We start from the raw sequence: 288,358 nt of genomic DNA, 5'->3' as shown, positions 1-288,358 counted from the left end.
CAAAAAGGAGGGATCTCCAGAAAGAGATCCTTCCCCAGTGGTAGTCAGCCCTTAAACGGGGTCTAGGTCACACAGGTGAATTGTTTTCACCTGGTCCTTGCCTCAGATGATCAATCAGTGGTTCAGACTGTGATTCAACAGTTCCCATACATATACTTAACATCAAAAGACATTTCTCTTCTTATCTTCAAAACAATGACCACACTGACCACTTTTCTTTAATTAGAAAACCTTTTTGTATTATTAATGAGAAAGAGAATGAGAATAGGAACTTCTTATTACTATTTTGGTGGCTTCAGTACATCAATTGTATGTTGGAGATCATCGTCAATATGTTCAGGATGGGAGAACTGGTATATGGCTGCTTCAGTAACAAACAATACACAAGAATTAACTATAAAAATGCTGAGTGACTTGGATTAACTTTCAAAACACAATCATGTTGCTCCTCTTCAACATACTTGAACAAAACAGTATTATTTTGAATCTACAGTACTCTGGTTTGTTTTAGTGCAAGTGACATATTTCAAAAAAGCAGATAAGCAACTCTTATTTCCTGGGTATAAATTTCTACCGATTCTCTACTGATGACATTTTGGGAAGAATGAAGGCAAGAGAGGAGTCAGCATTATATTGGATAAACCTTGGACTGACATCCAGGCAAGGCCAGCATCAGCTTTCAATTCCAGCGCAGTACAAGAAATCCATTAATGAGCCACTCAACAGTTTTGTATCCTCACACATGACTACTGAGCTCCAAAGAGCTCCTATAATGAATAGCCTTACCAGCTTCACCGAAGCAAAGATTCATGGCCTTTGAGGTGTCCTGTGGGAACCATGTAAAGGACAAGGCCATCACAGTATGCAGCTCTTTTGTTGGTTTTTCATGCTCTTCCCCCAACACTGATCACACAGAGAACCTTTGAAGCTGGATGCACCTGACCTTTGTGGTTCCATCACTGACTCCACAAAACCTTTGCTAATGGACTGTTGTTCTTAAAAAGTGCACCTATATTCAGTCTGGCTATCTGCTAACATTCCCTTCCCAAAACTCTCAAAGGCTTGTCTTGAGTTTTTATCCTTCCTGGAAGCCCTATAATCTAAATTAAACCTACTTCCACCTCTTCGCCTTTCCCAGCCTCTGAATTACTTTAAGTCTTATCCTTAGCCCACAGAACCCTTAATTGCTTTCCCCTTTCTCACAGCCTCAGTCATTCTTACATCCATTTCCCACTGCTTCCAACCTCTATTTTAACAAATTTCTCACCCAAAGACAGAAAAACGGGAAATTAAAACAGATGCTCAAGCAAATGTTATTTATACTTCCTTTATCCCCACACAAACCATCATGCAGAACCTCTAAACAGAATATGAACATCAAACAGCTTGATTCTGCTCAGCAATTCCTATCCGTGACATTCTAACAGGTTCTGCACAGTAGGACTCAACACTGCTGTTGGTGTTTCTGCTCAGCATGGAGGAGCACTCCTGTTCCACAGTCTGCATGCTCAAAATAGGTAGCAAAGAAAAAAAGAACTAAATTATCCTTGTTTTAAAGGAGACTAAAGCAGTGAACCAGATAAGAAAAAAACAACATATTTTATGCCTGAAAATACAATATTGCCTCTATAAAAAAAAAAAAAACTCGCAAAACCAATGTGATTCTTGACTTTTGTTTGCTACTGTTCGATATCAGCTTTTAAAGACCTTTTACGCGCTGAAATGAAAACCTTTAAGCGATAAACTAAAGCACTGAGAGAACATGTCCAAAAACACTGAATGAGGGACAGTTGACTTCAAGTACTTAATAAGATTTATTAGAAAATATCCTGAAATACAAGAACAAGCATATGATTTACGAAGTGAGGCAGGTGACCCGAAGAGATACTTTTGGTACTACTACTGTAATTAGTAAAGCAGCAACAATACCTGCCAGCCCTCCAGGAAGCAGAGAGGCATAATGAAGCAGCTGGTTTTGACCACTAAAAGGTGACCCAAATCTACAACTTTTCAGATGAGCAGAGAATCCCTCTCACCATTAACAGTAGAAGGGAATGCCCAGCTTCAGATAGGTGGAAATGCCACTAGCAGTTGCCTTCTCAAGAAAACTACACCTGGAAAGAGACATAGAACAGAGCAATTTAACAAGCTCATTGGCCATACCCCATAGCTCGGCCTGAACACAAAATCCTGTTGAGTAATTGACAAAGGGAGAAGAAAAGTACCTTTAATGTTGCGAGTGGTCCAACTATTCGGCAACTGTATTTTGTTTTCATGCATATTTAAACACAGTATAAAATGGCACATATCAGGAGAGACAAATTACAAATAACTATGATTTATCCTAGCTAATTCATTAATCTTAATCACACTAGCATTTAACCATGTCCCCATACCAGGCAACGCAAGTAGATCCAGATATATTCTTATGCCTAATAAAGTAAAAGCTAGATGTTTTGTTTAATCATTTAGCAAAAATTAATAATGCATTTCTTAATAGAGACTGTGATAAATACAGGTAGGATTTCCAAGATGCACTTATATGATTTTATTTTGACAAGAAAAAGATACTGAGTTTTGTATGTTTTGTATTACAGTATAACCCAGGCTCTAAATTGCTTTTGGATGACCAAAATACTGCTGCTGCACAATGGTAAACACAGACCAACAATGCCTTTTATAATTAACTCCATTAATAGCTGACTCCCCTGCATTTACAGGAAGATAAACAAAATTGGCCTGATATTGCCCTCACAGGAGAAAGATGCACGTCTCTTTTCAGACAGTCTGTCTAGAAATATCATCCTGTGGTAAGTGAAGTTGCAAGTACATTTATTTGAAATTAAGTAGTCAGTTTCAGTTAAAACGGTATATTTTATCTAGATCCACTATAATTTTTCCTAGTCAGAAAGCTGTGACTGCAGAGTACACAGAAATTTAATTTCAGTCAATACATGTGCACCATTTGAAATCAATATCTATAGAAGATATATTAAAGTTTGCTAGAAAAATGCCAGTAAATAGAGCCAATTATCAGATTAATTTTTTTTATATTCTTGAAACAGGAATAGTCCCTGTCAGGGTAAGCAATCCATAAAATGAATGACTGTTTTGTCTAGTAGCTGGAAAGATTTAATCTTTACAGCATGGGAAATCCATAACAGCTGTGAAATCAGCAATATATGCTGACCACAGAGATTCATTACTTTTAGGGAGACAGCTATTCCATAAAGTGAGCAGTCTCCAAACAAGCATCTCTGTTCACTTTATAAACCTAAATTACATAATTTTAGTATGAGATGTATATGATATTCCTGAAGTGTGTTCTAAAAGAGGAGGTAAAGTAATTGACTATGAAAAGCTAATAATCCGTCTTCGTGGAGTGGCCAATTTATGGAGCTTGAAGTTGTGGTGGGGGTAGGTAGTTCCTCTAATTTTATTTTTTAGTTTTGCTTCTTCTGCTATTTTGTGACAAAAACATTAAATTAGCAAATAAAATGCTGGCAATAGCAGAGAGGGAGGCCAGGAAATACAGCTACCATTAGCAAAATAACATTCCGAACTCCACTAGTCAGTGTAGAAGCCTATCTACAGTAGAACTTTTCACAATTCTCTAGTATAGTGGAGTTGCATTACAAATATTTTTTGCCCACATCAAAGACAGAGAAGTGAATGAGATTTTTCTTCTAGTTTCTCGCAGTGATCAGCTGTCAAGCACTTCTGATATTGCTTCACCAGATGCAACCAAGCAGCACTTAACCAGCATTATAAAATGTGGTTCTCAAGAAAGACACTTCATATATGCTTTAAATAGTTTTTAGGGCTCTCATCACTACAAAAGAGCAACGATGAAGCCTTTAGAGTGACTGAAGCATGAAGAGTGGGCTCTTGCATTTAGATGAGTTATTCCGTACCAGCAATATCAGCTAAATATAAGTAGTTTGTGAGCATGAGGACAAAGGGTAGGTAAGACAAGCTCTCCTCTTCTGCACAGTGTTAAGCCTGATTCGTTCTGGGAAAAGCGCCAGTATTTCCAACTATGCCCATCTGCAGCAAGGACTAAAAATTGCAATTTGCTGAGAAAGCAGAGCTGCCTCTGATTCACAGAGCACAAAGGGTGTTTTAACATCCTGGAAAATCAAGACATAGCCTGCCTTAACAAGTGCAGAGTACCTGTACATTGTCTTGGTTTTACTGGGACCACCTTCAAGAAACCATAAATCGTGATTAAAAATTGTAGAAGCGGGTATATATGCAGTAAGCACCAACACCTCAGTCACAGACTGAGGTTTTCAGAGACACTAAGAAGTAATCATAACAATACAAGTCCAGAATACTGAACCAGAATCTTCAAAGATCACAGATAGTTCATACTGAATTCCAGAATCAGTTACCACTTCTGAAAGATGGAGTCATAACCACTGTAACAATATCCTATAAAGAGCATTTTACTTCAGCTTTCTTTAATGATTCTCTCCAGAACCCTCATCTGCTGCATGACATTAAGAATGGCGACTGGTTTTTAAAGACAGTCTCAGGAAAGAAGTGGTTAAATATCTTTCATAAGCGAATGTCTGATACTGGTTTCTAAAGAGAGTCTCATCTTCACAGCTGGATCTAAGCACTACTTCAGGTGAATTAAAGAGAGTTGGAAATAAACATACTCATAAATAGAAATCAAATGAGATGAAAGCTGATCATTACTTGTCAGGTTGGGTTTTTGATTCAACAGAAGATGGCTCATGTTACATGTAAAATGGGTTGCTTCAGATTTTACCAAAACCTTGAAATAGTTTCCACATAAATATTACACATTTTGTTACCTGTGGAAAAAGCAACTTTTGCATCTCACATCATCAGCTAAACTCTTGCTAGAAAGTTAAATATACACAGCTTTTTCCAAAAAAAAATTAATATGCTTTGTGTTGATTTATAATGTACTATGGATCTGATGTTAGGAGATAAACGTTTCTCTGAGAAACGTTTATTGTTACTATGTACGTTTTCTTTTTTAGATACCAGAAAGTACTAAGGAACTATGCCTTAATGAATAAACTATAATTTTCCTCAAAAATCAACAAAAGATAGGGAAAAAGTTACTCCAAATCCCACAGTTACAGTTTTATGCGTAAAAACAGTTTGCCACCAATATGATTTCTGGCTGTATTACTCTCAAACAGGGAAATTACATATTAGAATTATTTATGATAAATGCAAAAAAAATTTTATAAATCAAAATATTTTAAAGGAATATTTGGAGATCTTGCTGCACTACAACTATCTGCCCTCTTGTGTGGAAGGTAGATAGAAACTGGTGTGACCCATTTATTCAGCTCTTACTCAGATGAAAAGAAGGAAAAAATATGGCAAAAAAATTACTCCTCTGAAACATCCAAAATTCCAACTCTGAAAGCACATGATAAACACCTTGAAAAGAAAGTGGAATATGAGCTCCTTTTTCCCTTGCAGCAAAGGTAACTGAACATATCAAGTGAAAGCAGACACTGCAATAGCCATTATTAACTAAGTATTTTAAAACCTGTGAAAAACAATGCAATGACAGCCTTACTCTTTTTATGTCAAAGACAAATGTTTTAGCTAGTTCTTATTCTATTTGACCCACTCTAACACCCATATATTGATATAGGACACAGCAAAAGCAGCATTAGACAGGCACTAAAGCTTACTTCTTGTTGCTTATCACCATTTGACGCAGCCAGTTTTCCCTTTATGAAAAGCACTACACAATTAGAACAGACTTGTGTTATGCAGAATTATGATCAGCAAAAGACAGCACTTTCCAGTGAATTCCAAACAATATCATATTTTCTTTGTGAAAATGTAACTGAATAAATACAGAAAGAGCCAAAAGTATTAAGTGAAACATGAACTTGAAGTATACTAGTGGTTTTATTTGCAAATTGTATGCAGGTTTCAAACACGAGTTTTTGTAGTAATTGAGGCTTGAAAATTTTCGTCTTGTACATTCTCTCAACTACATAGGTCACTTTGAAAGTAATATCTCCTGTTTATTTCCACGGAAATTACAACAGTAGTTTCTACTGCTTAGCTGGGACTTCACAACTTGAGAAGATGAAGTATCTTGCAATCATCCACACAGTACACATTTTGTGCAAGTTTGCAGCCATTTGGTAAAAATTTTCAGTTCTCTACCTCAATAAGTTTTATTCCATGACTATAATTTGAAATTAATTCATTGCTCAAAAATGGCAATTATTAATTAAGTGGATGTTCTACAGGCTGTTTAGATTTCAAGAAATGTTCCCCTCTCCAATCCAAAAAGTCTACAGGGGAAAACCAAATATTCGTCAAATGAAGGCCTTCTCTTGATAACAGCCATTTCTATCCAGAGAAATACAAATGTTGGTATACAGCTCTCTCCACAGACACAGGTTGTCCTTTTATTCTGCATTTGTTACATTCAGTATCTTGTGTAAATCCTTTCCTAGAGACTGACAGACCACAATGCAAAAAATTCTCAGTGAAAACAACAAAAACTTTTGCCAAACAAGTCTTGTGCCTACTATATACTACTTTTGGCTTCATCTTGCTGAGCTGCTCTGCAGACCAATTCTCCCAGATAGCAGTGCTTCCTTTCCATTGCTTCATTGCAGCGAATGCCACAGTATAAAGTACGTCAGCTTCAGCTACATTGATTAGAGTTGGATTAGAACTTTACTCAAGCTCACTAGTAAGTCTAAGCAAGATTTTGGAGCAATAAAAGCCATTTTTAATTATTTAATAATAAAAAAAGTTTTCACTCCAAGCACTGTTTATTTTTAACAATGTCCAATATCCAGCACTTTACACAAGATCTCAAGGTTAAAAATAAGAGCAAGGATGCAAGGAAGCTAATGAAAAGGTCTATATATTACTCTATACCAGAGACTCTACTTAATGCAATATTTAGTGTGGCATCAAGGCCAGAGTCAGCTAAAATTCAAATGCTAAATAGTGCTACCACACCTATGTGAATGAAACTACATCACAGAAATAGCAATTCTTTGAGTGTCTTTTGAAGGTCACATGAATTATTTTCTTTCAGCAGCTCTATAATACCTCACTTCTGATTTCTTTTCTCACTGATTCACTGAACATTGATTTAGAAATAGGAAAGAATTTAACCTTAGAATCCCAACTGAAAAAAAAATGTTATGTTTTAGCAGATCAGTTTTGAGTGCACTGTTTCTTAAACATTATGACAAATCATTCCAGATTTCTGTATAGGTTCAGCTTCCCCCCACTTAAAAAAGAAAAAAATAAAAAAAGAAAGAGAGAGAAAAAAAAGGGCATTTTTTTCCCATTCATGGCTGCTACACTGCCAATTATTTATGGAGAAATTTCAGAGTTGCACTACCAATATCTTGATGTGCTCATATAAAATGTTATTTCCCCATCTGACACGCAGATTACAGAATTAAAAAAAAAAAAAAATCAGAAATACAGAAAAACAAGAGAATTCAGTTGCTCGCATATTTAATTATTTAAGTAATTCTTTTAAATAACCCCACTACAAAAGGAAAGCAATCCCTCTCTCACACAAATGCAAATTGTTACTGTTTTCTAGCAAACAATGCCCTTTGCTCCTGAAAAAAAAAAAAAAAAACATACTGTGCGCACTGCTTTTGACTTCTAAAATTTCTAGTTACTGACTATCAATCTTCTAAATGCTGACTCTAGAAATGAGGGTTTAATAAGCTTTTTAACTACCTTTGGGCCTGTACGCATACTTCTCTGAATCCACCATCTCCTTCACAATGGACATAGGCTTTTGTTTGTCTCCATGATTTCCCTTCTCAGCCATGAAGGACATTAACTCTACAAGAATATCAAATGCTGACTTATCTGTATTTCTCAAAACATTCAGACAGAACAAAATCATTATAGATAACTTGTTGGTAAGAAACTCCTGGCAGAGGTCAAGGACAGGCATTACAAAGAGTATTCTCTAGTTCTGGGATTCCAACAGGACAGGGCAAGAAGTTCAGAGCATACAAAGAAGTAATGCTATAGCAGAAATTACAAGTACTTGGACACCTAGATGTGGGTTCACAAAGACACAGAGCTGCAAGAGAAGAGGTTACTGATAGCTCGCTTTTCTCACACACAAGCTTAGATGGTTGCTCAGATGCAAGTCAAGAATGGAAACCAAAACTCAGATGTTCAAAGCTATGTTTTTAGACCAAACCATCAGCACAGCGAAGGCCAAAAGCATCCACAGCAATGCCCACATCAGGTTCTTTGCAAAGCTGCTGCACAAAGGCAAAGTAAGTCACATCGGTACACTGCTTCCTCCTGGTGATATCATCTGGTACAAGACCATGCTGGTCAAAACTCCAAAGGGTTTTGCTTTGATTTGCAATAGAATCCAGCAGACCCTCTTGCCACACCTAAACTTCCAAAAGTACCTGACTGCAGCTGCCATCTCCCTCAGTTTCTGAGTGGCATTTGTTGTGGTTTAACCTGGCTAAAAGCCATAATCCTCTCCTCTTGCTTTTTCTTCCATTTTAAGCAAAAAGCACTTTTTACAACAGCACACACCTTCCTTTCCCATTCCTCTGCTTCTGCTACACCTCAGGAGGTAACAGAACATAATCAGCAAGCGACAGGGTTACAAATTTCCTTCTTTGTTTGGCAAAGCTTAAAATCCTTCAAAAATCCCCCAACTTCATTTTTCTATCCATTTTTGCCACACACTGATTACATGCCAGATGGGTTTTCCCCAGGCTCTCACACCAGTAAGAAAACTGCCGCTTTTTCTGTTGTTAATTTATCACTGTATTAAAATATAAAAAGTGAACCATACATAGAAAAAATGAATTATAGGTATACCTCCCATACATTCTGAACATCATGCTAAGCAAAAGCTGTGTTGTGTTAACTGTCAAGCTGAGAAATAGCTGACATTTGTTATTTTAATTAATAGTTTACTTTGCTGAAATAGGCTTCTATGAGAAGCTATGACTTTTATTAAATCTTCACTACAGCATTATTTTCACAGATTGGAAGGAAAAGTTAATTTTCAAAACCACTTCACCCTACAAGGTCACAACCAACAGCTTGAATACACATGACAAGGAGACATCTGCTTCAGAGATACCAATCTACATTAAACATACATTACTTCAAAAATTTAAGATACTTTTTCCTTAAAAAAAAAAAAAATATATATATATATATATATTATTCGCTAACTATGTAGTTTTTAAACTTTTAAACTGGTGTTTAGTAGAAGGGATTTTTATCCCCTCTGGATTTTTTTTTTTTTAAATGTATTTCATATTTGCCACCCTGAGTTCCTAGATCTTCGCACTTGCTTTAGAAATTACAGGAAGTCAGTCATTGATGAGCTCAGACAGACAAGGTGTCTGTCGCTGATGTAAATCATTATACAGTTATGCACTTAGTTTATACCTTTTTTTGTCCAAATGTTTTAAGGTCATTGATAAGACTGGTAATTTTTCATTTCTTGTCTTTGTAAAAAGGACATCATCTTCATCTAGGCAATTTCATTTCATACCGATGCAAATACGCGTGGCAAGAGAGAAAACTTGGTACCCTGACCCAGTGATTCTCTGGATGCAGTACTTAATTGAGTTGTTGTATAGACTGTACTGTCACTGATTTCAGAAGAGTTTCATGTGCAAGGAAGACACAACATTGGCAAGACCTTTTCTTCTGATTCTTGATCCATCTGAAACTGTATAGCAGGATACTGTTGAAACACTGCAATCTTGGTTTTTGCCATCAGCATATAAAGATCAATACACCGATTGATTTCTACAAATTACATTTCACATTTTTGTTGTTGTTGTTGTTTACGTCTAGCCTTACAGTGAACAAAACTTCTGCTCTCAGGATTGATTTCTCATTTCATATTAATGGAAAGATTCCTGTTGTTTCTAGCACTGGGTGCCTGAAGTCAAGTTCAACTGCTTATAACTGCACAGCATAAGGAGGGGTGAGAGCTCATTCTGCCTACACTCTGAAGTGACTCAAACTTTCATTGTCACAGTTAAAACACCACTGAACCCAAGCTAATATTTTAGCTACAAGCATGGACTCAGCACAGCTTACTCCAGTTCAAAGCAATTGTCCTTTAGAGAATCACAGAAAACAACATATCTCACAACAGCTCTTAATGATGAGCCTGGTGAGTTTGCAGAGACTTGGTTTGCATGCAGTGCTTGGTTTGCTCACTGAACCCTTGCCCAAAAGTTGTGTGCCCAGTGAACTATGCTTATCTCTGCTGGAGGGCACTAAGCTAAAGGAAATCTCACACCGTCTTTCGTGGAAGGACAGCAGCATGTCCAAGGATGTGACAAGGGTCTACATCTACACTCTTCCTAAGCCATTGCCCTTACAGGTAGCTTCTTATTTCTCCATGCAGATTACGTCACATTTTTATCTGGACTTAATCTGTCTGCATACACTATTTCCCTTGCCCTAATGTCAACAACTTGCCTTCCCTTCACAAAAAGCCCTGGGAGTTTTTTCTGTTTGTGGGAATTCATCTCTTGTGATTTGAACTTTAGAAGATGGGAAGTTCTGCTTGCCTCATGAGGTTTTATTTTTTAAAGAAAGGATCATTTATCTCCTGTTTAAAGAGTAGCAGTAAAGTTATAGCCAATGTTGTTTATAAGGATACAAGAGAGGCACATTACAGAGAGAAAGAAAATAATTATTAGACCAGCACTTGACAAGTGGGCTTACAACCTTCTATCAGGGGGATATGCATAAGAGAAATAGATATTGGCTTGAATATAGATTCTCTTAAAGGTAGATGCAAAGACTTGTTTCTTTTATACTTTTCCTCATGGGCAACTAATTCTGATAATCCTGAGTGCTTTCACCTGCTCCTCAGGTTTACCATGGATCCAGTAGGAGCCACTCTCCACCCAATAGCAACAGGTAGGAAGGTCTGGGACATACAGTACAGCTGTATTTATACTTTCCTTATACAAACCCCCTCACATTCCACAAATAAAAAATTTAAAAATCTTTTAAGTAATGAAATATTTGTTTTCATCATGCACTTTTCAATAAATACATTTGGGGCTCAGGTTTTACCTGATTTGTGTTTCTGGGGAATTCTTTTTTTTTTGGGAGCAAGCTGAGTGTCACAGATCGTATGGCAGATCTGTAACAGTGCCACTGCATGTAGCATTCACAGCCCCACAGTGGCACTCAGCCACAGCTAAGCAGCATTGGCAACTGGCCTCATGCTCCTCCAGGAGCCAGCCCTGCTGCCCTCCCCCAGGCCTGGAGACCTGCTGCAGCTACGCCAAGTATGCTGAGCCCCAGGCTGTAACTTGCTGCCGTCATCTTCAACTTGCATTTGCTAACTGCCTGGTGCCACCTGGCTACCTCACACAGTACATCAATTGGGCCCAGGTTGTCTCCACCACACAGAAAGCTGGAAGTCAATTTCCCTCAGTTCATTTATAACTACACTGCTACAACAGTGAGATGCTTCCTTTTGGAGCTGAAGAAGCACTACAACAAACCTCTCGGGGCCCAGATGGAACAGCTTTAATTCAAACATCTTCAGAAGGTAGAAAGATCAGTCTTGCAGCATATTAGGAAAAAGTCAAAAAGCAGAGTTACGTGCATCCCACTGACAACAGAGGCATGGGACTTCATTCCTGACAAAACTGTGACAATTTTATAATCCTTCAGTATAACCCTGGTTATCAAAAGTTGCATTTATTGCTTGGCAACGACACACACAGGGATCTTCAGAAGAAAGTATGATCAGGACGCAGACTTACTGAGATTCATTTGTGCTGTACTAAGGGAAGCCCAGGAACTGCCCAAACCATGGAGATTTCAGGAACAGAAATGCAATTCATGTTTCCAATTAATTATGATATTATATGGCCTAATATTTTCCAATGCTAAGATTAGCAAAATCTAAACTATAACAAAAACATGGGATTTTCTGTTATGTTTGATTTTGTTGGCTTTTTTGTTAGCTTTAAGCAAAAATAAATCAGATTCCTTTACATAAACAAAGTCAAATATTCTTTCATTTTAAATTCCACATTATACTAAAATATTGTCATAGCTTATACAAACACTACATTGCTGTCTATACTCACATATAAAATTTAAAGAATACAGAAACTATTAACAATTAAAAAGATAAAAATCAATATTTCAATGACTTCTATTGACTACGAAATCTGGAATTTTGGGTTTTTTCTTTTGTTTTGTTGTTCTTTGTTTTTAGCAAACGAGAGGAACTGGAAGAGTTTATAATGGAGGGAAACAGTTATTTCAGTCTTATCTTTGGCCAGTGAACAACAATGACCCATATTTATGGCTTATTAACATCGGTCAACAGGAAAATTAAATGATATCAAGAAGTTTTATGAGCTGTATAACAATATTGAAAACGTCGTGTCATTTTGTAAATTTGGAAGTTCACTTTCAGTTTCTCATACTTCACAAAAAATCAAATTTAACTGGGAAACAAATGTCACAAACCAGCATTAAAGGAAAAAATAAGTCTAACAAGCAGGTTGGACATTGGTTTTTGTGTTTGTGCAATTGCTATGTACTTTCCAATGGAGAAAATAAGTGGGTGTTTACTATATACCCTTTTGAATAAAGATGGTCAATCATCTCTTAAGCTTTCCTAAGAAATAAAAGAGTGGTAGCTGCATATATCTAGATCCAAAGTAGATGCTTAGAAGACAACATTGTGATTTAAGCAGGGAAATGAGCAGCAGTTGGATAGTTAATTGCATGCATCTTTAATGAAAAAATGACTTACTGGTTTCATTTTTTTTTCCAGTTCTGTCATGAATAACTCAATTCTGCTTTGTTTACATATTCCTTACCTGGCCCATGAGGTTTATTTTTCTGCCCTACACCTTTCCATCCTACACATCTAACCTCATTTGTTTTGAATAAATAAATAAATAAATAAATTTTTAGAAGTTTATAAAAAACCCTCCAATCTTAAGTCTGAGAATGATTAGGATGAAACCTAACAGATATTAAACATAGGAAAGTTGTTAAAAACGTGCTAACAGAAGAGAAATGAAAAATAAAAAATAAAAAAAAGAAAAAACAAGGAGTGTGAGTAGCATATAAAATTTCTTTACACGTGTCCTTCAAAAAAGTTTAATACATAGTCAGGTCACATTATTGCACATCAAATTCTCTAGGTCTCTAGCTGCCAGTAGCAATTATCTGTAAGAGAACATATTTTCCCTCATGACCAGCTATCGGGAATTTTTGAATATACCTAAGCATAGCCTTGAGCAAAACTCCTATGGGGCATATTTGGAATAGAGTATTTCATTTCGATGAAATATTAAGGTTTCTGTGAAATATGTCTATCTATATATTTTTATATCTGTTTCAACACATTGATCTGTTTATCTGTTTGCTTTAATTACACAAAATAGTTGAATTGAAATGTAAATCATTCTGAACCTCCATATTTCTACAAAGAGTTTTAAACAGTTTCCTGGACACTGAGGCTGCCATGGGAGTAGCCCAGGCACCTGAGCTGGGCAGGATCACATGTCTCAGCTCACAGTCGCACCACTATATCCTTGCCCCTACAACACATTGCTCACTCTGCTTCACCTAATGGCAGTGGGACATGCAGTTGCCTAATATGGGGCAACAGATGGTCATACACACCACCAGCAAAAATAATAAGGAAAAAATAAGCAAATTCTATCACTTCAGAGGGCAATATGAAACCCTATATTTAATCATTTTTTTTAAATTATGAGGCAATTCACCTCACTTGAAGACTTGCCTGCTGTGGTGGTTGGCATGCCACAGGGTCAAGCTTGCTACCATGAGTTTTCAAACAAATTTCTATTTTCATGATGTTCTAAACAGAAAGATGCTTTTGGGAAGTTTTGAAAAAGAAAGCAGCTGTACTGTACAGAACTGTACAGAAGAAAACTGTGTAGCTGGTGGGGTCCCAGTGCATACAAGAACTGCTGGACTCCACTAATAATTTATACAATGCAAATGTGTAGTAAGCTTCATAATGAATGAGATTAATTCAATTTCCATCTTATGAACACAGGTGTTTTCAAATAAGATTATGTTGGTTTCATATTGATATGAACGGGTCTCAACCATACATTAAATGCAAGAACAATTACTTGGTCTCAAAACATGCCCTCTGGAGCCTACAACAGTCTTTCCATTGATTTTAACAGCAGTCAGAACAATCCCTTACATTTATGCATTATGCCTATGCATTATATAACCACATTTAACTATATGACAGTGTAACTGTAAAAATTAAGAGACTGTTATTCAAACAGAGGGAAAATAACTTTACCAGGGGAGTTTGTAATTTTTTTAAGAATACATTTCTAATGGCAATAAACAATCACGAATTTTCATTAATGCATTAGTTTAAATGCAAGAGCAAGAGTAGCAAAGACTTTGATAGCTTTTATATGCACTTCTGTTATTGCAAAAAAAAAAAAAAAATTACAAATTTAAAAAATGAAATGAGCCCTTAGTAACTCTGGTAAATTAAGAGATGATACTTTCCAGTTTTTAAATGACTATGAAATGTATAAAAATGCAAAAGTTCTAATCTTCCCTCTTAATGATATATTCACAGCCTTAAATGGTACTCTTCCTTCCTGAATTTCCCCAAATCTATCCTATTTATCAGATTGGATTTCTGTCCCATCTTTCCACATGTTACAGCTAATTAGTACCCCCTGATGAGAAACAGTCCACCGATGGAAAAAGCAGTAGGATAAGATCTACATTAACAAATGTAGTTCATTTAATATCATTTGTACTGCTGCATTATTAATAATATATAATTACCCTGTGCAGGCTGCAAGAGGGAAGAATAAAATCATTCATTAATTTCTTGGCCGTTACAAAAGGAAGAGTATATTTGCCAGGAAAAAATAAATAAATATTTTGAGCTTACACTTTGCCATTCATCAGTTCTGCGACATACTATAATACCGACTATTCAGCATGAGAATTACTGCTAGTACTTCGTAAGAATTTAAAAGGAATCCTTACAGTATCCCAAGATTCGGCTTGCCATCCCACTGCGCAAACTACAAATCATCATCTTGAAAACATCAAACCAAGCAGTAGAGCAGATCAAGGAAAAAAAGTTGAGATTTCAAGACAACTACTGAAGGGTTACTTATCTCCTAATCTATTTGTTATTGTTTCATTTACATGTAGGAATTACACTATATTCCACGTATTGCAGGAAGAAAATACAAGTCTTTCTCTTTAAACCCAATCGCCACAACAACATTTTACAACAGCGACATAACAGACTGCGAAATTTCAGGCTAAAAGTACCTTTAAGGATATAGGATAAATTCAGCATACAGGAGTCCCAATATTGTTCTACCTCCAGCATTTCTCTCAGTGAGGCTGTGTAACTTCTAACTGAACATTTTCTGATCATATTTCGGACTTCTTGATCCTTGTTGTAATGTTATCAGACATACTAATCTATTTTGCATAATGAAATGAAAAAAGAAGAGAGCCTGGTTGTGTCTGACCACGGGTGAGAGACATGAAGTATCCAAAGAAGAATCTTTTTTTTTCCAAGATTTTCACTATCCAACCTGCTCTCAGAAAGGCTTAGTTCAGTTAAGTTGCACAGGAATATTCCAGAGGTAAGGCCTTCCTGTGATAGATTGGGGTTTGCAGCCACAATTCAGCTGCATTAGAGTAATCTTCTGTGGGACAGCAAGTCCATATTTAAGTACAGCTGTCAAGACTAGAGATACCAGGCAATAAAGGATGCCTGCAGGTCTAGGCATTATCTGCAACCACTAGTACCACGTGAAACATTTAAACCTGCTCCCATTCCTCTTTTTCTTCTAGCTGATTTCAATACTTTTCTGCCTACATATTTCCTACATGTTTCAAGAATGACTCCACCATAATAAATACTGGAGAACAGCTTGCTTAGTACTATTCAAATTAACTCACATAGGTAGGGCACATGTACCTCCATCTCTGAACTCAGTTCTACAAGGCTGCTACTTCAAAATCTAGAAAAATGTTTTCCTTTTTCTCCATACACATGGTTAATGGCTGCACTAAATATCCAAAACATTACTACCTCAGTGAAATTTTGTTCACCTCAGGAAAATCCATGAAAATATACAAAAATCACTGCTGGATCAAAACCTGGTAATATTACAGGACTGGAATAAACCAAAAATGTGAGGACTTTGAAATGAAGATGGAAGTATAAAAAGATGAGAAGAGAATAATGTTTAAAAAAAAAAAAAATCAATCAAAAGCTGAGTATGTGAAGGGCAAGAATATTATCTATAAAAGAAAACCATGTTTAAAAAAAAAAAAAAGGAAAAAAAATAAAGTGAATGCATGAGATAGAAAGCAGGGTATGACAGGAATCACTAAAATCAGAGATTTGCCAGGTAGCAAGACAGGCTGAATAAAAGCTGAGTTCAGAAGGCAGGGCTGAGCTCCTCTCGGGAAGGGAAAAAAGCTCATTCTGTATGAATTGAATTAACATACCTATGTGGCAGAGCATGCAGGAGAAGGAACCAGCTCAATTAAAGGAGATCAGCAGGGAAGAAACAGTACAGTGAATACTGCTTGTCCCACGCACTTAACCACAAACAAACAAAAAAAACAGGAGTCATTGGGTCTGCACCACTGTAACTGAGAGGATAATTCCAGTGTAAGTTTTTAAATGTCACAGGTTATTTAGCAAAATGCTTAAAGAAACAGTGCCAAGGAAAACGTTGCAGCAAATTAAGGTCCCATTTTAAAAGGAATGACCAAATACTGGATACAAGTTCACTTGAAACTCTTGGTAAAATCCCAACCAGAAACTCTGAGTTTGTAAAGAGAATTGAAAAAGAAAAGAACACTTATCAATAGAAATGAGTTGAATCCATCTAGATCCAAAAAAAAAAAAAAAAAAAAAAATTATTCAAGCAAAAACTTTAAAGGCTAGAACCAAAGGTAAAATCAGCAGCCTTCTAGCAGACAGCGCTGGGGAGAGAAAACCAACCCATCTTCTGGGCGCACTGCAGCCCCTGAGACACACATCATTTTCGGGAAGCACAGTAGCACAGACTAACACAAAGTTTGTGTTGAGAAACAAAGGGAATATCTGAAGTGTTGAAATCATTTTTATTGTTTTTTGCTTCTGAAGATACTTATTTTAATTCTACAGATATGAACCATCCTAACAGTTTCAAGTGACTATTAAGTTTATTTTCACTAAAAACGCTACCTACTAGCATCAAGCAGGACCTGTAGATCTTTCAAACTGCTGTGTTTTGTATGGCAGTTTTGGGTTTGTTTGTTTGTTTTCTAATAATTAAAATAATATAACTTGTTTCATAGAAAGTGACACAGTGATGTGTTTGCCTATAGCTCTGCTTTAAAATAATGAAGCTATATGGTATTAAATCACCAAATTAAAAGATATTTTATGCACAAAGCCTTTGAAAATTGAATTATTTTAATTCCACTATGTGACTTATATAACAAATTAAAATGGTATATTTTATTAAATAACCTAGGAAACAGTGGTGCATATTTCATCCTTAATTATTGAGAACTCACATACTGCCGTTTTCCCAAGTATTTTCCCAAAAGGTATTAAATATTTATATTGAACATACAGAGTATAACATATATATTTACATACATAAAAACAACATACTTCTATAGTAAAAGATACGTAATTCTAAAGGTCCAGAGGAGACTTCTAATCCATTTTAAGTCATGCAGTGCAACTGAATTAAAGGTTCACAAATGCATTCAAAGTAGTATTCTCAACAAGTCTCAATTCCGCTGTATTTACTACAGGATGCCACAGTGAAGATATATCACAATATAAAACAGATGGTAATGAATAGAAAAAAACTTGAGAGAAAAAAAAAAGACAACTAATGCAGAATGAAGGAAAAGCAACAAAAACTATACAGGTAAACTTTCCTTCCTTCAGCATTCACTGGATTCTGTAAATCCTGTGAGAGGAGGGGTGAGATACTACCATGGCCAAAGCAGCTGCCTAGTCACAGTAAGCAGAGCCTCCTGAAACAAAGCAGAAAGGAATATACAGCTGTGCTGGATATTTTCTAATGACTTTCTACTTTGTTTCAAGGTTGGAGACTCTTACTCCACTCAACTCAGCTTTCTAAATGATGGTCAAGAATTCTTGGAGAGAAGAAACTCACAGGATAAATTTAGAGAAGCTGAACTTAACATACTTTTATCTAGTTAAGTATTCTGTAAGAATATTCAAGGGATAAAACTCTGAAATTATTATCTATTCCCTAATGATCAGAGCTGCTTTGGAAATAATTCAGAGGGAAGAAAAAAAAAAAAAGGTTACCAGGTTACCACCATCCAACAGTTTTTTCCACTCCCCCTTAATCAAGAATGGATGCAAATACAAAGACAGAATTTCATTTAGCCTTTTGTTATTCTTTCTCTCTTCTCCCAATAGCAGTCTGTGTAGAACGCCTTAATTTATTTTTTTTTTCCCCCCACAATATTTAGGTTTGTACAGGATGCGTGAGGAATGAAGTAGAGAGATGACGTAGCAGCTCCTGATTCAGAAGCTCTTAAACTGAAAATTGGGTATGTCTATTTTTGCAAACAGTATACTATCATCCAAAGTTATATTAAAGAAATGTGAAATGTAAGATCCATTAACAAATTATGTTTCTTTTCCACACTTCTCTTTCAGGTAACACCAAGCATTGCACTACATCCTAGCTCACTGCTCAGACTTTACTTTTCTGTAAAAAGATACAGAAAGACCACAGTAATTGATAGGACATCTACCTCGATCCGATTTTGGCAGTGTATACCAAATCTCTCAGAGGTGACTATTCTTCAGTCTTACATGCCTATAAGCCAGCCACTCCTTCCTCTAAGAGGAAAGATTTGTTTCATTTGTTACAACTACATTATTAACACACACCAACAGTAATACATTGGAGAAGACACTTAAGGGTGTAATGGAGCAAAATGTCCTACATGGATGTATTACATGAATCAGCTGTTGTTGCAATAGAGACATTCTCTGAATAGCCTTCTATATGTCTCCGTTAAAAGTTTCTTTGCTCTTCCTTCCCTGAGATGCTAATTGCTGTATTTGTTGACTGAATACAATTCACACCCAAGTTTTCATTTTTGAAAATCTGAAGGAAAAGGAACAGGAGAACTGAAAATAAGTTAATAAAATTGAATTCCCTACTACACACTCCAACGTGTTTACACTGTGAAGACTTCAGGTTTTGTACACTTCATCATGTTTTTTAATTCTTACTTCAGTCAACTGGGATAAGAGTATTTTAATTCCCTCAAAGTGAAAACATACTTTTACTCAAAATTTCTACTGTTTTCACATACCTCAAGCAGAAAAGATGCTTGGTTAATCGAGCCATTTTCTCTTCCTTCCCTCCAAAGGCAGTAGCTGTGCTCTACCTACCTCCAGCACCTCAATACTACTCCTTTCCTAGCTCATCAACACCTGTGAGCAGTGAGCTTCCTATTAAGAGCAAAGGCTTGTAATTCTACCCCATTACAATACATTATCATTTTAACTGGCAGACGTTTCAAAATGTAGAAAAAAAATAGAAAGAGAGGCCAAAAATTCAGTAAAGTTTACATATAATGAAAATATTTTAACAAGTGAAGCACAACAACGCAATATTAAGTCTAATATTGGTGACATTTCACAGATCTTGTTAGAAACTAGAGAGCAGGCTTTATTTGAACTTTGCTGCCCTTATATTAGATTTTCTTTTTTAGAATTAATTTATTTCCTTGTAGTTCTCATTATGTTTTTATTGCATTCATGGAATAGTGGAGCATTTCTCTAACTAATTTAACACCTGTAAATTCCCACAGCTGCTAATGAAAGACTGTGTAGACTACCAGATAAATTTCTAATTCATATTTCAAAGGTTGGGAGTTCAAATCCTATTAAGATTGTACTTATTAATGTTTCTATTAACTCTTTTCCATCTCTGAAGTTATAGAGTGAATTAATATTTCCAGTTTTTCCAAAGAAACAAAACACATTTCCTCCGAAGTGTCACACAAACTGGAGACAAGGAAGAAGGAAACAAACTTAGTAAAAGGACAGTTCAGATATTGGCACTTTTCAAAGGGATTATGCCATTATTTTAATTAAAAGCAAAACCTATTAACTACAGGTCTTGACTCCTTCAAGTAGAGATAAATTCTGATATATAAAAACTGTGAAATTCCATAGTATTCCTATCTAGTGCAACTGCATTACTGAAGTTTGAATTCTATCTTTCTAAACCTTTCCCTTACAACCTTTATCACTTAACCTCCCACTGCATCAGTTTACTCATCTGAAAAATGGATGCAATATTTATTGACCTCTTAGTTTAATAATTCTGAATCCTTTGCACCATTATAGGTATTTCCATTAGAATTTTAAAGCTAATAAACTAAATGCAACTCCAATGGGATTTTGTCAAATTTAATTCAGTAGTTAGGAGATTCTTAATGGAACAGATATAGAAGTGCAAAGGATTAATTATTGTTAAAAAACAAGCACTTAGAAAATAATTTAGCCATATCAAAAAGGATGTATCTCCAGAAATAATCCTGTCCAATGAGACTGGGAGCCAAGCAACTTTTAATATTGCCCTTGACTGACATAACTTTAAATGCAGCAGCACTCTGGAACAATGTTTTAATTTATGTAGATAAAGTATCTACATCTATTATCAGAAGTAATTATGCAAAAGGTTTGAAGATTTTTTAATACATTGTTTTGCATATTTGATAACATCTGAGAAGATGTTTTTTTTCACAGGCATTAAAGAAAATAATTTGAGTGGTGTACAAATACGCAGTACTTGATTAGTGAGCATTGTGCTATATTCCCTTTTCACTTCTGGAATAGTAATTACTTTTTTCAAAAACACTTAATTTATCAGACCAACATTGTTTTTTTTTTCACCTGTATTTGCAATTTACAGGTGTTCACTCTATTCTCACACTGACCTCCAAGTCATAAGGGTAAAAAAGCAGGTTGTAAGTTTCCTTTCTTTATTTTACTTTGCTTCTCAATTATTTCTTAATGAGCGTATAGCGTATATTTCCAATTAAGGCGTGATAAAATTCTATTGGAAATAGAATTCTACTGGAATACAGAATCCATCTGGACTCACGAATTTATAATTTATATAATTTCAAAAAATCCAGGAGGAAAAAAATGAAAAGAAAAAAAAACCACCCACAAGAGACCCACAGGAATTATAGGAAAAAAACTCTGGATTACCACTTTAACCAGTTCAAGGAGAAGCAAATGTGTAAGTCTCTGAAATACCTTTATCTATCTGGAAATTTAAAATGCAGCTTGTTATATCATTTGGTTTACTCCTTAAATCAGTGTAAAACTGATTCAGAGACAAAAAATACCTATTTTCCCACGTATACTACAATAGTACAAAGTCACCAAAAAGCCCAAGACATACAGCCTCTGTTGGAAAGGTTAGCAAGGAGTACATTACAGCTGAGCACAAGCATATGTCCTGATTCATGGAAGTCACCATTCAGGGTCAGAAAGTTTTTGACTAACGTCTTGCATTCACTTGAGAACTGCTTTACAGCGTGCCTCATGTTTGGGCCATATTTATACACCTTTAGACCAACGTCAGCAGCAGATTGCAGTTTCCCTGTCAGAATTAGCTTTCAAAAAGACTGACTGACAGGTTCCTCTTTGTTCACTTTCTGGAAAAAAAAAAATATCCCAAGGTCACGCTCTTCGTATTTTCAGAGTTCTAAAAAAGTTTAGAGACATAAAGGAGACAGAACTGACTTCTTGCTGTTGATCACAAACTCCATGGCAAGGAGAAAGAAGATTGAGGCCTTGATGTAGAATGTCAGGATTTATACCGAGAGGGACTGTCTTCAAAAGAATTCCGTGGGTAAATGAAAAGCTTTATACCAGGCTCTTGGATAGAGCATTAGAATCAAGATGCACGGGTTGAAAAGTCCCATCAATAGTTATGCAACAACAACCTGCCAAGAAAACTAGGGAGGCTCTGAAAAATGAGCGAACAGGGAATGCGAGGAAGAGGATGTTTAGCCATATGGTAACAACATTCACATGGCTCCTAGTAACACACACTATGTAGTAATGCACTTGAGAGGAAATCATTTTAAAATATATTGTCTCCAAATTCTTGTGATTCATTCTAGCTCTCAAAATCCTTAGGGCCAAATACTACAGTCCCTTCTCAGTCCTTATTCAAGTAAAATCTGCTCGAAATCAATAGGAGTTTGCTTATATCAGGGAAAAGTGAAACTAAGGATAAAATACATATATGATTCACAGAATGCAGAGATATTATTTTGGTTGTTCACCCATTCAGACTATACATCATAATAAAAAGATGCTGTCCCACCAATGACCTAGTTTTCAAAACCTCTATACATGTATTAATATAGTTGAACACAACATTCAGCACACACAGAAAAGCAGACTGTGTTATCTGGCTGGTAGCTCACAGCCACATCTGACTTTCCTGGTCAGTTCTGGTAAGTGTTCAAAAAAAATAGGTCCCCTCCTAGAATGCATAAACTTATAATTCATCTCTCACAAAAAGACATTACCATGACAAATATTTAGCTATTATGCAGGTCATGTTTAATTCATTTTACTAAGTAAGAATATTATTAGTACAGACACTTATGAAAATAAGTAGGATTGTTTTATTATCTGTAAATAATTTGTACTGAAGTTTTCCAAACAAACATGTAAAGGACAAAGACATTTCACAAAAGATAGAAATCCAAAACCAAGTTATTATTCATATGTCTTCCTCACTTTGTGTATGTGTGTGTATGTGTGTGTGTGTGTTTAAAGACAGAATATTCAGTCAAGTATCACAGACATGAATGTAGCTTTTAGGGATTTTCTGCATTTAATCATTTTTTTAAGACAGTGGTCTCCTGGATTTGAGCCAGTTCTACCTTCTCTCAATTTTTCCACTTCCTTAGTTCATCTTAACTTAATTTTATCTTTATTTTCTTGCTTTAGGCTAAGATATACAGGTGATACAATAAAACCAAAATCACCTCAATTTTACTAGTATGTGCACTACTGCTTTTCCCTTTTCAGTTATTCCCTTTTATTTTGTATTCACTTTTCACTCTTCTACATGATCACTTTCTGCTCAGACAAATCGCAACCCCTACCCACCCACCCATTTTCATGCTTTTCATTCCCTTATGCTCTGTTTCGTCTCCCAGGACATCATTTTTCCAAATTACTTTATCACATTTCAGGCTCTCCTCCTCCCTTTCTTCTACCATCTTGTCTCTTTTCCTCTTTTTGTCCGTGACAATCTTTACATCTCTACCATTCACTCATATTCAACACAGCACTCTTAGGTATCTCCCCTTTTTTCCCCTCCTTATCTCTCTTTCACAATACGTTTTTTTTTTTTGTCTCCTGCACCTTTATCCCTTCCATATGAAGTAATTTTTTCTCACCCTCTCTCTAAAATGCTTTCTGAAGACAAAGCAAGCTTCTGTACTGACACATAAGCATCTCTGTCACACTGTGCAGCAGAACAGCCTGTATGTGCATAGTGGGCTGTATATTCTAGCAGACTGCAAGGATGGCGGGTGCTAAAATGCATGGATGTGCATATGTGCCTGCTTGTATGTGCACATATAGATGCCAATTGCCATCCACATTCCTAATCACCATGAATGACCGCATCATGCACCAGAATTGCATTCTTATTATATTCTATTTCCAAATCATACTGTAAAAATATTTTGCTGTAAGCAAATTAAAGCAGATACAGAAGCTTAGAATGAAATAGGAAATGTCTCCATCTGATATCTGTTAGTGTGTGTGAACTCAAACCAGAACATGAGGACAAGTGACAGAATTACTAAATTTTTAAATGGAAAAAAAATTCAAAACTGCTGAGTCTCATGATCCAATATTCAGAGGGAAAAAGGAGCCTGATACTGGACTGCAGAAGTTGCAGAAATGCTGTCTATTGACATGTGGCAGCTGTGAATGGAGGGGACAAGGACCTATGGGGAATTAGGCAGACTAGGCAAGGGCAGAGGAGAAGAGAATGAGAATATTCAGCTGAGGCAAGGACAAGCACAGAAATGTTGAATTTCTCTCCTGAACAGAAGTGAGTCTATAAACTGTGGAACTCCCATGGGTCTGATAATGACAAGTGTTCTCTTCAGATGAATGAAATATATTTTAAAACTTTAACTCTATCCTGGAAAAAGAAACTGCTGATATCACGGTAAGGCACTGGCACAGGCTGCCAAGAGAATCTGTGAATGCACCATCCCTGGAGGTGCTCAAGGCTAGATTGGTTGGATGGGGACTAGGGCAATCTGATCTGGTGGATGGCAACCCTGCCTATGACAGGGAGTTAGAGCTTAATGATTTTTAAGGTCCTTTCCAACCTAAGCCATTCTTTTATTCTATGATCAGTGTATGTACAATTTGACAGTTCCTAGTGCACATCCATGAAAAAAAAAAAAAAAATGTTCTTTTAAGTAAACTGTAACAAGACAATAATCTATCATGTTATTTTGTAGATTCTGGAAGTTAATGCATACAATTCAAATCACACTCTATCTTATTTTTACAAATTAAATATGAACTTTGATACATGTGATATATCTGATGCATCTGTTTTTCAGAAGGCTGCACTTTTCATGGAATTTCTTTGAAGTCAAACACCATGACTGAGGAAACTATACCTGCTGCTAAACTCTCACCTCCAAATACTGTTGTTACCTCTTTACTCTTCATTTACATCTGCTATTTTTTTTGTACAGATTAATAACTCAGTAGTAGCACTAGGCTTCAAGTATGGAGTCAACTACATTTTATCTGAGTTCTTAATAAGCAAGGCACTTGAGTGCCGCTGCACCTCTCAAAGCAGAATCTGGAGAGTTCTCTGAAAGAGGCTGCATTTCCTGCCTCCGTGCAATCTATTCATTAGAAGGCAAGAGAATACACAAAAGTTTTGTTGTTTTTCTTTCTTTTTTAATGTAATATAAGATGGGCTGCTGTATCAAATATTACACTAACAATTCCTAACATTAATATGTTGACCCCATCCAGAACCAGTGCTGAATTCTCAACAATTTGTTTCCCAATAGCTTGGTGAAATGAAAAACAGTTTCACCTTTTGAGTACTCTGAGACTTAGTGGCCAAACATCTGCATTACGCAAATGGATCAAGAAAGTAAGAACAGTTTTACAGTTAAGATATTCTCTAGCAAACTGATTATAATCTGCAGCTCTGGTGCACCTAAATTTCAAGAAAATATATTTAGTCCCTCACGTGACTTATTTAGAAACATGGAGCACTTTTCTTTGTTTTCTGCTTCCCTGTCTTCTCTCTTACTGCACTTTCTTTGAGAAGGGAAAGTGTAATAATCAGAACTAAATAAGCACACACAAAATGATTTCACATTCACCAGTTCATCAGTTCTACAAACTGAAAGTTCAAGCTATTCTGTGTTTATTGAAATGGTAGGTCTTTGTTTTAAAAAGAAAGAATATATACACACAAAGTAAATGAAAACCTTTCTTTCTCAAGATTTCTAAATTGATAATGTTTGTTGGCACTTTTTTCTTCCCATCTGATCTGCATCTATGTGTTGACCACACTCAGTTTAGTCTCCTGTCACCCTACTTCAGTTCCACAGACATATAATTGTTATTACGTTTTCATCAATACCTAATTTACTTTGAAAACATAACAATCTCTGTCCACCTCTAGAAAGGAAATTATTTTTTATTCTTATCCACCATTGCTACAATAATGAAATATCTCCAGAGCTATCGTCATGTTTCTTATTTTGAAATGACATTACACAGTGTCCCACAACAACCAGATACGAAGAAAAAATAACTTTTCCCAAGTAACATTTCCCAATCAACATGAGCTTATAATTTAATGGTGCAATCAGTTAGATGGACATCAAAGTGATTGAGTATTTCATAAGGTTTGAGAATACTATCAGCCAGGAATTGTGTCATATCCATACAGGGAAAATACTAGAAATATACATTTCCTTCTGTTTTCTGTAATGTAGTTATACATTGACTCCATTGAATAGAGTATAATGAAAAGATTTTTGACTAACAGAACACCAGTATGCTCAATATGTGGAAAATCAAACAGAATAGTGGAACATTGTCATTTTCAGCATTAAGGAGACTCCTTACATTTCACCTGCCAGTTTTGCCAGCTTCATCAGAACTGAACAGCAGTTCAGGCCTCTCTGATGTGCTTTCTCATTTCTTCAAACCATCAGCAATATGTCACAGTTCAAGCAGATGTAGAGGATGGGCAAAATGCAAAGACAATATGCAGCAGTAATTGGAATCATTCTGTAAAGTCACCATCACAACTACTGGAAACTACAGTGGCTCAAGTCAAGCTAGCTGGTACATATAAAAGAAGGAAACGTCATATCCACTGTTCTCACATATTGGGTGGAATGAATCTTGTCAATTTGAGGTATTCATCCACTATGGACATTCTGTAAGTTACTTCAACTAAGATATGAGTGGTTACAAACACTCCATGAAATATAAGACTTAACAGAAATGGTGGTTAATAACTAGAATAAGATGATTGATGTTATTTTGATGGAGATCTTGGTCCTTTCCAGAAGTTTATCCTGCATACTTCTGCCTTTAAAAGGGATTGCTAGCCTATGCACTACAAAGATCAGCAGCTATCTAAAACCTGCATTGCATGGTCAAATTCCTAAATCTTTCCTACACACCCTGGACCTCACTCATACTATACTGTTCCTTGACTTAAGTCTCTAGGACAAATGATGTCTGTCATTTTTTCACATACCATATTTAGATTATGCAGAACAAATTGACAAGATTATTTACAGTAACAAGCAATCATTTTAAAAAAAGAGCAGAGTATTTAAAAACAAAAACAACTGGAAGCCATGAATGGAACCGGTACAGTAGAAAGAGCTTTGCATATTAAATGTCATAAACAGTGAAGATCTCCCTGATTTGCTCATCAGAGGCGTCATAGCTGATTGGTGCCTATTCCTTTATTTCATACTGAGAAATCAGTAATTAGAAGAAACAATTTTGAAAGGATAAATAATTTTACTATTAAAAAAAGATTTTCTTTCTCTCGAAATCCATGACTGGATTTTCTGCAGAAAATAAATACAGAGGATGTCTAATACATTTATTTGCAGTTGCCTGCAGAAAACTAGATTTTTTTTCATTTATTTTCCTTCATGGAAGTTATATTTTTTTCCTTTATCTCATGCTTTTCTAACTTACTGCCATTAAGCTTGCAGACAACAGGTCTTCCATCTTGTTCTCTAATTATAGAAAAGAAATAAACTCATCCCTCTTCAGCACTGTTTTGAAAGCTTCCCTTCTGATGTCTCATCAAAGCAGTCTGAATAGGCTATAAAATGTGGGGGTTAAATGAACTGCACTTGTGCTTCCTTCTCCCACCTGTTGAATCCCATGACCTACATGTGAAAAAGCCACAGGGATCAATACCTGTCAGGTCAGACTTATTTCACATGATAACTGCCAAGGCATTTAGGATGCAACAGTGTGACACAGAAGGACAGAAAATAATGCTGAGACATCAACACTACTAAGAGAGGAAAAAAAGAACATAACTGGGGGGCAAACTGTCTGCCAGCTGGACAGCCAGAACTACCTTTTTCAATACGCTCCACTATAACTGACACACCACAATTACAATCCTGTCCTCATAGCGTTTCATTTTATTGGAATATTACTGTTCTTAAATTAAATTGCAAGGACCTCAGACCTGTAATTTTTCCCCCACTCAATAGCATACTGCTGTTTTGGAAAACCTCTCCACCTCCAAGGAGTATTATGAGAAATCCCATCCCATTAATACTTCTTCTTAGGAGTTAATTTCATCTGTATGTAAGTCTATAAAAGGGTTCTTACATGGAGGTCAATAGAATTGAACTAAAGCTGTGCAAAATGTTCAAAGGGCCACGTGAAACTATATAAAACTCACTATGTCCAAGGTGTGCACTAATAATTTGAACCAGCTTTGCTCTAAATTTTTATTGAGCCCAAGTACCTTTCATTAAAAGCAGAAATGTAATTTTTAGCACTATCTGGAATTGTACACATTTCTAGAGACTAATTATTTCACTTTTTCCCCCTCCCCCTCCAAGGTTGAATGCTGCGGCTGTTACACAGTCACTGATATAGGTTTCATGGCAGACTTCTGGAAGCCTAATTGGCTCAGTATGACCAGCATGAGGCCGGCTGTAGCTAAGCAGAGGCTCTATGTAGCTGACTTACATAATTCCCATTTTCAAAAGTAAAAATTCAAAAAGAAACTCTTTTAAACACTAACACATTGTGTTCCTGTCTCCTGCTGTGGCTGACCCAAAGAGAAGAGCCAACTGTTAGTGCTCACAGTGAGCAGATCAGTCCTTTGCCTCAGCAGCAGAGGTCTGGGCCTTGGAGTGAGAAGTCTCAGGTTCAGTCTCCCTGACAAAGCAATCATGTTGTTACAAATCTCTACCAGTTTCCACAAAAAGTTTCACTACCAATTTGTGTAACCACAGATAAAGAAGTGAATTGGTGTTAACTCTTAACCAGCTCTTCAAAAAACCCTAGAACAGTTATTCAAATTCAAAATGTGAAGTATTACTCAAATGATAGGTCAGCATACTTCCTCACTACTTCATTTAGGATCCAAGCCTATAAGAAAAACACTGGCAGAGAGCTAAGAAATGCTTTTTTCCTCAGTGACTCTTTTGTTAATAGCTCTATCTTAATGTATATGCTCTACCTAGGCAAGTATGAAATACACATTTTACTCCTACGATTACACACGCAGCAGGAGCAACTTAGTAGTTAAAAAAATGTTTACAAATATTCATGAGTCCCAGATTCACTCATACTTAGAAAAAAAAAAGTCTTTGAATATAATATTTTTTTTAGGGAACTGGAGCTTCATGCATCTCCAGCTTAGGTTCATCTGGTTTCCATAGCACTTGCATGAAAAGATGTATAAAACAACAGAAGTAGTAAAAGCAATTCCTTATAAACAAAAAATAAAATGAAATAAAAATGGAGAAAGCTCCTTCGGAAGGGAAGAACTTTCACAGAAACATTAGCCAAACCAGATACGGTATAAAAGTCAGGGGCTGAGCTTGGTATATTACTTTCATCAATGTAATTTTTATCTAAGTAGTTCTAATACAAATTATAAGAGAGTTATTCCATTTAAATGAAAGTTGAACTCAAAGTGCCGATAATAATTGAGCTTTTTATATAAAATAGGATCAAGGAGATGAAAACATTTGTATTGATTTTAGTGATTACAAAATAAGATATTGTTGAAAATGATGAGGGCAATCAAAGCAAAAAGATGTAAGACATGAAAAAAATTAAAATATGAAAATTTAATAAGAACTGGATGACCTTAAGATCTCAAGTAGCAAGAGAAATGAAATTGGATAATAAGACATTATTAAGCTAAAAGCTTAAAAAATAGTAATTAAAGATGACCATAACAAACAGATGACCCATGGTAACATTAAGCGAGCATACTGCACTGCAGAACTGAGGAGTCATATACTTCCAATATTCACACATCAGTGTGAGGCTTGCAAAAAACAATGTAGGCAAAATCCAAATAACAGAAATAAGTGCTTTCTTTGACTTTGGCCTAGAAATACATACACAGCATTCTGTCATCTTATTCCTGAACATTTGGAAGCTGACATTAGAATTTACTTTGCTTATTTTCAGGATAGGACACTCAGCACCTATTTAAAAGCATAAAACTATACTAGCAAATAGTCTGTGATCGAAATGCATACTGTACTGTGAAATCCACTGTGAAAATGACTCTGAGGTTCTCAAAGGAGGAATACCTAATTATGGAGAGAAATTCAATTTCTATTTTTGTTAGTATTTGGAAACTACTTTTTCCCTACAGGTATCCGAAACACCTTCATTTTTTGTCATTGTCAAGGTTTTGTTGGTTTTTTTGTTGTTGTTGTTGTTGTTGTTGTTTTCTCCCCCAAATGAAGTCTTCCTATGATTTGAGCTTATGGCCTTATTCTGAACATGAGAATTTTGTTCCTTTGCATACTCTACACTCTCCTGAGACATCATAAAAAGTACCACTGAGAACTGGGCAAAACATACATGCTAATCATCTTGTTTTCCTTTCCCTTTATTCCAGAAGCAGATTTTCACTGTAAACCACAGAAAAACAGACTCTACTATGCCTTCTTTCCTTCCACCCACATTTTCATTTCAAGCCTCAGCTCACGGAAATATTTTGCTGAAAAAAAATTCAACTTTTCCCAGTGCATTTTTTCCAGTTGATTGCTATTCCTTGGCACCAATTACAAGCAACTGCTTCATAGCCGAACTAAAGCAGCACAGTCAGCAAAATCACAGCCACTCCATTCTTGAACAACCAGAGAGGCTGCATGTGAAGGAGTAAAGACTAGGCAGATACTAGTCTAACAGGCCGACAAGGAATATGCCTGTAGTTTTCCCAAGTCCAGGAGCCTGGATTGTCAGAATGTAAATTTCTGATAACAGCTTCATTGCCAGATGGATAAAGAGCTACAACCACAGTAGACAGTGCAAAACCACTGAAATGGGAACTGCAGTTCCTGCCACACTACAAATATAAGCATGAAATGAACTTGTTGCCCAACTGGAGTGAGGCTCCTCTGATCACTGGTCAAAGGCGATTGAGGTAATGGAAAGCCAAGGCCATTCTCAGTGCATTTTCTTAATGAAATGAGATATTAAACAGCTCTCTGTACAAGCACCATTATAGAAATTTGCAGCCTCAATATCATGCTTCACACCTTCATTCCTCACTGTGATCCTTGGTCCTGCTTCCTATTACACAGCCCACCTGCATTTTCTTGCTCCTGTCCTCTCCCATCTCTGCACTGCAGCTTGCCTGACTAGCCCCACCACCGCCTGCTGACTCCTACCTCACTGCTTGTAGTCCTCAGCAGGCCCTCTGGCTTAAACAATTCCCTCAACAAAGAGTTGATGATTTTTTTATTTACTATAGGTCCCTAATTAAGAAACCAGGAGTCCAGAAGACCAATCATACTATCCAGGCCATGGCAGAATTTAGTTCATTGGGGCAGATTTTCTTTGAATTCCACAGGAAGTCAACACCAAAGCATAGAGGGTCTCCTCACATCCCTGCTGCTTACAAGCTTTGAAGGTTTGCACAGAGGATAGTTTCATTAGGCTTGACTCAGTCTTCTGTATGATGCTTGCTCCTGCACGGTCAGGTTTCACAAATAAGTGCCAGAGGAGGAGAGAAAAAAAAGAAACCTGATAAAATGTGAAGAGAGCTGCTCAGATCACTTTCGTACTACATCATGCCATCTGTTGGCAAGTCCTGTGACTTCAGTAGCTGCAGGCTGCTACAAACTCACCATAGAATCACTCCTCCCCAAAAAAGAAACCCGTTATTTATTTCCCCATTTCACACTAGTAGACACGAGTACACCAACATTACTCCCCTGTTTACATGTACACCTTCCTAAAATCCTCCCCCAAAGTTAAGAGAGAAGTTTACAAAACCTATCAGAGACTCTAGTCCACTGACCAGTTCTTTGACAGGCATTGCAGGATAATGATCCAGAAAGCCTGATGCAAATATGCCCTTTTTCATCTTCTAACAGAGGGGAAAATTTGGGCTAAAGCACTTGCCCAACATTGTGCAGAAAATCACAGTAAAGACTGACAGTACTCTGGAATCAACTATCCCTTCAGACAATAGTCATTTGTAAAAGGCGTTCTGGAATCCTCTGTAAACTAGCTGTATTAAATTATTGCCACTCTTTCTTGTTCTACAATTTATCATAAGAATTGCATTTAGAAGTATTTTAAAGATTCATATCATTTGACAATGAAAATTCCCATAAATGTAGAAATCATAAGCAGTAATCAAAGTTATACTTTCTGTTAGGAGTCCCTCATTTCTCACAGTAACATGCAAATCTACAAAACAACCAAACCAACAAACAGTGCTTCATCACTTTTCTTTCATTTTCAATAATTCATGGCTCTAATATTTACTCTATTACCTGTTCAGCATAAATATTAATGACATGCCACTGCAAACTTTAGAATACTTTCTGGTGAGATCAACAAGGAACTTTTGCCCTTGGCCTAAAGAGAAAAGACTGCCACTATGATTAATGACAAATGACAAAATCTTGTAACTAAAACTAAGAAATATATTATTCTACGCAAATATTTCACTAGCCTTTAAATACATATCACAAAGGTCTGAAATATGTTTTAAAGAGCACTTCAGAAGGCCCACACTAAAGTTATTATGTCACATGGAACTATTTGCAATCACTTTACTGCATTACAATGTTCTGAAAGATCTACGTCTTGCATTTAAAAGATTTTCCATTTCAGATGATTAACATTATGATTCATTAGTAGAAATGAAGGTTACTCTCTGTTTTGCCAGACTGATTATTTTCACCTTAGTTTAGAGAAAACCTAAATTATATTTATGAGGAATAACAAAAGGCACTGTGCCTCCAAATTATCCACCTATAAACAAATAAATTAAACAGGACTTTTTCCTCCAATTTTCCCTGAAGTAAAAACAGCATTCATCTATGATTTCATTGAGTTAATCTACTCAGCATCTAGAAACTTCTGATGACACAAATCTGCTAACCCGCATTCAAAAAAGTCTTGCATGTCCCTAATACTACTATTAATAATGATTTCTCTTTGCTTTAAGGAACAAAGCTGTAGCCAGTGCAGTTCTACAACTTGATGAGTCATGGTTAGCATTTGCACAGCGCTGACACAAAAGTAGTTAATGGAAGTAGAAATGAGCAACTCTGTCTTTCATAATCTTCAGATTCATTAAGAATCTGCTGAGAGATTGTCATCTTACACAGGCAAAGAAAATTTGGTTCTCCCCAACCCCTCCCAACTCTCCTAATTTACTAAAGGAGCAAAATGAGCAGGTTTTTGTTTCTTTGTTTGTTTGTTTCCTATGAAGCTGTAAATCTTTCCATGTTGTTTTTTGTTGTTGTTGTTGTTTGTTTTTTGGGTTTTTTTTTTTTTTTTTTGACATTTTGACAATTATTGGCAGCCTCCTATTATCTGAGGACTGCCTGAGATGGGCAAAATGCTCTCAGCTACCTCTCACAGTCATCAGGAAGAACTCAAAAACCAAGTCAGATATTTAGTAGCAGATGAGTGAAATGTAGCATTTTTGCAACTTTAGGCAGCCTTTGTTCTTTGATTGCACTCAGCTTATCTGAGTTTGGCTTGCTGATCAAAGTCCCAACCATGAAGCCTACAATATGCCTAGTTTAGCATGCAAATACAAAGATCAAAAGCAGCTCTCCTTTATATGAGCACACACAGACCCTCCTGGTGAACAACACATATGCCCCACTCCACTTTATGCCACAAGGAACATGAGATTTACAGTAGATTTATAAGACAGGAGAGAGAAAATCAGCTCCACGTCATTCTCACCTTTTCCAGCACTTAGATACAAGCTATGGCACGAGTAATACTGTTTATACCACAAAGTTTCAAAGAACAGTCAGTCAACATGAGATTCCAAGAGCTCTGCTGTGAGGAGAGGTTTGGGTAGCATTGCGGTGCCTGCACTGCTGCTGTCTGTAAAAACCTTTTTGGATGTTCTTAGTCAATATGTTTAATGGATGATGCATGAAAAAAATTTAATACAAAAGCTAAAGACTCAACGTTACCTTAATCCTGTCATAAAGTAGCAAGCACTGCTCAATTTCTTCAATGAAATAACCTGAAAAGAAGAGGTCCTCAATCTAATGTACCATTCAATGAATTTCTGAATGAGTAAATAAAAAGATCAGATCATTAGGGGAGGGAATATGGACAGTTCCTATTGATCCTCCCAAGGCCATTTAATTATTTATAATTTCCTTGATTACAGGTAAGAGGAGTCAAATCATCCTTGTAACAAATAAGGTCTTTGTGTAGTTTTTCAGCTGGTGAGGTAAATGATTATTGCTATTTTCCCTTTAACTCCAAATGGGCTATTGTTTTTAATGTCTGTTATGTTAACACAGTGTGCAATATTAAGGAATATAAGATATTTATAACTAGTTATAACAGAGCTATGACCTAAACAAATTAGATATAAAATTTTAATGAATTGGTCCCTGAGTCTATTAATTTAGTGATAGGGTACAAAACTAGCACATATATTTTCTCTCTTTCAAACACTAAAATGGATGAATAACATTAGCTGGGGTCAAATGTGTAAAATGTATTGTTCACAACTAAAAGAAAGAAAAGAAAAAAAAAGTCCTTCCTTTTCTAAGAAAAATCAAGACCTTCTGTAAAAAGCCTACAGAAATTAAAAGTTATTTAAAAACACATTCTGTGGTCCATACTGTAAACTCAAAACTCTTTTCTGTAGCTTTATTAGACTACAGATAGAATTCAATACCAAGCATGAGATTTTTTTCCAATAAATAAATGAAGTGGTTTTTGTTTCTTTTAAGAGTTGGCTCTCTAACAACATAATCTGGAACATGGAATAGTTGCACACAGATTCATTTTTCTTGAACTAATATAATTCCCTATGTTAGGAATATATGGAATAATTATATGGGAATTGGTTTGCTCCTTCTCCTTTTCCTTCACTTCTACACTCTAACTTCTCTCTGCATCATTACTTGACTTGATAGCCCTCTAGGACAACCTCTCCATACTTTTCCACATACCTACTTAACTGTGTAGTCATTTCATTACTACTGTAAAAATATTACATTGGAAAATATTGGAGGTTATTTAATTGCATTGTATTAACAATTAATTCCAATCAAAATTATATTCCTGTCTGACCCCATTCTTCAGAAATAAACATAGGAGATTTAATTCTCTCATTTCCCCTGCTTTTGCTTACTAATGGTAGTGCTGCATAGGTGAAGTCATACCTCCTTGAAGCAAACTGACCCTGATCTCTCCCAGAAATAGCAGCTCAGCTACAGTAAGCAACATCACTTTGTGACAGGCAGTTCTGAAGGAGCAGCAGATCCTCGGACAGGACAAAATATTTAGCATTGCAGGAACTCCTGCAGGCTCTAGGTTAGCACAAGCATACACAGATAGAGTTGTGGCTGAGTGTGCTTCATCATTATTTTAAGAAACCATGTGCACTGAATAGGCAATTGACAGAGTGTCACATGCATGCCAATATGGTCATCGCCTGCTCTTCAGGATATTCTAGAAATACTCTGGATTATTCATTATACTGTAACATATTTGTTGTCATTTGTGATTCTTGGCTGTCTCCAGCATTATTTTTTTAGTGTTTCAACTGCCCTGTAAACCATTAAAACTTCCATAAACACAAATATTGATGTACTAATATTGGTCTTTACTCTTCTGAATGAATTACTGTTACTACAGTACTACTTTGTATAAGGTACTATAAAAAACGCATCTTGGCATTTTACATTCACGTTATCTCAATTACTTTAATAACATTAATTAAGTTCTAAGTTTACAAGTTAAATGTTGTTTACTTTTTTGCCTGCCAACATGCAAATACAGTTTCAAATCTGAGAGTCAAGCTAGGTCATCTCCTACTTCATGAACAACAATCAGCAGAAGTTCAAGCTCTGAGTTAACTCTTTGCTTTGCATTCTCTGTGAATCCCCAGAGCACTTCCCTGTTGGAAGTGCACTAAAAACCTAGAAAGTCAGGAGAAAACAAAAAAATCCTAGCAGCTTCTTTCTTATTTGGTCAGAAAGATATGAAATAAATGGCATACCTTATGAGATTTAACCCTCAGAAGCATTGATTTGTGACTGCTTTGCATGAAATAACTGCTCATTTAGATCTCTCTGCTCTGTTTACCATTGCTCTTTGAGTAGTTTCCCCACACACTAAAAAGCACATGAATTTATCCCCAGGAGAAGCAAATCTCTTGAATTTTCTCTTGAGAAATGTTTTGAAACAATCTCTCATTGTCATACAACATGGAGAACCTTATTCACCAGAAAGAAAAATTTAAAAAATCTCTGTCTCTATTCTCGTTTATAATGATATCTATGAGCATTTTTACATCACAGTATTTGAAAAACACAAGAACAACATGGATTTCCAGAAGAACTAAGAATCAAGCTCTTTGTCTCAAATCCAAGGCAATCCACTTTGGTTTAATTTAGGATAAAACAAAGTGAAAGCGTGCTGGTTGAAATTTAGCAACCAACCACATTTGCTATTTGGCAAATAAGACTCCTTTGCAGAAACTTATGACAATTGCAATAAAATGGAAACATAATACATTCCAGTGAAGATATGACCTGGTGCTCAGTTTGGCCACTCACTTTCCCATGGCTGACATGGGCAGCTCCAGAGCACTGCACTTTGTTTCACTTAAATAGCAAGCAAGCAGCTGAAAGTCACAGCTGAAATGCTTGCAATGGATGATGTGAAAACGTTCCTCATCCTGTGATATGTGGAAAGAATTTTAAAGCATCTCCTAAGTTAATATCTCACTAACAAGTACCTTGGAATTCAAAACACCGCCTAAATTTCACAAACAGTTTACTGGAAAGACAAATGTTTAATTGCAAGATTATTCAGCTTACATTTTTCACCATTCCATGCAAGACATTTAGCAAGGAAGTTTTGTGAATGATGAAACAACAAAAACAACTAATTGCATTAAGTATTTTGTTGAAAACATTTATAGCATGATAATGTACCACAAAGGGAAGACATCTGGATGACAGTTTAAATTACCAACTGCTTTCCATCCATTAATGTTGAAGATTGAAATACTACAGATTTCTTGAAAGGATTGTAAATGTTACAATGGTTATTTTGCCAAGAGGTAAAGTTAAGTACAAGATAAACCAAGAGGATACAGAGAGAGTTTCTTTAACTCTCAAGTGTCTACTGAAAAAAAAAATTAATTAAAAAAAGAGAATGAGATCAGCAGTTTCTATTCTCTTATCTATGACAGATTCTTTCTGTCAGCAATATCTGAACAAAATTTGAAATTGTCCTCATTAAGTCACAGAGGAAGAGCACAGAAGAAGTATCAGAATAAGCAAAGCAGATCTTCCCATCACTGTTACTGTGTCTCCAACCTGTAGTGTGTCACAAAGCCTGTTCTCTTCAGATTTCATACATTATCAGCTTATTATGGCACAAGCACAGCTACTACTCCCATGCCCCTTTCTCCCACCCTCATAGCACATTTAGTAGACCAAATACCACTCGTTATTTTAAGAAGTGGAAAAACAAAATAGCCAGAAAGCCTCTAAAGGAATGCCAAATTGTACAGCTGGCATTGGCTGGTCACTATCCCTGTGGCTGCAGGAAGACTGGTTACCAGGTCCTTCAGCTGAGGAAGCAAGAGGAAGCAAAAGAAGTCATCACTGGCACCATGACATTCAGATCATTTACAGTGTAAGATATTCACTATGGAAATATGATTTTTTCCTCACTTCCCTCCAGTGGAACCCAACCACAGAAGTCAGAAACTCTGGAAAGGATTGAAGTGCAACGTAGATTTTGAACTTCAGCTTGTAGAAAACAACTTCCTTTTTGTTCTCAGGCTTCACTGTAACAGGAGGTTGAGAAGAACCCTGCAGATGTAGTGCTGCAAATATCTCCCCACACCACTTAACTAAGAGATAGCCCTGGGCACGTGTCCTTCAGCCATTCCCTCTCCATGATTTTTGGAGTACAGAATACAGTGACTAAAAAAAGTAGTCCATTTAAAAAGTCTCCATTTAGCATTGCCATTCATGTAATCATTACCCACTATGTTTAGGTTAATGCTGATGCAAATGCTAATGCGAACAAGCATTTATATTCTCAAAAAGCAACTTTCACACATTAATTCCCACTGACTATTAATGCCTGTTAAAGTCCATTTTGTTTCTTTCAAAAATCAATTAGCCCACAAACTACAAGTTTTATTAACAGTTTCTTTTCCAGGCATTTCTATGATAAGAGCATACTATAGAATTTTTACTACAAGAGCAAAGAACTACATACAAAAAAAGTTATTTCATGGAAAACTGTAAAGAAATTCTATATCAAAGCAGCAGGGGAAAGGATTTAGAAGCTGTATGACAGCTGTTTGAAATAACAATCATTTGCAACTATACTACAGATTTTTGAGTTTAGCTTGATAAAGTAATACAAATCTTTATGAACTCTATACTGTTGAGTTTTGGATTATAGCATTACATTGAGGGCCGTTTATTTCAGATACAGAAGACAGTAAAGCTCATTTTCAGATAAACTTATCCAACTATCAGAAAGCTATGCAGAGATGAAAGAGTACTAGGTAGAAATTCATAGTAGAAGAAAATGAAACATTGCCTTGCTTGTGTACTGGTTGAGAGCAGAACGTTTGAATGAATGTCTTCGTAGATGGTGTCATGCTTGGGGTTTTGTGTACTATGATCTCGTATGCATCTTCAAGAGACTGGGCATGTTGACATCACTTGGAATGCAGCTAACCAGGAGGGGCAAGAATATGTTTGGCAGCAAACTGGCTGGGCTCATCTCCAGAGCTTTAAAAGAGATTTGTTGTGGGAAGGATATATATTTCTGAGTGACATAGAAGAGCCAAGGAGCACTGTCACTTTAGGAAGCAGCAGGGGAAAACATCAGATTTGCCCCAGAGGACTTTGGGGGGGCTCCTCCAAGAAAGTAATGTGGATGATAGCCCAGCTGAAGTGCCTCTATACAAATGCATTCAGCATGGGAAATAGGCAGGAGATAGATACCATGATGCAATTAGAAAATTATTACTTAATTGCTATCACGTTATCATAAAAAACTTGTACAATGGCTATGATGTGGTCAAACAACACACGATTATCTCTCAGTTGGAGAAAGATGGATGTAAAGCCTGAAGTGTTCATGTTCACATGGAGGCCTGTAATGGGTGCCCCCCAGGGTTCAGTTCTGGGGTCAGTACTATTCAGCATCATCAGTGACACAGACAGTGGGATCAAGTAAACCCTCAGCAAGTTTGTAGATGACATCAAACTGAGTAGTGCCCTTGATACAATAGAAGGGGATTCCATCCAGAGCAGCCTAGACAAGCTTGAAAAAGTGGACTTCCAGTAACTTAATAAAGTTCAGCACACTGAAGAGCAACACCTTGCAAACCCAGCACAGCAATTCCAGATATGTTTACAGTCTGGATTAAGAATGCATTGAGACCAGTCCTGCAGAGAACGATGGGGGGGCCTGATGGATGAAAAGCTGGACAAGAAGCAGTAGTATGCTCATACAGTCCAGAAGGCCAGCAGCATGCTAGGCTGCATCAACAGAAGGATGGACAGTAGAGAGAGGGAGTGACTGTTCCACTCTACTCCACCCTCATGTGGCCCCATCTGGAGCACTGAGTCCAGTACTGGGGCTCCTCAACACAAGAAAGATTGTGTCCAGAGGAGGACCATGAAGATGATCAGAGGGTTGGAGCATCTCTCTTACAAAGAAAGTTTGAGGGAGCTAGGCATGTTTAGCTTGGAGAAGAGAAAATTTTGGAAGAAGCCATTGTGGTACTTGAGGGGAATTTATGAACAGGACAGAAATGGACTTTTTACACAATCTGATAGTGACAAAATAAGGGGGAATGGCTTTAAACAAAAATAGAAGATATTTAGGTTTCACATCAGCTGGAAATTTTTTTTACTCAGAGGGTGGTGGGGCACCAGAATAGGGTTTCCAGACAAGCTGTGGATGCCCCATCCCTGGACATGTTAAAGCCAGGCTATAGGGGGTCCTGGGCAGCCTGATCTAGTTGCTCACAACACTGCCCTTGGCAGAGGGTTGGAAATAGATGATCTTTAAGGTTCCTTCCAATCTAAGCCATTCTACAATTCTATGATTGCGTACAGTTTAGTACAGTGCATGTATACAGTGGGGTTTTGTACTAACACACATCAAGTTTTTTAGGGGCATCACAGTGCTGTTAAAATGCAGGTACTTTTTACTGAAGAAAAGGAGATGCTTCCTTTTCCTTCTACACACTGCTTTGTTCATTTTTTAAATGTGTTGCAGGTAATCATGAGGGTACTATATAACTAGATATAAAGTAATACTTTAATTTCTCATATTACTATTGAGGCAATATTTTTTTTTAAAGGGTTGGCTCACATTTTACACCACTTTCATTAGCTCATCTTGCTCCTCTAGGTTATCCTAACTATTCATCACCTAGAATTACATGTGAAAGTGGATCCAAAAGTCGTCCAATTTTTTGCTTTCTCACATTTGCACAGCTTCCACCACAAAGCATCAGAGGACTTTTTTTTAACTGTTAAGTGGGTGAAGAGTAGAAAGACTCAGTTCTGGTTTTATTTACATCCGTCATGATCCTTAACCAGTATGAGAAGCATCAAATATTTCAAGTCATTTGCTTGTTTGCAAGTGGCTTAGGTACATACAACAAAGATGTAAAAAGATATCTAAAGCAGTATATATAGCACTTCCAGGTGAAGCTTCCATGGGGCACTATGATAAAAAGGTGAGGTCAGGGGCAGCTATCCCCAAGCCTCCCTAGAGTTGGACTGCAGGGAAGGGGAACAGATGAGCTGAAGGGCCAGGGTCCTGGCCCCATCCTCCCAGCTGGCACAGCCAGTGCTACACCACGAACTTCCCAGTCCAAACAAGACAAAACATTTTAAAGCTCTCTCCATCTTAATGCACATCACTGAATGTAAAGCTGCCTTAGGCCACCTGGGGCTCTGCATAAACTGTATCTGTGCTCAGCTCTTTGAACACAGGCCATAAAACACTCAAACTGCCCACACACGTTTCATTCCTTCCTTGTAAATGGGATATCTGACACCTGCTCTGCTAACCCACATGACTTCACATTTCTCCTAGACAATTTTTGTTTTTGAAATGCCCAGCCTTTTCTTCCTAACGTCCACCTTTAATATAGAAAATGGGTTTTTAATGTCCTTTATGCCACAGTTTATCTGTTACAAAAATAAAATATTTCAGGCAATGCTGTGACTGGCAATAAGAGAACACTTAGGACACTGCACCATGGATGGCTGCCAGACTATTTATCAGGCGGCAGAAGTACACATTTGTGAAAACAGAAATGTCTAACGAATATTAAAGTATCTTTGGCACCAATGTTAATAAATGATGTGCATTTCTTTTGTCAACAAGCTGTATTTTTCCCTTTTAAATTTTTATAGCATCCAAGAGGCATCTTAAAACTTCACTCAAGATACAATAAATAATGGTCAAAGGAAAACAGTGAATATAGGCAATCTGATAACTTGAAACTCATCAGGGATGATTACTACCTGAATGCAATATTTTAAAATTCAAGTGTTCTTTAATTGTTGCAGATTTTTCACACTTCCAACAGCATACATTTTTAATGCAACATTTAAAAATGTTTATAACCACCAAAAGTGCTTAGTGGTTATGTAGGAATCGGAAACATAATTGAACTTTATAGGATAAACTAATTTGCATCAAAGTAACTACAGATTTTCATGGAGCTTACCCCCTCCTACCCCAACAAAGCTAATATTGTTTTGTGATAACACTTGTGAATACAAAACCATACGAGTAGAAGGAAGTAAAGAAAGGAGCAAGGCATCACTTGGTTTATACAGTCCGTACAAATGCACTCCACATTTGTACAGTGCACTCTTTGATGCCTACATTTGCCAAATTAATATTTGTCCTCAGAGGTGGAGCACTTCAAAACAAAAAGAGATTAAATGTGGTGCATACATTTCCAGAGAGATATAACAGCTACATTAATAGTGACCATATTTAGGGAAAAACACACACAAAAAAAGTTATTTTTATTTGTTGCTCCTAAGGAAACTTGGAGTCAAGATCAAAGGGCACTTTGATTTGTCTGAAAGCTGTAAATGATCCATTTCCAGATTTTATAAAGTTAGTGTGCAATCTGTGAATACTTGTGCCACAGGAAGGCTCTTCAGATTCACATATCAATACTGTAAACATGTAAATCTGGAAAATATTTTTCGAGCGGGTAGCCATGTGTAAAATTTACAGAACTTGTCATGAAAGAACTGCAGATGCAGAAGTGCAAACTTCTTGCTATGTCTTGAAGAATCCAGATGGGAAATGTGAGATTTTTTTTTTTTTCCAAGCATGGAGAGTTCCAGCTGGACCAAGATGGTGGTGCCGTCAACTTCTAAAGTCACACTTCACCCACTAATGAAACACTGATTATCCAATCACAACCAGCAGAGGAGGAATCTCTCTAAATACATTTACATATATACATATTTAAAAAAAAAAAAATCTGAAGCTAATCACATCAGTCTTTCAAACTGTGGGCTAATTTATGGCCACTTTGCAACATGCCCAGATGTCACTGTGTTGAGACTACCAAAGTTATGAGGGGAAAAAAATATATATCAATATATAATTGAACAACAGTTCAGAGAAGGTCTTGAAAAGCATAGGTACGAAACTGAGTTTTGAAATATATGTATTTATATTGTGCATATGTGTGTCTACACAGACATATGTACACACATCTTAGACTCATATTTTACAGTCTGAGGTGGAACAAAGCTTTGACCACCAGTTCTAACAAGTCCCTTCATTTCTGCTGAGAAATGAAAGAGCACTACTCCTCCCTCACCAGCCCTACGCTGTTCCTTGATACTGTATCCTACTCAACTTCTGCTGTCCACAGCATGCAGAAAATAGCACTATTTTAAGTCTAGGAGAAGAAGAATCATTCCAGACCAGCCGAAGAGCAGCAGTAAGTAAATATCCCACCCCCACTATTTCTCTGCATACTACCTACTTTCCAGCTCATTGTTTTTGAAGATGCCAGGAAAAATAGGAACTGATATACAGCAAAAATCTTTGCCGATGTTTTTAGCATAATTATACAGTACTATGCACCACAGCTGAATGCAGTTGAGAGCTCAGAGATCATGTTTTAAAAGGACAAAAAAGGCCCAGTTTACTGTTGAGGTAAGTTCTCACATTCACATAGCTGCCTTACATACATGTGAGAGTAGGTAAAATAACACTGGACAGTCTTAAACCAAAATCCTTATTAAATCTCAGACCTAAAAAGATACAACTTGTAAATCTAAATCCCTGGTCTTCCCTATATTGGTTCACAAAGGCCTAATCCTTTGGGTCAAAGTTGACTCCTTGATACTGAAGCCACTTCTGGGAGAACTGTGCCAGCCAGAACCGAGCAGGATTTGCTTTCCATTTATACTTAAAAATCTCTTGGGCTATATTTAAAAACAATGCATATAGACTAGCAGATGGCACAGAAAACAACAATTTGATGAATATAGAAATCAGTGCAACTATTTCTAATACCACTAATATGTAATACTTGTGATATGTAATATTCTGCTTTAATATACCCTATTTCAAAATGAAATCTGCACTTAAATGCCAATATCCTCTCCTTCTGGCTTCTCACTTTATGACACTAACATAGGATCTCATTCACCAAGCCAATTGAAATTTTAATAAAAGAAAGCTGGAGTTTCTAATAAACTCCCACAGCGAGCGGATAATACTAAACATCTTTAGCAGCATGGTGTTTTTTATTATTATTTTAGCTGTATATTAATATGCTAGTATTTGTAAACTCTCCAGTGTCACCAGATTTATTTCAAAAGGCTTCTCTATATTCTTCTTTTGTGAAAAGTTTATGTGACAAAGAAATAATAATTTCAGTGGTTCTTTGCTGTATAGCTGTCTAAACAAAAAAAAAGAAGATATATCTTACCTTAAAAAGGAAAGTATTGATATTATTTATTTGCCATTTGGGAAGACAGTATATTGAATTTTCTTGCTCAGGGTAAAATTACAACAGCAAGACTGGCAGCATTCACCATGTGAAGATCTACTGCAGATCACGGCACAAAGAAATGCACCTGCTGCTTCCCACTTCAGTCCTGCACACAGGGCCAGGTGAAACATGCACAGTGCATGCTGATCAGGCACAGCCAAAGCCTGTCTCTGATCATGACCACAGCTGGAGAGATTGCATCAGGCATTTTGCAGAACCCATCTGCACTACTCACACACCCACAGCCATCCACTTGCTGGAGGCATCAGAGCCAGGACCCAGGTCTTTTCTTTCCACCCTAACAAAGGTCCATGGGACCTCTCCTGCTACTGGCCTGCTAAATCTCCTCTCCTTTCTTCCAAACTTACACGATTTTAACAACACTGGCATCAGAGCTTGCAAGAGACCCAATGAAGCCTTTGAAATCAATCCCCAAATGGCTCTTTGTCTTCAGCAGAGATGAGGTAAGAAATCTAGGAATTGAGTTCCTCTCTTTGACCACAAAAACCTGTCTGCAGTGTTTAATTCAAGTAGGTTACTCCCAGTATTTGTATAGTGAATCAATTAGCAGCATGTTTAAAAACACAGACAAAAAACCTTGTGCTAATTTTCATTGATATTAAATTTAGCTTTCAGTTTCTGAAAACATACATATGCAACTTTATCTCATTTCATGATAATAACTGTGATTGTCAATGACAAAAATTACTTCTTTGATTCCTGAGCTGCCTGTACACTACCATTAATTCATTATCTCTTTCATCTTATTAGTTATGTGCTCAAACTTTACACTGTGCAAACATTAATTTGAACAGTCATCTGCCCTTAAAATGCCAAAGTTTGTATTAGCTTTGGCAACTTTAAAACAAAATGCATTCATAGGCTTGCAAATGAAATGTATTCACAGAAAAAAAAAATCCTCCCATAAGCTGAAGCAGCTCATCATTAACATTCAAGGAATGTGAACACAGCCTTCATAGAAAACCATTAAAATATAAGGCAGCTTTCAGCCTATTTTAAGAATTTCAGAGAAATTTTGCATTTTCTTTCCCATGATGCCATGGTGATGTCAGGCTGCATTTCAAATAAAATGACAATGAAATCATTTCAATTCCATGCAATGTGCAAAAAAAAGTCAAACTTTCTCTTGGCAAACTGAAGTCTAAAGTAATTAAGCACTGCTGTGTGGGTGGCAGCTTCCTCCTCTGAAGTCAGCCTGAGATAATTACCATATTAAAGTCAAAACATCATGTGCTGTGCTGATAGATAGATGGATGGAGAGATTGGGCATCTATTAAATGATCCATTTTGTTATGCTCCCTGGGAAATGTGCCATTGATGCCAATTAAAAATATATATTCCAAGTGAGTATTTCTATGTGACAAAACTTCAGTAAATTGAATTTATTATTTACTGATCATGAAGTACTTAAAGACATTTAAAAAAAAGTACTTGAAGACATAAAAATCCAGATAGACAAGAACCCAGGAGGAGAATTACATACTTTACTAAGTTTACAAATCCCTCATTACCCAATTGCCACATTCACACTCACAATTTTTAGCTAAGGTGTGAGACTATTTCCTTCTATCCTGAAATCTTTAACTAAGACAGAAATACAGTATGGTATACAAACCAATATATTCCAAAACTTCCAAATTCACAAATGCTCCATCATAATAAAGGTCATTTTCAATTTTAATAGTAAACATCCTTGCTTCATATTTATAATTAAATGTCTTTAAGTCTACATTTTTAGTAACAGAAAAGTAAATGGACCAAAACTAAGGCAGAGCAGCGATGATTAATTGGTGCTATTTGTTGAGATAAATCACAGCAAGACTTGCAATGACATTAAAAACTCTGTACGTAAGTGGTATTAATAAGTATTACTAACACTGCCTTTGCCACATAGAACTGGCACTTCAAGATTAAAATGTCTCCACTATCACAATGTGAAGAAAATGTTTCCACTGAAATTTAAATGGAGCACTAATTTTTACACATCTGATTTGGATTTCATCTGCAATGCTTCAGAGCACAGCCACTTGTATCAATACTGGTTTAGTCTGGTGTGGGATCACATTTATGCTATACTTCATCAACAAGGGGATAAAGGCAAGTTTTGCTATCAAAAGCATTACAAAAAGAGCAGTCTCCATTCTATCTACTCTGCAGCTTATGTTTGATCTCGTTTAAATGCTTTGAATGAGATTTACTCTTCAATGTTTCTATGATAAAGGTCACAGAACCAAAACTATATCTTTAAGAATAGGAACGTCTGAGCCTCAGAAGGGCATTTTCATATTGACCAAACATAAATTAATAGAATGTCATGTGAAAATACACATGCACTGGTATTAAAATGCTAATGAGTTTTCTCAGCAAGAAATCTAAACAATCAATATTTTATATTTAATATTAGATTTAGCTCTTGCTATGAAGCACCTTCCTCAAGGTACTCAGATTCCAGAGAGGCCAACATTTGAGTAAGCCCAGTACTTATGTTACTATCTACAGAAAACTCTGACAGACGGTCTTAAGACCTTTCTGTTTAATAGATTTAAGCTAAAATCCTAGGCTGAGTGAAGCTTTAAAATTATCCTGAGGAAAGTTTAAGAATCTGCAAGGGCTCAGTCTCACTGTGACTGCAATCCAAATATATGATTTATAGCAGCAGATTTTATTCAGTTTTCATTATATTTTCAATATATAATTTTTAAAACTAGTATGACTCAATTTTCAATACATAGTACAAAGTATGCAAACTCAGTATATTAGCATGCTTGTACATTCACTACCCCTTGTGAGGAAATTAACATAATGATAAAAAGCTATCAGAATGAAAAAATCTACATGTTAAAAAAAGAGGAGGGGGGCAAAATGGTCCAATAAAAGAGGGAAAAGGCACAGCAAACAGAATGTGTTGGAATATACTTCTTGTCCCCTAATTCAAAGTCAATGGATTTATTCCAGATTTACTTTGTTATTAGAATTGGTTAGAATTATTTCATTGCAGTAAACTTAAATCCTTCCAAAATTAATGATTAATTCTACTACTAGTAGTGAAATGGAAATGAAAAAAAATGAAAAAATTGAAAAAATGAAGATGAAAAAATAATCATGAACTGGCTCTAAAAATTTGTACTTAAACATAACATGTATGGTTTGTTTTGCACATCTCCCAGTTCTGAACTTTCTTCAAGGTTCATTTTTCTCTTTTGAATACCATTTTCAAGCTTTCCTTCATAAATTACCAGATTTCTTTGCATAGATAACAATTTTAAATTCTCTAATAATTATATGAACTCAAGAGGTGAAATTCTAAAAAGCAAAGATAAAACAAAGCAAGTGGTCAGGCAATGGAAGTGCATTTTCTGTTGAAAAAACAGCCTTTAATTAAAATGAGGATCACTTCTGATAACTTTCCACACACACTTACTTTCCCAGTCATCTTTGACAACCAATTTGTTTTTCAATTCTCTGGTGCTGCCACTCAGCTACGGTTTGAGAAAATTTAAATCTCTTACAAGTTACACATTTTCTTCTTATTTAAATTGGATTTTTGATGGCAGTTTTTGATACTTCCTCTCAGTGTAATTACAAATGTACACACGTAAATAATCTCTGGTGATCAAAATTTAGAATTTATACAAAAAATGCAAGTTAATCTCCATTTCTCTCACCCATCTCTTAAACGTTACCCACAGTCACAGCATTCAATTTTAAGAATTGGGAAAACCTAATAAGATTCATTTTCCATCCAAATGCAATGAAATGCACTTGATTATAAGTTTTAAAGAGAATTCTATCTTGGCACAACTCTTCAATCCAGTTCCTAAAAATCTCTCTTCAGTTTGTGTCAATGCAGCTGCATTACTTACAAACCCCTCATGCGGACAGGCTTTCTGATTTAACACAAGCAGACAGTAACCACGTCGGGGGCACTCTGCTGGCAGAACTTTGGGGAGAATTTTGAAATCTGAATTTCAAAGTTCTGACATACCTCACACCTGAACTGGCTCAAGCAAAGTCATTGCTGACTTGTGTCAACACCAGGCATGCTGTCATTTTGGTTTTGCTCATGTAAGACCAACACACCCAGCCTCTGACTTAACAAGGCTGTATATATAATAGTCTTGACATCAGAGCTCTGAAAAAAAAAAAATCCTGTAGCATACTAGAGATGCAACATACGAATGCTGTCCAGTTCTCTTCTAAAGAATACCACCGTGTGTCTAAGAAAGCCTGAATCAGAACTCGTCTCTGCCTGTCCTTCAAGTGACTGTGAAGGACGGCAGTCACAAACTGGCTATGGTGGCAAAGACCTGGCTGGGTGAGCCTTCCCAGTGCAGCACAGAGATACTACTCTCCGAGTCTGGAGAACTGGACAGTTCTGAATTGGAGAACAACTTTCTTGAGAAGGACCTTTTCATCACTTACTTGATGGGCTATATTCGTATACAATGAATATTTATTACATCTGTAATAGAAGTGTAAGTCATAATAATCACTAATCTGAGGAGATTTTCAGTGTCTGAAAATACTTTATGTTCCTAGAACATTTTGACAGAGGTTTTTTTTGTTGTTTTTGTTTTTTAATTGAGAAGCATTTTCAGTCTACAAAGGGAAACACCAAAGTGGAAAGATGTCAGGTAGTTTGTCAACTCTTGCAAAAGAAAACTCAGTACAGGAGTTAGGCGGACAGCAGAGGCATCCTAAACTACTTCTAATCTTAGGTCATGGTTTTTTCCCTTGTTTACCCACCTGGAGCCCCTCACAATCTCACCAGTGAGAAAGACATCACAGCAGAGCACAAAGTGGCTCTGAGTATCTTTTTGCCAGTGTGTTGCAGAGCAGGTAGATGGGCAACTTCCTCAGCCGCCAAAGGCACATCTCTGTTTCAGATGTTCCATTCTTTCTTACAAAGTCATCTAAGGATTATTTTACAAAAAACCCAGTCATTTAAATTGTGAAAGCTAAAATTCACAACTATCAGGCTAGCAGGAGTCCCTAGCACATCCTATTAACTGTTTCAATGATGAGCAGCAGATCTGGAAAGTGAAGCAACAGATGTTGCCCTTCAGGACTGAAGACTGAAGGAATCTTCCTGCAAACAGAAGCAGGAGAGGAACAGCAGATTTATGTACTCTCACAACAGTCAAAACAAGATGTTAGTTGTGCTATTTATAATAGCAATACTACAGGTGCTCATGAGAGTGTTGCTTTGTTATGTTACTTGCAATTATGTTTTGCCATAACCTATAAATCTGTCAAAATGAAGAAAGCAATTAGGAATTTCCACATGAATAGAACAAGTTTCTCCTTACCACAGAAATGGTGCAAGTAAAAACCTTAACTAGTGTGCCTTATGGGGATTAGGAGCAGAAACCTCTGCCTGCCTAAAGCTGCCAAGTTCTGTGCTGCTCCATGTGTATGTAACACTTGTGTATGCCAATTATTAAATGAACTGATTAGCAGTTACAAATAATCTGCATATTAATCTGTAAACTAAAGTTCCTAGTTAAGTAAAAAGAGATGTTTATAGATTAAGTTAAAAAAAAAAAAAAAAACAGAAGCAATGAGAATGCACAATGCAGAAAGTCTAAGGGTATGGGTAGCTGGAAAGAAAATGTCTTCGGGGAAAGCCAAGGTACACCCGAAGGTCTCCTGCCATCATTGTTCCTCTCTTGAGGAAAATCCCTGTTTGTTCTTGGTGTCAGCAGCTGGTCCTTCCCCTCTTGCAACTTTCAGGGGAGTAGAAAGAAGAAGAGCAGAAAGAGGTGGCCATATGGCATCAGGCACCAGCGAGCTGCCAATAGCAAGCTGCAGAGCAACAGCAAAATGGCCAGCTCGTGGCTCTCCTTCCATGTAGGCAAAACGCAAAATACAGTTTTCTGGCAGCCCAGTTGCAGGAAACAAAAAAGTGATCATTCTGCTATTTATAAAAAGTGCATATGAAAGGGTGTGCAAATTCTTTAAACTTGGGAGCTGAGAAAAGTGGAGGGAAAGACACCTCGAAGAAGTAAGAGGCCAAGTATGGAGCAAAACATTGTGCTACATCCATTTTCCAGGTACATTTTAAAGTTGTAGTTATCAAATAGAAATACACAGCCAGATAGAACTGATAGTTTCAGGCAAATTTGAAAGCTCCAAATTGCTTCTGACAGCCTAATTTTCCAATTATAAAATTGTATTAATAGTTAAAAAGAGCTGGACTTTGTACATTTCTATTTGTTACAATTAGCTGTGTTCAAATTCTCAATTAATAAAGCATTTTCCTTTGATGACAATAATTTAGTTCATCCCTTTGCATATATAGGGTAAGTGCTCAGAAAATTTTGGGATGCATCTTCCATATTGCACAAGACACAATGTTTGTATTCTTGAAGACAGAGTGACATCTAAAGGGATTTTGAAATACTCAAATCTTGCACACCGAATCCAAACTGACAAAGTCAAGGGCATATCATATTTTTGAAAACTGATGAGTTTTCAGGTTTGCTGTGGTTGATTGTCCCAAGTAACCATGAAAAGAGGATCAAATTCCAATTTTAATGACATGCCTGAGGGTGCCCTGAGGACAACTGCCATTTTTATCTTAGATTCTGCAGGTCCTCAGTGAACAAAAGGGAGAAATCAGCTTTGAATGGATTCCTTGCACTGTTGTCAAAAGTAATCCAAATACTCTAAATATCTGTATCCTAAAATATTTTCTTACAACAGTTTCTATTAAACTGAAGCATTAACAGCACAGAATATTTAAATTGTGTTTTTAGCTACCAACTCTCCAAGCAGATCTTATGTTCTCTAACCTGCAGGTATTATAACCGGATTCTTTTATAACCGAAGCTTCTGAGCTTCTCTCTCTTTTCTATACACAAACACACAAAGAAAAAACAAAGTCCGGTATCTAATGGCTAGACTTGGGATCAAAGGTGGTATTTTCATACAGATACTTCTACCACGTTAGAAATATTTTTTAAGTTATACAGTTTCAGACATACTCCTGAATATAAAAAGTCAGTTTGGGAAAAAAAAAATAATTAAGTTTATAATATCAAAGATAACAGTACCATAGAAATAGTAGCACTTATTTTGTGACTAGCATGCATGTGACAACAATGAGTTAGTTACCTTTACAATGAAATTTATTTCATTCTATCGTTAAGTGTCTTCCCAAACTCTCTGACAGGGAAAAGATTAAAAGTATGTTTTGCCCTTTTGGGTTGAAATCATAGTAAACTCGAGTGAATTTCTTTCTAGGGATGAGTAATAGGGAAGCACTATCTTTAACCGTCTACTCCTTAGAAGTAGAATGCCTTCTGATGCAGTTTTATTTATTTATGAAAAAAAAAAATCATGAACAGTTGTCAAGATGCTATATCTCATTTACAGTCACAATGCCCCAATGAACTACTTAAATGTGGCTCAGCAGCAAAGCGCTGGCAAGCAGAGTTAACTCCTTCTGGCTGAAGAGACAGCACAGCTCAGCACTGAAGATGGATTTATTAGAGGAAAGAAAACTGGACATTTCATCAGGAAAATGATACTCATGGCAAACCGGTGGTAAGAAAAGAACATGGAAAACAGCTCTGAAAAGATACTGTGAAGATTCATTTGAGCTTATCTGCTGGAATAAAAGGGTATTTTTCTCAGGGCAATATTTATCCATGCATCTGAATTTCTTTTGCTGTTAGTTTTTTTTGTTGTTTGTTTTGCTGTTGGTTTGCTTTTTTTTTTTTTTTTTGAGAACATCAATCCTACTAAACTTTAGTGAAACAACATTTCCTTTTCAACTCAAAAGAGGTATTGGCATAGCTGATGTAAAACAAAAAGAGGGACCTGAGGCACTCAGAAAATAAATAGTGACAGAACCTTTCAGCAAGTCTTAATCAAGAAGATTAAAGCAACATGTAACTCTAGATGCATGTTAATAAAACAAGTGGTGAAAAATAATAAATGGAACATAAAGAAAGAAGCCTATCTCTTTGCTTCAATTAGTCTCTGTGAACATTATTTTTTTTCCCTTCCTCCACCACTTTCAAATATACTATAACTGTCTAAACTGTTTGATGATTTTCAAAAGAAGAGTTCACATAAAGAAGAATGTCTGAGTTCTTATATAATATTATTCTTTAATCCAGCACATTTTTGGTAGGCTATCTGCAGTGGGCTGTGATTAGTGCTCTTTCTGGGCTCTGTTCACATCCTGATCAACTTCCCATGGCGGACTGTGTTCTCCCTCATCTGCTTCAATTCTGATAAGGATTTCCATACAGACAGACAGGGCTATAATGTCTTGAAGAAAGGAAAGAATTAAAATACACTTTAATAGACCACGGATGAGTGTCTATGGCTGCAGAAAAATTCATTTGCACTACATCTACAATGCAGTTTGAACTTTTCCTTTGTTTGGCAAAGCACATCAAGTCTGATTTAACAATTCTCTTTGTGGCTTTATTTCTCTCTCTACAGCTTCATATATTTACAAAAGGATACATGAACGAGGATTCCTGATATAGCATTCAAAAAAAACCAATTACTACACATTCTTGTATACAACTGCAAGTCATCACCTTATGAAGAAAACAGCATTAATAAAAGGTACGAGTAATGAAACCCTCTCTGCATATCAAAGTCCTGACAATGTCAGTTGCTAATGTGTTATGAGCCATGGCCATTTACTGTAAAGATACAAACCTCATTTTACAATAAGAAAGAGAGCATTTAGCTTTTTGACAAAAAAATGCGAAAATAAAAGCTGGTATCCAAAGAGATGAGTGTCTCCTGCATTAACTACTTGAAGTCATATCTATGACACAATATATGTACTGTCAGTATGTTACATGTCATTATTGAAACACAATTCATAGAATCATAAAATCACCAAGGTTGGAAAAGACCTCTAAGATCATCCAGTCCAATCACCCACCTATCACCAACAATTAGTTAAAAACAAGCAAACCAGAAGTTACATTCTGTACAGAAACGGCAACCTGGAGTCTTGATAGAGAACAGCACTCTGCTGTGAGAAGCCCTTACACAGAACAAACAAGGGACAGTCCCTGTGTCGAACACCTCACCAGAAGATGGGCAGGAGAGAGCAAGGGAAGGCAAGCAGAGCATTGGGATTTGCCCAAGGTCAGGGAGAGGGTGGTCCTGACTCCCAGACCAAGCGCAGTGCAGCAGGTCACAGCCTCTCCTGGAGTCTACAAAAGGTGGACTTTCACAAAAGGATTTCTCTGATGGACAGAAAGAAAATGTAGCCCTGAGGCGCTGGAAAACACAAACCTATACTGACTGAGAACACTTTTTCAAAACCAAAACTTAAAGTTGGCATATTTATTTTATATCTATACTGGTGTGTTGTTTTTTTTGTTTGTTTGTTTGTTTTTTCCTTTTGCTGCTGCTACAGAGTAGATCGAGTGGGTTATGAACTTGTTTTTCAGGAGATGTATGCAGAATTATTTTTTAACCACCAATTCATTGAAATTGATATTTCAAAAATTGAAACCATACCAAAGGATATTTTTAAACATATATTAAAAAAAGGTAATTTTTCTCATTTAAGGGAATGTATCTCAATACTTTTCTAAAGGATAAAGAGAGTAAGAAAATAATGTATTCAGTTCACAGCAGAATGAGTCACAGATTCAAAAATCTCAAATATTCAGCTATCTTTGCTACAGCTTATGCACATATCAGTTTCAGCAGACAAAAAAGAACAAGCTCAAATAACAAGAAGATCGATCAGGCAACAAAGGAACACAGAAAATGAGACAATAGCAAAAAATTAATTAGGTAAATATATCTGAGTACATCTCTTGTGTGCATAGAAGCAGAAACAGACAAACTTCATTAGTTCACAAGTGTCCAGTTGTATCTTCTCAGTAGTTACCATACTGTCACAATGCCCCCTCCCTCCATTATTTTATATAAATATTCAGTTTATAAATCACCTAGAGCCAGGAGGAGCCTTTCAGTTTCTTTCAATTACTCATCCCTGAGTTATGATATGCAGACATAATGGGCAGCAAGGACTGGCATACGAAACTACTGCACATCAGCAACGTTGGGAGAAACGGGATAGAAATAGAAATACCCTTAGAACAATTTTCATTTTTTGTGGACCCCTGGTGTGATCCTGGAGCACAAAGGGATAAGAAACAGAGGGTGTTTACACATTCAGACCACACATCATCAGCCAAGCATTAGCTCACCCAGAACCCTCTTGCCCTGTCACCTCATTCAGGGTGAGGAGCAGAACACAGGAAAAGGAAACAGTTTGTTCCTTTCAGAGCAATGCACCTTCTTCCCAAGCATCCAAACATTTCTCCTGTTTTGTTTAATCTCAAACTCCAAGAGGCAATCACATTCCTGTTAGTTTCAGTTTCTCCAGGATGGCCAATATATGATTGCTTTTAGTCACATACACCAAGGAGCAATTCCTTGAAGGGCTGCCAAGTTCATGGCCAAAATTTCTCCCCTAGTGCACAGAATGAGAATGTCTCCATATCCAACAGCGGGCATAATTCAGTTTTACATATCACAGATCTAACGTTTGTGAATTAACATCTCAGCTTTGCATTCAACAATTTTCCAACTGCACTTACAGGGGTATTTTCTCACAAATTTTGGCATGAGCTATCTATGACAACGTTCTAACATCCTTTTTTCATCCACTAACAAACACGTATAGCATTCACCCAGCAGAGAAAACATGAGTTTTAATTCCATCCCACATACAAGATAACACAAGTCCACATAGGATAACATTCCAAATATACAGTAGGATATCCCAGGCAGATATGCACAAAGCTTCACTTATTTTATTGACACGCTTAAATAATTTCTACAGACAATAACCACCTGAACCACTAAAACAGAGAAGCACTTCTCTTCTTCATTATCTCTGTACATAATTAAGTAAAAGGACTTTGAGAAACATACCACAACAACAAATAAAAGTAATCCTCGAAAGCATCTGTGATGCTACAGAGCAATGGAAAGTATAGCAATAATAGTGCTGTAGCAAAGTCTTTGGCTGCAGTAAATGAAAACAAACCCATATGCAGCAGCCATGGACACAGAAACAACAGAAAAAAGCTGCTTACCTTTGGAAGGCCTCAGATAGGCAGGGATCTTCAGTAAGATACCCTTGCCTCCACTGGCAACCCTTGAATGAGGTCTGGGAAGGGGTGGAGCCAGGATCCACCCCTTCTGGTCACTCAGGTGCATTGCAGGTGCATTGCATGCACCTGAGCAACCCTGGGTTGGGCCTACCTTACCACAAGGTGCTTAATCACTGCGTCAGGCCACGACTTAGCATTTCCGTTACAGTCTCCCATCCAGAGACATCCCAGTTACACAGGGAAAATGTTTCTAAAACTTGTAAAATTATGCAGTTTCCCCCAAATTCTGCAGGGAGCGTGGCTCAGTTCATATATATATCCCACATAAAACACATGCACCAATGATAATTTAAAGCAAGCTACAGCCCACCAGGGAAACTTCAAAAATATTCACTTAAAATTAATGGCCTCACTGGATATATTAGAAAAATTACAATTTGCCAGTACTCTTTTTCTTTTTTTTTAATTGCCTTGAATCCAAAATACAAGTCAGATGTATCTAACTTCTCAGTTAAATAGAAAAAGTAATCAGTAAGACGTGATCAGTAATTTATGTATGATATTTTTTCCAGTATTTCTTGCTGCTCTCTTTTAAGTAGAATCAATAGTTTTGGTGTTTACGGATCAAGAAGAAAGCTAACCAAAACAAGCTATTCAGAAATTTCTAATCCTACAGCTTGATTTAAGTCATGTATTCCAATTCACATGCTCATTATTTGAAAACTAGATCTCAAAACATTATTCTGACATTTTATCCCAATCCAAGAAGATTACATGAACACATATGTAGGAACATATCACTATAGGAAATATACTGGAAAGGACTTCTTAGATTATTCAGTGACGGGTATACCACCATATGGTTTATACCACCATATGGATACATGCATACACCAGTGACGGTGTATGATGCTTAGAAACTTTTTCATTTCCAATTTAATTGCAGGCCTTTCATGTATATTTGTTGGCATTCTAACCTTGTCTTTCACCTTCGTTACTCTTTTCCTTTGTACTGTTTTCCATGCAATAGCCTATTCACTGCCCTAAGCACTCTAGAAAGCTTTTCTCACTAGTCCTTTTCTAAATTTATGATTCTTAAACAGGCATGATCAAAGTTGTACAGTAAGTATGACCCTTCACTATCTACTGGAAACCTGATGCTAATGAAATACTATGACCATATTCACTGTTTTCAATACTGATACCTCATAGTCATCTCTGCAACCTATTCACACTTTTTTTTCCTTTTCTGCGGTCTCCTATTTTGTTATCGCTATTATAGCAAATGAGACAACTTCAACTCAAAAACATTTCACATTACAACACCAAACTCAAGGTCAGAGCAGAGGAAGTAAAATCAGCATCCAAACGAAGGCAGATATTAAGTGAAAAAAAAAATTAAAACATTATATACAAAACTTTAGTAATACCATAAGGAGGTCAGTTAAGAAATCATTTTGAATATTGCAAGCTTTCCAGTTTCACTATATATAGTACAGTGCCAGACTAGCTGGGCTGCTTTGTGAATGCTTTGCTTTCATAAGCCAATTCAGATAATTAGAATTACAGTATTCTTTAACCCAAATTCCTCATATTAACTACCTGGTAGTAACGAGAGCCTATGTCAATAAAGGTTATTTCTGATCACTGCCCTCATGTGCTTGCATGCACTACGACACCTTTTTGTCCCTGCTGAAAAATATATCAATAGGAAAGCTCCAAAGCTCTCCCCCCACCCTCCAATCTCATTCACAATACAAAGAATCAAAAAAATTGCTTTATGTAAAAAGTCTGAAGTATTCAGTCTTATAGAGAAAAGCAAACATAGATAAAAGTTCATCCAACATAAAAAAGAAGGATGGTCAAGACAAAGTGTGCTTTGTGAGCAGAAAGTATCTATGGCTTTCTGAATGGAGAATAGTCCTTCCTAAGGTTAGGAGGCATCTTTTTTCACTGTAGGTGATCCATGATTAATCTCAGGCAAAGAAGTAATGATTACAAATTACAGGCCAATTTCTATCTTGCCTGCTGTGACAAAGATTACTGAAAAATTGGTTCACTCACCAACGATGAGCTCTCCAACATGGAACACACTAAAACTGTACAGAACTATCATCTAGATTTTTTTGGCCACTGATGGAATCCAAATGCCCTGAAAGTATGACCACTAGTTTCTCCTGCACACAGATCAACAGTCAGATTTCTGGGCCTGTAGTCATGAATACATAAGCCCTAGGAAAATTTGCTTGTAGTTTTTTTTCTTTTTCCTAAATTTGTGCCAATACACTGTAGCTATGAGATTGACTAGGGAATATTCTCAAATTTGGGGGCTAGTCCTCTATGGGTAGTTCCATTCATTTGCTCAGAATATTCAGCTGGATCTGGGGAAAACAAAATAACAAATGTGTCATTTCATGTTAAAATTCCCCCAGGTATATAGCTTGTAGCAGCTAGGCCTACTCTTAAAACCCCAAAGCAGAACCATATTTTTTCTGCAGAGACATCGCTGCATCAGAAAAGATGGACAGTATTTCTATATCCAAGGAGAGGAAATGGAAAAGATTATGCTTTTCTGGGATATACTATAACTTTAACATGATAAACACTGAAAAAATGCCTCCTTGGAACAAGTTTTAATAGGCCTAAGAAAGATACTGCATCTCCCCATGCTCAGGTCTCCATTTACTCTAGTTGGTTTATAAATTTTTGTACTTAGATGCTTTATACTTAGCCATTTTACAACCATAGACAATGCAGAAGGGCAATATTCTTCCAAAGGGCTATTTCACTCAGTACAGTGCAGGATACATGCAGTCCAGAAAACATACAAAGCAAGTTTGCTCTTTCCCAGTATAGGGTCTTTCTGATTCGGAGAAAAAGAGCAAAATCCTCCCACAGCTATGAGGATGAGGTTTGGGTGAGGGCAGAGGGCTGGGCATTATTATATCTTTGCTGTGAAGCATCTTCCAATTGAGAATACTAAAGCATGTTTAAAAGGGCAAGATAAAACATTATTCTCTCCAGTTTATGGGTAAGGAAAGTGCAGAATGGAAAGGTAGATTACTCAACATCACACAATGAGATGAGAAGAAGGGCAGACACAAACTCATTCTCTTGATCTCAAAATCTCTCCATACAGTTTAATGAACTTGGCTCCCAGATGCAGAGAGATATTATAATGCCTCAGGGTTAATCCAGATTTTCATAACTAAGCAGAATATGAATCTAAATGGATAAGGAATTTCACTGCAGGTAAAAGTCTAGCTTAAGACATAAAAATGCAAAAATGAAGTCTAAAATGTTCAATAGTGTGGAAAGAGACTCGTGCACAGGAAAACAGGAGCAAAGGAATGTGGAGGAGGAAGAAGCAAATAAATAATAGGTTCCTTTCAATATTCATGCAACTAGAAAGATGTTCACCAGTGGCACAATGCACTGGGCATATATGTCCCACCTTGGGAATACGTTCCAGTTTTAAGAAACTCCAGCCTTAGAACCTCAGGAACCCCAAGAGCCTCCAGAAACCTCAGTGCAGTCCAGCTTGGAACTGCCAATTTAAAAGTGCTGTTTGCTGCTTCTTTCACTGTAACTGAAGAAAAAGTTGTAGGACAATAATTTCTAACTCATGTTTCATGGGGAGCCAATACTTGCATGAACCTTCAGCACAGCTAATAGTCACAACAAATGAAGATGTCAGACAGCACTAGAGATCACTAGGCAAAGCAAGATGGTGTCCTCAGCAAAGCACTTCTTCAATACTGTCACCAATGGACCAGCAAAGATTGGAAAAATGCTATTCTAATTTCATTTATCCCATTTAAGACTTAAAGGAAACAGAGATACAGCTTTATTTAATGTTCTAAACCTTGGTCTATAAGGAGATTGGGCAGCCATGCCAGTTTGTGTTCAGTCTGCACGTTATGTTTATGTGAGCTTATATCTTTTTAATGCAGCACGGTTACACTTACAGCAGTTTGCAGCTTCCCCAGGAAGCCATTGTAAACGGGACCTGTGCCCAATTGTTTTTATCCCAGTTAAGTAAATAAATGAAATATGCTAATTAGCACCCTATTAGCTCACAGCAGGGAGTAATCCAAGGCTTTTTGATTGGAAATTATCCTGTCATCCAGGAAGCTGCTCTGTAACAGAATGTAAACTGGTCCAATTTTCTCTTTTTACCAATTGTGGATGTTATCCAAACAACTGAGAAACTGCAGAGCACAATCTATAGGACACAGCGATGCTTCAGTGGAACCCCTGTCAGTCTCCCATGAGTCTGGCTAGAGATATGCTGGCAAATCCCAGGACTAGAGACTCTGTCTGCATTTAGATTTGGGGGCCATTTTGTAAAATCGCATTGAAGCACACAGTATATTTTCTTCTAGCATTACGAATATTTCTCCAGAATACTTTCCGAATTTGCAAACCTGTATTAATGTTACTTTTTTTTTTTTTTTAACGTCAGAAATATTGAAATTGGGACACACCAATATACTATTCATATCCTGACAGAAGAGAAAAATGTGGGATAAAATTGCCCTAAATTCACAATTTCAATATTTTAAAATCATAAACAAAGAATTACATTTCTATATTATTTTTATAAAATATATAATTTAACTATACATAGTTATATCTATACTATCTCTTTGCTAGCAAAGCAGAACTGCCAGACTAGTTAGTGCACAGCTGTACAGTCAGCCTGCCAACAAGAGGATGCTGGAAGTAATACAGGCACTGAGAGAAAAAGCTTAATAAAAATGCAGCATGTTTTCCAATCTGGTCTTTCAGAAACAACCATTTTCAAAGAGCTTTGGGGCTTTGGGGGATTAGACACTATGACACATCTGTCAGATTGCCACTGAGCATGTCAAAATCTCCATCATAGTTTGAGTTATGCAATGAAGCTCGGTTATGTTATAGAGATGCTAGTAGCATACTTTCTTTCGTTATCAAATTTATATGAAAAGTTACAGGGATTATCTGTGGATTTACTGACTGCCATTTAAACTACAGAAGGACCTCAATTTTTAATCTGCTGAATAGAGAGGCAGTTGGAGTGAGTTCTCTATAAAACTTCTAGGTCTTATAAAATGACCTGCACTGAAGTATTACTATATTGTATAATTTAAGGCCCCTCCAAAAACCAAAATACAAATAATTCTCATACTAAAAATATGATCCATGATTACATGAAATTTCGCTTGTATTTAAAAGAATTGAATCTTTCTATTTACATAAGATCTTCTCTTTTGTTTTACATTAAATTATGGTCTTAACTCATTGATAAAATTGTTCTACTTACGTTCACTATAGATTCTGTCACTCTAACTTAACTTTGATATCCATTTACTCAGTAACGCAGTACTTACAAATGTTAATGCTAGCCAGTGAAAACAGTATTCCCAAATTCAAAGGTTCCATTTTTAAACTGGGAAATTCAAATTAAGAAAAAGGATCACAAGAACTTGAGTAGCACAGTACAGTCCTTTACTGTTACAAGCCTAGGCTGTTTACTTTTTCAAATGGGACTTTTTTTTTTTTTTTTAATGGAAAGGAATAAAAGATCATATTATCAAGTGGCTAATGCAATATGGGTTTGCTGCCTCCAGCTTAACAGTGGCAGCTGGGTCACCTGAGGATCTGGACTTGCTCATGCTCTCAGGAAGGACTGTTTTATTCTGTATGCTTACAGTCCCTGACAGAACGTGACTCTGATTCTCTGGAATCCTCTCTCCTTTAATAAGCAAGAATATTGTGTGTTGTATATCCAGGACTGCTCTGAAACATGCCCAATGGGTTTGTTCACGATGGATTATTTAATTTTTATTTTTCCTTTACAACAGAGATGCTAGGGTCTTCACTGAAAACTAAATAGGAAACATCAGTGACTCACAGTGTGATGTGAACGGACTCAAAGGACCGTTTATAGATCTGTAGAGAATATATAATGCACATATCATTCTGTCTCTCTTTGGGAATAACAACTTTTATCATTATAATATATTCTTTCCCTCATGAAGAATAGGATCTTGTTTTGTTTTTTTTTAATGCAGAGCAAAAGCACACAGTACTCTGCAATCTCACATGTAAGAAAGGAGCACTTAGGCAAATGAAGCAATTAAGAGAACTGCAGCCCTCTGACCCACCACTGCTCCCAAACACAGTCACAGGAGTACCCACAGACCCAGCCATGATGCAGAACCTGCTGGTGAAAAGCCTGCCTGTGGAGTCCCCTGTAAATATGCACATGCCACATCTGGTCTCAGAGCAGATCCGAGCCCATCTGTTCATTCACTACCAGCAAATGTTGACTGAGGGGAGACTAAAAGCTACATGTGTCTCACCAGCAGTTGACATCACTGAGTCAACACAAGAGAACACCAGAGCATCCCCAAAGAAGCCAGAAGGGATGAAATGCTGCACTGCTGGCAAGGAGGCACCATGGTCAGCTTGGCATTTATCTGCTCCAGTAAATGAGGACCATATCGCTGAGTATCTTTCTGCTACATACATTTTTTTTTTTTTTAACCTGTTGAAAAGTCGTGTGGAGAAGAGAACAAGCTCTGAATGCTTTTACACATTTACAGTTGCTGAGAAATACATTTCCTTGAGATCCACATGTTCAATATATCCATCTCACTTTGAGTCTGGCCTTCTGAAAGGAAAATTCACTGCCTGGCATCAGGAATGAAAAAACAGTCAGAAAAATCCCTATTGACACATTAAATTAGACATGTTTGCAGGGCCGCCAGAGATAGCAATTACCGTGCTGCAGCTCCTGTGGATGGATTATGGGGAAAAACACTGACTGCTACCAGGTAATTCTACCTGCTAATTACTTGGGAAGATTCAGGTACTAAACTGACCTGAATGTTTTCATGGGTCCTGGGACCTATTAAAGAGAAGAACTTTAAAAAGCCAATGTGATGTTGACAGAAACTCTGGAGCTGTTGAAAATCTATCAAAAATATTATTGCAGTATAATGACTGGAGTTTCAGCCAGCACCAATCTGTGCAGACACTCGCATTTACCAGCAGTTAGAACAAAAAAAGAAGTGTATTAACAGGGTGGCGATTTTTTATTTTTTTCTGATGATGACTATAAAAAGCACCCACTGAGCTATTTCTGGTGTCTGCCAAGTGGTAAGTGCACAGCAAATTTCAGCAGAGGAGAGGTTAGGCAGTCTTGAAACCCTTCTATTTCAAAACAGTGTGGTTAAATTTGCTCCATGAAACCAATAATCAAATGCGGGGGGAAGAAAAAAGAAAAAGAAAAAAAAAAAAAAAAAAAACACGAAAGAAGCAAGAAGTGCCAAAAGCTGCGGAGTGCCAACTGCTGAGGCACACAGCCATTGCCAGGCGGGCCCCGCAGCAACCTGACTCCAGCCCTGCAGAATAGGCCCCCAAAATGTATTTTGCCTACCTATACAGGATGGAATCTAAGATGAGACCCCATCCTGTAAGGTAAAACCACAGTGTACAGAACTCTGTAACAGATGTGAGCCACCAGAACTCAGCGGGATGCGGCACACCACACCCACACTGGAACATCAGTGCTGCTTTCATCGCCTTGTTGTGGGGGATAAAAGAAATTGTCAGATCCACACCATTAACTCTCCCAAGTGGTGATGTAAACATTTGCCTCATAATTTTTTGGTGCCGTGCTGAGACTGTATCAGAAAAGCTCAGAACTAGGGTCCCAAGTTACAAAGAACTTTCTGCTGTGGCAAAAAGCTGCCTCTGTGCTGCTGAAGTCAGCAAATCCTTGTCCTTCATCAGCTGTCTGCAAAAGGAACCCTTGGCTATAAGATGTCCAAAAAGGAACCCAGAACTCTTCATTATGAGGAGAGTTCTGCATGCATTCACCAAGGCAGAGAAAAGAACAAAAGGAATGAGGAAGCTCCCTGCAAATAAATATGCATCCACACTGCTTTCTCCTCTGCACGCTCCCCCGTGGGGCTCAGGCATTGCCCACTGCCAGGCAGTGAGTCAGGCTGCACTGTCAGTCAGGAGCATCGCACAGACGTTACAGACACACTGCCAAATTCCCGTCTCTTTGCAGCATTTCTTTCAGTGCCTTCTAGGGTACAAAGGAAAGTGGAAACTCTGACAGAGATTCAATATATAGGCAAAGCCCAGATAATCCAAGACCCACATCATCTGCATTTCACAGCTAAAAATTCAGACCTTCTACCACTGAGACAAACTGCCATTTGTCATTCTGTAAGAATCTGTATATAATTAAATACTGTCAGAGATGCAAGGAAAGCTGTGTTATTTCCTGTGAGGAGAAAAGGTGACTTGGAGGTTTTTAATATTATAGTTATTGCTTTTCAGAAACTCTCCTCAGGAAATGTTGGAAAATCCCTTCTCTCCAAATAGATGAGCCTAAAATTACAGATTCATTAAATCAGTGTGTGGGTAAGAAGTTTCTTCATGTAGTATCACAAGGTTTAAAACAGAGTGAAAACACATCCTCCTTTCATCTTCCAGGGAAGAGAAATCTATAACAAAAAGGGAATATATAAACAAAGTACAGTGCACCTTGGCAAGGTCTTTACTGTCAAAAATTCCTCCTGCTCAGGGACTTTTTCCTCCTCCTACCTACATTTAAACTACCACTGTCCCAAACTGTTTTTTTTAAAGTTGGCATTAAAAACATTAGGACTTATTTACTTCCTGAGCTGGTGATGTCACCAGCCCTTCTGCATGACACCATAAACTCCTGATCAAGGCTCTGCAACAGCATTTAATCCACTAGACAGCTGCCTGAAGTGAGAAAATATTCCCTACGCAATGCTTCTCACACATTTCTGAACAAAAATATTCTCTTTATCATACCCAATAAAGAGTCCAATAATCTTTTTACGTGATCACAGAATACATAAAATTATTATGAATAGTCAATAGGACCATTAGGTAAACAAGTCCTAGGACCAAACCAGTTGAGAATTACCAGCTTGCTGCAGTGTAGGCCAATCTGGTTAGCTCTTAATGAGTGTAATGAGTGTGACTAAACAAAATGAGCAGGGAGGAAATACTTTCCTAAACTTAAACACTTTGAGCTGCACTAGTTTATCTATTCCATCACACTAATTTGAGTCAGTAAACAGAAAAAAAAGAGGAAAAAAAACTACTTACATTTCCCCACAAATAATATCCTGTCATGTTTTCTGTGGCAAGGACAACGCTCAGCCACATTCCAGCAGACTTTCACATACACTACCAACAGGAATTATTTTTTCTCCTCCAGGCTTCACCTCTTAGCAGCTATTATTGACATGCTAGCTCTCCAGCTAGAAAGGGAACCAGGTGGCCAAATCAGGGCTCAGTGGAAGCTGATAATTACGTAAGTCTATGGATTCTCTGGTTTAGCAGATCTGTGCTGCCTCCTGAGCCAACACACAATTCCTGATAATGAGGCGCAGAGGTAGCAGCTGCCCTCTGGCCCTGTACCTCTGCAGAGGTGCAAGCCTCTTTATAGTAGCTTTGTTAAAGCTGGATTTTTTAAGTTTCTTGCCTATGACTGTACCTTTCTCCAACAAGGTGCATAGATTTGTTAGCAGGGCATTTGACACAGGGCAACAGTCCCACCAAAAACAAAGGTCAGGGACTTGATATGTGCTTGAGGACCCCTCACAGTAGTGCTTCTTTTTGCAGTTCTCCAGATCTGTGCCAAGGCTAAGAACCAGGACAGCTGTCTGCAGAGGTGCAGTATGTTCCATGAACAGTAAGCTGGAGTCATGCTACAAAATACAGTGACAAAAAACTTGGAAGGATTATCCTGATGTATTTGTGAGTGCAGAGCAGGGAAACAGAATCCCATAAGAATTTCTCCTGGCTCCAGCAGTGATTTTCTCCATAATTATGAAAAAATCATTTTCTTTCTAGATTCTATTGCATGTACATAAAAGGGATTAATACTTGCATAACAACATTCACTAACTTAAGGAATATTGCAAACATTAATGTCCATAAAGCACAGTGAGCAAGAGCCTGGTAAGACTTACTCTTCCTACTCTAAGATCGCCCCCAGTGGCTCATTAGCAGCTGACTTTACAGTTATATATGCAATTTTCCACATGGGCCACCTTCTAGGGAAAACAGATGGTGAGAAAGAACATTCCTTCCCCTTATCATCACCCCTCCCAAAGAAGTAACTTCTCCATTTTGACAGATATTTTCCCACCATTAACATTTAACTTCAAAAAATGAAAAGCAATGGTGTGTGTTGGACAAATAAGTAGCTATACACAGGAGAAATTAACACTTTATGAAAAGGGAAAATTCTGAATTGAGATAATTACGTATGCGTCTGTACTTCCTTTTGGTTTTGTTTGTCCTTCTGGGAAGCCTAACGTTAGAGACATATCTGGTCTTCTACTGGATTTTTATGCACTCATTATCATGACAGATGACAGACTGAATTGTCTTTTATATATAGTTGTCATAGATACATTCTAGAATTTCCCAATCTTGTTCTCAAACACTGACATACAAGAACATGAATGAATTAGAATTTCTGTCTAGTTCCAACATACTGCTCAAGGAAAGCTGTATCATATACGGCCATTTCACACAATCCATGGAGAAATTCCTCTGGTCCACAACATGCATTAATCTAAATGCCAAGGAGGGCAAATAAATTTTATGACCCTTCTCTCTACCCTCTCACGATGCAATAACATTTACCTATGAGGTAAAACTGCATATGAATCACTTGGTTCTGTTTTTTCCTGACATCAGGCTGTTGACATAGATAAAGACACAAAGAGAAAAATTCCATCTTCAGCACTGACACAAAGTGTTCTACAGACATCAAAGGGGAAAATAATCTATTTCTGAAAGGTGGATATGTTTAACCCAGGACACCAGTGTTTAATATCTGCTTCTTCACTTATGCTATAACTGATTGAAAGGTAGTTAAAGAAAACAGAGGTTCAAGTGTTTTTATTTGCAAAACATATGCATGACTTCACACAATTATCTGCTGGTACCTCCAAGTGGTATAAGATGCCAGAAGACCACCACAGGTCTGATACTCCCACAACTGCCTCCTTCCAGCAGCCCAGCAAACCGTGTTCATATGCAGAAACACACACACTAATGAACTGGCTAGCTCTTCAATAACAGCTGATTTATATAAACTACAATGGTTTCTACTGAGTTTAATGTATTTATAACACATTGCAACGTATAAATATGCAGCAGGAGGGGACCTCATGCTTTGCATATCTTTTGATCAGGCACTGTGTTTATTGTCACTCATTTTGAAATTAGATGCCAAAATAGAAGAGACTTCAATCACAGTAACCCTATCTCATGGTGGTTTCAGAGAGCACCCTCCAGCAAAATGCCTAATTAGCAGCATTTTCTGAAGATTTGGGGCACCCAACTTGAGACAATCTGTGTCTGATTTCCAGAACTGCTGAACAGTCATAGCTTGCATTGACATCAGTGCAAGTAGCACAGCCTGAAGGCCAGGCACGAATGCGCCAAGAGACTGGGCACCACGATGCACACAGTGGGTGGTCACTTCAGTCTGCACATATGCATGGTTATCATCAGAAAATGCTGCATATTACCTGACTCCATCAGCATAAAATTAAGCTTCTCATTTACAGACAAGCAAAATAAAAACAAAGTCCCTGTTTTGTATTTGAAATGTTTTTTGAAGATCGTGTCCATTGGCACATATCAGTTGCAGAGCTAACTGGGAGCACCATTCCATGCACCAATTCATTTATCTAGATTCTCTTTGCTTCAAGCTGCTCTTAATGTCACTACTTTTCCTACAATTTCTTAAGTATATAATTGTCATTTTGCAATCATAAACACATCCAGGAACCACTGGAAAGCACAGATGGAACTCAAGAATTTTTGGTAAGTTTACAAAACACCTTGATAAGTCTAGAATAAAAGGGATTAGGGAAGAGAATTGCCTATGCCTTCAGCACTTAGAAATAACAGAAATGGATGTTTAAATTTCCTCTTTAAACAGAAAAAGAGCAAACAAGGTGTTAAGAAGACTCCAATGGATCTGAGAACAAAAATGGTCACTTTTCCTTTAAGTCACAGGATAGATAGAATATTTATCACCAACATTTCTAGACTTAGACAAGCCAAAGAACAATGTGCTTTCTCTAGAGAGCTTGGGGAAATGTTCATGCTGAGGGGATATTTTCTTGTTTCTGAAAGTCTACTGAATTATATTTTTGCTTTACAGCTTCTTTTATAGCTGCTAGTTATGTAGCTGATGTGACTGTCGCTGATAGGAAGATTTTGCACTGATTTCTATTAATATCAGCAACAAAGCATCAAATGGCTGACCCAAACAAAAAGATGTAATGTTTGCAAAGATTTCCATTCATTACTGCATGTAAATGCTTGTAATTACTCTACTGCTTTTCTACTTTTTCCCACATACTGATGTAGGCACAATGCTAAAATGGAACCACTGCATGGGGAGGGAAAAACCAAATCCACTAATAGTAGTCTCCAAGTGAGGATTATTTGAACTGTTCTAGCCATTTATCATGTGAAAGTGAAACAAGCTTCCAAATTAAGACAACTATTACTGAAGAACTACAATTCATCTAAGAGAATAACTGCTTTAAGGGCAAGTATTTTCAATCCATTCAAGGAAATAGACACAAAGGTAATAGAAAGGATAGTTCTCAATTTCCTTGGACAAAACAAAGTAGCCCAGTTGAAATTTTTGTACAGGCAAATTGAGACTTACGAGTTCCACCCCTTGATCAACCCCATGAGTAATCACAATCACCCTAATATGCTGTTACCAGGTAAACCCACTTACTCCCTGAAGAGGAATAGGAAGGATGAGAAACACCACACTCCAGTAAATAAAAACAAAGAAGCTGCTAGCACACACAGGCGTTATTCTCTTCCACTCAAGATTTATGAAAGGAGAAGTAACACACTGTAAATTGTGCAGCCAGCCCAGGAAGCTCAGTTCAACTGCACTCCAAGTCACTTGTGCGTCTGCGGTGCGATTTGTTTGCAGCTTTTATGGGATTCTCTGGTCAAGATGAGAAGAAAAAATTCTCCAGGCAATTCACAGTCCCAGAGGCATCTCACAGCTTCTCATTGCCCATATTACACAGAGAATTTATAAACAAGCAAATCCAGTCATAAGGATTTTTCTCACTAGTTGCCAAGTATTTGATAAAGGCTAACTCCTGTTTAGAGAGCAGGAACACACTGAAGGCATCCACTGCACTCTATTGCCACAGCTCAGCCACAGATTCAGTCACACGCAAGCTGAGAAAAAAAAAAAAAAAAAAGCAGTAAGGGCAACGTATAGAAGTCAAGGATCTCTGACCAGGAATCTCCTCTGACAGACAACAGCAAATGTGATTGCTGTGGAATTCTAAAGCAATTTGAGAGGTACTCAAGAAGCTTCTCTCTCTTCTTGCTAGTGGAGAAATATACATATGATTGCATCTTTCTTTGGATTAAATCACCAGCTAGTGCAAATGGACCTCAACTTGAATTCTTCTTGCCTTGCAAAATTCTGCTCTGTACAGTTACTCTGCTAAAAATGAGCAGTATCATGTTGCTCCATAATTTCAGAGGACAAAACTCTGTCCTAGGACAGGGTCTTCAGGTTCAGATTTGGCAGAAATGCAGACTGTCAATTTCTGCTGCTGCTGCAGCGCTGTTCTGGGCTAGTGGTGGCCCTCGTCTTGAGAACTGATCCAAATCAAGGAATGAACATGATACTTACTGTGCAACCTCATACACATTAAAGAAACAGGTCAATTTTCATTGCAAGGGAGCAAAATATTCTCTATATTATCATTACAACTGGTAAAATGAGAGCTTGGCTTTCACATTAATGACAATTATCTGAAACAAAAAAAGCAAAGGCTGAGCAGCATCACCCTCCATACTGCACATCCAGGAACTGTGAAGAGAAGGGAAAATCCAGTCTACGTTGCTGGGGAAAGATATAAAAAATTCAGAAGTATTTAATAATTTAAACAGTCAGACCACTGACCTTAAAAGTTGTGTTAAAAATTAAGAACCTCAAAGAAAACTTATTCAAAAATACAGACTGTACTTTAAATAGATTATTAGTTCCCTCAAAATATTACATATGACTGAATTTAATAACAAATTATGCATGAACACAATTACAAGTAAATGTGATAAGATCTGAGGATATCAGAGCACAGCAACACAGCATCAAGCTGAGGCAGTGAGCAAGTATGACACCTGCAGAAAAAGCCTGGCTGAGGCACTAACAACTCCAATCTGTGCTCAGCTGATGGCTGGCATAGCACCGAGGACATTTGCAGCCTGGCAAAATATTTGTTGTGAAACTCATCTCGATTTAGATTTCATTTTAAGTGAGACTACAATTCCTTTATCCATCACACCTTGCGAAAAATTGCCTCTAACAGTCGCATTCTTTTCCCTCCATTTTACTACCCCTAATCTATTCATCATGAAGGGCAAAATAAAGCATCATTTGAACAGTGATTTAAGAAACATGGATATGATCTGAAACCTGGAATAAACAAAGACGTGCTGTCACTAGCATGGATTCAGTGGAGCAAGTGCCTAAATGCTACTCCAAAAAAACCTGAAGGTTGCATTTTGCCAGCCTGAAATCTGATTCATAATTAAAAATGAATAAGATATCCTTTATATCTCAGGAAAAATGTTATTCAGACATACTGGTTCAGAATACCAGTATTTTGGATGGTTGGACAGTAAATAAACCCCAGATATACACTTTGTAAAGCATGTACAATTATGAAATAAGCTCTGGACTATTATTTTACTGTATACACTGTGAAGATAATAAGCCCTTCTCTTAAAAAGAACACCTTTTTGGGTTTTGGTTTAAAAAAAATTGAAAGCTTTGTTAAGCTGTGTACACGAGAAGTGCATCTTTGATTGTCAAGTGCTGAAATATCTTGCTCCATTTGCATTGGCTCAGGATGTGATCTCTGATCTCAAAATTGTTGATGCTAAAAAAGGAACATTGTCTTAAAAGAGCAAAGCAGACAATACTATAAAAATAATGAGCTGGGAAGACTCTTAAGCCTTTTACATAATAGAACCACTCACTGCACTGATGAAGATTCCCTCAAGGCCCAGTGTGTAGAGCTTTACTTTTATTTTGGCTTATACAGGCAAACAGCACAGCATCAATTAAAGAGGCCACTTATTTACTAAGCATTCAAAGTCTACAGCAGTTAAGAGGATTAATTGTCTTCATGCACATAAAATTTAAACATAAGAGATTAAAGACAAACCAACCTGGTCACACACAACTAACTTCAATTAACCTATCTGCACTCGCTAAGCGTATTTGTTAATAAGCACAGACCACTGGTTCCAGTTCAGATCCTGATCCTGCAAGCAAGTTTTTCTCCAAGTGAACAGCAAGGGAGGGAGTGCAGTCAGAATACAACTTCAGAAAATAACAACTCTTGGAATAAAGTGTAAAGGTACAGCAGCAACTGAGATGTTGAAAATGTACATGGAGACAGCCACCTTCAGAAACAGATATAATTTGAACTTCCAAGCAGTGTTAGCAGTATTGCTATAGTCTGAAATTTGAAAACAAAACTGATAATGATGGGACAGGAAACCATACCACGTGAGGTACAATGGCTCCATCCATTTCCACAGAGTTACTGTGCTAAAGTGATTTACATCCACCACATTAAACATCCCAAAATGGGGAATGGAGATTCCTCACCCTTGTGCAATTAGAGTGGAAACATTGAACTTCAGATCTGCTTGGTCAGGAACCCAAGTTCCTCTAGAACTTCACTGTAGAGGAGATTGCCACTGAAGAGCTGCAGTAGCAGGAAAACTCACTCAGGACAGGTTTACTGATGTCAGTTTTCCTTACTAAATTCACAGCAAGGCCTTTTCCAAAATACAGTGCTAACTTTAAATCATTCTGTGCTGTACAACTTGCTGTCTCTGCTATGGGTGAGGAGAATGAGGGTGCTGGGAGAGCCTGGGGGGGAGGCTGTGGTTCAAGTCCAAGTGCCAGCACCCATTGCCTCTGGTCCCTCTGAATGTGCCTCAGCCACTCAGCATGGTGATAGCAACACAGAGCCTTCTCCACAACCAACAGCCCTGTGCCTCACCTGTGCCGGGGAGTTTCCACACTACCCAGCTTCTAACGTGCATTATCCCTTCTGATTTCAAGCTACTGCACATCATCAAACAGCCCCCCCAGAGTGCCATAATGTAAGTCCCACATTCAACTCAGGACGTGGTGGGTATTTAATTATATTTTTAAAAGAAATAGATGTTACCGATAGCTGTCATACCGTGTGCCTTCCCAATAAACAGCAGGCTAATTACATGACAATTAGGTAACAACGAAGAGATACATAGCAAAACTTACGCTAGAATTTCTAGTTTTCCTGATTAATATTTCACTTGAAGCAGTCATGAGAGAGTATCATTTTTAACAAATAGCTTCATTTGTGGATTTTTTTCCTACTCTCACTCCCATTAGTCCTATGCAGTTAATCACCCCAGTTAGCTACACAAAATAGTGGGTTTTTTTCTTTATTCTGAATTGCCAGCAGAATTATTGACTAATTTTGCTAATTTCCAATCTACTACACCTGCAAGAGCCCACAGGCTCTTCACAGAAGCAACTGATAACAGAATTTGGCCTGATGAACTTTCACATGCAGAACTATGCAGCATTGCCAGTTCAGAAGGGTACACCTGGCTGCTGCACCTTCCCTGCTCTGGAGACAATTTTTCTGCTGCAGAGCTTCCCTACCAGCCAGCCATCTTGTTCTAAGTACCTGGAGGAATCCACAGCTCTAAATTAGGAATATAATATAATATTTAAAAAATAATAGTAAATCAGCCTGTATAAAATATCTCTTTTAATTAACTATTAATTAGAGGAGGAACATATCTCTTCCTGTTCTAGACAGTTGCTCCAACAGCTTAACTCAAGTCTCCCTTTTTGGCAATAGGAACAATTTGTTCGTTTGTTAAAAATACAAAGAATTTCAACATGAGAAATTGCACACATGCTCTCCTACATTCGTAGCCAGCCTCACGACTGCATCACTTCCGAGCTTCTAAATTTTTTATTTAGAAAGATAACAGTGAAACTAGTCATAGCCATATGCACCATGGTACATTTCAGCTGTTCCTTGATGTTGTAACCTTTTTACCAATAAATGTGGTGAGTCTGTGAAGAGTCTTAAAAACAAAAGCAGTTAGAGGTATTTAAGTGGAATACTGGGTTAAGGAAGAAAAGCAGCCTACATACACTTTGCCTAGAATTTTCCTAAAAGGTCAGATAAGCACAATGTATTTTGTGCTCCATTTTCAGAAGAACAGGATAATACATTTTTTGAAGGCACCACCTACCCATCTTCATGTCCTTCAATTTTCACCTGTTCTAAAAATCTTTGCTTTTGTCTCCTTCTCTTTGTCCCTTCAGTGTACGAAGCCATGAAACACAAGGCATACATTTGCTGTAAAATGTTACCTGTGCAAACATCTGGAAGTGCTGTAATAGGATTGTAGAATCAGGAGTTTGTGTTCTAATTTTTGAGTGTAGATAGGAATATATTTTAAAATTGAGAATATCATCATCACACTTGTGGGATAATATATTTCTAAACTTAATGTTAACTGAGTCATCAGGTTACCCTCAATATACACTAAGTAATAATCAATAAAATAAAAACATAAGCAAGAAATTAGGTAACCTGAAAATCATCAGTTTTGCACAAGGTACACAGAGGAAGTACAGAAGAGGTCTGACTCCATAAGAAGGGTTGTGCAAAAGATGGAGATCATCCTTAGATGATCTGTAATCCACATAAAAAATAAAATAAAATCTTTATGACCATAAAGCAAGATGTGCCACTTAAATAACAAAGTTTTTTTCTTAACCTTGTATTTCACATTTGCTAGTCTGGCAGAATCACTTTAACCTAGAAGTCTTTGTGTGTAATCTTCATTTCTTGTCTATCCTCTTGTTTTTATCTTGCATTTAATGTGTATACAGCTGGTACATAAAGAACCTTAGCCGGAACAGAACTAAAAATCACTGAGAAATCCTCACTGAAAAAGGAATCACTGCATTATAGGATTAGTGTGTTGAAAAATGTTTTTTCCGAAAGCTTCAACAAAGGTAGAAACTGGCTATGTATAAAGTCAAGGTCAGTTGTTGCATTCACAAGGAAGAAAGAGTGTTTTGTGCCATCAAAGAAGAGATGATTAGTTTCTCAGTCTCAGAGTGTCATTTCACAACTCTTTGAAAACCTCATCAGGTGATGTATCTCAAGTCAGTTCACATTTCAAAATGTGAACTAGCCCTCAATAATTGTCCTACTAAAAGCAATACAGATGACTAGAAAGTTATGATTTTATCAATATAAACATTAACAACATTTTTGAAAGAATCATGTCTGCACATTAACCAGTATTAGAAATGTCAAAAATACTCAGCAAATCAGTTTTTCTTTCCTCTTTTAAGCTTGGATACAAGTTCAAATCCAATTCCCACATGACAGTATAGGATAAGATTTTTAAAATATTGTGACATTGATTATCCAAACCCTAGATATCCAAAACTCCTGCTCACTGAAATTAGACTGTATGTCGCAGTATCTAACTATCAGGGGAACTTATTTAACACAATTAACTAAAACTCTGATCATCTGAATTCATGTTCGACATTTCATGTGACATTTGGATTATTAAAGCTGTAAGCACCCTGAAAATGAAAAGGCTAAAACAAGCTAGGAGGCAAAGATTGTCCTGATGACTTAGTTATTTTTAAAAGTATACCAGGTGCTTAGCTGGACAAATAGAAGAGTCACCAACTTGGAATGGCCCTTGGTATACTCAGATACAGTGTGCTACGGAACAAAAATGCCTGGGAAGAAAGACTACAAGAGTTACAGTAATATGATTACACGGTTGCATAGTTAAGGAATGTGAAAATCTTGATGGCTCAGTTGCAAGTCTGCTGGTCATTTTGTGTGTGTAATTATTATTGATTTACTTCTTGATAGAATCTCAGAGAAAGCACGGAAGAGAGATTTGAATGAGTAGATCCAGACCTAAATGTAGATTTGAAATGATGTTCTCATTTGGCTTTAATTATTTTAATGGCATTTTTTACTCTGTTCTTTAACATACATGTTTTTTCTCTTCACTTCAAGTTGCCATGTACTATGCTTTAGCAAAATAAAGCAGTCGAGTGGGGAATGGGCACCGAAGGCAAAGACTCAATAAAAGAGCAGCATGCTTTTCAATCTGGCCTTTTAAAACATCCACTATCAGAGGGCTTTGGAGGTTTAAGGGATTAGATACCATGACACATCTGTCAGATTATTATGTAAGAAAACTCTCCTGCTGTTTTCTGCGGGTAGAATGTCTGCTGTAGAATACTTTAAAACAGTTTTAAAAACAAAAACACACAAAATAGGCAATATTTCAGTTGCTTCAAGGTGTGTTTTTGTGAGAAAATAACAACTTATTTTTCCGGACCTAAAAGCAATCTATATTTAGTGCCCTGACTGCACGCTTGTGCCTGAATATGGATTAACAGAATACACATGCTCCTACTGTTCACAACAGAGATTGTACAAAAACATCAGGATTTGTAGGCTGGAGCAACTTAGCTATAATTTACAGACCCAGGAATCACTGGCAGCACGTAAACAAAAGCAATGAAATAGGAAATGATAATTCATGTCATACTTCAGGTATATGCTTACAAGATTTTAAATGATTGCTAATCCTAAGAAACCTTTCTGGGTAAGACAGAAGCCCGTATTATTTCAGGAAAAAATATCTAATACCATTCTACCGCTCACACCCTTTATTTTGGCAACACAGTTACACCTTTCACCCTTCTGTAGAAGTGTGTTTCGCCAGCGCTGAGGCAGAAACATCCACATCCTGTTGCTGAGAGCAGTGCAGAGCAACGGCTGCTCTCTGGATTCACATCAGATATGACTAAAAGCTGCAGCTTTGTTAAAATAATTATGAGAAGCAGAAGTCTGAAGCCATCATCCACCAGTTGGATACTACAGATTTAAACAATTACTGTAACTTCTGTATTGGTCAATTCTGATCTCCAAGTTCTGTAATTTTTATGCCCCTGCTGCGCTTTTAGACATCTCACCCTTACAGCAGGAGACCAGATGATGCAGGGCTGTTTAGGTGGTAAGAACTACAGTGCTGCGTTATGCAAACAAATCACAGAAGCACACACAGCAAGACCTGAATTGGAACCTTCTCCCATTCCAATAATTTCTCTCTCTCCCAGCAGCTGCAATTTAGCTCTTCCAGAAATTCCACTACCAACTGCATAAAGCATTTTGGGCACTGCTTTGCATAGGCAGATGAGCAGAAAATAGTCTTCAGTAGATGAAAACTAGAAAGAGGCAAACTAAAATCAGCAAAGCTCTGAAACACCTCTTTTAGATTCGATCAGTAATCATTGTGGCCAAAATTTGGAGGGAAAGATGGCAGAATAGTTGTTGGTTTTTTTCTTTTTTAATATTTTTTTTCTTTTTAAATAAACTTAACTAATATATTTGTCTTTCAAACCTGACTTGCACAGGAGCACAGTATGATTTTGAAGAGTGTTCCCTGCTGAAGGTTCAAGAGTTATTTTATGCTTACACTGCCACAGTTTGGAGCAGCTGGGCACTGGCCTCACGACTCTTGAAGGATGCTGGCTAGAGCAAGAAACTTCTGTGTAGCTATGGTGTCTGTTAGAGCATTGGCTGAGCACATGAGGCTATCAGTGTAGGCACACTTGGTTGCTTACCACTTCAGAAGCATTAACCCACCTGCATAGTAGTCCCATGCTTTAGTTTCCCCTGCTTTCAGCCTGCGGGAGCCTAAAGGCCACTCAAACTCATTTGAACAGAACTTTCCAGAATTCTTGGTCTAGGACTGGTAGTTTCACGGTTTCATTGTTTGCATTCCTTCAAACCAGAGCACCAGGAGTGGCAGATTTCTGCAAGAGAATAAAAAAGGCAACAGAGCAACAGCAGTTGTGAAAAATACAGATCTCAGCCTGATAAGGGCTCAATAACAGCACTGCAGCTTACACTGACCAATACTTGTAAAAGATAGGTACCTTCTGTTCACAGAAATTTTACAAACTTTGTCTGGAAATAAAAGTCGTATTTATGCTATGCATATACAACTGGCATTCACACTGAAGTCCATTTAATTCATGTTGTTAAATTCACACAACTTAATAGTTAAAATACCACTCCTGATTATGCACACAGAGAACTACTAAAGTGAGCCAAAAGAATAGTCTAGCTCAACAATTCAAAATTTTCCACACAAGAAGAAAAAGAAAATCAAAAACAAGTAAATAACCTGGTTTGGGTCAAGAATTACATACAAAACCGTAAATGCAAAAACCCATGGGATCTCTTATTTAGATGCTTCCTGTGCAGACTCCTCCCCAGTCTGTATAATGCATAACAAACCTCCATAGTTCAGAAAGAGGGAATACTCTTGCTGCATACTGAGGGTCAGTATTAGGAAGTTTGATCTAAGAGTTCGATCTACAGAAAGAAGCAATAGACAAGTGGTCTTCCTGAATTAAACTGAATTAAGCACAGAACACCTTGCATTTGGACAGAATAAGCATCCCCCACTCTGCTGAGAACCAGTCAGCGTTATTTTACAAGAGCTCACACCTTCGAAGCAGCAGTTTCAGACATGTTCTATTTCCAGAGAAATATATTTTTATTTAACAATGCTTTCAGAACTCTAAATTGAGAGATCTTGAGTAAAATTTGTACGTGTGTGCCAGTAAATTGCTAAATGTATATACATTTTGTCTTGCCTATACACAGGCCCTACGTTTAGACTTCGGGCTGCTGAAGCAGCTAGCTCTGCTAGGGGGAGGAGACCCAGGCTGGATGCTTTCACACAGCTGGCAGGGAGCTGCACGGGCAGCCCCTGAGAGGCAGCGCCTGCCTGGCACGCTCAGGGTGGATCTCTGAGCACGGAGGTCTCAGATGAAGAGCTGCTTTTTCCTGCAGACACACCACAACAAACAACACAGGCTCAAAGCCTCAGGCACAGCCAAATCTACTTGCTCGATCTTTGCTTAGCTCTCCAGGGCCCGAACCTGCTCTCACTCCCACAACAAGAATCTGACAGAGCTGGCCTTTTGTTCTTCACAGGAAACTGTCACAGAATACTGAACTCAGAAATTAAGTATTTATTTTTAATAGGAGTAAACAGACGCAAGCACGTGGAAAAGCTCAGGCTATGAATGGAAATTATTTTGCACCAAGTAACCTCCGCACTAGAACTTCCTGCCTGCAGCACCAAAGCACATTTTCTCCCTATTACAAACATACTGCCATTTACACTGCCTCTGGCCACGTTTAGATTCAAACTCACTCCTATTTTACACGCACTTTGCATTTCATTTCTGTAACTATGAACCATCCACATTCCCAATAAACATGACAGCACCTGTTCAGCCCCTTATTGCCCCTGCTCTCCCCAGCTAGCCCCAGCCAGCAAGGGTCGCAGAATGAACACGTGCTCCATTCTCCAGAGCACTGGAAGTTGCTTTTCAGCTGACATTTCCCTGAAGCAAATCCCAGTGCAGCCGTTCAGGCTGCGGGGATCTTTTCAAGAGCCTTTCAGGAGCCGGGGCCTTGCCCGAGGGCACTGAGTGCTGAGAGCCCTGGGCACCACCAGGACCTGCGTTGGACCTTGGGCAGGGCACAGCCTGAGGGCCCCAGCTCACAGCGTCTTTGCAAGCAGAGCTGCTGCATTCACTCAGTCCTACTGCCCTGGAGAAATGTGTTACTGGGATGTTGGGGATGACTGGAAAGTTTACAGCACTTCATTTCTACTGGCTTGGTAGGAAAAGAACTTTTATCCTTGCCTTAGTTCCTGCGTAGTCCAGAGTTTAGAATAAAACAAGGAGAAAGGAGTCATATCCATTCATCCTGCCCTGTTTACAGGAGGAGGGAGAAAACCCTCCTTCTCAGCCTGGCACAGGACAGCTTTTATCTCTTTACCCCCTCCCTGTGCTCAGTGCAACAAGAGCTGTCCTTGCCTCAGCCAGCACAGATGGAAGGAGCTCCCTCTCTGCAATGCGTGACAAGACACCATCTGAGGACGGCAGGGCGTAGTAATAGCTGGAAACAATGAAAACAGCCCACTGCTAATAATCATTCCACATGCAAGCTATGAGAAATGAAATAGGTTTGGGACACTGTAGATTAATATTTGTTGTCTGAAAACACCTTGTGCATTATAAATCTTTTGTACTTTTATTTCAAGGGTCACTTTTTTGTTTTAAAAAATTCACAGCTACCAACCAATGTTGAGTATAGTACTTCAGCAAAGAAACTTCAAGCACTGCAACACTTTTAGCTAAAAAACATCCTGATGTATCTGAGTGCATTTATTAGCCTTGGGGCTAAGAAGAACTTTCGGCAGAATGAAACTAAGTGTAAATTGAAACATTCTATACGCTCAGGATGCTGACGATCATTAACACTAAAATAAACAAACGAAAATATTTCTAGGCTTTTGAGATCATTTTTTCAAATCAATAAAAAAATATAGCTGATATCATTTCAAAGCATTTAATAAAACTGCAAATGTTCAGTATATTTTAAGAGCTTTAGCTAAACAAAATTCATGAGTGCAAAGTCTGATGCTGGGGAAAAAAAAAAGTTTCTAACGGGGAAGACAGCAGCAATGCTTCAGCAAATGTAGAAGCATCTATCCAAACTGAAATCATAATGAATGAGGAAACACATTATACATAAACATCTGAAAGATAAAAGTATGATCCATAAAGCATACGCCATCAATAGCCATAAACCCAACTAATAATTGCACCACATCCATCACGTTCAGAGAAAGGTAAAATACAGACTCTGAGGCAGAGGACAATATGTTCCTGCTCACAAGTTAAAATGGCTCCATGCCTGCAGCATGTACTGCAGGCCAATGTTGCTCTCTTTTGGTGAACAGACAGTACTGACACTAATTTCACTGTGCAGCAATTCCAGCACTTAAAAAATATTTTTTCAACACTATTCCCAAAATTGATCTTACAAATAGCACTTAGGCTTGGCTGGGTTTTTTTGTTTGTTTTGTTTTTTGTTTTTTTTTTTTTTTTTAATCACTATCACAGCTAAGAGTTGGGTGAAGACACAAAATAAAATACATCACTTTGGGGTCTGTTCCTTCATCAGGCACATCTTATATAAATATTACAACATTCTTCATCAAAGTAATCAATATCATATTTAAATGCACAAAAATCTCAACCAAACAAAATATATATGCTGAGAGGGGTACGTAATTTTAGAAAAAAAGATTCCAAAAAACTGCATTTTTTTTTTTCCATCGAAAATAAAGTTGTACTTTACTAATCTTGAGGTCAAGGCAGGAAAAACAAAGACCAGCAAATAGAAAAGCATCTGCTGTACATTTCAGTGTAAACACAGCTATTTAAGCGTAGCAACAGAATAAACAGGACATCACAGAATAGCATATCTTGCATCTTATCCTCACTGGGCCTTCCTATTCTCCCAAGGCACCTGGATTAAATTCTGCTTCACCAGGGATATCAGTATATCCTTGTTTTGCTCAACTGCTGTCCTATTTTGTCTCCTTTCTGTTAGGCTGTCTGCATGTGCATCTGTTGTGCTATAAAATGTTTAATAATAATCCCTGTCCTTTCCACCTGGGCTGCACAGAGCTGCAGCAATAATGTTTATAACCAACTCCATGTGGTAGGTGAGTGGGGCCAAATAACCTTTGGGCTATTTCTCATTTGGGGCAAGTAATCTAAATTAAAGACATTAATCCTCAGAGTACACATGGGCTTCAAAGTACTAAAGGAGAGCAAATGCTTCTCTCCGTTTATGTTTGTGAGAAAGTCTAATCAACAATGGACAATTTCTTACAAACAAGCACCTAAAATAAAGCTTTCAGACCAACATGCAAAGCTAGATGAGACATTTCTCATTGATGTAGGAGAATATTTGCATTTCTCTTGGACATCATGGACAATTTCAAAACGCTCATTGACTTTAAATCCTTTCTCTTTTAATTGAGATGTGACGGTATGTTTTTGGCTCTAACTTTAGGAACCACTGCTCGAAAGTCCTCCTGAGAACAACAAATAAGGAAAAATATATGTTACATAAGCACACAAACAGTAGCTCCCGATTATCTTTCAGGTAGCCATCTACCTTGCATGATACAGATGTACATGTCTAATGTGTAAAACAAAGGAAAATCCATCAGGAAATTAGAGAGTCAAATCAGGCGAGAGCTTCTGAACATCTTCCCTAAACAATTGTGATGGAACTCGTAAAGCTAACTTGCTGCATCCACACACAGAACCAAGTAAATCAGAGAGAATCACCATGACCATACCATTGGATTAGTTCTCCTACCATACCTGTAGAACCAGAAGGTGTTTTACTTATGCAATTATCCTAATGAGTGAAATTTTAAACTAATAATTATATATAAATAGAGAAGAGAGAGTAAAGGGGTCATACTTCAAACAATTCTACCCAAGTTCTGAAAGGTGAGAACATAAACTAAAAAACTTACAACCAACATCACACCTCACCAGCAGAGATTCAGTTGTTGAAATAACGGTGTATATGTATCTTTACAACCTAAATAATAAGTAGATAAATAGCATATTTCAGGGAAAAAATTTAAGATTAACATTAATCATAGAAACTAAATGCACAATAGAAACGAAGAGCACCAGAGTACAAAATTTGGGATGGGAGAAATTATCACACCACAAAAAAAAAAAAAAAAAAAAAAAAAGAGATCTAACTCCTGCATATATAAAATACTACATGTACTCAGTAAAAATAATAAATAAATTACTGACAATTCCAGTTTGAATTAGGTATCAAAGAAACACATCTAACATAAAGCTTAAGAATGACCCCTAACCAATTATGTCCACAGCACTGCACTGCAGGACCACCCTGCCTGTCGCAGTTCCCGCTCTCTCAGCTGTTTCAGTCCTCCTCTGCAGCAGCTGTCTGTCCACAAGGACGCAGCTGTAGAACATCTTGGATGGCAACGCAGAGAGGGGAAACACTTGACTCAGCCCTATTGTCAGTTCACTGCTTCAGACAGAGGACATTGGGGCAAAAACCAAGGAGATGCATAGGAACAGGTCAGAGCAAGGATGAACCTCAAGGGTCACAGCTGAGAGTTTGCTATACAGCTTCACTGTGCTCACACTGGGTACTCCTGCAATCTCCTGTCGGGTCATAACTGTTCCTCTCTTGAATGCTGCCTGCCAGCAGCTGGACTGGGCTTGTGCAATCACTGAGAGTTGGGCAGAACACAGGTGCTGCTCTAAACAATTCCCACTGTTTGCAGATCAAACATTTGTGGCTTTCTGCTACCCTCAGATATAGACTTATCATCTGCAAAATCAACCACAAACCAAGAAAGCAGATTCAAAAGCTGCACTTTGTGTAAGAGCAGGATCTTTCAAACACTTGCCACAGTTTTAGGACTCCTTGTAGAAAAGGGAACAATCTCAGCGATGCCCGTTCATCCTGCCCCAGATTTGAAAGATGACTTGTTCTACAGCACTCTGCCACTGTACCCCTCTGGAAACCAGCCCTCAAAAATTGCAAGGCTGTTTTCAACTTTCTGCAACATCACTTGTCCCATGATCCCTGGGTGAGCACACACACCATGTTGTGCAGCAGCCCCAGCCCTGCACAAGGTTCCATGGATGGAAGCAGTGCAGCAAGAGAGGCAGGGAAGGGCACAGCAGGCTGTGTCTGTGCAAGCCAAACTCTGTGCAGCCCACTGGGCCTGCCAGGAACACACCATAGGCACGGCTATTGACCTGAACCACACCTGAACTGAAGCTATTTCAGTTACAGTTGAGTTTAAACATGAACTGAAGGCAGAAACTCCCTGCTTCCAGTCCCTCGATACAGCTGATGGATCAGAGAGCAACTCCTTCCCACTAAGGCTTTATTAGAGGTCACATCCATTATTTAGCCTTTTAATTTAGAGCTTACCCAATAAATGCAAGGTTAAATACCAAATCCTAATAATCCACAGTAATGGTGGGAGGGGGAATCCTGAAATGCCAAGCTTTAAAAAAAACAATTAAGAATATAAATAAATAGACAATCATTGTTTTCTTAATTATTTTAACTTTGATCTTTAAAATCTCTACATTTATGTATTTCCTATTGCCAAGGAAATCAAATAATATTTATAGTTGATAAGCATCCAAGTTGAGTAGTTAATTAAGCCCTTTTGAGATTCGTTTTCCTCTTTCAATTCCAACTGAGAAAAAGTTAAAGCTTTTAATAGCAAAATGGAATGACGTTATATAATTCTTTTACTTGAAGTTCTTAATTGCAATTATCGGTTTAAACTAGAAAACTCCTTTGGGGGGAGTTTGGGTTTTTCTTCCTTAACTACCCCAGTAATTAGAATACTTGGCTATTCTATACATCTGACAATCCACCTCTTCTAAACAACTGCAGGTTTCCCAGATCCCAGCGTTACATGAATTACATATGCGAGCTAATCCTATTCATACAAACATTTCCCACATCAGCGACATTTCAGACTCCTCAGTAACACCAATATTTTATGTTGAATTATTAAGAGATACTCAAAATGGAACTTTCATGTGATACCATACAATTCAAAATACATAGGAAAACCAAATCCCATAAAAATAAGTAAACTCAAGGATGCCATCTGTGAGCTGGATTTGTTGTACATGACAGAGACTTGATCCTGAAAAGCATTTTCTACCGAGTGCAGAAGGGAAGCCCCACATCAGCAACCACTCAGGCTCAGAAACCTTACTGCCACATAGAGCCTACGTTTTTTTCCAGTAAGCATCACCTTGTGCCCTGCCAGACTAATGCTGATACTCCCACCACCCTCTCCCACTGCTCAAACCGGGGCTCACAGGGCCTCTTGGAGTCCTGTAAAGGGATGTGGCGACAGACCTGCAGTAGGGCTGCTGTGCCCCTGTAGAAAGAGACTGCCAGCCCACGGACCTGCTGGGTGTGCCTGCGTCTTGTATTTCCTGTCGGCAAATGCTTCTCAAAATACAGCCTGACAGTATCTGATTGCACAAATAGCACCTTCTCTTATTCCACCTGCTAAAAGTGTAAGATAGAAAAGTAGATACTTGATGTTAATTCATAGAAAAGAAAACCACTGTTAGCTTAAAAGCTGTTCCCTAGTTACACAGGGGTATGGCAGTTTGCACTACTTGATTAAAATGAATGTCCACAGGAATTCAGAAAAAATTAAAAATCCCACTAATAATTTGCAGCACAAAAAGGCAGAGGCAATTATTCGCAGACCGCTCTCTCACTCAATTTTGGCAACAAGAAAACGTTCAGCTGTGAAAAATCTCCCTCCTTTCTCCAGCGGTTTTGCAGAAAACTGTTCTAATAATTATAATTATTCAGAAAAATCATCATCAATAGTGCTGAAATAATTTGTTGATTGCTGTGGCGCAAAAACTCAGCCCTTTGTGCTGATTTATGATTATTTGGCTGTGTTTTGAATGAGCACGTCCTGCAGGCTGAGCTACACCTCACTTGTCAGAAGGGAGAAGCACTGTAAGCTTGCTCACGCAGTCACAGAACTGCAGCACAAAAGAACCCAGCACTAGGGGCGAGAGGCAGAGACTTCCTGCAGGTGACAAATCTCTCTAGACTGACATCTGAGTGCTTCAGGGCTCACCAGGCAGTCCCTGTGTTTGCCTCTGGTTCTGCACAGAACTGGCTGGAGTGCTGCTGTGGTATGTTTCATAAGTTTAATCACTATAAGGAGAAAAAAAAGTACGTTGTGGGTGGAGAAAAATAACGGAAAAAAAAGGGAAAAAAAAGAAAAGAAAAGAAAAAGTAACTACATTTCCATTAAGATATCCACAGATTTTTCTGCCTTTAATGGCAGTACTTTTGGCTAGACATCTGTTCAGTGGGTGAGCTGCCGCATCAGTGTTGCCTTCCTCACTGAAAACAACGCAGACCTGGGCTAGGCTGGCTCTAGGGAAGCAGGATAGAACCTCAAAGGCACAAACGCTACATTGCCTGTGGTGCTCCCTAGGTAGTGCTGGATGTGCTCTGGTAACAGCCACATTTGCTCTCGAGAAACTGCAGCAGAGAAATATCACATTCACTGCTGAGAGCAGCTGGGAGCAGTAGCGCCCAGCCTTTACACCACTGCCCACACCTGCCTCAATTAGGCTTGCTTACAGCCAGCTTCAAAAATCACTACCGTTAGTTTTCCTCAAAAAACAAAAATGAGCAGGCTGAGCCACAAGCAAAGCAAAATGGAAAAAAAAACGTATTAGTGTCAAGAGAACACATTTGTGCAAGGACAACAGGACAGAACACTCTGCAGCTGAAAATTCTGCTTGATGCAGAACCTGCTATCGACACCTTCACTATTGTAAATGCTGATTACTGACTGCACTGCAACTGGTGACATTACCAAAATCTGCTGAGGAGCTGCGATGCCACAGAATGCTGCATATTAAGCAAGACAGCACACGATCTGCAGTGTCTCTGCGGTATATCTGCTTATCATATGGCTCAGTCATTTTCAGATTCCCACACACATTTCCCAGAACTAGAAATATTCTCAGCTCTCACTGCCTACAACCAGTACAACCAACTTGTGAAACCATTTCTCTCTGCAGAATAACATAACTTGATAGTAAATTTTATAGAGGTATGGACGCATGAAGGGAGCATTGTGAAAGCCCAATTACGGGGCTATACTGAAGAGTGATGGTTCAACAGCAGATGTACAACAAAAGAAAAGTTGCTTTCGAATGATATATTTTCTTTAAAAAAATATAAGGCACAATGGCACAGCACAGGGAAGTACAATTTATTGTTGATTAAATAATTACAGTACAATGTTATATTTCCTGCTGAGGCTCTGTGAGCTAAACTGCAACCCAAGTGAGACACAAATTCCCAAATAATGAAAATGCTGACACAACAATATGCATATTAGCATTACTGGATGTTATCATTGTTGATACAAAAGAAGATATACAACTGTCCTCCTAGAATGTTAGAACAGGTTATACTGCAGCCAACTAAAACAAAAGCATATACCAATTTTATCTACTTGACTTGACTGTAATAGCCAGTAAAGCTATCCCCATTGTGTTGTTGCAATCTGTACAGGAGAAGAAAATTACTGTGAAATAGATCCCATCATTCCAAAACCTTGATTGAGAGCCAAGCTTCTTCCATATGTGGATGTTTCTAAAGGAAGAGTAACCACCCAATTACTTCAGCTTTCTAATCCTAAATAGGTTTTCTATTACCACTAATAATACATGTATTTGTGTACTTGAAAGAAGATTCCCATGCATATATAACATCCAGGGATGTTACAAAGTACATTAATTGAATAGCATTTGGACAATTCAAACACATTTTGTATAGGAACATTTGTATTCAAATGCAGATTAGAACACATACTGGGCTGGTTTGAACACTGATTCACATTAGCTGCTAATTGATATAGCTATTAAACCTTTGCTTTGAGTCCAGATTTGTTAGCATTTGGAAGTTGTAAGATGTACAGTACTTACTGTTTCCTTAACCTGATCAGAGGGGGGGAAGTAGGGAGAAAAAACTGCAAATTTTTTCTCTTAAGAAGGAGCACTGAGTGTTAGTGATGCCTTCCCCTATCACACCAAACAGCCACACTACTCTGAAAGCTGTAGTAATGTGAGCAAGTAAGATCCCAGCAGCTTGGAAACACGTAAGTATGAAACTGCTGCACTGTACACTGCTTTCCCCAAAAAATTCTCTTGCTATCCATGTTTCTGTTATTCAGCAATTGCAAGCAGCACTGTCAAATGCAGAGGCATATCGGTGGAGCAAAGCATTCCATTTCTCTGTATGCCAAAAGGCTGAAGGAAGGAAGAGAGCTGTTTCTGGTTTATGTCACACATTTCAAAACAAAACCAAGGGATGCGGTGACAGGCGAGGAACACATCCTCCAAAATAACTGCAGACAAAACTCAAGGCGTACACAAAGCCCGTGCTTGGTGTGCAGTACAGCGAACTTTAGTGCACCCTGAGCAGAACCCAACCACACAGCCGCAGGAATACATGCTGAGCATTCTGACAGGTCTTCCCACAAGTTAAGTAAATTAACGATTGGAAGAGGCTGTCAGGCCTCACTCACCAACACTTGTAGAAATTATTTTAAGTGTCAGAAGTACTTATTTTTTACTACGCCAATAAGCTTTCTCTGTTGCCTCTGGTAGCAGAATGTACTGAACACCGAAGCAACAGACAATGATGTGACTAAACTTAAAGTGCCCTGTAGCTTATTTGCTAGTACTAGGTCATCTTTATGCAGGTACTTTATTCATTCTCTGAATTAGAATAAAATAAATCAGATGGCTGGAGTCCTATACGATTGAGTAAAAGAAGGGATTACCTCTATTAGCAGCACAAACCCTGCAAGCACAGGTTGTAATTCCCAATTATCCTGCTTAGTAGAATGCCAGAAATTATCTAATGGGCCTGAAAGGGAAAGGGTAGCTGCAGCTGCTGCAGCTCTTTCCCACCTGACATACATTTGAGATTGTTGGCCATTTACCCATGGTATTTCTAACTAAAAATATGTCACACTGCACATCACCTACTAATTCAGGTACCAGAGATAATACAAATCTCTGCACAATCCATCCTGCTTCTCATTAGCAATGCTTAGTTGCTTAATATACTGTATTTGCAAAGGCTATTGCATATTGGTTATTTTACCAAACATGAGCTTGTACTAACAAAGCCTGCAGTCATGTGTGGCACACAGCAAGTCCAGGCACAGTGAGCAACGTCAGAGCCACAAGAAAGCGACCTCGTTGAAAGCTGAGAACATTCAGCACTCAGCAGAGCTGTGCCTGTGCACAAGGCTGGCTGCAGGTGCATCCTCCTGGAAACATACGGCATTTTCACCTCTATCCAGTCTCACACCAGATGCATCATTCAATGGATTGCTGAGTCCACATGGGTATCTTCAGAGCTGTATTTCTCTTTGTAAAGCAAATTACTCCCACGGCAAATCCTTATGCATTGACAACTGGGCAATGTCTGATAACTGAGTCAGATCAAGAAATGCTCTACACAGAACTTACAACACAGTGACATTTTTTCCTTTATCTTCTTATGGAAATCTCCTATTGAGAAAATATGGCCCTCTACTTTCTTCTGAAAAACTTCTAAAAAGTGGAACGTGGTGAATTATGACAGGAACAACCAAGTGCATACACAGTCAGATGACACAATTCCACTCAGTAAAAATTCACAGATATAACATTTAATGAAGCAGTCTTTTGTTCTGCTGCAACAGAGCCAATCATTTCCACAAGAATGGGCGCAAGGAAAACATTTAATGCAAAACCTGCTCCAGGATAATGAATTTTCCTACCAGATGTCCTGACTCCTCTTAGCCCTTCTGGGCATCGCTGTACTTCACGACTGCCACCCTCAGCTTACAAAGCCAGACCTCTGCAGCAAGCGAGCTGCACATCCCGTCACCCCGCTGCAGCAAGCTGCGTAACAACGCTTGGCAGAGCTGCCTTCCAGCAGCCACGAGCAGTTGTTTGATCACAGTGCAGCAGCCACGGCGGGCACGGGTCACTTCCCTGCACTCTGCTGCCCTCCGCGACGAGGCTGATAACTCCTGACAGCGATAGGCGCAGAGATGACCGACCGCTGTGCAGTTGATGTGGAATATAAAGCAGGTTCTGGAGCTCGGTGTCAACCACCATTTCAGCCAGAGGCAGGCTCCATTTTGCTCTATGTCAATAAGAACAGATAGACCCATTCACAGGGCATTTAAAGGCCATAAAAATCAGTTTTAAATGCATAATTTTGTGGTTATATCACTTATTGTGAAAGAAGGGGAGTGTTAAGTGCAGCGATAAGAGTTCTCCTTGCTAAGGGAAGGCTGCCTTTTGTTTTAAAAGAAGATACAAGGACACACACACACACACAACAAAAAGAAAAAAAAAACCACTAAGACTGTCTGTCTTGCTCCCTCACAAGTAGAATTTGCTCTTGTTCATATACATAAATGGTAAAATTACTGCTGGTTTCCTTGAGAGTCCTAAGTGCTACAGCTATTTACATACCAACAAAGACGCTTCTGCGTTAACAAAACATTTGAACAACATAGGAAATTGCACAGAGGTGGCTGACAGAGAACAAAGAACACAGAGGCAGAATAACAACTAATGCATGGGAATTTCACCACACGCAGAAAAACATTACGAACGTTTTTAGCAAATGCCAGAGTGAAAGATTTTCCAATAGCTATACGATTTAACAGCAAATGATCTCCTGAAAATGGGAATAAACACAATAGCTCCAAGTTAACCATTTTAACACTGCATGCAAAGCTAACTTGCAAATAGTCATATTTGCAAATGCCTAAATTAGGTGTTACATAAATGTCCACGTAATCCAAACTTTCCACTTGAAGATTCAAGGAAAGGGCAAAAACTGTAAATACATGTGTGTATGTTAAGTAGAGAAGATGAGCAGCTAGCCCAGCAACTAAATCATTCAGATGTAGTTTTAACAGCTGATGTGAATTCATTTAATTTCCTAGATAATCAGAAATTAGTGGCTGGCATCCCCATAGAGAACAAAATATTCCAGGCAGAATGTCAGCCCAAGGCCAACGTCTAGCAAATAAGTATTGCTATGAATACTGTTTCCTTGAAAGTTACTTTGCCAAACCAATCCTTTCAAAGGTATATTTTCTTTGCTGCTCTGATTTTGTATTTGGAATCCCAATCTTGTTACCAAGAACTAAAGAAGCAAATTTATATGCACTTTCTTTTACCAGAAAACGAAACTCCTGGGCCCAGCAGTGCAGAACAGACAGGTACCAGCTCTGCAGCAGCAGCTTCCAGCCATGCCCTCCGGTCAGCCCCCGGGCGTCCTCCTCGCAGCACACACCAACACAACTCCCACCGAGTGCCCAAGGTGCTTTTCTCCAGTAAAGGCTGACAGAGATGCCAGGAGGCTCACTCTCACAGGTTAAGAACTGCTTCACAGAACAAATACGGAGGGAAAACTTTGTGAGATTTCTGACCCCGACCGTGCAGCTGCGCGCCTCGCTGAGAAGTGACCCGAGCACGTGAGCAGCCGGAGCACGGCGCAGCCGTTGCACTCCGCAGGTGCCCCGCGCTGAGGAAACCGTGAGAGATTTGCACCCAATCACGGCAGCTGCTGCCTCCTTCCAAACATACATGAGCTTGCCCTCACCCCACCATCACGATGAGCCATTAGTTGATTTGGACGCCCGGCTAGCAGTACAGGCTTTCTTTTTTTTTTTTTTTTTTTTTTTTTTTTTTTTTTCGGTGATCACACCTTGCATTTTGCAACGGCAGGCTGAAGTTATTGCTGCACCGCCTCTGGGCGGGAAGCGCCCTGACCCCCGCACCTGTCCCCTCCGCCCCAGCTGCCGTCCCTTACCTGCTGCTGCTGCCCTCTGCCGGCGGCCCCGGGACGGTGAGGTGAGCCCCGCTTCGTGCCGCGGCCACATGCGGGCGGCAGCGCGGCGCCTCCCAGCCGGCGGCTGCCTCGTGCCGCCTCGTGCAGCGCCGCGGGACCCGGCGCCCGCCCCGCGCGGCGGCTCGGAATGGGCAGCGCGAGGCCGGCAGGGTGCCGTTGCGCGTGCTGCCAGCCGGGCCCAAAGAAAACGAACGGGAAATACAAGTCTCCTCTAAGCGGCAGTGTTTTTGAATAAGTATCAGCGGGTTTATGAAGATTAGGTCATTAATGGAATTTAGCAACGTCGTTGCCCGGCGTTCCCCACGGGCCTGGCCGGAACCCAGCCTGCAGCTCAGCCGGGGCGGTGAGCCAGAAACTCTGCTCCTGTGTAAGCGCTACAGCCCCGCTCGTGCCAGAGGGAATTTTTTTAGTTGCTGAGATCGTCGCGCAGCTACAAAACGAGCCCAGGGTCAGCACTGAGCACGGGAGGAAAGCAGCAATGCTTTCCAAACCCTTCGCACTGTCTGGATCGGGCTGCAGGTGCAGCCAAACTGCTCTCCCTTGTGGGCCATGCACACTTGTTCTCAAAAGCTCACAAGAAAATCTGAGATTACGCTTATTTTATGTATTGATTTCCACATTGTTAGGAACACAGCACCACATTAGGAAAGGTTAGCAGGTTAGCAGAAATAAATTAAGTAACATCGGACATACACCAACCATCTGGTCCGCTTTTGTTCATACTGTGTTATTTTTTCTAGGTCTGCCCGTAGGAGTTCTCTTTCCATTGCCAGAGTACTCCGTACAGATTGACCTGTCCCACCACTGCCCTCTGAGAATACTGATCAAAAGAAGTTTAAAACAGAACAAGGACAAAATAAATAAATTTAAAAAAAGAGTTGTGTGAGCCTGCTGTGGCAGGGTTCAGTCTGAGTTTGGCAAGCTAGACTGGAAGCTGGTTTTCCCGCTATGACCCACAGCAGAATACAGTGGAAGCCTCCTTCAGGAAGAGAGATGTACAGCTTTTATTGTGTGTTACAGATAACCACAGTACGCTTTATCGGTAGTCACTGTATGGATCTAAAGAGATATACAATTATTTTGAATATGCTATATTACTAAACTATTATTACCATAAAAATGAAAGATCTTTACCAGACTAGAAGACTACTTATATCTGGCTTATCTCAGAGCTTTGTTAATTGTTTACAAATATTTTTGCTGTGTTGTATTCTGCAGTTCTAGAACTGATGGACTACAACACAGGCATCAAAAGTCTTACCAAAATTCCCAACTTGATATACATGCTATATCTAAGGCTTAAAACATTAAGTTCCAGGCAACTTCAAGTCTCAAATCTCTTAAGTCTCTTAAATATCTCTTAAATCTCTGGATATTCAAAGTGCTCTAATATACTTCCTCCTGAGGACAACTTCCCCCCCAAATTATTTTTTAGTGTATACTTATGAGGGCTGTGCCAAATGTAATGCCTCCTATTTTATGATGTTGGCCATGATATCAGAGTTGGGTGATTGTGGGATGGCAGTAGAGGCTGAACCTTCCCACTAGGTATCCGGTTACATTTTGTTGCTGTCTGACAGAATGGCATCTGATATGGAAGTGCAGATAAAGCAAAGGTGCATCATTGAATTGGTTGCCATTGATATTCATCAACACTTGGTGAGCATTTATGGACGCCAAACAGTGGATGTGAGAACAGCAAGGCAGGGAGTGGTGTGTTTCAGCAGTGGTGGCAGCAACATGAAAGACAAGCCACGTTCTGGACAGTCACGCAGACTTCTGCGAGTGCGACATGGAGGCTCGTGTTTATCACCAGTGAAAATGAATAACTAATGATGGTGACTACATTGAAAAACAATCTTTTGTACCTGAAAATTTGCTCTATCAGTGCTCTATCATTATTGTACTCTTTGTCTTTGTTGCCATTTCCATGGAAATAAACAGGAGGCATTACTTTCAGAGCAACCTACATAAAATTCACTGGTAATTTACAAACACATTTGCAGTTTTTATTATTGTAAAGTAAACACATCTTTGGTAAATATCTACTACTTTGTTCTTTACTTAGTTTAGAAACTTAATTCATTTTTAAATCTAGGTTAATTCATTTTAAATAACTATTTATATAATGAATAAGGCTTATATGGCACAGTGCTGAATGAGATGAATGGGTCTACATAGCAAACCTGAATGATGTTTTCAGGTTACATGTCCTGTTAATTCTACTTCCATGCTCTGGCTCAATTTCTTTTAGTGCTCTTCAGCCAGGCCCAGGAAGCTGAGTCTGAATGAGAGCTTTCTAATGAATTATATTTCAACATTTAAAGGTGCCACAAGTCTAGAAAATACTGTCTAGTTAAATGATACATTCTGCAGTATGTACTGAATTGTATGTTAAAAGCTACAGCAAACCAATTAGTGTAAGATTGAAATAATATATTATAGCTGCAGTATTTCCTAAAAATGTGTTTCACCACTTGTGCAGTAAAACAGAATAAATACTCACTATGCATGCTTGTACAAGTTGTAGGTGACTGCTTGCTCCCAAAGGCACAGGCCACAGTTAATGTGAATGAAAACCTGATAACAAATATTGGCTTCTGTATTATTACAAAAATCCAATTAGAAAGTGAATGCCAGAACTGGTATTTTTACTGTTTGCATACAAGAATTTCTTCACTTTTTCTAAAAGATACTATGACATGTCCTTTAAGAAGTGTAACAGCTTTAAGCAGAGCCTGTAATTTCAAAGGAGAAATGTTTGGCTTTACAGAGTTTTGGGGATTATTTTAAACATATCCAAGAAATTGTAAGGTTATTTTTAATAATAATTACAGTCTTATTTGTTCTACTACAGTTTTTTTATTCATCTGTCTTTTTAAAGGCTCTTGTCTTACACTTGAGACAATAAATAGCATACTTTACAATAAATAATATTCAACTCAAAAGTATTGTATGTAGAAAATAATGTAACACTGTAATAGGATCTTCAAGATCAACTCCATCTTATATATTCTGCAGCAAAAATAACATTTCTAGTAGGAAGGAATTACTTATAAACCTAGCAAGATCTACACATTCACATGTGTGTAAACAACTTAACAAGGTTTATTATGCTTCCAGAAAAGCTTTGCTTTTACAGTAAGTTTTAAGCTAAATGTTATCATAATATGGTATATTATATATAACAGTGTTGTATTTAGCTCCATCACAAATTTAATTTGAAAATAAAAATGGAGTGCCATTATTTACAATGAAAAGTAACTTTTCCTTCACAAGTGACTGTATCTGCGTGTGAACAAAATGTTAGGGCGAAGCATTCCAGATGAACCGCAGCTGAGGTTGGACGAGGATGATTTCATGATGAACTGTGGTGGTCCTGGCAATAAACACCTAGAAATGATATGAAAAATATAGCAGAATTTATAGGTAAAACTAAGATTCAAGATTGAAGCAATTAGTTGTTCATGTGCTTACTTTATAATTGTTATATGCAAGAAAATACATATGATAAGCACTATTTATAACACATAAGGAATACTAGGCAATGAATAAATGATCTCATGAAACAGATCCTAAGGTCAGGGACAGTTTAGCAAAATTTCAGGACGGTGTATGATATCAAACATCTTGCCAGTTCTCAGTGTTTAAAGCAAGAAGGTAAATAAAAACAGTGGCATCCTGTGCAACACTGCCATCCAAATTTAACATTTCGCTCACTGTCTTTGTTATTATAGTACTATTTCTTCAATTTAAACTGGGTAAAAACTGCAGTTTATGTTAACTAGATTATTAAAATTTAAGTTGTTAAAAAATGTTTATTAGGAAAAAAAACAATATCTCAGCTTTGATTTCTGCTCTCCTTCCCTAAAAATTGCCATGCTATCATCACAATTCTTGTAAAGCAAGAAACAGTGATGCAACAACACTGAGTCGCATGATTTATATTTTTATATTCATGCAGCTATATTGTTTGTATTTTATATAATGCTATAAAAGTGGTTTATCATGTCTAATACTCATTCTTAAATCTGTTTTTATTTTATCATTTACTAATAGTCGCAGAAATTATTAGATGAGCACAGTAACTGCAGAAATAACATCCACACAAAATCAGAGCGTTGTAATGAGTTATGTCAGTGTTAGGATGGATTAACACAACACATTATATAAATTATTGCTTAACAATCATTGCATCATTCTACTGAGTCATATTGATTAATGATGAATAAGTTAAAGGATTGATCTTACGAATCACGTTATTATCAAAATGTTATTATTCTTTTATTTTCATCAATTTACAGGGGAAAAAAGAAGTCTGATTTGGTCTGGGCTGGTGATGTGTTTCATAGCTCACTACCTCACTAGACTGAGTTTTATGTTTTCTTGTTGATACAGAGAACAGCCCTGATGCCTGTCAGAGAATTTGTCATAATGCCACTTAGAAAGCTGTAAGGATCAAGTAATAAATGATATTTTTCACATTTCTTAAATATTCTAACATCAGTGAATTTATCAAAATGTGAAAGGTTTGGCACTTTACATAGTTTATTTCTTGGCTATTATCTGAAGAGGTTTTGGTATACCTTTTGAATACTCTCATTGTTTTCTTTACACTTAATTTTGTGCAGAAAAAAAAAGGCATTAATTCCCATTTACATTAATACTCCTATTCATTCTATCCATCACATAGAGTGGATGTAGAGTTAGGAACTGTGATTGAGAACAAATCTAAAAAAAATTTATTACACCCTTTTTCTCTTTCTATGTACAAATAGATTTTACCAAATAAAGAAGTATCTGCTAACTTTGAAAGCTTTAGTCATCAACACAAAACAAAAAGCAGTGTTCTGGTCAGAAAAAAAAAAAAGATAAAGGGAGTTCTTCAAGTTAGATTTTATAGAGTCTTGAAACAATGTCTTTCTTGTACATTTATTAAATTATCCTCTGATCTCTTGCACCTGCGAAATTTAACTATTAGTCAAATTATTAGTGGTAGTGCAGCTTCTTATGTAATTTAAGAACAGAAACTTAGATGAAACAATACTGTATTTCTCCCATTGCCTTACATGTTGTGGGGCACAATAGGTAAGAGCATTTGTTTCCATATGCATCTTTCATTTCACAAATTCAGAATGTCATAGTTAACTACCATATTGCTTTACCAGGTCCTAGATTCCTCTAGCTTGCAAAAGTTTTAAATAAATATCCATTCAGTGTCAAAATAAACACAGAAACCAGAAATGAAAAAAGTTTTGTTGGGTCATCCATTCCATCTCTTTCCAAATGCAAGATTGTTAGCTGCAGTACATTAGAGTAATCCGATCAGTTTGAATAGTTTGTGGTTGGTTACGATGAAAAATTTTCTGCAGTATTAACAGTAAAAGCAATAAAAACTTCAAGCCTGAAGATTTTCTACTCTGAACTAAACCAAATTACTTTACTGGACTCATGCTGCAGCTCAGTAATGTTGATATGGAATAGGATTTGTTTTGTGGCTAAGGTACTTCGACTTTTGCTGTGACTGAACAAATGCAGTTTTCAGTTGGTTTTAAATTGTTAGATCACCGTTAGATTTATATGACAATAACAAATGAGTTTAGTATATCAAATAACTGGCCTTAGATATACCAAGTACAATTAAGTCATAAATTTAACAGATAATTTATCAAAGTTTTTGCTTTTCACGTGATATTTAACTCATGAAGCTCTTCTGTAATATAGCGTCTGTGACACGTTTCATATAAACAAAGTTTTTGTATGTTTATATACATAATAATTCAAATTGCCATTATGGATAGAATTTGGAACCTAGGTAATTTGAAACTTATGTTTAATTTTCCATCTAAGGTTGTTAAATTGCAGAGCATTGACTCCCACATTGGGAGCATTTTCAGTGATCCCCATACTGACAATATGATCCTTATTGTACCCAGTTGAAAAACTAAACCAGCCAATGGAGAATCGGGTAAGTGCCAAAGAGGTTTTTTTACTATATGATGCTGTTTTGCAAGGTTCGAAAATATATTTATGTTCTGTGAGATGAAATAATAAAACTTGAAATCTGTAGGGTTTGGAAATCAACTTTGCAAAACTGTGCAATACAGTAAATCAGATGGCACTTACCTGACCCTTGGCTGGAGCTGAGCCCCTATAGCATCCCTCTGCGAATGTCAAGCCAGAAGTATCATACATGTTAGGATACCTCTAGGAATGCAAATCTGGAATCAATGACTTTGAGGGATCTGAGAAGGGGAAGAAAGGAAATTTTCAGTTCACTTTGCAAAAAGCCTTTGCTGCAGCTACTTGAGCAGTAGGCAATCAAGATTAATAATTGTAGTTTCATACAAAATCTAAATACCTAATTTTTTTGGACGCACTTCATGAGGGAACTAGAGAGCTCAAAATGGTCTTCATTTTCTATCAGGAGAACTGGGTTTTGTTTTTTATTTTTCCCTTGTTGGTTTTTTTGTTTGTTTGTTTTCTTTTTTTTTTCTTTTAATATTTAGTGAACTAGGTTTAAAGGGAAGTGTGGCAGTTGTGGCTTATATTAATTCTGTCCCAGTATTACCTTTGATCATTGTATTTTAGGAAGAGAATACTGAAATGCATACCTTGTATCATCCCAGCTAGGACTAATTCCAGTCAGGGATCCTCTTGAGTCTGATGAATATTTGTACACCACTAGCAGGCAGTGCTTACAAAGCTGTACTATTCGTTGGCAACACTGTAGTTGCTCAGGAGTCACCACCTCTGTGCTTTTATTGAATATGGTTTCCCAAGAGTTCCTGTTATGGAAACAGATAAGACTTCATGTTTTCTGCAATCTGTGAGCTTTATTTCTTTATATCAGATTTTTAACAATAGAGGAACAGGAGAATGCATTAACATGCCCGTTTACAGAAAGGTTCTATACTATTTAACAAATAATTCAGATGCTGGGAGTCCAAATACCATATTAAAAAGTTAATTTTCATATGTGAAATCTCCCAAATCTATTTTTCATTTAATATGTTCCTTAAGCATTTATAGGGCTATTACTTAGGTTTAGCACATAAAGATTTGCTGTCACGTAATTGTAGATGGTGTCTTATAACAGGAATAAGAAAAATCACTATTTTTAACAGGCCACCAGCTGAATGCAGATCTGATGTGATATTAATAAAAGCAATATGTTATTTCTAAATCTCTCCACAGCACAATAATACTTTAAGTTCATAATACCAAGAAATTAATATTAAAAGAAACATAAAGGAGATTAGCATACGTTCTGCTTTCTTGTCCAAATAAGAAGAAAGTTTTTAAGTTTAGTCATTAAAATACTACTTATTATCCTATCTGGCCATTTGGAAGTGTCTTCCACTATTAAGTACAACTTACGAGGTGCATGTACAGAAGCTTGCTTTTTTAAATGCAGACCATCATGCTTTTGTTTGTTTTCTTAAAAAGCTTTCAAAAACAATAACAAAAAATGAAAAAATACATGATAAAACATATCTGATATGTTTATTACAGAAGTTGATATTAGTTTTAGTATATACACTAACACTTGTGTTTGTGCCTATGTTATGCTCCATGCAAAAGCCTGATCAGTTTACAGACCATTATCTATATTCTAAAGGCAATGTGGTCACTGTTAAGGCCACTCTTCCATCAAAACATTTCCCAGTATCACAGATGGCATTGTAAGCTTGATGCTTTTTACTTGGTTATTAAAGAAGCACTTCAGAGAGTGAGGAAAATTTGCTGCATCTATTTCTTGGGATCAACATGGCATTTGGGATGATTTACCTTTTCCCACTGAGATCAGTAGTAGATTTTACATCCCTGAGGTAAGATGTTTGTTCTTAAAACAATGGATTTTAGTACACATCAAAGAACCAGCATGCTTCTTCAGCCTAATGAGATTTTTTTTTTAATTGCAATGTTTTAGCATGCAATTATGAATATTAATGAGTAAAACAAACCACGTATACCTGATTTTTCAGCCTGGATTCCCAGTCTAAATAGTATGTGCAAGCTGAAACTGTTCAGTTCTACAGATTTTCCATCGCATATGTAATTTTCAACTGACAAAAGTATTTATCTCATTAATTCTTATCCATATAATGAATTAAGAAACATGTTTTCTAAGGCAAAGGTGTTTATTTAATAAGCAGAATAATTATATTCCTTAAAGAACTGCTTTCCTTAATGTATTTTTCTCAATATTGTTCCCTGACCATGAAACTTTCACATTTACTATTGCATGAAAATTAATCTACTGTCTTTATTATTTCCTCCACTATGTGACATCTGGTGGAAAAGAGCAAAATAAAGTTCTAAGTATTACATTCGTTCACCGGATTCACAGTGTTACATGTAATTATTTTCTAATTCAACCCATAAATCTCCAAAATCTCCTGCTAGAAACTCTCCTGATAAATTCCTTAAGTTCTGGGCTTTGAGGTCTGTGATTACTTTCCCACAGTTATGAGAAACTTTATCAGTGAAGAAGAATATATGGCCTGCTATAATTATGGTTGATTACGAGCACGATGATATACAATTACCCTAATAAAAAAGATTGATGTTTGGAAATATATGTGTGAATTTTAATGAGATTTCATGTAAGTGTTCCTGATCAATCTCCTCAGTATGCTACACAGATTCAGTTCATACTCCATTATACGGCAGTCAACAATGACTAGAGTACTGTTACCCAATGAAGCTTAATTTATTATGCTGCGACTTAAGTTTCTATACATGAGTAAGAAATTACTGAGCTCTTAATAGATCTAGAGAATACTATGCTAGGTTGTGCAATATTTTCAAATATTTCTCATTGTTTTTAAAACCATCTCAGGTCAACTGGTTCTTCCTGTTAGTTTTAATTGTTTACTATGTAGTAATACAAACGTAGCTTTATGAAATTATCTATTTCCATGTAATTTCACTAGGTTTTCTTTGTTTCTTTGTTCATTCTTCTTGCCATTAAAAAAAAAAAAAAAAAAAGCTAAGGGCTATTATCTTTGTTATTCTCCTAAGACGTACATATTATTGATAATAAAAGTGCCATACTTCTTGATATATTTTCACATACTCATACTGTCTATTAATTAGCACAGCAATACCTCCCTCCACACATTTGTCCCCAAATTCTACACATGCCCTTCATTTATTCTAATCTGTTCTTCAAAATGGCACAGTTAACCCTAAAGATGACAGATGAGAAGCTGGTCTCTGCTGCATAGTTGTCTTGAGGTCTGTGTTGAGGATTACATGGCAAGAGTGATTTATTGCAACTGAATAAACAACATATTGACTAGATACAAACTAACATCCTTTCAGCTTGCTTTCTTCTATTAATTTTGTAGCAGGTATGTTACATGTAGAATGATCTCAACACATACTAGTTATTCTTTTTTCTTTTTTTTCTGAGTAGTTTTAGAAATTTTTACATAACAACTCCTGTTTGAAGGAATTGGATGTTTGTCAAAGAGCGTAGCTCCATTCTCAAGTCAGCTGGGACTTGATCTGCATCAATGAAGGTATTGCTAGATGGGAAATCATGCTCTTCCTTGAACCCAAAGACTGTTTCCCTGAGTCAAGTGAAGAGAATTCTTTATTGGTTTGAACAAAATATATTATTTTTAAAAGGAAAAAGCTTAAAAGATATTTTTAATGCATATTAGAAGATTTGCAAAAGAGCTCACTAAAAATAAGACGCAAAATAAGAACAGCATTACTGAAAGGGAACATATCATAATATTATATGCCAGCAAAAAAATAAGTTTTGACTAAAAGATTTGCATACCTCTACTGCCATTAAAAAGGGATTCTTTAGCTGTTGAGGATTATGTAAAAGAAGTGTTTTAGATTGGAAAAACAAGCTTAAGAAAAGGTTTTTGTATTAACTTTTTGAGCATGCTAAATTCCTGACAGCTACTTCTAACAAGTCTTAACCCTGAAAAAAAAATAAGATGACTTAACAGTTTGCACAACAACAAACCTTCAGCAATGAGAAAATAATTGTAAGACAACAACAAAACTGATGACCTTTTGGATACTCTCAGATCCCTCATTTTTGTTAGCATATTCTTCTATTATGTTAGTAAATAATTAACAAGTGTAGTACATGTGTTCTCTACATACAACAAATAACTGCAAGAGAAGAATATATTGAGCTTGATTCTTTTTTAGATACAATATCCATTAGCATACTACATTTGTTGTTCATCTTCAATAAACCACTTAAAACATCTTACACAAGCTACTCAAATCTCATCCCATTCTTTTAAACACTGTAGATATACTTTCAGAGAAAATGTATTTTTGTATGCAATATATCTCATACATTACCATTTTATCAAGAAATTTGTAGAATCAGACCACAGGTATAAAACATTCTTACACAAATGTCATTGATTTCAGGAATGCAGATTTTGAAGTATAGGATATTGAACTTTTAAAATATGTCCTGACTGCTCTTTCCTCTCTAGAAAATTTATTTGCAATCCAAGCATATCTGCTTACCTCAGTGTGCACATTTCCTATTCTGCACATACTTAAATTCCCACCAGTGTGTGAACCAGCAAACATAATCAAGCACAAAAATTCTGACCCATTATTTGTAAATGACAGAACAGAGATTGCGTTTGGCAAGAGATAGTTGCACCTGAGATTGAGCTTTCCTCTTGCAAGTCTTGAGACAGCAATGATTTTTTAGAGAGTAAATCCACATTTGACACAGTAACCTGGCCTAAAAATTTGGATAATGTGGATTATCCAAATGAAAGAGTTGAACAAAAGCTCAGCTATTTAGAAAATTAGATTATGTCCTCAGATTATTATATCTGTAAAAATCTTACTAAATGTCGGATTCCATTACTGAAACAGTTGGCATAGGTTATTAGATTTCTAATTATGCTATATCTATACATTGTTTTAAAATTAGTTCAATGTATTACAGTGTTCTCTTGAATGAAAATGAGCAATAAAGTATGCCTGCATTGATCGTAACTGTGATTTATTAAAAAGATTAAGATATTAAGTAAAATGGGCTTACCCTGAATTACAGAAACAGTTCCACAGACCTTGACCATGGCTCCAAAGTAAACGATTAAATACACGGTTAAAGAGACGGTACAGATGTAGATTTTCAATGTCTGGAGCCTTCCAGACATGCTGGAGGACCGCACGAACACTTGTCTTGACTATATCCAAAACCTAGGTAACAGTATTTGAAGCATATCAAAGAAAGGCATACTGCAAATCTAAAAAATAACTGTTCTCTGATTCACTGCACACACAGATCACTGCATAGCTATAAATTCCCACAGACGTCTACATTTCATTTCTGTGCATTCAGCAGCAAACCTTTACGAGATGCTTTTTCTGTCAATAAAATTTTGCAAAACTAAATAAAAATATTTTATTTTTATTACAGAAAAGTTCTTTTCCTCTTTTTTCAGTCTGTTGAGTACTAGCTAATTTAAATAACAATAAGCATTTAAAATGAAACAAAATGGATAAAAGTAGAAACTAGAAGCAACCTAATTAACAACTCAAATATTATACATTTGAAGATTATCTATTTCCCCCCCCCCTTTTTTTAAATGCCATGTATTTTACAAAGAACTAAAATGTCCTGAAAAACTAAAAAAGCTGCTTCTGGTTTAATGTCTGTTAAAACTCAGCATTACACTAGATCAAAACTATTTTAATTTAGCTTTCAGCTGAGAAATAAGCTGGTGAAATAAGCAACAAAATAGGAAAATATTTAAAGGAGTAATGTCTATAGCAATGAAAGAGATTTTAAATATATAAAAATATAAAATGGAAAGTGGGATTCATCATGTCTGTTTTTACATCTGTAAGTTCTTTCAGGTCAGTCGTCTAAGTTCCCTCTATACTTACTGGAAGGAAACAAGCTGAAAGAATGTATTGACATCTGTTTATTCAGATACGTCAATAAAACCAGGAATAGGAAGCAGTAAACTTCCAGAACACTGAACTAGTATCTTGCCCCCTCACTGGAGCTCCAAATTCTGCCCTAAAAGAGCCTATGGTGCATGTAGCCTTTAAAAAGAAAAAAAAAAAAAGAACAAAAAAAACCCACGTACCCATAATTTTACATAACGTGGGCACCCTTGTTGCCTCTTTATAAAAATATCATCTCCAAGAAAGCATCACACTCAACTGAGTGGTGAACTGATGAAGGTATTCTTTCAGTATAAGATGTTGCAAATTTGAAAATTTAGAAGGTACGGTATTCTCTCTGACAACTTTTAGACGTATGAAAGACAGATTTGTATGGCTAAACATCTAAGTCTCAAAAGGTGAAGGAGATTTAATAAAAGCAAAATATGGAAGCATGATGTAGAATTTCATTTTTTTAGATCTGCATAACAAACTGTTGTTCATAAATAGTCTTATCACATTTGACAAACAAACAAACCTGTGAATGTCTGATAAAAACAACCTGAACGAAATGTGTCATTGACATGTTATTTGAGCTCTTTTTTGAAGAAATAGGATTGTATGCATGTATAGGTGTTGTTTTGATCCAGTGTACATAGTTACCAACAAGAACACAATGCTGTCCTATCTGTTCAGAATCTTTGCAAATGCAGTTGAAAAAACACGCTGTCATCTCTCACCCTTGACCCCCAAGAGTGAGATAGAAAGATTAGATGCCATTGAGTAGCCTTTTCTTTAGCATCTGGAGGTAAAGAAAGCCAAAGATAGAGCCTTGCATCTTATAGCAAGCTACAGACTGCCAGGTACTATGGAGGGGAAAAAAAAAAACAAAAAACATAAAAAAAAAAAAAAAAAAAACAACCTGTTCTGTTTTTGCTGTGTTGACATTGCCAGTACACCAGAGTGGGAAATATCACAGTTAATTGTTCTTAATTTGCAAACACAGCCTCAATCATCCATTTAAGAAAAAGAGACAAGGCATTGCAAAAGGGCTGGAACCTCATGGAGCATACAAACCCATTTTTCTAAGCTAATTTCCCTAGATTGCCTTCATCTTTCTGTTTACATCAATTTACATCATCATCATAGCCAATTATCTAAGTGTAACAGAACAAGATGTTATAAAAGAGTATATTCAAAACAAGATGAACCAGACCTCTGGTTACCATCAAGACAGTTTTTAAAGAAATTATGTAAAGTGATGTAACACAAAACAGTCACAACTCCTGTCATACAGAAGTCTCTTTTTCCTAAAAGTCTTGGAAGATTAAATTTCATTTTAGCATGTATTGATTTCATAACTTTATTCTAAATGCCTCCTTTAACTCTGCTGTAATGTTGTAATGTTAGAAGGCAAGAATATGAGCAAGAGTTTAATTTTTCTACATTATGTAGAATAATATTTAAGAAAATACATCTGTCAGGGACAAGCATTGTGAAATCTTGTGCATTGCCCAGATATTTTCCTCTCGTTTTTTTTAGAACTTGCCAGTAATTCTGAAGTATAGTTAAGGGAACTGAGTTCCTGTTTTGTATTTCACAAAGTTTCAGAAAGTACCTTTGAGACAGATTCTTTACTTGCATAAATATGCTTCACCTTGAGCTCTTTTCTGCTTTACCCACCCCACTGGAATATAAAACACACTTCTTTCAAATCAACAAAAGCTTACATTTGGCAGTCCTGAGCTGCAATGTCATTGTCAAAGTTAATCCATTTTTATGAACTACCCTTCCAAGAATAACTATCTGATAGCTTGAAGGGATTGAGGCTAAAAACAGTAAAGAAAAAAAAAAATTATTTCCAGCGTCCAAAGATGAAGGGCCCACTTGTGCTTCAAGAATCATTAGCTTCCCAAGTAGCAAATGATGCCCCCCAAAAGAGCAGCAAAGACAACCATATTCGTGGTTGTTCAGTTTTACCAATAACAGCCCAGCATATCAACCTGTATCATCGCAACGTAAATGTGCCCTTGCCTTTACATGACTGCCAGCCAAATAAAGGGTATAACTAATGTATACTGTAGAATTTTGGAAATTATTATAATAGTGCTTACAAGAGAACATTCTGAGAAGAATGAAAAACAAGAATAGGGTGATGGTGAAGAGAGAAAAGGAAAGGAAGGTAGAGAGGAAAAAAAAAATTGGGGAGAGAGAAAAAAAAAACAAAGTACCTTAACTAGTCTTTTGTGAAAGCCCTGTATCTCAGTTGTAATTATGGGCCTCATCCAGGGACCCTTATTCACACTCATAGCTGCACAGACTAAAGGAATCAATTCTGGCAACACAACCCCTGTTATCTCCAGCTGCCCCATAGACTTCTGCTGCAAAGAGATCTTCACTGCAGCAGCAGCATGAATTTGAGACACTGTTAGCATATATATATATATATATATGCTAATATGTGTGTGTGTGTGTGTACATATATCTGTCCATCCCCCCCATACTCTTCCTCCATATCACTACAAGCCCACACTAAGCCTCTCTCTGGATTTGTTGTAACTGCCACATGCACACAGTGGAAAAGACTTATGTGAATGCCTATTGGCATTGCAACACTAATTCCTGTAACAAGAAACAAATTAGATCATTTTAGACAAAGGAATATTCAACAGAAAAAGGTCTAAATATGAAAAAAAGAGAAACAATTTCAGCAAATGAAGATGGCTGCTCTACAGATTCCTGACAATGGCACAAGAACCCTGCTAAGTTATAGTGCTGCCACTTGACATGGTTAAAGAAGAATTCTAGTTATGTTGTAGCTTCCTATGCTGTCAAGTCTGTCATGTCTAATTCAACTTTTAAAAGCTGTATAGATGCACATTCAATGTAGTATCTGAACTTCATAATTTGACTTGAATAGTCAAATATATTTCTATCAAATGATATCACATTAAGGTAATGTTTTCTCTGTCCAGTACGAAAACAAGCATTTAATGCAATGTTCAATAAAATACAGTTTGAAAGCCTGAGAATCATAGGGCTGATTTTATAAAAGTTGAGATGAGGATCAGAAATTGTTCTCCTGTTCTTTCATAACCATCAACCGACCTTTTCCAATGATAATATTTATCAGGTGTGCAGCATTTTTATTAAGTTGCTTACTTTTATGGTCTATAAAATAGATTGTGAAACTGAGAAGTACAGAAATTAAATGCCTGGAACAGATATGCTAATCCACATATTGTGTCGCTGACTGAAACTAAGACCCAAATACTGCTTTAGGGTCACCTAAATACTAACAATACTCTCAAAAAATTTCTCCCACATTAAGTTAAATAAATATTATATTGGGAAGATGACTTTGACTGACATATGTTATGTCACACAGATATGACTGGCATCCTATACTGTGTCAGTTTTTTAAAAGATAAAAAATTCTTCAGGTGCTGTGTACAACAGTAGCTCCTAGACAGCAGATGAATAAAGACAGAATGGTAAATGAATGTAATTATTCCTTTCTAAGACTAAAGAAGACAGTTGAATGTTATAACAGTGTTAAAAATCTTTGATTGGTTGGCCTATTTTTCCTCTAACATGATCTACTGTAATACTGCATGTCAAAGACTCAACTAACCAAGTGCAATATCACTAACCCTAATGGAGTTTTAATATTCCTAGTCTGAAATTATTGACTAACTTATCCTTATCGATCAAATCTGCTGAATCAGTACCCTTCTCAGAATGTTTGCTAAAAGGATAGGTATCCAAGGGCTATTTTTTTTCCCTTTCAGCAGTCTAGTTTTTTAAGAAATTGTTTTTGTAATTATATTTCAGAATAATTACACTTGTCTAAATACAGAGCATCATGAGTACCTGTAATAGAATTAATTCATATGTATTAGAGAAACTAGCCAGTATTTGAACATCTCAAGTCACTCTCAAAAACTGCTAAACACCAGTAGGCACACTGCTATTTGTCTACACCTGATGATCTTGAGAGAATGAAATCTGTATCACTTACTTTTCGTTGCTTTACAGAATCCAGTTTTACTAACCAATATGATGCCACTTTTGTTTTATGGTACTTCCAATTATCCATTATCTATAGTCATTTGAAAACAAAAGAAAAAATAAATGCATATAAAAATAATCATAATCTGACATTTCATTCACAGATATTCACAATTTTAACATATGGATTGTCTAGAAGATCTCTGTGTAAAAAGATTCTCTCTAAAATGAAGTATCTTCAAATTTATGTTGGGAGACATTTGCCAAGATATGTTCAGCCATTCAGTTTAATCCTTCCATCTTTAGTACCTGGATTTTGACAGCCATACTACAAAGCAGATAGAAGCCTGTCTTGACTGACACAGTTGTGATTCCTTCAAAACAGCACTATGAGTTCCATAATGCATAACAGTTTCTTTGTTTCATAACGGACATTAGATAGACATCGAAAATATGTTTTCTATAAATGATCATTGTTGTTGAGCAATATTTTCCTTTTACGATGTCGGCTAACAAAATAGCTTAAACTGTGAGCATACATTTTTACTATTCTATCTTTGTGTTCTATTCCAGAGCTATGGCCAGTTCTGCTTGACAACTAATATACAATTACCTCTTTACTTCCATGATAAAATATTTTCCAACAGAAATTGATTAAAGCCAGATGAATTTTAAAGAGAATTTTGCAGTAAGAAATAGCATTTACAATCATCCTAGTGCTCTATTAGAATGCACCACTAGATGGAGCGCATTTACACACACACACACACACACACACACACGTAGATAAATATGCATATGCTCTTGCATTTCTGAAAGTAAAATTAATGAAGAATTTTATTTGTAGTTCTGAGAAGGGAAACCAAACATGCTACTTACAAATGCTGTCTTTTAAAATCAACTCAATCAACCATCGATACAGGACAATTCCTTTCCACTGTGATGCGTTTGCACAGACTATTGGAGACTTAATAAAAACGTTTCTACAAATTTGAAAGCTCACAGAAGAGAACAAAGGACATTTCCAACTGGATAAGGAATTAGCCCGATGAATTTTAACACACCGTGGGCTGCTTACTTACATCAGAATACAGGGTTAATTTAAATGACTACATCCCTCTATATTTCTACTAAATTGAAAAAAACCTCTCTACTTTTTTCTTTCCCAAGCTTACATTAGTTTCTTTGCAGTAGAGATCAATAAGAGATTTAAATACCATATATTTTTTCTTATATAGCTGAATATTAGATGTTGCTTTTTAATTCTCCTTCAGATCAGGGATTGTTTCATATATCAAGTGATGAGGCTCAGAATAATGTTGGATGTGAGAAAATGCAAGCCAGCAGGCTATAGGAGCCAAAAAAAGAGCGTGAATTGTGATCGTTATGACTAGCAACCTCCCAGCATACCTCTCTGTGTTCTCCAGTCAGCATATTCAAATTAAACATGTCAGGATCTGCACTAACAATACCAGATAAAATATAAACTGTTAATGAATTGTAACATTATTCTTAACTTACTTCAAAGTCTGAACTGTCTCCATGATGAAAAACTGATTTTTCCTAACCTTTCTGATAGTTTCTCATATATTTTATAAAGGCATAAGAATGTTTTCAGTGCTGTTTTTTTAAGGTCAGAAAGTGTGCAAAGCTGCAAGCTTTTGAAATCTTTGAATTATCCTGAGTTATGGAAGTTCTAAGGCCACAGGAGCTCATGAATCACAAATTGAACTTTCTACTTTCTTTCATTCTAGCAGCATAAACAGTAAGTATCTAGACTGTAATTCTTTCTTATTTATAGATACTTACTTCTTCTATAATTAATTCTGATTCTTCGTCTGTTTTTCCTGGAAACTTCATTCTCATGTCATTGAAAATGAGTAGAGTCTCTTTTGTCAAAGCGACTTCTTGCTCTTTAGTTTTCTGCTGCAGTAAGGACTCACTCTAAAAACAATATTAAGTAGAGGAAAAAAAATCAGGCATGATATTAGATTGTCAGATGGTAACAAAGATATTTCCTTGATAAAAGAAATTTTAAACAAGGAGATATAGAACACACTTGAGAAGTGCACAGACATAGTATCTGATACATATCTGACGTGCATATATACCTTGTATATTAACCCATCAAGGTTTACTTTCAGTTGTAAAGAGATGCAAGAAAAGACAAGTTTGAATGCATGTTTGTTTGAAACAAGGTAAGAAAATATATATGATAGATATTCATAATGATTACCACTTAGAATTTAAATTTGAAACTTGAGATAAATAAGTTCAATATAATTAGAAGAAATTCTCATTAAAAACTTCATTTTAGGCCTGCACAGCAACAAATTTGAATTAATATTTAACAGAAACTGCCAGTTATATGACTTTGTGCAAAGTCTTCAAGGAAACATAAAGCAGCAAAAATATTTTAATCACACTCTGGTCCATGGGTTTCTGGCATTGTCTTCAGTTTTTTAGGATATTGCTTAATATTTACAAATCCACTTTTGATCATAACCGCTATAATAATACATCTGTAATTCCCAAATGTAAATCACAGAATGACTTGGGTTGGAAGGAACCTTGAAGATCATCTATTTCCAATCCCCAAGAACAGGCTGCTCAGAGCCCCACACAACCTGGCCTTGAGCACCTTCCTCTAGGGATGGGGCACCCAGAGCTTTTTCTGGCAGACTGTGTCAGTGCCTCACCACTGTCCTTGTGAAGAATTTTTTTCCTAATGTCTAGTCTAAATCTCTACTCTAATTTCAAACCATTATTCCCTGTCCCATCACTGTTAAAGATTTCCATTTCTCCTCTTCAGTATTAGAAGGTTGCTATAATGGCTCCTGCAGCCTTCCCTTCTCCAGGCTGAACAAGCCCAGCTCTTTCAACCTGTCTTGATAGGACAAGCTCTCTGACATTTTTGTGGTCCCCCTCTAGACCCATTCCAATAAGTCCACGTCTTTATTACATTGAGGCCCCAGAGCTGAATGCAGTTCTCCAGATAGCTCATTCTAAACTTGAGTTTTCATACGTTCAGTACGTTTGAATCTTACAAGCCTCCAAAAATGACAATATACTCCTTTTTTCTTGCCTGAAGGATCAATAAACTAATTTAACATGGACAAATTATTTCTTCTTAGTAGGTTCTAGTTTGTCAATTTCAATTTTATTTTAGCAGTAATATATAGTATATTCTTCTTAGTTGCAAAAATAATTATGATCAGAGTTGCATTCACAATGTAGTGCTAAATTATCAGTAGTTCTTATCAATTTTCTAAGTAATTTTATTCACATTATTTTAAGAAACACGACTTAAGCTCTATTACCTCACATAATTGATCTGCATATCAAGATCATTTCTGTGCTAGAGCTTTCTCAATGAAAAATAAGTATAGTTTCTTGCTCATGGTAAGAAATTAGACCATTTTTTACATCATTCAGCAAGAGACTGCTTTTAATCTTTCAGTAATTTGTATTTGATATAGAGTCAATGTCAGTAGAAAAATCTATATCAGCCCTGTCTCATTTAGCTCTTAGAATACATCTTGATGATAAAAGGGTACATTTTAAACTTGAGATAGCTAATGTGATAAAACAACACCTTTAACACGTTGTGATGAAGACACAATCTTAATGTCTTCCCAATTCTATTAGCTGACTTTAAAAGACAGAAAACCATGCTAAGAAGTATTTCACGAGGTGTCAGCACACAATTTTAAAAGGATCCTTTTTCATCATTTAGACAAAGCCTCACAGACAAAACAGACAACGTGCATTCTGTTGGATGCATCTCTACTAGAGATAGTAAATACCGTGAAGCAACTTAATTAGCATTACAAAAGGATTTCTGACAATCAAAGCACACCACAGGAAAGAAAATCTGCAAGTGTGGGTAACAAATGCCAATACTGCCCCATCTCCAGATAGGTTATTTGGGTGATGAAATATACAGATCAGACACTAAAGTATGAATTGAAACAGAAAAATGCAAAAAAAAAAAAAAAAGCATGGTTCAGAAATACACTGTTATCTTACAGCTACACAAATTCTAAACAGTTAAAATTCTTTGATTTTTTTTTTTTTTTTTTTTTCTATTCATGATTTAGTTGGACCACCTGAGTAAATGTTTTGTTTGCCTAACTCAGGGACAGGCTTCAAAAGGAAATACGTGTCTAGACCTGTCTTTCTAGATATCTTACATTCCTGAGTATCTCTCAAAACAGAATTTAATTGATGATAATGCATCACGATTTTTGAAATTGTAAAAATTAGTAACATATTCATTGAACTTCACAGAAATTGAACATTTTTGAATGTTATCTCACCCCTGAAGAGTTTACAGTTCCCAAGCTGGATGTCTGACAGACTCTGGATGAAGATGGACTGCAATTTAAAGAACGAGACCTATTCACTGAGGATGCACGCTGGATTTGCAGAGATGCTTTTGCAGAGAAGGGACGATGCTCAGCTGCATGTGACTGCATAGACAATATTGATATTGAGCGAGGGCAGCTTACTGAACGCCTTATTGGACCTGTAGATGATGATGAGGATGAATGCGATGGAGATTTTGTATTTTTAATCGAAGGTTTCCAGTTCATTCTACCTGCAGACAAATGAAAAGTTTAACAAGTAGTTGCATCATTTAAGACCCATTTTTCCATCAGTAACTAACATAAAACTAACAGATGTGTACATCCATTAAAGTGTCACATATCTTATATGTAGTAGTCATTCATGTCAGATCTCCTAATAATGCACACTTTATATACTCTATTAGAACATTTATTTCTTCTTCCTAGTCACCTTTAATCAGGTAGACTCAGCCCTCTATAATGTGCATCAGATTTAATATGGAGCACATATTTCTCTACAGGTTAAAAATTGTGTGGGGCTGCTACATTAGGCTTCCTGAATGGAATAATATGGAAGAAAGAATTTGGTTGCTGGAGCATATATCTGTAGACCCAGCTTCTCCCATCTGCTCTTACATAATTGTAAAACTTTTTAATTCAGTCTAAACAAAGAATGCTAACATTAAAAATAAAATTTTAGAAATATTTGTGTAATAACACAATGAAACTCTTCTCAAAATAATAAAAGAGCAAAGAAAAGCATTTACAACATTTCAACTCAGGTGTATCTTTCCTTTTAGCAATCTTGTAAAAAAATCCTTTTTAAAATAAAAAAAAAAATCATTAATTTAGAAAAGATTTTAAAGAAGAAATGAAAAAAACCCAACAGTATTTAACTCTGAGTTACGAATGCTAATATATTCTGAAATAAGTGAAGCATTTTATATAATTTCTCATGTATGCCAGGCTTAGCTAGAAACACGATGATTTAACTTACCTGATCGTTCTGAAGGTTTATATTTATTTTCTTCAAGATCATATGATACTTTTTTCTCTTTTTTCTCATTGTGATCTTCCTTTTCAGTTTCATCTCCTGACCCTGACATACTGCTACCACTATCACAGCTGCTATCACTACTGTAGTTCTTAAATTTTCGTAAGGGTTGTGCAATTTCTGGCATAGAACACAAGGGCTAAAGCAAAACAAAACAAGACACACACACACACACACACACACACACACACACACAAAAGAAAAAAAAAAGAAGAAGAAGAAGCAGAAGCAAAGAAATTAATTTTCTTCATAATCCAAAAAGAACAGAAGAATATTAGATTTGTGAGTTATGAAGGTTCATTTGTACATACAAACTCTCCCAAATTTGACTTGAAGATTTGAAGATTTTCCTTAATTTTAAAATAAAAGCTTGAGCAGCTCATTAAACTAATGACAATAATCCCAAACTTTCTCACACAAATAGCAGCATAATACAGTAAGGTGAAAATGTCATTTTATTTTATTTCAAGGACAATTTATACTACCCAACATACTGGATTAAAGTTTAAAAGTCAAATGATACAGAATATTATTTACAATCAGTTGCAATCTAGTATTTGCAATAAGTGAAGAAATGTTTTGACAATGATCACTCTGAGGTAATGAGGTACACCAGGGAACTTCAGCTGGTTTACTTCTGAAAGAGCATTATATAGAAAGCAGGGTCTGGAAGGATACAGCAGGCTACGTTAGGCATCTTTGGAATCCCATATGTATATGGGATTCAGTGTCATTAAGTAATTAATCACATGCTATTACCAAGGGTAACATGAGATAAAGAGCAAAAAGTAGGAGACAGTGTTGCAAGAATGGAAGTAACAACAGAAAATTTTCCTTCTTACAGCAGTCGTGGTGCAGTCAACAGAAGCACAATGTCCTCCATTACATCTATCAACCTAAGAAGTCTCATACCATCCCTTTTTTCCCCCTACATGCTTTCTGACCATTAACTCCCATCTATAATAACTGATGGCTTCATCTTCCTAGTTGTCTAATGGACAGCAATTATGTCTCACATTAAAAAATATTGTAATTTCCAAACACAGTTTGGATCAGCATGAAATAGAAAAGCTCCCAGGATTCATTTAAGTTTTAATAGAATGTAATGCACAAATGTAAACTACAAAGGACAGTATTTAATAACTAAACACAAGCTACCTAAACTTCTACTCCAGACAAGGAAGGAAAGAGATTCTGTTGCTAATTTAACAGTGATAGTATGTTTATGCAGGCTCAAGCTGTCTGGCCAGACAGCTAAGGAAGAGTTAAAGAAATATTAAGAATAAAGTGATATATCCCACAGGGGAAAACCCTGGCAATTGTTCAGACTACACAAGGAGTATTATGATGTCTACCTACCAGCCAAAAGGACAAATTAAGGTGTCTCAACAGTTACTGATTTCTCAGAAATAGCTATCCTAATAATGAAATAATACATATCATGGAAATATATTTATTAAACATTCCCGATGTTATACAAGAAATAAAAAAAAAATCCAATCAAAAATCATGGATTTTAAAGAATATCTTATTTCCACTTACCATATGTATATTCCTAACACTTTCTATACTGAAAAATAATAAGAACAGCCTGAACAAGACTTCACATCAATTAAACAAGAAGAATAAGAAGAAAGGTCAAAGAAATTACAAAAAGAAGTAATAACAAATAAAATCCAGATCTGGGTTTTAATTCACCACTTAAAATAAGAAATAGTAAATTGCTTAGCAATTCTAATCAGCTTGATTTTCCCTCATTTTGTTTGATTGAACTCATTTGATTCTATAATAGAAGAATTATAATAAAATTTCCTCTAAAGTATATGTATTTATTTTATTTCCTTCGATCTTTTTCCTATGCAATACGTGCGATGTAATAAACACAGGACTGTAAACCTTCCAGTATGCAAGTCTAAGGTGCCCTCTAGAGGCCAGAAATTAAAAAGACATTTTCAGAAAATATTTCTCAATCCATGTAGAATTCAATAACGTTTTTAATTGCAGACAAAATTGCCTTTGCTCTGGAAGACTCTCAGCTTGTTTTCAAACATGAGCACCTAATTGTATTCAAATTAAAAAAAAGGAGAGTGAGAGAGAGAGGCTGAAATTTGTAGCAAATACGTTTTGTTTCTACATGCAAAGATAATTTATACAAAGACACACCTTCTATCCCTCAGTTTTATGTATGGATATAGAGGAAAATGAGGGAAAAATGTTTTTCTCTCTTCTTATTATTGCAGCTATTTAGATTCCCCATTGTTTCTTCAAGGAAGGGAGTGTGCCCAAGGCAAAGTGTGATTTCCTGAGCACTAAAGATTTAGGGAAGGCAAGACTTTCAAGAATCTTTACCAGTTTGCAGAGATACAGAGTGTGTTTAAGGCAAAGACTCAGTTGAACTGCGTGCACAACCAGAAAGTGTTATGCTAAAAATAACATAGATTCACTTTAAAATCAGATTTTGGCTCCAAGATATATCGTATGATGTTTTTAGCAAGTAAGAAAGCTGCGGATACATCATGATCATAAATAATCCTTTGAGCTTCCATAGTGCCTCTTATCCCATGATCTCAAAAATCCTCAGTGGTACTAATTGACTAAAGATCAAAGCATTCTTTTGAGATAATTTGTGGATATAAAAGATGATTTCACACACTGAAATCAAGTAGTCTCTGGTAGAACAGTTGTTGCCATACCCAGCAATTTCTCAAAACAGCTTAGAGAGAAAAAGAATACCACAGAGTTAAAATTTTTCATTTTTCATTTCATTTTTTAAGCAAAATACACAGGCTAATGGGAAGAGGAAGAAAGCATCCACCAAGATCAGCTAACTAAATTCCCCAATTAAAATCCTCAGACCACTTTTTTATAGAGAGAAATAAAAAAATGCTATCTAAAAGTCAAATACCTTAGGTCCTCGCTGTCTGGTGCATTTTCCCATTAGTTTTTCATCATCTATTTCACACTGCTCCAGAAGATCCAAAATGTCCTCCTCCTAGAAATAGGAATTTCACTATGATTAATTAAATATGGCATATGCTATTCTTCCAAAGTTCAAGTGCCAAGTGATAGGACTTTGGAGTTACTTTGTTACCTATTCCTGAAATAAGACAACGAATGCCTTCAGAGTAGGATTCTCCTTTATCTCTGACTGTGTAAGCAGACAATGAAGCCGAGTTTGGGGATGCCTTGAAATAGTGGAGCTGGTTTTATGATATCAGTTATTCTAATCTGTAAAAGTGCACAATGGGTTGGGGACATTACTGGAGGAAGAAGGAGGCAATGACCAGCTCATAAACAGTTTCTGCCAAGAATAAGGCTGAGGATTGGGGAAATGGAAGACAGCGAGCTTGTCTCCACCCTGGCCCACTGCAGTTCATCCAAATTCAAGGTTCTAGACCACAAGGTATACAAAGTATAAGATGATGGAAATGTTATCAAATGTTATTTATTACCCATCACACATCATAATCATGAAAGTAACCTGCAAGGATGTGAATTCCAAGAAAAATGACCTCAAGACAAGACTTCTATGCATCAGTACCTTCATTCTTTTTAAAGGGTTATTCATTTCCCGCTGAAGTGAAGCAGCTCTCCCAGCAAGAAATGTCTGGAAAGCAGTGGCTAACAAACTCTCATACTTTTCAAGTAATGATTTATCATCAGGAGGGTAAATTCGCCTGAAATAGGGGAAAAAAATTAAATAGTATCTTCTACTGATAAGCATAGTATCTTCTGAGCTACTTTTCAGACTTGGAACAAAAGTCACGCAGCTAATTCATGGTAATGCATATGTATCCCATCTGTAATTATTATGCAATACCATATCATGAGACATATGCTCCTAGCAATGCTCTCCAAATCTAATTTTAGCTTAGTGAACACTTACATGTTTAAACCAATAATTAGCCAGCAAAAAAATCCCATGCAAGCCATTCTGGAGATGTATAGGAACACAGCTTTGCAATACTCTCTGAAATTTCAGTGAGTCTGAATACATTCAGGTGTAAAAAGTTCATGAATTAATTAAGTACTGCATGTAAAATTCATTGCAACAAAATAATTTGTATTAGCAACAGAAGTACAAAAAACAGTGAAAATCTGAGCAATTCTTTGAGTTAATGGACATAACATAAAGATTGAATATGTGCTGCACTTGAATGATGGAGATAGGATACTAACTTACAACATACTGTAATGAAAAACTCAAATTAATTCTGCCTGCACTGTGCAAAGCATAAGCACTATTTATAAATTAATTGGCAATACATGACTGGTATGTTTTGGATGATTTTTTGTGGAATTCATACAGTGCTTTCTCTCCTTTTGCTTTACAGACTTCTCATTGGAAAGGTTTTATGTTATGATTTTGTAGCAATGGCAAAAGAACAATCTCATTAGACTCAACTGGAAGGTGGTTCAGTTTCCATAAAGTACCTACACAAACTCTAATCCAGGTGTAGTCAACATTTTTTACAGTGTTGATTCCATTGCTGAAAATGTAGCACAGAACAATTATGTAGGTCTCTCCAAAAGCAATGCCTCCTATGTATTTCCATGGAAACTACACCAAATACAATGACCACAACAGCACTATTTGAAAGAGAAAAATCTTAGCTACAGAACACTAATTTTCAACACAATCACCAACATTAGCTATGCATTTTCACCAGCAATGAACAACAGTCTGCATTCCACATGGTAATAACCTGCAGCAGTAGAGGTGAATTACTGTCACTGTCACCACTGCTGAAACACATCACTCACCACCTCAGTGTGCTCAAATCCTCTGTTTGGTCTCCATAAATGTTCAGCAGGCACTGATGGATGCCAGTGGGTGCCACATTTTCCACATGGAGGAATTCAGTGTTACCCCTTTGCTTCATTTGCCCTTTCATGTCAGACACCAATTTGTCAGACTTCTCCTCTGCTGCCATCCGTCACATGGCAACAAACTGTAATGGGACATTGGTGGGAAGGTTCAACCTCTACTGCCACCCCACCAACATCCACCTCTGATTTTGTGGGTCAACATAATAAAATGGGAGGCATTACTTTCAGAGCTGCCCTCATTCTTTAAAGTAAAAAAGGTATTCACTCTCACAAATACACTGTTCATAGGATTAGGATTCAAAAGTTGTCTGGACATAAAGATTTCTCTAGATTTTCATTCTGGAAACAATATGAATCCACACAGCAATGCTAGCATGCAAAATTTCTATGATTCTGTGGCAATGCCTGAGAGGAACTAGTCCTGCTCTGCAGACGGACATCGCGAAGAGAAAATACTACTTAGATAACACGTCTGAATCTCTAGCCAAGATTACTTCTCAGGCTCTGCTGACTCTCCAGCATTTTGTGAACATGTGATATTATGAAAACACAGTGCTGCTCAGCCCTTTTACACATGCACATTTTCACGAAATGCCACTTTACTTTTTCCTAAGAAAAAATAGAAATGTTTGCATTTTTATTGTTTTAGATTAACCAAAAAGCTTAATAAAGAGAAGATTTGCCTCATTTTCAGTCCAGAGCTGAATGAGCAACCTGAAATGGGATCAGTTAAAAAGTTAAAGTTATTAATAAACCAAAATGTATTAAAAGCATTATGATGTTTCTCCTTCTTCTCATTCAATTAATAAGAAAAGAACTGTTTCATTGTGTTGGGTGTTGTTTTTTTTTTTTATGTACTAGCTCACCTTTACATGTGTCAAGAAAAGATATAATTAAAGCTGGGAACATTACAAAGATGTAATTTTTTTTTGTAAGCAAAGATAATTTGTCAAAAAGAAAAAAAACACAGAAATGTGTGTTTAAATAAGAACTTTACTGGGTTGTATAGAGCATCTGCTCAAAAAGCAGAGATGAAGAATAGCAGTAAATGCATTCTGACTAATTCAGAATGAAAGATATGAACCCAGACCTCTTACATCCCAGATGAATGTTACAAAGATTGGGTGAATGTTCCCATCATCTCTTCTCAGTGGTGCTCTGCTCCTTTTCACCAAATATTCATTGCCTTGCATTCACTTCTCATGAAGCTAATGTTAAGAAATAATAAAAACATTGTAAAATAAATGCTTATTTTCTGGCCAAAACCAATTACAACCAAGAGAAATATGAATGTGATAGAAGCACAAACAAGGCTTCTGAAGCATCATAGAGAACGTTCAGATTTGATATTTAATTCTCTGTAGAGTAATGCAGGAATATTAACATCCTGATACTATCCCACCCCAGAGAAAAGAATTGCCATTTGTGATTACAGAAGAAGTCTATAATGAAAATCACGCTTCTTGGTACACCGAACATGAACAATCACATCTATCGAGCAAATGTTTTGCACAAACACTGGAGTGACTGATGTAATGTAAAGTAAATGCATGCAAAAATACAGAACCAGAAAAAGACCTAAAAAAAAAAAAAAAAAAAAATTACCTGGTCTAATCTATGTGTTTTCTATCAATACGTACTTATCTTTGTCATAAAATTATTATCTACCACAAATATTTGTTCCCTTTATTCCCAACAATGAATGCATTAAATCTTCTGATTGATACAGCTCACACAGTTACCTGTAGTTCCCCATGTGCCTATTTTCATGCTCTTCTTTGGAAATCTGTTTGCGTACTTGTGCAAGTCTTTCCTTCTATAAATCAAGAAAGTAAGACAATTAAAACAAAGATAATGTAAGTCATGGGCAAGAAACAGCATTTTTCTTTCCTACCAGTTCTTCTTTTCTCCTTTCCAGTGAGTGGCGCTGCTTTTCCCAGTCTGAAGAACCTGGCAACAGTTTTTTCATTGAGCCTTGACCATACAGTCTCTTTTGAGCTTCAGCTTTCTGCTGGGCTAAATTTCTCCTTTTATCACTTGTTCTGAATCACAAGGGACATTAAGGTACATCAATCCACAAAGAATGCTTTATTAAGAACTAGAAAAACGTTTATTCTCTCTACAGAACATTAAAGACCTTCTATAACAAAATACGTTGCAGAATATATCTAGCACATTCACTTAAATAAGCCCCCATGCAGGTTTTGATAGCTAAGTAGCAGTAAGAAGAGTACCAGCACCATTTCTCCGAACTCAAATCAGAGCATGAAGATTTACTGCCTTATCAAGCATTGATTATTGACATAATGCAGCTGAGTTGAAATTCACTTTCATTTCAAGTAAATCATCTGCAGCTTTCAGTTGTTCTTGTACAGTTTATGATACACAAATGAGTAGTCAAACACTAAGAATTTTTTTTTTTAATATTAACTTTTATGGCTGCCAATCTTCACACATTAAGGTGTGCTATAATGACACTGTGTTGAAATTTAACACAGAAGTATGGTAGCAGGTATTTTCCTGAAGTTTTGATTTTCTTCACCAAATTTCAACAAGCAGGCTTTCTTACAGAGGGGTTTGCCTTATGACTCTGCATGAAACTATTGTCAGAGCAAACTACACTAATACTCTCACTCTGAGATCTGTTTGAAAAAGCATCTAAAAGGCATAAAAATGACTATTACCACTTCATTTCTGGAAAGAACTTGAACAGGAATAAAAATTAAATTTGAGCTTTTAATAGCAAAACTCACAGCAAGAGAACTATTTAAGTTTTTAGTATTTGAACGGGGAAAGAAATGTCACACTCTACTAGTCCAATTAAAAACAAACAAACAAACATGCAAACAAAAAAAGAAAAAGGAAAAAAAAACAAAAAGAGAGCCAGACTGAAGAAGACAAGATTACCTTATGTTGAGAAGTTTTAATGCATTTAGCAGAACACCCTTTTTTACATCATAGTCTATTTTTTGGTCAGTTCCAAAGCTTGGGGCTCGGTTAATCTGGAAATAGAAAAAATAAGGAAGAAAAAAAAAAAAAAAAAAAAAAAAAAAGGAATGCTCAACTTCATTAGGAACTTATCTGTTGTAACAGGAAAAGACATTCTATCAGATATCACAGAGAATAAGAGAACACATGTTGAAATGCTCATCTCGGATTGTATTTCTTAAATAATTAGAGAACCAAGCATCATCACAGAAATCGGGAGACAGGAGATGTACCTCTCAGACATCAACTTATCCAGACACTCAGAATGAACCTGACTCAAGTACTGGCAATTTAAATCCAGTTTAATGCATTCTTAGTTGCTGTGGCTAGAAATCTACCACAGCAAGTGCTGTTAAGTACATTATAACTATGTGCTGTACTATAGGAATCCAGCACAGGAAACTCTTTCCTTGTTCCTAGTCTGGAATACAGTTCTACTCTGAAAAGTAACAAGTTGTAAAAACAGAAATCAGCATGAGGTATGAAAACATAAATAAATAACAGAATGAGTTACTTAAAATCTAAGTGCAGAGCAAGACATCATAAATGTTAATATAAACATAGTGGAAGAAAGGAAATGAAACGAGGAGACTTCACCAGGCATCATCTAACCACTGCCAAGCTCTAGAGCCCCTGCAGAACAGCTTTCAAGAAAGCTTTGAGGGAGAATAAAGTAAATGCATGAATGATTCAAGGAACACCTTTCAGGCTTGTATAAAGAGGTATACATGAGCAATAGGTGCTAATAAGAGGCTGGAATCATGCTGATTGTGAATGAGCAGTGCTGGTAAGGAAAAGGACAGACTAACAGCTTCAGAAATGAAAACTAATGTCTTGTATCCCATGCAAATGAGAAGTGAAACACAACATGGAGTACTATGATTCAGTCCAACAAATACCTAAATACACAAATAGCTCACTGAAATGAAAACAAATGTAAAAATCAAGCCCCAGCTTCTTATTCAGAAGAAATGTTAGATATTGTACAATATGATATTCTGTATTGAATTTTTGACTCCATAGTAACATATAGCAACTAACAATATTTGGCTTTGAAATGCTTTTTTCATGCATCAAAAACAAGTAAGCAGACAGAAATATAGCTATTAAAACTTCCAATCAGTTAATTTCTAGTATTTTACTAGAATCAGCACACTGAATCCTTAAATTCAATTAGAATGCAGTTAAATACGAAAAATTATTTGAAAAGTATAAAATAATTTATAGTCTCTCTCCTACAGAGTGAATGTTGCCAAAAATAAGCTATTCTGAACAAAACCACACTGACTGTGCTTAATAAGCAGAAAATTAAGGTAGGGGTAAGAAAGATGTAAGAAGGCATTTAAAATGCTGTTCTGAAACCAAGCGCTACTGGGAAACATTACACTATCACCCTACTTAAGGCAGACCTTAAGCAGCTGAAATGCTACTGTACTCAGAACTGGAGCACTACTCTGTGATCTGCAGAGGATCGTTGGTGTTTGTTTTTTTAATACACAGTTCATGACTAAAGATTGAAATCCTGACCCTAACGTAACCTCAGTCCTGAGGAATAACCAGAGGTAAAAACAGTGATCCAGTTCTGGATGGCTGCTGCAAACTTGTCTTAGTGCAGTGTTTCATGTAGCAGTAGATCCAACACAAAATCTAAGCAACTGAGTACATTAGAAAGTTAATACAGAGAAAGCAGGTGTGAATTTAAAGTCAGCTATTCCATGCTCACTGCATGTGTGGATATTTGAACTGCCTTTTGATTTAGTACAACTACATGCAAGGATGCTGCATTAACAAACCTTTCTTTTAAATTTCTCCACCTGTTCACTATCTCTCCTTTCTCACATCAGGAAACTTCAGAAGGCAGTCTTGACAGCTGACCTTAAGTATAAAGCCTGCTTATCACCCAGTATAGATGGAAGATGAGACATTTCTAAGATCAAACGATTTCTGCTGGGCTCTGCCAGAGGGACACAAGCATGCATACCTAGTGACTAGAATCTGAATACTTTATTCAACTTCAATACAGGTTAAATGTCAGAAGAAATAAGTCTCTAAGGCCATATTTTTATACTGAAGCACGTTCAGAAACAAGATATTCCTATTCAATGTCATGTGTTAGGCTTATGCTACACTTATTGGATAAACTATTACCAAAACTTCAAAAGTCTGATGCATATAAGAATACACAAGGGAAAAAAAAGAAAACAAAAAAAAGGAAAAAACACACCTGTATTATAAGTACAGTATTCCTTGGTATAGACTATTGAACACAATGTTTCTCACACATTTTTATAATGTCACAGTTTTAACTATCTTTCAGTTGTATTAGTAGTAGAATTAAACTCTCCACAAGTTTCTAATTTCCCAAAACCAATATCTTCAACTTTTGCTTCATAATTAAAGTTTCACTGAGTACAGCACAGACACTTAATCAAAATACTTGTGAGCATAGCAGTTGTGGAGCACAGCATATTTTGTAACTAAACACTTGTCAGCAAAGGACTTCATACCTGTCATAGTTAAATTAAGCAGTGTAAGCTGAAGCATGTAAGGCTCCCCTCTCCAGCTACATTTGCAAAACATACTGATTTTTAAAAAATGAAACTTTGTAAATGCCTAAGATACTAACTCCCCCGCCATCTTCATCAATACCTGGGAAAAATTTCACCTCCTTATGGAAACAATCAAGAGCATTTCCATCTCTACCAGTATAGAGTAGGAATAGAAATACTCCACTTCTCAATAAAGAGATTACATAATGACATCAATAAACCTAAAATCAATGGAAAAAAATACTACATCTTTTGAGTAACAGGAATTTTATCCCCACTCAACCTGTAGGACAGCATGTTTTGGAAAGGATCAAATTCTCCATTAAGACAGTGACTCTAAGAATAGCATTTTTAAAGAAAAATGAAATCTGTAACCCATAAAAACTCTACTGCATCAGATGAGATGCTGTTACTGGTTACAAATTATGCTGCTGACTGAGATGAAGAACTCGATCTCAAGCGAAAGATTATATTTATGCAGCAACTTTATGAACAAATAATTCAAGCATCAGTTAAGCGCAACGAGCCAAGTAACGTTCACAATGAAAACTTGTGAACTAGATAAAACTAGGTTTAGAGATATAAAGGGAATACAGAACAGAATCTGTGAAATGTAAAACAAACCAGTTATGGTAAAAATGGGAAATGATGTGGAACAGACGGCCCGAGGGACGCCAGCCGCGGACGCGGCACAGCGCCGCTCAGGGCCGCCCGGCGCCACCAGATGGCAGCGGTGCGTTTCCCTGCGCTCACTGCTATGGAAGGTTCCGGAAGTTCGGCGGCATCCCGGGGCGGGAGCGATACGGGGATAACGGGGAATATAAAGAGAAGTCATCTCAGGAAAGCAGTCATTGTAGTGCCGGACAGTTGATTTCCTATGATAGTTTATTAAGCTGGCTTTACAACAGAACGGCTCCGCGAGCTATGGAAAGCAGAAACTAGATTGACCATCCTGGTCTCGTCTTGGCATTTTTCCCACAGCGCTGGGAACATGCAGAGCCTTGTGATTAGTACGTGTTCCCTCTGCTAGGGAGAGCACATCCCCTGGGGAGCTTCGGCAACAGGGAAATGGTGGAATGAGAGAAGAGTGGAAGGCTGGAGAAGCAAGAGCTGTCTGAGAAAAAGTACTGTATATAAATACCTACATTTTTTGCACGTCGTGCATTATTATTTACATCATGTGCATACACACTAGGTATACATTATTATATCTAATACATAAATACGCAATGTATGTTTGTTCAGTATTACACCACATATGGTCTGTATATATATATATATATATATATACGTGTATATATATATATATATATATATGGCAAATATGTTACGTGTGTGTACATACACACATATATACACCCTGCGTGTTTGTTCTGAGAGTGCTGCAAAAAACACAAGCAGAGACAATGAAAATTTGTGGATGAGTGCAGAAACTGACTACATTCTGACATTTGAAATTTCTCTTAGCTTAGATCAACAGCTGGCAAAATAAGTTAAAGGATATCTGGATTATCAAAAGCAGAAGAGGAAATCATTGACCTTCTACATTAAAAAGATAATAACAACCAAGTACACAACTTTTCAAGTCCTGAAGTATTCTGCAGCAATCCAGAATCCAAAAGCAGCATTTATTACTTTGCCAGGTTCCTCCCTCACAAGCAAGGAATCCGGGGATTCTCCTCTGAGACTGCCCTACAGCATAAATAGTAAATCAGAAACCCCCAAATTTTGATATTTCATGTAAACATCCAAGGAGATAGAAGAGTGTCCTTCATAATGGATTCACCAAAGAGTTTGATTCATCATCTCTCCTAGAAGAGAGTTGCTACAAAGTTAGATGAAATGCCTACACATAGCAACTTCAGTCATTTAAATAAGAACCTATGTGCAAACTACAGAAATTCTATAGATGGTAATCTGGAAAGTGCAGAGGTAAATCAAAGGGATTGCTGGACAAAAAGAGAAGTATATGTAGTACAGATGAAGTTCATTGATTTTAGCCAGCACATCAAAGCCATTGAGTATGCCTGTATCTGTATGGTAGACAGTGAGCTAATTTATATTTTTCTAACTAAAATTATACTGAAACTCTAAGAGAAACAAGCACGACAACTGTTGACAGTTTTTGGACCAGTCAAAAAAATTACCAGAACCATCCTTATGAAGGAAATCTATGCAGTACTCAATTTCTATAAACTTCAGCTACAATGCACCTGGAACAATTGGATTAACAGCCCATTTCTCATTAAAACTTCCAGAAACATTTAAAATGCAACATTCCTCCAGGAAAACAGCCTTATGTGAGTCTCTAAAATCAATGCAAAGCAGTGTTCCCATACAACTGTTGCAGAAAAAAAGCATAATCTATTTACTCAACAAGAGTACATTCTGCAAGGCACACATTTTCTTTGGAAGTTTTCTTACGTAGACATGGATTCAGCTGGGGCTTGGTTAAGTTTACACTTAAAAGTTTACTTTACATTTGTTTATAGGAGTTTACCTCTAGAAGCCATGGTTTTAGTTTTCTGTCCAGCAGAATATCAAATCCCAGGACTTCAAAGCAGACGCTGTCACTTCCTGGTGCTTGCCCTGGCCTGCACATGCGATAAGCATGAAGAACATGTGGCTCTGCAACTATGAGAGTCTTCACTACTAACTCCTGTAGGGATTTTTTTTCAGAAAAATTTATCAGGAGATAAGTTTTTATATAGCAAACTTACTTCTTCATATATTTCATTCTTTTATAGATACTTCAGTAGAATGTAGAAGATTTTTAATACCAAATAAATGTTCATACTGAATAACAGATACTTTTAATAGCTATAAAAACCATGACTATATTTTCCATAGTACATTGTTCTTTTTAAGATAGTCTGTAGTCTCAATGCTAAAGTTTAATTGAGGTTAAGGCATAGCATAGCCAACCTTATTTCATTTCATGGCATAGCTTCCAGTATTCTCAGAATCACATTTACAGATAGTGCCTAAGCTCTAACAATCCCAGTCGTATTCCTCACCTAAAGATGTCTGTAACACAGCCACTGATCTGAATGGTGCAGGTTCCAATCTGCTGATATATGCAGTGCTGAATACAGTTTTGTAAATATTCTCACATAAAATTTGTTTAATATGCTAGAAAAGCACATTTGAGAATTTAAATAGAACTGTCTGTATGCATGATACTATTTACATGAATAACTGGCAGGACTTATGTCCCTCAGACAGAAGAAGTCCAACATTAACTTTATAATCAAATTCTTGAGCTTAGCCATTTTAATCTTCATTTACAGCATGTCATTTGTGGTGTCTGGAGTTATAGTTAATAATGTTTCAAAAATAATGATGGATTCTGAGTAAAGCGATGGCATAAGTAATACATTTTCTAAGAATGATCCTTAAGGAAAATATAGAAAAGTATATTAGTTTCATCTTACTGAAATATCATTCCAGAATTTGGAGACATCAAGATTATTTGTTTCTAGAAACTCAGTAAACCATTTGATAGAGCGTTTACTTCCTTTGTCTTCTGTTTCATCCCGTTCAAAGTGTTCATTATGTTTATTCACAGAGTAGTTGGTCAGATGCATATACAGTTGGCTCTGAAAATACGGAGAAAAGAAAAAAAAAAATTAAATTATAGAATGAACAATTATAAAAAATTAAAAGAAAAGGTTAAATCAATAATGACATGGTCTAACATTTCATATTTGCAAATACATTATGTGCAGGTTTAGTGTTTCTGGTTCTTGGAGATTTCACATACTGAATGTTGTAGCCTTGTTATATAACCTGGGCCTATATTTAAGCCAGTTGCAATAGTAGTAGATGTGCTAATCAACATCTGGTTAGATAATATACCTGCCATTTTTACAGGTGTGTATGTAAAAAATTCCATAGAAACGTGGAAAGCTACTGTCATAACTTACAGAAAAATTACACTTCACAAGAAGCAAACAACAAAGATGGTACTTTGAAGTGCTAAAAAACACTCTGACATCTGTTTCATAGACAATCCCACATTTCAGTTTTCACTGTAGTTTATTTATGAGAAATGTTCTCATTATAGCAATACTTTAAAATATCTCCTATATATAAAATCATCTGTCATGTTGCTATCTGCCAGAACTGCTCATTTTTGAGTGGCTGGTAGCCATACATTAGAGGGAGATAAATTTCAAACTATGCATTACATAAATGAGTGTTTCTTAATGTAAGAAAATAGCAATTGATTTATGCTACATTAAAAAGAACAAAGCCTTTAAATCTCAATTTATAAATCATTTTATATATATATATATATATATATATATATATATATATATATTTGCATCTCTTCCACTACAAGTATTAACTCAGCTTTCCATGTACACTATGATGACAGTCCACAGAGACTGTTGTCTGTCATATTTCATTCCTTGTTTGAGTGATAGTTGATGTTATAAGCTGGCCATAAGCTTTCTGTTCCAATTCCTTTTTGATCAGACAGACAATAGACAACACAAACCTTCTGCTGTCATTTATCTCACTACACATACATTTAAGAAAAATGAATGAAATTAAAAAAAAATACCACTTAATTTAGTTGCAGGCTAGTTAACAATAGCACTACAAGCAATGAATTTCTCACATGGCTTCCAATTACGGCTTTGAGAATGATTCAGAAGCCTATTATGGTATTGAGTATTCTTTCCACATAATTAAATTATTTCAGAAAATTTAATTGTTTTCCAGTTTAAAAAAAAAAAAAACCCACCCTGAAAGTGTTTTTAGAACATGAGTTAAACACATAAACTAATCTTTAGTTTGAATTCATCTGGAACAGTGTCACTATGGAACAATGTCATTAGCGACAAGCCAGGTTATTTCATACAATAGACAGACATGAACAGTTGCAAGATCACAGAGAAAAGTGCTTGTTCTGCTGCTCTGTTCATCGACTCAGAGCATATTTCAGTGCTGATAACACTGAGATTAGTAACAATAAAAACCACTAAAAGCAAGCTGTTCCAAATATAGTACTGGAACTTTTCCAAATGCACCATTTCTCCTGGGATTCAGATTGTACCTGCATTCTTCAAAAGAACACTACTTTAAGTGACAATTAGAGTTAATGGCTCACCATACATTTTCTATTGTATAATTACACTGGAGCAGCTCTAAAAATATATCACTCTGGAAAAGGAAAGATAAAGAAGCAATGGAGTACAGAGTGATGTATAAGAAATTTAAATCCACTGATGATGCATCAAATCTAAGTCTTTTCATGATTGCCATCTGTACTTAGGTCTGTGCCAGAAGAGAAGGATTGCACCTCTCATCAGCACAGGATTAAAAGCATCCTTTAGCATGTCCTTTACCATTTTCTTGGTTCTCTGCAAGCTTATAGGCAGCTTTGCTGCATCATCCTAAAATTTACAAGTATACTGGGTAAACATTAAATGGGTGATATAATTCCATGCTTCTTTCCCTGCAGAAGAAGCAGTCACTTACAAATGTCAACAGATTTCCTGATGCTCAGGGATTTTAGTGACCTCTCTCATGCCATGGTCTTCACATCTCTGGCTGTTTGTTGTTTTTTTTTCTTATTTCCTGAATAGGTTCCTAAAACAATGGCTGAAACCTTGCAGGATCTTCAGGAGAAGCGCTACACTTCAGGGACATTAAAAACAATCTAACAGAGTGTAAGGCCTAACTCCCCCTGCATCCCCTAAACTCAGTCTCAGACAAATATGAAAACAGTGTAACTTGTTGTTGGAGTTACTTTTTTTACTTCATTTGTTCTAGGTTGAATGTTAATAATTGACTTCTTTTGCTTGCTTTCAGGAAAAATTTAAACTCTAGCCTATACACGAGTCAGAAGAGTGTTTTTTATACATAAGCAATATATTCTCTATGAAAGTCACAAGTATAGAAATTAGTTAAATACTTCTTTTCTCTTCAGTGACAATCTAAAAATTCTGCCACAGGAATATCAAATGAAAATTTTATCACTATTTTATTCTTTCTCCTCCAAAAATTACACAGATGAAATTCTACATATATATGCAATAAATTGGAATGAGCATCCACTTACCAAATTTGAGTCACTGGGAGGATGATACTTTTCTGTGCCCATTCTCACCAGTCCATCATGATACAAAAATACTTTTAATGGATCGCAGGAGGTTACAAGAATATATACACGCAAATCAAACTTGTAGCCTTCCATAAGAAATGGTTTGTCAAGATATTCCTGAACAATCAAGTGATCCTGAGCTTGTAACTTTTCTCCATTTCTTATTAAAGAGATCCTAGTTAAAAAAAAAAAAAAAAAAAAAGTTATTTTTAAAATGTAGGACTTAGACAAAACTCTTTGAAATACGTTATTATTGTCACTCAGTCAGGTAGCCAGAATAAATACTATGTGGAGAAAGACCTTACAGAGTTGTTTTGTAGGGAATAGAAAAAGCGTTGTTTGCTTAGATGGCTTTTAATTCCCTGCCTTGTAGCTGGTACCTGAGTTATTTTGGGTTGTTTTGGTTTGTTTGTATATTTTTTTTGTAAACAGCAGAAGGCAAAAGAACCCGAACAAGCTTAAAAAGTCAGCCCATGTAAACCAAATGAGGTTCAAGAAGGCCTAAGTGCAAGTGTTGCACTTCTATTAAAAAAAGAAAAAGTATAATAATTTATTCCCTCTAGACTTACAAATCATTTGGCAGAATGCACTATCTCTAGTTTCCACCATTTTTCTTCCCCATATTTTCCATGAAATGCCTGTTACTTTTCATCTTTGTCCTTATCAAGAGGAATGAAAACTTAGGAAAAACACTATACTATACAGTATAACCCAAGCTGGTATTAAAGCAATAAAATCTGAAATTGAAATAAGTAAAAATAAGAACAGAGTTAAGAATTAATTGAGATATTTAATCTCATCTCATTTTTATCTTTGTATACCTGACACAGGCAGAACAGTTTCAACTCAGCTGCAGGTCTTTTCAGGGTTGTCCCTCTTCTGGCATATCTCACATCCTTCCAAAACTGTGCCTCTCACAGTGTCTCCTCCATTTCTCCTCCACCTTGAAGCTACTGCTCTTAAATACCTTTGTGTCACAGTTTTGGCATACAGTCGGGTACTTGGAATGTTTTCAGAGCTACGGAAGATCCTGATTGTCTTCCAAACAACCACTGAAACCCTGCCATTTGTGCCCAGTACAATCTCACTTTCTAAGTTAAAGCACAATAGATTAAAGTATATATTACTTGGATAATTTCACAATTAAAAAAAAAATCTTGACCTTAAGAATTACATGATCACTATCAGAAAACGTATTTCCTAATTAAGTCACATTCAGAACAGCATGAAAATGCCACTTCTATTTATTTTTATATTCTGTTTCTTGCTGTTAAGCATTTGTCCAATAGATGATCTTTTTATACTGATATACAACCGATGAACAAGAACAAACTTCTTACTGACGAATAGCTTCAATTAACAATTTAAATAGCACTAGATTTCATTTTTTCTGCATAAGAAGACTGAAATGAACATGCAACTTACCCATGCCCCATTGCACCATTAGCTGGCTTGACTATAAAAGTTTTCTGTCTACGTTTCTTCTTCAGTTCTTTTACATAGTTCTGAAACTGTGTGTATTCTGCAGGGAAAATCCATGTTCGAGGAATGAAAGTATACTCCTGAGGCTGGCACTTGATCATTCTGCAAAAAAGTGCAGTTGAGTTGAAAAATTTTTAACTACTTTGATGGATACAAGCCTTCTGATTAAATAGTATTTACAGTAATCTGACAAGGAAATTTTATTGGCAAAATATTTTAAAGGAAAGAAAGAAAGAAAATGTATGCCACAGAACTTTACTCTTAACCAACTTCAAGTGTGTATACTTTAAGAACAACAAAAGCAAAATCTTGTTCATTTTTCTTACCAATGTATTGCATTTGCTTATCTTACTGGCATTCTTCTCATTCCTTGACACACATTTAACTCCTGTTTTAGTTTTTGTTCATTTACGCTTTCAAAAGAAAGCAAAGAAATATAAGGTAACACAAGAAAAAAAAATAAGAAGAACAAAGTAAAACAAAACTAAGGTTAAGACATGGGAACAAGCTCATAAACTGACTCTGGTTAAAGGATGCAGCAAGGACCTGATCTCTCTGCTTTAATAGGTGAGGCAGCTGAGGTGTGAGCATGTCTGACTTCATATACCTCTACAGTCTGAATGCAAAGAGAGATTGAAGAGGAAGAACAGTAGAGAATTCAGTTAGAATCACAGAATCATGGGGGTTGGAAGGGATCTCTGGAGATTGCCTGGTCCAACCCTCCAGCTAAAGCAGGTTCCCTCGAGCAGGTTGCACAGGAAAGCATCCAGGTGGGCCTTGAATATCTCCAGAGAAGGAGACTCCACAAACTATCTGGGCAGTTTGTTCCAGTGCAGAACCTTAGTAGAAACTTCCATCACCCAAAGCTGTATTGCTGGCAGATAGAAAGCTTATATACCCACACCAGGTTGGCAGTGCTGGCTAGATACATACTGGTAGCAGCCAAGTTTAACAAGCAATGTAGACTAAGTAGTACTATGTTGACTAGCATACCTCAGTTGTCAGTAGGATAAATTTAGTCTTAGTTGAGTTAAATACTGAAGCAGTTGGCATGTTTTAGGTACTGAGAACTCCTGAAACTTCATATGTAGCTTTCTGCTTTCTGTGAAGTTAGCTTGGATAACTGGACAATGGTCTGTAGCATTTAGGGTGGACACATCAAAAATACAAATATCCATAGACCACTAGTTTTTAAGCATGCAGCTTTCAGCTGAATTGACAAAGCAAACTGCCCAGACTGTAGTTTTTTTACTACTATGGTGAATTATAATATAGTTTAATTAGTTCCAGATTTAGCTATATTTATTCTTTTCTAATGGATGCTAATGGTGTTAGGATAACTTAAATGTAAAGGATTACAATATTGTTTCAATATTTCATTTCTGCTCTGAACCTACACAATCCTCATACAGTATAAAGCACTTTTTCTTTAAGTGACTCAAATACTAGCAGAAGAAACAGAACAGCCAACTGCATCTGTAAGACTAGGACTGTAGCCAAGACCTACTGGTATAATAGATAGACTGTCACCAACTTGTTCAGCCAACTACCCAACAAAAGCTCAGCAGGAACCACAACAGTTAAAGTAGTCTTGAAGTACTGCATGAGACTCAGTGCTCCTGCCGTTTCAATGTAACAATCATTTTTAAAAATCTAATCTGATGAAAGCCAATAAATATTCAGAATAAAATAATATTATAATCATTATTTATGCATACTTAAAACTAATTAGTTTCTATATACTACCACATTATGTATTATAATATTAAATATATTATACATTACTATATTTAGACAAAAAGCAACTTCTGCGTCTACTCACATTTCTCTCCAAATTACTTATCATGCACATCCTTAAGTTACATGACAGAAACTTGCTATTTAATTAATTCATAGAATTTAATATTAGAAATATATAACTTGATGGTATTATAGATTATTTTCTGACAGCAATTACATCCGTTGTGTGCCTTTTTTTTTCTTTTTTTCTTTTTTTTTTTTTTAAATCTGAGTGGACTACAAACACTTCATAATATAAAGCTGAATACTTATCATTGTTTACAAATTCTGGTGCACACTGAAATCTTTGACAGAATTCAGCTCTGTTCTTTCCTGCCTGGCCCTATTCACAAATGGTATAGGAACATCAAGCAGCTTCCTGAACAAAGACCTATCCCCTTACAATAGCTCTATTTGCTAGTACATCTGTTATCTGCTACTGTTGGTAAACCATTTCTTCACTGTGCTATTCTGTCCTTTAGCCTTGCAGTCCTTATTAGGACTGAGATCTGAGAATTAAAAAGCAAGTATTGTTCTTTGAGTGCTGTTTAACTCATTGGTCAGACCTTGCTCTTGTTTCACCAAGTGCATTCTGTGCAAAAGAATCAAAGGTGTTTTGTACAAAATGTAGGTTACTGAAGAACTGACTTATCAATCAAATAACACAGGTTCCACTGCCTATGTTTCAAGATTTTCTGACTTTTCAAGTATGAAAGAAATCAGTGGGGAATGAGAAAGTCCTTTGTCCACAGTCAGTTCATTTAAACGTAAACAGATAAACAACAAAGGCGTTGCATAAAAAGTCATCTCATACGTGGCTCTTCCCTTTCCCATTCCACCTGTATACCTTTTCCCATACTTATTGTTTGATCTGTTTGATTGGCACACTCATCACAGAGGACCATTTATAGAAAACAAGATTGTATTAGAAAACAACATGTGCATGATAACATCAACCTGTTGCTCATTTTGAACATTTGTTTTAAACCACAGAAGTGTGGCAATATACAAGGATAGTGCTGCCTTTCAAGTTAATCAAAATTGTTCCATTGCTCCAAATAGCTGCTTGTATCAGTCTTCTACCTCCATGCTTTGACTTAGAGTTAAGTCTGGAAGGGGCAGTGAGAAGTTCCTGAGCAGCAGATACTTATGGACCAGAACAAGGAGATCCTGGTCCATAAGCAGGATTTGTAGGCACCATAGCAACATGCACATACTATTTGCATATATTCTACATATGATACAAAGTATTTACAAAGCAGGAAAGGAATGAGAGGACACAAAAGAGAGAACAGATTACATTAAATATATTAATAAATGAAAGCTATTCTATTTTGGTAAGAACAAATGTAGTATAGGTAAAATTTGGGCCCAAAAAATTAACTTTTTAAAACTATTGTTTAAACTAATTTAGGTTAAAAGAATCAAAATATTCACACACATCTCTCTCTAGACTCTTCCTTATTACTAAGCTGATGAATCATCATTTACTTTTGTTTTCTCACAGGTCTTACTCACAGAATTTAAGCTAATGTAATTCTCACTTATTTCACTAAAGGCAAATGTATAAACAAGACAAATTAGCTTATTTGACTTATTTCAAACATTAAGAATACAACACTTCACATTTTTAATCTGAAATATACAAAAATATAATCACTGGTTATTTTAAAAACAAGTAATGTCTATTCACATACTTGTCATTTATACTTTTCTAGCATTACATGAACTATTTCTGGGTGTACTATACATTGCATGTATTACATAATAATTTCAAGCTGCTTCAGGCATTCTGCAGCAATAGACACAAAACTGAACCAAATAATTTTCCACTCAAGTCAACCAGAAAGATAAAATATAGCCCAGACGAATACTACAGGTCCATGACCAAAAGCCAAAGGAACTTTGAAGATTATTCTTGGTCCTCTCAGAGCCTCTTCTTAAAGATAAACAAACCTTGCAATAATTCAGCATTTCACTGCATTAAATCACCGAAAAAAACTTCTTAGTACTAAAAGAAAGATTACTTAGTCATGTTTCTTGCCAGAAAATCCTTTCTGCAGATCTCTCCCATTCCTGGAAAATGGTTGATTCTCTGAGGGAGGAGTAAGAAGAGAAAGTAAACAGATACATTTTAGCTTTTCTGGTAAAACCAATACCAATAATCATTTAAAACATTCAACTCCATGCTCAGGCAAATGTAATCACTATTACATCTAAATCATTCAAGAGAATGTATCTTCTGTTAACTGTGACCATTCATAACATCTTATGGGCAGACAAAAGCATGAACGAATAGCTCTAAACATTTAAATACCAGATTCCAAGTGGTATGAACAAATAACTACGGAAAAGAGAATAATTTTTTCAAAATATATAGTGTTGTAGCCTTGTTACAGTCTGCCTACCGTTGTTTTGCTCTTTTGTTTTTTCACTCTCTATACACGCAACTGTCCAAAAGGTATCACTGAAGGACTCCAAGTGAAGCAGTTTATTGAAACATGTCAGAAATATAAACTATGGCTCTACCTGATAGTTCCGAAGTTCAGCAATCTTTTCCTGTTGCACAGCAGAATCACTCCAAATAAGATTAGCTGTTTCATCTTCATCGCGTGTTTTCACAAATCCCATTTCTTGTATTACAATGCGTACTACAGAGAAATCGCATAGTTAAGGAATACTTTTACTATCTAAAACACATTAATTTTCAAAACTTGAAAAAATAACCAAGATTTTGAACGTATGCAACATTTAATCCTTTGTTTAAGAACAATATTAGAATGCAAGCTCTTACTTAACTGGAAATATTTCCATTAGTTTACTTCAAAACTGTAACTACAACATTACAGGACTTTGTACTAGTGCTTAAATCAGAGGGTAATCACTGTGGGGAACCACAAATAACTTCAAGTTATTCAACAATGATCTAGTAAAGGTCCACTTGCACAGCTTTTAGATTTAATCTTGACCATCATTTATGTTAATTTTAAACCTATGATGAGTATAAGCATCACTGCAGAAGGGTCAAGGCTTCTTTAGTCAAGAATACTGCAGTTACAAAAACATATGCACACTTATTTGAAGATAAAACAGAGAAAAGTCTGTCTGTGCCAGGCATAACACAGGTTCTAAGATAGATGATTTTTCTGAAAAACTTACAAAACAAAGCAATTTAAAAGAGATATTTTCTGCCCTAAGTTATTAATTGTGCTACCCATATAACTAGTTTGTTCTGATACCACCTCTCTAGAGAAGGCACACCTCTGGATTTTACATTTTCCCCACCTGGTAAAAAATCAGCAAGTGTATCTGTGAGTGTACTGTGAGTTTGGAACTTGAAAGTTTGTCATTACTAGTTCAACTTGAACCTGAGAGAAACTCTAGGCTTCCAGCCTAGACAGTTCATTTTGAAGCTTCACAGACGCTACTGAAAGTCTCTGAAATAATTATTAGCCCTGCAGTCTCTGAAAAATTCGTTGAAATATTTACACAGTTGAAAAGAAATAAGGCTAGAGGAAGTGTTGTTCTTCAGTCACGAATAATTATCCCTTTGAGAAGGATAAGCTACGCATCTTTACTCTTTGCCATTAAGGTTTGTTGGGTTTGGGTTTTTTTTTGTTTGTTTGTTTGTTTTGACAGCTCTCAGAACAAACTCACTGTGCATATATTTAGTGTTATTATTTGCTCTTAATCAAGATTCAGCATTAGTGCTGCCTCCCAGATTCTCTTTTGCTATTCCACCAAAATACAGAAATACAATGCTGTTCCCACAAACACACTATTTAAAAGCCTGAGGCCAAATTACAGTATTCTACTATTCCACATTTTTTCTCCCACAGCAGAATGCACACTATAAATTTAATGTGATAGTATCCACAAGCATTAAAATGTAAAACTTTATTAGATTTTAATTAAGAAACCTCTATATAATAATAAGGGTATTCAAAATTAAATGTACACTGTTCATCTTCTAAGGCTGTAAGTATACCTTCAAACACATACCTGATTCATAATTAAGGTGTTTTTTTTTTTCCACAGACACCTTGATTAATTAGTTTTGCTTTGTTGTTTTTTTTTTACTTCAAGGCCATTCCATGCGTAATAGATGTACAGTGTTCAAAATCATCAACACAATGTTACAAATAAAGAACTAAGGTTTCTTAGAAAACAAAATCCTTTGGACTCAACTCACTGTCAATCTGCAAAGGCCATTAATTCACCCCATTAGTTAGCAATTCACTCACATCAATGGCTATTATGATGAAAACAAGATATGTAGCATCCTACCAATTTCATATTTTGTGCCAGCAACATTTGCAGTGATGACTCCATTCTTCTTCTTTCTGACTTTTCTTTTAATTGTGCTTTGATAGGGCAGTTCCGATCGCAAAGTCACAGCAGCAGTTCCATGGTTGTCTTTGAAAAATAATGTTTTAACTATCAACATAACATTCATGTCTTAAATAATGTATACAAATGAACTAAAATCATAATACCATCAAGTAGCATCTAAGCTACTCAGTTATAGCTTCACTGCAACTTACAGGTACAAGCCAACAGAAATAATTAATAGACTATATAAAAAATATAAGACCTGCATACCTCCCTCATTAGGCAAGGATGGCATTATAGTCTAAGACAGTGCTGAAGCAGAGCCCAAATTACGTTCCAGGTTCTCAGAAAATGATGGAGTTGTTGAAACGATGGGATTTTAACGCTCTATTCGTACCATTTCGGTCTCTGGCTGTAGCAAATATTAGCTCTGGAATGGAGAATTATTCGTTTTAAATGTTACAAGAGATTTTGTTATAGATAAATCCTAAAAAAAAAAAAAAAAAAAGTAGAAAACTAACTATGGAACTGTGTCTAATGAGTCAAAAGTAACACTTCAGGGATAAAGCAAGTTATTGCAGATGTAAAACTTTAATGCAGTTCAATCATTTTGTTTCAGGGAAAAATAATTTTGCAGTATTAATTTACAAGATTATACTATCTCATTGTCTTATTTTCATAGAGTGAAATCAGGCAATACTGAATTCAACTGAGACTGCAAATTCCTGACTCTTCAAATCCCAGTGAATTTATAGGAATTTAAAACCATATTTAAATTAACATATCGAAATCAGACACCAAGCATTACGCATTTTAAGATATTAAAAGGAAAATAATTGAAATTATTTTAATAACCTTTTTCCACTTTCTCTTTTATCAGCATTTTTAGAAATGATTGTTCAGTAATCACTCTGTAATACATGACCACAGTTTCAAGATACTTCATGATACAACTGATGAAATTTAAAGGACAGTTTGGGTTGTCAAGTATCTGAACGGTCAGTTTCTAAATCATTTGTATGAAATGCTATTTTTCATGTCTATTGCGAAAAACATTCACTTTTTTTTTTAATCTCAGAATATACTTCAACATGTGAAAATCCAACATACACGAGAACAACAAGCTACAACATTAGAAAAACACTTGGGAAGGAAATGCTGGTCTAAACATACAGCTGCATGACTTTTGCTAAAGTTCCTTATCCAGGCTTTAGATGAGTTCATACTGCTGCATGTGGTGTTTGCAAAACTTACTTAAAATAACTTTGTCAGAGCATGAGGAATTTCTTCTGCTATATATAGCAAAAAATGCAGTAAAAAAGCCAAGTTTAGCCATGACTTGTGATGTGAAATGAATTTTATCATAAGTTTGGGCAAGATGTACACTGGCAAAATCATCACAGCATTACTTGTATGTATATTTACCAGGGAGAAGGAGAGAATAATTATTCTATTCTGGACAAGTCACAGTTATGGTAAGAAATTGTAAAAACAGGTAGATTTAGTTACAAGATTTTTCTTCATTTCAAGAGAGTAGCTATTCTTAAAAGCTCACTAATGCTATAGATTATGATGTTCTTTTATGATTTCTGATTGAAAGCAAACAAAAACATCATGTCTGTTCAGAGTTGTGCAAATTAACTCTAAAACCTGTATTTATCCAACAGGTAATAACAGGCAGAGCCTTAGAGGTAGATACAGTGTTTGACACCAAGAACAAACTGAACCAAAACTGGCAGATCATTCTGAGATTTTAATGTTTCGGACATCCTCAGCTGAGAAGGTGCCCTGAAAGTCCTCCTGCTAAAATTAGATACAAAGACAGTGAAAGTGAAGAATCACAGAATCACAGAATTGTAGGGGTTGGAAGGGACCTCTAGAGATCATCGAGACCAACCCCCCTGCCAAAGCAAGTTCCCTACACCAGGTCGCACAGGTAGGCGTCCAGGCGAGACTTGAATATCTCCAGAGAAGCATGTGTCCTCTTTACCAGCACAGTTAAGGAAAAGCAGTACTGGACACAGCAACTTACTGGATACTGCATGTTATCTGTTTCTCAAGCTAAGAGTACCACCAGAGTACAAGACATGTTTAGTTTCTGGGAATAATAACACTTACGTATGTCTGTTTGCCGATTAAGGACTTGTATGCATATATACAGATTCCTAGCAGTTGTTTCACAGCTGTACTGACTAAAAACTTTCAAGTTTGGAAAAAATGTCAAAATGACTAATATTTCCCTGCTAGAAATGGCAACCTTTATAAACATACCATGATTTACAAGCTATCATATAGCAATAAAAATCAAGCAGCTTGCAGAACTGATGCAACAGAGAAAAATATCTGTCCAGAGTTTCTATAAAGTCACGACACTCTGAAAGTGGTCCATAAAGCTCAAATCTACCTTACATTGTTGACTTTCTCCTTTTCTTTATATATTCTACTCTCTAGAGTAGAATGCTTTTCAGATTATTTAATAGGGACCACAAACACCCAGGCATGAATATTTTATCTACAGACTTAGTGTTCAGCATCGTAATAGAAACTCTCAGCTCCCATCCTTACTGACTACCGGCCAACCAACTTGTTGGCGCGCATCCACAGCTGGATAGTAAGGATTTATGGTGACCATCAGAGTATTTTGAGGACAATTAGTTAGGCCATATGTAAAAGAAAGTCACTGGATTGAGCAATTCTCAGAAAAATTTCTGCAAACTGAACTTTGAAGAAGCTTTTCTATTGACAGGTCTATGGAAGAGATAATTTTAATCATCACAGCTGAATTATGCACTCCTCTAATAGATGTCAAATCTTCTTTCAGAGACACTGAAGAAACAATGAAAGCAAAGACCAGCGAAACAAGGAGGTCCTTCCTTGAGGTCAGGTACTCTTGCTAGAGGGTAACAATGTTGCACTCACACAGAGACCAAGACAGATATTTCAGTGCATCAAAAGGAGTAGTTTCAAGAAGATGCACAAAAGTAACGGGACGAAAGTAATAGTAACAGAGGCTAGGAGGACGCCTAGGTGCAGAGTCGGGTACAGAGGGAAAACAGGTTTTATAATAAATGGAATACTGCTTGTTTCCTTGGTTACAAGTTGTAGGAAGGAAAAAAAAAGAAAAAAGAAAAAAAAAGCTCTTTTTTGCTATTACAAAAGTAAAGTTTATCAGAAGAAGTTATTATGCTCCGCAAAAGATTTTCTTCTGGTCTAGATTACATAAAAGCATTTTTGAACAAACCATTCTTTCATTTCCCAAGTTATTTGCTCCACAGTGCTTCCACATGACCTCTGCCTTTCATGATCCTTCACTTTCAGTCCTGATGCAGTATGGAAATGAAAAGGTTATTTTTCCAACACTAAATAGTATCTCACACATCATCAAGCCCTTTTTTCCCCAAAGAGCAAGCATCCCTGAAAACGGTTGACTTAATCAGATCAAAATAGAGATTGGGGGAATATCAAATTCAAACTTAAAATAAAACAGTGCAATTTGAGAATCTATTCCAAAGAGCACTCAAAATCAGTGAGATTCTCCAAGGAAATGAGGATCCCATCACTAGCTATTAAACCAATACTGTGTACCCAAATAAAAAGAGGCTAGTTTGCACATGTACATTTAAAATAGATGTAGATTAATAGATTTAAGCACTAAGAACGATAGAATCATTTACTAACAAATCACTCCATGTTTGCTAAACAGTTTGAAAAGCCACAAGGCCATGCATGTACCTAGCTTTACACGTATAAACTGAAACCTTGACCTCAGAGCTCAAGATGTGGTATATATGACAATAGCTCTCAAAGACAACAGGCATTTCTCAAGTTTCTCACTGTTCTACCTTTTTTCTGTATTAACTGAGGTGATGCGCTACAAAAATTGGATTGCCAGTTTTATTTGAATTAACTGGACTCCCTGTGTAAAGATAAGTAATTACTCACCAACAGTTGAATATTTTAATATAGATTTTGAAACTATCAGACTGCTTTTCATCTGAGTCCATTAGTGCAATTTACTCAGTGTTGTCAAAAGCATCTGGAAATGCACAGTAGCTCAGAAGAAATCCCCAAAGCTCCTGACGTGAGGAGCTGCACTTCAGATGCAATTACACCGCTTGGCAGATGACCACAGATATGGAAGGGTAAAGCACAGCACTCCCTTTCTTATTCCCCAGTTACATGGAAAATAGAAATAACAAAAATTTCACAGAAACATGAAAAGAAATAAGGGAAAATAGACTGCTGAGCATAAACTGAGCAAATATCAGAGTTAAATATTTTCAGTGTGACCCAAATAACTAAGATTTTTTGCTCCCTTAGATCTGCGTTCATCATAGTAGTGAAGAGTTTTCCTACTTATGACATGCTTGCTTCAATTTGGAGCTGTTGGCTTAGTAGGAAATTGGCCTCAAGTTCAGGGTCACACAGCATTTCTACAGACCTGTGTGTTTCAAGAGCCACACCTTAGCCCCACACACAAAGTCTGTCCCACTGCATCTCCCATTTTTCAGGCCCACAGATCACCAAGCTACTTCAGCACACCTGAAGGCAATCTGCGATCATCACACATGGCCCACAAATACTCTGACACACTGTCATAAAAGAATGTTTAGCATCAAGGAGGATACTCCCATAGCAGCTCGAAATATAAATTAGTAGACGTTTGCCTGCAATTTCAGCACCTAATGCAAAAATGCTAAACAAAAATCGAGACTTGAATATGTTAGCAAGTGTACTCACAAGAGACATCAACTCAAAGCTCTCTTTGGTCATGAAAGTACAAGAAAGGTGCTCTTACATGATCACTGACTTGTTTACCATATTATATCATCACTTCCTACTACTGTTTAATTTGCTCAGCTTCAGTGGGAGTACCAAGGTGCCTGTATGAGGACTGGTAGTTGATCTTCTGTATTGTAATGAACATGAAATGTTTTGGCCAACAACCTCACTAAGATACCTGCAACAGCACTCAGTGGCAGTAATATTTTTCAAACAGCTGATAAACAGGTGAGAAACTCCAGAATTTACAAAGCAGTTAGTAAAAACAAACTCTCCTCCCCACAGCTTGGTATTCGGGCCTTAATGTAGTTCATTATTTAAAATACAATATTTAAAAATATTTTTACAAATGAAAAAAAGGAGAAATTCAGCAGTTGGGAATGGATGCAAATCTGCAGAAGCCTCTCTAACCGCAACTGGCCTGATTTATAAAAACTGCTTTAAAGGCAGAATAACACCACGTTATTCTACTTTAATTCATTGTAGGGGATCTAAATAGAATTCCTGTCTTCAGCAATAATGAGATGCAACTCCAATATCCTATTATACAAATGTTTTACGTCTGTACTGCTTACCTATAGAGCAATACAGCAAGCAATCAGAAAGTCTAGAAGAATAACATGCCTTAATTTTGTACATAAAGTAAATACTTTGAATGACCAAAACACACAAGAAAAATGATGTACACCACACTTCCCACACACTAGCTTTAATTTTTGCCAAAAGCCGATAATAATTAGACAATAAAATTTGTTGACCAAAAAGTAGTTCTCCAGGATATTCTGAATAATATACCTTCTGAATCATAACCTCAACCTTATTGTAAGTACTGAACAGTTTATTTATCAAAACAGGGGTTGTACTGGCAATGGTATTGTAGGTTTTATTGCAGTTTAAAATATCTACAAAATCTGATGAGGTAAGTAACCGAAGCACACATATTTTCCTTCACAACTGGAATCACAGCAGTAGCACAGATCCAAGATTAGAACAATACCACAGTTAGCCCTGTCCTCATCCATCTTTGTCAGCTCCTAAAAAGAAACACTTAAAAGCAATTGGCTCTGGAGTGTTGTTAAAGCAGCAAAAAGCCATTGTGTATTGGTTAAGAGCTACACTCAAGAAATGTACTGAAATAACAGTCCTCAGTCACAGGCTAGAGCCATGGGGTATTTAATTCACTTCCAAGGTTCAACTTGATTTTTCATTGCTTTAATCTTAAATTTGAAAGCTGTAGTCCTAGTGAAGCAGAAGGGCATACATTTAAACAGGCAAATACATGCTGGCTGCAAAGTTAGCTGGCTTTCAAACATTCAAAAGAAAGAATAGTAGTCATTTCTTATGCTGTAATAGACCTCCCAATGAATTTAAACATGGTTGAAAAGTACTCCAGTTTTTTATTTAACGTACTATCTTAGGCTGAAAATTACAATGTTTATTCTTCAGTGCCTGTGACAATATTTGTCTCAAGTTCAGTGTGTAAATGCAAATAAGCTATACGTTACAGGATATTGCCCAATAAAGCAATGCAGCCATTTCTATTGAATGCTGTGGGCTTTAAATCACAGTGTCCTAATTCCAGAACCGCCCTGAAAGCACAGTTCAGATATATAATTAAAGCACAGGTCAACATTGTCACCCATCAAGAATGGCATGGGTTGGAAGAGACCTTAAAGACCATCCAGTTCCAACCCCCTACCATGGGCAGGGTTGCCAACCACCAGATCAGGTGGCCCATGGCCCCATCCAGCCTGGCCTTGAGTATCTCCAGAGATGGGGCACCCACAACTTCTCCAGGCAGCTTGTTCCAGTGCCTCACTGCCTTCTGAGTAAATGTATGTATCTAACATACAGATATATTGGAAAAACTATATAGATATCTAAGAAAAGCTTCATGCTGCTCTCCAGAAAAAAAAATGTGGTTAGCTAATGGATAAAATTTCACCATATTCAGAAGATGCTCATGGTTTCTCTCTTCATTGTAAGGAAAGACAATCTGCAGCTATGAGATGAGGAACTGAGAAAGGAAAAAAAGAAGAAACAGCACCTGAGATGAACAAGAATCCTAGAAATGAGCTCAAACTAAAATATGTACAAAACACATACACTACCTTCAGTTTGAATGCTTTTGTCACTTTACACAGCCTGCAATAGAAAGTAATAGTGGAGGAAAAAAAAAATGGTAGCAGCATGTGGCAGTATGATATACCAAATTCTTCTGCACACAAATTACTGAGAAGAGCAACAACAAATATATATAAAATGAATTTAACCAAAAAGATTACATCCTGCAAAATAAAGCCGTACCAGGACCTCCCACTGAAACAGAAACTCATTTAAAATAATTCTACAGTAGAAGTAGCAAAATGTAACCACTTACCTGTTTGATTCTCATTAGTGAGACTGTTGTTAGAGACAGAACTGTGGAAATAGATTTTTCTATCAATAATCGACAGGGGATACAGTTTTAGGCAGTGCTTATACGCCAGGAAAAAACATGCTGGAGTAGCAGCACCTTCTCATTTAGCCTCATACTAGCACTTTTGGGATGTCTTTCTTAACCCTTTTTAGGTAATGTTGCACTGTTTTGAAAGAAAAGAGAAAGGCTGATACATGCTCTAAGAAAAGAATGCAATATTTTTCCACCTCACTAGTGTGTGACAAGAGCTGCGGGAAGCAAGTCAGTAGGATTTAGTCATAACAATAAGCTAAAGTGAAGTTAAATCTAAAAACAGAAAGTGACTCAGTGATCGGGAAGGGTTATACCAAAGACATACCAAGGAACTATAACAAGAACAATGACTTCTCCAATTGTAGAATTAAGAGTCCACAGTAACACAAAACAGAGAAGCAAGCTAAGATAAATAGCCCATATGCTATAAGAAAAACGGTTACAGTTCTCTTCCTGCTTCATACTTACAGATTTCTAAAATTACCAAAAGAACAACTGACAATTTTCCAAATGCTGGGATTTCCCACATTGGCAGTATACTTATATTAACATGCAATAAACTCCAGCTTTCACAGAGGACTTTTCAAGTAAGAAAATCCTGAGCTCTTTGTGCCAAGCAGTAACACAGACAATTTGGAAACGGTACCATTTCTCCATGTGACATGGTATTTGAGCCAATTTTAAAGCATTCAAGTCCCTTATCACAGACTGCAGACCAGACAAGGCCAACGTATTGCCACGTCTGTTCTACAAAGATGAAGAATTGCAGAGAGTCAGATTCTAGTGTGACTGAGAGGAATATTTGCATAAAGAGCTTGTAGTCCTGGTTCTTTTGCCATCTTTTAATGTCATGCATGCAGAATGATGCTGGAAACAGCTTCTCTGAATGAACTCTAAAAGTAGATGTTCTCTCTTGCACATTCAAGTAATATAAAAAAAAATCAAACAAATATGCGTATTTTCACCATAGGAACAAAGAAATAAGGCTCTGAAAATTCAATGGCTCTATTACAGTTTGTTGCTATTTTCCCCAATTCAAAAGAAATGTGGTTCTCTACTTCGCATGAGGTAAAAACACTACAATGAAGTCCCATATGTGACATTGCAACAACATTTACTTCTTAAATATGAAGACAGAATGATGGATTTATCTGCATAACTGCCGACCCCTACAGCATAAATGCTTGAGCTAGTTGCTCCGGGCTGCCTTCACAGTCAATCTACGGACAGCCAGTGCTGGCAGCTGCCGGTGTCTGGACTGGAGCTGTGTAAACATTGGTGAGATGAACCCATCCAAGTTCTCAGTATGAAAACATTTCTCTCCTTAGGGGGGAAAAATAACTGAGAGAAGGAGAAGAATTAAGGCCTCAACTTGTGCCACGATTGAACAGGTACATCTTCCAAAATCCAAGTGCTGAATTCAGTGGCTGAAGATCCGGGCTGGGCTGCTGCAGAGCCCCTAGATCCATGAGCAGAGACATGGCAGGTGTGCCAGGGGTAACACTGAGTGTCAGAAAGCCACAATTTCCTCTTTGGGAATTTTTCCTAAAGTCCTTTCACACCTAAAACTTCTCCCTGTGGCTGCACATACTGTCATGGTGCCCAGTTTCTTACATCTAACTGATAAGGACAGCCTGCTTCAATGGCACAAAGGATCTCACACATTCCAATAGCTGCAACAGCACTACGTGTGTGTGGCCCATGACTGACTGGAATTTGAATCCTCTTTATCAGTGAAACTAAATGGCATGCTGGTTACCTGCGTCAGATGTTCCCAAAGACCTTCTCAAGAGAATATACTTTTTTATTTTTCCACAAATTTTACTTCATTTTCTCAGAAAACATCAAAAACTCACTTTCTATATGTTTTTGCATTCGTAAGTGCTGTTTCCGACAGAAAGGCTGCAACACTCTTTCATTTTCCTCTTCAGACATAGAGGAAACAGTGGAAAGTAATACAAAGGGAGGTTAAGTGACTGGTTGGAGTCATTAACAGTTGAGAGATGATGCAGTTATCCAAAATTTCAAATCTAACTCTGTATTTTGATTTTTCTTCTATTTCTTTGCCTACACGATATAGATATAGAGCATCTGCAAGATGCTTCACTTCAATAAAGTCCTTGTAAAGCCCAAAAATAGCAGCGATTCCTGTCTCTTCATCCAGTAACACTTTTACTTACTGAATATATCTTCTCCATCCCTAGAAATATTATTTTCAGCATATGTTTCCATTTTTGAAAATGGTACAAAATGTACCAAACTAAGTCATGTTCTCATATAACTCTTTTTGACTTTTTTTATTCAACTTAATGCATAATTGTTAATACTTGCTAGTATTTCATAATCTTTTGAAGACTTTAGGCTGACAAAAAATGAAAAGTTACAATAACATTATATCCCTCAAAAAAGCCACGCAAAATGAAATGTTTGGAAGGGTGGGGTTTTTTTCCTAGATGAAAAAAAAAAAGCACATTTTTAAGACCTCTTCAACCAATAGTTAATATCATGCATTTTAGAACAAACCTCCTCAGCCCAAAAAAGCTTCAAAAGATGAAGCAACAGAAATTTCACGTTCAGTCAGCACACGATAAATGCACATAAAAATCAAAGAAAATGCACAGATTTATATCACATAGCTCTGCTATATATTTTTCAAGAAAAGACCATCCCAGGCAGGTAATATAGAGAAATTTTCCCAACAAATTTCAGAATCTTCTGCTCTGCTGGTCCACTGTTTTTTGTGCTCATAACTAGTATCTAGATCTTTGCTTCTTGACATGCACAAATGCAGTATGAAGCATCTGATTCCATTTCCTCCTGCCATACTCCAGTGCTCTCACTGCACCCTATAGGAATATTACCATGCTGGTTTTCATGTGCTAAAAATAAAACAAACACATGTCAACGCAAGGACAAAGTTGGAAGGAAACATACTTTAATGTAACTAAAGAAGAATATATTTAGCATTTTGCTACTAAGCAAGGATGAAAATAAACCTGTCAACACATAGCTGCATCTAACTGTGAACCCCACACCCCACTCAATTCTTCCTGCAGCATTTATTATAGACGAAAGGTGGATTTAGTTTTTCTTTCTTCTTAAAAGCAACTTTAGTTAGTGCTCTTGAACCAGGAAGAGGCTTCTGAATTGCAGCATGAAACACTTCATCTGGCACCCATTTTTCTATCAATTAACAGTACTGCAACCATCCAAAGTGCATTTGAGAAGCAATGTGTATTAGGATTCTTTTTGGAATCCTTCCAAAACAAAGCACAGGCACAAATGAGAATTGCTATGTCACTAACTCCACAGAAAAAAAAAAAAGTGGGGAAAAAATAGTCTTAAATAAGAAAGGAGTTTTCTTTCGTATTTCTTTCAATATTATTGTTCATTTAGGCTCACCATATAACAGTACTGTTTCTGTGTTCCCAGAGATGAACACTCATCAAAAAAACATGGACATATTCTTAAATATTACCTCTGAAGTAAAGCTGTTTCTAAAAGGTATAACTATGTTTTTAATTGTTTAAGCTATCTGAACTTATACCTTCAGAATGTAAAAAGTCATAGCTATAAACACGCATCTTGGGGATTCTGCATCCAGATTAAAACTGAGACTGAAAGAAAGTACCACTATGCCTGCTTTATTTAGTCCTTCAAAACACAAAACCAAAAAGTTGTTCTATTATGCCTCAGCTTGTTTCCTGTAAGGAATTTAAGATAAGAGCAAAAGCATTATAAATCAGTATAAATTAATGTGGTACTTAGCATACTGTTTTTCAATTTGCGCATGAACAAAAGGCAATTTAGACTCTTTTCCAAGCAATAACTTAGGGGATAAGTGAAAAGCAAAGACTTCAGAAGCCCTTTCAGAATCTGTGTGTTCCTGCAAATACCACCAGAGATGAGTACTTGGTAGAAGGCAGCACAGATCCTCCTGGTCTGAAAGAACTTTCAGCTCTAACAAGGGTAACTACTGTGAAACAGGAAAGTTTACTCAAATATCCAACCAATACAGAGGTTGACCGCTTCGGTATGTCAGTGTTTTTCTCCCACATCCACTCTCAGTTACAGATTTCTCTTATCCACCACTGTAGTCAAGATCAAAGATTCACTTCCAATTCTCAAATACATTAATATTTTAAATATTAATGCTAAAAAGGTTCAAATAATCTTTAAAGAAAAGTCATAGTGCCTGAAAAAGGAATAGTTGTCAAGTTCCCCATTCTGGCAGGGCTTTAGGTGAGCATTAATGGAGCTGTAAAGAGCTTCCCCCTGCTAAACAAGGTGCAATTTAAATTATGCTGCTGGAAGTCAAACAGTCCCAATTGACTTCCTTGGTATGTAGAAAATAAAAGGAAAGATCAAGTTAGATATATTGAAGCCCATGGGGAAATTAAAAAAAAAAAAAAAAAGACCTAACATCCTCTGAAGATACAGTGTGGTACCTACCTATAAACAGTCAAAGTTAAGAAAATCCATTGCATCTTTCCAAACACAAGGAACTGCCACCAGCTGCATTTTTCTTCAGGGACTGATACAAAACCTATCAATATAATTCAGTGTCTTTATGGATTTATTTATTTTTTAATTAATAATGTGTTCTTAATTTATATTAATACATACATCTGAAAGTATCTATTAATTCAAATTATTACACAGGGGAACATTACAAAATATGGAAATACAAGAAATCACTCATTTGCCATATGCATCCTATAGACATTTTTAAACAGATAATAAATATCCACAGATGAAGATTTAAATCAAGACAGTGGAGATTTCAATCTTTTGATGCTGACAGTTCAAAGCAGGGTCCTTTCACAGACACATTATTCTGCCATGTTTCATCTTCATAAAGATATTTATGGCTTTCATGGTAAACATGGAGTATTACAAAGATCTTAGGAAAAAATCCTGGTTATACAAAAGACTTCAGGATGGTTTAGCACCTAGCTGCTCACTGACCATTCTGTTTCCCAGTTCTTCAAGCTTGATCTGTGCTGCCAGTGTGACACCATTCACTTTGAAAGAGTGAGAACAAATCATCACTTGGTCACAAACCTGAACCTCAGATGACGGAGATGCTTCTGGGCTCACTGGAATGACGGCCACGTAAGTGCTGACAGTCCCATGTCCAGCCTCCTTAGCATTCCCAAAGTGATGGGCAAATCTCTATGGAAGCATGTATCCTAACTATCAGAATTATTCAATGGGGGTGTTTTTCTAAAAAAGAACTCCCATCTCCTACGTGATGTAATTTTCTGAAATATTGTAACAGTTGCCTTCAAAGAACCTGACTTCAAATGCAGTTCCCTATGCTGGCATAGAAAGTGAGTTTACTCGCCCTCTAGGAAAAGCCCCCTGGCACTCTTTCTGTTTCTACCTGACTTTTGTTTAAGGAACCATTGATATATCCAATTCTATGATCTCCTATTTCTATGAAAAAAGACACCTCAGTACTTAAATCAATGGCAAAGCTTTCTACTGAAGCCAAGGGACTCAGACATAACTTCACAGAATGCAGGGGACAACCAATGCTCACACAGAACAGCACTGTTCATCTTCCAGCTGTAAAAAAGAAAATTTGATTTCTCTCAGTACTATTAAGAACAGTAACAACATCCAGGTACGTAAATCAGCTAAGGTTTTAAGGCAGAAAATAATACTGCATCAGGGTTTTCTTGCTCGGCTGCCTTGAGTTTTTAAGTAATAATGAAGCAATATGTTCTACTTTTAGTACTTAAACTGCAAAACACCGTAAGCCACAACTATGGTCAGAGCAGAGGCCTCTTAATGGTTTCACAGAGTTCAGCAACACACCCCCATCCCTTTGCAGAGCAATCACCAAGCACGCTCCTCTGTGCGTGCATTTACACCTCATTTCAACAGCAGAAACTGACAGAAATCCGACAGACAATAGCTTTCGGCTAAAAGCAAAAGCACGGGAGGACATTTGAAGTTCATCTCCCGAGATTTAACACGGTCTACATTTTAGGCTCCGCTGAGTACCACTGTCAGCAAATTTTGGCATCGTTTTAACCTTCTCTGGCTCTGAAGCGGCCCAGCCACACACTCGAGATAAATGACGCTGCACGCGAACTCCGAGCGAAAAAACCGAACGCCTCTAAGTGGGAAGCGCCTGCTCGCTCCCTGCGCTCCGGATGCCCCGCCGGGACACGGGGATGCCGAGCAGCACGGCCGGGCCGGCCCAGCCCGAGGCCCCCTGCGCCGAGCGGGCTCCCTGCGGCCGCGCACCGAGGAGCCGGCGCTCCCCTTCCTGCCCCCAGACCCTTGGGCCGCCCTTCCGCACCACCCCCCTCCTTCTCCTCCTCCCTCGCAGGCGGCGGTGCTGAATCACGGTAGGCAGCCGCTCCCCTGCCTTTCCCCGGGGACGGCGGCGAGCAACGGGGGCGAGGGCAGGCGGGGGGCGGGGGTTCAACGGCCGCCGCTGCCGGGAGGAGACGCGAGCGACCGTCCCGCGCTGCCCCACCGTTACCTGTCAGGCAGGGGCACGGTGCCCGGCGGTCCCCGCGGGTGCGGTGCGGAGCGAGCGGCGCCTCACGGGCGGTGCAGCGGAGCTCTCCCGGGACGCAGCATCCACCCCGGCACCCGGAGAGCTGAGCACTAGCAGGAGGAGGAGCGGCAGAGTACGGCTGGGAGGCCGGGAGAAACCATTCCTCGCGAGGGGGCAGAGCCTGGAGCGGCCGGGCGGGGCGAGGAGGAGCGGCCCTCCGCACGCAGGTACGTGCGGGACGGACGCCGAGGCGCGGCGAGGTGCCCGCAGCGGGGCGGGCGGCGCAGGGCCGGGTCAGAGCCCGCAGAGCGCCGCCCTCCGCCCACCCCCCTGCGGCTCGCATTGGGAGCGGCCCGCGCTCTGCCCGGGGCAGCGAGCAGGACGGAGCAACGGCGTTCCAGAAGACGGTATGCTCGGGTCCCTACACCGCTGCAACCCGGGCAGCTGCGCTGATTTCCAGCAGTTGTCAGACATCTATTTTTGTTTTTTCCTTCCCACTTGACCTGATAACCAATGTGTGTGGAACGGCAGTAGGCTGCTCCAAAAGTCAGTCATTTTCTACAACGTTGTGCATCCTAGTGTAAGACACACGACCTAGGGAGATAAATGCTTCATTAATAGTAAATAAAATGGAGGGGCATTCATCACACCAGGATTTTGAAGAACATCGTCTTTAACATTCAGCAACAAAGCAAGCTTACAATAAATAGAAATTAGCTAAAAAGATGCAAAGCAAATAAAGTTGATTGAAAATGTAATTGTGAGTTTTCAGCTTTATATTTTCTCTCCCACATCCTGCAAAGAAGCTAATATGTGAACAGGGACAAGTTGTGGGCTTCTTGTAGACACTGGGCTGTACAGACAGAAGGCCCCACCACAAACCCCTCAGAGTACACTGGGGAGATGTCACACCTCACCTCTGCAGTGTGGATGTGCAGCATGTACAGCTGCAGCAACACTCATCGCAGATAGTCTTTTTAATTGGATTTAATTATAGTTTATATTGTGCCTTTAATAATATGCAGAAACAAACAGGTACCATTTCTGTCCACAAATGTGTAGTCACATTGAAATCCACATAGTTCTTTGTGGTGGTTGGTGTTTGTAGGATTGGGCTTACATTTTACTGAAAGAAATCTCATGCAGAAGCAGAGGCAACGCAACCCCTGTCTGTCTCCATGTAAGCATTCTTAGTTTTTCTCACAGCCATTACAGGATGCTTGTAGGAAAGGTTTGGTTCTCTTTCCATTTGAGCTGTTTGGGACATTGCCATGGGCTGCAGATGAAGCAATTTGAAACCCTCGCATTGCATGTAATCTCCAGGTCAGAACTTGCTTTGGGCTTACATCAGGTCTCATCTTTGTTTCAGCTGTATACTCTTATTTTGTACCCTAAATCAGGTCTCTCTGCCTCAAAGTCAAGGCATACTCTTGTGCAAAGTTATGAAGCAGGTGACTGCATGACAGGAAGCTGCACTCAGCTGTAGGTTATAACCTCTGGGCAAACCTGGAGCCTTTCAGTATAACTGTGCCCCCAGGAGGCAGCTCCAGCCACCTAACTTCCAAGGTGTGGCTCTTCCTTCCGATTCCCAGGAAGGCTGGTGCAGATAGATGCTGCTCTCAGCTGAGAAATCACCACCTATGGCACAACCTCGCAGCAAATACCAGAGTCTGACCACAAAAATGTTTGGTTTTTTTGTTTTGGTTTGTTTTTTTTTTTTTTTTTTTTTCCCCCTCTCCTCATCTCCAGATTCTCTTCCAGAATGGGCTTTTAGTTGTTTCCCCAGAAGCAGATCACATTCCCATTTTTAAAATGTGAACTACATTCTGAATCAGAGTAGGCATTGCTCCCCACCTCCTAGCTGAAACGCTAGTGCTAACAGAATTTTGTAGGCAATTCCAGTGGGTATGAAATACCCACGTGTGCTTGATCAAGAACATTAAATAGGGTTGTAGTTTAAATATTGAGCTAGTTCAAATGTTGAACATTGATGCCCTTTAGATAACATATGCCAGGATACTTATTGTAAATAGAACTAGCAGTAAGAAATACCTTTTAGGGCATGGAGAACATCTTATGAATTTCAAAAATGAAGAAATAGGCAAAGCAAACAAAACAATTAGAGATTAGAATGAATGTGCTGACATAAATCTGCATATTTCTATGAATATTTTTCCCACAATCATTCCATGTGGGAACACTGTATACTCTTATGACCTCAGTGTTATAACAGAAGAATGACAGAAGCAATCAGATCAACCCTATCTTTTACAGAAAAGCTATTGAGCACAATTCCCATTTCATCTTCCTAGTTACCAGTAGTGTCCTCCCTGAATCATGGGTACTGTAATGCTTAATATATATAATCCATGTCGAGGTTGGAAAATGTAATTTCTTCATATTAAAAAGGAGATAATTACTTCAAAGACCAGCACTATTTGAACAGTTCCAAAATACACTTTGAAATGAAAACATTTCTCCTGTCCAATCAACCATTAGCTTAGAGAGGTGCAGTAGGATGCAATAGGATGCAGTCTGCTATGATCTAGAAAACTTGGAGTTGCATTTCACCTCTTCAGATGAAACAGATCGTATCTTCATGCAGTTAGTGCAGGGGAATGCCAGGGAGCTGGAGTTCTAAACAATTTGAGATAACGATCATGAAGTTCAAAAGCTTTGAAACGGATCCAGCATGTAGATGAAAGATAAGTTTAGCAATTACAAATGTTTTCTTCTGTTTGCACAACATTTATCTTTGAATATATTTAATTTTGCTTTTCTGAACAGGTGCATTTCCAGCTTGCTATAAAACTACGTCCAAACAATCTGAACTGTCAAAAACTAACAGTTTCCTTGAGTCTGACTCCAAAAAGCACTGCCAATCAAGAAAAAAAGGTTCAGCTCAAGTCCTCATTCTACACCTTTTATTCCCTCAGGACTCTGACTACAGGACTTTTCAACCCATATGTTGTTTGCTTTGAAAAACACCTCCCATTTTCTTCTATGGTAAACCACCTGCTCAGTGTGATAGCAAAATCCATCCAACAATCTCCCAGTGGTACCAACATCTACTAACAGGGTATGGTGTTCCTGATGCTGCCAGCCTGTCACAGCTTCTTGTCTCCTATCACTCTGATTTTCAGACCACTGTCTGGGATCATCTCCTAAAAATCAATTCTTAGCAAGATGGCTTTTTTCTTTTAAACCACACATCACCAAGCATGCCATAGGTCTGATTGTGTTCATTGCTGCTATAAACATCTTTTATAAGACAAATCAATGCAAATTTACAAGCTGTAGCAATACAATATTGACACAGCTTTTCATACAATAATTTTTTTATAGTCCTCACCACTCCAAACACAGTGGTGAAATTCAGTACTGATGTAAGCAGATACCATAGTACCAAAGGTGACCTTAGACTGCAGTCAACTACACCAAAAGTTAATGGGGCCCTGTCAGTTCAGGCATGTTTTTGAATGGCTTTGAGACAAGAGCGCTTGTTTATTTTAACTACACAAAATATAATTTCAGAGTATCTTTATCTGATTAGTAATCAAAGCTTGGAGGTACTTGTTCAAGCAATCTTGTCAAGTTCCCATTTGTTGTCTGCGCTGCTTAAGAGAAAGGGAGCCCTAGAACTTCCACAATTTGGAAAGACTTCCTTTTTATGCTGAGCAACCATCAAACTAGTAAAAAAAAAAAAAAAGAAAGAAGTCCACTGTATGGGTGCTATAACACCAAATGAGGCATATTGAAAGAAAATGCAAATTTCTATCTGCTTGTCAACTAAGTTGATGTGGCCATCAAGGAGATAAAGTTTTCATAAAATCCATTAACCAAAGGCTGCCTATGCTATTGCTGGCCTGCAGACCAAAGTGGGTGTGCGAGTATCTTGTCCTTCACAGCTGATAGATCATTACTTAAGCAGTATCATCAGGAATTGCAGGGAAGAAAAATGGGCATGCTCCATAGATTAGCTGTCATAGACTATCTTACAAAACACAACATACACTCAGAGTAGTAATTTATAACCTTGTTGTATTTCTTTGTATAAAGATCTTAGTTTAAAGATCAAAGCATTTTACTTCATAAAACTTTCTCTCTAGTTTGTATTCTGCAGAGCATTGCTCCAATAGCTAACTAGCAAATTTGTTCCTGAATTCTTAGGTTCAGATGCAAGTTTTCACGTAAACTAAACTGAAAGGAATCCCTTGCCACAGAAATACATTATTTTCTTACAAGAAAAAAAGAGGACTATGTAAGAGGTAATATTTACCTAGATGTAGTAAAAGCATAGTCAGTATTAATCTGAAAGTTGATTTCATTACTCAGGGCTATTAATAAGCAGTGCATTAGAATACTGATGAGTTAAATCTCTGCCTGCTCACTGATGGAACACAAGTGAAGAGAGAGGCCGCATGGCATGGCCCTGAGGAGCCAGCCTCACTGTACCCAAAGCAAAGCAAGTATTGTAGTAGCAATGGTAATGGGAGGACAGTTGGACTAGATAATGTTGTAGGTACCTTCCAACCTTGTGATTCTATGATTTTATGAACTAGCTAATACTTAACTTGCTCAGTTGTCCAATTGGCAACTTACGATTGCAAAGAGAACCCCTTTCATTTTATCTTCCATCAGAAGCATTTTTAATTACATTTTTGATAGGCTTCTTGCTTTCTAGAGCCATCATTTACAAAGGCACAAGAAAAACACAATGTGAAATTAAAATGATAAATACGGTTGCCGCATCTGAATACTCGGCTTTCTTATAATCTTATTTTGTTCCATATAAATATTGAATCAGTAATTATTTTTCACAATAGAAAAGCAATATAGAAAAGAGGAGGGAAAGATGTTATCAGAGGATGTTTTAATTCCTAATATAATAAACAAGTACAGATCATAGAAGCATAGAGTACTCCAAGAAAACATGCAGAAACATGTTCCTTCCTAACAGGTAGGTACAGATGCACAGAATCCGACTTTCCCATCATGACCTAGTTTTTTCCTCGAGGTCTGCAGCTTTGTGAAGACCACATGTTGTTCTCTGATGTTTACAGGAGTTGTCCCAGGCAACCAGATAAAACTGGGACATTTAAAGGGCCTATCCTATTCATTCTATAGCCTCTGAAACACCAAAAGAAAACAAACTTCGTAGAGGGTCCTGCTTATGGGGAAACGTATAGCCAGATGTAAGAAAATGCATGGAATTCTTCACAACTACTTTTCATAGCAAAGAAGTAAGATTGCTATAACTAGCAATCACATCACATCATGATGATTTTGTTGTTCAGACAGTGAAATGTATTAGCTTTGAATACAACAAGTAATATTTAGTTTAGATTTCTTAATAATTTCATGAGAAAATATCCTATGGCATTAGAAGACCAATTTGTCCAAGAAGTAACATAGTCCCTATTGCTAAGTGGTTATGACTTACTTTAATTATGGTAGAAACAGACCCCATTCAAAAAAATCAGGATCTCCTTCTGATGCAGATGTCCAAACATACATGAAAACATTTTGTCCAGACAAGATGTCTGCAAATTCTCCTATTCAGACTCATTTTAAAGTGACTCGTGAGCTCAGCACACAGCCCCCACACAGAAGATACACGTTGCCAAGAATGTAACAAAAGCACAGGTTCTGTCAGCATAAACCCTGCTTTTTCTCTCCAAACAAAGCCTAATACCTTATGTACTCTTCCCTGTCTTAGAAGTAGTGTATGTTTTCCTGTTGAATGAGGCAAGTTCTACAAGTTCCCTCCTGTCATGACTTTACCTGTTTTGTCTTCTCTACAGGTACATACTCCAGCACTTGTGGCTTCTTTGTTCTCTCGGTTTACCCATTTTCAAAACCTCTTCTGAACTATTTTAGTCTTTTACCACAGTTACCACATTCTCCCCTCCGGCAGCAGGGTTAAGATGCCCCTCACAAGGGGTTCTGCTGCCCTCCCTGTGCTTCCCCTGCCTCTCTTTTGCACCCAAAAACTCCCAGCTGCCAGGGGTTTGCCACTCTCAACCACCACTGAAACTTCCAGAAGCTTTGACTTTCTTGCTCCAGGACTTAGGGATGAAAAATATGTTAAAGGATCACTATCCAAAGCACTTAGCCACCTCCTTCAAACAGGTAGCAGATAGAAAAGAAATATCCTCTATCTTCTGTAAAGAAAGTATTTTGAAAGAAAGAACAAAGTAACTTACAATTTCTTAGGAACGATAAATGCAGGAATAAATTACTTACCCAGGAGGACTATTGCTAATGTGTCTTCTATGCCCATTCAGATCCTGTCCTATGCCAAACTTGAAGGAATGTATACAGCTAATTACACTCTTTTCTTAGCATTTAATCTGTGCAATCTTGTGGAAGCATTTAAGCAAAGTGTTTTCTTTAAGGTAGCTGAAGTATTAACAGCTTTAAAAATAGAACAACTCAGACCCAGTATCACTGATGGCAAAACCTCGAGTGTGTAGTAGGACTTTATTTCAGACTTTACAACAATATTTTCCTCCTCAGCAAAGGTTTTATGACCTTTGCCCCTGAGTACGTGTGCTCAGGGGATTAGAAATCTTAACTGTGGTTTGCCTGTTCAGTAATGCCCAGCTAAGACCCCAGCTGATTTACACATGCCCATGTCCTTAGATCTCATTTTCACTAATAGAGTTGGATGTAATGTCCCAGGTATTCAACTGCAGCAGGAGATGATAACCATCAACAAAGTGTGCTTCTGAACTGTATTAGCTTTGTGAATTGGTCATAAGTCTGCAGTACAAAGGAAAAAAGTAAATAGAATGGGATGGGAGAGGTGATGAAAGGAAGCCAAAAAGGATACAAAAGAAATAAAGGCAGTGTGAGTACAAAGGTATATTTGTTTAAATCATAGAATAATTTTTATTCTATTAAAAAATAAAATAGCCAGAAAGTAAGAATTACAGGGGAGAGATTACAGAGGACAAAATAAGCTGCTGCCTCAAGTGATCTACACATAAAATCACATTCTCAAATTAAAGCACACATGGCCATAACACAACTAAGTGCAAACATTATCCCTAAGAGGGTCAGATATTTGTATGGCTATATGTTTTCTCCTAGAGACTAGGATTGATTGCCTTTGTCAAAAATCATTGGAGAGGAATTATAAATATTACTTTCAAGCATTCCTTTTGTTTCCCAGTGTTATATGTAGACATTTATCAGTTTATATATTCTATTACTTGTAATAGATTTGTCCTTTGCACAAAATGGAATGAATGGAGATCTCTCATAGGAATGTGATGATTAACATGGTAATATCTAGTACCAATTAGAAAGCCTTGTATTTCACATTTCTGACAAAAACCTGTGTTTCACATGGATACAATGTCTTAAGATGGATTTTAAAAGCTTCACTGGAAGTAGTATACTTATTTCAACAATTTTAGAAAATTAGCCCAATATTTCAGATATCCAACTGAGTATAAGATCCATCTCAGAAAAAATTCAGACAGGATTTAAAGATCTGGGATAAAAAGAAATTACTTGAAAACATTTGACTTCTCACTTGGTAAGCTGATGATGCAGCTATCAGAAATACCAAACATTCACTAATATCAAAGCACATTCTGCAAATGGCAGCTCAGATTCTGTAGCTGAGATGAAAAAGATTTTATATCAATATTTTCATTATAACTACTAGGAATAGCCACTTCTTTACATTGCTGAGGATTAGTACATTCTTCTCAGCTAGCGCCATGTTTCTTTCTTTAGGAGACAAATACAAGCCAAAAATAGAACTTCAAAAAATTAAGTAGTTTAAGTTTGTTTCTTGGTTTCCTTTTTTCAGAAGCAAAGTAGTTTTTGCTATTTATTACATGATTTTTTTTCCATATATCTGTAAATACAATACTATAGTTTTCTTTTGTTATTTGTTATTATAATGAAAGGTTACTGGTAAAACATTCCTTCAGAGGTTTGTTTAGCTTTGTCTTGCAAGTATGAGAAAAAGGCACTGTGGACACACATGGTTAAAGAACATCTACTGTAATCCTCTGGGACCAGAATGACTCCTCATTTATGGCACTGATAACAAAAGACTCTGAGAAGAAATCATAACACTTAAAGCCTCAAACTCTGAAAAATACCAGAAGCTACTAATAAAAAAGACTCCAGTGTACATCTGGAAGCACTGTTATTTAAAAGCAAGACTACTAGAAGATTTTCCTTCTGAAAATAACAAGGACTGATGTACTTCACATATTTAAAAGTTGTTAGCAATCTACATAAAGTGTGATGGTTGTGAAACTATTGTATTACACTCTAAATAAAGTGAAACTTATGAAAGTCAAATGCTTTCAACTTGAAGATTTAGAAGTATTCTGTAGTTTATACAGCTGGGAAGACAAATTTTAGCTAGAATATTTTTATCTTTTACAAGGTGTTACAATGAAGCATGTTCTTAGGATAAAAAGAACCAGAACATTTATATTTAATAAAACTGATTTAAGAAGGCTTCTGGTTTGCAATGGAATGAAGAGCAAACAAGAGAGAAATAAAGTCCTCAAAGAAGTAATCCCCAACAAGAATCTGCCATAGAACAAGTACTTGAGTTATGTATTGGGCTGGATAGCACACTACCACCTTAGATATCATCAGGAGCTAAAAACATACAAAGATAAGCAGATTAGATGCAGAAGAGAAGATAGAGCTTGAAACCATAACAATATAAATAAAACAGACAAAAGTAGAAAGTTAAGCAAAAACTTGTATTAACTTGACAGACACTGCAAGCATCAGGAATCTAAGCCACAAGCAAACTATGTGAAGCTGTTACAATCAGAAAGATTAATGCAGTGGAAGAGCAATACAGGAATAGAACAGCAGCAGGACTGGTACAGATAAGACAATATTTCAAACAAAAAGTGAAAGTACTCATCTGTCTCCAAAAACTGAGGCTCACAAAAAAGGCCCCACAAGGGAGAAATTTCCAACCAGAGATCCTTCCACAGTGGCAGTCAGCCCTTAAATGGTGTCTAAGAGACATGCAGCTGGACTCCACCCCCTTCTTGTCACACAGCTGAATTGCCTTCACCTGTGCTCCCAGAGCTGACCAGGTCTTTTCCCCAGGTGCTCAATCAGTGGTTCAGGCTGTTACTCAACAGTTACCATGCAGATGCTAACACCTCTGACTGAGATGGCTGTACTCGCATGGAGGAAGAAATCTTGCAGAAACAATAACAGTATAGTATAACCATGAGAGCAAATTTTGCATTCAATCAAACATATGTAAAAAATTTGTATTATTTCCAGGGGCTAAAAGGAAACCAACTGGAAATAGAAAAACATATAAGTAAAGGCACGTGAGTAAAATTCCGTTTGCATTTCCCCAGAAAATAGATTGTATTTCTGTTAAAAAAAAAATGCATCTAGATATGAAGAGTAAACCACGAAAAACATCCTAGTCTGTTTTTCTACTTTTATGTAACTACCAAAGATATTACAGCTGAAGAGCTGATTATGCATTTAAAAGCTTTTTAGTGATGAGACTTTTTTTACCCACTGCAGTGATATGTAACTGGGAGGCACAGTTTACAGGACATGCATTTGATGAGAATACAGCAAAGCCTCAACTTAGATCTATTACTACTACAGATAAGTCTGACATGGTCCAGTACCAGACCTGGTAGTTGGTGGTCCTGCTTGTGGCAAGAAGGTTGGAACTTGATGATGATCCTTGGGGTCCCTTCCAACCCAAGCCATTCCATGATTCGATGATTCTATTTGTAGCAGAAACACTGTCATGGCTTGAAACAGTGATTGGTGGGAAGGCAGGGCCAGCCCAGAGGAGCTCAGGTGCATGCAAAGCACTTGAGTAAGAGGAAGGGGTGGAGCCAGGATCCACCCCTTTCCAGACTTCATTTAAGGGTTGGAATTGGAAGCAAGGCTATTTTTTTTCTGGAGATCTCTGTTAACTTGAGGGCTTCTAAAGGTAAGTAGCTCTTTTTCTTTCACTATTATAACTACTGCATTTGGGTTCTTTCTTATTTGCTGTAGCCAAAGACTGTTAGCCTGCTATTATTGCAGTACTTTCTATCCTAGTGCAGTATTATGCTAGGATTCTGTAACTGATATTCTCTGTTCTTTGGGATCTTTGAAACTGTTATCAGCCAGGAACAATTGCAATCTAATTTGGTTATATGATGTAAATTTATACTAATGGTGCTAATACTTTAAAGCCAGATTAATATTTGCTGAGCACTGAGCAGTAATAAAGTCTGTGTATTTGTGTCATATAAAATACGCTTTTGGAAAAGCAAAACAAAAGCAATTCAAGTAAACAGTTTAAATACTGAAAAAGAGGTAGAAAGGAACAAAGATTCACATGCTATGTTTAAAAACAGCTTTTTATAGTTCTGGCTAAGCAAACTAAAACTATCAGAGTTCTGGATGTAATATTTAATGAAAAATGAATTTTGCCTCCAGCAGAAATACTACTGATATTTCATGCAGATTTTAAGTATAAGTCATGGTGTGAATATCTGAGATTAATTAAACATTTATAATAATGTGGATAATGCTTTGCTTTACAAGTGCAAGAAATTCTTAATAATATTCAGGTTATTTAAGTAAGCAGTTGCATTAGAAACTATCTTAAGTAAGGAGGTTCCTTCTAGAGAAATTCATCTCCAGGATAACCACTAATAACATGAGACAACACAAAAGAACTTATTTGGGGCTGTTTGTGTTATCAGGAACTTTTCAGTAGAGTACAGTTTGAACAAATTTTGCTTTCCATTCTATTAATGCCACCATATTTGTTGAATGTATTCAACTTTTTCCTTTTCTATGTAAGCACTGGAAGAGTAAGTCAATAGATGTAGCTCATGTCAAATAATTAAATTGCTTAATTTTATATGAGCATTTGATATATTAAAGACATTCTATTATTGATCTTATAGTTTCCCTCATTCTGTAACTCTAAAAGAAATTCACTTATCCATTTGGTATCTCACTAGTATTCATATTATTTTTCCCTTATGCTCTAATTACCCATGTGTAATGCATTTTCCCTACTGTTATCTAAACAATATTGTAAGAACAGCTCTTAAAAAATGAAAACTATGCTTATAAACTATAATGAGGTATAATCTGTATGGTGATATTGTGAAGTTATCTAAATATATTTCCTCAGATGGTAGTCAAACCACAAACTCTTTATGTAAACTCCCTTAGGGTTCAAGTGACCTTGATTAAGACAGCCTATTTCACTTCCATAGTGGACTAAATTCAATTGAATTAATGTCATTTTTAATTCTGAAGTAAAACATACAGAAGCATTTTATATAGCTTCATCTACTTAAATTTAGTAGATGTAATTAACTGGAGATCTCTGTAAAATTTCTTTTTTTAGGAATTTTTAAATGACTATTGTTTTTGTTTTAATTTTATCCTGCAAAAAGTGAAGCAATCTCAATATACAGAACAAACGTTAGCATACTACTGATCGCACTTAAGTTACAGTAAGTACACAAATAATGAAGTCTCAAATACATAGAAAATGTTTTAATATAGTTAATCAGCTATGCATTTGAATAGCTTTGGCTACTGTATGGGGACTGCTGAATCATGACCTGAACCTCTGATTCATCACCTGAGGCGAGCAATGAGTCAGCCACGTGAGCACAGGTGAAGGCAATTCACCTCTCCTAGACCCATTTAAGAGCTGACTGCCAGTGGGGAAGGATCTCTTCTGGAGAGCCACTCCACCGGAGTTTCCTATGTGAGCCCAGGATAAGGTGAGTGTCCTTTTCTGCTCTAGACTAATAATTACATAAGCCAAGCTCTTGAATACTATATCATTTGTATATTCATTGATTGTACAGCTACACAAGTGCTATTTCTAGTCAAATTCTTGTGTCAAGTCTGGAGCTACATCAGACATCTATACAATTAATTTTCATTTAAGTTTTAGTCTTTCTGTAATCTATGTGCAACAAACCAAATTTTGCTAACTTACAATGCAAAAACGTGCAATTATTTGTATATTGTCTCTAGTTTTTAGTACACAAGCAAGTGTTCAGAAATGCAGTGTATCAAGACAGTACAAAGTATCATGCTTCTCTTGGCTAGGAAATCTATCATGGGTGCAACAAAATTTTTTTGAATGTCTGTAGAAATGTGAAGGACTTATCTCAATGTGGATAAGGAAACATGTAAAGTGAGCTCAATAGCAGCAGGGTATGCAAAAGGACTGAGTCAGTTACAGAGGTCAAGCAGTAAGAAGTTTCCTTAACTGTTGCTAGTAATTCACTCCAAATCATAAAATGGCAGGCAGTGTCTTCTATGAAGAAAGAAGAGTCTGTAGAACAATAATCAACTGAGAAGGTGCTGCTTGACTGATAGGAAGAGACTACACCCCTTCTCCCAGATGATTCTATGAGATAAAGGACAAAACCAGACAAGCTGGACTGGGAGGAAAAAAAAAAAAAAGCTTTCTCTGTGGGACATTGATCACCAGGGAGCACGTAGCACCTCCTACAAATGAATACACCGCTACTATCCGTAGGATAATACGCAAATATGATCTTGTCAAGGTGCAAAAGTATTACTCCAATGTATCTTTTTTTTTTTAAATTATGTTTAAAATACTAGGGTAAATCACTGCCTTGGAACTTCATGATTCTTGAGAGGTTTGTGGTGAAGTATGTGTAGCTAAAAATCAGTATGGAAAACATACAAACACTTCGCTTCTGCATGTAAATGTTTTCTTTGACCAGGGGCTGTCTTGGGAAATGCCTAATGCCAAGAATCCCCTTAATGCAATGGTGGCTGCTAGTGTAACTGTCTTGCTTAGGAAGAAGCAATGAACTGAAGTTCATTCACTGTGAAGAAGCATACTGGAAGGAAGTCCAGTATGCTTCTTCACAGTGAATGAACTTCAGTTAAAAAGCTCTCTCTCCTTGAACTAAAATATCTTTCATAATCACAACAGCTGCAGGCAGACAGCATGCTGCTTTCCTGAGTCTCTGGATTCCTTCTGGACTCACAGTTGAGGTGTGTTGAGATGCACTTCTCAGGACATCTGACAGCAAGCTGATGGCTAAATCGCTATGGTTTCATTGTGAATTCAGGTGCTGGCAACCTCAAATATTGTAGGAACTCAGTGTGAGAACTTTGTTCCGTTCCTCTCTGTGAGGACAGGTCCTCAAACAGGAATATATTAGGCAACAGTGGATTTGGTCTTGCACAAAAATGTATGTTGTCACTCTGTATAACTATGGCATGGAAAGGGGGAATTGCTGTACTTCAGCTTCCATCCTTTCTCCTGTCATCTACATGACATAACTGATATTTTCTTGGCACATCTGAAATTATGCTGCAGTTTCTGGGTCAGGAGCTGTAAAACTTGGAAAGTAGCTTTTATGCTCACTGAGATACACGTGCTTCTTGACACTTGAGCAACCTGCTAGAAAAACATCCCACACTGGGGTAGCTGGTAGCAGAAAATGTGCCAGCAGTCTGGAACAACCTGGAAGGACAGCAAAGAGTGAAAGGCCAAATACATCACCTTGTTTAGGAGTAGAGGAGGAGGCTGGCAATGGTACTCAGAGATGGCAGAAATGTGGGATTTGGGGAGCAGCAGGCAAAAATGGGGGTTAATGGGCACTGATGCAATCCAGAGGCTGTACAGAGTAACAATTAAGGAAGGTAAATACTCACAGTCTGAGCAGGGTAATAGCTCAGTACCAGTTATTTTTACTGATTGTCTGTATCAGTACGGATGGACAAAGCTACTAGTCTCCATATGCCAGCCCCTTGCAATTCAGGCACACCTTGCATGCATTTGAAGAAAACTAAGATGTGTCACAATTTATATTTAGTGATTGCTTCAAATTTATATTGGACATAACTGCTTTAGTTGCTTCAGAAATGCTGCTGTCTCCTCTGGAAATTGGTGTGATTACTGAGTAAAACAATATGTGGCTGCAGCAGTAATTACTGTATGAACAAGTGATTTCCATTAAAAGTATATGAGAGAGCCTTCAGACTACTAGAATTGTATCTTCTGTCCTGAAATGACCCTCTCATTTTTAGTTCTGCTTTATGCAATATACAAGTTCCATCAGGGAACATACACCTCCTACAGAGCTTTGGTAACAGAGGGGAAAAAAAAAATTGGTCTTGCTAGGATATTCGTAATCAATAGTACCCAATGAATGTGTAAAAACACAGATTAAAACCCACTGTGAGTCACTGAACCTCCCTCATTAAATGTGTATAGTGCTAAAAGTGCTGAGCTGAATCTCTTAGAGTATAGCAATTTTCTAAATCTTACACAGATCAGTTAAAAAATAATAATAAATTTTCTAGGTTGTACCATTACTGAGATTCTGACATACAAACAGAACACTTTTCATATTTGCTTGATTGTTTAACAAACTGCATTGAAAGAAACAAAATGTTACTTTTGTGAGAGCAGTGACATGAGTCACTTCTGCAGCAAAGGATTAGTTAAGGAAGGCAGACAGAGTTAGGGCTGAGGGCTGGAATTAGATGTGATGCTCTGGATGCTAATTATATATGTAATAGATATAATACAGTACAACACAGGTTCTGCAATTAATTAGTGTTAACCTGTTACTATAGCTTAAGCTGAATATGTAGTGTGAATGAGAATGTTCAGCTCTGAGTCCTCATATCTGTTATCTTCAATTAGACACTTAATACTATGATTGTGGAAGTAGTTCATTTAATGTTTTGCAGCACTGTTGACTTACGCAATATATGTTACATTTCAGATTATAAGAGTTTGTGTACAAATGCATAAGCACAGGGCAAATAAGTGCAGAGTATTTGAGAACTAGCCTAATACATCACAGCACATGTATACACATTGTGTGCACATATAGGATTTTGCTGGAGTACATGCAGTGACCAGCAGGCCCTTGTCCAACAATTCTCAAAGGGCAGCAATGGCCAATTGGACCTTGGTGGATCCTTACAGAGCCTATGCAGCATAATTTGCTGGTGACAATAAGGGATAAACTCTAATGCCAATAATATGCTATGGGTGCTGCAGCAGATATCATTTGTTAGTGATGCAGCTGCTGTCTTCTCAAGGATATCAAAATGCCTGTCAACACCTGGATGAAAATCAGCTGACTCAGATGTGATCTGACCAAAATGAAAATGATGGTGGTTGGAGTGGGGAAAATAATTTAAGAGCAGAGTAACATCTTTACCTATCTAGGACAGTATCTTAAGATGTTTATCTCAGTGTTACAGTGCCTCATGGTGTTTTTGGTTTTTTTTTTTCTGTTGTCAGAGTGATCATGATGGTCAATAGGAAATGTACTCTTTTCTTCTCTCAAGCTGAACTACTTCTGGTGGAGAAGAATTGGGAGACTGGCTACAGCAAAGTGCAATAGTATTCCTCAGTAGGTTTGCCCCCCACTGGTTGGCAGGTTGCTTCTACACACTTGCATCTTGTTTCTGACCTTCAAATCTATACAAACCTAGCTTCAATAATCATAAATGCATAGACGCGTGTCTGAAGGAAGCAATGTCACCCAAGTCAGGATAATGAAAGTGAGAAGGTGAAAATGTAGGAGCAAATTCCCTAATGGAAGGGTTCATTGGTAGTATGACAATATACAAGCATCAAATTAATTCAGGCAGGTGTTCCTGGAAACATGGTGCCAGACAGTCCCAGTAGCAGTTACCCTGTCAAGACAGAGCTGCATGCAGGCTGCACCTGTCTCCTCTGCATGTGATGTGTACTCTGCTGCACAGGCTCAGGAGATCTGAATTTTCCCACAGGGATCTGGTTTAAGTTCATGTTCTTGTGCATAAAAACCCATCTTATAAAGAGAGAGGAAAATGGGCTTTGGGGTGCATGCCACCCAGGTAGGCATCCCTGAGGGTGAAGGGGGAATTCTGGCAGACCCTGTGAAAGGTGGGAGCTGGGGTGCTGCTGCCAGAATGGTATGTATGGCCCTAGGTAAAGGATGCTGCCAGAGGAGGGTGAGCATCGTGTATGTGGTCCTGGCAAAACAGATATGGTTAGTGATCCATGGGATTATTACTACTGCTTTCCATTCTCACCATGTGAAGACACAATAAAACAGAGCCTTCTTTTTGATGAGTGCTTCCTTCCACAGTTAAAATACCCCAAACATGTCACATGATAAATACATATATTTTAAGAACTATCATCAACTTGGAAGTCACAATACCATTTGAAAAGGAGTAGCTGCAGCTATTTATGTCATGAGTGGCAGCAAGATGGAAAAAAAAAAAAAATTATTTCCTGGCAGCTCTCTTCCCCTCTAACTGTTTTGGAAGAGCCGTGTAAATACAGCCGTGAGCAGACGGCAGCTCCCCGGGCCAGCCGCAGGGCTGTGAGCGCCGGCGGGCCACTCCCTGAGGTGCGGGGATGGGGAGCGGCCGGCGGCCCCGAGCGCACCCGGCCCTCGGGGTCACCTTGGACGCAGCGGCCCCGCGCAGCGCTCTCGCACCGCGCCGCAGCAGCCACCAGCCGGGTCGGGCTCCGCGGGCCCCTAGTTCGCACCTCCGCCGTAGAGGCCGGGGGCGGGCGGCCCCGAGGCGGAGGCGCCGGCGCTCAGCGGGCGGGGGCGGCCGCTGGGTCCCCTCTCCTTCGGCCCGGCCCCGGAGCGCCGCCGTGCCGCGGGGCGGGGGCGGCGGCCACGGACGGCGGCGTCCCGCGCCCCGCGCGCCCCCGGCGGGCGGCGTAGCACGGCGGAGGCGCCGCCCCGGCCGTCATTTCCGCCGTGTGTCGGGGTGGGGGAGGGGGGCAGAGCGCTCGCCTCCTCCTCCGCGGCGGCCGGAGACACAGAGACCCAGCGCGGGCCCGGGCAACTCAGCCGCCGCCGCGCCCGCGGGCCGCGCCGCGCCGCCTCACGAGCCCTGCCCCCGCCCGCCGCCCGGTATCCCGCCCGCCCCGCCTCGGCCATGGGGAACGCCGCCACCGCCAAGAAGGGCAACGAGATCGAGAGCGGTGAGTGAGGGGGAGCAGCCGCCGCCGCCCCCTTCCCCCCCCCCCTCCTGGCTCCGCTCCCCGAGGAGGGGCCGCGGGCCGGGCCCGGCGCACCGCCCCGTACCGCACCGCCCCGCGCCGCCCCAGGCCCCGCGGCCTAGCGCCGAGCCCCCCGCACCGCCCCGCGCAGGCCCCGCCGCCGCCGGCCTGCTGGGCCCGGCCCGCCCCGCCGCCTCCCGCTCTCCCTCTCTCCTTCTCTCCCTCCCTCCCTCCCCGGGGCTTACCGTCGCAGGCGATCGACGGCTCGGCTCCGGCGGCCGTTCCCGGCAGGTGTCTGTCACCGCGGCTCGGCGCGCGCCGCTCCCGCCGGAGGAGGAGCCCCGCGGGCAGGTGTCAGCGCGGCCCCGGCCCTGAGCCCCGCCGTGTCGGGCGGGCCGCGGGCCTCCGCCGGGAATGTAGGTCAGCGGGCGGCGGGAGCGGCTCGGCCGCGGCTCTGCTCGGCCGCCGTGCGCGGAGGACAAAAGCGCCGGTGGGAGCTCTGCAGCGTGCCGCTTTGGTTCTCTTCTGCTGTCCGAGTATCTCGATGTCATCTATAAAACCCTGCTCCGGGGTTTAGAAAAAATAACGGACTCTGTTTTGTGAAAGCAGTCTTACCGTCTGCTTTTCCACTTGAAAAGTTTGGGTGCGTTTATTATGGATAAAAGACAAGATGTAAGAGCAGCCTGTTGTGCAAGGGCAGTGCTCTCAACAACAATACCCTTTGTTACTGGAAATGCCGTGGGCGTTATAAAAGGAGAGAACTTTAAATGTCCGGGTTACTCTGCGTTATTTTTTGCAAAGTTTAATTGCTTATTTACTGTGGCATTTGCAGTTAGTACTGAAGGCCAGGGTAGAGTTGGGTGACCCTGTTCCTAGGCCGGCGCCTGCCCATGCCGGCTCTGTTTCACCCTCGGCGCCAGGGTCCCCAGGTGGCCACCCTGGTCCTGCTGTGGTTCTCCCTGAGCCTGGTGCTCTTGATGTTTAGCTGCATGCAGACATTTCTCTTAGGAAGTGTGTTAGCCTACATGTGAATGTTGAGGGGGGAAGAGAGGGTGGACTGCTTCAAGTGCTTCAGATGCTGGCAGAACATTGCAATTTAGGCTTAACAGAAGCTGCATCGCCGTCTGTGCAGGGAAATAACGTTATACCACGGAGAGTGCTTCCTTTCATTTTAATGAATTTTTTTCTCATATTACCGAACACAGGAATTTGAGGCTACAGGGATAGTTGTCCACAGAACTTCTCTCTCTTTGTTTGTTAAAGAACTGATCTTTGAGAACACGATGCTGCCTGCAACATGCAGCTCAGGTGTTCTGAGACTGGGTGCATTGATACAACTCCTGTAATTGGGAGAGGATACTGATTGTCACTGACATTCTGCTTGGAATGACCAGGATTCATTTACTGTGAGGATGAGTTGTATATGAATACACAGAATAAATCACTAGAAGCAATGTTTGATTTACTGGCAGTGGAAGTTGATGTGTAATCCATTCATACAATGTGTAACATCTGAAAACTAGAGAAATGTGAAGTGTCATGGAGCTTTGATATTTCCATGCCCATTCACACTGACAGGACACTCATATTTTCCTGTTAGGTGTCCTTAATAGTACACATTCCAAAATTCAGAACACTTAAAGTTTTAAGTGGTGACAGGAAAACAACCTGGGTAGGAATGGTACTAGTGATGTTCTGCCCTTGATTCACACTCAGAGCTTATGGCGTTGTGTGGATCAAGGGCATACTAAGGTCCCACAGAGAACAATGCAGGGTAATGCTGCTTTCCCTGATAACTATACTTACTATTTCATCAAGTGTAATTTGAGAGCTCTTTCCCTATCTGTGCTCAGGGCAACAAAATGCTGCTAACCTAACTGTGGCCCTTCTGTTCTTGTTTGTTTGAGCTTTTCGCATATTTTTAAATATCCTCAGTACTCGTTACTTCACTTAGGCTGCCTGAAACACCAATAGTAGTATGGAACAAGCATTTCAGAGTGTTTTTCTAGGCAAAAGGTGAAGGAGATCTGAGTGCTGGTCAACTTCCTTAAGTGTAGCTCCCAAAAATTGAGCATACATGGACAGAGGGCAAGATGTGCATGTGTGTATGAAAAAGGTGGAATGCCTTAGTGTAGTCTCTTGTTTTTTTCCTGTTCCAGAGAGAAACATGAGGATCTCCCTCTGTACTTGCTTTAAGAGGGTTTGTTGTATGTCCTGGGTCTCCACAGGGCACAACAGCCTACAGATTCTGAGGTTTTTTTAAGAATAATAAAAGAGACACAATTGTCAGTCATCTTAGAAGTTTCTGTAAGTTTGGTCCTTGATCCTAATATTCACTCATTTCGTTGTTCTGCTTGTGCGTAGTTTTTTTCAGCTCCTTAATTTACAGTAGCTGAGACTTATTCCTTTGCTAGCTACGAGTTTGAAAAAAAAAAAAAAAAAGTCAACATATGGTAAATTGCATTAAAAGGTCATCAAGAACTTACCTTAATTTGTTGCAATTAATGTAGGAAGATGTTGGCTTTATCAAGGTTCATTATGTTGGAATCATTTAATACAGTATTGCAGTAGCAACATAGCTATATCTGTGGGTTTAAAAAAGGACATAGAGTATTCTTTAATCCACTAATTGGATCCTTTTAAAGATTGTTATTGATTTTATATAAAAACAGAAGTATTTTAACTTTACTAGGATGATTTTCTAAACAGAAATGAATGTCAGACCTGCAAATTGTCAAGTTTGTCAAAAGTGCATATATGTGTGTGTGTGCGTCTGACTTATTTGCCCCTTTGATGCCTAAGGTAATACAATGCATGACAACATGGAATTTGTTTAGAAACTAATGGTGATCTCTCGTGTTGTCCTCACCTGGGAAGTATTATTGTTCAAGAATGATTAGTGTTGATATTGTTCATTTTTATTTTTAATCACCAAAGTGAATTAGAAGCCAAGTAATCAGAACAGACTCTTTGCTGACTGAAGATTTGTACACTTTCCTATCTTTCAGCAGCTCTGGAAGCTGCACAGTTTTGGCTTCTGAGCTGCATTAGGCAGGCATCTGATGGTCCTTGCCATTTGCTTTTCTGTAGCGATGTGTCGTAGTAAATAGCTCTTTAAGTGTCCATTTAAAATAAAGGCATATATGAGTTTCAAAACACAAACCTGTATGACTTTGTTCTTACCTGCTATCCAAATCTGCAGCTTCCAGTGTATGAGGATTTTCTTAATCTAATGTCGTTAGTAGCTTCGCCTTCTGTGGTCTTTAAGTAGCCACATACTACGTGTGTGATGTGGCTGTCTACTCTGCTTGTGAGATTTATATTCATTCAATCCTCCTCCTCCTCAAAGTGCTCCCACTACTATCATCATTCTGACAAGTGTTCCTATTATAGTCAATTCTTCCCTTTTTAACTTTTCTAATTATTCTGTAAGTAGTGTTCCTTTGAAGCATTCTTGAAGACAATATGCTGCCTTCTTAATTCTTCTTTGCCAGTAGATCTTAACTGCCTTTTGTTCTTATTTTTCGTGTGTGTTCAGTGCTGGGTCACTGCTGTATTTACTCACCGAGTATAAAAGGAGAACACAAGTTCATTTCACGTAAAGGCTGGATGAGGCAAAGCTCTGTCACTGCTGACCTTGATTGGATTAAAATCAGTGAACTAGAGGTGAAAAGCTGCACGGCCATCGCTATTGCAGGCTTGCTGATTCCTTGTCACTTCTCCAGAGACCCTGATTTCAGTATTTTTACTTTGGCCTAGTTTAATTCATCAGCTGTTGTCTGTCTTTAGCCCACCGTGTTATGATTTCAAATTTTGAAACAGCTTTTGGAGCCTTGTTTACCTATTTTAGAACATCAGTGAGAGTATTTATTATATACAGGGGCTATTAAAATATATCTATTGTAGTAGGATTCTATGGATAATATTATTAAACATTGTTTTTAAAGCTACTTTTCTTATATTTTGGACTTGTATTGTTTCACCATTGATCATTAGGCTTCAACAATATACAACAACAATATGGGATCTCATCATCAGAATATCAGAGACAGTTATAACTTGTTGGACTGATATCTAAGAATTCATTGGATGGAATTGCCAATGTGTAAGACTATCAATACACATAATAACAGTAATAGTGATAACAATGTGCCTGAAGAGGCACATTATTATTTTAAAATTCTTGTTTAATTAAAAACAAAATGCATATTAAAAGCTACAACATCCAAAGAGAAAGGCTGCTGTTCAGTAACTGATTGCCACCTAGGGGCTCAACAAAAGGTCACAAGGACCCCTATTGATAAATTAGTGTATGTATTTAGCTGTTATCCTTAGGCTTTTAGACAGAATATTTTAAATTGTTTGCTACTAGATTTCATTTAATTATAAATCCACATTCATAGAAATGAAAGATTTGCTGAAATATCTTGAAAAATACTGGAGTTTTTTTATTTTGGGGGAGGAATTTTATTGTTTCCTGATTAAGTAAGGCTATGTCTGTTCTTCAAAAGTTAACTACGTTGCACTGTTCCTTAGCGTAATTAGGCTGTGTCCGTGCTGTTAACTACCTTGCTGGTATAAGGAACAGAATGTGAATAGAGCAGTAAGTGGGAAAATCAGAAGGACACAACACTGGAAGTTCAGTTTCATGTCTCCCCTGCTGCTGTTGGGTGTGTGCCCCACTGCGTGTGAGGTTGTCTGGGATTCTTTTCCAGTTAGTTCAGCTCTTCCGTAACTGACGCATCTCTCCTTTGGACAGAGCTGTGGAAAGGGCTCTTTTGGATGACTGTCAGATGTGCCGTGTTTTGCCTGCATCTTCGGTGTAGCTATCATGAAGGGCTTGTTTGCCCAGAAGCCTTTCTGTACTTAGTTTAATAAAGGCTGATGTCTGTGCTGCACAGCAGTGGGTCCAGGTCAGACCCAAGCATAGTGTATTTTTAAAATCAGTTTTTCTGGTTATTTAAGCCTGCAGTGTTTTTGGTGTTCAGAACTTTGAGTCTGCAGGGATTTTTCTTATAAACTTGTGAAACTGGGCTGGAATTGGCAAGGAATCTGCTCTGCAGTGTTGCTCTCAATCTGTGCCTTTAATACAGGTGTAAGGTGTTATTTCATAAGCATGCCTTTGGTTGCAGTTCTGCTTTTCTATCTCTTGCTGCTTTGTTTCTGCCTCTGTGCCCTCAAGTGTACTGGAACACTATTTATGAGACAACAAGGCGAACTGAATTTGAGATTGATCTAGGTTAAAAATAACCCTGCAAAAAAGGGAAAGCAGAAGGGCTTTGGTTAACCTGGCTCAGCTGCCTGATCCAGCGCTGAAGCTGCACCAGCACTGCGCCAGTGCAGTGAGAGGTGGCGGAGGGGAGAGCGGGCACAAAGCAGGGGCTGCACAAACAGCTGCAGTCGCTGGAGAGCTGCAGTGCTGCCACGGGCCTCGTCCTCACACCCTGAGCTGGGGATGTTGCCTGGGGAATGGGACAGAGGATGGAGTGGCAGTGGGAATGTCAGCAGGTAAGTGAAGTGAGAGATGTGTTGTCTTAGGAACTGCAAACTGAACATACATTCACCTTCTTTTGCGTGTTTTTTCTTTCTTTCTTTTTTTCCTGTTATGCTTGGGAAAGGCTTGTGCTCATTCCTGTATGTAATTTTATTATTTTCATTGTCCCTGCATTTAGGAGGGCTGGCTGTCTATCAGGATCCCACTTTGTTTGTATGAACACAGAATAGACGATTTATTTTCCAAAATACACGTGGTCTGATTTACCTTAGGCAGTAAGGTCAACACAGACAGGTAGAAAATAAAAGTGAAATGAGCAGGCTGTGTAACAGGAGAATCAGAGCAGAGCGATCTGAGGGTGTGTGTGCATGTTGCTCTACAGGAACTAAAAGGAAGGTACTGAGCTAGCTCTGCCTGCTGTGTTAGGGATCAGCACAAGTGGATGACAAACCTCAGCGCTTTACTGAGCCTGTTGTTTGGCATCCTGTTCGCTGCTTCGGCGTCACAGCAGAACAACATCCACTGAGGGTAGGGTTTCATGAAACAGCTGAGCCCATCTGGTGGCTCACACTGGTGGAAAGTATGTTTTTATTCCTAGTCCCTTCACGTGTCACAATTCTAGTGTTTTTCCAATCTGTTATTTAGCTGTGTTACATAGCCATAAAAACGTGGGTTTTATCTCTTCGGGATTTCTGCAATGATTTTTCAAGCCAAATGAGTTTGCTGAGGGGTTAGATGGCAACAGACATTCAGAGGAACCAGTGAAAGCACTGCTGGCAATGAAATGGTGAGGTGGCAAGAAAAAGGATGTTCTTTTCTTAGCACTGAGCTCTTAAATTAACTCAACAGTCTCCTAAGACCTCACCCTGCTAACTGCTTGGAAAAATGATTACTCCAAACCACCTCTTTTCAGACTGCCTGCGTTCATATGAGTTACTTAAAGTCTCACAGTTCAGCTCTTAGTAAGGGGTGTTAGCACCTAGCAGTTGGACTTCATTTATTCAAGCTTTACGGGGTTGAGAAGATATAGTAAAGATTTGCTTCTTTCTATCTCTGCTCATTGTGCAGATCTTTAAGAAAACAATATTTTAGTCTGTTGAACTTTTTAAATTTAATTCAGTTCTCTTTTTGCCCATCTGATGTTCAAACCAAGAAGCTTACTGAAGTTTTTGTTTGTTTCATTCATTCATTTGCTTATTCATTAAACTATTTTCTGCTGGTTCCTAATAAGAATTACCTCTATAATCTTTGTAGCTTGTAGTATATTGAGTTCTGGTGTATATTCCTAGATATGTATCCATGTGTATATGTATGTAGTCACTCAGTAAGGGTTAAGGCATGAGTGCTCTCTGTCTGTTGTGTTGCACACCATTTTAAAATGTAATGAACGCTTGGTGGCACTTTGGTTTTGTTTTTTTTCTTTCTAAACAAAAGCAAGTCACATTGTTGATAAGGTGAGACCAGACAGAAACTGTTCTCAGCATGTTTCTGTACGGTGGTATATCCATGGTTTTAGAGAGTCTTTCAGAGAACCATCGAGTTATATAAATATACTCTACATGTTAGAGATGACTGGGTCTCCAGGCTCTGGGTCTCCAGACTCTGAGAAAATAAAAGCCTTGACATGGCTCAAAATGCTCGTCAGACTTTCTGTCTCAGAGAAACAGCCAAGTTCTCTCTGTAGAAGTGGTGAAGAATTACTGTTGCACTGCTGGATGGGACAGTATCTTCTTGACAAACAGAAACAGTAACATCTCTTCCTAGGTTTCTCCTTTTTACATTATAGAAAAATCTTCCTTCAAGGTGATAATCTGGGTGATATATAAAGGTGTTACTTTTGTTATCCATCTGCATATTGTTACCTTGTGTCTGTTTGTTGAAATGTTTAAACAGAGGATATGAGGAACTTTTGTTTATTTCATTCAATTTAAGCTGCTTCCAGCAAATGCGTCCTTGTTAACCTCCAGCACTTGCTGTTAGTGCTGATGTGTAAACCCACAGCTGCAATGTGATTCAAGAAATTAAAACAAAGGAAGCTGTGCTTCTAGCACTTCCCCCCCCCTACCCCCCCCCAAAAAAAAGGTAGATCATTAATTGGCCTGTACCTGGAATCTAATTGCACTTCCCTCATATGAAGTGACATAATTAAGGGTGTATGTACTCAGACAAATCAGCAGGTATGTTGCAATAGTAATTAACATCAGTTTTGATTAACATGATACTAGGCAGTTTGAGATGCTTTGTTTGTCTTACAGCAGATAACAGTGCTAGGTTTATTGTATATTTAAACTCTGATTGTTAAGTACGTGATAATCTACCCTTACTTTTAACAGGGAAAAATGTGAGCTGCAAGAAAGTCTATTATTAAGATAAAGTTTTTAGTGCAAATTACCTGTATTCAAGCAGTCTATCTTTAACTGATCCGTAGATTAATTAATATGGAGCTTGGGGTTTTTATCAGGATATCTCATTTAAAAACAGGTATGTGGTTAGAGAAAGAAAACATTGTGTTGCTAAATTCATGCCATGCTGATTTAGAAGATCTTGATATTTCTTAACAAGCAGTGCCATTACAATGAATGGAGAGGTAGTCGCTTACCAGCCAAAGGAAATACTTTGTATTGTGTGTTGTTTTTTGTTGTTGTTTTCTTTTTGTTTTTTTTTGTTGTTGTTGTTTTGTTTTGTTTTGTTTTACACTGGAGCCTCCAGTTGTAGATTTTGTCCCTGTGAAAACCATATGAGAAGGGGCTCTCACTGAAGGGAGTGAGCACTCTCTGCAGGTCCCAGTACTAGGGCTCCACTTTGTGATTATGTTGCACAGTGCTAATGGATTAGACTGCTGCAATGCATCCTGTGGTAAAACCAATTTCTCTGCATTTGTGTAAAGCCTGTATTGTAATGGTACTTTTTTATGGGAACTGACCTTCAGAGTAAAATGAAGTGCTGGACAGCTGAATGGCCTGTGTGAATATGGAATTGCAAAACTTATTTTTCAGTTAGCTCAAGTCTACAACAACTTCCTGTGATGTGGGATTAACTGGGAAATTTAGGGTACATGGTGCTTTTTAATGGTTCTCGGGGTATCTTATGGTTCTGTTACAAATTAGCAGATACTTTTTCTTTGAATTTCCCTTTGAGCTAAGGATTAAAAGTGAAACCGACACAAAACTGAAGTTCGCTTCAATTTTTTACATACACAGGCTGTGCTGTTACCTGAGAAGAGATTGGTTTCTATCTTTGTCTGTTATCACACACTTTTTCCCAAATAATTACTCTTTTGATTCTACTTACGTAATTATTGCACATTTAGTATTCAAATATAGAATTTATTTCTTTTCATATTAACTTATGGGGTTTTTTTGTATTTTTGTTTTGTTTTGTTTTTTAATTACCAAGCACCAGCACATTCTTGAACTTTGTGTGAATGTGTCCACGTATTTTTTTTTCTCTACTTCCATTAAGTGAGCTGAGTAACATTTGTTCCCATTTGTACTTTTCCCTTCGGCATAATAAATATGTTCATTCTTCAGTGAATTGTATCATACATGTTGGATCCAAGCTGAATGCCTGGGAATAAGTTCACAGAAGAGCAGCAAAGACATTAAAAGGTTTCCCTATGACAGCTCATCAATCTAGAATAAAAACAACTGAAAGAGGACATATATAAAATTTTGTGTGGCATAGGAAGTGAGAAGTGTCGTGTGCTCACCATTCTTGCTTTTCTTAAGCAGCCACTTTTAGACACTGTTTCTACTGGCTTTTTCCTGTAGGTCCAGGTACTAATTTATCCTTACTAAACCATTGAAGCCCTCCTTGAGAGTGAATTGATGTACACTGGCTAAAGGTGCTCTTCCTGAGGAAATGGGTGTCAGTGTCACTCAGTGATGGTTCTTCCTCCTGGGTCAGAGTCTATGGAGTTGATGAGGAAATCCTGCATCAGATAAATCCACAGAGGGGAAATGTATAAATATAAAGGAGAATATAGGTAAGAGAATCTTGGCAAGAGGTTTTAGAGAAGTTAGAGGAGAAGAGATTGCTGTTTGTTTCGATAGCGTTCTCCCACATGTGCTCTCCCCCTTATTCTTGAAGTAGCAGAACTCTCAGTACACCTATGAATGGCATTATGAAGATATCCACAGTACTTTTCCTGGATAGGTTTGGATTTAGCTTGGAGTACAAGCTGTCCACCTGTTGTCTTGCCTCTCAGATGGTAAGAGATCCTGTCTCCTGTTGTCTGGGCAGAACATAAGGTGAGAAAGTGAGATATGAAAGCATAGTGGAATTTTCCAATATGAGGTTTGAAGGTGAATTGACTAGATGTCATGAGGCTTTCAAATTGTATGGAAAAGTATGTATGTATTGCAGGGATAACAGAATCTGCTGCTCAGTTTATAATCAGAAGTTTGGCTGTTGTGTAGAGATGGCATTTTGCAGGTCAGGGCACCTTCACAGAATCCTGAGATTGGAAAGGACCTCTGGAGGCCATCATGTCCAACCCCTGCTCAAGGAGTTCCACTCTGAGCAGGATACCCAGGCCCATGTCCAGGCAACTTGAGAAGATCTTCACAGAGGAGACTCCACAGCCTTGCTGGACAACTTGTGCCAGTGCTCCAGAACCTGCATGGAATAGTTCCTGCTTCCTGATAGTCAGAAGGAACCTCATATGTTCCAGTTTGTGTCCATTGCCTCTGGACATCTCTTAAAAAAGCCTGGCTCAATCTTCTCTGCAGCCTCCTTTCAGGTATTCACTACATACATAGATGAGTTCACCCCTGAGCTTTCCCTCCTCCTGGCTGAACAGTTCTGGCTCTCACAGGAGAGCTGCTTCAGTCTCTTGACTATCATGGTGGCCCTCTGCTGGATTCTTCACAGTATTCCAAGTCTCTCTCGCACTGAGGAGGTCTAGAACTGGACACAGGACTCCAAGTAGGAGTACAGCTGCAGTACCCCAGGCAGGCAGTCACTTTAGTGACTGTTTTCATGTCGAATACACAAAGGCAGTATACTTATTTATCTCTGCTGGAGAAGGAAGGTATACTTGTAATGTTGTAGAGTTTCAGCTATCTTTAACATTTTCCTTTGATACTCACTATGTTGAGTTCTTTATTTATCCACATTCCTAAGCTTCTTTATGCACTTACCTGTGTTCCTAGCAGTCCTGGGCAGTTTTCCTTTAGACTGACATCAGGCAGATTTCCATTGCACTGAGAGAGTACATTGTTTGCACTGAGAGAGTACATTGTTTGCAGTATCAGAGCGATACTTCTGGTCTGATCTTTTATCCTGATAATTATCTGTGCTACTTGGAATATTTCTTTAAAGGAATAATGTTTCTTTAGAATTTTGCTATTTTCAGACTGAACTGCAGTTAAAAAGTTGTTTCCTTCAGAAGAGAGCTTTCATTTAGTTTTAACAGGTGTTTGAAACTACACCATTTATTAAAGAAAACTGCTTGCCAAGTAGCTTACAGTGGAAATACAGAACATAATTTGGCCAAGAAACTGTTGTGCTTTTCAACCTTAGGACAATATCATGTGACGATTTAGTTCAATTTCTAAATCAGTTATAACCACAATTACTTTACTAATTAGTAAATTAGTATTACTAATTACTAATTAGTATTGCTTAAAATACTTTTGCAAAAGGCCTTTGGAGCAGCTTTAGTTTCTGCTGGGAAAGAGTTGTGTTTTCAGAGTAGATTCTGAGTTTTGCCAATATGATGACTTTTCAAAAAACAAACAAAAAAAAACCCACCCTGCACGTTTGTATGGCCTCCAGCTTGAGGTTTCAGACTCTTGATTATGAAATTTTCTTCAACTTGCAGCCTACAAAGTGATTAGATGACCAATTTTCTTTGGCAGTAAAACTGTCTTGAACAATTCCTGTGTTGATCACCCCTGCTGTTCTGCTTCACGCTGCAGCTTGCTGAAATAGCTGTTCTGAGGATTGTTCAGAAGTCACTGAAGTCATCTGGGTTACACCTTAGCTTCCTCTCCTGGCTTTCCTGTTTAACCCATTAATTTCAGAGACTTATTTGCCCTTGTGTTGTACTGACACAGGTGGGAGGAGGGAGGTGTAGAAGAAGAGAAACAAGTGAGTCACCAAAAGTTGTCCCATTTTTTTTGTTTCTACTGTGATTAAAATGGTATTTAGTTCTGTTAAATATGATTATTCTTGTCATCACCAGAGCACAATCTATTTTGATCAAAAGTTGGCAAAGGCTCACCAGCTTTCCTGCTTATATTTTTAAACATTCTAGAGTGTGCTCAAGTATTTTTTAGGACAAATAAAACTGGAAGATGACTAATATGTAGACAGTGATTTTAGATACAAAATGTGTGTAGGGAGTGAGAGGAGGAAGAGAAGAGACACGCAAGACTGTGTTGTGTACAGTGTGCATGTAAAGGGACATGGGGGAGCCTGATGCTGAAAGCAGCCTAAATGATGCAGTAGGACCGGAGGTGTAAGCATTGTGAGTTTAATATAATCTTTGACAAGAAAGTTAAGAATCTCTTGCATCTGCTTTTTCAGCAGCTGAGTGAGTTTTCCACTTAGTGGCAAAGATACTGATTTTCTGCAGGGTTGTTGTTTTTTGTTTTTTTGCTTGTCGTTTGTTTTCATTTAAAGCAAAAATCAAGTCTGGTCTTTATTACACAGGATAACTTGAGGTAGTTCTGCCTTTCTTTGTGTGAAAACAAACAGAAAATAGTGGTTGGCACAGTTACATTCAGAACATGTTAATTTTCTCCACCAACTAAATTGACTCATTCATTTCCACTAATACATACAAACTTGTTTGTTCCACTGCCTGTCTGCTAGGTGAGAGGACTAGCCCAAAAATGCAGGGGCTGGGAAACCAGGAGAGCAGTCACTGTTCAGTATGGAAAGTGCTTAAATACATGCCATTTTCATACAGCCCTTCAGGCATGGTTCAGAGAAGCTGAGAAGCAAAGAAAGTCTGATCCTGAGATTCTGCTTGTTACTTGTGCAGCACATGAGTGATTTATAGAATCTGACTGCAAGTTGTGAAATGAGTGAATAGGGAACAGGTATGACAGAATCAGAATTTCTCTCAGATGATGTGTCATTGTTTGAATGAACTGAAGAGGGAAAGATTTTATTTCTTTTTGGATACACATTTAATTGAGGAGGTGACATCTAGTGGGTTTGGGGAAAATGTGTTCTGTAGCTGCAGGAGATGGGATATATTCAGTATTACAGGCATAAGGTACAGTAGTGGCAGTTTTCTGAGAATCACAGTAGTAGTAAGTAAGAAGAAGGAATATGCAAGATATTCTCCAACCTGAACGTCATAAAGTAAGCTGTCTTCCATTTGTTCCGAGATTTTCCTTTAGTTATTAAGTGAATTCTGTTTATGTATACATACTTCAGTAAAAAGAAGCTGTAAATATTAGAATACTCTTATGACTAGATATTTGCTTGCTTAAGTTGTAAAAATGTGAAGCACCGAATTTATATCTGTTTGTAGGTTGTCTATCACAGCTATTTAAATTTTGTTGTCCCTTTTTAAATGCCATCATCACTAAGTCCTTCAGTAGAAATACTGGGCAGAAGGACTTCTTAATAGTAACAGCATCTAATTCTAAACACAGTATTTTGATACTTCACATGACAGCCATCTAAGTTATGAACTGTCTAATGCTGTGACAATTAAGCTGTGTTTAGACCACAAAACCAAGCAGTAAGAGCAGACAGCTATAATATATGAGTACTGTTTCTGTTTGTGGTTTAAGAATCATCTCCTATCAAAGGGCACTGAGAAGTTGTTGCTACAGCAGACAATTAAATACAATTCATATTACCTCTGTCAAAATAAAGAAGGAAACAGAAACCTTCCAAAGAGAAACAGATGTTAGCAACACCTGCAGTTTAATCTTTAATGAGAGAATATACTCTGCCCTCTCGTGTAATAACAGGAAAAAAAAATGCAGTGCTGATTTTTGTTCTACTGCTCTTGATGTACAGAGCACAAATAGGGGGATTTCCTATCTGCTCATGTTCTTGGAGCATGAGTTAAGATGCGATGGCGATGGGTCATTGAGGAAGCATGAGTCCCAAAGTAATGCCTCCTGTTTTATTAGGTAGGCTCATGACATCAGTCGGATGTTGGTGGAATAGAAGCAGAGGCTGAATCCTCCCACCAATACCCCATTGTATGCTGTTGCTATGTGACAGATGGCAGCAGAGGGGCAATCTGACAAAATAGAGTCTGATGTGGAAGTGTGGATGAAGCAAAGGGGTATCACTGATTCCTCCATGTGGAAAAAATGGCACCCATTGACATTCATCACTGCTTGCTGAATGTATATGGACACCAAACAGTAGATGTGAGCACAATCATGTGGTGTGAGGTGTGTTTCAGCAGTGGTGGCAGCAACAGTGGTCACCTCCACTGGTGCAGATTGTTACGAGCATGCCATGCAGGTTCTTCATTGCTGGTGAAAATGCACAGCTAATCGTGGTGTCTGTGTTGAAAAACAGCGGCTTGTAGCTGAGAATGTTCTCTATTAAATAGTGTTCTTATGCTCTTTGTACCTGGTGTACTTTCCATGGAAATAAATAGGAGGCATTGCTTTTGTGACCTACATAATATATAATAGTTACAGATTGTAACATTAATATTTTGTATAGTTATATGAAATATTATAAAAAATCTTCACAAGAATTTGGATAGAAACCAGGACCAGCATGGCAGAAATCAGAGATCAGCCTCCTTTTTTGCAGTATCATAGATGCAGTGGCCAGTTATTCTAGTGACATCTTAAAATTTACCTTTTCTTTTTCTTTTTCTTTTTTTAAGCCAAAGTGACCAAAATAAGGATGTTTCCATATAAGAGATCTGCTTTATTCACTATATTTTTTTAAAATGGTCATATTCCTGTGTATATTCTTTCCATTGTTCATTTACACCTCAGACAATATGGACAATATTACTGTTCAATACAGCAGTAATTTTCATCAGAAAATAAAGCTATACATATAACCTCCTTGAAAACAAGCCTTAGTATTGGCATTCTAGTAGTGATGGAGAAGAGATTGATATTGCACAGTTTCTTTGTCTGCTTACGAATAGGGCACAAAATGGGATGTGTATGTTCAAATTTGAATATCTGAGACTGTTTCATTAACTGTCTGCTTTCCGTGGCGTTATTTGTACCAGTATTGTGCGTTTGAGCTAATAATTTGTCTGAATTCAGTGAATTTTTTTTAGCCTTCTAAAAGGCATTTTTGAGGGTTGATTTGTTTGTTTTTTCACTTTAAGGAAGTTTAAAAGGTTTTTACAGTGAGATCAGATATTCTGGTGTTCTGTCAGAAAACAGAAGTAAAAAAAGTTCCATTAAGTGAGGTTCCATGATATATTATTACTTGGTTATTTATTAACAAAGAGTCTAGTTTGAACAAATTAGTTTATGAGTACCAAGACAGTTTGTCTTAATTTGGTGTTTCTGTTTTAGTACATGTGGCAACATAAAAAAAAGTGGATATCATCTTCATTAGATGAATATTTTCTGTTCTTTCCTTTAAGTGGAAGCATTACAAGCATTATTATTTTCACCAGAAGAAAATGTGTTGAATTGGAGTTGTGCTTTTCTTGCAAACAGGTGTTTGTGAACTGTGTCTCTTTCTGTTTTATGTTGTGTCCTCTAAAATTAAGTGGTCAAATGATTTGCACCCTTAGGAGATAGGTTTCTTTTGCTGCCCCTTCTTGCTATTCCATTTGTGATATTGTGAGTTGGGCACATGTTTAATGATACTGAAGGACAGAAATGAAACTTTTCTTGGTAATAAAAATCAAAAATTCCTCCCACACCAAAACTCAAACCAATGGAAGGAATGTTTCAAATCCAAGCACAGGCATTGGGCAGAGCTGTAGGGCTGGAGGAGTGTACCTGCACCACCTGGAGGGGAGAGTTCGGACAGCAGAATGAAAAGCATAGCCAGGCAGCCTCAGTTATAGTCGGGCAAACTGTTCTGCCCAGCATGATTTTTTAGTTGCTAGAAGGATTTCCTTCCATTGTCAATGCCGGTATATGCTGTCTGTGCAGAAAGGGCTTCCGAGAATCTGTGATTACACACCACCAGGTACACACTGAGTCATTTATGTTGCCAAGTTGGTGCTTTCTTGCTGCTCAGAAAGTTTACAATTCTAATATAAATTGAGAGGCTTTTAAAATAAATTCTGGTTTATTTCTTCCAGTTCTGTCAAACCTTTATGGGTCGTAAAGAGTTGGCTTAAACTGTTAGGCTGGGGCTGTAAACTAAAGAGTGACTGTTGTGCTCTTAGAGCTCTGCTAACAATCAGAGGATTTCTTGTCTGGGTAATTTAAAATAAGCATTACTGTGGTAAGGATGAATATTTGAATATTGACGTTATTTGGTAAGGAATTGAACTTTTTTCTCTTACTTGTAGTATTCTTCATGCAATTCTTTTGGACTTCTAGATCTATTTAGCACACACACAGACATCTTTTTTTGGCGCCTTTTCCCTCAAAGCTATCTTTCCATTTCATTCTATTTGAGCCAGATACGTTTTGTGTCTCCATGAAATTTTTGTTCAAATCGAAACATTTTCTTCATTATTATTATTATTATTATTGTATAAATTGTATATATCCCAAACAATTTTCTATTTAAAATTCCATATGAAAGATACTTGATCTGGTATGTCACCAAAGCACAGCAATACAACACAGAGAATAAAATAAATCATTGTTTCCTCCTCACTTATGTTTTTACAGTTATAATCACATGGTGGAGCAAGAAAATAATTCTCTGCAATATTGCACCAATTTTATCAATTGTGTTATAAAGCATAATGTTTAGGTAGCCTTGAAATATCAAGCGTTTTGATATTATGGAGTTCCTAAGTTAGTAATTTCATATTATGAGGGCTGCCCTGAAAGTAATGCCTCCTGTTTTATTATGTTGACCCACAGTGTCAGAGGCAGATGGTAGTGGTACAGCAGTAGAGATTGAGCCTTCCCACCAATATCCCATTACGTGTTGTTGCTGTGTGACAGACGGCAGCAGAGGGGTGGTCAGACAGAATGATGTCTGACACGGAAGTGTATATGAAGCAAAGGAGTGTCATTGAATTTCTCCATACAGAAAAGCAGTCTAAAAGTCTGTCACTTCCAGAGTCACCTTCCTTCACAGCCAGTGTAACAGGTTCAAGGGAGGGATCTTCTCATGAATGATCTCTTGATCTAGATGATGCCACAAGTTGATACTTGGCTCTTAGGTTTCTTTTCTAAAAACTTTAAGATTCTGTAACCAAAAAGAGGAAAAATTGCTACTGTTGCAAGATCAGTTTTAAAAGGACAGGATGAGCAGAGTTAAACGACCTGAATGAACTGCATTTCAGCTCCCTTGCATTTATGGTATTATAAGCAAAAAATTACCATGTCCTATGTTTCTTCTCCCAAAACCTTATCCTTCCAAAGGATTTTGCTGATTTTGCTGCATAAGACATTAAGTAGTACTCACTGAGCAAGTTGTTTTTTTTCCTTATCACTTTCTGTGTATATACATCTGCCTTCTTTACTACACGTTATTCTTCTCCTTGTGAGCTTTTTGCAAAAATCATTTCAGAATATAGATGCTGTGGAAATATTCTTACAATACCCTTACACTGTCTCTTTAAATAATTTCTGTTTTACTAACAGGACTGAGATACAGAGAGATGTTTCCCTTTGTCTAGGGAGCTCTAATTTCTCAGAGAATGTACTTCATGAACTCTTCTGAAGCATTTTGGTGCTAATTGTATGGCTTTCTCTGGCAGTTACAAATGCTCGCTCTTCTCTGTGGAAAAGACACCAAATGCTCTTTGGTCATCGTATTGGGGATAGAAAAGCAGCAGTAGATGCAACTGAAAATAACATGGTCTGAGGAACTTGCCATGGAGCAGAGAGAGTTTTGGCTTTGCAAGGGCAGCATTCAGTAGCCTTCACTATCAGCGTCCTGCAGCTACGTAGAGCTGGCTGTCTTTCCACTTTCCACTACAGAGTCCTACAGAAAAATTTCCTTCAGTGCATAGTCGTGAAAAATTGTCAGAGCAGCTCAGTATGCTGTACTGCATGAGGTATGATCTGTAGAAAAAGGAATACACTGTTTTATCTGTTATAACAAATATGTAAAAGAAGCAGAGGATACTAAAACAATTATAATTCAGCCTTTCTTTTGCTTGTCAGTTGCATGTATTTGTAAACAATTTGACAACTGAGTTGACAGTTGGTTAGTTCACTATCTGAAGATGATTGAATTTCTCCTTATTGCTTATTGAGTATACAGTGAAGCTAGGATGTCATAGGGAACCTTTTCCAATGGCAGAGTTCATAGCTTGTGTATTTTTATGCTCAATTTGAAGAAAGGTACTAAAAATTTGGCAAATCTGACATTGGTTTGTTACTACCTCAAGGAAAATGTAGGCTTGTGGGAAGAGAGTAAATTCTGGTGGTAAGCTTTTGCTCACCAAAAACATTAGAACATTCTTTTGTTGAATCTCCATTGAAAGCACATCCTTCTGTGTTTTGTAAGAATAACAGAAATCTGTCCGGTGATTAAAAGTGTTCGTAGATACGATTTGGCTCTTAACTGAGGTCAAACCACAGTACTTGCTATCTTTGTATGTAGGCTCAATGTACTGAAAATCTGGGCTGTTAAACTTGGGAATCATGTGATTGTCTAAATCCTTACTTCTCAGTCGCGATGTTCCAGAAAAACAAGGCAGAGGCAATGCAATCAGGCTTAGCAGTCCTACTGCTTTTAACCATTTCTGAATTGCTGGTGGGGAAAGTATGTCTTCTAGGAAAAATCTTACCTTTTAAAAACTAGTTGATGCTATTAAGCACCTTTTATCTGAAAACTGGCAACTAAGTGCAAGTATTTATTAAGGAATTAGCTTTTTAGAAGACGTAGGCCTATAGAAATACGCAGTGTGTCCTTTTATAATTATCGGAGGTTTGTAGCAACACTTCTGGTACCTTAAACAAATGTGTATGCTGTTTTTCACCAATCATGCATTTGAATTGGCAAGTCTGTTTCACAGAGAAAGCTATACCTTATTTTTATAGCAATTAGTATATCAATTTACTTCACGTTCTTGGAGTGCTTATTAATTTTAGCTCAAAATAGATCAAATGTACCACATGTGACTGCTGTATCATAATACTGCTTATCTATTTTTAAGTCTAAATGGACTCTGGGAAAGTACTTTGCAAACTTTGGCTTCTGTTGCAGAGCAGGTTTCCTATGTATTTCTGGGTAAAGTGCCTCCTAATGGGATCGTGTGTTATCCGTTGGTCTTTCTGGCTACGTTTCAAGGCTTTTATGTTTATTAATCATAAAAAGCTGAAATAAAACGAGAGTGAATTGTGCAAATCCTCTTTAAAAATGAGAACGCCAGGGAGAGTCACTCTTCATTTCAGTCTTGAGAATGTTCTGATAACAGGAAAATTACATGTGTACTGTATGTCACAAGGTCAGAATTGCATTATGCTATTTTGTCATGTAAATGTTTTCTTGGTAAATGTAGATGAACATCAAATAAATAATTGTTGTTTCCCTTTGTGTATAAGTTTTTTGAAATTTATTTAATGTCTCAAATATCTCTATGAAAAATAGATTGACCGATGGAGAGAAAAATCTTCACCCTTCTTAGTCTGTAACCAGAGTCAGGAGAAAACAACTCAAAAGTTATGTGAAAGTTAGTATAATGGTCAATTGGGATTTCTTTTATCTCCTTAGTATGCAAGTCCAATTGTACTGTTAGGACTTTTCTAGCAGGATAGCACCTCACCAAATTATTGCCACAAAACTGAATAAATTTCTAAGGCAGTCAAAGATTTTAGCTTTCTCTAGGTTGAAGGCAGCTCTAAAGACAGATGAATCTGAGGAGACCAGATGAGGTGTTACTGGAATGGTTGGTTCCATGGTTGCATCTGAGTATGCAGTTGTTTCATACACTAATCATAGTTTGAGCAGCTTACCGGCATAAATCTGTGTAATTATCATTTGTAGTAATTCAGTCAGTCACAAAGACAAAAATGCCACCAACAGGCTGCACTGCAGAGAAGATAACAGCATTTAACAAAATATGAGAAAGTAGCATTAATGCTCTTTTCAATCCAAACTATCTCATCATTTGGGATCCAGGAGTGACACACACAATCCTAAACTGACTTGGTATTTTCATTGCTCAGCTTATGTGCCAAACAGTATTCATGCTATTCAGGTTTTTATTCTGTCTGAAATCTTGGTTACAGGTGGAGAGAGTGCACCTCAAGGTCAGAAAACATTTTTTAATATCACCCAAAGGTCAACATGCTAGTGGTGCTGTAATCAGTTTTGTAACTTAAGTATCTCAGCCAGTATCCTTAACATCACCAGGTAGAAATTAAGAATTAAGAATTAAGCAGCAAAAAAGGCTTAAGAATGAGTGTTTGATGTGTGCCCAAGGTGTGTCTGTATTCATATCCTGAGCCAGTTGCTGCTAAGTCTGAAGTAACTAGAATATTGGAAATATTCAAGTGGGTGTTTTGTCTTTCATTTATGCACAGTTGGCAGTCAGTAACTAAATTTGGTTTACGAACTGGAATGAAAAGAGCTGAGATAATGAGATTGTATTGTGTCAGTCTTGGGCTACAACCTTCTAAAATTATTGTCTAAGACAAAAGTACGGATGAATTGTATATAGGCATGGAGCATTTTAAGTTCAGGGACTGAAAAAATTATGACAGGGTTAGGTTAGATATTTTTTCACCTTATCCATGACCAGTGGTAAGACAGACTTTTTACTTGTACAGAGGAGCTTTGGCTGCTCTCTTGGACTTGTCTGTACAGCATCTTTTGCTTTTTGTCACATTTTGGGGCTGAGTTTGTTTGTTTTGTTTTGTTGGGGTTTTTTTTTTGTTTGTTTGTGTTTGTTTGAAGCTGTAGTTGGTACTTGGTATCTTCTTCATTTTTTACAGTTCTGTTGCAAAATTTTCACTGTGGCAGGGATATTCTGGTATACTCTAATATTGTATGTTCCCTCAGTTTGTATGATACTGTACGTTCCCTCAGTTGGTATTGTGTTTGTTCATGAGGTTGGCAGTTAATGACACAGAATAGGAAAATGCTTTTACTTGATGTGTTAAGAGCAGGAAGGAGAGCATAGTTTCCTTTAACTTTCATATTTCACCCAGTTACATCAGTAACTGATCTGTGTTGCTAGTGTATGTCTCGCTCTTACATTTTCATAAGACCTATTTCAGTGTTTTGAATCAACATGTTATCTTAGGAGACCCTGAATTTGGATCTACTTGGATAAAAAAACAAAACAAAACAAAACAAAAAAAAACAGACCTTGCTGAATGTGGCTTTTATATTGTTGTTGTTGTTGTTTTATTTTTTAACAACAACATTTGAATTTGAGAATGCTGATTTGAGCATATCAAACACCGAGTTCTTCTTTATTTAAATGCAAGCAGTGAAATCTATTTGAAATTTTTCCATGTTTAAACCTTAATTTAATTTTTCAGGCCACCAGTTATTTTAAATTTTACTTATAAATTTATGAAAACAGAGAAATACATGGTAGAAATTTTGGCATATTGAGCAGTCAGACTGAAATGAAAAATATTTGAACATATGGGGCAAAGTTCCATCAAAGAGCAATTTGATTGCAAAGTGATGCTTTAGGGAGAGGCAGAGGGGACATGTGAGCGTGACCCCGTTGTGCTCTGTGCAGGGTGTGATTGTGTGACCTCTCATCTTTCCACAGGAGCGTGGCTGTCGTATGGTTCTGTCCTCTTGTCTCTAGATGTGCATTCATTCCCTTGAGGGAATGAAACAAGCAAGTTAAATAAAAGCTGTCCAAATGACAAAAATACATTCCTGTTTTCAAAAGCAGTGCTTCACATATATTCATACGTAGTGTTGCTCATAACTTGGTGCTCAGAATCTTACACTGGAAATTACGAAGAGGCGTGATTTGTGTTGTTTGATAGCATTGTGAAGAATTTGTAGGCAAGGAAAAAAATGTAAAGATTCACTCTGGGTTTGTTGCCTTGTTATTTTCATATCTGTTCTAGGTGTCTTCTAGCATCTTATCAGTACTGTTAGTTATGGGTTTGTTTGAAACTACTGAAAATAATCTTTTCTTATCTGTATTTGCTGAGCTGTTGCTTTAGGTAGAACAATATTTGTACTCAGGATATCAGCTTTTCTTGCCTTTTTCTTAAGGAGAATATGTAGGTATCTATTCTTTTCCTGGAGGGAAAGAAGAAAAACTGTTTCAATGTGAGTAGCTACCAGGCTGCAAATTTTCCAGTGACCTATAAAGCTCTGCAGTTCTAGTTGAAGCTCTTTTAATTAAAGAGTAAGATGAGCTTATTTTAGGTTGGACTTGTCTTTTCTGTGTAGGCTGGGTGGAGTGTTACGGAGTAACTTAAGTTACATGCAAGTCCATGCTTGTGCAGCAAGCATAAAAGAAGGTAGAATCACATTTGGTGCTCTGTGTTTTGTTTTGAAAAATTTGCCAAGTTTGCTTTGTTCATTAATCTGTTATTTCTCAGAATTAACTGTATACAATTTTAAACCTATGGTCTCAGGGAAGGGTGGTAATGGACATTAATGATATGCTTTTGATAATGTTCTTGAATCTGATCTATTGATTTAACTTTTCGGTTAAGAGAGTGGAATATGCTACTCAGTTCCCAGAGTTTGTAAGAAGTGTTATCCTCCATAAAGCTAGAAGATAAGATACCTTCAGAGTTTAAAAGCCACGTGGTATATCTTTATTGTTTTGGAACACTGTTTTTCAAAGGGGCTGACGCTGCATATAGACTGGACCAAATGCTGATGTTGAGCATAGTTGAGTGTTACTCACACTCAACTGCAGTCACAGTTAATGTACTACAGACTACAATTACATTTATTTTGATGTTAATCAGCTCATGGTTGGAGATCTTAAAGAACATTTACCTGAAGATAATAAGAAACTATAGTTAATCTAGTAGTTTTGATGAGTGAATCTCCAGAACGATCAAAGGGACCAATTTCTAAGCTGTCAGCACAATCTGGATGTCTAATGAAGCTTCTAATATTTGTCTCGTTTTAACTAAAGAAAGAAAGGAAATTTAAAACTCTCTGAAAAGTTCTGAAAGAAATTGTATTTGGTACAGTGAAGTATTATTTTTACTTTCATGAATATAATAAGGGTTGCATTTGAGATAAGACTTACTTGAAAAGGTAATTCAAATGTATATTCCAAGCTGAGTAGAACCTAAGAGTGCATTCAGCCTGGGGTTCCCAAAGCCATTTGTCTTCAGAACTTGCACATATCTGACATCTTGTTTGCACAGAAACCTAATAGGAACTACACACAGATGCATTAGACAACATATTAGCATTGTTAACCTTTCACATATTTTCAGGAAAAGTAGGGACCAGCAGTGTTTCCAAAAGTTAAAATAACACATAATTTGCCTGATTAATCTGTTGGTATTTTTCTTCTGAGAACGTTTTCTCTACAGAGGCAAATGGACAGAAATGTGAAGGATGTGTTATTTACTTAACACATAAGCAGTTCACTTCAGGATAATTATTCATTTCGGTTTTCGTTTCTGCATAATTTGTTTCTTCTATCATAATAAGAAGGTGAGAAAGAGGGCTCAGTAAGTGCAATTGCTCAGTAAATAAATCCATTACTTTGATAGTTCACTTAAATGGATAACTGTATGGTACTATATTTCCTCTGATTTTTACTGCCCAAGACTTAAGGAATGTGAATCTTATTGTGAAAATAAGTTTAAAAATGTATGCAATGTATTGCAACTGGTACTTCATTTTGGCACTTTTCTTGAGTAGAGTTTAACTTGAGTAGAACTGGAAGAAAACCAGAATCTTCCCACGTGCCATGTGACTCCCAGAAATAACCACTCTGTGTTGAGATTGTTAGGAAGAGTTATGAGCAGCTGAGACTGGCTCTAGGTGAAACATCTTTGTTCTTCCAGGAGGAAGAAAAGTAGCCTCTGGCTAGTTAAAAAAATTTAGTTACTTTTTACTCAAAATGATACAAATAAAATAATAAATTCAAGGTAGTAAGTCTTCCTGGTCTTCTAAATGAGAGGGATTTTTGCTTCCCAGAAACTGAAGAGCCCTTGTGATGCTATCGTAAGATAGATCTTGCCTATTCAAAATAGGGAAATACGAAACAATGTTTTTTGTTATTGTGGCGATGTGAGCAGCAGCATGGATAGGATGGCTGTATCACTGCAAGATTCAGAATAGCATACACAGTTATTAGCAGGAATCCCCCACGTTGCTAAAGGCCTGTTTAGGCAAATTCTTTGTTGCCTGTGTCAGAATGCAGTCTGCAATTGAGGTGTGCACTGAAGCTGTTGGTTATTTCAGGCATGCACATTTCTGCAGCTCCAGTCTGTTTGGCAGAGATCTCTCATTTAAGAATGAAAATACTTAAGCATCTTAATTTGCCACAATTGGCAAATTCTGACCTGTGTATGTTTCCTGTGTTCAATTTGTGGTGTGTTTTTTTTTTTTCCTAGCAAGGGTTCTGTCGATCAGGAGAAAAAAAATGAAATGCCAGTGGCATTTTTTAAAAACAAATAGAATACTTGCTATTGACTAGTTACTGGATGTACTTTTTTATTTTCATCATAGTCGTAACTTAATAAGCTTATTTTGTAATTAATCTTTAGAAGGCCAGACCAAGGCTCTCTGTCAGGTAAGCTGAAATGCAGTATAAGATGCTTGATTTTGGGGAAGAGAATTACAAGTAATGGTGCATTTTATTCATATTCACTTCTAAAGTTTTTTTTTCCAAATTCTGTGTTCTTTTATGAATTCTTAATTATTATTCTTGAAATTCTATTATGTACTGTAAATATTCTGTGAAGAACAAGCAAAACAGCATCTTCACAAACTTACAGAAAGAAACAGGTATACACTTTATCATATAAAATTTCCATCTTGAATAGTGCCTTCTGCCTCCCTGTGCTTTAAACAGGTATTAGAATAAATAACAAGTTTTTGTTGCGCTCTATTTCTTTCATTCTTAGTAAGTATAAAAGTGAAAGGTCACCAGGCTGTTTCTCCTACCAGCAGTTACATCTTACTATAAAAAGTGACCTCAATTTCAAGATTCCTGTCTAAACTTTAGTTCTTTCGGCCTTTATTACAGAAAGGACAGTAATTACTGAGAAATAAAATGCCTGTTTGCTTACTGGTAGCCGGAACATTTTGTAAACAGCAACAGAGAATGTTTCTTTATAATTAATTATTTTTGGATGGTAATTGATTTCTGTTATATTCAAATACAGATGCTATTTAGGGCTATATTTAGACTAGTAATAAATAGATTCACCTTTCATAAAACCAATTGGTTATAAATTATGATTTATAAATGAATATGTGTCACAACTGGAACAAAACATCTGTGCGCTTTTTTGCTGCTTCACTAATAAAAATAGCCTGTAGTTAGCCTGTAGTTGATGGTGTGGATTATATTTATCTTCTCAAAAATCAGAGTTGTTTAATTGTTTATACAACACATGAATGATTAAGTGCTTCTAAAATTTATTGCTTAGTAGCCCAATTTTGATTTTTTACACTTGGTTTGATTCTACTTCAGCAAAGAACATTTGATTCTGCACCTAAATGCATACATGCATGAAATTTTGCAAGCCCAGTTATTAGTAATTTAAAAATACAAACAAATCCTGGTCTCTGAGCTATATTTGTGATGTCTGTATGTTAATGCATGTTTTTGCAACTAGGATTCTACTTTCTTAACACTTTCTTAACAAACTTTGATATATCTTCTTGCACATTCTGCAATCTCTAACATAGTGTCCAGCAGCATCCCCTCCACTTTTAGGGAGTGTAATGCTGGTTGTTCACTTCAGCTGATGTGGAGGTTAGTGGTAGAGGTATACTGGTTCAGTATCTCTGCTCTCCTGTAGAATATCTGACATAGAGCAAGCTAGTGGGAGAGGAGGAGCCAGAAGGTTATACAGTGGTGTCTGTAGGATAGCTGTCAGGCAGAGGAACACTGTGTCTTTCTAATACAAGTAGAGGTGTTTGTCCCTCCAAATAATGTGTCAAAATGTTTTGTACTTTAGACTACGCTTTATGAAGGCCACTATTGTGTTCTAATTTGCATTTGGTACTCTTTCACTTTATGCAAAATTGTTATTCCTCCTGATTAAGTAACTGTAAGTATTTAGCTCAAAATGGAATCTCTGGGGTTCTTTGTTGGTTTGTTTTGTTTTCCTTCAGAGAATGATCCAAAATGCAGATAAATTTCCTGAAAGAGATATTAAAATAATTGTAGTTCCTCTAGTACAGTAGAAGACAGCGATAATAGATATGGTACAGTATATGATTAGTAGAGTGCAGTTGTTACTATGTCGAGAATTTTAGTCTACAACACATTAGCCCTGGTAAGCATGTTACTACTATCCCTTCTCTCTGTTCCTTCCAGTGTCCCACACCAAGAATTAGCTTGAAACATAACCCTCCCTAGATTTCTCAGGTTTAATCATCAGTTGTTACGTTAGGCACTCTTTACATTCTTGACTGAAACATAATTTTTAATTTGTCCTGTAGAGGAGAATTCAAACACGAGCATATCTCTTGGGTTGCAAAGAAGTGGCTAACTCTGAGCTTCTGGAGCTGTTTCTGGTTGTTTGAGAGGCTGATCTTTAAAACTGTTGTTTCAAAATGAGATCTCTCAGAATTGAGTCAAGAAGTTTTTCCTTCACTCCTGTCAAATGTGTAGTAAAACATCCACATTTTTACTCTTTCTTCTAATTCAGGAACTTTATTTTACTAATGAGCTGGTTTACTAATAAGGTTTCTGCAAGTTCATTCATAAGATTTCTTGTACTGATGTAAAAGCAAATATGTCAAAGATGAAACAAAGATTACTGAAGTTCTATTACAAAGTTGTTGTGTAATCTTTATTCATATTCTGAAACTGCTTAGCAATGTGGCTGCTACTGAAGGGTGCAGACCACAAGCACCGGTGACTACATCATCTCAAAGGAAGCTGTCAGGAGAGCAAGGAGCCATGTTAGAAAGGGAGGAATATGATACTCTTTGTCACTCATGGCCATCTTTTTCAGCAAATTGGTCAGTTTTGTGGAAGATTTGACTTGTGATGAGAGAGTTCTGTCCTCTACTTAAAGAGGACTAGATTTGGAATTACAATTACAAGGTATTTGACTTCAAAATGCCACAGATATGTGCCAGTAAAAAGGAGGAAGTTTGATCTGCTGCTGTGGTATATACAAGAGGAAAATCCTGTTGACTTGGATGATGAATTTTGACAAGAAAACTGACAGAGGGACAATTTGTAGCTTACCTATAAAACTAAGATGTTAAACACAAGTAGTGTTTGACTTCTTTTTATTTTTCTCTTCTCTTTGCGTTTAGTTTGTTTTGTTGTTCGTCTTCCTTTTGTATTGTCATGGAAAAAGAGAAAGTGATATTGGTTGTCCATGCAACCTTAATTTATGCTTCCTAGTGAGAGATGAAAGTAAAAGATGTCTGCTGCAATTGAGTTTGTGTACAGCAGATGCCAGTAGAGATCTACTGAGTCAAAATAGAAATATGACCAGCATTTCCATAGCAACAACTTCCTCTTGACAGTCCTATTTATAGAAGTGCTGCAGTCCCAGCTTTGATACTGCTTACAGAGGGACTTTCTAATAGAGGGTTAATTTTTTCAAGAAAAAAATGTGCACGTGAACCTACATTAAGACTGCATGGGTGAATTTTCAGGTTTGTTCAACAGTTATCAGTTGTTTATTTTGCTGATACACATTTCAAAAAATCTCTGTTTCACAGTGGAAAGCCATTAAATCTGTAAGATATTAGCAAATAGTGCACTTCCTTTCATGAATTTAAAAAGAAATGCAAGCTAGTGACATAGCACGGGATGTACAGTGAAAATCAAAATACATCTGCTTTTTCAGGAAGCCTTTATTCTGCCTCTTTTCTACCCATAATTCTTTTTTGAAATATGAATGCCTGGCAGGAGCTAGTATGAATTGCATTTAATAGCATAATTTCTGATAAAATTCTTGTAATTTTTAGCTACTGAATGACTACCTTTGTACTTTGTTTTATTTCCTTTCCTTTTCAGCTTTATATAACTGGAAAAAGATCATATGTATTTCCTCATGCTTGTACCACAAAACACTCCAGTTTCTTTCTTTACTACATATCCTTTAACGAATTGTAGAGCTATTCAATAAATATAAAATCCTGTATTTTGAAATTCAAAATGAGACAATGAAATATTTTATCTCTTTAAAGTATGTTGGTTCTATCAACTTAATGTATAAATCAGTGGGAGAGCTGCAAAATTCAGCAAAATCCACAAGGTCTTATAAATGGAGTAATTTTATATTAACACTAACTGTGTTAATAACTGCTCATTCTTGTTAATAATAAAGTTGGACTTGAGTGGTAGGAATAACTGATGCGTATAGTGAAAGATATACTTTATCAAGCAAACTGTTTTGTAAGCAAATAAATAAACTGTCCTTAACATCTAGAGGGAAAAAAAAAAAACATTACTATTCATTTATGAGGTTTCTTTAAGTTATTTTTCCATAATTATGAACAAAGTAAATATGCCACAATATGTCTTTTTTACTTGTGGATGAAGGCCAGTGCTGAGAAGAAGAATGATTAATTTTAAATGATATTTTCTTAAGAAGTACTAGAGCATGCTTAAACAGGCAAGTGGATTCAGTTTTGTAGATAACCAGGAAAACATCAAGTTGCAGGATTAGAATTAAGACCTAAATATTAGTTGCAAGTGATCAGAAATTTCTTTTACAGCATAGGCCCGACTTTCATGACCCTGTCGGGAATATAGTTCACCGTCTTAAAAATTCCTATGTGTTTTTGATTCTAAGATATTCATAATCGGCAATGATGGGAAGATGTTCCAGTTCTGATACAGTGTGAGGGAGTTTCAGTTCTGTGGCATTGGTTCTCAGGACTAAAATAGAGACATCTTGAATGCTCTAGTTGTGCTATAGTGTTTAATATTATTCCATTTTGTACTACCTTGAAGTTCAGACATTTCACAGTAACTTTACTTGGAGAACATATTAAACATTTTTAAATTCTAATGTGTTTTTCTGTATTCAATTAAAGCCAGACTGTACATAATGGTGTTACTTCTCCATTTCTAAGTTCTTGGAGGAAAGGAGGGTGCACTTCCTTAATGGTTAATTTTAAGGCTTGATTGGTAGAGTGGACTGGCTTCCTAGAAACTGAGGAATGATGTGGTAGCAGAGATTATTAAAAAGAAATAGTCCATCTAGCTACATTATTGTTTACTCATTTTCAGTGAGAAACTGGAAGTCTGGCTGGATTATATTGCTACACTCTTTTACCTGTGGCTGAAATATGTACTCCAGAGATCACCTGCTGGGAAGCACACACTGGCTTTATGGTTTGGCCATCAGGAAAAGTGTAAATGATTATGTTGTGTTTTTCACATTACAGCACTGCAGTCCTAGTCTGTTTCTATGACCGTTCTTGTGTTGGGAGGGTACCTTAAGAAGTTTTGTTGAAACATTTATCATAGTACCATAATTTACACACATAGCGTTTATATTTGTAGCTAAATCTTTCTTAAAAAATGTGTTTCAAAATATTGCCAAGACATAGTGGCTAGAGAGAAGTGAAAATAGCATTTCTGCTGTTCTTAATGTGTCAGCATTAATTTTGGCTGTAAGGAGAAGTGAGATTTTAAAATTCTGGCAAATTCAGGTTTTCTCTTAGGTATCTTTTAATAATCCCTTGTTGATAATCTTTTTCACTTAAACCAGTTCACTGCTCTGTCTCAGAGGATCGTGATTTCTGCTCTGTTTTTGGCATCTCATTCAGGTTCCCGGGTTAGCCATTTGGGTGCATTCAAAACGCTGAACTTCAGTGGGCAGAGATGCTGTCAGGCAGCTCTCGCATATTTTTGTTTGATGCCAGAGGGTTGGTAGACTTGTGACATACATAATGTGAAGTGATGTGAATTTTGTAAGTTACCTTTTCTATGATCAGGGAAACTAACTGCGTGAAAGATACAGCTACAGCACTGTGAAACAAGGCACACAGTCAGGAGAGAGGAAAAAGACAAAATGAACACACCTCCATGACAGGTGGCTTGATTTACTGAAGAAAATAGGAAAGGTGAGAGAAATAAAGAAGTCTCTTGAAAAGATCCCCTGGATATGCAGAGACTTGCTTTGAGCTTCCTGGGGAGCATGGCTGGACTTTTCCACAGGGTCTCTTTTCAGCCCTAGAACCAGGAGGGTGAACACAGACGTGTTGATGTAAATATGTCTTAGAGTAATGCTATGCCAGCTTCCATATATCACTACTTGCACTATTATATGTCATTCTGCCTATTTGTACCCTCAGTGGGGCGGACTAATCCCCATGATCATTGCTAATTCTTTTTTTCTGGTAGTATAGCCTGGAGCCTGGGAGTCGTCGTGAAAATCAGTGCTGATCCTGAGACAAAACAGGGAAAAGCCAGGAAAGCTTAAGGTAGACAAGGACCTGTGGTGGCCTATTTAGGTCCAGTGGAAGTTGCAGCACCAGGATAATTTTATCATTGTTACAAAAGGCTTTGTCGTCCTATCTGAAACACGAGCTGTTATGAAATAGTTATGTAATGTTCAAGTATGGGTATCAGCAGACACTCGAAAACTATTTAGTGAGAAGTATGGTGATGAAAAATAAGAGAGATATCATTGACACATGTTGTCTGTAAGAGAGGAAGCATTGTGAAAAGTTACTTCAATCTTATTTAAGAATAGTCCTAAATTTTTAAGAAACCACATCCTATCCGTTCTGAAGATATACTGGGAAACCTACCCAATGTATATTTCCACTTTCACAAACACAAATATTTAGTATTACTCATTGTAAGTGTGCAAAATTACATAATTTAAATATTAATATAACATGTAACACCACTTTCAATTTATCTCCCCACTGTTCTGAGCCAATAAGAATGATGCTTTCTAGTCTTACTCTACAGTTGAAAATATTCAGATTTCTTGTGTATGAAAAATCCTCCATGTGTAATGTCACAAGACATGCACTTCAACGTAAGTAATGTTAGGAGGCAGTGGCTGTGACTTTGACTCTGACTCTGACTCCTTCCAGCTGCTTTTGGGACTGGGAGAGAGAATGAGCTACTAGGCAAGGGCCTGTCAATGTGATGTGTTCTGGTAGCTTATTATTGAAAAAGTTTAAGTAATTTGGTTAATTTTTGGAGTAGGTAGTGCCCTATATGGACAAATATCACAGAATTATAGGGGTTGAAAAGGTAATTGTAGGGGAACTCTAGAAATCATCAAGACCAGCCCCCGTGCTAATGCATACTTGTTTATATGTTACAATAGAATTCAACTTCAAAATTATTTTTATCCAAGTAGAGAGAGATAATATATTTTCAATGATAATAATTTCTTGAGTAGCTTTTGCAAGGCAACCCCTTTGCTTAGAAAATTAGCTGAAGACTTCAGATTGTTAGTGGTTAGATTACAGCTGGTTGCGTTTGCAGTGCTGGTGCATCTTCCTAAATAGGAAAGACTGCAGAATAGTCACTTTTCTTTTTTCAGGCGTGGCTGTGGTAAGTTAAAATATATATACATATCTGGCTTCTGATCTTTGCTTCTGAGCAAGTTGTTTATGGTATTTTAGTATAAAATTTACATTGTAGTGTGAAATAGGTGATGTGTTAAAAAGTAATGCAAAGAAGCTACAGCAGTTGTTGCTGGTGTTTTCTTACAGAAATTCTTTTTAATTATCAGGAAGAGACATTTTAACAGTCTAAAACACTACATGGTAGATCTTTTCTTAAAAGGAAGTAGAACAGAGCAGTGGTTAGAAAACACTGCATACAGGAAGTTAGACACATGCGTAGCTCTTAGTGCTTGTGACTCGTCCTTTCAGATATTTTCTGTTTTGACTTTCTGAAAATTGCCAGTGTGCATAGATGGCAACTCAGAAAGAGGTACCTTGTGCCCAGTGCACGGGGACAGCCACCGCACTGCAGAGACTGGAAGGTTTTGCTAATCGCCTTTTCCATAGGCATTCAAAGGGCAGTGCACATGAACTGAGAGTGGCTCTGGAAAATGAGAACCATCAGTTCTCTGAACTTGCTGTCCTATGGGACAAATCAAGTAAGTAGGACTTCTTTTTTTGTTGTTTATTTTACAGATTTTCTCTCTTCAGTGTGCAAGGCAATTGAAGAACTTCCATGTATGTAACTGAATACAATCTGAAATGTATTCTAGGGGCAATTTTACAATTCATTACCATAAGCTATTAATGTGAAGAATAAGAAATTTTATCATGCATAGGGAAGTGAGGAATGGTTTTGTGGGCTGTGTGACTGGCAGGAGAATTTGACTGGTCCTGTTCTGTTAAAGCACACGTGACTTGTTTTAGCAAGCTCTCACTCCAGTGTATACTGCTAAATTACTTCCTTTAGTTACGAATTAAATCTATAAGTTCAGCAGAAAGAGAAACCTTGTTGAAAAGTATGATGCTTAAATTTTGGACTGTGCAGACGTGGCTGCACAGATTAAATTTCAAATTATAGGGCTTTTTGTCATTTGTCATTTAATTTTGTATCGTGTCTCAGAATGGTCCATACAGTGGTAAACAGTATAAAATTGTGTTTAGTTTCAATTATGGTGTGTTAGTATAGGAATGCTGGATGTCATTAGCTTTAATTTCTTAATTACTGAACAGTTGACAATATGCATTTATATGGGCTAAAACTTTTCGTGATTGTGTGTTGGCTAATAAAAAGGGACAGTTCAGCAATAGCACAGTGTAAGTGAATTGACTTCTTTTTTTAAGCAATGCATTATTTTTCAAAGCAATTATTATCCCTGTGGTTAAATACTCATTTTAAAATGTTGCAATATGGTAATTGATGATAATTTTGTTCCAGATTTCTGGTTCATTGATAGATTTAGGATAGCACAGTTATTTCAATTGAAAATAGGCCTTATTTGAAATGCTTAACAGCAGTGTTAGCATGATGAAAATCAGCATTTGCACATATCCCTGCTTTCAGTTATGAGTATACTGCTAACAGTATATGAGCTGGGAGTGAATCTACTCTCAGAGGATAGGCAGTAAACATGGAAACAAAAAGTGTTAATGCGTCAACCTAGAATAGATTAAATCTGGGTCTCCAAAATGAGATGGAAAAGTATGGAATAGTTTAGTTGGAAAGGTAAATGATGAAAGCGCATAAATTCTGAGCTTCCGCTTCTCCAAAGTATTTTCCAATTGGTAAAAATAGATGCTTACTTCTGTTTATGTAGAAGTTCATTTTTATGTAAATAACTGTTTGGAAAAAAATAACACTGAAGCACTTCTGTTTATGTAACATGGAGGAAAAAAAATATTACTGACCTACTGACATTTGCAAATAGTGACCTGCTCATGTAAAAGTCTCTACTGTTTTTTCCCCTCTATTTAAGTCCAGCTTCCTTGTCTGACATGCTCGATGAGGAAATGGACTGTCATGTATTCGAATGATAAACATAGTGAAAAGGCCTGTTACGTGAATGCCATTTTAAGTAATTAAGCATGGCGGTGGGATGTAATTTTTCTGAGGAAAACGGCTGAATATTGGTTGATTATGTAGCTTTGGTTTCAGGGTGATATTCTGAGTATCTATCCTGAATCTTTGCTTTCAATGTGTACATTGCTAAAAAATTAAAGATATTCTTGGTAGGTATGGCCTAGATGTACGTGTCAGGATTCTGGCTTCACTACCACTATGGCACAAGGAGTGATAGAGAAGGAAGAGCAGAGGGAGGTGGCCTTTCTCTCCTTTCTCTCTGCTGCTGACTGTGCAGACTTGTAACTGTATCCCTGGGAAAATGCATCATCCCTGAAAATTCTTTGCAACATTGCAAAGGAAAAATAGAAGGGAGAAGGTTTTAGTGTTGTAGTTTTCTTCCCCCTCTCCTCCCCCCCAACAAGTCAGTGCTGTAGAATTGTGTTGGGTCACTGAATTCAGGTTGTAGATCAAATTCACAAAGTTTAATGAATAAGCAATTTTGAAATGTGATGATGTTTGTTTTAGATGGATATTTGAATATTCTTGACTCTTCTATGCACATAACAGCAAATTATGGAATTTTAAGCTTGCCTAAAATTAAATAGCAGATATTTAGCATGAATCAATTCTAAAGTGAAGGTAAAAACACTCTTGCATTCCTGACAAAAATTGCAAAAGAGCTTTTCAGATTTTTTTGTAGGTCTAGGATTGAAGTTGAATTGATTAAAAAAAGAAAATTAAAAGATTAACACCTTCTGTAATGCAGCATGGCAACAGGCCTGTTTCTGTGTATCCTTGTCTTTGTGCAAGCAGCTACTGCTGACACTCTGTGTTTACTGAAGGTGAAGGAGCTGTTTGCTGTCAAGTGGCTTCTTGCTAATGTGCTGCCAGTCAGCTACTGCTGTGGCTTAGACTACCTTGACATGTGCTCTGCAGCCTCAGGGGTTTTCAGTGATTGATTTTGAAACTTATTTAATGCCTTGATTTCATTATTTTGTTATCTATGGAACATGATATTTCTAATATATCTTGAACTCTTAGTTTATGTACAATGTTTGCTCTGAAAGTGATGCCTCCTATTTTATTGTGTTGGCCCATAGTGTCAGAGGTGGATGTTGGTGGGATGGCAGTAGAGGTCAAACCTTCCTACCAGTATCCCATTAAATGTTGCCATGTGATGGATGGCATCGGATGGACAGTCTGACAGAACGGTGTCTGACATGGAAGTGCATGTGAAGCAAAGGTGCCTCATTGAATTTCCTCCGTGAGGAATGGATGCCAAAAGGCACCGATTGATATTCATTGACCCTTGCTGAACATTTATGGAGGTCAAACAGTGGATGTGAGCATAGTGAGGTAGTAGATGGTGTGTTTCAGTAGTGGCAACAGCAATAGTGGGTACTTCTGCTTGTACAGGTTGTTAGGAGTGCAGCATGCAGGTTGTCATTTATCACTGGTGAAAGTGTGTAACTAATGATGGCGCCTATGTTGAAAAATAGTGCTTTATAGCTAAGAATTTGCTCTGTCAAGCAGTATTATTGTGCTCTTTGCATCTGTTGTAGTTTCCATGGAAATAAATAGGAGGCATTACTTTCAGAGTGACCTACATATGAAATTAATTTGTTGTGTAAAGTCTTTAGAATCCAGTAGGGACAGAGGTTGCTCTGGATACCACAGGCCTTTAAATCTATTCTAAAAAATTGGCCAAGTGCACATGTAAATGCACAGACTGCACAAGCAGCAGTGGGGTCAGGTGTGCTGCAAAGGGCAAAAGGGATATGATGGTAGGCAGCAGAATGGCACACTTTTCTCTCGAGTTTCAGATTTCTGGAACGTGGCTGGTTGCAGATATGTGGAACCCAAGCTTTTATTATTTTTGCGGACTGCTTTGTTTTGTTTTCTTACTAGTTTGTTGCTCCTTGAAAGACTGAAGTGGAAGCGGAAAGGAGAATGAGGCTGCTTGGTGTTGATTGTAGGGATGGCAAGATCAGTGAGAATCTCTTATTCTTAAGCTGCTACAAATATTGTATGAATTTGTGCAAAATAAGAGAACGTCTTAATAACTTGGAATAACAGGCATGTCCGGAGAGGCACCACTTGCATCTTTTTATTATCTTCAGATTCTCATAGTCTGTAAATTGCAAATGGATGGATGGTGATAGGAATTCTATTTGGTCTCTAACTGATTCAGCCTACCAATGTATTTCAAATACTGTGGAATTTCTTAAAGAAATTTAGCTAAATAATTGTTAGATATATGTAGAGGAAAAAATACGGCTGAAATATGAAGTAATGTGCAAAATACATTGTGCAAATTGATTAAAGCTTTAGAGTAACTACTATTTGGGTACAAGTCAACAGATAATTCTGGTCTAAGGTTGCCATGGAAACAACCAGAGCTTGATATAATTGAGAACATCTTAAAAACCTCCTGGTGTTTGCATGCTTTTTTCGCCCTGCCATTTTGAGTTGCTTTAGACATGAATAGGTAGCATTGGTCAGAACAGAAGTAGTTAATGAGCAAAACCAAATACCCGTGTGCTGAATATTGATTTTGGTTTACTACTGCTATCTTGTGCTTCACAGATTTTTGCATCACAAGGAGCCCGTAAGGAAGAGAAGCTCTCTGGATTCTGTGTGCTTTCTCTTTCCAGTTAGTGTATAGTTGTGTTTCGAGATTGGAGCACTGATTTTTGTAGAGATTAACATACTTCAGCAGTTGTTGGATTAATATTAGCAGCAATATGTTTCTGAAAATTAGCTTTTCAGCATGAATGGTAAGTCTTTTCTATTGCCTTTGACACTATTTTTTGTTCTGTCTTCACAGTCAGGAAAAATCTACCAGGTTTCCCTTTCTTGTCTGCATCGACTACAGAGCCCTTTGTTTCTGTAATCGACTTACTGAGGATTCTAAAAATGACCTGTCTTAAAGATTAGCAGTTTTATTAAACATTTTGCTTTGCATAATTGGTATTTAGCATTTGAAATTCTATTTTGAAGCTTTCTTTCAGAAATAACTGTTCTAAATTATTGAATAGGGCATAGAATCCGACATGGAGAATTTTATAATTGTATGCTCTGTGTGTTGCTTCACTTATTTTTGTGTGCCATTCATAACAAATTATTTTCTGTGAATTAGTACAAATCAAAAAGCCCTTTGAAATTATTATAATTATCACCTAACTGCTTTTGTTGTTTTTCATCTGAACCGTCTTATCCTTCTTTGGTCTTTATTCTTTCTAAATGATGGGATAGCAGAATAGTTCAGGTCGTGCATGGAAGTAGGGGAGGAGAGTGACATTTAAAATGAGATATTATAATGGGTGCAGTGAACTTATCAGGCAGGTGGTTGCTTTCCAAAAACACTGGCTGCTTGTTGTAAAGCACTTTGAATTAGTGGAATTATGAAGTACTTTATTCTTCCTTGAAATATTGTCCAAAATTGTACCTAAATGTTTAAACTATGTACATTCATTTCTTTAGAAGAAGATGTCATTAGAAAATGGTTTTCAAAGAGCCCAAGCGTAATGGTTTCTGCAATTGTGCCGTATCATTTCAAGCAGATAATCTGGAGCCTTGGGAAATGACTTGAGAGGGTTAAAGATTGCTTATAAAGAAAAAAACAAATACAATTTTATGCTGTTTCTGTGAGTGTGTCTGCATGGTTTTGCTTTGTCCTACGAATTTAAAGGTCTGTTTTTACGAAGATTTCAGTTCTGTAGAGGGCATGAGACAAAAAGTGGGAGGAGCCATCCCACTGCCTTGACTAATATTGCATGTACTTATCTCATACAAATGTTTTGAGGTCGTCCTCCCCGAAAAGGAAAGCGTTGCCGTCATTTCCTCAGTGCATGGATTACAACAATATGCAGTATTGTTACATGCAGCAATGTACAGATACAGCTGTAAGGCAAGTTATCAGAACTTTGTCCGTGAATTATGAAGACCCACACTACAGCATCATGGCCTCTGAAGTATAGCTGAGGGCAGGCTGACCTGGAAAGGTGATCCAGCTCCCACCTGCGTGGCTGTGGGCATGTGGAGCTGTGAGCTGGGCGGGGGGCTGTGTCACCTCTCTGCTGGGAGCTGCTCCTCTGAGCGAGGGTGAGCCTGCAGCCTTGCTGTGTTGCTGGCATCACATGGCTGCATTATTCTGTGGATGAAGAAGACTCAAATTATGAGTTGGAAAGTCTCTGGTCGCCATCACCAGTGCTGGATTTTTCCTAACTGTTTTTTTTTCCCCTGTTTTTCCTTACAGTTGTGTGGTAACTTCCACAGGAATTAAGATTTGTGAAAGTCGGCTATATCAATCTCAGATTTTTCTGCTTAAGCGTTTACTTTCCCCTTTTTTTGTTATCTTAAGACTGAGTGATTTTAAGGGAATAAATTTCCTACTGAAACTAGGTGAAAAAGAGGCAACCATTCTGGGTTTTTTTGTGGGCTTGTTTTTTGTTTTTGTTTTTTTATCGCGGGGTTTTATTTCACAATTTGCATCTGTACATTATGTTCACCTTGACATCCAGGCTCCCAGGTCCATTATAAATACAAATAAATGACTGCAACTTGTACCTAGTGTCCGTTCCCAATCAAAATAGTCTGCAAATCAGAAGACTTGTTTTGCCTTAGTGAAAGGTGTCTTGTGCTTCCTGTCAGGAGGATTAGATTATCTTTAGTGTAAACATTTCCCCACTGAAATTACTTCTGCTGCTTGATGCACCTTTGCAGTTGTCTTCGCTACAGCAGTTCTACACTCTTTAAGTGGATAAAATCAGATGCTCTCCTTTTAAAGGGGTGGGTCAAGATGAAGCGAAACTGATGAAATAGTAATGTTTTCTTCAATTGCAGATATGATTGGCGTAGTTTTGTTTTTTTTTTTCTTTCCTCTAGGAAAGTTCCAGAGATTTTTTTTTTTTTTTTTTTTCTGTAAAGAATGAAAAAAACTGTTTGCCTTTCAGAGTCCTTGCTTTTCATTTTCTTTGGTTCAGGGTTTGTTTCATTTTTAATAGCAGAACATTTCTTAACAGATAAAACTGGCAGGAAAGGTGCTATTGTGGTGTTTCACTAGGAAGAGGCTTAATCCTCCTAGTACCAAGTCCACAGTTGAGTTAGTGCTTTCAATATTGAAAATAAGTATTTGCTGATCCTGAAATTGATGCTCTTAAGATAGTAGTCCCCATATGTGTGTACAGATGGAGCAGTATGAGGACTGTGAACAATGCTGATAGCCTCTGCTGAGTTATTGTCAGGACTGGAGGCACTGGAGAACAGGAGTGTTTCAGGAATAAGGGTGAAGGGACAGAGTATAAATATCTTAGCTGTGTGTATTGCGACAGTCTTCTAAGAGCAAGGGAGAACCAGTTCACAGAAGTATATTTGAAACTTTAGCAATTGAGAAATAGGGAGCTGTATCACAGCAAAGCTGAGTTGGCTGAAGGTTCCCATTGTGCAGTAACAGAACATGTAACAAAGAGGTCTTGAAGCTGAAGACCTGCTGTACATCTGGGCTGACTGAGCTTAGAAGCTGATTATGTAGGGAAAGAGACTGAGCTGCATTTATCAGTGCCAGATATATGGTTTGCAGGACAAGAAGGAAGTGATAAGATAGATGAGAAATCTAGAGGCATGTCAGTACTGGTACTAAACATGGCATGTGTTTTCCTCTCAATACATACAGTTGTGGAGAAAGACCTCATGAAGCAATTTTTCCTGCTGCTGAAGAGATGGTATAGAAAATGAAAGAGTGGAACGCTCAGGTGCTAGAAACATGTGCTCCTATATGTGTCTTGTTGGTTTGAAGGTATCTTCCTTGCAAAAATTTTCCGTTATCAAGTTGCCACTGACAAATGAATAGGGTAACTTCTTAGGTGTTGAGCTGGGTTCATATTGGTTCTGGCTCTTATATGAAGTATCTGAAGAAAGAAAAAACAGCATGGGTTGCTGCCTTGACATAGTTCTTAAAATGCCTCCATCCGGAGAACAGTCCCCCAGTGTGCTTAGTTTTGAGTACGAGCAAAAGATTAGTTTAATAAAATTTGTGTTGCTTCCAGAGGAAAGGGTAATTTGTATGTTGTAATCTTGCATCTCTGTTGAACTGTGGCTTACTCTACTTTCTACTATGATTCTTACATATATATGTATTACCAGTAAGATTTTCTTCTTGTTGTGTTTTAGCTTACATCTCAAATAGTTTATATAATTATTTGTTGTTGGTTCTTCTAAGAGCTGCTGCTGGTATTGCTGTTGTTTACCAAAGTGTGTAGCATGAATGTCACATCTTTGAGGTTACTAAGGGCAGTTTTGTAACCTAATAGTTTTGATGCTTTCCTTTATTTGTTGTTTTCATGTACTACAGCTCATTAGGAATTCTTAATTTGTGTGTTTTTGTGTTTTTTTTAATGTACAGTGTGTGCATATTATGTCTTCTTTTCCATCAAAATAAGCACTGACTTTAACCAGTTTTCCTCTACAGTCCCATTCATTATCAGAATGGATATCAAACACTCTTACCTACTTTTTCCTACCCTAATCCTAAGGAAACAAAATGTTGCTCACTTAGTGTGCTGAATTGTGAAATATGTTTATCTATATAAGACTTTCTTATTCAGAAAATCCATCTCTGCTATTTGAGGTTATAAATGAACCTTTACTGCTTGGATAGGAAAGGCAATCCCTTCCTCTAAGTACTGAAAATGAATATTGAAGTATGTTCTGTGGAAGACACATGTCAGTGTTGTGATGTGTCAGATTCTCAAATCTTGCAGAGGTGAGCTATTTTACTTATTTACTCTGACAGCTGTGAAGTTACTGATTCCAAAGCAAGTACTTGGAATCGTGTATGGTTTTGTTAATGTGAGGGCTGGGACAAAGTACTTTCATGGGAAGTGGACTTAGAAATAAGTGCAGTTAAACCAAGATTGGGGTATCTACTATTATTTACTTCAAAATACTTGAGGGGGAAAAAAAGGAAGAGCAACACAAGAGCTACTCTTTTCAAGTAACTTACATCCATAAGCATTTATACAGCATCCAACAGTCCCTAAAGATGCTTTGTTTGGAATACAAGTAGAAAATGAATTTAATAAAACTTGAGTTACTTCTAAAGAAACAATTATTTGTGCACAAATATATATAGTGTTATGAAGGATGTATGAAGTGATAGCTGCTCAGTAACTGGTTATCCTTTTTTGTCAGTGGACTTTCACTAAAGGGGAAGGGGAGAGAGGGGGTATGAGGGCAGTAATGCAGAGAGGAAAGTTGATGCCAACCAGTTGGCCAGTACTTTATAGTGCAGAGGGATAAACTGGAGTGAAACATAGCAGATAATGTAAAGTTCGGCTTGGTGTGGGTTTTTGATGGTAAGAGGAAAATTATTCACGTTTAGCTAGCATAACATGAACCTTTACTCAAGAATATAGACAGTTACATGATGTTTTCCAGTAGTGCCCTAGAAAATTTTATTCTTGGAACTCATTCTTAAAATTTATTCATTTTTTTTTTCTGCTTGGTAACCATGGAAACGTGTACTGTAGAAACAGAGGTGTTTGAAATTTCACAATTTGCCCACAGTTTTCAATTTTCTTTGTAAAATGGTACCTGTTACATTTCACAGAGGCAGGAGGTCTTTGCACTACAGATTCTGTGATATTTGCTACACTTTTGATTACATGCTGAGTGAGGTTCAGCTACAACTGTAGAGAGTTGTACTGCATTGATAACACTTAATTCCTAATTCCTCACAAAACACATCAATGTATAATAGTTGAGGATTTTATTTGTTAATATTACTTCACATAACATGATCCAATTTTATATGTGGGGAGTGTTAAGTACTGGATTTGAAAGTCATTTAATTAAATTTCTTATTAATTTAAAATTTTAAACTAATAGAATTAACTTATCAAATAATTGAAGGAATAATAATTTAAAATCAGAGTTATTACTTAGAAACCTTTTTGGTAGTCCAGTGCAGTACTTCCAGGCTGTGTTAATCTACCATGAGGTGAGTCTCCTTTAGAAAAGGAGCAGTTCTCTTTGCCACACATATATGGGAACATGCCCGTTTCCATCCCACTGCCCTTCCCTCACTCTGGGAGAAGCATTCATGTCATGAATACAACGGGGAGTTGCTTTGGATTAAAATTAGCTTCCCTTGTCCTCTCCTGCCTCCTGCCCATTACTTTTTAATCTGGCCTAGTTCCCTAACCTGGCTTGGCAGGCAGCCACAGGCTGCTTTTGCTTTTTCAAGGAAGGTCATGATACAGGCAGGAACAAAACGTTGTGGAAGAATGGGATTGGGTTTTTTGGAAGCAGTGCTTGTTTGTACCAGTCCACACTGAGCTGCAACCTTGCAAATCCAATTTTGAACGGCTGCTCCTTGGACTTTCAAACCAAAAAGCGTGTGGATTGTTGCAAAAAAGGAAACATAAACATGGAAAACATGGAGGTTGTCTCCTGGCAGGCTGAAATAATTCCCATCAGTGAACATTTCAAGGACAGGAAACTTTTTTTTTTCTTTTTTTCTTTTTTTCTCTCCTAAAGCTTAGTTGTAAAGTATTCCCGAAGTAACTGGACACTTGTTCTAACCGATGTTTTTAGAGAACTGGGAGGAAAAAAGAAAAGACAACGTCCACTTCAGTCAGTCAGAGACAGGTTGCTAGAATGCTCTCTTTGGAAGGGGAGCTTGGGCAGGAAAGAGTGGTGCCACCATGAAGGAATTTAAGACCCAAAGGGGTGGGATGCACCTTGCATTCAGCAGGTATCTGCCAAATATATCTTAGGTTGCCCATCCTTGCATGTTCTGATGAAGCTATTCAATAAATAAATCCAAAATTTAGGATTTGATTAATAAATCTTAGCTTGGTTAATGGGTTTTGTGTGATTGGTTTCGGCAGAGAGGATGAGAGGCTTTGGTATAACAGGAAAATGCAGCATTATCTATGTGTATCTTCAGGGAGGAGTCTTTTTTTTTTTTTTTAATGAAGCTTATTCAGTTGTAAATTTTAATGAAGTTTGGTTCTGAATTCTTTTTTTAGTTTAAGAATGTATTTTTTTCCTCTCACTGGTGTTTTCTTTCTGTTAGAAAATGATTTATTGTGAGCAGATAGACCTATACAACTCTGCTGAGCAGAGCAAGTTCAAGACTCAGTTGTGATTTTGATTGAATAAGTTTACTGATTACACACTTTTAAGCAATACTTCAGAGATTCATATTTAAAGTGATTCAATGTTAGTTGGATTTGATCCTTTCTCCTTGGATTTTCTTCTATTCTGTTGTTCTTTTGACATTAGCAGAGTTTGCTGCCTCTGCTTGGACAAGTACTTTATGATTTAAAATGATGACAGAGGGGAAAAGACTGAAAATTAGATTTGAAAATAAGATTCTTTTTTTTTTCTCTAATAAAAATAGAAGAAGGAAGAAGAAAGTCAGTCTGTGGCAGTTGCATGCCGTAGAGTTTTATCCTCTAAGAATTCAGCAAAGATAGGCATCATCTTCAGTAGCTGAAAATCCAGCTCCTTTGGTTTGCCTGAATCTGTCACATCTCTTGCACAGGCTGTTGCCTTCAAGGCAGCCAAGTCAAGAGATGAAGAGTAAGTAAGAATTCAGGTTTGTTTAATGTACAGCTTAAAATTGTAGCTTGCAGTCCTGAATAGGAGGGGAAAAAAAAATTGGATTAATTTTCTTTTATAAGACTGATAAAATACTGAATACTGTCTAGCTCAAGACTTCAAAATAATAAAATAAGGTTTTGCCTGTATGCCATATTTTGCATTGTAAAATGCAAATTATTCTTCTTATTTGTCAATTTACAGTGTACCATAATGGTAATTCCAGAATGCACTCCCCCAGAATCAGATTCCAGTACTTCCCTGATCTTCAGAAACTGCAGCTGCGGTTGCTTTTCGTTTGCTGTTTATTCTGTTCTTCTCCCTTATTCTCCGCCACTTTTCCATGGTCTTTTGTTCTCTACTTTTTACTACTCCTTCCTAGTATTCCCTAGAAGTGTTTACACTGTGCAGTTAGATTAATTAATTGTACTTTCATTTTAATAGCAAACTTGTATGAAGTCAGCAGTTCTTGTGATCCTTCACTCCATAAGAACTTTTAGTTCTTGTATTTCAGAGGTGTTCCATGTATATAAAATTGAAGGAAATTTTTTTATCAATTGCCATTGTTAATTTACTAGTTTTCTTTGTACCACCAGTTTTAATGATCATTGAAATTTTTAAAAACTGAAATATTAGATCAAAACCTTGGTCTTGAAATCAAAAAGTCAGTAGATGAGATGAGAGTTGATTAATCTAGCTTTAGTGACCTTGCAACTCTTAGAGCAGAAACAAGACAGAATTATCAGTGGTCACTTTGTCACAACAGAGACAGTAAGTGTGTTTCACCTAAGTAAAAATAAGTTATAAACCTTGCTACTGAAAGGTACAAAAGAAATTTAAGGCAGGTTAATGGTGTAAGAGAGGGGCTTGAAACTCTTGACTCAAACACTTCCCACTTCTTTCTAAAGGGCGATATCATAACCACAGAATTCACTGAGACATCTGCTTACACCTCAATGATGTTTAAGGCTATAAACTATGCTTTTATGAAAATGAAATATACAGGTATCAGAATCTCTTCACAGTTACTCATTTTTTCAATTAAATGGAATTTGGATATTTAAATTAAATATCCCGTTCAATTCTAGACTTCAAGTGATAATATTACAGTTTTGAAACAGAAATTGAATTGTATTTTGATAAAGGGCATTTTAAATACCAAGCAGAGATTGGCATTTAGCACAGCATATGAGAGTTTGCAGTGGTGCCCAGTGTTTAGTTTTAATCAGTTTAGTTCTTGTTTTTTTTCCCATGAATCCTATCCAAATACTTCCCCCCCCTGCCTCCTCTCTCCCCCCCCCCCCCCAAAAAAAAAAAAAAAAAAAAATCTGGCTTGCTGTCTACTGGAGGTGCGCTTGAGAATAACAAATACAGTGCACGTGGGAGGTGGAGAAAGGCCAAGTAATTCATGTTAACTCTTCAGGACTTCTCCGCCTGTGACCCTTCCCCCTCTGCCCTAATTGCACCCCTTCAGCTGACACATCCCAAACTGCTTAAGTTTTTCAGGAACCTTTCTAGGATTCCTTTGCTTTTAAACTGTGTCAGGCCAGAATACTCTTTATTTTATAATATTCATCCACCCTTTGTTATTTCTTTTTAACTCTGCTAACTTTTCATAAAAAGTTCATCCATATAATAATTAAACAAAAATACTGTGTACTGCATTAATATACCGCTAAAAAAAAAATAAATCTATTTGCCACATCTCCTATAGTTTAGAGGGCTGGAGGGTGGGAATGTTCATTTCTTTGTTTTGGGGGGAGTTTATTTTTGGTTTTGTTTTGTGGTATTGGTTTGATTTTGTTTGTTTGCTTGTTTTTTAAATACCTCATTGTTTGCTAGTAGTATTACTTGGGAATCTCTGGATCTCAAGCTGAGTTTTAAGTACACAGATAGTTCCTGACACAGAGCAGGTGGGGAGCAGCGCCTCTCTGAGCCAAAGAAGCCATCTGCGGGTTTCCCTTTGGTGTTCTGAACAAGCACCTTTTCATCATGTTGGGACCAGATGGTTTTTGTCACTTGAAAACAGAGCTTATTTGAACAGGAAGCTCTTGCATTCATTATGACCACGGACAGTTAAAAACTAACTGGTAACTGTCATTGTCTGGCGCTGTGTGTGGAAGTGGCTGTGTTTTATTGTGAACTATTTCTGTACTGCTCTCTGCTTCCCTTTAGTAGGTTTTCCCACTTATCACCATTTTCCCTTTGTTAAGGGTACAGATGTCCATTGGCCTAGTCTCAACATCATCTGCAATACACAAGTGACAGCATATATAATCCTTGGTATATAATTTGGCCCTGAGTGCACCTGTAGGATTCCCTCTGACCAGGCAGAAGTTATTAAACTTGTCTTTCAGTTTTATAAAAAGTTTTCAGACTTCACTCCTTGATCACTACTCCATTTCTTAACTATATTTTTCTCAATCTCCCCTGATTTCCTGCTGTGGCTTTGGATGTTTGCCTTGCATGAAACGTGCTTCTGGTAAGGGCTGAGACTGCCAATGAGAGCTAGGTCAACGGGGCCCGCTCATGCTCACTGGTCTGTGTGTAGCCTGTCTGCTTCCAGCTGGTTCCTTATTGGTGCCTCCCAGAATTTTTGGCTGTGACTCTCTTGTGCCTATCTCATACAATTAAATCATATTTATACAACTACTGCAGAGAATTCAAGTACGCGTTGCGCTTTGGGTAGGGTAACTACAGCTGTGTGATTCAGGCTCCTCAAACGGTTTTGTTGCTGCTGTTGGATAATGGGATTGAAATGCAGTTTTGAATTTTTTGGAGACTGTTTTTCATTTCTGTGCTGCCCACCACATGGTGTGCAGTTCACATATGTTGTCTTTTGGAGCAAAGCGCTAAGTAGTGGGAAGATCACCCAATTCCAGGTTTTATAGTGAATGCTGCAATGAAGATAGATACACTTTTATTAGCAACAGTTCCTTGGATGTGTGTATGTCTTGGAATAGCTTAATTATTAGAGATGCCAACTTGATCTTCTGAAATTTTGTAAGCTGTGTTTATTTCTGCGATGCAACATCTTTTTTTCATATCAAATTTAGCTGCATTTGGTGTGTTGTTTTTCTTTTCTTTCTTTTTTTATTTTTCATTTGTTAATCTTTGCTCAAACATTCTGTGGTGTAGCGTGAGTCATTCTGTCTGTGTGGGAAAGCACTGGTTTGTTGCAGGGTTCAGCCCTCAGTGGGGAGGGGAATGGGTGAAATATATTTGTGTTTTCTATGTGTTTGTTGTGGAAATGCATAAAACATTTTTTTTTTCTCTTTCTTTCCTCTCTTCATCATCTCATCTGTGTGGGTGAATGTTCCTGCAAACCCTTTGGGGACCTATAGAGACCTTTGGTATGCTCATTCTTTCATTAGTGCCCAAAGTCAGATGCTGGGAACAATTTAAAGATGAGAAAATAGAGGGGGGTGGAAGGGGTCTCACTGTAGCAATGTGAAGTGGCTAAAAATATGCACTCGAGGAAAACTTCAAAGTCACCATTTAATGTTTGTTTGCACCATCAAAATAATACCAATCGCTACTACAGACTACAACTAGTTAGCATAAATTTTGATTTGGCACAAGAAAGGTAGAAATAAAGTGAGTTCTGTATCAAGAAGTAATGTTTCATGATCAAAATTCATTTTTTAAAAATATCTGTCTTCAGAAGTGACATAAGTGTGTGCATTTAAGTTGCCTAAATTATTTTGGAAGTCACCTCCTGAGTTTCGATGTGGTGTAGGAACCCAGGTGACTTCTGAATGGGAGAATCAGGCAAAATTTGATACATTTTCTCTTAAAAAATGAGGGTGTCGTGAATAAATTAGTACCATTAGGTAGCTTTCTTTTGTAAATGCATGTTCAGTGCCACTTTCTGAAAAAGGAACATAAGTAGAGTAAATTAAATGTTCTGTACTGAAGGAGAGCTTGTGGCTTCTTGATTTTTCTAGAAACTAGGCTTCTTTTTCCCATGAATCCACAGTTTGAATGTTTCCAGCTGGATTTCAATTTTTTTCATAAACATTCTTTATTCCATAGGAAGAACTGAGACGATTGCATGAAAATGTCATGATATATTTTTATAAATACTGAAAATTATATTCCAGTGCAAGAAAAGTGGAAACACAAAGTATTTCTTCATATGAACAATAGAAATTTTGCAAGGGATATTTAAGACATGCTATACCATAATAATATGAGCAAATTAAAACTTCATGTTTTGTCTATGCTTTGTATTGTTAAAACAAAGTTAAATGTTAATTAATTATCTGCAGCTGCTTAGAATCATAGAATTATTGAGGTTTGAAAAGACCACTAAGATTGTATAGTCCAACTGTAAACACATCACCACCACGCCCACTAAACTATGTCCCTAAAAATTTGAAGGCCCACAAGTCTGAAGGTTTGGCTCTTTGGTAATTGTACTGATCATCTTAATTTTTTTTCTTGTCATTAAGAAAAAAATAACAGTCATATTACTTTGGAGTCAACTTACATTAAAAAAAAAAAAAATTGCAGGTAGTCATCAAATTAATTAGTAGTCATCTCAGTACTAGTGGAAGGAGAGGATCATTAGACATGAACTTAGACGTTGCTGGATTCCCTTTTTGTGTTGAGAACTACATCTCGTAGGAAATCCTGTCCTTTTCTCAAATGAGAATCTTTAGATCATTAAATGATGAGGATTAATGATCCTCATTTGAGAATTAAATGAGGATCATTAAATGAGCAGCCCAAAAAATTTCAAGACATTTTCCCTACTTGGGACAACTGTCAAACATCTTACTGGCTCCCTGCTAAAATACATTTAACTCGCAGTCAGTTTAAATGCCAATTTAATGTAATTCCTTTGACATAAAATGTTTTCCTGTTCTACTTACGCATAGGTTTAAAGTAATAGAGAGAAGGAATACATTATCACGTGTTCCTCTTAAGATAAAATTACTGTGCATATCTCATGTTTTAAACACTTTTCTAACCTTGAGGTCTGACAGATCTTTTGACATTTTGTCTAAAATTTCCCTTGCATTGATGCTATTCTGTAGGAGCCAGTGATGGTGGGAGTTGCAAGCACCCCTTTCTTGAGTATTTTGCTACAGTTAAATCCTATAGCACAGCTGAGAGGGAAAGAAAACCAGAATTAGTGACCAGTCTATTCCAGGGCTGCCATTGTTTTTATCACTGCAGATACTGCACCAGTCACAGAAAAATGGTAAGAGAAAAGGTCTCTATGAGACCTCTATGAAAGTAAAATATAGATCCAAAATTGTATACTTCCAGATATTGGCCAGAATAATCTTGACACATTACTGAGTATTTTTAGAAATTGCTTAGATCTGAACATTGCAAAACACAAAATCCACTGTTATTAATATTTTATTATCTGCAGTGACTCAGAAAATACAAAAACAGTATGGTGTTTTCTTCTCAATTCTGTGACTTTTTCAGAATCACAGCAATTTCTGAAATGCCTCTCATTTATGACTATGCATTAAGTAACCTACTTTGATCTGGCTGATAATTGATATTCAGAGAAATACAACAAGTGAAAGATCATCTGAACAAAAAATGTTGGTGCACATTTTAAATGGTCATCTAGAACTTTGCACTTATTCATTCCTTGTATCTCAGTGCAAAATTAAGAATACTTACCCTCTGACTGTGGGCACATCTAACGTGCAGTGTTGTTGTAGCCCTGTGCTTTGTCTTTGCTTGCAGTAATGCTGTGCTTTTGGTATTGGAGCTTGGAAACAGCTTTTATTTAAAGGTGATGGGGGTGGAGGGAAAGCAATGAGACTGACATGTCTTAATAAGTTGAAAGAAAAGGGGAAAAAAAAGTGTTATTATTTTAAATTATCCTTGTTGAATGGCTACTTATACATCAGGTGTTTGTGTTTTTTTCCCAATCAAATTAAGAAAGTTTTGTATCACCTTAAAGCCTGCTTACTTACACAGTATTTCGAGCTACTAGAGCTGGTGTAGTTTAATTAAAGTGTGTGGAATAATGTAGCTACTCCAGGAAGCTTGTAGATCACCTGGAGATAATTGTAGGAGTCTGAGACATTGGTGTTCACCATAGAAGATAGAAAATAGTACCTTAAGAATTGAAGAGTGGAATTGATAATGAAGTTCATATATTTTGTAAACAGTGCATCTCTATCACATGCATGGTGACTTACATTAATAAAAATGTTGGTTTTGTGTGTGTTTTCAGTGAAAGAGTTCCTAGCCAAAGCCAAAGAAGACTTTTTAAGAAAATGGGAAAGCCCACCTCAGGTATTAATCACTTAATTCAATAATTTTCTCTATACCATTTTTTCATGATATGCTGTAAGTGTGGTGTCAGTGTAACAAGCAGCAGAAAAAACTGAAATAAGTTTAACACATTTTTCAAAAAAGTTTCCATTTTGAATGTCAATTTTGTCACTGAAGTTTGTCAGGGAAGACTCTCAGATCTCCAGATTGAGCTGATGAAATGGTCGTACTGAGCAACTGCTTTCTTTTGCACTGAATTATGTTTACCATCAACATTACAAAACTCAAAATCAAGGTCGTATTTTACCTGGCTCTCTGTAGCAGTAACCATTGGTGAATCTGTAATTTACCTTGCTGATATTTTCTTATGTTGTTAAGAAAGAATATACTGCATGAAGCTTGTGGGCAGGCTGAGGAGCTTGAGAGAATAATCTGTTCAAAGTTAAACTGAGGGGAGTGGGCTTTTTCATGGAGGGAAGGATGGGGAGAGTGGAAAGGATGATGGTATTTTATTGAAGCAGCATTTGAAATACTTTGATAATGAGTAACTGAGGAAGTTTTGTCAGTGATATTTCTTCCAGACAGTATATATATGGTTTGGTTCTAGGATTTTGCTCTAATTTTCTGCTTTGTGGAGCATCGGGGGGTTTGTCTATCTGTGCCTTAAATTCGTTATCTACTTACTGTTAAAGTCTCCTTCTTATAAAGCATTTGTCATCTGTGTAGACAAATTATTGAAATGTTAATACAACTCAATTAAATCTTTTTGTTTTAATGAGTGCAATGTAAAATATAAAATCTTGTTAAAATTTGATAGGCATGACAACATAAAACAGCACTAGGTTGCCTATATTTTGTTGTCTCTTGATGTTAGATTGTAAATAATATCATTTTATCCTTGTACGCATAGAATACTGCTGGCCTAGATGATTTTGAGAGGCAAAAAACTCTTGGAACAGGATCATTTGGGAGAGTTATGATGGTGAAGCATAAAGCCACAGAACAGTATTATGCCATGAAGATACTGGACAAACAAAAGGTTGGTGCAATTTTTACTGCGTTTTTGTGGTTCAGAAGGGTTTGATGTAGATAAAATCTGGTAGCTGTGACTAAACTGTGTTTCTCTTGTACAGTTGCACAAATTTTAACCTTAATGTGTAATTTAATAAAGACTCCTTTATAAGACTTAGGAAACTAAACTTTATAGCATAAATTCTGGCATTATTTTTACTTGAAAGAGCTATTTTTTTTTCTTTCAACTTTAGCATTTTCCTATGACTGTTTTTTAACTTTTTTTTTTTTAAGACAGAAAATATCCACTTAAATTAAAAAGACTTGCCAACACAGTGCAAATGAAAGGCAGCTGATTGACCATTTCAACACTTTATTCCCTTACTATGGCTGATGAAATTCTGCAAGAAGTCTCCCTGTAAAACAGGGTGTGATGAGTGAGAGCATCCTGTGCCTGTGGGGGGAGCTGGTTATATGACTTGGAAAATTGGAAATTGGATAGCTGTAGTTATAAAATTATCTGGGGAAAAAAAAAAAAAATCACATTTTTAATGATCATAGTGGATTTACAGTAAAACATTCTCACAGGCTTAAAGATATTTGCAACTAGTTATGTTGGTTCTCCATTAGAAAGCTAGGTGGCTTTTTGTCTGCTGGTAGAAGGCTGTCTGCTGTTCTACGATGAAATACACAAGTCAATTATCATGTCAGTTTTTTTCCAGTGCTTGGGCTGGAACCAGGCCTTGGGCCTTTGAACTGCCCTGTGTACAAACCTTGATGTCAGCATCTGGTCCCACGGTGCCAGGTGCTGTGCTAGCAGTGTGCAGCCATACTGAGCTGTTGGTTCCAAGGGAAGTTCTTTACAGCCTGGTGTTGTCCAGTTCCTTTAGAACTGGGGAGCCTTCTTGCAAAGAAGCCTTATTGCAGTCTTCCAGTCTCTTCTGATTCCCAAGGCACATTAACCAAGTGTGGCATGTGGAAACATTGCCTCTCTAGCCCAGCCAGCTTGCCCTTGGGATTTTTATTTAGGCGTAGAGAAATCAGTCACTTCTTGCTTATTATTCCAGGGCTGGCTGCATTGCTGCCCTCTGTTACCACAGAGGATCATAGGGAAGTCCAGCTGCTGTTATACAAACAAGGAAAATGGCTAGGAGCTCAGACATTTGGGAAAAGGGTTTGCTTTGTATTTTAACGGCAAGAACTACTTCTTGGTGGTGGTTCCTGTCAATCATCTCTTTATCAAATACACAGCTGTATTTCCTTTTGAAAATTTCTGCCAGTTTCAGTAAGTTTTATGGAGAATTTATGAGTGCTTCATCACAAAGGATAGATCATCGTGGAAATATTTGAAGGAATATTGAACAGGGTGGATGGCCAATGCGGTGACTTTTTTTTTTTTTAACAAAACTTTTGTCTAGTTCATTAGGATAGGAAAGAAATATAAAGGTAATGTATATTGAAGTAGCTAGCAGTTTTGTATGTAGGGCTGTTACTCTTTTATTTGTCTGCCTTGACCTAGCAAAGATGTAATATACGAAGGTCACTGAAAGTAATGCCTCTTATTTATTTCTGTGGAAATAATGACAGATACAAAGAGCACAAAAACACTATAAGACAGAGGAAATACTCAGCTACAAAATACCATTTTTCAATATTATCACCACCATTAGCTGTGCATTTTTGCCAGCAATGAACAAGAGTCTGCATGCTGCACTCACAAGGATCTGTAACAGTGGTGGTGACCCACTGTCACTGTCAGCACTGCTGAAATGCACCACCCACTGCCTCACTGTGCTCAAATCCTGTTTGTTTTCTAGAAACTTTCAATAAGCATTGATGAATGTCAGTGGACACAATTTCGTCTGCTGGGAGGAGTTCACTCCTTTGCTTCATATGCACCTACATATCAGACTCCATGCTGTCACACTGCCCCTTTACTGCCATCTGTCACATGGCAACAACATGTAATGGGATATTGGTGGGAGGATTCAGCCTCTACCGCCATCCCACCAACATCCACCTCTGACTTTGTGGGCCAACATAACAAAATAGAATGCAAGCTTTCAGAGCAGACCTCATAACAATGCACAGTTTCATTACACGATTGCTTTCAGAAGGTAAGCATTGTTAACGAAAGCTCAGACCCAAGCAAGTTATGGGATAACCTTCTACTGGTGTGGATATCATTGATCTAGAAGGTGTCGTTGGACATGCCTTTAGCCAGAATTCAGTGTGAGCAAAGCTGTGTTAGCTGAGGCTCCAATTTGATAGCATGAAGTGCTAAGTAGTAGTCTCGGCCTGTGGTACTGCTGTGATCACCCTCCACTATTTCAACAGCAGAAGCTGCAGAAAGGGTGGTTAAATCTTGTCTAGAAGCTGAATGCTTTGCAGTATTAAAATATAACGTTAGTTTGCTGTTTTTGGTGGCCAAAACAATTCCAGTGCCATAGTTTTTTGGGGGACAAAAGGGACACTTCCCACGAGTGAGCTGATTCACAGTGCTTGTTTTTTTTCCTGCTGTTCTTATGCCTCAGTGCAAATTTTTTGATTTGGTCTATAAATTCTGTGATTGAAGAGAGATTTAATACTTTTAATTCACAATTTTTTTTGTATGACATTTCTTTAAAAAAAAAAAAACTTTTTTTAATACTATTTTCATTTAAAGGATTGTTAATTTAAACGCCGTTTTAGTCAGGACTGGAATATTGTGCTTATCTGTTATTTATAGCAGTTACATTTGCTTTCCAAACTTGTGAAAACAGGCTTATTTTCATCAGCCTTGTACATTTTCATGTTTCCAGTGCAGAAAAAAGTGTGACTTTATGTCATTCTCAAGGTACAGATAAATTAGGTAATACGGATGAAGTAAAATGGGGCTTAACATCAGGAAACAAATTGCTAATTCCCAAGAAGTGATCAGCAATCTACCACTTGCTGCCTTGCTGGTAGCTTAATGCTGTAATGTATTTCAAAAAGGTAGCATTTAATTTTTTAGTTCTGTCACCAAGCAGTTTGATATAATGCAGAAAAGCAAAATTCACTGAAATATCACTGAAGTAACTGTTCATAAGAATGGAAACTTTGAATGTATGTTTTCCTTAGTCTTCTCCTTACTAATGTGTGAACTCTGTAAAGTAAATCAGTTTACTTTGTTTACTTGTAACAAAATTCATAATTAAATATGTGATGCAATTTCCTGCCTTTCTTAGCTAAGCCAGAATTACTAGATTTTTATTGAGTTGTCTTGCTGCGGAAGTATCTCTGTCATAAGAAAAAGAATTCTTACGAACATGTAAAAAGATGTTTTCCTTACAGATTCTTATGCTCAGCAGGTAGGAAGAGCTACTGTTTCTCGAGTTATCTGCAGACCATATAACATGAGTATTACTCTTTAGAATGGCTGTGCTTCTCATTCCTTTCTCATTACTCTTACCAATAATCTGTTAGGTTTTTGGCTATCTGTAAAGATACGTGCTTGTTTTCAAATGACTTTGTTGCACTGAAAAATATATTGATAGTTAAAAAACGTCATAGGCTGGAGATATTTTTTTTGTTTTGTTTTTTTTTTTCTCTACTAGGTTGTCAAGCTGAAGCAGATAGAACACACACTGAATGAAAAGAGAATATTACAAGCAGTGAACTTTCCTTTCCTTGTAAAACTGGAGTATTCTTTTAAGGTAATCATTTCTTTGAAAGTAATCATTTGAGTTTCTGGAAAGTACATGATCAAACTTTAGGAAAAATTGTAGTTGTTATGCAGCTTATTTGTGTGAGATTGTTATCTGGAGCAGGATTTAGTGACAACCATAGTGAGAACTTCGAGATTAGCTTCTAACTCCAAGACAGCATGTGCTTGGTGGTCTGTAGAGAAATCAAGTATTTTGCTAATGTGATATGTGTCCTGTGAATATTTACTACTTTTTAAATTTATTTTTATTTTTATTATAGCATTTTAAACGAACAGGCATTCTAGCTTAATGTTTATGACTTTGAGGTTTGGGGATGGGGCTATAGGAGATAAGAATATTCTAGGCTGTTGATTATAGACTTAAGAGTGCAAGTTCATAGATTGTGGTCAGTATCTCACCCTTTGCTCCTTCATATCATTCTACACCATTGTGTCAGGAGCCCACTAATTATCTTTATATTTTAATGTTAATTTTAATAGATTTCTTGACATTCTGATACTCCTTTTGTCGAGTGTCAGCATTTTTCCAAGAATTACCTGTGTTTCTTTTTATTTATTAAGGTCATCGGATGGCTACAATTTTTCATTTTCATTCTTTACTAAAATATACTGTACCTGGGAATTATAAACACAGTAGCATGTCCAGTATGTATTTATGTGTACTGATTCGCTTTTTTAGGACAATTCTAATTTATACATGGTAATGGAGTATGTTCCTGGTGGTGAAATGTTCTCACATCTAAGAAGAATCGGAAGGTTCAGGTAAGAAGTCTTAGTAAAACTATTCCTTCAAAAATAGTTATACTGCTAATGTGGGAAAAGAGTTTCATAAAATCTGTTACTATTAATGAAAAAGTTCTGAAGGGGTAAGTGCATTTAATTTTGCCTTCTTGTATTGGACTAATATATGCAATGAAAAAATTATAATTAATTTTCAGTTTGTTAATACAGGTATTAGTAATCTAGGCATAGTAGAATCTAGGAACTGCTTTTTTTCTATTTTTTTTTTTCCATTTTCCTAATTCCTGTAATTAGGAATTGTTATGCACATTGGCACTGAAACTGATAATGGTTTCAAAAAGTAAAGTTTAAAATCTGAGTTTTTCTAAGTTCTATGCGGTACAATATAATCATCTTGATTTGAAAACATATTTTAAATGCAAAACCTAAGAAATTAGATTTAAGGTATGAAAGTATTAGTTCTAAAATATTTGCTGTTTGTTTCTGCAGTGGTTTGGGGGCGTTGTGTTTGATACGGATTTTTGTTTGGTTTTTCTTTTTGTTCTTAGTATACAATAAAAGAACTGATTAAAAGATTATATCATCTGTCTCTGGCAATCTGGTGGTTGTTTCAGTATCTTAGCATAGCACTGAATTACTTAATATTGTTTTAATTCTTCACAGTGAACCACACGCACGGTTTTACGCAGCTCAGATAGTGCTAACATTTGAGTACCTCCATTCATTAGACCTCATCTACAGAGATCTAAAGCCTGAAAATCTTTTAATTGATCAGCAAGGATACATCCAGGTATGGTAGTCTTCATGTATTTGGGGAGAGGACTCTTGTTTCACAGTGCAATTAGGTAATTGTAGCAAATATGTTTAGAATAAGTGAGCTGGTTGGCATGTTAGCATATGCTCTGGGGCATCACTGGGCTGAACTTCCTGTGACTGAAACAAAGTATGCACACATTCATTGCCTATGCTGGACCAAGTTGTCAGGATTTCCCTTGTGGTCTTTGCTGAGGAGGAGGTGATTATATGGCTCTGTTCATCTGCCCTAAAATGAGAAGGTACCTACAGTGTCTGATTCTCTGCATTGTCTATATAAGCAGTTGAGGATGATTAGATGTCAACATCTGCAATATAGTACTTAATTTCAGGCAGTACTTAATCTCCCAGCGTTGGAGAGCCCATAACCTTCTCAGCAATTCAGATGAGAATTGCAGTGCTGCAAATGATTTCTTTTGTTTTACAACAGCTTCTCAGCACCTCTTCAACTTCTTTTTAGTTTCTCTGCTTGTGATCAATAAGACAAATGGGAAGGTGATATACAGCAACAAGCATTCTGCAGTACCTTGCAGTTCTTACACTGTGGAAGCTTTTCTCCCCTCATAGTGTCACCTTTAGCCATGCCTAAGTCTAACAGTAAAATAAACTATGAAAACATGGAGAGAATTGGAAAGGACTCTTAACTTGAGCTTTTTTAACTGTACAATAATACTGCATGGAGAACAAAATAACTCTGTAAAGAGAAGAGAAATATGAATTTCATTAATGTAGATAAAGAGTACCATGCACATAAAGCTATGAATGTCTTCTATAGAACTGATGACTCTCTGTACTGAACAATACATTTTTCTGATGGTGAGCAAACTGCAAATGGTAACAGACCCAGCAGTCAGTCTTCCCATGGCAGGTTCTTTAGTTTTTGCTTCTAAGCAGAGGGATTTTGGTGTTCATGTGTTCATGCTGCAGTTCCAACTAAACTTTGTTTAAAAACTCCATTAATTTTCTTTTTGAATTTTAAAACAGGTACTTGTTTGTCCCATGCCTACAGTATGTTCTTACTCAGATTAATATGCATTCACAAACACAGCAGGAATTCTTTGCTGACTGAAGCAGGTCTGCTTAGTCAGCATGTTTGCTCTCTCCATTCAGTTGCAGGTGTGATTGCTGTTGTTTCTATGAAAAATGAAGCAAAAACTGCCTTGATAGTTTGGCATTTAGCTCGTTTAACTATCTCTGTGTGACCTTACTGTATCAGAAACGTTGGCACAAGTTGTTGTGTAATTAGTGATACCAAGAAGGAGGAAATAAAAGGAATGGATCCTCAAATAAGCATAGACTTGATAGGTTGAAACTGGTCCCAGAATTTCAAAACTAACCTGCTGGCTTCCATATGTATTCTGCAATATGGTCCAGGAAAAATCCCAGTGTGAAAGATGAAATAGCATACAAGTTCTGAAAACTTACTGCAGAAAACATGACAAGTGGAATGAAGAATCCTTAACCGCCAAGAACTTGTCATTTGTGACTACAGTTGCAGCTACATTTTCCCCACATGCACAATCTTCAGATAAGTAAGCTGGGTTCTGGTGATGCTTTCAAAGATATTCAGAACCAGAAGTTACTGGAAGACCTCTTCTACATTGTCATATTCCCACACTATTTTTTCAATATCACCTTTATACACTTCTGCTATGAAAACTTCCCCAAGATTCTCTGATATCTTAATCCTTTTTGTGATTCATTTGTTTGTCAACTGAGGGAAAAAATAAATATCTTGTTTATATTTACATTCTTAGAACTTTTAGCGGTATAAACAGTCTGATGTGAAAAGTATAAGAAAATATATTAATGTTTTGCAGTACGTACAGATGAGGAAGTTGTAGTTCCTACTGATTATTGAAATTCTAAACAGAAGAGTTTTTGAGGGAGGGAATATTTATTTTATCATGAGAAAAAAAACTGTAAGTGAATTAAAATTATCAGAAAAAGTTGCCATATAGGATGCATGTGACTGTGTGATAGTATGTGATCTGACACATAAATTTTTCCCATGTGTAAAATTTCTCCCCAAAATATTTCAGAGGTACTTAATTTTAAATTTTGATGCCAGGTCACGGACTTTGGCTTTGCAAAAAGAGTAAAAGGAAGAACTTGGACATTATGTGGGACTCCAGAATACCTGGCACCTGAAATAATTCTCAGCAAGGTACTTCAGTTCTATGAATGATAATTGTCAGTCATGTATTTGGTGTGATTAAAAGGTATCACCTAATTATTAATCTCTGAGGGATGAACAGTTGCTGGTAGTTGAAAATTCAAATTATTGACAAGTTTTAGTGAAGTATACAAAACACAAGTTTTGCATCAGAAGTGTTAATAGACTAGAAGAGGAGCTCCAGAACTGTGTGATGGTTGAATCAGTAGTCATTGAAAAACTATTTGCAGTGTTTTATGTTTAAAGCACTACGCATGAATCAAACATGGAAAAACACTTGTCTTGCACGTAAATTATATGCAGCCTAATACTTGTACTCTATTTGAACACAGAAGAAATCTTACAGCTGTGGTATCTTTTCATGTTTTGCAAAAGAAAAATTCTTATAGTTCATGGAACTACACATTATATCATAATCTTGTTAAATTATGCATTGTGTAGTTTTAATTAAATACCCTTTGTAGGTCTTTAAACAGAAAATAATTTCACTTTAGGAGAAAGTGTTGGATGTTTATGGCTTTTATGATGTTAGCTAAAGCAGCAAAGGAAGTTGCAATGCCTCTACTACAAATTCTCCATAGTTGATTTTTCAAGAATAACTGAGTCTTGACCTTGAGCTTTCAGAGGGAGCACATGAAATTGGGATGAGGGGGGTTTTCTGTATTTATGTATTCTATATATCCTATCGGTGTAAAGATATCACTGGGAATCAACACAAGAATTTGTGCAAAGTGTTTTGCTTTCATTACAGTGTTGCTGTTAATATTGGAGAACTTCAGTTTGTTTTAAATAGGGTGTATTAAATAAACAAAAATATATATTTTTTTTATATTTTCTTTCTTTACATTGCATAGATATATGTATAGCAAATGTTAAACTCTTAGAAATAGTACAAACTGTGGTGTTTCTGGTTTTATCCAGGGTTACAACAAGGCAGTGGATTGGTGGGCATTAGGAGTGTTAATCTATGAAATGGCAGCTGGATATCCCCCATTCTTTGCAGATCAACCCATTCAAATTTATGAGAAGATTGTGTCTGGCAAGGTAAGTAAAGACTCTGTATGTTTTCACATGCATAGTTTGTTTTTTGCTGTGTTTGTAGTACCTGATTTTTATGTGGAGTTGATCAAAATTCACTGGATGCTATAGACATTGAGCAATTTGGAATGAATATAGCAGGGACTGGAATTGGATGATATTAATGGTCCCTTCCAAACCAAACTTTCTATGAATATGGGAAGAATTTGTAATGAATACTTCTTAGGTACAGGCATTGTGATAGTAATAATGATCAAGGCTTTAAAAATCCAGATGTTTGCAGCCTGTACAGTTCCCTGCCATCAAATTTAAAATGCATCTTTTTAAATTTACAACACCACAGTATTATACCATTCTATGCTTGGATAAAAATGATCCAGTAACTATTAACAACCATTTACCAGTACGTTGTTTACCTAGCTATTTTCTTTATAGAAATATCTTTGTAGCTTTTGAGAAGCTCTAAAGTGTTTCCATAATTCATAGTAGTTTTCTTCTGCAGCAAATAAGTGCTGTAGTTGTGATGGTTTTTTTGTTTTTGTTGTTTTTCAAATTTTACCTATTTTGCTTTACATATTTACTATTTATCATCTAATCTATTCTTAAGTCCATGAGTGGATGGCTGTAGAAACAGCACTGGACTTGAGCGCTGGAAACTCTAGTATTCTGTTCTCATATATCAGTATATTCATATCTCATATATCAATATATTTCCTTTATAACCTTAATTTAATAGTTTAATCGTGCATTTAGTTCATTACTTAGAATACTTGATGTACATGAATGTTATTACTATATACATTGTGTCTACATATACACATTTATATATATAAATTGCATATATGTAGTGTGTTTATGCATGTAATTTTAAAATTTGGTCCTAGAATTTAGTTGAGAATGCCTTGAAATGTGGTTGTGTTATTGTGAAACTAGTTAGTAAAATTTAGATTTAGCTTTCACGTCGTTGTTATATTAAATCAATATTTTCCCCCCAACTCGATCAAATCTAGAAACTTCCAGATCAAAAGGAAGGTAATGCTGTTGGTAAAAGCTTTCTGAAGCATAAAGTGGCAGAAGAAATGCTGCTTTTTGCGTGAACATTGTTTTGCTTATGCAAGGGAAGAATCAAATCTGTACATTAATGTTGTGGATATATATTTCAGGTAAGGTTCCCATCACACTTCAGTTCAGATCTAAAGGATCTTCTAAGAAATTTACTCCAGGTAGATTTGACCAAACGATATGGAAATCTCAAGAATGGTGTAAATGACATAAAGAACCACAAGTGGTTTGCGACTACAGATTGGATTGCCATTTATCAGAGAAAGGTAAGACACTTCCTGAATCAAATGAGGAGTTGAAGTCAAATTTCTAATTATTTTGTTAGTTTTTGCCTTCTTAAATGTATAATTTTTCAAATGAGAAAATGTGAAAGTAGTTGAACATATAAGATTGAGGATTATATATTGATTGAATTGTTTGTTTCTTGTTGCCATTTTATCCTGGACCTCCATATACTCATGTTGTCTTAACACGTGTTTGTGCTTTAGTCTATTTCTGGAATATCTCAGAATGAGCCATCTCCTGCCTCTCTTGCTTTTTATTTAATCCCTGCTATAATGGCATCTATAAATACTCCATAGCAGAGAGGAATCTGTTTTCCTTTCCAACTACTTCTTAGCAGCCAGGCTGTGCTTTAGTGGGGAGAAACTCTAGCCAAAGCTGAAGTACCACTCTCTCTGCTGAAATGGTATTCTCCCTTTTTGCTCTTGCCTTACCTGTGACTGGAACAGGTTCAGATGTAGAACGTATCTCTGGAGATATTTTCATTCTGACACTACACTGCAGTTGACTGTGGTTTTGTAAATTAAAGCAGTGACTTACAGAGCCCTTCTGAATCCTGTTTTGTGATATTTTTAGAATGGCTTTCTAGACCTGCCTGGCCAATGTGAAATCTAATGTGGCATTTAATAAGTTTGGTGCCCAGTATACGCTGTGAACTTGCATAAGAATGAAAGTAAAACAGAGAACTCGGGGTATTTGGAGAGCATGGGGAGTCAGTAGCAAACCAGAGGAGTATAATAGTGCTTTCAGGCATGAGTAAGACAGGGCTTGGAAAGGCTGCTGGGGAAAAGAGGAAGGATGACTGCAGTTCAGTGTAGGTCTGTCTTCCAGTAGCTCCAGGTCTCCCTCTCCCATGGAAGCTAGTTGAAGCTATATTCTAGTATTCAAAGTCAAAGTTGAATGTCTGTATATTAGTGAGTTACTAGAAATAGATTGCTTAGAAATTATTTGTTCTTTTAAGGCAACCTCTGAATTGCTTTTTTTTTTTTCGATAAACACCAAAAAAGACTAAAATAATTCTGTTGGTGCTGTCCCAGAAGAATCATGTGGAAGAATCGTTTAGTGTTCAGAATTTGCTAAAAAGGTTACATACAATACAGTACAATAACAAACACTTCAAGGAGCTGCTTACCATCATTGAAATGCTAACAGTCTTGACTAGAGGCATGAACTTGCTGCTGTAACAGAGGTATTTTAAAGGACAAACTTAGATACTAACAATAGTTTATAAAAAGAAACTGGTTGTTTGGCTACACGAACTGACAGTGCAGTTGTTATGGTATTCGCTTATACATTAATTACTAGAAGACAGGATACAATTAAGACATCTGATATTCATTGTATTAAGTATGGATGTTTTAAGAAAAGATTTCCCTCTGCAGAATTGTAATTATCTGCTCTCTGCTTTCTTAATGCCTGTTTACAAGATAATTTTAAACACTATGAGTTTCATTTCATAGTAGGCTCTTCTGGAACACCCAGGCCCCATTATATTGAAGCATTATAATATAATATAATTCATTATATAAAATTATATTATTGAAGATAGCATTTTTAGTACACTGCTGTAGAAATTTACTTTTACAGAAACGATAAATATTTTTAAAAGATGAACTGGTACTACAGGCAGAATAGCTGTTATTAGTTTCAAAGGACTGTGAAAAGTGATACAGAAGAACTTTGAAGCTTCTAATTCTACAAAATAAATACAGTAATACTAGAGGTCTGAAACAACAGTGTATATTGTAGTCTCATTTAAGCAATCATTGAAATACAGCAAAAAACTTAAGGTTTATGCCAGCTTCACACAAGCTGTTAACACAGCATGGATTTTCCTGAATAAACCTAATGTTCCTTGGCAGCTTACAAAACAGGAATAATATTGTTATGCTGCAGTATTAAGTAATACATTCAGTTACTTAATATTTCAGATGAGATAAAATTGTGTTTTCTTTGTGTGCTTGCATGGCTATTTATTAAAATGCTGCTTGGTAATATGGTATACTTAGGGCCAAAAAGCTATTTTCACTATAAAACAGTATTATCTCCTGCAATCTCTTTTTAGCTATTTCCTCGGTGAAAATAATAGGAAAAATGTTGTGAAATACAGGCACAAATAGCTGTCTGATGCATCTCATTTGAACACATTCTGTAATTCCAGCAGTAAATAAGATATTTATTGTTCTCTGAGCTTTATTATAAGGCAGTAATTAAAAATTAATTTGGGAAGACGTAAAAATAGAATTTAGATAATGGTAAGTGTATGGTTAACTAGGTATTTACTGAGGCTGAGAATATTCTCGGGATACATAACCTAAACAGATACCTTGTTTTAGGAATAGTACTGTAGGCTCCTGATAACTGTAGCATGGTCCATAAATGCAGAAAGCTCGTGTTATTTTCAGGCACACACTCTTCTTGGGAAGTTCCTGAGAAAGATACCTATCTGATCACTCTGCATTTCCTAGTTTTTATAGTTTTGAATTTGCATTGTATCGAGTAATATTTAAATTTTGCACAAAGATGGATAAATTTTCTAAGGTCAACATCAAAAAGTAGCAGGTTCTGTCAGCTTTAAGAAGCAGCAGTATTGAGAATCTTGGAAAACAACTGGTTTGAATATATAAATATGAATTGCTTACAAACATACAGTTGGCATAAGATGTACAGAATTTCAAAGCTAACAATGTGTTTGTGGATTTGAGAGTGTGTGCTGCCTGTCTTTACCAGGAAGATTTTTACTTTCCAGTAAGAGAAGAGGTTTAAGTTACATATGCTTGGAAGTAGGAAGCAGAAAGGAAAGAATTAAATTTGTTATGAAGTGGAACTATTTTTAAATTCCTGTTTGTCAATGAGATATTAGACTTTTTTAACATATATTCATTCATCTAGACTACATGTTCTTAGGCTGATTTTATTTTTTTGCCACAACTTGGTTTACTATACTATCTACTTTCTTGGCAGGCCTTGAGAAGTAATGGGAAGATGGCTATGCCTGTTATAGTGCTAAATCTGAAGATATTAGACCAATAACATTAAATGTGCTCTTTTTTTTTTTTTTTTTTTTTTTTTTGTAAACACAGGTAGAAGCTCCATTCATACCAAAGTGCAGAGGCCCTGGAGATACCAGCAACTTTGATGACTATGAAGAAGAAGATATTCGTGCGTCTCTAACAGAAAAATGTGCAAAAGAATTTGCTGATTTTTAGTAGGAGTAGGAGGACAAGATGACATCAGGGCTCACATTGGGATCTTTGCACTCTGTTAACAGATGAGGTGGAGCTGAGACCATCATATGTCAAAACAGTTACCTAGTTACTTCATTCCACAAAGCTGACTGAGGTCTTTATTGCCATCTTCCATGTGTGCGGTTTGCACCAACCCTTCTAACTAGGCACAATTAAGCAAGCACTGTTTGTGCAGTAACACAGAATAATAGACCACTTTCCTACTTAACTTTGGTTTCTGTCGTTCTTTGTTTCTGTGTATTGTTCATTTTTCCCCTTTAAAATGAAGTAGTTTTTTACCCAAGAATGCTCCATTTTATTTTGAATAATGTATTATTTGTGTGAGTGAAATGGAAGGTGTTGCGGCTAGTGTGATTTAGACTGAAGTGAAAGGTAAATGTTGCTTCTAGTCTGTGCCAGCCAATAATTCTTGTCTGTCTCGTGTCTGATGCTACAATTTATAATAATAATTTTTTAGTAGCTCAGACTAAACCTAGCCAACATTTTTAGCGTTTTTGAAGGTAGTATTTATCGCCATATAAATGTCTGCTAAATTAACTTAAAAATGTTTCTTCCTGGAGACTGACCAAAATTCAGTAGAGTCAATTGGAAGGCTTAAGTAGGAGACAGTAGCTAGACCCCGTGCCTTGGTTTTCTACATCCCTGCGGTTTTCGTCACTGCCTCCTTCCTTTGTATTTCCACCTAGGCAGTAGGTCAATTGCCATAACCAGACTGTACCATGGAAAGCTTACAGTCTCAAGAGAGGGAGTAATTCCATCTGGTCTGGATTTTGGACCATATTTAACCAAGTCAACTTACCAGCATTTCAGTTGGCCATATGAAATGACTTTTTTAAGAACATTAACCCTAAACTCTTAAAGGAAGTTTTGGTCAGTATTGTAGAGAATGACTCATTTTGGCTCTTTTTTTTCTTTTTCTTAGCCAATATTTGGGCTCCCAAAGTATTCCTTGTTTCAAGCCTTTTTTGATTTTTTTTTTTAAAGGCATCCTTTAAAAAAAAAGTAAATAGAAAATGATGTTAAAGCAAAAAAAACACAAAGTAAAATGCGCTCTGCCATTGGCTTGTGAAAAGCAAATGGTTTAGCAAATGCAAAATGATGTTCTAGATACATTGCTGGATGAACACGGTTATTTTTTGTTAGCTGTTAAGAATAAGAGGTTATTGCCAAGTTTTATTCTGGTATACTATATTAGTAAACTGAGGATGGAGTACTGCTACAATCACTTTCTTTTTAATTACAGCACTTCATTCATGAAGAAAAGAGACAAAGTTTAAAAACTGCAACAGCTGGTTTTATTTTAGTTGCATTGTGTCTTCATTCTTAACCTACTTTCTTTCAATCAACCAGAATGTATGGTCACACAGATATAAGCATTTGGGCTTAATTATGTTTTGTATACTCTCACCAACTGACTTAAAAGATATTGCTGTCATGTGCTAGCTTTGGGCACTTTTACACATTTATTTCAATGTTAATAATCAGTGGCTCAGCACTTTTTTGGGGGTTGCTTTTAAACTTATTCATAGTAGTTTTATTTGTACACTTGATTCTGGCTCTCTCAATGACCTGTCTTAAAACAGCGCATCAAAACAGTTTAACCTTGACTCATACATCATGACAAATTTACCTGCATACAAGGATGAATTGTTTTTAATAAAACTGAGCTCTACTGATACATAGCCATTGTATTTGTTTGAATGTCAGAGAAAATAAACCACTGACACTCCTTCCTTTTAAACTGTATGACACTCCTTTAAGAAAAGACTTTGTAGACATTTTACAAAAGAGTATGAGGCGTACCATCAAACATTCTCTATGTTTAGGTTGTTGAGCATTTTTGCACAACATCATTAGGAGGCTGACATTGAATGCAGTCTTTGTCCACCCATATTTACGTATTTGCAAGAAAAGTATAAGATACTTTGCTGTAGCAAATTTTATGTAACAAAGATATATCGTCACATTAATAAATTTAAAGAAATCCTTTGTATGAAAATGTTAAAATCTTTTGTATTTCATTTAGACCAAGGACATGCTGCTGTATGCTAGCTGTATGCGATAAATTCTACAGTAACTTTGTTGTCGTTTATGAACTTTAAAAGATTTTAATAAATGTTGGAGATCACAATTTGATTCTGTTATGATTTTAATTTTTAGTCACTGCATAATTCTGATAAGATTCAGAGATTTTCTGTTTTGTAAAATACTGTAATCAATCATCTTGCGTGTACAATAAGACAAAAGTCTAGGAAATTGGTTCTGACGTGTCTGTCTGATATCCAGAATAAATCTACGTGGGCATAAGTGGGAAAGTCATCTTAATGCCATGATATGATATTTTTTAATTTTATGAAAATCCCATTAGAAAGTAAAATACTTTTCCAATATGGCATAATAGACTTCAGTATGGAAATGAGATTCTATTTTGGAAAAGGAGGGGAAGTGTGCAATTTCCAAGGCATTAGTGAGTACATTTGACAATGTGAGTATTATACAACCCTCTCATTTAAACACAGTCATAAAATATAACTGCAGAATATTATGTTACCTGTATTTAATTTGAAAAATCATTTTCACAATATGGAAAAATTGTATATCTATGACAGTAGAAGCTTGTTAATTTTACACATTTGAGGAATTAAGTGTTGAACTATATGGTATATTTTAATTGTACTCTAGTTGTATGTAACTTTCATTTCCAACATAAAGGATTGTATCTCATTAAGTAAATTGCTTTTTTATTATCTTGTCAGTTGCATTAAAACCCTTATTTTTAAATCCTTTAAAGTATTTTACTAATTTTTGCAAATAATTAGATGTTTTTAAGTGCTGCAATAGTGTGCAATATAGTAAACATTTATATACAGAAGTGCAAATTAAATTATGTACAACTCTCACACTGCTTCTTTGTGAATCAAAATGTTGTATGATGAGTCATTGCATCTCACCGCACACTGCAACAGGTGTTTGAAACAAGATGAGAAGGTTAGGACCCATACTGCACATACTAGCTGGGACCCATTAAGATTTGCACTAGTTAGGATGTTTGGAGAATGCAGTATGGATCAAAGGCATTACAAGAAGTCAGTGAGTTGGACTTCTTAGACAATCAAAAGAAAATAAGGTGATCATTACCAGCAGTATTGTTTGTCTTCATATTTTCACATTCAGACTTGCTGCTTTTTATTAAAAATAATTGCCTGTTTTTAAATTGTCTGCAGATCCCGCTGTACAAATATGTGCTGTGTCTCATTGTGCTGTGAAACAACTGATAGAAGTAAAGACTGTTAATGGTCTTGGCACTGTCTGTCTGGAGGCTTTTTCTGCAAGTGTTGTTCTGAGAGGCTCTGATACCTCCGTCTGTAATGCAGCTCCTCTTCTCCCCACTTCTGATCAGCGCTTCGACTTTTTGCTTATGCTGTGTAATGCCAACTACTGTGGTTTTGTGGGTTTTTTTGTTTTACTTTGTTTCACAGTCTAAACCAGTACTGTGTTTTAAAAACTTGTTTACTTTTTCTAAAGATAATAATTTTGCAGTTCTTTAGATGATCTGCTTTTACTAAAACTCCCATGCAAACACAGCATGTCCAGCAGTAACTTGAAGGTGTCACTGAAATCTGTTCTTCTGATTTGCTGTACTTAGAGGGTAGTTGTCCCTGATGATAATTTGGGAAGATCCAGTCAATAGAGAACTGGTAAAAGCATGATTTTGTTCAGGAGATGGGGTATGTATAGCTGATCTGGATGTCTGACCAAAAAATGAGGAAAAATGAATTTAAATTATGACCATAGTCAATATCTATAGGATAGTAAGTATGTCTTCTTCCATAGGAATTATATAAAATTTTCCTTAGAAAGACAAGACAGGTATCTCAGGAGGAGACCTCAAGATAGCTTATTTTCCTAGCTTTTGAAGTTGATGATGGTTGTTTAAATCTGAGGTCTAGTCCCATTTTTATCTTCTCTTGGTATTTGCTTGGTTTTTTTCTTGTTTTTTTTTTTTTGTTTGTTTGTTTGGTTTTTTTTTTTGTGTGTGTGTTGTTGTGTATTTTTTTTTCTAGGCTACTTAAACTTTCCTAGTTTACTCTTATAATTCTCTACTATTTAAAGTCTGTACCTAAGGTGGATAACAGCTGTTTGAGGCTTCCATTTAATCTTTTGGATGAGCTCCCAATGCACTACTTCAAAGTTAGAATAAGTTCCTTTAGAAGCCTTACAGTCTGGATATCTTTTTCCCTTCCTTAGAGGGTCAAATACAAATGTCTGGGGGGGGGGGGGGGGGGAGGAGGAAAGAAGTGTTTTCAAAAATTGTGTCTTTCTTTTAAATTTAAAAGCAATTTATTGTTCATGGTCAATGAATTATGTAGAAAAGACCCAGCGGTGCACTTGCACATTCCTTATTAGTGTTCAGGCTGCAATGTTTCAGTTTTTATAGACAACGTGACAGCAATTCATTATCTAATTGCAAATTCTCTTCTTCATGTTGAGAAGCAGCCTGTATAAGAGTGATACATCTTGATATATCTATATATGATACATCAATACAGATAAAACACCCAGTAGATGGACATGACGGCAGCATAAAAGCTCCTTAGGATGAAAAGTTTTCTTAAGAAGGAGTTTGATGACAGAAAACCATATCAGCAGTTTTCCTGTGCTAGGAGACAGAAGCCAATCTTTTTCCTTTGCTTCCGAAATACTGGGAAGAACACTGCCAGGGTATATTTACCCAAGTGGAGCAAGGTCTCAGCAGCCTGGTGTGTAGTGTTGTGCATTCTGAGTCCATCTGGTCAGTTTGAAAACTCCAGGAAAAAATACTGGTGAGTAGGACAATATTGAGAAAATTGAAAGTGTTGGCAGAAAGGCTTGATCCTTCACCTCAGCACCAAAGTACTGAATTCAGGAGGCAGAAAGATTGTTGCCCCTGCAGTTTTCTGGTAGAGAGAGAGAGAGAGAGAGAGAGAGAGAATATAAAATCAGTATGTAAATTTGTCCTTAGACAATATTGTTTAAAATGGTAACAGATTGAAACGGAGGGTGTGTTCTACTTCTATGCACCTTGTCAGAATCACACTCAGCCAAGTGTGAAAGCTGCTTGTCATAGCCTGGTTTTAATCCTGAGCCCTTAATTTTGGCATTTTTTTTCATGTAAATGAAAAGCATCACAGATTCTTGATGTTTTATTTTTGCTTATTCTGTTGCTTTCTTTGGAATAAGATCATAAATAGTGAAAAGGAGTGAAATGAAAGCATTTGTATTATGTAAATGACTTGTAAATAGAGAATATTTAAATGGCTTATAAATCACCTATATCCTAGGTGTATTTCTCTACATACAGTGATTAACTTTTGTGGAAAGAAATCTTCCATAACAAACTGACTCAGTAATCCAGCTTTTACCAGCCTGTGAGTTCTCTCTAGATGTTTCCTCAGAAAGACACTGGCAAGGTTGTCCTTGTTTTTCACTTTCTTCGTATCATTTAGAAAATAAAAATGTGTTCTTTTCTAACTTTCTGCTCTTCAGTTTGGTTAATATTACTTTCTGAAATTCTTCTGTCATCAGAAGATCCTGGTGGCAGAATCAGCCTACAGGCTAGATGATGTGGTGTCTATATAACATTAACATTAAAAAATTGTTAACATTAGCACGTTGGTTCACATCAGGAGTGTGGCTCTGAAGTAAACTTCACAGTTGGTCCCAGTTACTATGGCATGGTCTGTGATCACAAACTGGAATTCTTCTGGATTAACTGGAACACATGCTTTGGAAGCATTTCTAAGATGCTTCAGCTGCAACTAGACAGTTAAGGGTCAGGTTAAACTAAGGCTAATACAAATAAAGCCCTTAAAATCCATATTGTGTAGACATTAGGGTGTTTGCGCTGTTCTGCTTTGTAACTCCAGATCTACAGGACTCTACCGATTGCTAATGAACACAGCCCTGGTGGCCATAGCCCTGCTTTCCCATTTGTCCCTGGCAAGCATTAAGCCAAAAGGGGAAGGCAGGCAGTAGAATATGCTGCCAGAAGCCTTGGGTCCTGCTGACTACCCATGGGCCAAATCTTGCTCGATGCCAGGGCTCCCAAAGCTGCTGGCATCCTGTGGCTACAGCAGGCATTCAGAACTGCCTGAGAGAGCCATGTCACCAAGGGGGAGCTGGAAAGTAGCTCGTGTTTGTGTGCCTATAGGCAGCAGGCCCAAGACAACTGCCCTAAAGCTCAACCTAGAGCAGATGAAGCAAAGATGGGCCTGGAAGATTTTGGTCTGCTTCAGGGTTAAAAGGAGCTGGTATATGCCTGAAGGGTTTTTTTCACCTCTGTCCTTACCAAGAAAGTTTATGCTGGGAAATCTGACCTTTTTTGAACTTTTAATACTCCAGACTACAGTGAAAATCTGTAAATTAAAATGGATCCTGATTCCACTTTAACATGACTTCTCAGTTCCAAAATGCTCTATTTGCATTCATTTGCTAGTAGATGGCACGTGGAAATGATGTGGATCAGGATGTGTGAGAAGTGCCAGCTGTGGTGTATAGGAAGAACAAGCAGCTTGCACAGTGCCCATTGACAAGTAGTAGCAAAGGAGAAATTTGGGTTAGGAGCATTCAGATAATAAGAAGCAACACCAACCATGGGTATCTGTTGCTTATCTATTATGTTTTGCCTTTCAATCTTTTATGAAGTAATTGGTAACTAATGCTTGCAATGTTTTTAACTGCGTTTTATATCAGTAACAAAGAAATTTTTTGCTGCTAACTTGAACAAAAGCATTTTTCTGTACTATGTCTGCACCAGCTGCATAAAAATTCCCCTAAAATTCCAGGACTGTTTAATTCTATTTTAATTAGAAGCTAGGGTCAGAGTGTTTTCTGTTTTAATAGCACCAGTCCCATTTATTTATTACCTGCACTTGAAATTTCAGAAGTCCTGTGCTTTAAAACAAAGATTTTTCACAATAGCATTATTTCTAAACTGGTTCACTAAACATACAGCATTAATAAAAAGATGTGTATCTTCTCTATTAGGGAGCTGAATACCAATCAAGTTTAAAAGCATCTCTATGTTACCTCTACAACTAACCATAATTGAACTGTTTAAAAGCAAAAAAAATACCAACACATTGTCCACTGTTTTTCTGCATGATGTCAGCACCAGAGCAGCTGGAGAGAAAGTGAAGTTACAGCAAGCATGTTCTTCAGGGAGTCTCAGGTCAGAACCCATCAACAATTCAGAGATCAGTAAATGTATATTTTTAAAAGGTCAGCCTCACTGTTATAACCTTAATGAACAACTTCTGAATGCCATGTCTGCTCATGTTCACATATGACTATCTGCATGGTTTGGGTTTTGCTTTATATCAAAGAAGCATAGAAGGAAAAGCAGTGTCTCCTTCTGCATAGTGGGAGTGCCCTGCTGCAACAGGGGTTTTTCATTCCTGCAGTCAGTGGTGCTGTTTACAATCGCTGTCTGCCAAAACCACGCACGCATCCCTTTGTCTTTTCTCTTTGTGCACAAAGTGTAGAATCGCATTGATTGCTTTTAGTTTTCTCACAGTTCAGGGCCTATGGAGCCTTGAACTTCTGATACCAAGCTGAGTATCAGAAGTTCAAGCCTCTGCTCGTCTTCATTAAATGTATACCTGGTCCTGAATCTTACTGCCTTCAGCTTCTAAGAAAACCTTTTGATGAGAAGGTGATACATGAATGTTAATTTGGTGCTTTTAAGGAGAAATTAATGATACCTCAGAAAGCCTGTGCAGGATCCAATGGAAACCTTTATTACATGGACAGCTGTGGAGCAGCTGTTAATGGACCACGTTGAAAACGGGGAAGGCTCAGCACAGCTGCACTGGTACACTTGATTGCTACTGTCAGTTGGCTACTGGAGAAGCTGGGTGCTAGTCTTACCTGCTGGAAAAACAGTAAGAATTTGGAAAAATAAGATAGGATTTTTAGAAATGGAGGAGGTGTTTGGGGTTGTTTCTGTAGAAAATATTTTCCAGCTTGTTATCTGTGTGTCTGTGATGGATGTTTCTTTGAACTGAGTCTGAGTCTCTTCTTCAAGCACTGTTCTGGGAGAGCTGCTTGGAGCTGTAGGCATGCAAATTGCCCTGTCACCACCGATTGCCAAGCAGGGCACTGGGACTGCAAGGCACCCAGCATTTGGTTTTTGATAGTTTCCCAGTCATAGATGGGCTTTTTGCTTCTGAGGCAAAAAAAAAAAAACGCTCCCGGTAAGTGGTGAGCAAGCAAGCCATCAGATTCCTAGTCTAGTGCTGATTTCTTCTAAATAGTATTTAAAATACAGTTTAGATTTCTTATTACCTACAACTGACTGTTTTTTCCGTTCTTATGTTCAGAAGTGTGTTGTTCTTCATTTGCCTCATTTCATACAACAAACTGCGACCATTCGGATTTCCTGTAGATGTAAGCACTATTTCACCGAGTTACCTGAGCTACCCTTATATAAAATATCTTTATTAAGCTGGATTTTATAATGCTAGTCTTTCAAAGAAATAATTTTTAAAAGCCGCTTGCTACATTATCACCAGCCAGGTAATTATGTGGCATGGGATTGTGTTTTATACAGTGATTTCTTGATATAAAGTACATGCTTAATTAGCAAGTACTTATGTCCAGATAGTAGCTTTGTTAAATATAGAGCAGTTACCAGAATAAGAAAGAGCACAACAAAATAAGTAGGGCAGGAAATTCTAAGTGAAGTGGATATAATTCACGTGCAGGGACATTTGCTTAAGCAATTCAGCTTTGCAAACCACAGGAAACACAATCAGAAAGGTGCTACTTGCCTTACACTGTTGTGAGATTTCTTTTGTATCCTTGTGTGAGGAAGGTGCAGTTCCAGTCATCTTGTTGGAGATTTATATGTTTACAAAAAAAAGACTGAATAATGTTTACAGTATAAAAAATTCCTGACATAGTAATGCAGGGCATTTGGAGAATGTGTCCCTAAACTGTACTGAAGGAGTTAAAAAGCCATTACTTGATGAATGAGTGTGCATTTTACTCACTCTGCATCACGCAGCAAGGGCTGTGGGAGCAAGTTCCCTTAGGAGAAATCAGCTGTGCAACCCGCAGGGTGCAGCCGGTGCACACATGAGACACTGGAAAGCACAAACTGCTGGTAATCCTTGTCCATCTCTGAAAGTACTGCAGCTTGCAACAGTGGGAAATGCAGTGTAAAACAGGAAAAGATGGCTACGTGATAGAAAGTAATGCTCTGAGCCTTCCTCTACCTGTTATGGTTTTTTTTCTGATGTTAAGAAGCTATAAAAATGACATTCTTAGCGACTCTTGCTCAGCTTTGTTCCCACTGAAATTCATGGTCAATCATCAATAAAAGAGAATTAAAAGTTTTGACGGTTTCTCCATGAGAATAAAATAAGGGGGTCTCACCTCCAGCATGCATCAGGGGAATTGCATGCATTAGAAGCAAGGGCTGGGTTGGCACACACGGCTCTGCTGAATTCTTGGCACAGGATTTCTGCCTTCCTTCCCACTCCTGCTTGACACCAATGCTAGTTTTGGCCTTTTGTTTGGACTTCATGCAGAACTTCAGAGCAATGTGGAAAGCCTTGGCCATGCAGAGAACTCTGGCAGGTCAGAAGTGGCAGTAAGGAAGACACGGCAGCTAGACTTTTAGATGATGTTCCTGGCCAGCACAGGAACTCAGTGTGCAGACAGAAGCTGGGAACTATCCCTCACATCTCCCCTCCATGTCTGAGAAGGGCAGAGCAGGAGGACGGGCATTCAGCAGTTGGTGCTGAGAATCAAGGTAAATGCTGATGCTCCATTCAGAAAAAAAAAAAAAGAGCACAGTGGAGCAGAAAAGATCTTGTCCTTAACTAAGAAAGAGTTTTCATTTAATGAAGTGTTGGAAAGGTACAACCAGGACTGGTAATGGAGATTTTTCCTTTTTCTGGATGCACAGCTTTCGCCTGTGTCTATGGAAAGGACTCTGAAGTACTTCGAGATCCTAGGACAAGAAGCAACAATTCTCTATGGGTGTGATGGGTATACGGTAGCAGTGTAAGTGCAGTGTGAACCCAGGGTATTCTGAGCACATAGGGAAGGTTGAAAGTAAGTAGGTTATTAGGCTGGAAATAGTGACAAATTAATTCGGTTTGAGCTGCAAGCAGCCACTATCAACCTGTGCCACTCTCACACCTGTGACAGGAATTGCTTAAAGTAACCCAACCCTTTCCACACCCAACTTCTTGGTGATGTCTCTGCCTAAAGCCACATTGGGCTAAAGCAAAGGGTGCCAGTGTCCCTGCGACCAGCCTGACCAGCCTGGATGCCCTTGCAGTGCTGGTGGGACCTCAGCTCCCAGCAGCCCCATGGACACCATCCCAGCAGCAGTTGGCCATGCATGGGCAGTAATAGCAGGGCTGGCAGAGGGGCTGCTCCAGTACCGGGCCACGTCAGCACTGAGTTCTTGGTCCCCAATTTTTGCTGGTAAGTCTAAAGGACACATTTTTTACTGACCGAAATGTGTGTTTTATACAGGCGTGTGACCTGTTCTGCTCTGTGTAAGGCTGATTTAGCACTCCTGGCTTTCCTCCAGCTGAAAGCACAAAACTCCTTTGCTGTTTTCTTGCCTTACCTTCCCAATGAATGTGTTTAGTCATGTTTTTATGCAGGAAAAAGAAGGATCTGAAAGGACCCCTCATTCAGCTCTGGGAGAGTCAGAGTTTGGTGTTTGGTGCTGTCCCATGCCAGCTGTGTGATGTTTGTCTGCATACTCAGCTGTCACTGCTGGGCTTTCAGCAAAAAACTGACACTCTCCTATATCCAGAAGATAAAATCATTGTGTACAATAATGCACACTGACTTCCATGTTTGAGAAGCGGCAGAAATTCAGTCAGGCAGGGCTGATTCCCGGTGTGGCTCAGCCAGCATTGCTCCCGCTCCAGTCTCATGTGGCCTAGACACAGTTTTTGCCAGAAGCAGGATGCAAGTAGTCAAACAAACCCCTTAATTCACTTTCCTGCATCCACTGTCCTCCAGGCATAATCTCGCTTTAATTAAATCACCTTACCCCAATGAATGAGAATGCGAGCTGCAGATCATATTCCGCACTGAATTCTTCTACAGCCTGTTTTCTTAAACTTCCTCTCTTTGCTGCTCAAGGTCTTTTATGCTGCGTGCCTTGTGCCGAATGCTCCAAAGACTAATTGAGAACATGACGGAAGGCATGGGAGAGCATGAGTAAAGAGCTGGTCTATATTTGTAGCTTCAAATGTCAGTTCATTACCAAAGTCAGAAATCAGCTGATGCAGAAAACTTGTTATCACCTCATTTACAGTGCTTATTTCTAGAGAGACAAAAAAGAATTGCCTTCTGTGTCTTGTCCAATGCAAATATGCCACATTTTACCATATGCACTGGGATTTGAGGTAAAGAGGGTTTTCTTTAGGGTGCAGTATGTTTAATACTTTATTTGACTTGTTTATCTGTGTTTGTTTAAAATATAAAGCAGCTAGGACTCACATTGCTGTTAGTTTTCAGCACTCTTATCATTATTTGCATAGTTTTTGTATGCTTTGGTTATTTGTTTGGTTAAGGCAAAATGAAATGCTGAAGGGGGACCATGTCTACAGGGCCATGGGCTCAGTTGTGCCTTTCCTGCGATTACTGTGCTGGGCTCAGTTGTGCCTTTCCTGCGATTACTGTGCTGTGTCTGGTTTGTTGTTTTGGGGCATGGATCCCTGTCTGCAAACATTGAGGGTGCACTCAGCTGCTACTGGGTGTGATACCACAATGATTTCTGTACTGATACCAAATTAGTGCTGTTAGGAGTGATGAGACAGTGGTTAGGGCATCGTGCAAGGGGGCTCTGCCAAGCCTTAGTGGGGCAAAGTAGGATGTGGTGAAAAGCACTGCTCACACTGATAGTGCATCATCCACAGGAATATTTCTATACTGCTAGAAAACCTCTTGAATCTGGGAAAACTCGGGAGAAGAAATAACCAGTGTGTAATAGAGTAAAACAAAAATGTAATTGCAAGAGAAAATTGCCAAAATTTGTTAATCTCAGTGGGTGGAACGTTACTCTCAGGGGCCAGACCTGGCCTTCGTACATCACTGCACTGCAAACCCTGCAGGGACTCGCACGTGTCCCAGCACAGCACTGTGTGATGCGCAGGGTAGGTGGGAGCACAGCCTCACATCCCTGAGGTGCTAGGGCTCCGGTTTCTGGTTTGAGAGGCAGCCCAGCGCTCGCTGCCCACTTACGTACTGACAAACTCATTTCAGAAGTAGTTCGATGCAACTTCTCCAATTTTGAAAAGCCTGGTTGTTCCTATTTCCCTTTTATTTCCCGAGGCTCTTTTCCAAATCTATCCGCGGAGTTGTTTGCCGCTCCCACCACCCGCTCCACTGACACTCCCCGGCACGCCCTTGTGGGTAGGAGAGTGGAAGCGGCCGCGGGAGGGCCGGGGCCCCGCGGCGGCAGGCAGGGAGGCAGGCAGCCCCGTTCAGCAGGTAGGCGCGGCGCCTTTAAATCGTCCGCCATAACGCGGGCGGCGGTTGGTGGGGGCCGTGTGTGGCAGCGGCGTCACGCGGGCCGGGAGCCAGGCGGGGCCGCTGCCCGCTGCCACACGGAGCCGCCTCCGAGCGCCCCGCTGCCGGCGGGGGGCTGGCGGCCGGGGCTCCGCCGCGCCGGAGCAGCGCGTAGCAATGCTTCGGTGTAGTTGCCCGTAGGTAGGTCCGTCTGTCTTGCTTTCCTCCCCTCCCGCACGAAAAATAATGACAATGTGGTGCCACGCTGCCTGCCGGAGATGCTCGTAAGATGGTGCACGCGTGTCACGCAGCGCCCGCCGGGAGCCCCCAGGTGCGGGTGGGGTCGCGGCGGCTCCGTCCCGGCCCGGAGCTGGCGGCTGTCAGCGCGCCCACACCTGGGCTGCGCCGAGTGCTCCGGGCTCAGCGTGGAAGGAGCATCCTCGCCGCCAGTTTGGTGCTGCTCTCTGGTGCTGGTAATTGGCTCATAAAGGGTCCTTCCTTTCCTTTTATTTTTGTAAGCAGCGGCGTTAATTGCTATCGTTTGTTTTTGCAAAGTTTTAGCTGAAGAGCGCGATTTCCCCGTTCTGTACTTCCCCAAGCTCTGAGACGTACCGCCGGCGTCCATTAACCTACAGCGGGAACATCCCGAGCCCACGGGTAGTTACGGTGCTCCCCGACATAGAAATGCCTTTGAGAGCAGAAGGAGGAGGCTGGGCTGCCTTCTGTGCCTTCCTTGGGGAGGTGGGAGCAGCCAGCGGGCTGGCTTTCCTTTCCTCCAGTGTCCTTTGTACGGTCCTTCCCCCCTCCGAGCTCAGCGTGCGTAGAGGCAGCAGTGCAAAGCACAGGAAGGATGGGCTGGTGGAGAAGGTGCACAATTAGGCCTCAGGAGTTTTGGACTCGTTCAGTGACTCGCCTTGCCAGCTGGTTTGTGACCGGGGTAGAAATCGCATTTCTCATCGGTGTTTCAGATCCCCATTTGTAAAACGAGGGCGTAGATTTCCAAGCCTCGCTAACAGTAGGGTTGTGCTTCTGCTCAGGGTGACTGAAGGCACTGAGAGCACGCTTGGTGTCCAGTCATAGACATATTGCAGGCTGGTCTTTCTCTACGTAGTTTAGATCAAGATTGTATTAGTTTAAAAAAAGGATCATATGTGATGCTCGTGACTGAAAATCAAGGAAGATGCGATTTCCTGTGTTCAAAGCACAAGCAAACTTTTTCCTAATTCAGTAGTTATTACCGGTTTTGCCAAGGTTCTGAGGGAAGCGGTCTTCCACAGCACTTTGTTCTCAGATAGAAACAGTTGCATCTCTATAGAATACTTGTTTCTGTTGTGTTATGTTGTTCTTTTCATACTACCAGTAACTAAACGCAGCTTTTTTCCTGTTGGTAGCTGCTGAAGAAACCTCTCTTCTCCATGCGAACTGTTGACATGGAAAACAAGGAAAATGGTTCTCTGGATGTCAAAAAGTAAGTGATTCCTTAGAGTTTGTTTTATGCAAACAGCATGTGAATTTTGATTGTATTTTTCCATTGACTTAATATGGTTGGCAAGGGTGGGGACCTCCATCTTTGCTTATTTCTACCAATCTGTGTTCTTTGTTAGTTTTATTGCATTTCTACTTTGAAATAAAAGAATCTAGGGCACTGAAGTGATTTAAAGTGGTATGCAGGAGGATAATACAGCAATGGAGAAGTGTGGAAGCTAATAAGTTGGTAGTATTCTTTTTTCCATTGTTTTCTTATCTCAGCTAGAGACCAAAGCAAGTGGTAGCACAGTAGCCAATACTCTGCCCATGTTCATCTGTTTGCTGTTGTGGGGAAAGCTCCTCTCACCATCCGCATTGACTGATGAGGTGAAATTCCTGAGGAAGGACTTGTAAAAGTCAAAGCAGCAAATGGTGACTGAGGTGTCTGTGCTTTCTAGAACCAATGCCTGATGGGGAGAAGCATCCCATGTATATGTCTCCTCCCATTCTTTTGATCTCCCTGCTGACTGCCCAGCCATCCTAAACTGAGAAGCAGCATATGTCCTTTCTGAAGCAGATATTTTAAGCTGTTTGCTGGAGAAGCCCTAACAGATGCCTTCTTCAGACCTATGGTGGTAATAAGGGAAAGAAAGACATGATGGACACTGCTCTGCAGTTTTCTTCAGTGTAGTGGCTGCAGGGTAGGATAAGAACTGTTTTAAAGGTATTTCTTCATCTTTGAAGGTCATCAGTTCTTCAGTTGGGATCACTAGTCCTAATCTAACTTACTGTCTGAAAAGTGAAGTTTTGTGTGGGAAAAACAGCTATGTTTTGTTAGGCTTATAGATACTTTATTGATAAGTAACACTAAGAAAGGAACTAGAGAGAGCTTATTATCTGTCCTGTCAGACTGCAGCACTTCTATGAAGCTGCACCTCATTCTTGTCTTTCAGACCTCTTTGCCAGGAGTTGTCCATGAAAATGTGATGATGCTTAGGTTCCCCAGCACCAAGTAATGTGAACAACAACAATAATAATAATGGTCTCTTCAGGATAATGCATGATTATGATCAGCATCAAAAGATCTGCTTGTAGCCTATAAAATTTCTATCTTCCCCATTAACTCAAGACTCTGGCTATACCATACCAGTGTAAAAAGTGTTTCCCTGTTAAGTGACTATGCATAGATTATGCCTCTCAGAAGCCACCTTCAGTTACCCATTTTTCTTCTGCACCTGATATTCCGTGGCAGAGGCGAGAAGGGAAGCGGTGAGAACAAGGACAGCTTGCATTTAATCATTTTCCCCCAAGGCTTAGGTGATAAAGACTCAACTACTAATTGCAGTGATGGCTTTTTAAATCTGGTTGTGATTATAATTAAACAGAGCATAAGCTGTGGTTTCTAAAGAAAAATATATAGTATGTATGTGTGCCTATCTACTAAGGAAGTATTTGGCACTTCCTTGAAGTGGTTATAAATAGCTTGGATAAAATCTGTTCACAGTTGTATTTTTCCAGGCCTTACTGCTTCGGCCACATGATGGCAATAAAGGTACAGGGACAGTGGCAAACAGAAGACAAGTCAAATCTTTATTCATTGTTAGCACACCTAGCATCTGATTATAAAGCCTAACATACTCGCTCTCTTAAGTTTTTAGGGCAGCCAGAATGTCTGGCATAACTGGTGCTAAACAGTGGCTCTTATATATTCCCTTTTCTTGTCTAAAGAATAGTGCTGTGTGCAACAGCAGGGCAAGGAGAAGGCTGTCTAGAAGCCAAATGAGCATCTGTGTGGGTAGGTGATTTAAAATCCAGCCAGCCCCTGACAGTATGTCACATGCCTGTGAGTTTTCTGCAGCTGTAGCTGTGGAAATGGACTCTGCATGAGGTCTGACATGATGCTGTTCCATGTAGGAACTTGCCATTATTCCTGGGGTTAGGAATGACTAAGGTGGAGCCCTTGAAGATGTTGCTGTTGGGCCTAGGATGGGACTAGACCAAGTGCTACGTTCCCTAGCAGTAAAAGAGCTATATGAAGATCCAATACACTTGGGCTGAAATACATTGTGGGGGATCATAGTCAACTTGAAATGAAAATGCTTTGGGAAGTAAGCAAAATACAGTTAAGTATTTTGACAGACTGAGTCTTTCATTTACTGTTTAGGAATAATTAAATAGTTCTTTTAGCTTTTTTTTTTTTAATACTCAGTTTTTTGGGGTTTAGTTTATTTTTAATTTTTAGTTAAAGATGTGTCATTGCAAGTATCTGTGTTGGGGGGAAATCCAGATATAAATATAATTCTTCAGATCTTGGTTCTACAAATATACATAGATTTTGTATGGTGCTTTTCACAGCATTTTAGTTCTTAAGCCTCGGAATGTGCACAACACCAAAAAAAAAAACTTCAGGTGCAGCTCTGATAAAGTTGATAGTCTCATTTAAAATTTTGCTGAGTGTTGCCTTTCTCTGCAATCCCAATCAGCAAAACAATTCATAAAGTTGTTAATTCATGAGCAAGAGCAAGAAACTCTGGCCTTTGCTCCTTGCACTGAAATATGTATATACTCTGTGATAATTTAAAGAAACTGCTTTTAAAAGGTCAGCTACAATATAGGGTGTGATATTGAGGTTACAACGTGAGTCTCTAGAGCCAGAATTTTGTTGTCATATTGATAAGTGTGTTTCAAGAATTAAGGGAGAAGTAAAAATCATGCTCACCATGCTAATATGTGGTCATAGAAATAGAAATGTTGTAGAAATGGTGATCTAAAGCACCTTGTGTGATTCTACTTTGATCTCTTCATGGCTGGTTTTAAAAAAATGATTGGCCCTTGATTCACACAGTGAGTTTGCTGAAAGACATACAAGTCTAGAAGGAACAGAGGTGGTGAACAATGGAAAAGGAAAATTTGAAGGACAGAGTAAAAAACTTTGTCTGAGGAGTATAATCTAAGTTAGAGTACCAGATGGAAAGCAATCTGTATGGTTTTGTAATTTATTCATTAACATTATGGTTAAGCATGCAGGACAGTGGAAAAACATTTGACCTGTAAGTATGGGACGTCAAGTTGGAGAAGCATGTTATCCAAATTTATTTTCTACTGAATGACATTTTGTTCTTCATCCTACTACATTGCTGTAGGGCAGGCAATCAAGCTCATCATGTGTTTCACCAATAGTTTGCAGGTATACAATGGTTATCTGATATGATAGCAGGCTGAGGATAAGAAATGCAGGGTTAGAGTAGCAACATGAATGATTGATGGGCCTTGCTACTGTGGAAAGTAATTGCTTAAGGTCAATCATAGAATCTGTTCTGATTGTGTTGAACAGATATTTTCTTGCATTCTTAGTTGTTCAGAAAGTCCCTGGGTTTCTCCAAAGGCAAGTCAAAAAGAAATTTTGGAGGACTCTATATTGAGCAATTAATGCAATCACAGGTGCCTCTATTTTCTTGTTTTCTGAGGTAGTTTCCAGTACTGTTATCCATGTTACAATATAGCACAATCTCATCTTGGAGAAGAGTAATCTGCATACTGCAATTGTATATAAATGCTTGATAGCTGAAAACTACAGAGGTAGCCTCTTTTCTGCAAAGGCAGCACGCTTACAGGCAAAGCTCCTGATTGACTGACTTTGGCTGATGTGAATATTCCTATACTTCTTTTCTGAAGGGAGGAGTATGTCACTTGTCCCTGGTATCAGGTCTTTGAAATGGAACAGAAAAGCAGTGATTCTTTTCTATTGGAGTGGTGGCAGGTGTGTTGTGGGGTACTATTCCTGGAGGAACAGACAAGGGAACATACTTGGGTTGTCTACAAAGAAGCAGCAGACACTCTATAGACAAGTAGTGCTTATTTGTTTGGGTTTGTATATTGCAGTTCAGTAGAAAACGGGAGACCTCCAGATCCTGCTGACTGGGCTGTTATAGATGTTGTGAATTATTTCAGGACAGCTGGATTTGAAGAACAAGCCAGTGCTTTTCAAGAACAGGTAAGTCTGCTAGGAAACACTTTGATTGCCGCCACCTTCTCCCATTGCACGTTTTTGCCATGGATCCAGTGATACCTTGTTAAATAGAAAAATCCCACATTAGGTGATTGGGTATGTTATTGGATGAAAACCTGTGGGAGTTGAAGATTGTCATGTTACAGGATCCACATAACGGGATGAAGTATGTTTGAAATGTCATCTGAAAGGTGAGGAATCTAAACAAATTTTCTTGCTTGGACTGGTTTAAAATGTGGATGGTAATTTCCTTCTTCCTAAGTATACTGTGCAAATACTCTCATGAGTACTTGTAAAATCCAAGGTTCCTAACACAGTAATTGCTTTTGAGGATGTAGGATGAAAAGGGCTGCTGTGTTCCACTGAACTTGACAATACATGTGAACAGGGAAAGAGTAAGTTAAGTTGGCAATTAAGGGGAATAATCTTTTCAGGCACAGGAGCAGCATGTTTGTAGGATTTCCAATCTGATGGAGAGATTGGGGCTTGCAGAAGGGTGGTTGTAAGCATCAGGAAGACCTGCAGAGTTTAGATCCTTGAACTGAGCAAAAGCTCTGAGCTGGAGAATTTTCCATTTGCCTTTATATGACAAGGAAAGGCTACTGGAGAAAAATCAGTTAAAGGGATAGCCATGGACTGCTTTCCACAGAAAAACAATTGTGGGAACATGCATCAAGTTTCAGAAATCATTGTTACAATTTTAGCCTTTGTGATATTGACCCCAGAGTTAGCTTCAGTATATGGCATAGTTAGTCTCAGTATAACAAGTGCCTATATTATAAACACGCTTCCTGATGCTAATAAATGGCTTCTTTTGGCAGTTTTGCAAAGAGCATAGCTGTCGTATAGCTACTTGGTAACTCACCTATCAGCACATTGTTAAAGTGTATTAGTGAGGAAGGGTAGGAGTGTTTACTTACTTGGCTTGTGGTTCACTTGTTCCATAGAGATGGATCTTAAATCTGCAGATTGTCAGTTCAGCACATTCTGTAATAAATCTGTAGGTTTGTGTGCAAGTACCAGGAAACTAATTGTTATGATAGTTTGGATGGGACTTTGGGCAACTTGGTCTGGTGGAAGGTTACCCTGCCCACAGCTGAGGGGCTGGAATTCTAGGTGATCTTGTAAGATCTCTTCCAACCCAAACCCTTCTGTGATCTATTCCATGAACGTTTTTGTTTAGTTATTAAAATGGACGGCTTGACTTTCTAAGGCCTGTGCCAGAGTAAGATATGGCCAACTTTGCTGGAGAATAGTACATCTAAACTGAAATAGAGTTACTGTTGATCAGAATAATCTTGCTGACCTTCTGCACCTGGTCTATGAAGTCCCATCTGATTGGAACTGATGAGTATAAAGAAGTATCTAAATTTAGCTCTTTGTTCTGGGAGGTGAAAAGCCTGGTGCTGGCTAATTTTCTGCCAGAAGGCAGAGAGGTTTTGGTTGCAGCTGCTAATAATTTTGAGAATTTGAAGATGGGCAAACAAAAAAAGCCTAAGTTTATCAACTCCTTAATACCAGCATTCATGTCTCCTCAAAGCCTTAGAAGCATGACATAAGAAAAACACAAGCCAAGTAATTGCAGCCTCTGAGTTTTTTCCTTATTCGGACAGATACTTCTGACTTTCATCACATGCCTTAACCTCTCTACACATCAGCTGGCTTGTCAATAATACTGCAGTAATTACTACTGATCTTGCAACAGCAAGGTGAGGCTAGCTCAAGAGTTCTGGCAAAGCAATTTGCAACAGCCTGATGGAAAATAGCATGTAGAAGTGACAAGTACAGGTTTTGTTAGTATTCTGCAGTGAGGGCAAATGGCTTCAGGAGGAAAGATGAAGTAAGCTTATTTTTAGCAACATATTGCCAAGGCTCTGCTAGGTTAGATGGGCAGTAAGCTGCCATAGGCAGAAAAATGGTTTTGGTTCTGCTACTAACTCCACTTTATGCTAAAGCTTTGGAGAGAAGCTGACAGGTGCCACCAAGATAAAGCCAGGAGATGTGAGATGGACATTTGAGGTGGAAATCATTGCCACTCCCTTCCACTTGTATTCACTTAGCAGCATAGAGAGCAGCGAATGCTCTCCAGGCAAGAACTGACCCTTCCCTGTCTGCTTCAGGAACAATTCTATCTGTATCCTCTTAACAGTAGTGTTGTCTTGTTTACTCTGCACTGTTTAGAAGACGCTAATTTTAACTCTGTATACTTATGGTATTTGTTATCAGGGTCTCACAGGCTCTCCAGGTATGGCAGTCACAAGGTGTGCAGCTGAAACTGTGGCCACCTCTGGTTTTAAATGCCATTTGTTCTGCAGCTTGTCTGGGTCTCAGAATCTGAAATTTGTTTGATCTGCCACTGCCATGGATATATACTGGAAGGGGAACGAGGCTGTAAGTGGTGAAGGGAAGTATCCCAATTCACCTACAACACTGAGAAATTGTTTTCCACTGAACTGTTTCAGAAGGGTTAGCACAACAATTTTCTTACAAGACATCCATAGTTCAAAATGTAATCTCAAGAAATTTTAATATGTTCTACGTAACAGTAACTAAGTCCACGCTTCTAATGAATCTAAATCTGGACTCACATGACGCAAGTGACTCAAAGGATATTGTAAGATGTGATTTTTTTCTTTTAAAGGAAAATGAAAAAACATTTTAAGGACTACAGAATGTTTTTAGTAACTGTATTGTAAGTGCTGGTATGGCATGATGAGTATATGATGGTTATACATTATTCTTTCTTGGAGTTTCATTGATGTCAGCAAGCTGTAAGAGCTCTCTGAAAAGATTCAACTGGAAGATGTTGCCCAATATCCAAAACAATAACATCAAGCAAATTTTTCCAGGCAAGCCAAGAAGTTGGGCACAGAGGACCACTGAAGAGAGTGGCAGACCAGATATGGGTGAGAGTGTGAACATCTTCAAAGAACTGTTATGTGCAAGTACATGGCTGAGATTTCTCTAGGAGCCTTGGGAGCACAGGGGGTTTTGGCTTGCTCGAAGATGGAATCCTTGTGACGTGTCCTGAGATGTGGTAGTGCAATGCTTGACCTTCACTACTGCCACACAACTTCTTACCATTCTTACCATTAGTATTAGTTATGCAGCTCAGCCTAAGGAACCCAATGATAGTTTGCTGCCCCTTGCTGCAGTGCCTTACCAGAAGGGAAACAGGTTTGATATTAGCTGGTATCTGCTGCCATCTTCTAGCAGATCCACGGCATGGAGGAGCACATGGGCATGCTGGCTGGTATACTTTCTTGTCAGCTGTGATGTAGAACATTGCAGTTCTCAGTCACTTGGAGAAAGAGCAGACTTGATTCTTGACCGGTCACGTGGGGATTTGCTGAAGACGATAAATTGACTATTGCAGCTGAGGAACTACTGTTAGCTCTAGGTGTGCAGAGGGATGCCTCTCTAGATGGCACTAAAAGGGCATGCCAAAAGCTGGCATTGAAGTTGCATCCTGAAAAATATCCTGAAAATAATGGAGTAGCAGAGAAGAATTTCATAGAAGTCTCCAAAGCATACAAAGTCTTACCTGATGCCAAAAAGTGGAATGACGATGGCAAATCTATGGAAGCAGTTTTAAGGGGAAAGAAAACAAAAAGAGGTGAAAGTAAACCATAAAATAGACATAGAGGTGTAACACACTGAAATTTTAATACGTATTTACTCATTACTACCCAGGTATGCTTAGAGGATCAGTTTTCTATTCAATTAAATCCTTAGATGGTCTACTTCCCAGCGTTTCTTAAATCCACAGGGAACCCTGTGGAAGAAGAAGGAAAAGGAAACAAATTCTCTCTACCTATTCATGGAGTTTCTCCTGTTCCAGGTACTGGATTTTCTTCATCTGGATCCCTCCACGCTGGAGGTTGTTCTTACTCCATAACATCATTGAACGGCAGTGGAAAAGGCAACTTCAGATCAGTCATATCAATGAGCAAAATACTCAGTGGTGTCAGAATTTCCACAAAAAGAATTGTGACAAATGGAAACAAGAAAATATCAACTGTTTTTAACTATTAACATTCTCAACAGAAATTGGAAGGAGGTACCTGTTATAATTGGGTAAAAAGTTATTGGAAATGTGATTTTTTTTTTTATTTTTATTTTTTCCAGAAATACTGTTACACTGTGGTCTTCTGGAGGGATTAGCAGTTATATCTCTTGACGAGGTTTTAAAGAAATTCCACTTTCAGTGGATATTTGGTTATAGTACGCTTTTTCCATCAATCTTGTATTTTTAATCAAATCATGAGAGAGATCAGTCCAGACAAGTTACTATTGAACTCTAATGTGCCTTCTTTGTCATTTTTTCATGTTAAATTGTAACAAAAAATATGATCAGTAACATCTCCAAAACAATATTTAATATTTGTAAGAAAGATACTGCAGTGGAACTGTTTTATGTGTGGTAATTATCTATGGTATTTATAAAAACACAAAATTGTGGTAATACAGAGTAATGGACAACAGTAATATATGCAGGCATTTGAACTTGTTGGCTATTGATGCCAAATTCAAATTTATTTTTTAATTAAGAGTAGGAAAGAATGCAGCAAAGTGAAATCTGGTGCAAGAGAACATCCTAACATTAAAGACTTTGGGCTGTGATGACCTTGTGAGGCACCAGTCGATGCACTGCTTTATGGATGTAGCTTGTTTCTTGGGTAGCGCAGTGATTGAACTGTGACAGTATAAATAAAAGAATGGTCATGTGTCTGAAACAGAGGTGGGAGTTGTGAGATGGGGATTATTTTTGCTTTTTGATGCATGGAGAATCATTTACAGTTAATTTGTGAACATATGACAAGATTATCAGATGGGGGAGAAAAAAAAAGCCTGCAGGATTTCTAATCTAAATAGTCAGAAAGCAAAGATTTGAGAGAGGAGACAAAAAAATATATATTAAAAAAAAAAAAATTAAAAAGAGAAAAGAATGAAAACCCTATGATTTAAAAGTGGAATGTAGCCATTGTGGAGATTCAGCCTGGAAAGTTGCTGCCTTTTCCACTGTAGTTGAAGGAATTTCCTTTAGAGTGCTGAGCTCTGCAGTTGGATCCTTGTAAAAGTTCTGATTGCAGGAGTCTCCTTTTCTCTGCAGGATGTGTGGGAAGTTGGCCATTTAAAGCAGTCACCTGAAGTTATTAGCAGGTACTGACTAATCCAAACTTGCACGCTGCTGTCAATGGTAATTTTGAAACACATTTCACTGCCTTCTCCCTAAGTGTGTCCTTTGTTTAATGGCTGTTAGTTAGGCAAGCTGTACGTGTACCTATTAATTTCAAACATGTACAAGGAGGGAATTTTGAAATGAGGCTGATTTGGGTTTTGTGCTTGACTAAATAGTATTTATGCATTAGTCAGCACAGTTGAGTACTTGAAAAACCGAACAGCAGATGTTAGCAGCTAAAAAAATTATTTCTGAAAAATAAAAGGCTACTATTTCTTTTCTCACTGATCTTCTGTAGTAGTCTTCCATTTGTTGCATGATTATTCTCAGCTATTAGATTTGTGTGTTTTCTTTATCAATTCTTTAATTCTTCTTATAGGAAATTGATGGCAAATCATTACTGTTGATGACAAGAAATGATGTACTGACTGGACTTTCATTAAAACTGGGGCCTGCGCTGAAAATCTATGAATATCACGTAAAACCTCTACAGACACAACATCTAAAGAACAACTCTTTATAGCGAATTGTCTAATTGGGGTCATGTTGTGCCTCAAACAGTAAATAAGCAATTTGGTTTCATGTGATGGAACTTTGTAAAGAGAGAATATATTAAGAATTTAAACCAAATTTAGATATTTATCCTATTGGATAGAGTTGGCAATATAATGTATACTGAGTCTGAAATGAGAGAGGTGGTGTGTATTTTTCACATAGTGCATAATGATTTTCTCTTTTAGGGTTTGTCAGTGAGCATGTTGAAATAGCTACATCACTGTATCCAGAACAAAAGGGAGGTATGTCATTCTCATTTTTGAGCCAGATGTGTTCTTAATATCATTATTTAAATACCAAAAAATCAAACAAACAGAAGAAAAATAAAATAAAGTTTACATGCATCTTTGGGAGAGAGAGAAACCGTTGGAAGTATCTTCTGGTGTACAATAAAGACCTACTAAAACTATTACTACTGGTAATTCTGGGATGGGACTGACATTTGCCAACTCACCCTTTTTTGCAGAGGGTCCTATTTTGACCTTATTAAGGTTTATTTGTGGTATGCCGCAATGTTTAAAGCTGTACATAAAACTAACATAACCCCTTCGATAGCAGAAGGTGTTGCTGACAGGTGAAACTGGGTTGTGTATTTTTTGTCCTTAAAATTTTCAGCTTGTTTTCACCTGTTTTTAACGGTAGCTCTATGTAAAGTATAGTTGGTTTTTAAAGTTTGTGTTGCTTTGCAAACAAAAGAAATAGATCATTCTTTTTTAATTTATGATAACTTGTTTTCTAACATTATGCAGAAATTTATTAAACAAACCTGCACATTTTTAATATTCTGTCATTGGTATTGTAATGGTTTATTTTTTTTAATGCTTTACTTAACAGTTTGAATATTTGTTTTAAAAACTGAAAGAAGCTGTCTTGTCACCATACATCTCTGTTAAAAGAGAGTCTTGTTCAATCTGTTTGTACCAGTTCCCTCCTTGATAGGTTGCTTGCTATAATCCAATAAAGCATTGCTTATGTTTGAACTGTTTACTTTATAGATCTTTTTACTTTCTGTTTCTTTATTATGTTATATTGGATTTCCTGATTATTTTTTTTTCCACTTCTCCATTAAAACAGTACCAAAACCTTCTGCATATTCTTTGCTCCTGTGATTACTTTTAACACCACCTACCAAGTTATTTAAAGATATTTTTGCTTTTTGCTTTTTCTTATCCAGTGTTACATACTGCTGAAGGAGAGAATTTGAAGCATTGGTTACATTCACCAGTAACATCTGTACTTCTCTTACCCTTCTCTAGAGCTGTCAGTGGTGCAGGGATGCTGTGCTGGCACTGCTACAGCAGAGTTAATTTTCCCTCAGTGCCTGCTTAGCACTGTCTAGGCATGTCATTTTCTCTGGCCCAGAGAGCTTTGTGATGACTTCTAAAATGGGATGTGGAGTTGCATAAGTGAGACTGAGCAGATGAGCTAGGAAGCAGGAAATAAGTGGGAGTGTGTGCTAAAAGTGAATATGGTTTGGGAGGCAGTTGTGATGGGATTAGAAGGGAGAGAGTAGGGGTGTGGTGATTTCAGCCAAGTGGGGACAGCATTCTGTGACAGGAAGGAGAAGCTCCTGTAATGTCCTGCCTTAGGTAGTTGTCCTGCCTTCACTTTGATTTGGCCAAGTGCAAGGTAGCTGTGGATGCTACAGAGGTAGGAGAGTTGCTTATATTTCTAGTATTGCCATTTGGAAGGGGATAAAGCCACATGTGTATCTGCTCTATAGGTAAAACTCATGGCGTGTGCTATGTAAATAAACTATACAGCAGCATGCTTTCTTGTATAGTTTCTAACCTTTACACTGTAAAAACATTTATTTAGATGTGTGTTAGGATTCTGGGGTGTATTAACCATTTCTCTTCCTTTCCCTCAGAGAACTGTGCTCTCTTTAGATATCTGTTTGTTAGCAGGTTTGTAGGTCACAGTCTGAATTCTTGTTACAATTTTATTGTTTATAGTTTGGTAGCAGCCAGGGATACCTATTGGGAATAGAGATCTTCTGGAAGACTTCAATCAAATAGAGAGAATCATCCCTGCCCTGGGGAATTTTCAGGTACAGACTGTATCAGGCCAGTCAGAGGCTGCAGCTGAAAAATTACACATAAAATTTCTCTAATTATTTTAATACAGAATTAGATCTACTTATGGGAAGGATTATGTGAAGCAGTTGCCTGTAGCTGTGTGGAGATTCCTACCTGTCCTGAATTTGTAGAATTGTTGGAGTGGAATATATCACGCTATGTTCCCAAAGGATGAACTGAATATTCTCTTTTCTTCCATTTGAATTTGATTTTTTTGTTGTTTTTGTTTTTTTTGTAGATCTATGGATAATATCAAATTAAAAGATGTTCATTCCATCAGGAAGTAAAAATCTTTGCTGTACAGCTGTGAAGACTCATTTGGTGATTAATGAGTACTGTGCTTTCTTTGAATGTGTTTTAATGACTACTGTGGTTTAACCCAGCAGGTGGCTGAGCACCACACAGTCATTTGCTCACTCCTCTCTTCCCAATGGGATGGAAGAGAGAATAGGAAAAAAAAAAAAAAAAAAAAAAAACAAAGTTTGAGATAAAACTATTTACTAAGACAGAGATAAGGAAAAGGACAATAAATATGACATATATATATATATATATGGTGATTACTGAGTACTGAGCTTTCTTTTAACATGTTTTAGTGAGCAAGTGAATTGGATTAAAAAACATCCAGATTGTATTCTTCTCTTGATCAATACTGTGAACTGATTCATACAAGTAGAGATCTTACAGAAAGCTCAGTGCAAGTTTGGAAGGGAGTTTAGAGTATGTTATTCTGAACTATAACCATTTTTTTTTTCATGATCTTTATTGTGGTTTCCTACTGCTCTCTGAGCTTTCTAATGCTGCCCAGAGAGGTTGTGGAGTTTCCTTCTCTGGAGATATTCAGAACGCTCCTGGACACTTGCCTCTGCAGTCTGTGCTAGGAACCAGGAGGTTGGACTAGATGATCTCCAGAGACCCTTTCCAATCCCTGCGATTCTTTGATTCTCTTTGTGTAGGTGGCTGTCCTGATTTTGTTCATTACATACTCTTGCTGTTTCTGTGAGAGAAAGGTAAAATCTTTTTAAAAGAGACTGGAGAGTCTGAAAGAGGAAGTAAAAGCCAGATTATTTTTAGCTACCATTCGTCTTCCAGAAAACACTGCTGCTGTTGAGATGAGAAAGCAACTGATGGGCAGTACTGGATACCATGTCAGAACTGTGTTTCTAATAGTGGCAGAGCTATGCAGGGGTCCTGGTTAAAAGCCAACCTCGTGCTTTGGGTGCCCAGTGTCTGACTGCTCAGCTGATACTGGGTGTGAGAGTGACAGTAGTCTCAGTGCTGCAGGTCTCCTTGCTTTCACGCTGAATGAGCAATTTAGAGAGTCCTCCATCTCCTGGAGGCAGCATGAAGGAGCAAAGCAACAGTCAAATCCCCTGTCCTGCTGCCAGTCAGCACAGGAACAGGGAGACATACTGCAGCCAAGATCCTCCTATTCACTGACCATCATGGAGACCAAATCTAAAGAAGGTAGAAATGGTTTTAAGTTGAAAGGGGAAATGGTTGTAAGTTGAGAGAGTGTGGATTTAGGTTGGATGTCAGGGGGAAGTTCTATACTATGAGAGTGTTGAGGTGCTGGAACAGGCTGCCCAGAGAGGTTGTGGATGCCCCATTCCTAGAGGTGTTCAAGGCCAGATTGGATGGGGTCCTGGGCAACCTGGTCTAGTATTAAATGGAGAGGTTGATGGCCTTGCATGTGGCAGGTGGGTTGGAGATTCGTGATCTTTGAGATCCCTTCCAACCCTGGCTATTCTGTGATTCTGTGAAGGTAAAAAGGAATTTGGTCAGGGAGTGGGCCCAAATAATGTGGCTAAGTCCCATTTTTAGGAATGGTTTATCCCATTGTGATCTGATTCTAGTTGTCATATAGAAGATTTGGGCTGCTTCCTACTGTCTAAATATTCATATTGGAAGGAATATGTCCACATGCATGACTCATGTTTTGCAGTGCTGGTTGGGGCTATGCTGAAATGTTCATAAGGGCTGCTGAGTGTCTGTGTGTGCAGAGGTCTATAGAAAACACATTACAAGAGTGTATGTGTGCTTTTAGCCACAGAATAATCTAAATCAACAACTACTTGCTTCTTTGCATCCTTTGTCTGCCATGAGGGTTAATCCATTACTACTTTGTAAACCCGCAGATGAAGCACTAATAGTAATGACAAACAACCTTCCACTCAGCACAACTCATTTCTCACCAGGTAGAAGGAAAGCTGGTTGTGAAGAGCAGAATAAATGATCTGCTTTGCTTAGAAAGGGGTAAAGATTGAGATGTGCAGTATGAACCTTTTTTTCCTTTTGTTTTTATCAATTGGTAGTGAACTGTCATTTGAAGCAATGCTGATCACTTTCTGAGTCTGAACTAAAATATCATTCCATACAATGTTTATATGTATATGCAAGTAGGAAATTGTTTTATTTCTGATTTCATGGAGAGTAAACTACTGACTTGTTTGGTTTTTGATATTGCTATTTATTTGCCCTTGAAAGATAAATTAATAAATCATAAGCACCTAAACACAGAAGAAGTAGCAAGACATAAGCCCGAGCCCACAAGTACAATACAAATCAAGTCAAACAAGGTAAGAATGCACATCCCCAGCAAAACCTATCAGTGTCACTAATGAAGCTTTCAGAATCACCAAGTGACCAAAGAACAGCAGATCTGGGGCAGATTCACAGATTCACTCTGTGGTATCATTTGCTGTGTTGTTTCTGAGGTGTTCTCTCAGGATTGTGAACAGCGCCTTCCCTTTACAACTGTTAATCTTGTTCATCAAGGCAAATTCCTGTCATGGAGTATGGTGTAGGGCATGTTCTTCATTTTCAGTATTTCTGAGTTTACCCTCTGTACTCAGAGAAATGCTGAGGAGGCACAAAGGCAACCAATTTGCAGTTTTCAGACATAACTTAGGGCACTTCCAATTGGATTTGCTGTCTCTGTCACATGGAATTCTGTGACAGTGAAACTTGGAGAAAATGAAAGCAGTGGTTAGAAGCTATTAGAAGTTGAGCAGGATTTCTATTGCAAATGTGGTAGCTGCTGTTTCTGAGATGAGAATTGCTGGTTCTGTAGTTTTATTTCAATGCATCCTGTATTTCTGCCTCTTCCTAAGAATAATAGGGTTACTTAGGTAGGTTTCTGCCTGCTTAGAAGTCATGGTGAGATTAACAGACTAAAGAAATCTATTTAATTAAAATTACAGAGATAGCCCAAATCCTCAAACACCTCAGTGATTAATATAAAAGAAATTATAAAGTAACTGTATATTCTGATGAATAGCAGCAGCAGCCATGCAATCAAAACGCATGCAGAGAAATTAGTAAACAGCTGTAACTAGTCATGCCGTACAGAAGATATGTTAGATTTTTATTTTTTTCATTATTTCTTTCACAAAGAAATCAGTGTTTGACTGATTCCCCACTCGGTTGTTGGGTCAGAACTTCAACTCTCTAGATCAGTGTGGCATCAAGGCGTTGGCACAGGTTACATCAATGAAACATCTGGTGTTGTGCCTCTTTATTCATTTTACTGAGGGAATATGAATAGACAATATACAGAGTTGCTTATTTTGTGTGTTAAAAACATGTTAAAGATTATCAAATTTGTTAAGTCTGGGAATAGCTGATTTAAAAATTGACTATAATGTTTCCAGCTGGGATTTCAGTCTACAAATCACACTGAGTTCCAGGGAGATACTTCAATATTTGAATTTCTGAGGCTCATTTAGAAATCCCAATCGAGGAGTTCACAGAGTGGAAAGTAGTCAGCATGAAAGAGGCCAATATTAAGTATATGTTGATAGGAAAGCCATACTGCAAGTTTATCAGGAATGTACACGGGAAGCCAAGAGGTTTACTTTCCCTGAGCAGCTACCAGTCCAAACTGCCTTTGCTTCTCATCCTTTATCATGTGGCTTTGTGCTTCCAAGTACTTCTTTCTGCCAAGTGTGCAAGCACAGAAACCATAGGGAGTTTCCACTGGAAGCAGAACCTGTGGAGAAGGAATACAGATGTCATGCCTGAGACAAGGATGTGTCATTACCATCATAGAAGAAACTGCATCTATTCTCCTCCTTTCAAAATCATGTGTTGGTCCATTACATCCTTTCTGGACCTCAATGGTAGATTTTGTCATCTCAGATGAAAGTATCTTTATAATGTCCTTGCAAAAGGCCAAAGGTAGTAAAGGATGGCAGGATAATCACGATTTGAAAGGAAGGCCAGAAGTATAAACAGCCTATGGACTGTTGATCAGACAAAACAACAACTGCAATATGAAGTAACCAAGTTTCTCTCTGTCAAGTGAGGATAACAGAACAAACTTTCAGCTGAATCTGTCCAACAGCTAAAGCAACTGTGGAAGAAGGAGAAAATACATTGCAGCCCCCTTGTCTATCATTCTGCTTGATGTTAAGTTTATATATATAATATATATAATATTTATATATTTATATAATGTAATATAATATAAATATATAATATTTATATGATATAATATATGTAAGTTAGTTTATATATCTTGTCCACTGCTGGACCAGCCTGCTTTGGCTCCTAATGACTACAGAACAATTCCTTCACTGCTGTCTTAGAGTGCTGGTCTTCTATCATCTAGAGATAAAGTCTGTGGCTTTGGCTAACCTGTTTGTGACCTCACAGCACCAAGGATCCTCACTGGCCTCAGCAGCACTGCCAATGGAGTAGAAAGAAGAGCCATATTGTACTGGCATTTCAGATTGCCAGGTCATGTGAAAGGATGATGAGACTAATTCTGCTTGGTTAAAACTGCACAAGTTGACATTATCACTAAAATTGTAATGCAATAAAAATGAATGATTTCTTTCAGACATCTGTTACGGATCTCTCTGATCTCCAAAGCATTTTCCTGTGCTTAGCAACATAAGAAGGCAATCATTTGTCTCCTGTAGTTAGTGTAGAGCTCTTTTAGCGTTGAGGTAGAGCTTTTACTGGGGTGGGAGGGGGGAATTTGCTCCCTTTACTCTGTGTTCTATGCAGAGATGCTGCTGTGCTTTATGGCTGTGTATTTATAGAGCAATTCTGGCAAACTGGAGCATTTACTTACTTCTTTGTCATTTGTACAGCCTAGTGCCTTCATGTCTACCACATCGTAAAAAATGTTGTTCAGGATGACTTCTATGACCTGTACCTGAAAATATGAAAACAGAGCAATGAATCATGACATTTCTCAGCCAACAGCCTAGTGATGTCTTCCCTCAGTGTGAAGAAAAACAGAGCAACACCTCCTTTCTCCAAAATATGTACAGCTGATCAATGCTGTTCTAGTGTTCCTTTCACCCCTACCTATATCCAATCAAGCACGCAGCAGTATTCTCCCCCATGATGGTCATAGCTAATAAACAGAAATTCTCAGGACTGAACCTGTGAGAGCATTTATAGTTTTTCAGACCATCTAGCTGTACCACCAAACAGTTCCGTCTTAGAACTGCTAGAGGAGAGAGGTTCATTTTGGTCCTCTCAAAGGACGAATTAATTTTCACTATTGTTAAGTAAAACATCAACAGAAAGAAAGACAATACCTGTGACACTTGGGAAAGGACACGCATCTGGATGCAGTTGACAGTTTTCTGGTAAGAGGGTGAATACTCTCCACAGTCAGGTGGGCCTGAGAAGGCCTCAAGAATGCATTTCCGGACTTTGGCCCTAGAGGTAAAACAGTTCTTACAAAACTTCTGTCCAGATCCATCATATTTTACTGTGCTCATTTTCTTTCTACTTTTCTCTGTCTTTTCTGACAGGTTTGTCAGAAAAAGCACATGAGATTTCACAGATCAATATATTTGTCCTGTCTCCTCCCAGTTCCTCCCTTGCCAACTCTATACTTGCCAGCAAATGTTTTGTTAAAAATATTTAACAAATGAGTTGTGAAGCTGTTCTCTTAAAGTGTTCTGAATTGAGCTACAGACTGTTCATTTAAATCCTGCTGTCCATTGGACCATTGGAGACAGAAGCTGATTTAGCCCCAGGGATTGCCTTTTGTCCCAGTACTGAATACTTAGAGCCTCTGCTGAGACCTACAGGAGTAGCTGGTTCTCGGGAGCTGCAGGTCTGGCCCTTACCCTGCTGCGATGCATAGAGGGACTTTAGGATCAAAGATCAGGTGATAAATATTATTAAACTTTATATATACCATATGCAGTCAAAGTCAAAATCTCCGCATTCGCCGTATGACCACTTGCAGAAGAGCTCTCCACATAAAATCCTATCGTTCCTTTCAGGAAGTGTGGTGTGTTCATTTCTATAGAAGCCTTCAAATCCAGACTGTGTTGTCTTCATAAGTTTCAGATCTTTAATTCCAGCAAAAACAACCAGAGGACCTGTGAGCCAGAAATATGCGATAGCATGAGCCCTTTTCAGAGGCAGAGAGAAAGTGCTCTGCTTGTGCACTTGTAGTAGCAATTCTAGAGCTGTCAGGTAGTGACTACTCCAAGACTTGCACGTTTCTGCTGCAAGGCTAGCTACTTCTAAAAATTATTTTCTGTGTGCTGATGTTAGCAAGAAGGCAAGAAACAAGATAGAAGCCACTGAAATCAGAGCTCAGTCTAGAAAGAAAAGAATCCTGTTGAGTGACCTGCAGTGGAGAATTGAGGACAGCTCTTCTCTCACTTCCTTGGAGGTGGGATGCGTATCAGGTAGGCTCTTACTGATGTCAATTTGGGGATCAGTAATTGCTCAAAAGGGAAATGAAATGGGCTACTGGTGCTGTGGTGCGCAGGAGAGGTAAAGGGAGGCCTTTTCTAACGTGGAGGAATGTTGAAAGGTAGGTTATACAAAGATTGGGAGCCTCAGCCAGAAATTCACTTTACATATCCATCCTGTTGTGTTTTGCATCCCTAAGAACGAGAGGGCAAGGAGCCAATTCAAATGCTTGCAGTTCAGCTAATTAGCAGGAACTGGCATTAATACAGATACCACCCACAGGTTCAAACTGACAGTGTTTTCCTTGTAGCCACTATTTATAAAATGAGCTGTTGCAGATCAATGCTGCATGGGTGGATTATAATTTTCTCAAGACCTAACAGTTGTGTCCTGAACATTTTCTTCTGTCATTTTGGATGGCAGCTAAAAAAATTCATGTGGTCAGTCATTCAGACTACACCAAACTGATAATTAAAAATTTCACTGAGCAGAGCTGCCAAAAATGCAAATTTGGGAAAGAGGAACTTTACACCATGCAGACTTACCCAGAGCCCTTATAGATGGTCACTGGCTGAAGCCCATGCTGCTGCTTTGTGCTCTTCATGCACATACTAGCTAGTTCAAAACTAATCCTTGAGTAAGCCTGGCACATAGTAATTCTGCCTTTGACTTGGAGGACTGACACACTTTGTCCTTAAATTGCCTTTGAAGAAAGGAGCATATAAACAGAAGGGGGAACGGCTGTTTATGAGGGTGGATAGTGATAGGACAAGGGGGAATGGTTTTAAACGGAGACAGGGAAGGATTAGGTTAGATATTAGGGGGAAGTTTTTCACTAAGAGGGTGGTGATGCACTGGAACAGGTTGCCCAAGGAGGTTGTGGATGCCCCATCCCTGGAGGCATTCAAGGCCAGGCTGGATGTGGCTCTGGGCAGCCTGGTCTAGTGGCTCCCAAGCAGGGGGGTTGAAACTAGGTGATCTTTGAGGTCCTTTTCAACCTAGGCCATTCTATGATTCAATGAAAGTTATACTGAAAGTAATTTTGCTGTGATAGATATTTCCAAATGACATGATGTATTAGAGTGTTTTTTTGTTTGTTTAATACCTTGTTACTGGATATGATTAAAACTGTATTTAATCTATTTCTTTTCTTGTTTACATTCATCATTGCTTTTTGAATGGGCCCAGGGAGGTGTTATCTATTACTTTGACTGCATTCCCTCATTATTCACCAAAGCTTTACAGAATCTGAAGATTATCTTATCTGCCCAATATTGTTGAACAGAATATACTGGATTTGGTTCAGATCTTGATGACTTCATTGCTCAGGTATAAGATAATTGGGTACAAATGTAATGCAAATGCTATCAGTGTACCTTGAAATACCTCATATTCAAAAGCATACTGTTGTTTGAAAAAGCTGCTTGCAACAAGTGCTTTAATGAAATGCTGGCCGGCTAGCTGTCTACCTAGAACTTTAACACCTCAACAAAGTTTTTAAAGATCTGAATGTCCCTGTGCTTTCAGAAGCTTTTGTGCTTGTACTGTTTTTTCAGTTGTCTGATGGCAACTCCACTGAGAGTTGGAATCGATGATCTCTAGAGGTCCCTTCCAACCCTGCAATGCTGTGATTAAGTTACTTCTGATGTTCAGGTTTTAAAAAATTCTAAGCCTCCAATCAATTGAAATAGTGGGGAGGGAGAAAAAAAAAAAGAAGAAGAAAAAAAAACCTTGTAATTCTGTTAAGCCTCACAAGTTTTCTTTTAATGATGAGTAAAGTGCTAAAACACAGGGTTAACAGAGAAATAAATTTATGTGTCTGGCTGCTAGGTGCATAGGAGGATGCTAAAGATAGAGAAAGCTCACTTATAAGGAGAATAAAAGGGAGTTGAAAATCTTCTGATTATTGTTCACCCAAGCAGGGAATCCTGAAGAAACAGCTGAAGGTCTACATGAAGGAAAGACTAAGAAGGAAAGGCAGTTTTTTCAGAAAGCCTTTGTAAAGGCTGAAATTGCAAAATTGCGTGCAGAATTATCATGATGATGAAATATTTAGATTCAGTTCATACACTGGAAGCAGAAGCTTCTCAAGAAAGCATAAACTCTTTTTTTTTTTCCATTCAGGTTTCTTTCTTAATTTTTTTCAAGAAGATAAAATTAATGATATCAAGGCTGACAAAAATGTAGCAGTTCTCAACATTACCGTGAACATTACAAAACATTATGCCAAAAGGCACTGGAAACCTGCATGGGCTTTCTCTTTTTTTTTCAGCAGGAATGTGGGGCCTATGCTCAGCTGTTCTTTAGCTGTCTCTCAGAGATCAAAGACTACACAATTAGACCATAAAATTATTCCTTGGTTTAGACTTCTGGAGAGGTTTTGTTACTCTGTAAGCCCTGCCACGGCTTTTGCCATCCCTAAAGCCACCTTCTGTCATCAGCAGAAATATTTACAGAGAAGCAGGGAAAGCTGCAGTCTTTTCTCACCATTCCGGCACTGCTCAGCTTCGCAAAAGCGAATCCCATCAGGAACAAGTATGAATGAGTGGATGTGGGGAACACCGTTCTAAAATCCAGAGCAAACATGTGAGTTAAAATGCAGAAAGCAGAAAGCATCACCTTAACAGGAAAATAGGGTAAGAGAGTGACAAATGGCTCCAGCACGAGCCAAGGGAATGCATTAGTGTTTCAGATACCTGGTATTGACGTTGCCATGGCACTTCCTGAATGTAGGTTTTGACGTACTCCACTTGGCAAAATGTTGTCATGAAGTGTTTGCAGATATCTATAGCAAATTGTTCTATACTTGAGATCTAAGGCAGCAAAGAATATTATTAGAACGAAGCAATTACCTCACATACGAGAGCACATTGTTCTAATTGTAAATATTTAGGGAGGATCAATGTTGTTAAAAATACAGATTTCTTTCAATTCTGGCTCTGCACGTGGCGAGCCTACTCATTTGATCAGCTTGCAGCAAATGCTGCAAATAAACATCCAGATTCAGCTCAAAAATCTCCCATTCTGTAGCTTGGGAGCTCGAGTAATGCTGAACGTGGATTTCACTAATAGGGAACTTGAGGGTGGTAAGAGCACAGTTAACAGAATTAAGAGGAGACTAAGCTACTTAGAGTCCTTCTGTTTAAAATGCTGCATAACAAACACTTCCCAGTGAAGAGACATGAAAAGCAAGGATAGTTAAAAAGTAAAAGATACCCCTTTTTTTTTGGCCAACACCAGGACAATATTCTTAATGGTGTCTGTCGGTATCACGAAAGAGTTGTTTCCATCCAAATACTCATAAGCAGAAGTCAGCCGGAGATGTGTGCACACTTCCACTTCTTTAATGAAATGCTTCTTCCCTTCTCTATGAAGGCGAAGGAACTTGATTGTGTTCTTGCCATATTCACAGTTGAGCACTTCTATATCCTTAATCTGAAGGGAAAACACACATGCTATAATTGTAATAGAACTTGGCAGAGGCATTAGTTACACTTACGCAGTGAAACATAAGCAACGTTTATTGTTTTATTTCTGTGATTACCTGTGATAATGAAAATATTTCCTGATAGAAGGATAAATGGTTTGAGAAGATGTCTTTATGAGTAGCAGCTATGAAAGACTTTAAAACGTTTCTTGGAGGGCAGATCTTTTAGCAAATTGCACGCGGAGCTGCAGGGGCATTGAAGCAAAGCTTCAGTGCAGGGCAGGCAGGTGGCTTTGTTAGCAGGCACAACTCCCAGACAAAGAATGACAGCAGCTGTCATGTTCTTGATGACTTTTGTTTTCTGTTGCCCCATCTGTGCACGTTGTGGTTCCCGAGAGAAAGAAGGAAAGAAGGGCCGGGTTGGGCTGGTTGAAAGGGTTTTGTTGCAACTGGATTCCAGCCCTGAATGCTCACGAAAAGGATCAGAAGCAAGTCTGAGCAGCAAAATTCAGCTCTCAATTCACACTTCTACAATCCTGGCTTTCTGAGATCATTGTTTTTGTTTGCGCTAAGCCCTAATTGCTTTTATCCTGCTTTGGTCAAACGCAGCCCAACTTGCACAGCTGCTACCATGCTGAAGACACTGCAATGGGAGGGAAGAAAAAATACTGTGGGGTCATGTGGTTTTCTTTTCTGCTAAAACATCCAGTGCTGACTGCAATAGACTTTCCCCGAGGCTGACTCGTCCCGTACCTGATATTAACTTCTTCCAGTGGAAGTGTAATGGGAAAGGAGAATATTTTCAAGACTCAGTTCAATTCAGACTTTGTTCCTAAGATAAATGCTAATGCATTTAAAAGGGAATTTAAAAACCTTACTAACCAACTGGCAGTAAATTGCTGTGGCTCAGAGGCTTTTGTTGCTGTCAGTCTCTGCAGGTTCAGTGCCCATGGGCAAATGGAGGAACAGAGTTGAACTGGGGATTGGCACCACACCCGACCGGGAATGGTGCAAAGGCTGAGCTCACTGCAGAGGCTGCACGGAAAAGCAGAGAGGAGAAAGTGGGTTTGGTTTGGTTGTCTGAAAAATGAAGTTTTTATGGTAGTTGTACAAGATTGACGAGTTTCACGGGCTCGTTCTTCTGCCCGGATTGACGCGGGCGAGCTTCTAGCCCATCCTGGGGGCGGACACCGGCAGCCTGAGGAACCGCGGAAAGCAGACTTCTGCTTTCGGAGCCTGCCCTGTGCTCACTGTGCCACGCGCCGAGATGACGGCGAGCTCTGCGCGGTGCGGCCCTACTCTGCTGCTGCTGCTCTTCTCCCCAGCCCTGTGGGCAGCGGAGATTTCCTGCAGGAACGAAGACGGGGAGGCAGTGGACTGGTAAGTAAGCACCGTACATGGGAGGGAAATTGGATGAGTAAATAATGCCTAAAATTACACTGTGCAAAGTGTCACTGGGAAGTAATGCAGAGCAATCATTGGTTTAATCCTTCTTGCCTTTGAGTAGCTGAATTTTGCGTTAGGAAAACCTACCTAGGCTAGTTACTGAAAGGTGATTTCATTCCATGGAACCAACCGCACTGCTCTGTTATGACTAACTGCAAAATAATGACAGATTTACACAGCGTTCATGTCTGATGATCAAAGCCTGCCTCACCTGTGTTCCAGTGCCAGCACCACAACTGCCTGCAGCAGCACTGCTGGGAAGATGCCCGCACCCTGCCCTGATCTCACTGATGGCCCCTGGCCACGCGAGAGAGCTGAGACCCAGTTTCCTCCCAAGTGGGCTAGGAGACGCAGAAGGAGTGCAGGCAGCCATGGCTGTGTGGGAAAGCGGTGTCTGGCAGCACTCAGCCAGCACTTAGGTGCCAAGTGATTAACTGGATTAATGCACCTTGAAGATGAAAGACACGAAGTGTAATCACGTAACAGCCAACCCAGGTTTAGAAAGTAAAGCAAGGGTTCTTAAAAAAGGAAAGAAAAGAAAAAAAAAACACTGAACCCTCTGAAAGACAAATATCAACCACTTTAAAATAAGAATGATAGAGCAGCTATTAGTTCAGATTTGAGCGATAGAGGAGGTGGTGCTGCTCCGTACCACCACCCTCACACATGGCTCACCAGAGGCTCCCAAGCAGAGGCAGCATGCTGCTCACATTGAGCTCCTGAGGGACTGGCCTAGCCCCATCCCGCTTACCAATGCACCTCCAGATAAAAGTCACTTTTTGGGAATCAGAATCTGAATTGGTACAGGCAGGCAAGAAATGGGTGATAAGAAAGATTTCATTTCTCTGTAGAACAATGATTTCTTTCAGAGTGAGTTGCAGACCCTGGTCCCTACTGATAGGAGTAGTAGGGAGAAGAGGGGAGATCTTCCAAACATTTCGTGACCTAGTAAAAGAGAAGCTTGCCTGTCAGCATAGTCATGCTTGCTTATTGACAAACATCTTCTGCTTCTTCCTGATTCTGAAGTCAGTTGCTACGAAACAGAACTGAAACTGCTGAGAAAAGCTTCCTCTTAACCAAAGGATGTTGACGCCCTTTCAAACAAACACAGCTTTTCCTTTTTTTTTTATTTTCACTTAGCAAGAGCTGTATGTGAGTCTCTGCTGTTTAGTGGCTTCCTGCTGCAATTCTCCATAATTGCTTATTACCAGTACTCACACACCTTTTCTTTGCTGCTAGACAGAAGGAATCACTTCCCTTATGCACTCTGATCCCTCCATGGAAATGTCCAAGGCTGGGTGGGAGGGGGCTTTGGGCAACTCAGGTTACTGCGAGGCATCCCACTGGGGGACAGCTGGATCCGTAAGGTCCCTTCCAACCCAAACTGTGCCATGAATCTGTGCTCCCACCTGTGTCCTCGGCTTGCCTGCACTTCCTTCCATGAGTGGTAGGGCTGGCAATGGCCACAGGTGCTGTTTCACCTGAGAGCTCACCTCACCACCTCCTGCATGAAGCATACGGCCCCAGGACCGCTGCCCTTAGGAGAGCAGAGGTCTCTGCTTTATTGGCTCAAGTTCACTGCACTCTTTGAGAATCATCTTGTGCACACAGAGCCAGGGATTGAAGCCAGGACTGTGCATTGGTTTTTATAGGATGTGGAAAAAAGAGATTAAAAGATGGTTAAAATTGCTTCTAGTAATTTAGTGCTCACTCAGAAGCAAACATCGTTGCTGGGTTAATCAAATTCTTTGCTGCTAATGACTTTGCTTTTTCCTGATTGTCAGGAAAGTAATTTCAGTCCACTCCCACAACACTTCAATACTTTAAACTCTTGAGAGACTTCCTGTGCACAGTTAGCAGTGAGGACTTTTATCCAGCTTCAATTGTTGAGGCACTCAGCTGTCAGGTTGAGCACTCAGCTCACCTTGGAGTGGGCATTCCTGTAAGCACATCAGCTGCAGGGCTGTAAACATGGGGAGAGCACTGACATTCCAGAACATTTTGAGGAGTTTGGAAAGGCTTCAGGCAGCAGTTCTTGGCACATCTTCTACCTGTATAACTACTACTATTTGGCTTCTTTCCAAAACCTCATTGCAAGTGAAAGGATGGCTGCAGCTTCTCAAGTAGGAAACGCTCTCACCAGACCTCCCCTGCAAATGCCTTCTTCACCTTCTCCTGGAACATCCCTCAGACAGTAGGATGCAGGTGGATTACAAGAATCACTAGCATGGTGTGTGCTTCTCCTCAGCCTGTACATGTGCCCTTCACATGGACTAAATGTCCCTCTAGCAAAATGCTCTTCTGGTGCTTTTACCTGCTTTCTGAGCTGCCTTTTTTTTTTTTTTTTTTTTTTTTTTAAACCAACTGTAATTTATCTGGGCAGGACCTACTCCTCCTGACATACTCATAGTGTTAAGTGCAGTCAGACTGCATTATTGCTAAGTACTATACACAGGACTGAAAATAATGCCGCTCAGTTCTTACTATTGACATAAATAACAAATTACTTGAGCAGAGCACTCAAAGCAAGTGGCTCAATTAATTAGACTGCAATTAATCCCATGGACTTTTGCACTAGGAAAACCTGTTTACTTCATCAGAGACACTAGTAGAAATGGACCCATTTACCAATAATGTCAAGTACTCTGCAATTTTGAAGAGATTTGTGTTTCTTACTAATTCTTTGTAAATATTCCACTTGCAACAGCTCAGCAGAATGTGAGTCTGCTATTGAAGGATTGTAATTAATTGTGATTTTGTGCTTATTTATATGTATGTACGAACAAGTGGAATTATATAATTTTATAATTTAATATACAGCGTAATTGTGGCTCATATAAATACATAATTCTATTTGTGTAGAATAAGAAATTGATGGTAAGAGTTATCCATATTGACCAAGAGAATGACAGACTGAGTTTGGGAGCTGAAGTTCAGGCTCAGTCTTTTCCTGTTTACAAAAGCCAGAAGCAAGCAGGATTGATTTGGCGGCTGCATGGGACGCCAAAGGATGTCCCCACAGTGCGCATCCCTGCATAGGTTTCCCTGCTGCATCTCCCTGATGCTGAGCTCACAGTTCAGTCACTGAAATGCCAGGCAGAGCTCATTCAGCCTCATCCTCTCAGCAGCCTTTTGCAGAGGGTGAAAACCCCATAAAGATGCAGGACGGAGTTTTGCTCAAAGACGCTTACGTTCACATTTTAGCCACAGGAGGGACATGGGTGCAGTGAGGGAAAACTAAGGCTAGTTATTCTGGGGTACTGACAGCAGTGTGGCCTGGGTAGTTTGGTACTGGCTAAGCCTCTTCAGAGAAGCAGACTGAATGAACCTGCAGGGACAAGGTGCTGCTGGCTCCAGAATGTTAGCACTGGTGCCCCTGTGCAGGCATCCCTGTGGTCACCTTGGTCCTTACATGCTCATGGGGGAGAAGAGATGGACCTATGTGTTCAGACAGAATGGTTTGTGAGAAAAACAAAATTTGTTTGTCACTGCTGCAGGTTTGCTCTGTACAAGCTGCCAAAGCACACCAAAGGAGATGGCACAGGGCTGGGCCTGGAGTACCTGTACATGGACAGCCTAGCGCAGCAGTGGCAGCCTGGCAGGTACCTTGTCAACATGACACAGAGTGCTCTGGGACAGACACTGGGGCAGCTCTACAAAGCATATGAGTCCAAGGTAAGTAAGGTTTAATTGCTATGTTGCTAGCATGTCTACTTGACTCCACATGCAAATTAAATGAAACCAGCCAAAATAAGCATGTAGGACTATAGCCAAACCTGACTGACTAGATCTGCTAATATGCATCAAGGTGAGCATAATGGTGGCTTGGCAGATCATTTGCAGTTCTGGCTACAATTAGAATCATAGAATCGTAGAATTGTTTGAGTTGGAAAGGACCCCTAAATGTCAGCTACCCCAACTTCCCTGCATTGAACAGAGGCACCTACAGCTCGATCAAGTACTCAGAGCCCTGTCCAGGTTGACATTGCAAGTATCCAGGGCATCCACTGCCTCGCTGGGCAACCTGCTCCAATGTCTCCACCCTAATTGTAAAGAGCTTTTAAATATTTTGCCTATATTCAAAATTAGAATTAGAAGTTACCCTAGAAATTTCTAGTTGAGCCTTTCATACATTTGAAGTCTATCAAATAGATTGTCTATCAAATAGATGAACGTTGCTGCACAGTCCCCATGGCTTTGTTTCTGCGATTTCTGTTGAGTGGTGGCTGAAACACAGAGCCAGCTGTCAGCCAGCCCGGTGCCGATTACCAAAGACCAGCCTCCTTAGCCCTCCCAGCTGCATGTGTTTCATGTTTTACCTTAGATCACATTTGGGTTTTGCTGTTGCCTTCTGGCTGCTTCACCAGTAATGATTTCTTTTTCTACTCAGAAACTTCCTATATAGTGTGATTATAAAATACCACAAGATCTGCCCATGGTTATTTTTTAGCATCTACACATTGTTCTCATTCTTAGGAATCTGGGTGTGTCTTTGCAATTCTGCTGTGGGTTAGTGGTAGGGTGTCATTATATTTATATGTAAAAAAAAATTGGTCAAATATTGCCAAACCACTCGACTCTCCTATTCTGTATCACACTGGAGCTGTAGTACAAACAATCTTTACAAGCTCACAATGCTGAGCTATGCTGGTGCCATCTTCCTACCCTGCTAGCGTTTGCAAACTGCACATCAGGTGGGGAAATGTCTCTCAACACCTTTGAAGTTCTTAATTTGAGGCAAATAAGATGCAGCTGTATGTAAATTTTTTTGTAAAAAATATTCACTGTTTGTCCTTCATTAGAATATTTGTCATGGCTTCTTTTCCTGAGCAGACATTTTCACAGGACCTTGTTGCTAAGTGAGAAAGAGATACACAGAAAAGCAGAGGGTGGGAAGTTCTGGGAAATTGTTGCCCAACAGAACCCATGGAAATTGTCTTCTTCAGCATATTGAGCCTCAAGGACTGTTGCAATGATTGAGAGAACTTCTGCTTGATATTAACCAGGATCCTAATGCTGAGTCTTCAAGTTTATTTTAGTGTAAGCTCTGTGGAGATGGTGGCAGCTGACATGGGAAAGAGTCTCATGATGTATGTAGAGATCTGCTGAATTCTTTCAGCAAAAATTGTTTGCTTAAAGGCCTTCCTCTTACTGAATGTTGTGTTTCAGAAATGTGTGTTTCCCTGCAGAGGAACAACACTGTGTATGCAATCTATAACGATGAAGTCCCTCATTCAGGCTCCATCAGCTGGAAAAGAGGACACACCAAAGGTACAAGGGGAGTCCCCAGCTTTCCTGCTTTTTGAAGTTGTGGAATTTGTTTGTTTGTCAATCTGCATATCTAAAAATCCTGCCTAAAACAAAAGCAATTTGCATGATGAGTGGTTTGCAGTGCAGTGATAGACGCAGTTGCTTCTATTCTGGTTCTGCTGTGCCTGTGCTGTGTTGAAGAGCTCTTAGGGATTAGGGACCCTTTGTTTTCAAGAGTGGAAACTCATGTATCTCCTTCAGCAAGTAAAGACACTGAGTCGTCCTGAGCTGGCTATGTGACAGCAGCACCCAGTGCAAGGGGAAAGGCACCCTGTGAGACAGTTAGCCTCTGAACTTCCAGCTTTCTATCTCTGTGGAAGGATTATAGAAGCACTTAAGTAAGCGGTGACAGTATAGCCACAGAGCTGCTGTGCAGTCCTGGTGGTCCCTCGAGGAAGCAGATGGGACTTGCCCAGCCTGGTGCTGGAGAGCCTTGGCAGGGCTGTATCTGGCTGCAGAGCTGGGGGCTGCTCCCTGGGCCCCTGCCTACCTGCAGTGTGGGCATCCTGCACTGAGCACAGTGATAAAATGAAGGGAAGAGGAGGGGGCCGTGAGGAATGAGTCACAGACATTAAACCATCAGATTTTTCAGAGACAATATTTGAGCAGAGAATGAAAAAGTTTTGCAAAGGTTTTCTTTGAAAGCACAGAGGTGACAGTTCAAGTTAGGCTATGCAGCCAAGAATTAATGCAATTTTAGCACAATATCAGTGTTTTCTATAGCCCATTAATATACTGTAGAATCAGTTTCACTGTAGACATTAGCACACTAAAGCATGGTGTCTGCAGCAGCAAATCCAAAGCGGGGCACCACTGTGATGTCTCAGGGCTTACATCATTCCTTTGACATAACCTTCCTCTAACAGGATTTCTACTCTTGGACAAATCACAAGGCTTCTGGGTGATCCACAGCGTGCCCTTGTTCCCCCCCTTTCCCGAGGACGGCTATGGTTACCCAGCCAGTGGGGAGTTCTATGGACAGACAGCCATGTGCATAACCTTCACATATGAGCAGTTCATAGAAATAGGTAAGGAAACCTCCCTAAGAATGCCTTTGCACCACTGCAACTCTCTGAATCCTTTCCTTTTTGCTGTCCCTCCAAAATTATTTGCTTTTGTCCTCCACTATCAAATTTGGTAACTAAGTAGGGTCTGGAAATTGCGTACTTGGCTTTCAGTTCTATTTATCGAGTTCTTCCTGTGGGAATGTGGGAAATCCACTTTTCCACTCTCTCTCCATCTCCCATGGGGTCTATTGAGGTAATAATAGTCACAAGCACATATTGAGGGCAAAGTCAGCCCATACATATCAAGTGCTTTAGAAATATAAAGGAGGATGGGTCTTCATTTTTAACAGAAGTAATAGCTTATTCAGCTGCTGTAGTCTCAGTTCTACAAATGCAAAGCAATTACTGCTTGAGCAGGAATGGTGGCCTTGACATCAGAAGTAGAAACTATGGAAAAAATACTCCCCAGAATTTCTGCAGGTACTTTTTGCCACATAAAAAGTGAACCCTAAAAATAAGAAAAATAAAATCTGTAAGATTTAGAAGTACCTGACACTGGAGGTCCTGAATAAGGACTATCAAAAGGCATGGTAAGATGACACACTTACATCTTCCTTAACACCTTTTACATTGTTTTTTGCTCTTTGCTCAGTTACAAGTGCCAGATTTTATCAAAGAAATCCATAAGATTGTAAACGAACAAGCTGGGCACACTATGGAGCTGTCAAAACCAAGATCCTGCTCCTGGAGGTGCACCTTTGCTGGTGGTTAGGGAAAGGGAAGAAGAAAATGAGAAGCACAGTAATGTTTTCTTGCTCTATCCTCCCAGCTTCTGGTGATCTGTGGTTTAGGGTTTTCCTGAGCTGAAAATTCTGGAAAGTTCCTGATGGAGTCATCTTCATGAACTCATCACTCATGGATCTATTTGTATCCTTCTTCTTTATGAAATCTACAGCAAGGACTGAGCACTGTACAGAGAACTTTCCTCTGCAGATTCAGTCCAGATTCTGAAAGTCAAACTCTATTCTCCCTAAAATCAAGCTAGGTGCTTGGTCAGCTTTTCTCTTTGGCTTTGGCTTGGCAAGTGTTACTGAGTGGAAACTCCTCCTGTAGATACAGACTTGAATTCACACGTGCCACTTGAGCACTGTGTGACCACTCAGAGGCTTGAAGATGATCATGGAGGGATGTGGCATGGCCCTTCTGCTGAGAGCAGAGAGGTGTACATGGTAAAAATGGAGCTTACTCTCCCAGCCAGGCTATGTGCTGCAGAGCCAGTCTGAACTCAAAGCAATTAAACACATTTTTGATTGCTAAAACAAGCAACTTCGACACTGAACTCCTCTAGGAGATAAATTGTGAAGATTAGAAAGGATTTGTTTTTCTGTTCCCAGGCAGAACTTTACTGTCTTGATTGCTTCACTTTAACCTATTTTCATTTTGCTTGTTTTCATTTCTTTGTGGATTTTTTGTGTTGTTTGGGGGCTTTTGTTTCTGTTTTTTTGTTTGTTTGTTTACTTGCTTTTTTCCAGACCAACAGATGCTGAGCTCTAATCCAGAAATCTACAGCTGCTCCCTCCCTGATACCTTCCAAGCCGATCTCCCAAACCTTCAAAAGCTCTGTGCAGGCTCCAGGCTGCCCTCAGGCCCCCTGCGCCGCCTCTCCAAGCTGCAGTCGGCACGTGGGGAAGACTTTCTCCACTTTGCAAAGTCTAATTCTTTTGTGGATGGTAAGTGAAAGTGCTGTTATCTATCATGTGCCTAAGCATGCAGTGAGCAGTCAGTATATCCTTTGGCAATATTTTCTTTGAGGGGAAGAAAAGAATTTCAGCTTCAGAAATAAATGTTGCAGAGTGGGGAATGGTCTTCTGTCATTCTGTCAGCCCTACAAAGTGAAAAGCTATCTGGTCTCTCAGATGTCTTACATTGCACGTTAATGGGGTTGTCAGAAATTTTCTATCCTGCTATTCAACTGTAGCAGCAAAGAACAAAAATGACGTTTGAACAATCTATTTTTTTTTGTTATGAAGAACTGAGTTTTTTTGTTATATTTTTGTTTCCTTTATTTCTTATTGATTATTTCTAACAAGTTTTCCAGCAAAAGAAGGGAAAACAAGAATGAATTTGGGAAATAAAACTCAAAATAAGGGGAGGTTGGGGGCAAAATCTCTTCTGGTTCACTTCAGGCATTGGAGCAAAGTTAGCTCAGTTTAGGTGATCCTTTTTGGTTCCTTCTTAAATGAAGGAAAATGAAGGGCTGATTTCTCCCGTCCTCTGCTATCCCACAGATATCTACGTGGCCTGGGTGGCTCAGGAACTGAAGACTGACTTATTGGCAGAATCCTGGCAGCACTCTGGCCAAAAGCTTCCCTCAAACTGCTCTCTCCCGTACTATGTCTACAACGTAAATCTCATAGGGACGCCACTGAATTCCACCTTCCATTCGATCCAGGATCACTCCAAATGGTCTGTTTCAATGAAGGATGAAGTTCAGTGGACTTGCATTGGAGACCTAAACCGTGCTGTTGAGCAAGCTTGGAGGAGTGGTGGGTTCATCTGTACGCAGAACAAACACATCTACAATGCTTTTAGACATTTGGTGATCCACTACGAAAGTTGCAATGATGCTTCCACGTGGATATAAATAGACTGTTCCTCCCAGACAGCATAGCCCCTTATTACATAAAATGTGTAGGAAATATCTCCCATAAATTATATTTTCTCTCTGAAAAAAAAATGTCCCTGTGAGTTACCAGATGTGCTAGACTTTCACTTCATTAGCTATAAAAGCAGACATTTTATGGGTAAAACGTGGCTGTTTTTTTCCCTGCACTGTGTCACCGAGGCAAAGTGCGCTGCTGCCAGCAGTGGTTCACAGGGGACATCAGTGAGAAATGCTGGACAGGAGATGTGAGGAAAAATGAAAATTTGCCTTGCTATGCAGGCTGTCTGGAATGGGCTATTGACAGGAGAAAATTACCCCAAAATGCTTCAAAATCTCCGCCCGTTCCAGGTTCTGTTGAAATCAGATCATGTCTGCTGAGGCTGGGCTGAATTTCTTAAAACTCAGGCGTAATTGTATGCAGACAGGAAGACAAGTAGTCTGGGGACAAGAAGGCTTCATTTTTATGATTAATTTTTGGAAAAGAAATGAGCTTTGAATCATTTGTTACCAATAGCTTGGGAATGTTTCTAGTGCTTTTATTCATGTGCAGCAATCATATAAACCAATAAACACGTCCAAAAAATGAATGAATAAAATAAATTAAGAGAAAAGATGTTCTTTTTATGGTCTCTCTCTTCCATCTATAGCTATTTGTGATTGGTTATATGGTTTTATAGCTGCCAAAGGAAAAATTGAGAAAATTAGGGGGAAAAAAAGAGAGAAGAAAATATTTGAAGATGTTATTTCATCTACATTTTTACACTGCAGATAATGTGGCTGTTAATTTTTGATACCTCCATTCTCAGGCCTAGCATTTGAAGTCTGCATAGATTTGCTATAAAGACAAAGCTAACTTGCAAACTTGTGGTAGCATTTTTTGAATCAATTTTTAATATGTTCCTAGGTACATTTGTAGGATTGTATCTCACTTGTTAGTTAGTTGTGTTTTTTTTTTCCTGAATTGCTATAAACTTCTGTTTGAAGGTTTGCTTGCCCTGCTAATATTTCTGTTTTGCTGTGTTTGTAGTCCATACCCCTGACTGTATACAAGTGTCAAATAGCTATAAAGAAATACCCTTTGACCACAAGAATTTACTGAAGACTTCCTTCCCTTTCCATCCTGAAAAAGTCAATCAATCAACAAAGTGTTCAAAGTACCAAATAAATTAATGTCGTATCACATTGCAGTGTACTTCTTGAAGAAATAAAATTACTGTATCTGGCCTGGTTAATGGGGAGAACTGTGCAGAACTGGATTGTATGTTTAGTCGACCTGGATTGAAGATAAAACTGATACTCATAGCTCAGTGAAAATAATGTAAATAGTTGAGATATTTTGCATGAAATAGACTTTTTTCTTTACATATGAGCAAAATTTTTACAAATAATGTGTTAAATAATATTTTTCCTCGGAAGCTTGTCAGATTATTTTATGTGCCTGCTTTCCATTGTTTCACTAGCTGTGGTCAAGTAATAACTATTTGTGGCTGTGAAAATTGCCTGTTAGACAGCATTGGGTGCTGCAACAGTAAGGTTTTGCTTGGATAATCCAAGATAAAATTTGTCTTGTCCACTTTTTCATTGCAGACACTGACCTAACTGGCTTGACCTCTCGCATCTTGCCCACAGCACCACATGTTCGTGACCTTAGTGTACAGGAACAACACGGAGCCCTTCACTGGAATCAACTCAGGTGAGGTGCTCCATGGTGCACCAGAGGGCTCCACCACCTGTATTTCGTATGGGAGATGCTCAGCCGCAGTGTTTGGCTCACAGATCTCAACAGCATTGAGTCTCCATCCCAAAGCTGACACAGTGGTGTGTCACAGTCCTGCTCCCCAGACTTATCCCTTGACTGTAAGTGCTAATTGATATCCTTAATTATTTGTTCAATTGGTAGCTATAGAGCCAAGACTGTTCACAGCATTCCTCTTCCAGTGTGCTCCAGATTGATTGCCTCCATGTCAGCTGCTAGAGGCATAAACAGCAGTGGAAAGATGGAAGGAAGCCCTGTACTCTACACTACCTACGTAGGTTGGGCATATACTCATTTCAATGATGTAGCAATAAAAAGGCTGCAGTTCTGGTTCTTACTTTTTCTGACTGTAAACAGTTTTAATGTAGTTTTCCTTTCATTGCATAATATCCGTATTTGCATATCCCCCAGTATTTCCACTACACACATTATGAAACAGGGGTAGATGCTCTTTTTCTCAAAACAGACCTGTGATCAGCAATCTGAACTTCTGGATTTTTGAATGGCCTGTATCTGTCAGGCCAGCCATGTGACATCAGGACCACATCCCCTTGCTCAAACTTACACATAGCACACGCTGTCACTGGTGTTAAGTATTTTGCACATTTTTATAAGAGTTTAATTTAAAATGTGCTGTTCTTTATCAAAGTATCAAACACTTCACAGCTCTACCTGCTGACCCCTCTGTGGCCATGGAGGAGAGCACGGAGCACAGCACCTGGGAAGGGACGTGGTGAGCCACACTGCGGCTGCAGAAGGACAGAAGAGTTGGATCCAGCGTGGAGAGGGCAGAAAGCTCTTCTCCTTCTGGAATCCCCATGTCTCATCCCCTTGATGCATGGGTATAGCTATTCTGACCCTTGGGCTCCGTTCAGGGTAGACTAAATGAGAATATTATGCATGAAAACTTCTGGCCAAGGGAGTAGGAGTGGCCAAAAGCTCACATTATTAATCCACTAAACCTTGCTGTAACACAAGGGAGTTTGCAACAAACGCAACAGCAGGTATCATTGTTGGGTGGGAATGGCCTTGTAATTACTTGAACAAGATGAGGCCCTGTCCCAGCAGCCCCATGAGCACTTCAGCAACAGGAAATGCAAATATGTCCTCTTGCAATGCCTGCCTTGGCCTTCCCCACCCACCCGCCACTCTCACGTGCCCCCATCACCCCAGGAAACCAAGCCCAATGGTTTCCTGTCAGCACCTCAGGATTCTCCTGCAACACCAGTGGCTGGGGATCCCTCAGGTAGTAGCTTGCTGAGCAATTTTATGCAGACGTAAAAGGAAGAGGCCATCTAAAGGATTAGATGACAGGCTTACTAAGACATACTAAAATACTGGGAAGTTGTTAAAACCTAAACAACTGTGTGAACTTTCATTCCACCTGGGCAGTTACTCCACTGGAAAGCAGGCAGAGGCATCCAGCCAGAGGCCATTTCACAGGGCATCTTTATGGTGGCATTTCTCCAGATGTCTCCACATCTAAAATCACCTTGAAGCCTAGCAATGGGAGCCATCCCTTCCACCAGTGTGCTGGGGATCTTCTCAAACACCTCATGTTCCACATCAGCTGCCTGCCAGCCAGCAAAGGGAACATTTGGGAGAAATTGCTCTTACTTAGCCAGGAACCTTCCCTTCTTCAAGGCATGCTAATGAAGCCTTACACTGGACTTGTCATAAAGGCCTGCAAGTCTATTTCTGAAACACAGTAAAGTCAGCTTGAAAGTGGGCTAGACTAGTTCTTAGAAGTACCAAAGTCTGCAAAGCTGTGGATGTTTTGTTCATCCAACTGCCAGCAATGCCCCTTCTTCGTTGTAACCCATGCCTCTCCCACTTGTGCAGTGGCTCATGCCAGTGCTTCACCAGCAGTATGCTGTTTGCATCTTTCTGCACTCAAAACAGGAAGTCTCCAGCAAATGCCTCTAAACATCAGTTCTTATATCGAACAGTGTCTTCTTGGCATGCCTGCGGTGTTAACAGAATGGACTATTTTTGAGAAGACATACGGGTTGCTCGTCCCTCTCTTCTGTTCAAATATATGCCCTCCTGACAGTACTGAAATGCTAAAGAAGAACATTCTTTTTTTTAATGTATCAAAGCATCTTCTGCATTATTAGCATAGTCACATAATTATCTCCGAGAAACATACACTCATACATTAACACCCATAAATTATTGTGTAGATGTCTTTCATACCTTCATTTTCAGCTTCTGGGAAAGATACATCACTGGATACTTAGCACAGTAATTGCTTCCAAACATGTAAGCTGCCTATGCCTTGGGTAAAATGTTCAGAAGGCAGAGATGTGCTGGCAGGGTCTGCTAGAACCTCAGTGCAAGACAAAGCCTAACTGTGCTCAGAATGTTATGCAAGAATATGATGCACTTTTCATATTACACAAGAGATTTTTTAAAAAGACAAATTTAAAGATGAGAATATAAAGGAAATGAATTTGTGTTAGGCAAAGCATGGGAATACATTCTCCATAGTATGAGGCAGGGAGCCAGACTCAGATTTCAAGCTAGAGTATCAGTCTTTGATAGATAGCCTGATACTCTGAACATAATAACTGTATCTGACACTTTCCTATTCAATCAGAGATACCAGATTAAAAGCTTGCTCTGGTGAATATTCTCAGAATTCTCCAGCAGTAAAAGCTGCTGCGAATGGCATCTGAAACCACTGTAGCTTTTTCAGATCTTGGCCTTGGGAGGTAGTTTGTAATACAATTTTTTAATGCTTATCTACTGTTTTTAAATGATTTGTTCCATTATATATGCATATTTGATAATTTAATTTTACTCAAATTGTTAAGTACAAAACATTATGATTTGAAATATATACATTGTTTCTTAAGCAACCGTGTTACATTTTTATTCAAATAAATCCTCTTGATTTTATTTTTTTCAGTTGAGTTCATGTTTCATTTTTACATGACGTAATTGGTGGCCATTTTGCATCTCCTGCAAATCAGGTAAAAGCGAGGAATATCTTTCCTCTCCTTTCACCATTTTGCAGCCTAGGAGCTGCAAGCTAAAAATTAAATATTCAAAGCTTTACCAGAGCAGGACAGAGTGTTCAGTGTGACCTGCTGGAGTACTCGTGGTTGCTGCAAGCAGTTCACTGTAGTACACTTGTCCTAGCATTGCATAATTTATTAATCATAGAAATTGTGCATGCAAATCAGCCACACAGTTGTGCATCATTATATAGTAACCAGTACATTTGTTTTTACATGCATTAAAGCCCTCAGATAATAATGTCGCATTATAGCAGTGCACATTTTCTCTGTCGCCTTCTGAAACCTGTCAGTTGTTTGCTAAAAGCCATGTCGTTGAGCATGCTGGGTTTTTGCCATTGTTCCTATACTTCTGACTCTCCAAAGTGTGACAGTATTTAGCTCCAGGGCTTTTTCTGTGTCTGGATTTTTACAGGTTTCCTTTTGGGGCTAAGGATCTGTCAGCCAGAAATCAAGATTTCTGTAGTGCAATTTTAAAACTGTATTTTTGCACCCGTGTATTTATGCTCGACACCACTGCCCACCCATTCACGCAGAGGATTAAGAACACCAAGCTCAGTGCATGTTTCAGAAACTGTTTGCTTCCTTCCCCTGGCAGCTGCTCCATTGCTTATACTGATCATGTAAATCCTGGGCATTGCACAAATGAAATCTGCATCTTTTCTTCTCTTGCTTTCTAACTATTCTAAATAATTTTTTGCATGAAAGTAAGATTTTAAGGGGAGAACGAGAGAACTAGCAATTTTGCTTGAGACATTTTGTGAGGAAAAAGCATAGAAGAAACACTGTGCAACAAGGACAGACAGTTGCTGTAGTTTTGTTCCCTATTGCCCAGGAACCTGCCCTCCTCTTTTCTGCCAAATAACATGGAGAACCAGAGAGATCAGAATGAAGAGAACTCAGAGGAAAACTCAGAAGAGCGAAGAGGACAACAGAAGGTAAGCCAAGAGTGGAGCAGAAGGAACATTAGGGTGGGAGACATCAGTGGAGGCCAGAGAGCTTGATTTCAATCACAGCAAGCCATTAAGAGTTAATCATGCAGAAATGTAGTCAACTATCTGTTTCACTTACTGTGATAGCTGCTGAGTATTTATCTGTTTTACAGGTATAACCTCCACAGGCTGTGCCGCAGAGAGAAAAAAATGAGAAGCACACACTGAAGTGACTTAGCTGAGTATTAAAAACCAAACAGATCCAATCACCTGGAGAGGAAGCAGTTCCCTGTTTGTTACTGAACTTCCAAGAGGTGTGGTGAGGCAAAATCAAAAGCATTACGTATATAAAACTAAGAGGGAGCAATTTACAAGCCAGTCTAAATAGTTTGAACAATGTATTTGAATAACATGCTACTTTTTTCTTTCTTTTTTTAAAAGGGAAGCTACAATTAAAATTTAAAACCAATAAAAATGCAGTGAAGATAGAGGTGCAGAAGATTTACAAGATTAACTGCAGACCATTTCATTATGGCGTGTGACACTAAAACTAACTTAATTCATTCTCATGGCATTCAGATAACTGCAGGCAAAAAAAGGTAAATACAAATACAAAAGAGCATAAACTGTGATAAGCAAACTGATGCCTTTAACACTTTGCTCTTGGCATTATTATTACAGATTTGTCTACAAATTTTGCCCTTTTATTCTCACAGAAAAAATAAAGCTAAGTTTAGAAAATTCCCCAGTTTTGTACATTCTTTGGTTTTATCTCTTCCTACATCCTGGTGCAACTTCATTCTCTAGCACTAACCAAGCCACCAGTACTTGGCCCTGCACTGAGTTAAAGCCAGCAGGCATTACTTACTGTCACTTGGCTCATTGTGGCCAACTGCTTGGTAGCCTCCCAGTCTTGGATTCCGCAGAGGAATAATGGTAGTGCAGAAGCTGAAGCTCTATAAAATCCTCGTAATCTCAGAGGAGGAGCTAGGCGTAAGGGGTTGGCTTCATAAATGCAAATATTTCATAATTTACTTAGTAATGTGGCTTTTTTTTCCCCCTAGGCAAAAGCTTTAATAAAGGAATAGTTCTACTGCAACAAAGGAAATGAGCAAGAAGAGAGATGAGGACACATCCTAAATCCATTAATGGCAGTGGGAATTTGCCTTCATCTTCAGTGGGAACGCATTTTCAAAGACATGGGAATCATCCATACAAACTGGAGGATAAAATCTGAACCTTCCGTGGTCTATGACACAAACCTGAAGATGGTCCCGACACAGTGGAAACATCCCCAGCAGGAGTGTCACAGCCAGGCTTGACCACAGTCCTGTGTGTGGTGCTGGCTGCTGGGATGGATGTCATCATGGCTCAGGCTCAGGCTCCCTGAGGCTGGACCAGGCAGGAACCAGGCAGAGATGCATCTCCTCTGGTGAACACTGACCCTCTTGCTGATTATGGGTTTACCTTCAGTGCCCTACATTTGGGAAGATGAGCAACGTGGACAGCAGGAATCTTCCCCAGGGAGATTCAAGATCTTCTTCAAGGGCCAAGAACTCATCCTGGGTACACGCTGCCTGCTGAATGGTGCAAAAAGCCAAAGCAGGAAAGTCCAGATGAAGGAACCTTGTGATCCCAAGCATCTCTTCTTTTGGTACTGGCACTACACAGCAAAGTAGACATTAAAATAACAGAGTTGCCATTCTTCTGCTAACAGGAGCATTCATCTCCTTCTCATCCCTTTGATCTACTCCTTCTTCCACTCCCAGGATTGCACTACATCAACTCTCTGTGCGATAGTGTGCACACCAGGACCTTGTTGTACTCTTGAAGAGTGAGTTTATTTGCCCCACAAACACATGGCCCCTATAGTTCTGTTTGAGCTCTTTACGAAAATGTTCTCCATTGTCCTTGATTATCGGTCACCAAAATATGTCTGATAGGATAGACCCTTCCAAATAACCAAATTTTGCAGAAAATTTTTCAGAAAAATGTTCTATGGGAGTATGCACCCTAAAGAAGAAGACTTCTTCATAAAAACTTATCAAGTTATCTTTCTTATTGGATCTGTGCTGCCAGTCCATTGCAGTTCTCATAAAGAAAAAAATTACAAGTATTTTCTCAAGAACCTCTTTAAAAGAAATATATTTATCATGTGCTAATATGTCTGTGTTCTACATGGCACTGATTTTCAGTCCCTAGGGATAAAGAGGTCTATGAACAACCTTTAGGAGAGTCACAGATATGACTAAACAGTGCAAGTTCATGCATGTTTTCTAGATATTACATTTCTTAAGGAAGCCCATGCCACTACTGGAAAATTAAAAGAAATTTCAAAAGCTGTGACTTTTTTGCAAGTCAGAATTTTATTCCTATATTGTATGTCAAAATATCAATTTTTATTTGATTTTTTGAGAGCTTTGCCAAAGATTCTTCAGGAACAGACAACTTACTGTTTCAATTCTTTTTTTTTTTTTCCCCCCAAGAAAATGCAGTATTTCTTTAATACTAAACTCCATTGGTTTCCAGTGCCCTAACTTTTAACTATCACCTTGTATAAAATCAGTGTAAGAAATGAGAAATAAAGTATGTGGTTTAACTGCTTTTAAAATCAAATAGTAGTGCTATTAGGTTTTGTGGGATTAGTTTGATAGTCCAAGTAAAATAACTGTCAGCTGGACAGATAGTGCAGTAAAGGTGAAACACACTACTGCTGGTAAGAAAGTCTTTATTTCATGGTCCCAGACTTCTACCATATGAGCACAGCACTTTGTGGGATTGAGTGGCACTCACCAACATAACACTGCTAAGCACAAACAACTTGATTAGATTAGTTAAACCAATGTGGTAGAGACAAAGTGGAACTGAACAGCTTTGTGGCCCTTATCAAGTATAATATAAGTGCAGTTTCTTCTTTATATGAGGGAAATTTCACGTGTTAGGGCTACCAGCATTTGGAGCAAGTCCACTGTAATTTCAATGTAGCATTGGATGAAGCATGACAGTAAGTTTAGTGAAGTAAAAAACTGGGAGAGTTAAACTCTTGACAAATTTACAAAAGCACTGCACAAATTCTGTGTGTACTTGTGCAAGGTATTGAGCGGAAAAGAAATATGTTTCTTCTAAGAGGATACAGGTGTGGCTATTACTACTGTGTACCAAAGATGTTTAAAAAAAAATGAATCCTGTTGATGCTATTTGTTTAAAGCAATAATTAGACTGGCATCAAGTTTGAATGATAACCATTGCTTTCTTCACACAGATTTTCTAAGTTTGTGAGACCAGTTCTCAAAAGCTCTTCAGCAAAGTTCTTATGTTGCCAGCATCACTCTCTGAGGAAACTGGTAAAAGGGTGAGTCCTGGTTTTCAGTACCTTCTCCAGATTGGTCTTCAAAAATGAAAGTCAGCTTTTTTAAAAGCGATCTTTCATAATTACGGTTGAAAATGATGTGTTTGCCAAGTGCACAACAGCCCTGAAAACTGGATCTGAGTAAGTAAAAATGAAGGTTTAAGCCTGTAATATATTTCACACTTAGGAACCTTTTGCATATTCTCACAACTGGAACTTATGTTTTCCTTTTTAAAGAAAGAAATAAGTGATACTTCTTCCATTATTGATACAGTTTTGTAACTCAGTGTTTTGAATTATCTATTTCAGATTTTCCCAGGAGAGAGTTTTCTCTGCAGTGAAGAAATACAAGAATGTCTTTAATTACCAGTGGACAGTCTTTCATTTAGTGTACAAGATTTTCAGCATTCTCGGATAATGGATAGGAGCATTTTGCTGGTTTTTAATTCTTTTTATTAAATGTATAGTCTTCTGTTCTACTTATTGCTCATTAGCCAGCTCCTTCCCAGAAACTAATTCCATCCTGGAGTTTGACATGTTTAGCTCCATGAAGCATTATGGTTCTCACATTTGGTCTAGGATTACCCTGGCTTTATGCAAAGGTTTTACCAAGCAGCAAAGCTTTTCTTAAAACCCACTGAAATGCTTTTCACTCTAAGTACATCATTTGGTTTCAGCCAGGCAGTTTCCTGATTGTAGTATAATAGAGTGTCTTTTCAAAATCCCAGTAGGTGAAAGCTTGGTTTGAGAACACACTGGGACGTTCGGTAGCCCTGATATTTTAGGTCACAACTGTTAACAATTCTTGAAAATATAGAAGTATTTAAAGGCCAGATGGTTCAGGAAGCTGGCAGTGGATTATGAGGCAGCAAAATGTGGGATAACTAAAATGGTAAAGAGAGTTGTCTGCTGCAGCTTGCCTTTTGAAACAAGACAAATGGGAACAGCTTATGCATACAAATATGATGAGGACAGCACAGAGTGGTGGAGTGCCTGCCGCTTCCTAAAACAGGGTCAAACCTAAGGAAACAGCCTAGGGGTGAGGGCATGGGATTGACATCTTGCCTGAAACAACATGATTATCTTGTTTCATCTCTGCCATCAGGCATAAGGAATGAAAGATCCTGAGCCCAAAGGACAGCAAATAATTGCGCTCCAGACAAGATGGACTACTTCCTCATGAGGTGTTGTAAAGGAAAAGCTTCTCTCCATTCGGTGCAGTGACGTTCGTCCTTGTCAGGATGGCAGTCTGTTCCAGAACTACCAAGCAAAAACACAGCTGAATGAACAGGTAACAAAATTGTAAATATCGGTGTCAGCCTGGATTTTTATACATGTGTTCTGATAAGTTATATATTTTGTTGTAAAATAATCAAGGAGAATGATGTGCTAAAAATCCTCAACGGGGATCTGCGAAGAGGTTACATTCACCTGAGCACTATATTCTAAGTTTTTAAAAAGTGGAAGAGAACTTGGTCTTCAAACAGCTCTATTGGGTCCTACATTTTTCAGTGATTGTGGTTAGCATCATATCAACAATATCAGCCCTGCAGGTTGTGTAACAAGATAATGACACAAGTCTTAGGGATGAAGGTGGAGTTGCTGGTAGGATGACAATGTCCCACCACTCACATACAGTAAGAAATAATTGAGATTAGGTGAGGCTGCAGTCAGACATGAAAATTAAAAGTATTGTTTATTAACAACCAAAAGAACAAATTAAACTAGATTTAAAGTATTTAATTAGATTAGATTAAAAAATCTGAAGTGATTTCTATGATATTCTAGTCTGACTTCTTGTATAAAGGAGAGAAGATTGTCCTGAATTAGCTCCTTTTTGGACTTGAATTGCGTTATTTAAAGGAGAAAACATCACATCTTGATATAAAAATTAAGATAAAAGCTACGATAATGCTGGGTAACTCTGTCAATGGTCAGTTATGGTAAACTATAAGTTAAGATTGTAGCTCTTGGATCTTTGTCTGCTAGATTGAAGCTATGTATTTTTAGAGGCATGTAAAGAGCCCTCTTTGATAAACTCTTTGATAAACTAAATCTTTGAACTACACATCAGGAGAGTATCCTAATCCTTTAATCATGTTTCATGTTTATTCTGTAAAATCTTACTGATTTTTCATTGTTCTTTTTGACTTGAGAACACAGAGCCCACGTATGTTTTTCATCAGGGACAGATGCAGAGGATATATAAACCTCCCTACCTCCCTACTGTTTCTCAATATTTTCTTGCTTACGCAATCAAGAGTTAGATTCTGTTTTAGTCACTGTAGCAGAGAAGTAGCTGTTGTGGACCATTACAGTCTCCAGCTCCTTTTCTCTGTCTGCTTCCCAGGAGAGCACTCCATGTGAGATTTGCTGTAGCCTTGTTCTTCTTTCTAGATTTAGTCTAATTTATCTCTATAAGGCACAGAAGAAAAGAAAAAAAAAGCTTTCGCGCTTTTTTTCTAGAAAAATAAGGCAGAAAGGGGCTTCCCAGAGGTTGTTATTATGAAATATATGTGAAAAAGGATGGACAGAATGGGATTTCTGAGTCCCATACTGGCATGAGCAGTACATTTGAAATTGAATTGCAGAGACCATGCCTAGATGCTTTACCAGCTGATGGATACAATCCTGGTATCAGACTCAATTTGTAATTACACTTCAGGTGCATTTAAAACTAATGTTATTCTGCTGGTGAAATAAATGAATAGGAATCAACCATTAAGCCTTCTCTTATCAAAGCAAACCATGTTGTATTTTCATTAATAATTGAACACAACCCTAGAAGATAAAAGTAAAGCCATTCAGTGGTACCAAGCAGAGGAAAATATAATCAAATTGGAATTATAGAAAAAGGAAAATATTATCTTTGCTAATGCATCCTTGTCATCTTGTACAGTAGCTTTGACTGAAATGGTGTTTTTTTATTCTGCCTTCCATCTCTGACCTGAATAGCCACAGACCTCGGCATCAGTCTGTGCGTGCTGGATAGAGCAACAAACTTGCTGAACCACATACACCAAGGGAAGGAACAACTGTAATAAGAAGTGTAACTTAAAACCAGATTTCAGAATGACTTTTGTTTCTTTGTTCAATCAAATCTTGTGCATCAGTCAGGATTAGATCTGACAAGCTTCTGCTGTAAAATGTTATAAAACAGGCTGAAATCTAGGCCAGGGCTAGGGGCATTCTCGGGAAGCTCGCTGGGTTTCCTGGAGGGCAAGGTGTGGTTCTGTAAGTGGGAGGTTAACGCCAGTGATTTTCTGTTACCAGTAATTATGTGCAGCTTGGGTTACGTTAATAAGAGCTACATATGCATACTGGAAAAAAAGAGTTTATCTGACACTGAGATTATTACATGTTTCTAGTTAACAATGTTCATTACCTTTGTTATTTTGTGATTAGCACTTACAAACGCCCAAAACCATGTTCATATTTTACCAACACATAAGAAAAAATGTTCTGTCATTGAGAGTTTAAAACAGAGGGATATCTCCTGATATATATTCCACCAGTATTTTTAATATTTTAGAACTAATTGTTCTTGTTTTACTAAGTGTTGTAACTAAACTCTGTCATTTTGCTTTTTGTTATAATTCCTGCCAAATATAGAAATATGCTTCCCAGAAAGTTATCCTGAGGTGAAAAACCTAACATGGAAATATCAATCTTAAAAGATTTCATAAACTGATAAAGAAAGGAAGCAGAATCTTATCACAGGAGAAGGGCTGGGCAGCCTTAAATAAAAGTGACTCTACCTTTCTAGTGAATAGTCACCAAAATTGAGCAATAAAAGGGCAAAAGAAGAAATGACACTGTAGTCTAGCTAGAAATGTCTCTTAGCATGATTTCATTAAAAACCCATTCACTGCAGTCTCTATCAAGTACTGTTTGAATATTATGATATTCTAAAATTATAGTAGTTTTTTTAAAGGATTTTTGCTTATTTGTTTGGTTTTTTCTTTTTTTTGCTCCATTTTGATGTTTCATAGCGTTATAGGCTATTCATGGCATCATAGTCTGGAAGAAAGCATTGATTCTCCAGCCTGACCTTTTGCCCACTGTGG

At 37.9% G+C, this 288,358-nt stretch overlaps 5 protein-coding genes across 43 annotated transcripts; 3 read left to right on the top strand and 2 right to left on the bottom strand.

Annotated features, from left to right (window-relative positions):
• Positions 1 to 90,662: 90,662 nt before the first annotated feature.
• On the bottom strand, positions 90,663 to 166,420 carry TTLL7 (tubulin tyrosine ligase like 7). Of its 6 annotated transcripts, none has more exons than XR_014885313.1 (22): positions 148,806 to 148,944; positions 135,343 to 135,502; positions 135,028 to 135,156; positions 133,270 to 133,391; positions 132,768 to 132,835; positions 128,905 to 129,063; positions 127,438 to 127,654; positions 124,799 to 124,963; positions 123,865 to 124,023; positions 118,735 to 118,829; positions 117,722 to 117,869; positions 117,570 to 117,643; positions 114,539 to 114,674; positions 113,903 to 113,989; positions 110,941 to 111,136; positions 109,914 to 110,194; positions 107,404 to 107,538; positions 105,605 to 105,685; positions 100,730 to 100,890; positions 96,297 to 96,470; positions 95,809 to 95,927; positions 90,663 to 93,075 (listed from the first exon to the last, which is right to left on the bottom strand). XR_014885313.1 is itself a non-coding variant. In XM_085232001.1 (22 exons), exons 3-22 carry the CDS (start codon positions 135,365 to 135,367, stop codon positions 92,955 to 92,957), a joined length of 2,733 nt encoding a protein of 910 aa, XP_085088127.1. In that variant the 5' UTR covers positions 135,368 to 135,502; positions 147,371 to 147,877; positions 148,806 to 148,946; the 3' UTR covers positions 90,663 to 92,954. The 6 variants fall into 6 exon arrangements, 5 of the variants coding, with proteins under 5 accessions (XP_085088127.1, XP_085088125.1, XP_085088124.1 ...); XM_085232001.1 differs by lacking the exon at positions 95,809 to 95,927 and adding an exon at positions 147,371 to 147,877 and having other exon boundaries at positions 148,806 to 148,946; XM_085231999.1 differs by lacking the exons at positions 95,809 to 95,927; positions 148,806 to 148,944 and adding an exon at positions 166,083 to 166,420.
• PRKACB (protein kinase cAMP-activated catalytic subunit beta) lies at positions 165,463 to 231,669 on the top strand. 2 transcript variants are annotated; one of them, XM_085232003.1, is made up of 10 exons: positions 165,463 to 165,819; positions 214,789 to 214,850; positions 215,740 to 215,868; positions 219,419 to 219,517; positions 220,208 to 220,290; positions 220,933 to 221,059; positions 223,154 to 223,249; positions 224,180 to 224,302; positions 225,460 to 225,624; positions 228,724 to 231,669. In XM_085232003.1, the coding sequence occupies exons 1-10, from the start codon at positions 165,774 to 165,776 to the stop codon at positions 228,847 to 228,849; spliced, it is 1,056 nt and encodes a 351-aa protein (XP_085088129.1). In that variant the 5' UTR covers positions 165,463 to 165,773; the 3' UTR covers positions 228,850 to 231,669. The 2 variants fall into 2 exon arrangements, with proteins under 2 accessions (XP_085088129.1, XP_031410720.2); XM_031554860.2 differs by lacking the exon at positions 165,463 to 165,819 and adding an exon at positions 197,367 to 197,568.
• Positions 231,670 to 241,321: 9,652 nt separating this feature from the next.
• SAMD13 (sterile alpha motif domain containing 13) lies at positions 241,322 to 253,717 on the top strand. Of its 33 annotated transcripts, none has more exons than XR_014885120.1 (7): positions 241,410 to 241,614; positions 242,805 to 242,881; positions 246,763 to 246,874; positions 246,978 to 247,080; positions 249,640 to 249,795; positions 250,583 to 250,949; positions 252,451 to 252,593. XR_014885120.1 is itself a non-coding variant. In XM_085231290.1 (7 exons), the coding sequence occupies exons 1-6, from the start codon at positions 241,692 to 241,694 to the stop codon at positions 252,038 to 252,040; spliced, it is 585 nt and encodes a 194-aa protein (XP_085087416.1). In that variant the 5' UTR covers positions 241,649 to 241,691; the 3' UTR covers positions 252,041 to 252,052; positions 252,451 to 252,589. The 33 variants fall into 33 exon arrangements, 15 of the variants coding, with proteins under 15 accessions (XP_085087420.1, XP_085087419.1, XP_085087422.1 ...); XR_014885123.1 differs by having other exon boundaries at positions 241,412 to 241,614; positions 249,739 to 249,795; positions 250,659 to 250,949; XR_014885121.1 differs by having other exon boundaries at positions 241,412 to 241,614; positions 249,739 to 249,795; positions 250,625 to 250,949.
• A 3,445-nt stretch (positions 253,718 to 257,162) lies between these two features.
• LOC100551010 (uricase-like) lies at positions 257,163 to 264,865 on the bottom strand. Its single transcript, XM_003208745.5, has 7 exons — positions 264,596 to 264,865; positions 264,076 to 264,192; positions 263,867 to 263,945; positions 260,871 to 261,057; positions 260,260 to 260,383; positions 259,785 to 259,868; positions 257,163 to 258,695 (listed from the first exon to the last, which is right to left on the bottom strand). Exons 1-7 carry the CDS (start codon positions 264,863 to 264,865, stop codon positions 258,558 to 258,560), a joined length of 999 nt encoding a protein of 332 aa, XP_003208793.3. The 3' UTR covers positions 257,163 to 258,557.
• Positions 264,866 to 265,583: 718 nt separating this feature from the next.
• On the top strand, positions 265,584 to 276,444 carry DNASE2B (deoxyribonuclease 2 beta). Its single transcript, XM_003208729.5, has 6 exons — positions 265,584 to 266,186; positions 269,750 to 269,927; positions 271,442 to 271,523; positions 272,429 to 272,590; positions 274,102 to 274,299; positions 274,858 to 276,444. The coding sequence occupies exons 1-6, from the start codon at positions 266,074 to 266,076 to the stop codon at positions 275,211 to 275,213; spliced, it is 1,089 nt and encodes a 362-aa protein (XP_003208777.1). The 5' UTR covers positions 265,584 to 266,073; the 3' UTR covers positions 275,214 to 276,444.
• Positions 276,445 to 288,358: the final 11,914 nt, after the last annotated feature.

This window comes from Meleagris gallopavo, chromosome 10 (genome assembly GCF_905368555.1).
Source record: "Meleagris gallopavo chromosome 10, MGAL_WU_HG_1.1, whole genome shotgun sequence".
In the NCBI taxonomy this organism is placed as follows: domain Eukaryota; kingdom Metazoa; phylum Chordata; class Aves; order Galliformes; family Phasianidae; genus Meleagris; species Meleagris gallopavo.
This window is presented reverse-complemented; position numbering and strand designations above follow the sequence as displayed.

Bases quoted from the DNA above. Each gene is read 5' to 3' on its own strand.
- LOC100551010 (XM_003208745.5), bottom strand. From the start codon at position 264,865: ATGCCTCTGCCAAGTTCTATTACAATTATAGCATGTGTGTTTTCCCTT. The intron at 261,058-263,866 runs GTGAGAAAAGAC...TCTGGCTCACAG, and splicing joins AGCTGAGCAGTGCCGGAATG to GTCCTCTGGTTGTTTTTGCT. The intron at 259,869-260,259 runs GTATTGTCTTTC...TCATATTTTCAG, and splicing joins TCCTTTCCCAAGTGTCACAG to GTACAGGTCATAGAAGTCAT.
- DNASE2B (XM_003208729.5), top strand. From the start codon at position 266,074: ATGACGGCGAGCTCTGCGCGGTGCGGCCCTACTCTGCTGCTGCTGCTC. The intron at 269,928-271,441 runs GTAAGTAAGGTT...GTTTCCCTGCAG, and splicing joins ACAAAGCATATGAGTCCAAG to AGGAACAACACTGTGTATGC. The intron at 272,591-274,101 runs GTAAGGAAACCT...GCTTTTTTCCAG, and splicing joins TGAGCAGTTCATAGAAATAG to ACCAACAGATGCTGAGCTCT.
- PRKACB (XM_031554860.2), top strand. From the start codon at position 197,382: ATGGCAACTCAGAAAGAGGTACCTTGTGCCCAGTGCACGGGGACAGCC. The intron at 214,851-215,739 runs GTATTAATCACT...TTGTACGCATAG, and splicing joins AATGGGAAAGCCCACCTCAG to AATACTGCTGGCCTAGATGA. The intron at 224,303-225,459 runs GTAAGTAAAGAC...TATATATTTCAG, and splicing joins AGAAGATTGTGTCTGGCAAG to GTAAGGTTCCCATCACACTT.
- SAMD13 (XM_085231284.1), top strand. From the start codon at position 241,692: ATGCTCGTAAGATGGTGCACGCGTGTCACGCAGCGCCCGCCGGGAGCC. The intron at 241,887-242,804 runs GTAATTGGCTCA...TCCTGTTGGTAG, and splicing joins GGTGCTGCTCTCTGGTGCTG to CTGCTGAAGAAACCTCTCTT. The intron at 249,796-250,624 runs GTGAGAGTGTGA...TTAAATCCTTAG, and splicing joins GAGTGGCAGACCAGATATGG to ATGGTCTACTTCCCAGCGTT.
- TTLL7 (XM_085231999.1), bottom strand. From the start codon at position 135,367: ATGCCATCCTTGCCTAATGAGGGAG. The intron at 105,686-107,403 runs GTAAGTATCTAT...AAATGACTATAG, and splicing joins CAGAATTAATTATAGAAGAA to ATAATGGATAATTGGAAGTA. The intron at 100,891-105,604 runs GTAAGTGATACA...ACTGTTACCTAG, and splicing joins ATTCTGTAAAGCAACGAAAA to GTTTTGGATATAGTCAAGAC.